This window comes from Ranitomeya imitator, chromosome 10, assembly GCF_032444005.1.
Source record: "Ranitomeya imitator isolate aRanImi1 chromosome 10, aRanImi1.pri, whole genome shotgun sequence".
Lineage (NCBI taxonomy): Eukaryota > Metazoa > Chordata > Amphibia > Anura > Dendrobatidae > Ranitomeya > Ranitomeya imitator.
This window is the reverse complement of record NC_091291.1, coordinates 11,865,008-12,150,507: the sequence shown is the minus strand read 5'-3', so window position 1 is coordinate 12,150,507 and position 285,500 is coordinate 11,865,008.

Sequence of the window (285,500 nt, the reverse complement as noted above, 5' to 3'; positions counted from 1 at the left end):
CCGCCGCGGGTGCCGAATCTCGAAAATCACCACCGCAGGTTCCGAATCTCGAAAATCACCACTGCGGGTGCCAAATCTCGAAGATCAGCCCCGCGGGTGCCGAATCTCGAAAATCACTGCCGCGGGTGCTGAATCTCGAAAATCACCGCCGCGGGTGCCGAATCTCGAAAATCACCGCCGCGGGTTCCGAATCTCGAAAATCACCACTGCGGTTGCCAAATCTCGAAAATCAGCCCCGCGGGTGCCGAATCTCGAAAATCAGCCCCGCGGGTGCCGTATCTCGAAAATCAGTGCCGCGGGTGCCGAATCTCAAAAATCAGCCCCGCGGGTGCCGAATGTCGAAAATCAGCCCCGCGGGTGCCGAATCTCGAAAATCAGCCCCGCGGGTGCCGAATCTCGAAAATCAGCCCCGCGGGTGCTGAATCTCGAAAATCAGCCCCGCGGGTGCCGAATGTCGAAAATCAGCCCCGCGGGTGCCGAATCTCGAAAATCAGCCCCGCGGGTGCCGAATCTCGAAAATCAGCCCCGCGGGTGCTGAATCTCGAAAATCAGCCCCGCGGGTGCCGAATCTCGAAAATCAGCCCCGCGGGTGCCGAATCTCGAAAATCAGCCCCGCGGGTGCTGAATCTCGAAAATCAGCCCTGCGGGTGCCGAATCTCAAAAATCACTGCCGCGGTTGCCGAATCTCGAAAATCACTGCCGCGGGTGCCGAATCTCGAAAATCACTGCCGCGGGTGCCAAATCTCATAAATCAGCCCCGCGGGTGCCGAATCTCGCAAATCACTGCCGCGGGTGCCGAATCTCGAAAATCAGCCCCGCGGGTGCCGAATCTCGCAAATCACTGCCGCGGGTGCTGAATCTCGAAAATCACCGCCGCGGGTGCCGAATCTCGAAAATCACCGCCGCGGGTTCCGAATCTCGAAAATCACCACTGCGGTTGCCAAATCTCGAAAATCAGCCCCGCGGGTGCCGAATCTCGAAAATCAGCCCCGCGGGTGCCGTATCTCGAAAATCAGTGCCGCGGGTGCCGAATCTCAAAAATCAGCCCCGCGGGTGCCGAATGTCGAAAATCAGCCCCGCGGGTGCCGAATCTCGAAAATCAGCCCCGCGGGTGCCGAATCTCGAAAATCAGCCCCGCGGGTGCTGAATCTCGAAAATCAGCCCCGCGGGTGCCGAATGTCGAAAATCAGCCCCGCGGGTGCCGAATCTCGAAAATCAGCCCCGCGGGTGCCGAATCTCGAAAATCAGCCCCGCGGGTGCTGAATCTCGAAAATCAGCCCCGCGGGTGCCGAATCTCGAAAATCAGCCCCGCGGGTGCCGAATCTCGAAAATCAGCCCCGCGGGTGCTGAATCTCGAAAATCAGCCCTGCGGGTGCCGAATCTCAAAAATCACTGCCGCGGTTGCCGAATCTCGAAAATCACTGCCGCGGGTGCCGAATCTCGAAAATCACTGCCGCGGGTGCCAAATCTCATAAATCAGCCCCGCGGGTGCCGAATCTCGCAAATCACTGCCGCGGGTGCCGAATCTCGAAAATCAGCCCCGCGGGTGCCGAATCTCGAAAATCAGCCCCCGGGTGCCGAATCTCAAAAATCAGCCCCGCGGGTGCCGAATCTCGAAAATCAGCCCCGCGGGTGCCGAATCTCAAAAATCAGCCCCGCGGTGCCGAATCTCGAAAATCAGCCCCGCGGGTGCCGAATCTCGAAAATCAGCCCCGCGGGTGCCGTATCTCGAAAATCAGTGCCGCGGGTGCCGAATCTCAAAAATCAGCCCCGCGGGTGCCGAATGTCGAAAATCAGCCCCGCGGGTGCCGAATCTCGAAAATCAGCCCCGCGGGTGCCGAATCTCGAAAATCATCCCCGCGGGTGCTGAATCTCGAAAATCAGCCCTGCGGGTGCCGAATGTCGAAAATCAGCCCCGCGGGTGCCGAATCTCGAATATCAGCCCCGCGGGTGCCGAATCTCGAAAATCAGCCCCGCGGGTGCCGAATCTCGAAAATCAGCCCCGCGGGTGCCGAATCTCAAAAATCACTTCCGCGGGTGACGAATCTCAAAAATCACTGCCGCAGGTGCCAAATCTCGAAAATCAGCCCCGCGGGTGCCGAATCTCGAAAATCAGCCCCGCGGGTGCCGTATCTCGAAAATCAGCGCCGCGGGTGCCGAATCTCAAAAATCAGCCCCGCGGGTGCCGAATGTCGAAAATCAGCCCCGCGGGTGCCGAATCTCGAAAATCAGCCCCGCGGGTGCCGAATCTCGAAAATCAGCCCCGCGGGTGCTGAATCTCGAAAATCAGCCCTGCGGGTGCCGAATGTCGAAAATCAGCCCCGCGGGTGCCGAATCTCGAAAATCAGCCCCGCGGGTGCCGAATCTCGAAAATCAGCCCCGCGGGTGCTGAATCTCGAAAATCAGCCCCGCGGGTGCCGAATCTCGAAAATCAGCCCCGCGGGTGCCGAATCTCGAAAATCAGCCCCGCGGGTGCTGAATCTCGAAAATCAGCCCTGCGGGTGCCGAATCTCAAAAATCACTGCCGCGGTTGCCGAATCTCGAAAATCACTGCCGCGGGTGCCGAATCTCGAAAATCACTGCCGCGGGTGCCAAATCTCATAAATCAGCCCCGCGGGTGCCGAATCTCGCAAATCACTGCCGCGGGTGCCGAATCTCGAAAATCAGCCCCGCGGGTGCCGAATCTCGAAAATCAGCCCCCGGGTGCCGAATCTCAAAAATCAGCCCCGCGGGTGCCGAATCTCGAAAATCAGCCCCGCGGGTGCCGAATCTCAAAAATCAGCCCCGCGGTGCCGAATCTCGAAAATCAGCCCCGCGGGTGCCGAATCTCGAAAATCAGCCCCGCGGGTGCCGAATCTCGAAAATCAGCCCCGCGGGTGCCGAATCTCAAAAATCACTGCCGCGGGTGCCGAATCTCGAATATCAGCCCCGCGGGTGCCGAATCTCGAAAATCAGCCCCGCGGGTGCCGAATCTCGAAAATCAGCCCCGCGGGTGCCGAATCTCAAAAATCACTGCCGCGGGTGACGAATCTCGAAAATTACTGCCGCGGGTGCCAAATCTGGTAAATCAGCCCCGCGGGTGCCGAATCTCGCAAATCACTGCCGCGGGTGCTGAATCTCGAAAATCACCGCCGCGGGTGCCGAATCTCGAAAATCACCACCGCAGGTTCCGAATCTCGAAAATCACCACTGCGGGTGCCAAATCTCGAAGATCAGCCCCGCGGGTGCCGAATCTCGAAAATCAGTGCCGCGGGTTCCGAATCTCGAAAATCAGCCCCGCAGGTGCCGAATCTCGAAAATCAGTGCCGCGGGTGCCGAATCTCGAAAATTAGCCCCTCGGGTGCCGAATCTCGAAAATCTGCCCCGCGGGTGTCGAATCTCGAAAATCACCGCCGCGGGTTCCGAATCTCGAAAATCACCACTGCGGTTGCCAAATCTCGAAAATCAGCCCCGCGGGTGCCGAATCTCGAAAATCAGTGCCGCAGGTTCCGAATCTCGAAAATCAGCCCCGCAGGTGCCGTATCTCGAAAATCAGTGCCGCGGGTGCCGAACCTCAAAAATCACCATAGCGGGTGCCGAATCTCGAAAATCAGCCCCGCGGGTGCTGAATCTCGAAAATCAGCCCCGCGGGTGCCGAATCTCAAAAATCAGTGCCGCAGGTGCCGAATCTCGAAAATCAGCCCCGCGGGTGCCAAATGTCGAAAATCAGCCCCGCGGGTGCCGAATCTCAAAAATCACTGCCGCGGGTGCCGAATCTCGAAAATCAGCCCCGTGGGTGCCGAATCTCGAAAATCAGCCCCGCGGGTGCCGAATCTCAAAAATCACTGCCGCGGGTGCCGAATCTCGAAAATCAGTGCCGCGGGTTCCGAATCTCGAAAATCAGCCCCTCGGGTGCCGAATCTCGAAAATCTGCCCCGCGGGTGCCGAATCTCGAAAATCAGCCCCGCGGGTGCCGAATCTCGAAAATCACCGCCGCAGGTTCCGAATCTCGAAAATCACCACTGCGGTTGCCAAATCTCGAAAATCAGCCCCGCGGGTGCCGAATCTCGAAAATCAGCCCCGCGGGTGCCGTATCTCGAAAATCAGTGCCGCGGGTGCCGAATCTCAAAAATCACCATAGCGGGTGCCGAATCTCGAACATCAGTCCCGCGGGTTCCAAATCTCGAAAATCAGCCCCGCGGGTGCCGAATCTCGAACATCAGTGCCGCGGGTTCCAAATCTCGAAAATCAGCCCCGCGGGTGCTGAATCTCGAAAATCAGCCCCGCGGGTGTCGAATCTCGAAAATCAGTGCCGCAGGTGCCGAATCTCGAAAATCAGCCCCGCGGGTGCTGAATGTCGAAAATCAGCCCCGCGGGTGCCGAATCTCGAAAATCAGCCCCGTGGGTGCCGAATCTCGAAAATCAGCCCCGCGGGTGCTGAATCTCGAAAATCAGCCCCGCGGGTGCCGAATCTCAAAAATCACTGCCGCGGTTGCCGAATCTCGAAAATCACTGCCGCGGGTGCCGAATCTCGAAAATCACTGCCGCGGGTGCCAAATCTCGTAAATCAGCCCCGCGGGTGCCGAATCTCGCAAATCAGCCCCGCGGGTGCCGAATCTCGAAAATCAGCCCCGCGGGTGCCGAATCTCAAAAATCAGCCCCGCGGGTGCCGAATCTCGAAAATCAGCCCCGCGGGTGCCGAATCTCGAAAATCAGCCCCACTGGTGCCGAATCTCAAAAATCAGCCCCGCGGGTGCCGAATCTCGAAAATCACTGCCGCGGGTGCCAAATCTCGTAAATCAGCCACGCGGGTGCCGAATCTCGAAAATCAGCCCCCGGGTGCCGAATCTCGAAAATCAGCCCCGCGGGTGCCGAATCTCAAAAATCAGCCCCGCGGGTGCCGAATCTCAAAAATCACTGCCGCGGGTGCCGAATCTCAAAAATCACTGCCGCGGTTGCCGAATCTCGAAAATCACTGCCGCGGGTGCCGAATCTCAAAAATCACCATAGCGGGTGCCGAATCTCGAACATCAGTCCCGCGGGTTCCAAATCTCGAAAATCAGCCCCGCGGGTGCCGAATCTCGAACATCAGTGCCGCGGGTTCCAAATCTCGAAAATCAGCCCCGCGGGTGCTGAATCTCGAAAATCAGTGCCGCAGGTGCCGAATCTCGAAAATCAGCCCCACGGGTGCCGAATGTCGAAAATCAGCCCCGCGGGTGCCGAATCTCGAAAATCAGCCCCGCGGGTGCCGAATCTTGAAAATCAGCCCCGCGGGTGCTGAATCTCGAAAATCAGCCCCGCGGGTGCCGAATCTCAAAAATCAGCCCCGCGGGTGCCGATTCTCGAAAATCAGCCCCGCGGGTGCCGAATCTCAAAAATCACTGCCGCGGGTGACGAATCTCGAAAATTACTGCCGCGGGTGCCAAATCTGGTAAATCAGCCCCGCGGGTGCCGAATCTCGCAAATCACTGCCGCGGGTGCTGAATCTCGAAAATCACCGCCGCGGGTGCCGAATCTCGAAAATCACCACCGCAGGTTCCGAATCTCGAAAATCACCACTGCGGGTGCCAAATCTCGAAGATCAGCCCCGCGGGTGCCGAATCTCGAAAATCAGTGCCGCGGGTTCCGAATCTCGAAAATCAGCCCCGCAGGTGCCGAATCTCGAAAATCAGTGCCGCGGGTGCCGAATCTCGAAAATTAGCCCCTCGGGTGCCGAATCTCGAAAATCTGCCCCGCGGGTGCCGAATCTCGAAAATCAGCCCCGCGGGTGCCGAATCTCGAAAATCACCGCCGCGGGTTCCGAATCTCGAAAATCACCACTGCGGTTGCCAAATCTCGAAAATCAGCCCCGCGGGTGCCGAATCTCGAAAATCAGTGCTGCAGGTTCCGAATCTCGAAAATCAGCCCCGCGGGTGCCGTATCTCGAAAATCAGTGCCGCGGGTGCCGAATCTCAAAAATCACCATAGCGGGTGCCGAATCTCGAAAATCACTGCCGCGGATGCCAAATCTCGTAAATTAGCCCCGCGGGTGCCGAATCTCGAAAATCAGCCCTGCGGGTGCCGAATCTCGAAAATCAGCCCCGCGGGTGCCGAATCTCGAAAATTAGCCCCGCGGGTGCCGAATCTCGAAAATCACCACCGCGGGTGCCAAATTTCAAAAATCAGCCCCGCGGGTGCCGAATCTCGAACATCAGTGCCGCGGGTTCCGAATCTCGAAAATCAGCCCCGCGGGTGCTGAATCTCGAAAATCAGCCCCGCGGGTGCCGAATCTCAAAAATCAGTGCCGCAGGTGCCGAATCTCGAAAATCAGCCCCGCGGGTGCCGAATCTCGAAAATCAGCCCTGCGGGTGCCGAATCTCGAAAATCAGCCCCGCGGGTGCCGAATCTCGAAAATCAGCCCCGCGGGTGCCGAATCTCGAAAATCACCGCCGCGGGTTCCGAATCTCGAAAATCACCACCGCGGGTGCCAAATTTCAAAAATCAGCCCCGCGGGTGCCGAATCTCGAACATCAGTGCCGCGGGTTCCGAATCTCGAAAATCAGCCCCGCGGGTGCTGAATCTCGAAAATCAGCCCCGCGGGTGCCGAATCTCGAAAATCAGTGCCGCAGGTGCCGAATCTTGAAAATCAGCCCCGCGAGTGCCGAATGTTGAAAATCAGCCCCGCGGGTGCCGAATCTCGAAAATCAGCCCCGCGGGTGCCGAATCTCGAAAATCAGCCCCGCGGGTGCCGAATCTCGAAAACCAGCTCCGCGGGTGCTGAATCTCGAAAATCAGCCCCGCGGGTGCCAAATCTCGAAAATCAGCCCCGCGGGTGCCGAATCTCGAAAATCAGCCCCGCGGGTGCCGAATCTCAAAAATCAGCCCTGCGGGTGCCGAATCTCGAAAATCACCGCCGCGGGTTCCGAATCTCGAAAATCACCACTGCGGTTGCCAAATCTCGAAAATCAGCCCCGCGGTTGCCAAATCTCGAAAATCAGCCCCGCGGGTGCTGAATCTCGAAAATCAGCCCCGCGGGTGCCGAATCTCGAAAATCAGTGCCGCAGGTGCCGAATCTCGAAAATCAGCCCCGCGGGTGCCGAATCTCGAAAATCAGCCCCGCGGGTGCTGAATCTCAAAAATCACTGCCGCGGTTGCCGAATCTCGAAAATCACTGCCGCGGGTGCCAAATCTCGTAAATCAGCCCCGCGGGTGCCGAATCTCGCAAATCAGCCCCGCGGGTGCCAAATGTCGAAAATCAGCCCCGCGGGTGCCGAATCTCAAAAATCACTGCCGCGGGTGCCGAATCTCGAATATCAGCCCCGCGGGTGCCGAATCTCGAAAATCAGTGCCGCAGGTGCCGAATCTCGAAAATCAGCCCCGCGGGTGCCGAATCTCGAAAATCAGCCCCGCGGGTGCTGAATCTCAAAAATCACTGCCACGGTTGCCGAATCTCGAAAATCACTGCCGCGGGTGCCAAATCTCGTAAATCAGCCCCGCGGGTGCCGAATCTCACAAATCACTGCCGCGGGTGCCGAATCTCGAAAATCAGCCCCGCGGGTGCCGAATCTCGAAAATCAGCCCCGCGGGTGCCGAATCTCGAAAATCAGCCCCGCGGGTGCCGAATCTCGAAAATCAGCCCCGCGGGTGCCAAATGTCGAAAATCAGCCCCGCGGGTGCCGAATCTCAAAAATCACTGCCGCGGGTGCCGAATCTCGAATATCAGCCCCGCGGGTGCCGAATCCCGAAAATCAGCCCCGCGGGTGCCGAATCTCGAAAATCAGCCCCGCGGGTGCCGAATCTCAAAAATCACTGCCGCGGGTGACGAATCTCGAAAATCACTGCCGCGGGTGCCAAATCTCGTAAATCAGCCCCGCGGGTGCCGAATCTCGCAAATCAGCCCCGCGGGTGCCGAATCTCGAAAATCAGCCCCGCGGGTGCCAAATGTCGAAAATCAGCCCCGCGGGTGCCGAATCTCAAAAATCACTGCCGCGGGTGACGAATCTCGAAAATCACTGCCGCGGGTGCCAAATCTCGTAAATCAGCCCCGCGGGTGCCGAATCTCGCAAATCACTGCCGCGGGTGCCGAATCTCGAAAATCAGCCCCGCGGGTGCCGAATCTCGAAAATCAGCCCCGCGGGTGCCGAATCTCAAAAATCAGCCCCGCGGGTGCCGAATCTCGAAAATCAGCCCCGCGGGTGCCGAATCTCGAAAATCAGCCCCACGGGTGCCGAATCTCAAAAATCAGCCCCACGGGTGCCGAATCTCGAAAATCACTGCCGCGGGTGCCAAATCTCGTAAATCAGCCACGCGGGTGCCGAATCTCGAAAATCAGCCCCCGGGCGCCGAATCTCGAAAATCAGCCCCGCGGGTGCCGAATCTCGAAAATCAGCCACGCGGGTGCCGAATCTCGCAAATCACTTCCGCGGGTGCTGAATCTCGAAAATCACCGCCGCGGGTGCCGAATCTCGAAAATCTCCACCGCAGGTTCCGAATCTCTAAAATCACCACTGCGGGTGCCAAATCTCGAAGATCAGCCCCGCGGGTGCCGAATCTCGAAAATCAGTGCCGCGGGTTCCGAATCTCGAAAATCAGCCCCTCGGGTGCCGAATCTCGAAAATCAGCCCCGCGGGTGCTGAATCTCGAAAATCAGCCCCGCGGGTGCCGAATCTCAAAAATCACTGCCGCGGTTGCCGAATCTCGAAAATCACTGCCGCATGTGCCGAATCTCGAAAATCACTGCCGCGGGTGCCAAATCTCGTAAATCAGCCCCGCGGGTGCCGAATCTCGCAAATCACTGCCGCGGGTGCCGAATCTCTAAAATCAGCCCCGCGGGTGCCGAATATCGAAAATCAGCCCCCGGGTGCCGAATCTCAAAAATCAGCCCCGCGGGTGCCGAATCTCGCAAATCACTGCCGCGGGTGCCGAATCTCGAAAATCAGCCCCGCGGGTGCCGAATCTCGAAAATCACCGCCGCGGGTTCCGAATCTCGAAAATCACCACTGCGGTTGCCAAATCTCGAAAATCAGCCCCGCGGGTGCCGAATCTCGAAAATCAGTGCTGCAGGTTCCGAATCTCGAAAATCAGCCCCGCGGGTGCCGTATCTCGAAAATCAGTGCCGCGGGTGCCGAATCTCAAAAATCACCATAGCGGGTGCCGAATCTCGAAAATCACTGCCGCGGATGCCAAATCTCGTAAATTAGCCCCGCGGGTGCCGAATCTCGAAAATCAGCCCTGCGGGTGCCGAATCTCGAAAATCAGCCCCGCGGGTGCCGAATCTCGAAAATTAGCCCCGCGGGTGCCGAATCTCGAAAATCACCACCGCGGGTGCCAAATTTCAAAAATCAGCCCCGCGGGTGCCGAATCTCGAACATCAGTGCCGCGGGTTCCGAATCTCGAAAATCAGCCCCGCGGGTGCTGAATCTCGAAAATCAGCCCCGCGGGTGCCGAATCTCAAAAATCAGTGCCGCAGGTGCCGAATCTCGAAAATCAGCCCCGCGGGTGCCGAATCTCGAAAATCAGCCCTGCGGGTGCCGAATCTCGAAAATCAGCCCCGCGGGTGCCGAATCTCGAAAATCAGCCCCGCGGGTGCCGAATCTCGAAAATCACCGCCGCGGGTTCCGAATCTCGAAAATCACCACCGCGGGTGCCAAATTTCAAAAATCAGCCCCGCGGGTGCCGAATCTCGAACATCAGTGCCGCGGGTTCCGAATCTCGAAAATCAGCCCCGCGGGTGCTGAATCTCGAAAATCAGCCCCGCGGGTGCCGAATCTCGAAAATCAGTGCCGCAGGTGCCGAATCTTGAAAATCAGCCCCGCGAGTGCCGAATGTTGAAAATCAGCCCCGCGGGTGCCGAATCTCGAAAATCAGCCCCGCGGGTGCCGAATCTCGAAAATCAGCCCCGCGGGTGCCGAATCTCGAAAACCAGCTCCGCGGGTGCTGAATCTCGAAAATCAGCCCCGCGGGTGCCAAATCTCGAAAATCAGCCCCGCGGGTGCCGAATCTCGAAAATCAGCCCCGCGGGTGCCGAATCTCAAAAATCAGCCCTGCGGGTGCCGAATCTCGAAAATCACCGCCGCGGGTTCCGAATCTCGAAAATCACCACTGCGGTTGCCAAATCTCGAAAATCAGCCCCGCGGTTGCCAAATCTCGAAAATCAGCCCCGCGGGTGCTGAATCTCGAAAATCAGCCCCGCGGGTGCCGAATCTCGAAAATCAGTGCCGCAGGTGCCGAATCTCGAAAATCAGCCCCGCGGGTGCCGAATCTCGAAAATCAGCCCCGCGGGTGCTGAATCTCAAAAATCACTGCCGCGGTTGCCGAATCTCGAAAATCACTGCCGCGGGTGCCAAATCTCGTAAATCAGCCCCGCGGGTGCCGAATCTCGCAAATCAGCCCCGCGGGTGCCAAATGTCGAAAATCAGCCCCGCGGGTGCCGAATCTCAAAAATCACTGCCGCGGGTGCCGAATCTCGAATATCAGCCCCGCGGGTGCCGAATCTCGAAAATCAGTGCCGCAGGTGCCGAATCTCGAAAATCAGCCCCGCGGGTGCCGAATCTCGAAAATCAGCCCCGCGGGTGCTGAATCTCAAAAATCACTGCCACGGTTGCCGAATCTCGAAAATCACTGCCGCGGGTGCCAAATCTCGTAAATCAGCCCCGCGGGTGCCGAATCTCACAAATCACTGCCGCGGGTGCCGAATCTCGAAAATCAGCCCCGCGGGTGCCGAATCTCGAAAATCAGCCCCGCGGGTGCCGAATCTCGAAAATCAGCCCCGCGGGTGCCGAATCTCGAAAATCAGCCCCGCGGGTGCCAAATGTCGAAAATCAGCCCCGCGGGTGCCGAATCTCAAAAATCACTGCCGCGGGTGCCGAATCTCGAATATCAGCCCCGCGGGTGCCGAATCCCGAAAATCAGCCCCGCGGGTGCCGAATCTCGAAAATCAGCCCCGCGGGTGCCGAATCTCAAAAATCACTGCCGCGGGTGACGAATCTCGAAAATCACTGCCGCGGGTGCCAAATCTCGTAAATCAGCCCCGCGGGTGCCGAATCTCGCAAATCAGCCCCGCGGGTGCCGAATCTCGAAAATCAGCCCCGCGGGTGCCAAATGTCGAAAATCAGCCCCGCGGGTGCCGAATCTCAAAAATCACTGCCGCGGGTGACGAATCTCGAAAATCACTGCCGCGGGTGCCAAATCTCGTAAATCAGCCCCGCGGGTGCCGAATCTCGCAAATCACTGCCGCGGGTGCCGAATCTCGAAAATCAGCCCCGCGGGTGCCGAATCTCGAAAATCAGCCCCGCGGGTGCCGAATCTCAAAAATCAGCCCCGCGGGTGCCGAATCTCGAAAATCAGCCCCGCGGGTGCCGAATCTCGAAAATCAGCCCCACGGGTGCCGAATCTCAAAAATCAGCCCCACGGGTGCCGAATCTCGAAAATCACTGCCGCGGGTGCCAAATCTCGTAAATCAGCCACGCGGGTGCCGAATCTCGAAAATCAGCCCCCGGGCGCCGAATCTCGAAAATCAGCCCCGCGGGTGCCGAATCTCGAAAATCAGCCACGCGGGTGCCGAATCTCGCAAATCACTTCCGCGGGTGCTGAATCTCGAAAATCACCGCCGCGGGTGCCGAATCTCGAAAATCTCCACCGCAGGTTCCGAATCTCTAAAATCACCACTGCGGGTGCCAAATCTCGAAGATCAGCCCCGCGGGTGCCGAATCTCGAAAATCAGTGCCGCGGGTTCCGAATCTCGAAAATCAGCCCCTCGGGTGCCGAATCTCGAAAATCAGCCCCGCGGGTGCTGAATCTCGAAAATCAGCCCCGCGGGTGCCGAATCTCAAAAATCACTGCCGCGGTTGCCGAATCTCGAAAATCACTGCCGCATGTGCCGAATCTCGAAAATCACTGCCGCGGGTGCCAAATCTCGTAAATCAGCCCCGCGGGTGCCGAATCTCGCAAATCACTGCCGCGGGTGCCGAATCTCTAAAATCAGCCCCGCGGGTGCCGAATATCGAAAATCAGCCCCCGGGTGCCGAATCTCAAAAATCAGCCCCGCGGGTGCCGAATCTCGCAAATCACTGCCGCGGGTGCCGAATCTCGAAAATCAGCCCCGCGGGTGCCGAATCTCGAAAATCAGCCCCCGGGTGCCGAATCTCAAAAATCAGCCCCGCGGGTGCCGAATCTCGAAAATCAGCCCCGCGGGTGCCGAATCTCAAAAATCAGCCCCGCGGGTGCCGAATCTCGAAAATCAGCCCCGCGGGTGCCGAATCTCGAAAATCAGCCCCGCGGATGCCGAATGTCGAAAATCAGCCCCGCGGGTGCCGAATCTCAAAAATCACTGCCGCGGGTGCCGAATCTCGAATATCAGCCCCGCGGGTGCCGAATCTCGAAAATCAGCCCCGCGGGTGCCGAATCTCAAAAATCACTGCCGCGGGTGACGAATCTCGAAAATTACTGCCGCGGGTGCCAAATCTGGTAAATCAGCCCCGCGGGTGCCGAATCTCGCAAATCACTGCCGCGGGTGCTGAATCTCGAAAATCACCGCCGCGGGTGCCGAATCTCGAAAATCACCACCGCAGGTTCCAAATCTCGAAGATCAGCCCCGCGGGTGCCGAATCTCGAAAATCAGTGCCGCGGGTTCCGAATCTCGAAAATCAGCCCCGCAGGTGCCGAATCTCGAAAATCAGTGCCGCGGGTGCCGAATCTCGAAAATTAGCCCCTCGGGTGCCAAATCTCGAAAATCTGCCCCGCGGGTGCCGAATCTCGAAAATCAGCCCCGCGGGTGCCGAATCTCGAAAATCACCGCCGCGGGTTCCGAATCTCGAAAATCACCACTGCGGTTGCCAAATCTCGAAAATCAGCCCCGCGGGAGCCGAATCTCGAAAATCAGTGCCGCAGGTTCCGAATCTCGAAAATCAGCCCCGCGGGTGCCGTATCTCGAAAATCAGTGCCGCGGGTGCCGAATCTCAAAAATCACCATAGCGGGTGCCGAATCTCGAAAATCACTGCCGCGGATGCCAAATCTCGTAAATTAGCCCCGCGGGTGCCGAATCTCGAAAATCAGCCCTGTGGGTGCCGAATCTCGAAAATCAGCCCCGCGGGTGCCGAATCTCGAAAATCAGCCCCGCGGGTGCCGAATCTCGAAAATCACCACCGCGGGTGCCAAATTTCAAAAATCAGCCCCGCGGGTGCCGAATCTCGAACATCAGTGCCGCGGGTTCCGAATCTCGAAAATCAGCCCCGCGGGTGCTGAATCTCGAAAATCAGCCCCGCGGGTGCCGAATCTCAAAAATCAGTGCCGCAGGTGCCGAATCTCGAAAATCAGCCCCGCGGGTGCCGAATGTCGAAAATCAGCCCCGCGGGTGCCGAATCTCGAAAATCAGCCCTGCGGGTGCCGAATCTCGAAAATCAGCCCCGCGGGTGCCGAATCTCGAAAATCACCGCCGCGGGTTCCGAATCTCGAAAATCACCACCGCGGGTGCCAAATTTCAAAAATCAGCCCCGCGGGTGCCGAATCTCGAACATCAGTGCCGCGGGTTCCGAATCTCGAAAATCAGCCCCGCGGGTGTTGAATCTCGAAAATCAGCCCCGCGGGTGCCGAATCTCGAAAATCAGTGCCGCAGGTGCCGAATCTTGAAAATCAGCCCCGCGAGTGCCGAATGTCGAAAATCAGCCCCGTGGGTGCCGAATCTCGAAAATCAGCCCCGCGGGTGCCGAATCTCGAAAACCAGCCCCGCGGGTGCTGAATCTCGAAAATCAGCCCCGCGGGTGCCAAATCTCGAAAATCAGCCCCGCGGGTGCCGAATCTCGAAAATCAGCCCCGCGGGTGCCGAATCTCAAAAATCAGCCCTGCGGGTGCCGAATCTCGAAAATCACCACTGCGGTTGCCAAATCTCGAAAATCAGCCCCGCGGTTGCCAAATCTCGAAAATCAGCCCCGCGGGTGCTGAATCTCGAAAATCAGCCCCGCGGGTGCCGAATCTCAAAAATCAGGGCCGCAGGTGCCGAATCTCGAAAATCAGCCCCGCGGGTGCCGAATCTCGAAAATCAGCCCCGCGGGTGCTGAATCTCAAAAATCACTGCCGCGGTTGCCGAATCTCGAAAATCACTGCCGCGGGTGCCAAATCTCGTAAATCAGCCCCGCGGGTGCCGAATCTCGCAAATCAGCCCCGCGGGTGCCAAATGTCGAAAATCAGCCCCGCGGGTGCCGAATCTCAAAAATCACTGCCGCGGGTGCCGAATCTCGAATATCAGCCCCGCGGGTGCCGAATCTCGAAAATCAGTGCCGCAGGTGCCGAATCTCGAAAATCAGCCCCGCGGGTGCCGAATCTCGAAAATCAGCCCCGCGGGTGCTGAATCTCAAAAATCACTGCCGCGGTTGCCGAATCTCGAAAATCACTGCCGCGGGTGCCAAATCTCGTAAATCAGCCCCGCGGGTGCCGAATCTCGCAAATCACTGCCGCGGGTGCCGAATCTCGAAAATCAGCCCCGCGGGTGCCGAATCTCGAAAATCAGCCCGCGGGTGCCGAATCTCAAAAATCAGCCCCGCGGGTGCCGAATCTCGAAAATCAGCCCCGCGGGTGCCGAATCTCGAAAATCACTGCCGCGGGTGCCGAATCTCGAAAATCAGCCCCGCGGGTGCCGAATCTCGAAAATCAGCCCCGCGAATGCCGAATCTCAAAAATCAGCCCCGCGGGTGCCGAATCTCGAAAATCAGCCCCGCGGGTGCCGAATCTCGAACATCAGCCCCACGGGTGCCGAATCTCAAAAATCAGCCCCACGGGTGCCGAATCTCGAAAATCACTGCCGCGGGTGCCAAATCTCGTAAATCAGCCACGCGGGTGCCGAATCTCGAAAATCAGCCCCCGGGTGCCGAATCTCGAAAATCAGCCCCGCGGGTGCCGAATCTCGAAAATCAGCCACGCGGGTGCCGAATCTCGCAAATCACCACTGCGGTTGCCAAATCTCGAAAATCAGCCCCGCGGGTGCCGTATCTCGAAAATCAGCGCCGCGGGTTCCGAATCTCGAAAATCACCACTGCGGTTGCCAAATCTCGAAAATCAGCCCCGCGGGTGCCGTATCTCGAAAATCAGTGCCGCGGGTGCCGAATCTCAAAAATCACCATAGCGGGTGCCGAATCTCGAACATCAGTCCCGCGGGTTCCAAATCTCGAAAATCAGCCCCGCGGGTGCCGAATCTCGAACATCAGTGCCGCGGGTTCCAAATCTCGAAAATCAGCCCCGCGGGTGCTGAATCTCGAAAATCAGCCCTGCGGGTGTCGAATCTTGAAAATCAGTGCCGCAGGTGCCGAATCTCGAAAATCAGCCCCGCGGGTGCCGAATGTCGAAAATCAGCCCCGCGGGTGCCGAATCTCGAAAATCAGCCCCGCGGGTGCCGAATCTCGAAAATCAGCCCCGCGGGTGCTGAATCTCGAAAATCAGCCCCGCGGGTGCCGAATCTCAAAAATCACTGCCGCGGTTGCCGAATCTCGAAAATCACTGCCGTGGGTGCCGAATCTCGAAAATCACCGCCGCGGGTTCCGAATCTCGAAAATCACCACCGCGGGTGCCAAATTTCAAAAATCAGCCCCGCGGGTGCCGAATCTCGAACATCAGTGCCGCGGGTTCCGAATCTCGAAAATCAGCCCCGCGGGTGTTGAATCTCGAAAATCAGCCCCGCGGGTGCCGAATCTCGAAAATCAGTGCCGCAGGTGCCGAATCTTGAAAATCAGCCCCGCGAGTGCCGAATGTCGAAAATCAGCCCCGTGGGTGCCGAATCTCGAAAATCAGCCCCGCGGGTGCCGAATCTCGAAAACCAGCCCCGCGGGTGCTGAATCTCGAAAATCAGCCCCGCGGGTGCCAAATCTCGAAAATCAGCCCCGCGGGTGCCGAATCTCGAAAATCAGCCCCGCGGGTGCCGAATCTCAAAAATCAGCCCTGCGGGTGCCGAATCTCGAAAATCACCACTGCGGTTGCCAAATCTCGAAAATCAGCCCCGCGGTTGCCAAATCTCGAAAATCAGCCCCGCGGGTGCTGAATCTCGAAAATCAGCCCCGCGGGTGCCGAATCTCGAAAATCAGTGCCGCAGGTGCCGAATCTCGAAAATCAGCCCCGCGGGTGCCGAATCTCGAAAATCAGCCCCGCGGGTGCTGAATCTCAAAAATCACTGCCGCGGTTGCCGAATCTCGAAAATCACTGCCGCGGGTGCCAAATCTCGTAAATCAGCCCCGCGGGTGCCGAATCTCGCAAATCAGCCCCGCGGGTGCCAAATGTCGAAAATCAGCCCCGCGGGTGCCGAATCTCAAAAATCACTGCCGCGGGTGCCGAATCTCGAATATCAGCCCCGCGGGTGCCGAATCTCGAAAATCAGTGCCGCAGGTGCCGAATCTCGAAAATCAGCCCCGCGGGTGCCGAATCTCGAAAATCAGCCCCGCGGGTGCTGAATCTCAAAAATCACTGCCGCGGTTGCCGAATCTCGAAAATAACTGCCGCGGGTGCCAAATCTCGTAAATCAGCCCCGCGGGTGCCGAATCTCGCAAATCACTGCCGCGGGTGCCGAATCTCGAAAATCAGCCCCGCGGGTGCCGATTCTCGAAAATCAGCCCGCGGGTGCCGAATCTCAAAAATCAGCCCCGCGGGTGCCGAATCTCGAAAATCAGCCCCGCGGGTGCCGAATCTCGAAAATCAGCCCCGCGGGTGCCAAATGTCGAAAATCAGCCCCGCGGGTGCCGAATCTCAAAAATCACTGCCGTGGGTGCCGAATCTCGAATATCAGCCCCGCGGGTGCCGAATCCCGAAAATCAGCCCCGCGGGTGCCGAATCTCGAAAATCAGCCCAGCAGGTGCCGAATCTCAAAAATCACTGCCGCGGGTGACGAATCTCGAAAATCACTGCCGCGGGTGCCAAATCTCGTAAATCAGCCCCGCGGGTGCCGAATCTCGCAAATCAGCCCCGCGGGTGCCGAATCTCGAAAATCAGCCCCGCGGGTGCTAAATGTCGAAAATCAGCCCCGCGGGTGCCGAATCTCAAAAATCACTGCCGCGGGTGCCGAATCTCGAATATCAGCCCCGCGGGTGCCGAATCTCGAAAATCAGCCCCGCGGGTGCCAAATCTCGAAAATCAGCCCCGCGGGTGCCGAATCTCAAAAATCACTGCCGCGGGTGACGAATCTCGAAAATCACTGCCGCGGGTGCCAAATCTCGTAAATCAGCCCCGCGGGTGCCGAATCTCGCAAATCACTGCCGCGGGTGCCGAATCTCGAAAATCAGCCCCGCGGGTGCCGAATCTCGAAAATCAGCCCCGCGGGTGCCGAATCTCAAAAATCAGCCCCGCGGGTGCCGAATCTCGAAAATCAGCCCCGCGGGTGCCGAATCTCGAAAATCAGCCCCACGGGTGCCGAATCTCAAAAATCAGCCCCACGGGTGCCGAATCTCGAAAATCACTGCCGCGGGTGCCAAATCTCGTAAATCAGCCACGCGGGTGCCGAATCTCGAAAATCAGCCCCCGTGTGCCGAATCTCGAAAATCAGCCCCGCGGGTGCCGAATCTCGAAAATCAGCCACGCGGGTGCCGAATCTCGCAAATCACTGCCGCGGGTGCTGAATCTCGAAAATCACCGCCGCGTGTGCCGAATCTCGAAAATCACCACCGCAGGTTCCGAATCTCGACAATCACCACTGCGGGTGCCAAATCTCGAAGATCAGCCCCGCGGGTGCCGAATCTCGAAAATCAGTGCCGCGGGTTCCGAATCTCGAAAATCAGCCCCTCGGGTGCCGAATCTCGAAAATCTGCCCCGCGGGTGCCGAATCTCGAAAATCACCGCCGCGGGTTCCGAATCTCGAAAATCACCACTGCGGTTGCCAAATCTCGAAAATCAGCCCCGCGGGTGCCGTATCTCGAAAATCAGTGCCGCGGGTGCCGAATCTCAAAAATCACCATAGCGGGTGCCGAATCTCGAACATCAGTCCCGCGGGTTCCAAATCTCGAAAATCAGCCCCGCGGGTGCCGAATCTCGAACATCAGTGCCGCGGGTTCCAAATCTCGAAAATCAGCCCCGCGGGTGCTGAATCTCGAAAATCAGCCCCGCGGGTGTCGAATCTTGAAAATCAGTGCCGCAGGTGCCGAATCTCGAAAATCAGCCCCGCGGGTGCCGAATGTCGAAAATCAGCCCCGCGGGTGCCGAATCTCGAAAATCAGCCCCGCGGGTGCCGAATCTCGAAAATCAGCCCCGCGGGTGCTGAATCTCGAAAATCAGCCCCGCGGGTGCCGAATCTCAAAAATCACTGCCGCGGTTGCCGAATCTCGAAAATCACTGCCGTGGGTGCCGAATCTCGAAAATCACTGCCGCGGGTGCCAAATCTCGTAAATCAGCCCCGCGGGTGCCGAATCTCGCAAATCACTGCCGCGGGTGCCGAATCTCGAAAATAAGCCCCGCGGGTGCCGAATCTCGAAAATCAGCCCCGCGGGTGCCGAATCTCAAAAATCAGCCCCGCGGGTGCCGAATCTCGAAAATCAGCCCCGCGGGTGCCGAATCTCGAAAATCAGCCCCACGGGTGCCGAATCTCAAAAATCAGCCCCGCGGGTGCCGAATCTCGAAAATCACTGCCGCGGGTGCCAAATCTCGTAAATCAGCCACGCGGGTGCCGAATCTCGAAAATCAGCCCCCGGGTGCCGAATCTCAAAAATCAGCCCCGCGGGTGCCGAATCTCGAAAATCAGCCCCGCGGGTGCCGAATCTCAAAAATCAGCCCCGCGGGTGCCGAATCTCGAAAATCAGCCCCGCGGGTGCCGAATGTCGAAAATCAGCCCCGCGGGTGCCGAATCTCAAAAATCACTGCCGCGGGTGCCGAATCTCGAATATCAGCCCCGCGGGTGCCGAATCTCGAAAATCAGCCCCGCGGGTGCCGAATCTCGAAAATCAGCCCCGCGGGTGCCGAATCTCGCAAATCACTGCCGCGGGTGCCGAATCTCGAAAATAAGCCCCGCGGGTGCCGAATCTCGAAAATCAGCCCCGCGGGTGCCGAATCTCAAAAATCAGCCCCGCGGGTGCCGAATCTCGAAAATCAGCCCCGCGGGTGCCGAATGTCGAAAATCAGCCCCGCGGGTGCCGAATCTCGAAAATCAGCCCCGCGGGTGCCGAATCTCAAAAATCACTGCCGCAGGTGCCGAATCTCGAATATCAGCCCCGCGGGTGCCGAATCTCGAAAATCAGCCCCGCGGGTGCCGAATCTCGAAAATCAGCCCCGCGGGTGCCGAATCTCGCAAATCACTGCCGCGGGTGCCGAATCTCGAAAATAAGCCCCGCGGGTGCCGAATCTCGAAAATCAGCCCCGCGGGTGCCGAATCTCAAAAATCAGCCCCGCGGGTGCCGAATCTCGAAAATCAGCCCCGCGGGTGCCGAATGTCGAAAATCAGCCCCGCGGGTGCCGAATCTCAAAAATCAGCCCCGCGGGTGCCGAATCTCGAAAATCAGCCCCGCGGGTGCTGAATCTCGAAAATCAGCCCCGCGGGTGCCGAATCTCAAAAATCACTGCCGCCGTTGCCGAATCTCGAAAATCACTGCCGTGGGTGCCGAATCTCGAAAATCACTGCCGCGGGTGCCAAATCTCGTAAATCAGCCCCGCGGGTGCCGAATCTCACAAATCACTGCCGCGGGTGCCAAATCTCGAAAATAAGCCACGCGGGTGCCGAATCTCGAAAATCAGCCCCCGGGTGCCGAATCTCAAAAATCAGCCCCGCGGGTGCCGAATCTCGAAAATCAGCCCCGCGGGTGCCGAATCTCAAAAATCAGCCCCGCGGGTGCCGAATCTCGAAAATCAGCCCCGCGGGTGCCGAATGTCGAAAATCAGCCCCGCGGGTGCCGAATCTCAAAAATCACTGCCGCGGGTGCCGAATCTCGAATATCAGCCCCGCGGGTGCCGAATCTCGAAAATCAGCCCCGCGGGTGCCGAATCTCGAAAATCAGCCCCGCGGGTGCCGAATCTCAAAAATCACTGCCGCGGGTGACGAATCTCGAAAATCACTGCCGCGGGTGCCAAATCTGGTAAATCAGCCCCGCGGGTGCCGAATCTCGCAAATCACTGCCGCGGGTGCTGAATCTCGAAAATCACCGCCGCGGGTGCCGAATGTCGAAAATCAGCCCCGCGGGTGCCGAATCTCAAAAATCACTGCCGCGGGTGCCGAATCTCGAATATCAGCCCCGCGGGTGCCGAATCTCGAAAATCAGCCCCGCGGGTGCCGAATGTCGAAAATCAGCCCCGCGGGTGCCGAATCTCAAAAATCACTGCCGCGGGTGCCGAATCTCGAATATCAGCCCCGCGGGTGCCGAATCTCGAAAATCAGCCCCGCGGGTGCCGAATCTCGAAAATCAGCCCCGCGGGTGCCGAATCTCGCAAATCACTGCCGCGGGTGCCGAATCTCGAAAATAAGCCCCGCGGGTGCCGAATCTCGAAAATCAGCCCCGCGGGTGCCGAATCTCAAAAATCAGCCCCGCGGGTGCCGAATCTCGAAAATCAGCCCCGCGGGTGCCGAATGTCGAAAATCAGCCCCGCGGGTGCCGAATCTCGAAAATCAGCCCCGCGGGTGCCGAATCTCAAAAATCACTGCCGCGGGTGCCGAATCTCGAATATCAGCCCCGCGGGTGCCGAATCTCGAAAATCAGCCCCGCGGGTGCCGAATCTCGAAAATCAGCCCCGCGGGTGCCGAATCTCGCAAATCACTGCCGCGGGTGCCGAATCTCGAAAATAAGCCCCGCGGGTGCCGAATCTCGAAAATCAGCCCCGCGGGTGCCGAATCTCAAAAATCAGCCCCGCGGGTGCCGAATCTCGAAAATCAGCCCCGTGGGTGCCGAATGTCGAAAATCAGCCCCGCGGGTGCCGAATCTCAAAAATCAGCCCCGCGGGTGCCGAATCTCGAAAATCAGCCCCGCGGGTGCTGAATCTCGAAAATCAGCCCCGCGGGTGCCGAATCTCAAAAATCACTGCCGCGGTTGCCGAATCTCGAAAATCACTGCCGTGGGTGCCGAATCTCGAAAATCACTGCCGCGGGTGCCAAATCTCGTAAATCAGCCCCGCGGGTGCCGAATCTCACAAATCACTGCCGCGGGTGCCGAATCTCGAAAATAAGCCACGCGGGTGCCGAATCTCGAAAATCAGCCCCCGGGTGCCGAATCTCAAAAATCAGCCCCGCGGGTGCCGAATCTCGAAAATCAGCCCCGCGGGTGCCGAATCTCAAAAATCAGCCCCGCGGGTGCCGAATCTCGAAAATCAGCCCCGCGGGTGCCGAATGTCGAAAATCAGCCCCGCAGGTGCCGAATCTCAAAAATCACTGCCGCGGGTGCCGAATCTCGAATATCAGCCCCGCGGGTGCCGAATCTCGAAAATCAGCCCCGCGGGTGCCGAATCTCGAAAATCAGCCCCGCGGGTGCCGAATCTCAAAAATCACTGCCGCGGGTGACGAATCTCGAAAATCACTGCCGCGGGTGCCAAATCTGGTAAATCAGCCCCGCGGGTGCCGAATCTCGCAAATCACTGCCGCGGGTGCTGAATCTCGAAAATCACCGCCGCGGGTGCCGAATGTCGAAAATCAGCCCCGCGGGTGCCGAATCTCAAAAATCACTGCCGCGGGTGCCGAATCTCGAATATCAGCCCCGCGGGTGCCGAATCTCGAAAATCAGCCCCGCGGGTGCCGAATCTCGAAAATCAGCCCCGCGGGTGCCGAATCTCAAAAATCACTGCCGCGGGTGACGGATCTCGAAAATCACTGCCGCGGGTGCCAAATCTGGTAAATCAGCCCCACGGGTGCCGAATCTCGCAAATCACTGCCGCGGGTGCCGAATCTCAAAAATCAGCCCCGCGGGTGCCGAATCTCGAAAATCAGCCCCGCGGGTGCCGAATCTCGAAAATCAGCCCCACGGGTGCCGAATCTCAAAAATCAGCCCCGCGGGTGCCGAATCTCGAAAATCACTGCCGCGGGTGTCAAATCTCGTAAATCAGCCACGCGGGTGCCGAGTCTCGAAAATCAGCCCCCGGGTGCCGAATCTCAAAAATCAGCCCCGCGGGTGCCGAATCTCGAAAATCAGCCCCGCGGGTGCCGAATCTCAAAAATCAGCCCCGCGGGTGCCGAATCTCGAAAATCAGCCCCGCGGGTGCCGAATGTCGAAAATCAGCCCCGCGGGTGCCGAATCTCAAAAATCACTGCCGCGGGTGCCGAATCTCGAATATCAGCCCCGCGGGTGCCGAATCTCGAAAATCAGCCCCGCGGGTGCCGAATCTCGAAAATCAGCCCCGCGGGTGCCGAATCTCAAAAATCACTGCCGCGGGTGACGAATCTCGAAAATCACTGCCGCGGGTGCCAAATCTGGTAAATCAGCCCCGCGGGTGCCGAATCTCGCAAATCACTGCCGCGGGTGCTGAATCTCGAAAATCACCGCCGCGGGTGCCGAATCTCGAAAATCACCACCGCAGGTTCCGAATCTCGAAAATCACCACTGCGGGTGCCAAATCTCGAAGATCAACCCGAGGGTGCCGAATCTCGAAAATCAGTGCCGCGGGTTCCGAATCTCGAAAATCAGCCCCGCAGGTGCCGAATCTCGAAAATCAGTGCCGCGGGTGCCGAATCTCGAAAATCACCGCCGCGGGTTCCGAATCTCAAAAATCACCACTGCGGTTGCCAAATCTCGAAAATCAGCCCCGCTGGTGCCAAATCTCGAAAATCAGTGCCGCAGGTTCCGAATCTCGAAAATCAGCCCCGCGGGTGCCGTATCTCGAAAATCAGTGCCGCGGGTGCCGAATCTCAAAAATCACCATAGCGGGTGCCGAATCTCGAAAATCACTGCCGCGGATGCCAAATCTCGTAAATTAGCCCCGCGGGTGCCGAATCTCGAAAATCAGCCCTGCGGGTGCCGAATCTCGAAAATCAGCCCCGCGGGTGCCAAATTTCAAAAATCAGCCACGCGGGTGCCGAATCTCGAACATCAGTGCCGCGGGTTCCGAATCTCGAAAATCAGCCCCGCGGGTGCTGAATCTCGAAAATCAGCCCCGCGGGTGCCGAATCTCAAAAATCAGTGCCGCAGGTGCCGAATCTCGAAAATCAGCCCCGCGGGTGCCGAATGTCGAAAATCAGCCCCGCGGGTGCCGAATCTCGAAAATCAGCCCCGCGGGTGCCGAATCTCGAAAATCAGCCCCGCGGGTGCCAAATTTCAAAAATCAGCCACGCGGGTGCCGAATCTCGAACATCAGTGCCGCGGGTTCCGAATCTCGAAAATCAGCCCCGCGGGTGCTGAATCTCGAAAATCAGCCCCGCGGGTGCCGAATCTCAAAAATCAGTGCCGCAGGTGCCGAATCTCGAAAATCAGCCCCGCGGGTGCCGAATCTCGAAAATCAGCCCCGCGGGTGCCGAATCTCGAAAATCAGCCCCGCGGGTGCCGAATCTCGAAAATCAGCCCCGCGGGTGCTGAATCTCGAAAATCAGCCCCGCGGGTGCCGAATCTCAAAAATCAGTGCCGCAGGTGCCGAATCTCGAAAATCAGCCCCGCGGGTGCCGAATCTCGAAAATCAGCCCCGCGGGTGCCGAATCTCGAAAATCAGCCCCGCGGGTGCCGAATCTCAAAAATCAGCCCCGCGGGTGCCGAATCTCGAAAATCAGCCCCGCGGGTGTCGAATCTCGAAAATCAGCCCCGCGGGTGCCGAATCTCAAAAATCACTGCCGCGGGTGACGAATCTCGAAAATCACTGCCGCGGGTGCCAAATCTCGTAAATCAGCCACGCGGGTGCCGAATCTCGCAAATCACTGCCGCGGGTGCTGAATCTCGAAAATCACCGCCGCGGGTGCCGAATCTCGAAAATCACCACCGCAGGTTCCGAATCTCGAAAATCACCACTGCGGGTGCCAAATCTCGAAGATCAGCCCCGCGGGTGCCGAATCTCGAAAATCAGTGCCGCGGGTTCCGAATCTCGAAAATCAGCCCCTCGGGTGCCGAATCTCAAAAATCAGCCCCGCGGGTGCCGTATCTCGAAAATCAGTGCCGCGGGTGCCGAATCTCAAAAATCACCATAGCGGGTGCCGAATCTCGAAAATCACTGCCGCGGATGCCAAATCTCGTAAATTAGCCCCGCGGGTGCCGAATCTCGAAAATCAGCCCTGCGGGTGCCGAATCTCGAAAATCAGCCCCGCGGGTGCCAAATTTCAAAAATCAGCCACGCGGGTGCCGAATCTCGAACATCAGTGCCGCGGGTTCCGAATCTCGAAAATCAGCCCTGCGGGTGCCGAATCTCGAAAATCAGCCCCGCGGGTGCCGAATCTCAAAAATCAGCCCCGCGGGTGCCGAATCTCGAAAATCAGCCCCGCGGGTGTCGAATCTCGAAAATCAGCCCCGCGGGTGCCGAATCTCGAAAATCAGCCCCGCGGGTGCCGAATCTCAAAAATCACTGCCGCGGGTGACGAATCTCGAAAATCACTGCCGCGGGTGCCAAATCTCGTAAATCAGCCACGCGGGTGCCGAATCTCGCAAATCACTGCCGCGGGTGCTGAATCTCGAAAATCACCGCCGCGGGTGCCGAATCTCGAAAATCACCACCGCAGGTTCCGAATCTCGAAAATCACCACTGCGGGTGCCAAATCTCGAAGATCAGCCCCGCGGGTGCCGAATCTCGAAAATCAGTGCCGCGGGTTCCGAATCTCGAAAATCAGCCCCTCGGGTGCCGAATCTCGAAAATCTGCCCCGCGGGTGCCGAATCTCGAAAATCAGCCCCGCGGGTGCCGAATCTCGAAAATCACCGCCGCGGGTTCCGAATCTCGAAAATCACCACTGCGGTTGCCAAATCTCGAAAATCAGCCCCGCGGGTGCCGAATCTCGAAAATCACTGCCGCGGGTGCCAAATCGCGAAAATCAGCCCCGCGGGTGCCGAATCTCAAAAATCAGCCCCGCGGGTGCCGAATCTCAAAAATCAGCCCCGCGGGTGCCGAATCTCGAAAATCACTGCCGCGGGTCCCGAATCTCGAATATCAGCCCCGCGGGTGCCGAATCCCGAAAATCAACCCCGCGGGTGCCGAATCTCGAAAATCAGCCCCACGGGTGCCGAATCTCAAAAATCACTGCCGCGGGTGACGAATCTCGAAAATCACTGAAGCGGGTGCCAAATCTCGTAAATCAGCCCCGCGGGTGCCGAATCTCGCAAATCAGCCCCGCGGGTGCCGAATCTCGAAAATCAGCCCCGCGGGTGCCAAATGTCGAATATCAGCCCCGCGGGTGCCGAATCTCGAAAATCAGCCCCGCGGGTGCCGAATCTCGAAAATCAGCCCCGCGGGTGCCGAATCTCAAAAATCACTGCCGCGGGTGCCAAATCTCGTAAATCAGCCCCGCGGGTGCCGAATCTCGAAAATCAGCCCCGCGGGTGCCGAATCTCAAAAATCAGCCCCGCGGGTGCCGAATCTCGAAAATCAGCCCCGCGGGTGCCGAATCTCGAAAATCAGCCCCGCGGGTGCCGAATCTCAAAAATCACTGCCGCGGGTGACGAATCTCGAAAATCACTGCCGCGGGTGCCAAATCTCGTAAATCAGCCACGCGGGTGCCGAATCTCGCAAATCACTGCCGCGGGTGTTGAATCTCGAAAATCACCGCCGCGGGTGCCGAATCTCGAAAATCACCACCGCAGGTTCCGAATCTCGAAAATCACCACTGCGGTTGCCAAATCTCGAAAATCAGCCCCGCGGGTGCCGAATCTCGAAAATCAGTGCCGCAGGTTCCGAATCTCGAAAATCAGCCCCGCGGGTGCCGAATGTCGAAAATCAGCCCCGCGGGTGCCGAATCTCAAAAATCACTGCCGCGGGTGCCGAATCTCGAATATCAGCCCCGCGGGTGCCGAATCTCGAAAATCAGCCCCGCGGGTGCCGAATCTCGAAAATCAGCCCCGCGGGTGCCGAATCTCGCAAATCACTGCCGCGGGTGCCGAATCTCGAAAATAAGCCCCGCGGGTGCCGAATCTCGAAAATCAGCCCCGCGGGTGCCGAATCTCAAAAATCAGCCCCGCGGGTGCCGAATCTCGAAAATCAGCCCCGCGGGTGCCGAATGTCGAAAATCAGCCCCGCGGGTGCCGAATCTCGAAAATCAGCCCCGCGGGTGCCGAATCTCAAAAATCACTGCCGCGGGTGCCGAATCTCGAATATCAGCCCCGCGGGTGCCGAATCTCGAAAATCAGCCCCGCGGGTGCCGAATCTCGAAAATCAGCCCCGCGGGTGCCGAATCTCGCAAATCACTGCCGCGGGTGCCGAATCTCGAAAATAAGCCCCGCGGGTGCCGAATCTCGAAAATCAGCCCCGCGGGTGCCGAATCTCAAAAATCAGCCCCGCGGGTGCCGAATCTCGAAAATCAGCCCCGCGGGTGCCGAATGTCGAAAATCAGCCCCGCGGGTGCCGAATCTCAAAAATCAGCCCCGCGGGTGCCGAATCTCGAAAATCAGCCCCGCGGGTGCTGAATCTCGAAAATCAGCCCCGCGGGTGCCGAATCTCAAAAATCACTGCCGCGGTTGCCAAATCTCGAAAATCACTGCCGTGGGTGCCGAATCTCGAAAATCACTGCCGCGGGTGCCAAATCTCGTAAATCAGCCCCGCGGGTGCCGAATCTCACAAATCACTGCCGCGGGTGCCGAATCTCGAAAATAAGCCACGCGGGTGCCGAATCTCGAAAATCAGCCCCCGGGTGCCGAATCTCAAAAATCAGCCCCGCGGGTGCCGAATCTCGAAAATCAGCCCCGCGGGTGCCGAATCTCAAAAATCAGCCCCGCGGGTGCCGAATCTCGAAAATCAGCCCCGCGGGTGCCGAATGTCGAAAATCAGCCCCGCGGGTGCCGAATCTCAAAAATCACTGCCGCGGGTGCCGAATCTCGAATATCAGCCCCGCGGGTGCCGAATCTCGAAAATCAGCCCCGCGGGTGCCGAATCTCGAAAATCAGCCCCGCGGGTGCCGAATCTCAAAAATCACTGCCGCGGGTGACGAATCTCGAAAATCACTGCCGCGGGTGCCAAATCTGGTAAATCAGCCCCGCGGGTGCCGAATCTCGCAAATCACTGCCGCGGGTGCTGAATCTCGAAAATCACCGCCGCGGGTGCCGAATGTCGAAAATCAGCCCCGCGGGTGCCGAATCTCAAAAATCACTGCCGCGGGTGCCGAATCTCGAATATCAGCCCCGCGGGTGCCGAATCTCGAAAATCAGCCCCGCGGGTGCCGAATGTCGAAAATCAGCCCCGCGGGTGCCGAATCTCAAAAATCACTGCCGCGGGTGCCGAATCTCGAATATCAGCCCCGCGGGTGCCGAATCTCGAAAATCAGCCCCGCGGGTGCCGAATCTCGAAAATCAGCCCCGCGGGTGCCGAATCTCGCAAATCACTGCCGCGGGTGCCGAATCTCGAAAATAAGCCCCGCGGGTGCCGAATCTCGAAAATCAGCCCCGCGGGTGCCGAATCTCAAAAATCAGCCCCGCGGGTGCCGAATCTCGAAAATCAGCCCCGCGGGTGCCGAATGTCGAAAATCAGCCCCGCGGGTGCCGAATCTCGAAAATCAGCCCCGCGGGTGCCGAATCTCAAAAATCACTGCCGCGGGTGCCGAATCTCGAATATCAGCCCCGCGGGTGCCGAATCTCGAAAATCAGCCCCGCGGGTGCCGAATCTCGAAAATCAGCCCCGCGGGTGCCGAATCTCGCAAATCACTGCCGCGGGTGCCGAATCTCGAAAATAAGCCCCGCGGGTGCCGAATCTCGAAAATCAGCCCCGCGGGTGCCGAATCTCAAAAATCAGCCCCGCGGGTGCCGAATCTCGAAAATCAGCCCCGTGGGTGCCGAATGTCGAAAATCAGCCCCGCGGGTGCCGAATCTCAAAAATCAGCCCCGCGGGTGCCGAATCTCGAAAATCAGCCCCGCGGGTGCTGAATCTCGAAAATCAGCCCCGCGGGTGCCGAATCTCAAAAATCACTGCCGCGGTTGCCGAATCTCGAAAATCACTGCCGTGGGTGCCGAATCTCGAAAATCACTGCCGCGGGTGCCAAATCTCGTAAATCAGCCCCGCGGGTGCCGAATCTCACAAATCACTGCCGCGGGTGCCGAATCTCGAAAATAAGCCACGCGGGTGCCGAATCTCGAAAATCAGCCCCCGGGTGCCGAATCTCAAAAATCAGCCCCGCGGGTGCCGAATCTCGAAAATCAGCCCCGCGGGTGCCGAATCTCAAAAATCAGCCCCGCGGGTGCCGAATCTCGAAAATCAGCCCCGCGGGTGCCGAATGTCGAAAATCAGCCCCGCGGGTGCCGAATCTCAAAAATCACTGCCGCGGGTGCCGAATCTCGAATATCAGCCCCGCGGGTGCCGAATCTCGAAAATCAGCCCCGCGGGTGCCGAATCTCGAAAATCAGCCCCGCGGGTGCCGAATCTCAAAAATCACTGCCGCGGGTGACGAATCTCGAAAATCACTGCCGCGGGTGCCAAATCTGGTAAATCAGCCCCGCGGGTGCCGAATCTCGCAAATCACTGCCGCGGGTGCTGAATCTCGAAAATCACCGCCGCGGGTGCCGAATGTCGAAAATCAGCCCCGCGGGTGCCGAATCTCAAAAATCACTGCCGCGGGTGCCGAATCTCGAATATCAGCCCCGCGGGTGCCGAATCTCGAAAATCAGCCCCGCGGGTGCCGAATCTCGAAAATCAGCCCCGCGGGTGCCGAATCTCAAAAATCACTGCCGCGGGTGACGGATCTCGAAAATCACTGCCGCGGGTGCCAAATCTGGTAAATCAGCCCCACGGGTGCCGAATCTCGCAAATCACTGCCGCGGGTGCCGAATCTCAAAAATCAGCCCCGCGGGTGCCGAATCTCGAAAATCAGCCCCGCGGGTGCCGAATCTCGAAAATCAGCCCCACGGGTGCCGAATCTCAAAAATCAGCCCCGCGGGTGCCGAATCTCGAAAATCACTGCCGCGGGTGTCAAATCTCGTAAATCAGCCACGCGGGTGCCGAGTCTCGAAAATCAGCCCCCGGGTGCCGAATCTCAAAAATCAGCCCCGCGGGTGCCGAATCTCGAAAATCAGCCCCGCGGGTGCCGAATCTCAAAAATCAGCCCCGCGGGTGCCGAATCTCGAAAATCAGCCCCGCGGGTGCCGAATGTCGAAAATCAGCCCCGCGGGTGCCGAATCTCAAAAATCACTGCCGCGGGTGCCGAATCTCGAATATCAGCCCCGCGGGTGCCGAATCTCGAAAATCAGCCCCGCGGGTGCCGAATCTCGAAAATCAGCCCCGCGGGTGCCGAATCTCAAAAATCACTGCCGCGGGTGACGAATCTCGAAAATCACTGCCGCGGGTGCCAAATCTGGTAAATCAGCCCCGCGGGTGCCGAATCTCGCAAATCACTGCCGCGGGTGCTGAATCTCGAAAATCACCGCCGCGGGTGCCGAATCTCGAAAATCACCACCGCAGGTTCCGAATCTCGAAAATCACCACTGCGGGTGCCAAATCTCGAAGATCAACCCGAGGGTGCCGAATCTCGAAAATCAGTGCCGCGGGTTCCGAATCTCGAAAATCAGCCCCGCAGGTGCCGAATCTCGAAAATCAGTGCCGCGGGTGCCGAATCTCGAAAATTAGCCCCTCGGGTGCCGAATCTCGAAAATCTGCCCCGCGGGTGCCGAATCTCGAAAATCACCGCCGCGGGTTCCGAATCTCAAAAATCACCACTGCGGTTGCCAAATCTCGAAAATCAGCCCCGCTGGTGCCAAATCTCGAAAATCAGTGCCGCAGGTTCCGAATCTCGAAAATCAGCCCCGCGGGTGCCGTATCTCGAAAATCAGTGCCGCGGGTGCCGAATCTCAAAAATCACCATAGCGGGTGCCGAATCTCGAAAATCACTGCCGCGGATGCCAAATCTCGTAAATTAGCCCCGCGGGTGCCGAATCTCGAAAATCAGCCCTGCGGGTGCCGAATCTCGAAAATCAGCCCCGCGGGTGCCAAATTTCAAAAATCAGCCACGCGGGTGCCGAATCTCGAACATCAGTGCCGCGGGTTCCGAATCTCGAAAATCAGCCCCGCGGGTGCTGAATCTCGAAAATCAGCCCCGCGGGTGCCGAATCTCAAAAATCAGTGCCGCAGGTGCCGAATCTCGAAAATCAGCCCCGCGGGTGCCGAATGTCGAAAATCAGCCCCGCGGGTGCCAAATCTCGAAAATCAGCCCCACGGGTGCCGAATCTCGAAAATCAGCCCTGCGGGTGCCGAATCTCGAAAATCAGCCCCGCGGGTGCCGAATCTCAAAAATCAGCCCCGCGGGTGCCGAATCTCGAAAATCAGCCCCGCGGGTGTCGAATCTCGAAAATCAGCCCCGCGGGTGCCGAATCTCAAAAATCACTGCCGCTGGTGACGAATCTCGAAAATCACTGCCGCGGGTGCCAAATCTCGTAAATCAGCCACGCGGGTGCCGAATCTCGCAAATCACTGCCGCGGGTGCTGAATCTCGAAAATCACCGCCGCGGGTGCCGAATCTCGAAAATCACCACCGCAGGTTCCGAATCTCGAAAATCACCACTGCGGGTGCCAAATCTCGAAGATCAGCCCCGCGGGTGCCGAATCTCGAAAATCAGTGCCGCGGGTTCCGAATCTCGAAAATCAGCCCCTCGGGTGCCGAATCTCAAAAATCAGCCCCGCGGGTGCCGTATCTCGAAAATCAGTGCCGCGGGTGCCGAATCTCAAAAATCACCATAGCGGGTGCCGAATCTCGAAAATCACTGCCGCGGATGCCAAATCTCGTAAATTAGCCCCGCGGGTGCCGAATCTCGAAAATCAGCCCTGCGGGTGCCGAATCTCGAAAATCAGCCCCGCGGGTGCCAAATTTCAAAAATCAGCCACGCGGGTGCCGAATCTCGAACATCAGTGCCGCGGGTTCCGAATCTCGAAAATCAGCCCCGCGGGTGCTGAATCTCGAAAATCAGCCCCGCGGGTGCCGAATCTCAAAAATCAGTGCCGCAGGTGCCGAATCTCGAAAATCAGCCCCGCGGGTGCCGAATGTCGAAAATCAGCCCCGCGGGTGCCAAATCTCGAAAATCAGCCCCGCGGGTGCCGAATCTCGAAAATCAGCCCTGCGGGTTCCGAATCTCGAAAATCAGCCCCGCGGGTGCCGAATCTCAAAAATCAGCCCCGCGGGTGCCGAATCTCGAAAATCAGCCCCGCGGGTGTCGAATCTCGAAAATCAGCCCCGCGGGTGCCGAATCTCGAAAATCAGCCCCGCGGGTGCCGAATCTCAAAAATCACTGCCGCGGGTGACGAATCTCGAAAATCACTGCCGCGGGTGCCAAATCTCGTAAATCAGCCACGCGGGTGCCGAATCTCGCAAATCACTGCCGCGGGTGCTGAATCTCGAAAATCACCGCCGCGGGTGCCGAATCTCGAAAATCACCACCGCAGGTTCCGAATCTCGAAAATCACCACTGCGGGTGCCAAATCTCGAAGATCAGCCCCGCGGGTGCCGAATCTCGAAAATCAGTGCCGCGGGTTCCGAATCTCGAAAATCAGCCCCTCGGGTGCCGAATCTCGAAAATCTGCCCCGCGGGTGCCGAATCTCGAAAATCAGCCCCGCGGGTGCCGAATCTCGAAAATCACCGCCGCGGGTTCCGAATCTCGAAAATCACCACTGCGGTTGCCAAATCTCGAAAATCAGCCCCGCGGGTGCCGAATCTCGAAAATCACTGCCGCGGGTGCCAAATCGCGAAAATCAGCCCCGCGGGTGCCGAATCTCAAAAATCAGCCCCGCGGGTGCCGAATCTCAAAAATCAGCCCCGCGGGTGCCGAATCTCGAAAATCACTGCCGCGGGTGCCGAATCTCGAATATCAGCCCCGCGGGTGCCGAATCCCGAAAATCAACCCCGCGGGTGCCGAATCTCGAAAATCAGCCCCACGGGTGCCGAATCTCAAAAATCACTGCCGCGGGTGACGAATCTCGAAAATCACTGAAGCGGGTGCCAAATCTCGTAAATCAGCCCCGCGGGTGCCGAATCTCGCAAATCAGCCCCGCGGGTGCCGAATCTCGAAAATCAGCCCCGCGGGTGCCAAATGTCGAATATCAGCCCCGCGGGTGCCGAATCTCGAAAATCAGCCCCGCGGGTGCCGAATCTCGAAAATTAGCCCCGCGGGTGCCGAATCTCAAAAATCACTGCCGCGGGTGCCAAATCTCGTAAATCAGCCCCGCGGGTGCCGAATCTCGAAAATCAGCCCCGCGGGTGCCGAATCTCAAAAATCAGCCCCGCGGGTGCCGAATCTCGAAAATCAGCCCCGCGGGTGCCGAATCTCAAAAATCACTGCCGCGGGTGACGAATCTCGAAAATCACTGCCGCGGGTGCCAAATCTCGTAAATCAGCCACGCGGGTGCCGAATCTCGCAAATCACTGCCGCGGGTGTTGAATCTCGAAAATCACCGCCGCGGGTGCCGAATCTCGAAAATCACCACCGCAGGTTCCGAATCTCGAAAATCACCACTGCGGTTGCCAAATCTCGAAAATCAGCCCCGCGGGTGCCGAATCTCGAAAATCAGTGCCGCAGGTTCCGAATCTCGAAAATCAGCCCCGCGGGTGCCGTATCTCAAAAATCAGTGCCGCGGGTGCCGAATCTCAAAAATCACCATAGCGGGTGCCGAATCTCGAACATCAGTGCCGCGGGTTCCAAATCTCGAAAATCAGCCCCGCGGGTGCTGAATCTCGAAAATCAGCCCCGCGGGTGTCGAATCTCGAAAATCAGCCCCGCGGGTGCCGAATGTCGAAAATCAGCCCCCGGGTGCCGAATCTCAAAAATCAGCCCCGCGGGTGCCGAATCTCGAAAATCAGCCCCGCGGGTGCCGAATCTCAAAAATCAGCCCCGCGGGTGCCGAATCTCGAAAATCAGCCCCGCGGGTGCCGAATGTCGAAAATCAGCCCCGCGGGTGCCGAATCTCAAAAATCACTGCCGCGGGTTCCGAATCTCGAATATCAGCCCCGCGGGTGCCGAATCTCGAAAATCAGCCCCGCGGGTGCCGAATCTCGAAAATCAGCCCCGCGGGTGCCGAATCTCAAAAATCACTGCCGCGGGTGACGAATCTCGAAAATCACTGCCGCGGGTGCCAAATCTTGTAAATCAGGCCCGCGGGTGCCGAATCTCGCAAATCACTGCCGCGGGTGCTGAATCTCGAAAATCACCGCCGCGGGTGCCGAATCTCGAAAATCACCACCGCAGGTTCCGAATCTCGAAAATCACCACTGCGGGTGCCAAATCTCGAAGATCAGCCCCGCGGGTGCCGAATCTCGAAAATCAGTGCCGCGGGTTCCGAATCTCGAAAATCAGCCCCGCAGGTGCCGAATCTCGAAAATCAGTGCCGTGGGTGCCGAATCTCGAAAATTAGCCCCTCGGGTGCCGAATCTCGAAAATCTGCCCCGCGAGTGCCGAATCTCGAAAATCAGCCCCGCGGGTGCCGAATCTCGAAAATCACCGCCGCGGGTTCCGAATCTCGAAAATCACCACTGCAGTTGCCAAATCTCGAAAATCAGCCCCGCGGGTGCCGAATCTCGAAAATCAGTGCCGCAGGTTCCGAATCTCGAAAATCAGCCCCGCGGGTGCCGTATCTCGAAAATCAGTGCCGCGGGTGCCGAATCTCAAAAATCACCATAGCGGGTGCCGAATCTCGAAAATCACTGCCGCGGATGCCAAATCTCGTAAATTAGCCCCGCGGGTGCCGAATCTCGAAAATCAGCCCTGCGGGTGACGATTCTCGAAAATCAGCCCCGCGGGTGCCGAATCTCGAAAATCAGCCACGCGGGTGCCGAATCTCGAAAATCACCACCGCGGGTGCCAAATTTCAAAAATCAGCCCCGCGGGTGCCGAATCTCGAACATCAGTGCCGCGGGTTCCGAATCTCGAAAATCAGCCCCGCGGGTGCTGAATCTCGAAAATCAGCCCCGCGGGTGCTGAATCTCGAAAATCAGTGCCGCAGGTGCCGAATCTTGAAAATCAGCCCCGCGGGTGCCGAATGTCGAAAATCAGCCCCGCGGGTGCCGAATCTCGAAAATCAGCCCCGCGGTTGCCGAATCTCGAAAATCAGCCCCGCGGGTGCCGAATGTCGAAAATCAGCCCCGCGGGTGCCGAATCTCGAAAATCAGCCCCGCGGGTGCCGTATCTCGAAAATAAGCCCCGCGGGTGCCGAATCTCGAAAATCAGCCCCGCGGGTGCCGAATCTCAAAAATCAGCCCCGCGGGTGCCGAATCTCGAAAATCAGCCCCGTGGGTGCCGAATGTCGAAAATCAGCCCCGCGGGTGCCGAATCTCAAAAATCAGCCCCGCGGGTGCCGAATCTCGAAAATCAGCCCCGCGGGTGCTGAATCTCGAAAATCAGCCCCGCGGGTGCCGAATCTCAAAAATCACTGCCGCGGTTGCCGAATCTCGAAAATCACTGCCGTGGGTGCCGAATCTCGAAAATCACTGCCGCGGGTGCCAAATCTCGTAAATCAGCCCCGCGGGTGCCGAATCTCACAAATAACTGCCGCGGGTGCCGAATCTCGAAAATAAGCCACGCGGGTGCCGAATCTCGAAAATCAGCCCCCGGGTGCCGAATCTCAAAAATCAGCCCCGCGGGTGCCGAATCTCGAAAATCAGCCCCGCGGGTGCCGAATCTCAAAAATCAGCCCCGCGGGTGCCGAATCTCGAAAATCAGCCCCGCGGGTGCCGAATGTCGAAAATCAGCCCCGCGGGTGCCGAATCTCAAAAATCACTGCCGCGGGTGCCGAATCTCGAATATCAGCCCCGCGGGTGCCGAATCTCGAAAATCAGCCCCGCGGGTGCCGAATCTCGAAAATCAGCCCCGCGGGTGCCGAATCTCAAAAATCACTGCCGCGGGTGACGAATCTCGAAAATCACTGCCGCGGGTGCCAAATCTGGTAAATCAGCCCCGCGGGTGCCGAATCTCGCAAATCACTGCCGCGGGTGCTGAATCTCGAAAATCACCGCCGCGGGTGCCGAATGTCGAAAATCAGCCCCGCGGGTGCCGAATCTCAAAAATCACTGCCGCGGGTGCCGAATCTCGAATATCAGCCCCGCGGGTGCCGAATCTCGAAAATCAGCCCCGCGGGTGCCGAATCTCGAAAATCAGCCCCGCGGGTGCCGAATCTCAAAAATCACTGCCGCGGGTGACGGATCTCGAAAATCACTGCCGCGGGTGCCAAATCTGGTAAATCAGCCCCACGGGTGCCGAATCTCGCAAATCACTGCCGCGGGTGCCGAATCTCAAAAATCAGCCCCGCGGGTGCCGAATCTCGAAAATCAGCCCCGCGGGTGCCGAATCTCGAAAATCAGCCCCACGGGTGCCGAATCTCAAAAATCAGCCCCGCGGGTGCCGAATCTCGAAAATCACTGCCGCGGGTGCCAAATCTCGTAAATCAGCCACGCGGGTGCCGAGTCTCGAAAATCAGCCCCCGGGTGCCGAATCTCAAAAATCAGCCCCGCGGGTGCCGAATCTCGAAAATCAGCCCCGCGGGTGCCGAATCTCAAAAATCAGCCCCGCGGGTGCCGAATCTCGAAAATCAGCCCCGCGGGTGCCGAATGTCGAAAATCAGCCCCGCGGGTGCCGAATCTCAAAAATCACTGCCGCGGGTGCCGAATCTCGAATATCAGCCCCGCGGGTGCCGAATCTCGAAAATCAGCCCCGCGGGTGCCGAATCTCGAAAATCAGCCCCGCGGGTGCCGAATCTCAAAAATCACTGCCGCGGGTGACGAATCTCGAAAATCACTGCCGCGGGTGCCAAATCTGGTAAATCAGCCCCGCGGGTGCCGAATCTCGCAAATCACTGCCGCGGGTGCTGAATCTCGAAAATCACCGCCGCGGGTTCCGAATCTCGAAAATCACCACCGCAGGTTCCGAATCTCGAAAATCACCACTGCGGGTGCCAAATCTCGAAGATCAACCCGAGGGTGCCGAATCTCGAAAATCAGTGCCGCGGGTTCCGAATCTCGAAAATCAGCCCCGCAGGTGCCGAATCTCGAAAATCAGTGCCGCGGGTGCCGAATCTCGAAAATTAGCCCCTCGGGTGCCGAATCTCGAAAATCTGCCCCGCGGGTGCCGAATCTCGAAAATCAGCCCCGCGGGTGCCGAATCTCGAAAATCACCGCCGCGGGTTCCGAATCTCAAAAATCACCACTGCGGTTGCCAAATCTCGAAAATCAGCCCCGCTGGTGCCAAATCTCGAAAATCAGTGCCGCAGGTTCCGAATCTCGAAAATCAGCCCCGCGGGTGCCGTATCTCGAAAATCAGTGCCGCGGGTGCCGAATCTCAAAAATCACCATAGCGGGTGCCGAATCTCGAAAATCACTGCCGCGGATGCCAAATCTCGTAAATTAGCCCCGCGGGTGCCGAATCTCGAAAATCAGCCCTGCGGGTGCCGAATCTCGAAAATCAGCCCCGCGGGTGCCAAATTTCAAAAATCAGCCACGCGGGTGCCGAATCTCGAACATCAGTGCCGCGGGTTCCGAATCTCGAAAATCAGCCCCGCGGGTGCTGAATCTCGAAAATCAGCCCCGCGGGTGCCGAATCTCAAAAATCAGTGCCGCAGGTGCCGAATCTCGAAAATCAGCCCCGCGGGTGCCGAATGTCGAAAATCAGCCCCGCGGGTGCCGAATCTCGAAAATCAGCCCCGCGGGTGTCGAATCTCGAAAATCAGCCCCGCGGGTGCCGAATCTCAAAAATCACTGCCGCGGGTGACGAATCTCGAAAATCACTGCCGCGGGTGCCAAATCTCGTAAATCAGCCACGCGGGTGCCGAATCTCGCAAATCACTGCCGCGGGTGCTGAATCTCGAAAATCACCGCCGCGGGTGCCGAATCTCGAAAATCACCACCGCAGGTTCCGAATCTCGAAAATCACCACTGCGGGTGCCAAATCTCGAAGATCAGCCCCGCGGGTGCCGAATCTCGAAAATCAGTGCCGCGGGTTCCGAATCTCGAAAATCAGCCCCTCGGGTGCCGAATCTCAAAAATCAGCCCCGCGGGTGCCGTATCTCGAAAATCAGTGCCGCGGGTGCCGAATCTCAAAAATCACCATAGCGGGTGCCGAATCTCGAAAATCACTGCCGCGGATGCCAAATCTCGTAAATTAGCCCCGCGGGTGCCGAATCTCGAAAATCAGCCCTGCGGGTGCCGAATCTCGAAAATCAGCCCCGCGGGTGCCAAATTTCAAAAATCAGCCACGCGGGTGCCGAATCTCGAACATCAGTGCCGCGGGTTCCGAATCTCGAAAATCAGCCCCGCGGGTGCTGAATCTCGAAAATCAGCCCCGCGGGTGCCGAATCTCAAAAATCAGTGCCGCAGGTGCCGAATCTCGAAAATCAGCCCCGCGGGTGCCGAATGTCGAAAATCAGCCCCGCGGGTGCCAAATCTCGAAAATCAGCCCCGCGGGTGCCGAATCTCGAAAATCAGCCCTGCGGGTGCCGAATCTCGAAAATCAGCCCCGCGGGTGCCGAATCTCAAAAATCAGCCCCGCGGGTGCCGAATCTCGAAAATCAGCCCCGCGGGTGTCGAATCTCGAAAATCAGCCCCGCGGGTGCCGAATCTCGAAAATCAGCCCCGCGGGTGCCGAATCTCAAAAATCACTGCCGCGGGTGACGAATCTCGAAAATCACTGCCGCGGGTGCCAAATCTCGTAAATCAGCCACGCGGGTGCCGAATCTCGCAAATCACTGCCGCGGGTGCTGAATCTCGAAAATCACCGCCGCGGGTGCCGAATCTCGAAAATCACCACCGCAGGTTCCGAATCTCGAAAATCACCACTGCGGGTGCCAAATCTCGAAGATCAGCCCCGCGGGTGCCGAATCTCGAAAATCAGTGCCGCGGGTTCCGAATCTCGAAAATCAGCCCCTCGGGTGCCGAATCTCGAAAATCTGCCCCGCGGGTGCCGAATCTCGAAAATCAGCCCCGCGGGTGCCGAATCTCGAAAATCACCGCCGTGGGTTCCAAATCTCGAAAATCACCACTGCGGTTGCCAAATCTCGAAAATCAGCCCCGCGGGTGCCGAATCTCGAAAATCACTGCCGCGGGTGCCAAATCGCGAAAATCAGCCCCGCGGGTGCCGAATCTCAAAAATCAGCCCCGCGGGTGCCGAATCTCAAAAATCAGCCCCGCGGGTGCCGAATCTCGAAAATCACTGCCGCGGGTGCCGAATCTCGAATATCAGCCCCGCGGGTGCCGAATCCCGAAAATCAACCCCGCGGGTGCCGAATCTCGAAAATCAGCCCCACGGGTGCCGAATCTCAAAAATCACTGCCGCGGGTGACGAATCTCGAAAATCACTGAAGCGGGTGCCAAATCTCGTAAATCAGCCCCGCGGGTGCCGAATCTCGCAAATCAGCCCCGCGGGTGCCGAATCTCGAAAATCAGCCCCGCGGGTGCCAAATGTCGAATATCAGCCCCGCGGGTGCCGAATCTCGAAAATCAGCCCCGCGGGTGCCGAATCTCAAAAATCACTGCCGCGGGTGCCAAATCTCGTAAATCAGCCCCGCGGGTGCCGAATCTCGAAAATCAGCCCCGCGGGTGCCGAATCTCGAAAATCAGCCCCGCGGGTGCCAAATGTCGAATATCAGCCCCGCGGGTGCCGAATCTCGAAAATCAGCCCCGCGGGTGCCGAATCTCAAAAATCACTGCCGCGGGTGCCAAATCTCGTAAATCAGCCCCGCGGGTGCCGAATCTCGAAAATCAGCCCCGCGGGTGCCGAATCTCAAAAATCAGCCCCGCGGGTGCCGAATCTCGAAAATCAGCCCCGCGGGTGCCGAATCTCGAAAATCACTGAAGCGGGTGCCAAATCTCGTAAATCAGCCCCGCGGGTGCCGAATCCCGAAAATCAACCCCGCGGGTGCCGAATCTCGAAAATCAGCCCCACGGGTGCCGAATCTCAAAAATCACTGCCGCGGGTGACGAATCTCGAAAATCACTGAAGCGGGTGCCAAATCTCGTAAATCAGCCCCGCGGGTGCCGAATCTCGCAAATCAGCCCCGCGGGTGCCGAATCTCGAAAATCAGCCCCGCGGGTGCCAAATGTCGAATATCAGCCCCGCGGGTGCCGAATCTCGAAAATCAGCCCCGCGGGTGCCGAATCTCAAAAATCACTGCCGCGGGTGCCAAATCTCGTAAATCAGCCCCGCGGGTGCCGAATCTCGCAAATCAGCCCCGCGGGTGCCGAATCTCGAAAATCAGCCCCGCGGGTGCCAAATGTCGAATATCAGCCCCGCGGGTGCCGAATCTCGAAAATCAGCCCCGCGGGTGCCGAATCTCAAAAATCACTGCCGCGGGTGCCAAATCTCGTAAATCAGCCCCGCGGGTGCCGAATCTCGAAAATCAGCCCCGCGGGTGCCGAATCTCAAAAATCAGCCCCGCGGGTGCCGAATCTCGAAAATCAGCCCCGCGGGTGCCGAATCTCGAAAATCAGCCCCGCGGGTGCCGAATCTCGAAAATCAGCCCCGCGGGTGCCGAATCTCAAAAATCACTGCCGCGGGTGACGAATCTCGAAAATCACTGCCGCGGGTGCCAAATCTCGTAAATCAGCCACGCGGGTGCCGAATCTCGCAAATCACTGCCGCGGGTGTTGAATCTCGAAAATCACCGCCGCGGGTGCCGAATCTCGAAAATCACCACCGCAGGTTCCGAATCTCGAAAATCACCACTGCGGTTGCCAAATCTCGAAAATCAGCCCCGCGGGTGCCGAATCTCGAAAATCAGTGCCGCAGGTTCCGAATCTCGAAAATCAGCCCCGCGGGTGCCGTATCTCAAAAATCAGTGCCGCGGGTGCCGAATCTCAAAAATCACCATAGCGGGTGCCGAATCTCGAACATCAGTGCCGCGGGTTCCAAATCTCGAAAATCAGCCCCGCGGGTGCTGAATCTCGAAAATCAGCCCCGCGGGTGTCGAATCTCGAAAATCAGCCCCGCGGGTGCCGAATGTCGAAAATCAGCCCCCGGGTGCCGAATCTCAAAAATCAGCCCCGCGGGTGCCGAATCTCGAAAATCAGCCCCGCGGGTGCCGAATCTCAAAAATCAGCCCCGCGGGTGCCGAATCTCGAAAATCAGCCCCGCGGGTGCCGAATGTCGAAAATCAGCCCCGCGGGTGCCGAATCTCAAAAATCACTGCCGCGGGTTCCGAATCTCGAATATCAGCCCCGCGGGTGCCGAATCTCGAAAATCAGCCCCGCGGGTGCCGAATCTCGAAAATCAGCCCCGCGGGTGCCGAATCTCAAAAATCACTGCCGCGGGTGACGAATCTCGAAAATCACTGCCGCGGGTGCCAAATCTTGTAAATCAGGCCCGCGGGTGCCGAATCTCGCAAATCACTGCCGCGGGTGCTGAATCTCGAAAATCACCGCCGCGGGTGCCGAATCTCGAAAATCACCACCGCAGGTTCCGAATCTCGAAAATCACCACTGCGGGTGCCAAATCTCGAAGATCAGCCCCGCGGGTGCCGAATCTCGAAAATCAGTGCCGCGGGTTCCGAATCTCGAAAATCAGCCCCGCAGGTGCCGAATCTCGAAAATCAGTGCCGTGGGTGCCGAATCTCGAAAATTAGCCCCTCGGGTGCCGAATCTCGAAAATCTGCCCCGCGAGTGCCGAATCTCGAAAATCAGCCCCGCGGGTGCCGAATCTCGAAAATCACCGCCGCGGGTTCCGAATCTCGAAAATCACCACTGCAGTTGCCAAATCTCGAAAATCAGCCCCGCGGGTGCCGAATCTCGAAAATCAGTGCCGCAGGTTCCGAATCTCGAAAATCAGCCCCGCGGGTGCCGTATCTCGAAAATCAGTGCCGCGGGTGCCGAATCTCAAAAATCACCATAGCGGGTGCCGAATCTCGAAAATCACTGCCGCGGATGCCAAATCTCGTAAATTAGCCCCGCGGGTGCCGAATCTCGAAAATCAGCCCTGCGGGTGACGATTCTCGAAAATCAGCCCCGCGGGTGCCGAATCTCGAAAATCAGCCACGCGGGTGCCGAATCTCGAAAATCACCACCGCGGGTGCCAAATTTCAAAAATCAGCCCCGCGGGTGCCGAATCTCGAACATCAGTGCCGCGGGTTCCGAATCTCGAAAATCAGCCCCGCGGGTGCTGAATCTCGAAAATCAGCCCCGCGGGTGCTGAATCTCGAAAATCAGTGCCGCAGGTGCCGAATCTTGAAAATCAGCCCCGCGGGTGCCGAATGTCGAAAATCAGCCCCGCGGGTGCCGAATCTCGAAAATCAGCCCCGCGGTTGCCGAATCTCGAAAATCAGCCCCGCGGGTGCCGAATGTCGAAAATCAGCCCCGCGGGTGCCGAATCTCGAAAATCAGCCCCGCGGGTGCCGTATCTCGAAAATCAGTGCCGCGGGTGCCGAATCTCAAAAATCACCATAGCGGGTGCCGAATCTCGAATATCACTGCCGCGGATGCCAAATCTCGTAAATTAGCCCCGCGGGTGCCGAATCTCGAAAATCAGCCCTGCGGGTGCCGAATCTCGAAAATCACCGCCGCGGGTGCCGAATCTCGAAAATCACCACCGCAGGTTCCGAATCTCGAAAATCAGTGCCGTGGGTGCCGAATCTCGAAAATTAGCCCCTCGGGTGCCGAATCTCGAAAATCTGCCCCGCGAGTGCCGAATCTCGAAAATCAGCCCCGCGGGTGCCGAATCTCGAAAATCACCGCCGCGGGTTCCGAATCTCGAAAATCACCACTGCAGTTGCCAAATCTCGAAAATCAGCCCCGCGGGTGCCGAATCTCGAAAATCAGTGCCGCAGGTTCCGAATCTCGAAAATCAGCCCCGCGGGTGCCGTATCTCGAAAATCAGTGCCGCGGGTGCCGAATCTCAAAAATCACCATAGCGGGTGCCGAATCTCGAAAATCACTGCCGCGGATGCCAAATCTCGTAAATTAGCCCCGCGGGTGCCGAATCTCGAAAATCAGCCCTGCGGGTGCCGAATCTCGAAAATCAGCCCCGCGGGTGCCGAATCTCGAAAATCAGCCACGCGGGTGCCGAATCTCGAAAATCACCACCGCGGGTGCCAAATTTAAAAAATCAGCCCCGCGGGTGCCGAATCTCGAACATCAGTGCCGCGGGTTCCGAATCTCGAAAATCAGCCCCGCGGGTGCTGAATCTCGAAAATCAGCCCCGCGGGTGCCGAATCTCGAAAATCAGTGCCGTGGGTGCCGAATCTCGAAAATTAGCCCCTCGGGTGCCGAATCTCGAAAATCTGCCCCGCGGGTGCCGAATCTCGAAAATCACCATAGCGGGTGCCGAATCTCGAAAATCACTGCCGCGGATGCCAAATCTCGTAAATTAGCCCCGCGGGTGCCGAATCTCGAAAATCAGCCCTGCGGGTGCCGAATCTCGAAAATCAGCCCCGCGGGTGCCGAATCTCCAAAATCAGCCCCGCGGGTGCCGAATCTCGAAAATCACCACCGCGGGTGCTGAATCTCGAAAATCAGCCCCGCGGGTGCCGAATCTCAAAAATCAGTGCCGCAGGTGCCGAATCTCGAAAATCAGCCCCGCGGGTGCCGAATGTCGAAAATCAGCCCCGCGGGTGCCGAATCTCGAAAATCAGCCCTGCGGGTGCCGAATCTCGAAAATCAGCCCCGCGGGTGCCGAATCTCGAAAATCAGCCCCGCGGGTGCCGAATCTCGAAAATCACCGCCGCGTGTTCCGAATCTCGAAAATCACCACCGCAGGTGCCAAATTTAAAAAATCAGCCCCGCGGGTGCCGAATCTCGAAAATCACCGCCGCGGGTTCCGAATCTCGAAAATCAGCCCCGCGGGTGCTGAATCTCGAAAATCAGCCCCGCGGGTGCCGAATCTCGAAAATCAGTGCCGCAGGTGCCGAATCTTGAAAATCAGCCCCGCGAGCGCCGAATGTCGAAAATCAGCCCCGCGGGTGCCGAATCTCGAAAATCAGCCCCGCGGGTGCCGAATCTCGAAAACCAGCCCCGCGGGTGCTGAATCTCGAAAATCAGTGCCGCAGGTGCCGAATCTCGAAAATCAGCTCCGCGGGTGCCGAATCTCGAAAATCAGCCCCGCGGGTGCTGAATCTCAAAAATCACTGCCGCGGTTGCCGAATCTCGAAAATCACTGCCGCGGGTGCCAAATCTCGTAAATCAGCCCCGCGGGTGCCGAATCTCGCAAATCACTGCCGCGGGTGCCGAATCTCGAAAATCAGCCCCGCGGGTGCCGAATCTCGAAAATCAGCTCCGCGGGTGCCGAATCTCAAAAATCAGCCCCGCGGGTGCCGAATCTCGAAAATCAGCCCCGCGGGTGCCGAATCTCAAAAATCAGCCCCGCGGGTGCCGAATCTCGAAAATCACTGCCGCGGGTGCCAAATCTCGTAAATCAGCCACGCGGGTGCCGAATCTCAAAAATCAGCCCCGCGGGTGCCGAATCTCGAAAATCAGCCCCGCGGGTCCCGAATCTCAAAAATCAGCCCCGCGGGTGCCGAATCTCGAAAATCACTGCCGCGGGTGCCAAATCTCGTAAATCAGCCACGCGGGTGCCGAATGTCGAAAATCAGCCCCGCGGGTGCCGAATCTCAAAAATCACTGCCGCGGGTGCCGAATCTCGAATATCAGCCCCGCGGGTGCCGAATCTCGAAAATCAGCCCCGCGGGTGCCGAATCTCGAAAATCAGCCCCGCGGGTGCCGAATCTCAAAAATCACTGCAGCGGGTGACGAATCTCGAAAATCACTGCCGCGGGTGCCAAATCTGGTAAATCAGCCCCGCGGGTGCCGAATCTCGCAAATCAATGCCGCGGGTGCTGAATCTCGAAAATCACCGCCGCGGGTGCCGAATCTCGAAAATCAGCCCCGCGGGTACTGAATCTCGAAAATCAGCCCCGCGGGTGCCGAATCTCGAAAATCAGTGCCGCAGGTGCCGAATCTTGAAAATCAGCCCCGCGAGTGCCGAATGTCGAAAATCAGCCCCGCGGGTGCCGAATCTCGAAAATCAACCCCGCGGGTGCCGAATCTCGAAAACCAGCCCCGCGGTTGCCAAATCTCGAAAATCAGCCCCGCGGTTGCCAAATCTCGAAAATCAGCCCCGCGGGTGCTGAATCTCGAAAATCAGCCCCGCGGGTGCCGAATCTCGAAAATCAGTGCCGCAGGTGCCGAATCTCGAAAATCAGCCCCGCGGGTGCCGAATCTCGAAAATCAGCCCCGCGGGTGCTGAATCTCAAAAATCACTGCCGCGGTTGCCAAATCTCGAAAATCACTGCCGCCGGTGCCAAATCTCGTAAATCAGCCCCGCGGGTGCCGAATCTCGCAAATCAGCCCCGCGGGTGCCAAATGTCGAAAATCAGCCCCGCGGGTGCCGAATCTCAAAAATCACTGCCGCGGGTGCCGAATCTCGAATATCAGCCCCGCGGGTGCCGAATCTCGAAAATCAGTGCCGCAGGTGCCGAATCTCGAAAATCAGCCCCGCGGGTGCCGAATCTCGAAAATCAGCCCCGCGGGTGCTGAATCTCAAAAATCACTGCCGCGGTTGCCGAATCTCGAAAATCACTGCCGCGGGTGCCAAATCTCGTAAATCAGCCCCGCGGGTGCCGAATCTCGAAAATCAGCCCCCGGGTGCCGAATCTCAAAAATCAGCCCCGCGGGTGCCGAATCTCGAAAATCAGCCCCGCGGGTGCCGAATCTCAAAAATCAGCCCCGCGGGTGCCGAATCTCGAAAATCAGCCCCGCGGGTGCCGAATCTCGAAAATCAGCCCCGCGGGTGCCGAATGTCGAAAATCAGCCCCGCGGGTGCCGAATCTCAAAAATCACTGCCGCGGGTGCCGAATCTCGAATATCAGCCCCGCGGGTGCCGAATCTCGAAAATCAGTGCCGCAGGTGCCGAATCTCGAAAATCAGCCCCGCGGGTGCCGAATCTCGAAAATCAGCCCCGCGGGTGCTGAATCTCAAAAATCACTGCCGCGGTTGCCGAATCTCGAAAATCACTGCCGCGGGTGCCAAATCTCGTAAATCAGCCCCGCGGGTGCCGAATCTCGAAAATCAGCCCCCGGGTGCCGAATCTCAAAAATCAGCCCCGCGGGTGCCGAATCTCGAAAATCAGCCCCGCGGGTGCCGAATCTCAAAAATCAGCCCCGCGGGTGCCGAATCTCGAAAATCAGCCCCGCGGGTGCCGAATCTCGAAAATCAGCCCCGCGGGTGCCGAATGTCGAAAATCAGCCCCGCGGGTGCCGAATCTCAAAAATCACTGCCGCGGGTGCCGAATCTCGAATATCAGCCCCGCGGGTGCCGAATCTCGAAAATCAGCCCCGCGGGTGCCGAATCTCGAAAATCAGCCCCGCGGGTGCCGAATCTCAAAAATCACTGCAGCGGGTGACGAATCTCGAAAATCACTGCCGCGGGTGCCAAATCTGGTAAATCAGCCCCGCGGGTGCCGAATCTCGCAAATCACTGCCGCGGGTGCTGAATCTCGAAAATCACCGCCGCGGGTGCCGAATCTCGAAAATCACCACCGCAGGTTCCGAATCTCGAAAATCACCACTGCGGGTGCCAAATCTCGAAGATCAGCCCCGCGGGTGCCGAATCTCGAAAATCAGTGCCGCGGGTTCCGAATCTCGAAAATCAGCCCCGCAGGTGCCGAATCTCGAAAATCAGTGCCGCGGGTGCCGAATCTCGAAAATTAGCCCCTCGGGTGCCGAATCTCGAAAATCTGCCCCGCGGGTGCCGAATCTCGAAAATCAGCCCCGCGGGTGCCGAATCTCGAAAATCACCGCCGCGGGTTCCGAATCTCAAAAATCACCACTGCGGTTGCCAAATCTCGAAAATCAGCCCCGCGGGTGCCGAATCTCGAAAATCAGTGCCGCAGGTTCCGAATCTCGAAAATCAGCCCCGCGGGTGCCGTATCTCGAAAATCAGTGCCGCGGGTGCCGAATCTCAAAAATCACCATAGCGGGTGCCGAATCTCGAAAATCACTGCCGCGGATGCCAAATCTCGTAAATTAGCCCCGCGGGTGCCGAATCTCGAAAATCAGCCCTGCGGGTGCCGAATCTCGAAAATCAGCCCCGCGGGTGCCGAATCTCGAAAATCAGCCCCGCGGGTGCCGAATCTCGAAAATCACCACCGCGGGTGCCAAATTTCAAAAATCAGCCCCGCGGGTGCTGAATCTCGAAAATCAGCCCCGCGGGTGCCGAATCTCAAAAATCAGTGCCGCAGGTGCCGAATCTCGAAAATCAGCCCCGCGGGTGCCGAATGTCGAAAATCAGCCCCGCGGGTGCCGAATCTCGAAAATCAGCCCTGCGGGTGCCGAATCTCGAAAATCAGCCCCGCGGGTGCCGAATCTCGAAAATCAGCCCCGCGGGTTCCGAATCTCGAAAATCACAGCCGCGGGTTCCGAATCTCGAAAATCACCACCGCGGGTGCCAAATTTAAAAAATCAGCCCCGCGGGTGCCGAATCTCGAACATCAGTGCCGCGGGTTCCGAATCTCGAAAATCAGCCCCGCGGGTGCTGAATCTCGAAAATCAGCCCCGCGGGTGCCGAATCTCGAAAATCAGTGCCGCAGGTGCCGAATCTTGAAAATCAGCCCCGCGAGTGCCGAATGTCGAAAATCAGCCCCGCGGGTGCCGAATCTCGAAAATCAGCCCCGCGGGTGCCGAATCTCGAAAACCAGCCCCGCGGGTGCTGAATCTCGAAAATCAGCCCCGCGGGTGCCAAATCTCGAAAATCAGCCCCGCGGGTGCCGAATCTCGAAAATCAGCCCCGCGGGTGCCGAATCTCAAAAATCAGCCCTGCGGGTGCCGAATCTCGAAAATCACCGCCGCGGGTTCCGAATCTCGAAAATCACCACTGCGGTTGCCAAATCTCGAAAATCAGCCCCGCGGTTGCCAAATCTCGAAAATCAGCCCCGCGGGTGCTGAATCTCGAAAATCAGCCCCGCGGGTGCCGAATCTCGAAAATCAGTGCCGCAGGTGCCGAATCTCGAAAATCAGCCCCGCGGGTGCCGAATCTCGAAAATCAGCCCCGCGGGTGCTGAATCTCAAAAATCACTGCCGCGGTTGCCGAATCTCGAAAATCACTGCCGCCGGTGCCAAATCTCGTAAATCAGCCCCGCGGGTGCCGAATCTCGCAAATCAGCCCCGCGGGTGCCAAATGTCGAAAATCAGCCCCGCGGGTGCCGAATCTCAAAAATCACTGCCGCGGGTGTCGAATCTCGAATATCAGCCCCGCGGGTGCCGAATCTCGAAAATCAGTGCCGCAGGTGCCGAATCTCGAAAATCAGCCCCGCGGGTGCCGAATCTCGAAAATCAGCCCCGCGGGTGCTGAATCTCAAAAATCACTGCCGCGGTTGCCGAATCTCGAAAATCACTGCCGCGGGTGCCAAATCTCGTAAATCAGCCCCGCGGGTGCCGAATCTCGCAAATCACTGCCGCGGGTGCCGAATTTCGAAAATCAGCCCCGCGGGTGCCGAATCTCAAAAATCAGCCCCGCGGGTGCCGAATCTCGAAAATCAGCCCCGCGGGTGCCGAATCTCAAAAATCAGCCCCGCGGGTGCCAAATGTCGAAAATCAGCCCCGCGGGTGCCGAATCTCAAAAATCACTGCCGCGGGTGCCGAATCTCGAAAATCAGCCCCCGGGTGCCGAATCTCAAAAATCACTGCCGCGGGTGCCGAATCTCGAAAATCAGCCCCGCGGGTGCCGAATCTCAAAAATCAGCCCCGCGGGTGCCGAATCTCGAAAATCAGCCCCGCGGGTGCCGAATCTCGAAAATCAGCCCCGCGGGTGCCGAATGTCGAAAATCAGCCCCGCGGGTGCCGAATCTCAAAAATCACTGCCGCGGGTGCCGAATCTCGAATATCAGCCCCGCGGGTGCCGAATCTCGAAAATCATCACCGCGGGTGCCGAATCTCGAAAATCAGCCCCGCGGGTGCCGAATCTCAAAAATCACTGCAGCGGGTGACGAATCTCGAAAATCACTGCCGCGGGTGCCAAATCTGGTAAATCAGCCCCGCGGGTGCCGAATCTCGCAAATCACTGCCGCGGGTGCTGAATCTCGAAAATCACCGCCGCGGGTGCCGAATCTCGAAAATCACCACCGCAGGTTCCGAATCTCGAAAATCACCACTGCGGGTGCCAAATCTCGAAGATCAGCCCCGCGGGTGCCGAATCTCGAAAATCAGTGCCGCGGGTTCCGAATCTCGAAAATCAGCCCCGCAGGTGCCGAATCTCGAAAATCAGTGCCGCGGGTGCCGAATCTCGAAAATTAGCCCCTCGGGTGCCGAATCTCGAAAATCTGCCCCGCGGGTGCCGAATCTCGAAAATCAGCCCCGCGGGTGCCGAATCTCGAAAATCACCGCCGCGGGTTCCGAATCTCAAAAATCACCACTGCGGTTGCCAAATCTCGAAAATCAGCCCCGCGGGTGCCGAATCTCGAAAATCAGTGCCGCAGGTTCCGAATCTCGAAAATCAGCCCCGCGGGTGCCGTATCTCGAAAATCAGTGCCGCGGGTGCCGAATCTCAAAAATCACCATAGCGGGTGCCGAATCTCGAAAATCACTGCCGCGGATGCCAAATCTCGTAAATTAGCCCCGCGGGTGCCGAATCTCGAAAATCAGCCCTGCGGGTGCCGAATCTCGAAAATCAGCCCCGCGGGTGCCGAATCTCGAAAATCAGCCCCGCGGGTGCCGAATCTCGAAAATCACCACCGCGGGTGCCAAATTTCAAAAATCAGCCCCGCGGGTGCTGAATCTCGAAAATCAGCCCCGCGGGTGCCGAATCTCAAAAATCAGTGCCGCAGGTGCCGAATCTCGAAAATCAGCCCCGCGGGTGCCGAATGTCGAAAATCAGCCCCGCGGGTGCCGAATCTCGAAAATCAGCCCTGCGGGTGCCGAATCTCGAAAATCAGCCCCGCGGGTGCCGAATCTCGAAAATCAGCCCCGCGGGTTCCGAATCTCGAAAATCACAGCCGCGGGTTCCGAATCTCGAAAATCACCACCGCGGGTGCCAAATTTAAAAAATCAGCCCCGCGGGTGCCGAATCTCGAACATCAGTGCCGCGGGTTCCGAATCTCGAAAATCAGCCCCGCGGGTGCTGAATCTCGAAAATCAGCCCCGCGGGTGCCGAATCTCGAAAATCAGTGCCGCAGGTGCCGAATCTTGAAAATCAGCCCCGCGAGTGCCGAATGTCGAAAATCAGCCCCGCGGGTGCCGAATCTCGAAAATCAGCCCCGCGGGTGCCGAATCTCGAAAACCAGCCCCGCGGGTGCTGAATCTCGAAAATCAGCCCCGCGGGTGCCAAATCTCGAAAATCAGCCCCGCGGGTGCCGAATCTCGAAAATCAGCCCCGCGGGTGCCGAATCTCAAAAATCAGCCCTGCGGGTGCCGAATCTCGAAAATCACCGCCGCGGGTTCCGAATCTCGAAAATCACCACTGCGGTTGCCAAATCTCGAAAATCAGCCCCGCGGTTGCCAAATCTCGAAAATCAGCCCCGCGGGTGCCGAATCTCGAAAATCAGTGCCGCAGGTGCCGAATCTCGAAAATCAGCCCCGCGGGTGCCGAATCTCGAAAATCAGCCCCGCGGGTGCTGAATCTCAAAAATCACTGCCGCGGTTGCCGAATCTCGAAAATCACTGCCGCCGGTGCCAAATCTCGTAAATCAGCCCCGCGGGTGCCGAATCTCGCAAATCAGCCCCGCGGGTGCCAAATGTCGAAAATCAGCCCCGCGGGTGCCGAATCTCAAAAATCACTGCCGCGGGTGTCGAATCTCGAATATCAGCCCCGCGGGTGCCGAATCTCGAAAATCAGTGCCGCAGGTGCCGAATCTCGAAAATCAGCCCCGCGGGTGCCGAATCTCGAAAATCAGCCCCGCGGGTGCTGAATCTCAAAAATCACTGCCGCGGTTGCCGAATCTCGAAAATCACTGCGGCGGGTGCCAAATCTCGTAAATCAGCCCCGCGGGTGCCGAATCTCGCAAATCACTGCCGCGGGTGCCGAATCTCGAAAATCAGCCCCGCGGGTGCCGAATCTCAAAAATCAGCCCCGCGGGTGCCGAATCTCGAAAATCAGCCCCGCGGGTGCCGAATCTCAAAAATCAGCCCCGCGGGTGCCAAATGTCGAAAATCAGCCCCGCGGGTGCCGAATCTCAAAAATCACTGCCGCGGGTGCCGAATCTCGAAAATCAGCCCCGCGGGTGCCGAATCTCAAAAATCACTGCCGCGGGTGACGAATCTCGAAAATCACTGCCGCGGGTGCCAAATCTCGTAAATCAGCCCCGCGGGTGCCGAATCTCGAAAATCAGCCCCGCGGGTGCCAAATATCGAATATCAGCCCCGCGGGTGCCGAATCTCGAAAATCAGCCCCGCGGGTGCCGAATCTCAAAAATCAGCCCCGCGGGTGCCGAATCTCAAAAATCACTGCCACGGGTGACGAATCTCGAAAATCACTGCCGCGGGTGCCAAATCTCGTAAATCAGCCCCGCGGGTGCCGAATCTCGCAAATCACTGCCGCGGGTGCCGAATCTCGAAAATCAGCCCCGCGGGTGCCGAATCTCGAAAATCAGCCCCGCGGGTGCCGAATCTCAAAAATCAGCCCCGCGGGTGCCGAATCTCGAAAATCAGCCCCGCGGGTGCCGAATCTCCAAAATCAGCCCCGCGGGTGCCGAATCTCCAAAATCAGCCCCGCGGGTGCCGAATCTCAAAAATCACTGCCTCGGGTGACGAATCTCGAAAATCACTGCCGCGGGTGCCAAATCTCGTAAGTCAGCCACGCGGGTGCCGAATCTCGCAAATCACTGCCGCGGGTGCTGAATCTCGAAAATCACCGCCGCGGGTGCCGAATCTCGAAAATCACCACCGCAGGTTCCGAATCTCGAAAATCACCACTGCGGGTGCCAAATCTCGAAGATCAGCCCCGCGGGTGCCGAATCTCGAAAATCAGTGCCGCGGGTTCCGAATCTCGAAAATCAGCCCCTCGGGTGCCGAATCTCGAAAATCTGCCCCGCGGGTGCCGAATCTCGAAAATCAGCCCCGCGGGTGCCGAATCTCGAAAATCACCGCCGCGGGTTCCGAATCTCGAAAATCACCACTGCGGTTGCCAAATCTCGAAAATCAGCCCCGCGGGTGCCGACTCTCGAAAATCAGTGCCGCAGGTTCCGAATCTCGAAAATCAGCCCCGCGGGTGCCGTATCTCGAAAATCAGTGCCGCGGGTGCCGAATCTCAAAAATCACCATAGCGGGTGCCGAATCTCGAACATCAGTCCCGCGGGTTCCAAATCTCGAAAATCAGCCCCGCGGGTGCCGAATCTCGAACATCAGTGCCGCGGGTTCCAAATCTCGAAAATCAGCCCCGCGGGTGCTGAATCTCGAAAATCAGCCCCGCGGGTGTCGAATCTCGAAAATCAGTGCCGCAGGTGCCGAATCTCGAAAATCAGCCCCGCGGGTGCCGAATGTCGAAAATCAGCCCCGCGGGTGCCGAATCTCGAAAATCAGCCCCGAGGGTGCCGAATCTCGAAAATCAGCCCCGCGGGTGCTGAATCTCGAAAATCAGCCCCGCGGGTGCCGAATCTCAAAAATCACTGCCGCGGTTGCCGAATCTCGAAAATCACTGCCGTGGGTGCCGAATCTCGAAAATCACTGCCGCGGGTGCCAAATCTCGTAAATCAGCCCCGCGGGTGCCGAATCTCGCAAATCACTGCCGCGGGTGCCGAATCTCGAAAATCAGCCCCGCGGGTGCCGAATCTCGAAAATCAGCCCCGCGGGTGCCGAATCTCAAAAATCAGCCCCGCGGGTGCCGAATCTCGAAAATCAGCCCCGCGGGTGCCGAATCTCGAAAATCAGCCCCACGGGTGCCGAATCTCAAAAATCAGCCCCGCGGGTGCCGAATCTCAAAAATCAGCCCCGCGGGTGCCGAATCTCGAAAATCACTGCCGCGGGTGCCAAATCTCGTAAATCAGCCACGCGGGTGCCGAATCTCGAAAATCAGCCCCCGGGTGCCGAATCTCAAAAATCAGCCCCGCGGGTGCCGAATCTCGAAAATCAGCCCCGCGGGTGCCGAATCTCAAAAATCAGCCCCGCGGGTGCCGAATCTCGAAAATCAGCCCCGCGGGTGCCGAATCTCGAAAATCAGCCCCGCAGGTGCCGAATGTCGAAAATCAGCCCCGCGGGTGCCGAATCTCAAAAATCACTGCCGCGGGTGCCGAATCTCGAATATCAGCCCCGCGGGTGCCGAATCTCAAAAATCACTGCCGCGGGTGACGAATCTCGAAAATCACTGCCGCGGGTGCCAAATCTGGTAAATCAGCCCCGCGGGTGCCGAATCTCGCAAATCACTGCCGCGGGTGCCGAATCTCGAAAATCACCGCCGCGGGTGCCGAATCTCGAAAATCACCACCGCAGGTTCCGAATCTCGAAAATCACCACTGCGGGTGCCAAATCTCGAAGATCAGCCCCGCGGGTGCCGAATCTCGAAAATCAGTGCGGTGGGTTCCGAATCTCGAAAATCAGTGCCGCGGGTGCCGAATCTCGAAAATTAGCCCCTCGGGTGCCGAATCTCGAAAATCTGCCCCGCGAGTGCCGAATCTCGAAAATCAGCCCCGCGGGTGCCGAATCTCGAAAATCACCGCCGCGGGTTCCGAATCTCGAAAATCACCACTGCAGTTGCCAAATCTCGAAAATCAGCCACGCGGGTGCCGAATCTCGAAAATCAGTGCCGCAGGTTCCGAATCTCGAAAATCAGCCCCGCGGGTGCCGTATCTCGAAAATCAGTGCCGCGGGTGCCGAATCTCAAAAATCACCATAGCGGGTGCCGAATCTCGAAAATCACTGCCGCGGATGCCAAATCTCATAAATTAGCCCCGTGGGTGCCGAATCTCGAAAATCAGCCCTGCGGGTGCCGAATCTCGAAAATCAGCCCCGCGGGTGCCGAATCTCGAAAATCAGCCCCGCGGGTGCCGAATCTCGAAAATCACCACCGCGGGTGCCAAATTTCAAAAATCAGCCCCGCGGGTGCCGAATCTCGAACATCAGTGCCGCGGGTTCCGAATCTCGAAAATCAGCCCCGTGGGTGCTGAATCTCGAAAATCAGCCCCGCGGGTGCCGAATCTCAAAAATCAATGCCGCAGGTGCCGAATCTCGAAAATCAGCCCCGCGGGTGCCGAATGTCGAAAATCAGCCCTGCGGGTGCCGAATCTCGAAAATCAGCCCTGCGGGTGCCGAATCTCGAAAATCAGCCCCGCGGGTGCCGAATCTCGAAAATCAGCCACGCGGGTGCCGAATCTCGAAAATCACCGCCGCGGGTTCCGAATCTCGAAAATCACCACCGCGGGTGCCAAATTTCAAAAATCAGCCCCGCGGGTGCCGAATCTCGAACATCAGTGCCGCGGGTTCCGAATCTCGAAAATCAGCCCCGCGGGTGCTGAATCTCGAAAATCAGCCCCACGGGTGCCGAATCTCGAAAATCAGTGCCGCAGGTGCCGAATCTTGAAAATCAGCCCCGCTGGTGCCGAATGTCGAAAATCAGCCCCGCGGGTGCCGAATCTCGAAAATCAGCCCCGCGGGTGCCGAATCTCGAAAATCAGCCCCGCGGGTGCTGAATCTCGAAAATCAGCCCCGCGGGTGCCAAATCTCGAAAATCAGCCCCGCGGGTGCCGAATCTCGAAAATCAGCCCCGCGGGTGCCGAATCTCAAAAATCAGCCCTGCGGGTGCCGAATCTCGAAAATCACCACTGCGGTTGCCAAATCTCGAAAATCAGCCCCGCGGTTGCCAAATCTCAAAAATCAGCCCCGCGGGTGCTGAATCTCGAAAATCAGCCCCGCGGGTGCCGAATCTCAAAAATCACTGCCGCGGGTGCCGAATCTCAAAAATCACTGCCGCGGGTGCCGAATCTCAAATATCAGCCCCGCGGGTGCCGAATCTCGAAAATCAGCCCCGCGGGTGCCGAATCTCAAAAATCACTGCCGCGGGTGACGAATCTCGAAAATCACTGCCGCGGGTGCCAAATCTCGTAAATCAGCCCCGCGGGTGCCGAATCTCGCAAATCACTGCCGCGGGTGCCGAATGTCGAAAATCAGCCCCGCGGGTGCCGAATGTCGAAAATCAGCCCCGCAGGTGCTGAATCTCGAAAATCAGCCCCGCGGGTGCCGAATCTCAAAAATCACTGCCGCGGTTGCCGAATCTCGAAAATCACTGCCGCGGGTGCCGAATCTCGAAAATCACTGCCGCGGGTGCCAAATCTCGTAAATCAGCCCCGCGGGTGCCGAATCTCGCAAATCACTGCCGCGGGTGCTGAATCTCGAAAATCACCGCCGCGGGTGCCGAATCTCGAAAATCACCACCGCAGGTTCCGAATCTCGAAAATCACCACTGCGGGTGCCAAATCTCGAAGATCAGCCCCGCGGGTGCCGAATCTCGAAAATCAGTGCCGCGGGTTCCGAATCTCGAAAATCAGCCCCGCAGGTGCCGAATCTGGAAAATCAGTGCAGCGGGTGCCGAATCTCGAAAATTAGCCCCTCGGGTGCCGACTCTCGAAAATCAGCCCCGCGGGTGCCGAATCTCGAAAATCACCGCCGCGGGTTCCGAATCTCGAAAATCACCACTGCGGTTGCCAAATCTCGAAAATCAGCCCCGCGGGTGCCGAATCTCGAAAATCAGTGCCGCAGGTTCCGAATCTCGAAAATCAGCCCCACGGGTGCCGTATCTCGAAAATCAGTGCCGCGGGTGCCGAATCTCAAAAATCACCATAGCGGGTGCCGAATCTCGAACATCAGTCCCGCGGGTTCCAAATCTCGAAAATCAGCCCCGCGGGTGCTGAATCTCGAAAATCAGCCCCGCGGGTGTCGAATCTCGAAAATCAGTGCCGCAGGTGCCGAATCTCGAAAATCAGCCCCGCGGGTGCCGAATGTCGAAAATCAGCCCCGCGGGTGCCGAATGTCGAAAATCAGCCCCGCGGGTGCTGAATCTCGAAAATCAGCCCCGCGGGTGCCGAATCTCAAAAATCACTGTCGCGGTTGCCGAATCTCGAAAATCACTGCAGCGGGTGCCGAATCTCGAAAATCACTGCCGCGGGAGCCAAATCTCGTAAATCAGCCCCGCGGGTGCCGAATCTCGCAAATCACTGCCACGGGTGCCGAATCTCGAAAATCAGCCCCGCGGGTGCCGAATCTCGAAAATCAGCCCCGCGGGTGCCGAATCTCAAAAATCAGCCCCGCGGGTGCCGAATCTCGAAAATCAGCCCCGCGGGTGCCGAATCTCGAAAATCAGCCCCGCGGGTGCCGAATCTCGAAAATCACTGCCGCGGGTTCCAAATCTCGTAAATCAGCCACGCGGGTGCCGAATCTCGAAAATCAGCCCCCGGGTGCCGAATCTCGAAAATCAGCCCCGCGGGTGCCGAATCTCGAAAATCAGCCCCGCGGGTGCCGAATCTCGAAAATCAGCCCCGCGGGTGCCGAATCTCAAAAATCAGCCCCGCGGGTGCCGAATCTCGAAAATCAGCCCGGCGGGTGCCGAATCTCGAATATCAGCCCCGCGGGTGCCGAATCTCGAAAATCAGCCCCGCGGGTGCCGAATCTCGAAAATCAGCCCCGCGGGTGCCGAATCTCAAAAATCACTGCCGCGGGTGACGAATCTCGAAAATCACTGCCGCGGGTGCCAAATCTCGTAAATCAGCCCCGCGGGTGCCGAATCTCGCAAATCACTGCCGCGGGTGCTGAATCTCGAAAATCACCGCCGCGGGTGCCGAATCTCGAAAATCACCACCGCAGGTTCCGAATCTCGAAAATCACCACTGCGGGTGCCAAATCTCGAAGATCAGACCCGCGGGTGCAGAATCTCGAAAATCAGTGCCGCGGGTTCCGAATCTCGAAAATCAGCCCCGCAGGTGCCGAATCTCGAAAATCAGTGCCGCGGGTGCCGAATCTCGAAAATTAGCCCATCGGGTGCCGAATCTCGAAAATCTGCCCCGCGGGTGCCGAATCTCGAAAATCAGCCCCGCGGGTGCCGAATCTCGAAAATCAGTGCCGCAGGTTCCGAATCTCGAAAATCAGCCCCGCGGGTGCCGTATCTCGAAAATCAGTGCCGCGCGTGCCGAACCTCAAAAATCACCATAGCGGGTGCCGAATCTCGAAAATCACTGCCGCGGATGCCAAATCTCGTAAATTAGCCCCGCGGGTGCCGAATCTCGAAAATCAGCCCTGCGGGTGCCGAATCTCGAAAATCAGCCCCGCGGGTGCCGAATCTCGAAAATCAGCCCCGCGGGTGCCGAATCTCGAAAATCACCACCGCGGGTGCCAAATTTCAAAAATCAGCCCCGCGGGTGCCGAATCTCGAACATCAGTGCCGCGGGTTCCGAATCTCGAAAATCAGCCCCGCGGGTGCCGAATCTCAAAAATCAGTGCCGCAGGTGCCGAATCTCGAAAATCAGCCCCGCGGGTGCCGAATGTCGAAAATCAGCCCCGCGGGTGCCGAATCTCAAAAATCAGCCCCGAGGGTGCCGAATCTCGGAAATCAGCCCCGCGGGTGCTGAATCTCGAAAATCAGCCCCGCGGGTGCCGAATCTCAAAAATCACTGCCGCGGGTGCCGAATCTCGAAAATCACTACCGCGGGTGCCGAATCTCGAAAATCACTGCCGCGGGTGCCAAATCTCGTAAATCAGCCCCGCGGGTGCCGAATCTCGCAAATCACTGCCGCGGGTGCTGAATCTCGAAAATCAGCCCCGCGGGTGCCGAATCTCGAAAATCAGCCCCTCGGGTGCCGAATCTCGAAAATCAGCCCTGCGGGTGCCGAATCTCAAAAATCAGCCCCGCGGGTGCCGAATCTCGAAAATCACCGCCGCGGGTTCCGAATCTCGAAAATCACCACTGCGGTTGCCAAATCTCGAAAATCAGCCCCGCGGGTGCCGAATCTCGAAAATCAGTGCCGCAGGTTCCGAATCTCGAAAATCAGCCCCGCGGGTGCCGTATCTCGAAAATCAGTGCCGCGGGTGCCGAATCTCAAAAATCACCATAGCGGGTGCCGAATCTCGAAAATCACTGCCGCGGATACCAAATCTCGTAAATTAGCCCCGCGGGTGCCGAATCTCGAAAATCAGCCCTGCGGGTGCCGAATCTCGAAAATCAGCCCCGCGGGTGCCGAATCTCGAAAATCAGTCCCGCGGGTGCCGAATCTCGAAAATCACCGCCGCGGGTTCCGAATCTCGAAAATCACCACCGCGGGTGCCAAATTTCAATAATCAGCCCCGCGGGTGCCGAATCTCGAACATCAGTGCCGCGGGTTCCGAATCTCAAAAATCAGCCCCGCGGGTGCTGAATCTCAAAAATCAGCCCCGCGGGTGCCGAATCTCGAAAATCAGTGCCGCAGGTGCCGAATCTCGAAAATCAGCCCCGCGGGTGCCGAATGTCGAAAATCAGCCCCGCGGGTGCCGAATCTCAACAATCAGCCCCGCGGGTGCCGAATCTCAAAAATCAGCCCCGCGGGTGCCGAATCTCGAAAATCAGCCCCGCGGGTGCCGAATCTCAAAAATCAGCCCCGCGGGTGCCGAATCTCGAAAATCACTGCTGCGGGTGCCAAATCTCGTAAATCAGCCCCGCGGGTGCCGAATCTCGAAAATCAGCCCCGCGGGTGCCGAATCTCGAAAATCAGCCCCGCGGGTGCCGAATCTCGAAAATCAGCCCCGCGGGTGCCGAATCTCGAAAATCAGCCCCGCGGGTGCCGAATCTCAAAAATCAGCCCCTCGGGTGCCGAATCTCGAAAATCAGCCCCGCGGGTGCCGAATCTCGAAAATCACCGCCGCGGGTTCCGAATCTCGAAAATCACCACCGCGGGTACCAAATTTCAATAATCAGCCCCGCGGGTGCCGAATCTCGAACATCAATGCCGCGGGTTCCGAATCTCGAAAATCAGCCCCGCGGGTGCTGAATCTCGAAAATCACTGCCGCGGGTGACGAATCTCGAAAATCACTGCCGCGGGTGCCAAATCTCGTAAATCAGCCACGCGGGTGCCGAATCTCGCAAATCACCGCCGCGGGTGCCGAATCTCGAAAATCACCACCGCAGGTTCCGAATCTCGAAAATCACCACTGCGGGTGCCAAATCTCGAAGATCAGCCCCGCGGGTGCCGAATCTCGAAAATCAGTGCCGCGGGTTCCGAATCTCGAAAATCAGCCCCTCGGGTGCCGAATCTCGAAAATCTGCCCCGCGGGTGCCGAATCTCGAAAATCAGCCCCGCGGGTGCCGAATCTCGAAAATCACCGCCGCGGGTTCCGAATCTCGAAAATCACCACTGCGGTTGCCAAATCTCGAAAATCAGCCCCGCGGGTGCCGAATCTCGAAAATCAGTGCCGCAGGTTCCGAATCTCGAAAATCAGCCCCGCGGGTGCCGTATCTCGAAAATCAGTGCCGCGGGTGCCGAATCTCAAAAATCACCATAGCGGGTGCCGAATCTCGAACATCAGTCCCGCGGGTTCCAAATCTTGAAAATCAGCCCCGCGGGTGCCGAATCTCGAACATCAGTGCCGCGGGTTCCAAATCTTGAAAATCAGCCCCGCGGGTGCTGAATCTCGAAAATCAGCCCCGCGGGTGTCGAATCTCGAAAATCAGTGCTGCAGGTGCCGAATCTCGAAAATCAGCCCCGCGGGTGCCGAATGTCGAAAATCAGCCCCGCGGGTGCCGAATCTCGAAAATCAGCCCCGCGGGTGCCGAATCTCGAAAATCAGCCCCGTGGGTGCTGAATCTCGAAAATCAGCCCCGCGGGTGCCGAATCTCAAAAATCACTGCCGCGGTTGCCGAATCTCGAAAATCACTGCCGTGGGTGCCGAATCTCGAAAATCACTGCCGTGGGTGCCGAATCTCGAAAATCACTGCCGCGGGTGCCAAATCTCGTAAATCAGCCCCGCGTGTGCCGAATCTCGCAAATCACTGCCGCGGGTGCCGAATCTCGAAAATCAGCCCCGCAGGTGCCGAATCTCGAAAATCAGCCCCGCGGGTGCCGAATCTCAAAAATCACCATAGCGGGTGCCGAATCTCGAAAATCACTGCCGCGGATACCAAATCTCGTAAATTAGCCCCGCGGGTGCCGAATCTCGAAAATCAGCCCTGCGGGTGCCGAATCTCGAAAATCAGCCCCGCGGGTGCCGAATCTCGAAAATCAGTCCCGCGGGTGCCGAATCTCGAAAATCACCGCCGCGGGTTCCGAATCTCGAAAATCACCACCGCGGGTGCCAAATTTCAATAATCAGCCCCGCGGGTGCCGAATCTCGAACATCAGTGCCGCGGGTTCCGAATCTCAAAAATCAGCCCCGCGGGTGCTGAATCTCAAAAATCAGCCCCGCGGGTGCCGAATCTCGAAAATCAGTGCCGCAGGTGCCGAATCTCGAAAATCAGCCCCGCGGGTGCCGAATGTCGAAAATCAGCCCCGCGGGTGCCGAATCTCAAAAATCAGCCCCGCGGGTGCCGAATCTCAAAAATCAGCCCCGCGGGTGCCGAATCTCGAAAATCACCCCGCGGGTGCCGAATCTCAAAAATCTGCCCCGCGGGTGCCGAATCTCGAAAATCACTGCTGCGGGTGCCAAATCTCGTAAATCAGCCCCGCGGGTGCCGAATCTCGAAAATCAGCCCCGCGGGTGCCGAATCTCGAAAATCAGCCCCGCGGGTGCCGAATCTCGAAAATCAGCCCCGCGGGTGCCGAATCTCGAAAATCAGCCCCGCGGGTGCCGAATCTCAAAAATCAGCCCCTCGGGTGCCGAATCTCGAAAATCAGCCCCGCGGGTGCCGAATCTCGAAAATCACCGCCGCGGGTTCCGAATCTCGAAAATCACCACCGCGGGTACCAAATTTCAATAATCAGCCCCGCGGGTGCCGAATCTCGAACATCAATGCCGCGGGTTCCGAATCTCGAAAATCAGCCCCGCGGGTGCTGAATCTCGAAAATCACTGCCGCGGGTGACGAATCTCGAAAATCACTGCCGCGGGTGCCAAATCTCGTAAATCAGCCACGCGGGTGCCGAATCTCGCAAATCACCGCCGCGGGTGCCGAATCTCGAAAATCACCACCGCAGGTTCCGAATCTCGAAAATCACCACTGCGGGTGCCAAATCTCGAAGATCAGCCCCGCGGGTGCCGAATCTCGAAAATCAGTGCCGCGGGTTCCGAATCTCGAAAATCAGCCCCTCGGGTGCCGAATCTCGAAAATCTGCCCCGCGGGTGCCGAATCTCGAAAATCAGCCCCGCGGGTGCCGAATCTCGAAAATCACCGCCGCGGGTTCCGAATCTCGAAAATCACCACTGCGGTTGCCAAATCTCGAAAATCAGCCCCGCGGGTGCCGAATCTCGAAAATCAGTGCCGCAGGTTCCGAATCTCGAAAATCAGCCCCGCGGGTGCCGTATCTCGAAAATCAGTGCCGCGGGTGCCGAATCTCAAAAATCACCATAGCGGGTGCCGAATCTCGAACATCAGTCCCGCGGGTTCCAAATCTTGAAAATCAGCCCCGCGGGTGCCGAATCTCGAACATCAGTGCCGCGGGTTCCAAATCTTGAAAATCAGCCCCGCGGGTGCTGAATCTCGAAAATCAGCCCCGCGGGTGTCGAATCTCGAAAATCAGTGCTGCAGGTGCCGAATCTCGAAAATCAGCCCCGCGGGTGCCGAATGTCGAAAATCAGCCCCGCGGGTGCCGAATCTCGAAAATCAGCCCCGCGGGTGCCGAATCTCGAAAATCAGCCCCGTGGGTGCTGAATCTCGAAAATCAGCCCCGCGGGTGCCGAATCTCAAAAATCACTGCCGCGGTTGCCGAATCTCGAAAATCACTGCCGTGGGTGCCGAATCTCGAAAATCGCTGCCGTGGGTGCCGAATCTCGAAAATCACTGCCGCGGGTGCCAAATCTCGTAAATCAGCCCCGCGTGTGCCGAATCTCGCAAATCACTGCCGCGGGTGCCGAATCTCGAAAATCAGCCCCGCAGGTGCCGAATCTCGAAAATCAGCCCCGCGGGTGCCGAATCTCAAAAATCACCATAGCGGGTGCCGAATCTCGAAAATCACTGCCGCGGATACCAAATCTCGTAAATTAGCCCCGCGGGTGCCGAATCTCGAAAATCAGCCCTGCGGGTGCCGAATCTCGAAAATCAGCCCCGCGGGTGCCGAATCTCGAAAATCAGTCCCGCGGGTGCCGAATCTCGAAAATCACCGCCGCGGGTTCCGAATCTCGAAAATCACCACCGCGGGTGCCAAATTTCAATAATCAGCCCCGCGGGTGCCGAATCTCGAACATCAGTGCCGCGGGTTCCGAATCTCAAAAATCAGCCCCGCGGGTGCTGAATCTCAAAAATCAGCCCCGCGGGTGCCGAATCTCGAAAATCAGTGCCGCAGGTGCCGAATCTCGAAAATCAGCCCCGCGGGTGCCGAATGTCGAAAATCAGCCCCGCGGGTGCCGAATCTCAAAAATCAGCCCCGCGGGTGCCGAATCTCAAAAATCAGCCCCGCGGGTGCCGAATCTCGAAAATCAGCCCCGCGGGTGCCGAATCTCAAAAATCAGCCCCGCGGGTGCCGAATCTCGAAAATCACTGCTGCGGGTGCCAAATCTCGTAAATCAGCCCCGCGGGTGCCGAATCTCGAAAATCAGCCCCGCGGGTGCCGAATCTCGAAAATCAGCCCCGCGGGTGCCGAATCTCGAAAATCAGCCCCGCGGGTGCCGAATCTCGAAAATCAGCCCCGCGGGTGCCGAATCTCAAAAATCAGCCCCTCGGGTGCCGAATCTCGAAAATCAGCCCCGCGGGTGCCGAATCTCGAAAATCACCGCCGCGGGTTCCGAATCTCGAAAATCACCACCGCGGGTACCAAATTTCAATAATCAGCCCCGCGGGTGCCGAATCTCGAACATCAATGCCGCGGGTTCCGAATCTCGAAAATCAGCCCCGCGGGTGCTGAATCTCGAAAATCACTGCCGCGGGTGACGAATCTCGAAAATCACTGCCGCGGGTGCCAAATCTCGTAAATCAGCCACGCGGGTGCCGAATCTCGCAAATCACCGCCGCGGGTGCCGAATCTCGAAAATCACCACCGCAGGTTCCGAATCTCGAAAATCACCACTGCGGGTGCCAAATCTCGAAGATCAGCCCCGCGGGTGCCGAATCTCGAAAATCAGTGCCGCGGGTTCCGAATCTCGAAAATCAGCCCCTCGGGTGCCGAATCTCGAAAATCTGCCCCGCGGGTGCCGAATCTCGAAAATCAGCCCCGCGGGTGCCGAATCTCGAAAATCACCGCCGCGGGTTCCGAATCTCGAAAATCACCACTGCGGTTGCCAAATCTCGAAAATCAGCCCCGCGGGTGCCGAATCTCGAAAATCAGTGCCGCAGGTTCCGAATCTCGAAAATCAGCCCCGCGGGTGCCGTATCTCGAAAATCAGTGCCGCGGGTGCCGAATCTCAAAAATCACCATAGCGGGTGCCGAATCTCGAACATCAGTCCCGCGGGTTCCAAATCTTGAAAATCAGCCCCGCGGGTGCCGAATCTCGAACATCAGTGCCGCGGGTTCCAAATCTTGAAAATCAGCCCCGCGGCTGCTGAATCTCGAAAATCAGCCCCGCGGGTGTCGAATCTCGAAAATCAGTGCTGCAGGTGCCGAATCTCGAAAATCAGCCCCGCGGGTGCCGAATGTCGAAAATCAGCCCCGCGGGTGCCGAATCTCGAAAATCAGCCCCGCGGGTGCCGAATCTCGAAAATCAGCCCCGTGGGTGCTGAATCTCGAAAATCAGCCCCGCGGGTTCCGAATCTCAAAAATCACTGCAGCGGTTGCCGAATCTCGAAAATCACTGCCGTGGGTGCCGAATCTCGAAAATCACTGCCGTGGGTGCCGAATCTCGAAAATCACTGCCGCGGGTGCCAAATCTCGTAAATCAGCCCCGCGTGTGCCGAATCTCGCAAATCACTGCCGCGGGTGCCGAATCTCGAAAATCAGCCCCGCAGGTGCCGAATCTCGAAAATCAGCCCCGCGGGTGCCGAATCTCAAAAATCAGCCCCGCGGGTGCCGAATCTCGAAAATCAGCCCCGCGGGTGCCGAATCTCGAAAATCAGCCCCGCGGGTGCCGAATCTCGAAAATCAGCCCCACGGGTGCCGAATCTCAAAAATCAGCCCCGCGGGTGCCGAATCTCGAAAATCACTGCCGCGGGTGCCAAATCTCGTAAATCAGCCACGCGGGTGCCGAATCTCGAAAATCAGCCCCCGGGTGCCGAATCTCAAAAATCAGCCCCGCGGGTGCCGAATCTCGAAAATCAGCCCCGCGGGTGCCGAATCTCAAAAATCAGCCCCGCGGGTGCCGAATCTCGAAAATCAGCCCCGCGGGTGCCGAATCTCGAAAATCAGCCCCGCGGGTGCCGAATGTCGAAAATCAGCCCCGCGGGTGCCGAATCTCAAAAATCACTGCCGCGGGTGCCGAATCTCGAATATCAGCCCCGCGGGTGCCGAATCTCGAAAATCAGCCCCGCGGGTGCCGAATCTCGAAAATCAGCCCCGCGGGTGCCGAATCTCAAAAATCACTGCCGCGGGTGACGAATCTCGAAAATCACTGCCGCGGGTGCCAAATCTGGTAAATCAGCCCCGCGGGTGCCGAATCTCGCAAATCACTGCCGCGGGTGCTGAATCTCGAAAATCACCGCCGCGGGTGCCGAATCTCGAAAATCACCACCGCAGGTTCCGAATCTCGAAAATCACCACTGCGGGTGCCAAATCTCGAAGATCAGCCCCGCGGGTGCCGAATCTCGAAAATCAGTGCCGCGGGTTCCGAATCTCGAAAATCAGCCCCGCAGGTGCCGAATCTCGAAAATCAGTGCCGCGGGTGCCGAATCTCAAAAATTAGCCCCTCGGGTGCCGAATCTCGAAAATCACCGCCGCGGGTGCCGAATCTCGAAAATCACTGCCGCGGGTGCCAAATCTCGTAAATCAGCCCCGCGGGTGCCGAATCTCGCAAATCACTGCCGCGGGTGCCGAATCTCGAAAATCAGCCCCGCAGGTGCCGAATCTCGAAAATCAGCCCCGCGGGTGCCGAATCTCGAAAATCAGCCCCACGGGTGCCGAATTTCAAAAATCAGCCCCGCGGGTGCCGAATCTCGAAAATCACTGCCGCGGGTGCCAAATCTCGTAAATCAGCCACGCGGGTGCCGAATCTCGAAAATCAGCCCCCGGGTGCCGAATCTCAAAAATCAGCCCCGCGGGTGCCGAATCTTGAAAATCAGCCCCGCGGGTGCCGAATCTCAAAAATCAGCCCCGCGGGTGCCGAATCTCGAAAATCAGCCCCGCGGGTGCCGAATCTCGAAAATCAGCCCCGCGGGTGCCTAATGTCGAAAATCAGCCCCGCGGGTGCCGAATCTCAAAAATCACTGCCGCGGGTGCCGAATCTCGAATATCAGCCCCGCGGGTGCCGAATCTCGAAAATCACTGCCGCGGGTGCCAAATCTCGTAAATCAGCCCCGCGGGTGCCGAATCTCGCAAATCACTGCCGCGGGTGCCGAATCTCGAAAATCAGCCCCGCAGGTGCCGAATCTCGAAAATCAGCCCCGCGGGTGCCGAATCTCGAAAATCAGCCCCACGGGTGCCGAATCTCAAAAATCAGCCCCGCGGGTGCCGAATCTCGAAAATCACTGCCGCGGGTGCCAAATCTCGTAAATCAGCCACGCGGGTGCCGAATCTCGAAAATCAGCCCCCGGGTGCCGAATCTCAAAAATCAGCCCCGCGGGTGCCGAATCTCGAAAATCAGCCCCGCGGGTGCCGAATCTCAAAAATCAGCCCCGCGGGTGCCGAATCTCGAAAATCAGCCCCGCGGGTGCCGAATCTCGAAAATCAGCCCCGCGGGTGCCTAATGTCGAAAATCAGCCCCGCGGGTGCCGAATCTCAAAAATCACTGCCGCGGGTGCCGAATCTCGAATATCAGCCCCGCGGGTGCCGAATCTCGAAAATCAGCCCCGCGGGTGCCGAATCTCGAAAATCAGCCCCGCGGGTGCCGAATCTCAAAAATCACTGCCGCGGGTGACGAATCTCGAAAATCACTGCCGCGGGTGCCAAATCTGGTAAATCAGCCCCGCGGGTGCCGAATCTCGCAAATCACTGCCGCGGGTGCTGAATCTTGAAAATCACCGCCGCGGGTGCCGAATCTCGAAAATCACCACCGCAGGTTCCGAATCTCGAAAATCACCACTGCGGGTGCCAAATCTCGAAGATCAGCCCCGCGGGTGCCGAATCTCGAAAATCAGCCCCTTGGGTGCCGAATCTCGAAAATCTGCCCCGCGAGTGCCGAATCTCGAAAATCAGCCCCGCGGGTGCCGAATCTCGAAAATCACCGCCGCGGGTTCCGAATCTCGAAAATCACCACTGCGGTTGCCAAATCTCGAACATCAGCCCCGCGGGTGCCGAATCTCGAAAATCAGTGCCGCAGGTTCCGAATCTCGAAAATCAGCCCCGCGGATGCCGTATCTCGAAAATCAGTGCCGCGGGTGCCGAATCTCAAAAATCACCATAGCGGGTGCCGAATCTCGAAAATCACTGCCGCGGATGCCAAATCTCGTAAATTAGCCCCGCGGGTGCCGAATCTCGAAAATCAGCCCTGCGGGTGCCGAATCTCGAAAATCAGCCCCGCGGGTGCCGAATCTCGAAAATCAGCCCCGCGGGTGCCGAATCTCGAAAATCACCACCGCGGGTGCCAAATTTCAAAAATCAGCCCCGCGGGTGCCGAATCTCGAACATCAGTGCCGCGGGTTTCGAATCTCGAAAATCAGCCCCGTGGGTGCTGAATCTCGAAAATCAGCCCCGCGGGTGCCGAATCTCAAAAATCAATGCCGCAGGTGCCGAATCTCGAAAATCAGCCCCGCGGGTGCCGAATGTCGAAAATCAGCCCTGCGGGTGCCGAATCTCGAAAATCAGCCCCGCGGGTGCTGAATCTCGAAAATCAGCCCCGCGGGTGCCGAATCTCGAAAATCAGTGCCGCAGGTGCCGAAGCTTGAAAATCAGCCCCGCGGGTGCCGAATGTCGAAAATCAGCCCCGCGGGTGCCGAATCTCGAAAACCAGCCCCGCGGGTGCCGAATCTCGAAAATCAGCCCCACGGGTGCTGAATCTCGAAAATCAGCCCCGCGGGTGCCAAATCTCGAAAATCAGCCCCGCGGGTGCCGAATCTCAAAAATAAGCCCTGCGGGTGCCGAATCTCGAAAATCACCACTGCGGTTGCCAAATCTCGAAAATCAGCCCCGCGGGTGCCAAATCTCGAAAATCAGCCCCGCGGGTGCTGAATCTCGAAAACCAGCCCCGCGGGTGCCGAATCTCGAAAATCAGTGCCGCAGGTGCCGAATCTCGAAAATCAGCCCCGCGGGTGCCGAATCTCGAAAATCAGCCCCGCGGGTGCCGAATGTCGAAAATCAATGCCGCAGGTGCCGAATCTCGAAAATCAGCCCCGCGGGTGCCGAATGTCGAAAATCAGCCCTGCGGGTGCCGAATCTCGAAAATCAGCCCCGCGGGTGCTGAATCTCGAAAATCAGCCCCGCGGGTGCCGAATCTCGAAAATCAGTGCCGCAGGTGCCGAATCTTGAAAATCAGCCCCGCGGGTGCCGAATGTCGAAAATCAGCCCCGCGGGTGCCGAATCTCGAAAATCAGCCCCGCGGGTGCTGAATCTCGAAAATCAGCCCCGCGGGTGCCGAATCTCGAAAATCAGTGCCGCAGGTGCCGAATCTCGAAAATCAGCCCCGCGGGTGCCGAATCTCGAAAATCAGCCCCGCGGGTGCCGAATCTCAAAAATCAATGCCGCAGGTGCCGAATCTCGAAAATCAGCCCCGCGGGTGCCGAATGTCGAAAATCAGCCCTGCGGGTGCCGAATCTCGAAAATCAGCCCCGCGGGTGCTGAATCTCGAAAATCAGCCCCGCGGGTGCCGAATCTCGAAAATCAGTGCCGCAGGTGCCGAATCTTGAAAATCAGCCCCGCGGGTGCCGAATGTCGAAAATCAGCCCCGCGGGTGCCGAATCTCGAAAATCAGCCCCGCGGGTGCCGAATCTCGAAAATCAGCCCCGCGGGTGCTGAATCTCGAAAATCAGCCCCGCGGGTGCCAAATCTCGAAAATCAGCCCCGCGGGTGCCGAATCTCGAAAATCAGCCCCGCGGGTGCCGAATCTCAAAAATAAGCCCTGCGGGTGCCGAATCTCGAAAATCACCACTGCAGTTGCCAAATCTCGAAAATCAGCCCCGCGGGTGCCAAATCTCGAAAATCAGCCCCGCGGGTGCTGAATCTCGAAAATCAGCCCCGCGGGTGCCGAATCTCGAAAATCAGTGCCGCAGGTGCCGAATCTCGAAAATCAGCCCCGCGGGTGCCGAATCTCGAAAATCAGCCCCGCGGGTGCCGAATGTCGAAAATCAGCCCTGCGGGTGCCGAATCTCGAAAATCAGCCCCGCGGGTGCCGAATCTCGAAAATCAGCCACGCGGGTGCCGAATCTCGAAAATCACCGCCGCGGGTTCCGAATCTCGAAAATCACCACCGCGGGTGCCGAATCTCGAACATCAGTGCCGCGGGTTCCGAATCTCGAAAATCAGCCCCGCGGGTGCCGAATCTCGAAAATCAGCCCCGCGGGTGCCGAATGTCGAAAATCAGCCCCGCGGGTGCCGAATCTCAAAAATCACTGCCGCGGGTGCCGAATCTCGAATATCAGCCCCGCGGGTGCCGAATCTCGAAAATCAGCCCCGCGGGTGCCGAATCTCGAAAATCAGCCCCGCGGGTGCCGAATCTCAAAAATCACTGCCGCGGGTGACGAATCTCGAAAATCACTGCCGCGGGTGCCAAATCTGGTAAATCAGCCCCGCGGGTGCCGAATCTCGCAAATCACTGCCGCGGGTGCTGAATCTCGAAAATCACCGCCGCGGGTGCCGAATCTCGAAAATCACCACCGCAGGTTCCGAATCTCGAAAATCACCACTGCGGGTGCCAAATCTCGAAGATCAGCCCCGCGGGTGCCGAATCTCGAAAATCAGTGCCGCGGGTTCCGAATCTCGAAAATCAGCCCCGCAGGTGCCGAATCTCGAAAATCAGTGCCGCGGGTGCCGAATCTCAAAAATTAGCCCCTCGGGTGCCGAATCTCGAAAATCACCGCCGCGGGTGCCGAATCTCGAAAATCACTGCCGCGGGTGCCAAATCTCGTAAATCAGCCCCGCGGGTGCCGAATCTCGCAAATCACTGCCGCGGGTGCCGAATCTCGAAAATCAGCCCCGCAGGTGCCGAATCTCGAAAATCAGCCCCGCGGGTGCCGAATCTCGAAAATCAGCCCCACGGGTGCCGAATTTCAAAAATCAGCCCCGCGGGTGCCGAATCTCGAAAATCACTGCCGCGGGTGCCAAATCTCGTAAATCAGCCACGCGGGTGCCGAATCTCGAAAATCAGCCCCCGGGTGCCGAATCTCAAAAATCAGCCCCGCGGGTGCCGAATCTTGAAAATCAGCCCCGCGGGTGCCGAATCTCAAAAATCAGCCCCGCGGGTGCCGAATCTCGAAAATCAGCCCCGCGGGTGCCGAATCTCGAAAATCAGCCCCGCGGGTGCCTAATGTCGAAAATCAGCCCCGCGGGTGCCGAATCTCAAAAATCACTGCCGCGGGTGCCGAATCTCGAATATCAGCCCCGCGGGTGCCGAATCTCGAAAATCACTGCCGCGGGTGCCAAATCTCGTAAATCAGCCCCGCGGGTGCCGAATCTCGCAAATCACTGCCGCGGGTGCCGAATCTCGAAAATCAGCCCCGCAGGTGCCGAATCTCGAAAATCAGCCCCGCGGGTGCCGAATCTCGAAAATCAGCCCCACGGGTGCCGAATCTCAAAAATCAGCCCCGCGGGTGCCGAATCTCGAAAATCACTGCCGCGGGTGCCAAATCTCGTAAATCAGCCACGCGGGTGCCGAATCTCGAAAATCAGCCCCCGGGTGCCGAATCTCAAAAATCAGCCCCGCGGGTGCCGAATCTCGAAAATCAGCCCCGCGGGTGCCGAATCTCAAAAATCAGCCCCGCGGGTGCCGAATCTCGAAAATCAGCCCCGCGGGTGCCGAATCTCGAAAATCAGCCCCGCGGGTGCCTAATGTCGAAAATCAGCCCCGCGGGTGCCGAATCTCAAAAATCACTGCCGCGGGTGCCGAATCTCGAATATCAGCCCCGCGGGTGCCGAATCTCGAAAATCAGCCCCGCGGGTGCCGAATCTCGAAAATCAGCCCCGCGGGTGCCGAATCTCAAAAATCACTGCCGCGGGTGACGAATCTCGAAAATCACTGCCGCGGGTGCCAAATCTGGTAAATCAGCCCCGCGGGTGCCGAATCTCGCAAATCACTGCCGCGGGTGCTGAATCTTGAAAATCACCGCCGCGGGTGCCGAATCTCGAAAATCACCACCGCAGGTTCCGAATCTCGAAAATCACCACTGCGGGTGCCAAATCTCGAAGATCAGCCCCGCGGGTGCCGAATCTCGAAAATCAGCCCCTTGGGTGCCGAATCTCGAAAATCTGCCCCGCGAGTGCCGAATCTCGAAAATCAGCCCCGCGGGTGCCGAATCTCGAAAATCACCGCCGCGGGTTCCGAATCTCGAAAATCACCACTGCGGTTGCCAAATCTCGAACATCAGCCCCGCGGGTGCCGAATCTCGAAAATCAGTGCCGCAGGTTCCGAATCTCGAAAATCAGCCCCGCGGATGCCGTATCTCGAAAATCAGTGCCGCGGGTGCCGAATCTCAAAAATCACCATAGCGGGTGCCGAATCTCGAAAATCACTGCCGCGGATGCCAAATCTCGTAAATTAGCCCCGCGGGTGCCGAATCTCGAAAATCAGCCCTGCGGGTGCCGAATCTCGAAAATCAGCCCCGCGGGTGCCGAATCTCGAAAATCAGCCCCGCGGGTGCCGAATCTCGAAAATCACCACCGCGGGTGCCAAATTTCAAAAATCAGCCCCGCGGGTGCCGAATCTCGAACATCAGTGCCGCGGGTTTCGAATCTCGAAAATCAGCCCCGTGGGTGCTGAATCTCGAAAATCAGCCCCGCGGGTGCCGAATCTCAAAAATCAATGCCGCAGGTGCCGAATCTCGAAAATCAGCCCCGCGGGTGCCGAATGTCGAAAATCAGCCCTGCGGGTGCCGAATCTCGAAAATCAGCCCCGCGGGTGCTGAATCTCGAAAATCAGCCCCGCGGGTGCCGAATCTCGAAAATCAGTGCCGCAGGTGCCGAAGCTTGAAAATCAGCCCCGCGGGTGCCGAATGTCGAAAATCAGCCCCGCGGGTGCCGAATCTCGAAAACCAGCCCCGCGGGTGCCGAATCTCGAAAATCAGCCCCACGGGTGCTGAATCTCGAAAATCAGCCCCGCGGGTGCCAAATCTCGAAAATCAGCCCCGCGGGTGCCGAATCTCAAAAATAAGCCCTGCGGGTGCCGAATCTCGAAAATCACCACTGCGGTTGCCAAATCTCGAAAATCAGCCCCGCGGGTGCCAAATCTCGAAAATCAGCCCCGCGGGTGCTGAATCTCGAAAACCAGCCCCGCGGGTGCCGAATCTCGAAAATCAGTGCCGCAGGTGCCGAATCTCGAAAATCAGCCCCGCGGGTGCCGAATCTCGAAAATCAGCCCCGCGGGTGCCGAATGTCGAAAATCAATGCCGCAGGTGCCGAATCTCGAAAATCAGCCCCGCGGGTGCCGAATGTCGAAAATCAGCCCTGCGGGTGCCGAATCTCGAAAATCAGCCCCGCGGGTGCTGAATCTCGAAAATCAGCCCCGCGGGTGCCGAATCTCGAAAATCAGTGCCGCAGGTGCCGAATCTTGAAAATCAGCCCCGCGGGTGCCGAATGTCGAAAATCAGCCCCGCGGGTGCCGAATCTCGAAAATCAGCCCCGCGGGTGCTGAATCTCGAAAATCAGCCCCGCGGGTGCCGAATCTCGAAAATCAGTGCCGCAGGTGCCGAATCTCGAAAATCAGCCCCGCGGGTGCCGAATCTCGAAAATCAGCCCCGCGGGTGCCGAATCTCAAAAATCAATGCCGCAGGTGCCGAATCTCGAAAATCAGCCCCGCGGGTGCCGAATGTCGAAAATCAGCCCTGCGGGTGCCGAATCTCGAAAATCAGCCCCGCGGGTGCTGAATCTCGAAAATCAGCCCCGCGGGTGCCGAATCTCGAAAATCAGTGCCGCAGGTGCCGAATCTTGAAAATCAGCCCCGCGGGTGCCGAATGTCGAAAATCAGCCCCGCGGGTGCCGAATCTCGAAAATCAGCCCCGCGGGTGCCGAATCTCGAAAATCAGCCCCGCGGGTGCTGAATCTCGAAAATCAGCCCCGCGGGTGCCAAATCTCGAAAATCAGCCCCGCGGGTGCCGAATCTCGAAAATCAGCCCCGCGGGTGCCGAATCTCAAAAATAAGCCCTGCGGGTGCCGAATCTCGAAAATCACCACTGCAGTTGCCAAATCTCGAAAATCAGCCCCGCGGGTGCCAAATCTCGAAAATCAGCCCCGCGGGTGCTGAATCTCGAAAATCAGCCCCGCGGGTGCCGAATCTCGAAAATCAGTGCCGCAGGTGCCGAATCTCGAAAATCAGCCCCGCGGGTGCCGAATCTCGAAAATCAGCCCCGCGGGTGCCGAATGTCGAAAATCAGCCCTGCGGGTGCCGAATCTCGAAAATCAGCCCCGCGGGTGCCGAATCTCGAAAATCAGCCACGCGGGTGCCGAATCTCGAAAATCACCGCCGCGGGTTCCGAATCTCGAAAATCACCACCGCGGGTGCCGAATCTCGAACATCAGTGCCGCGGGTTCCGAATCTCGAAAATCAGCCCCGCGGGTGCTGAATCTCGAAAATCAGTGCCGCAGGTGCCGAATCTTGAAAATCAGCCCCGCGGGTGCCAAATGTCGAAAATCAGCCCCGCGGGTGCCGAATCTCAAAAATCACTGCCGCGGGTGACGAATCTCGAAAATCAGCCCCGCGGGTGCCGAATCTCAAAAATCACTGCCGCGGGTGACGAATCTCGAAAATCACTGCCGCGGGTGCCAAATCTGGTAAATCAGCCCCGCGGGTGCCGAATCTCGCAAATCACTGCCGCGGGTGCTGAATCTCGAAAATCACCGCCGCGGGTGCCGAATCTCGAAAATCACCACCGCAGGTTCCGAATCTCGAAAATCACCACTGCGGGTGCCAAATCTCGAAGATCAGCCCCGCGGGTGCCGAATCTCGAAAATCAGTGCCGCGGGTTCCGAATCTCGAAAATCAGCCCCGCAGGTGCCGAATCTCGAAAATCAGTGCCGCGGGTGCCGAATCTCGAAAATTAGCCCCTTGGGTGCCGAATCTCGAAAATCTGCCCCGCGAGTGCCGATTCTCGAAAATCAGCCCCGCGGGTGCCGAATCTCGAAAATCACCGCCGCGGGTTCCGAATCTCGAAAATCACCACTGCGGTTGCCAAATCTCGAAAATCAGCCCCGCGGGTGCCGAATCTCGAAAATCAGTGCCGCAGGTTCCGAATCTCGAAAATCAGCCCCGCGGATGCCGTATCTCGAAAATCAGTGCCGCGGGTGCCGAATCTCAAAAATCACCATAGCGGGTGCCGAATCTCGAAAATCACTGCCGCGGATGCCAAATCTCGTAAATTAGCCCCGCGGGTGCCGAATCTCGAAAATCAGCCCTGCGGGTGCCGAATCTCGAAAATCAGCCCCGCGGGTGCCGAATCTCGAAAATCAGCCCCGCGGGTGCCGAATCTCGAAAATCACCACCGCGGGTGCCAAATTTCAAAAATCAGCCCCGCGGGTGCCGAATCTCGTACATCAGTGCCGCGGGTTCCGAATCTCGAAAATCAGCCCCGTGGGTGCTGAATCTCGAAAATCAGCCCCGCGGGTGCCGAATCTCAAAAATCAATGCCGCAGGTGCCGAATCTCGAAAATCAGCCCCGCGGGTGCCGAATGTCGAAAATCAGCCCTGCGGGTGCCGAATCTCGAAAATCAGCCCCGCGGGTGCTGAATCTCGAAAATCAGCCCCGCGGGTGCCGAATCTCGAAAATCAGTGCCGCAGGTGCCGAATCTTGAAAATCAGCCCCGCGGGTGCCGAATGTCGAAAATCAGCCCCGCGGGTGCCGAATCTCGAAAATCAGCCCCGCGGGTGCCGAATCTCGAAAATCAGCCCCGCGGGTGCTGAATCTCGAAAATCAGCCCCGCGGGTGCCAAATCTCGAAAATCAGCCCCGCGGGTGCCGAATCTCGAAAATCAGCCCCGCGGGTGCCGAATCTCAAAAATAAGCCCTGCGGGTGCCGAATCTCGAAAATCACCACAGCGGTTGCCAAATCTCGAAAATCAGCCCCGCGGTTGCCAAATCTCGAAAATCAGCCCCGCGGGTGCTGAATCTCGAAAATCAGCCCCGCGGGTGCCGAATCTCGAAAATCAGTGCCCGCGGGTGCCGAATGTCGAAAATCAGCCCTGCGGGTGCCGAATCTCGAAAATCAGCCCCGCGGGTGCCGAATCTCGAAAATCAGCCCCGCGGGTGCCGAATCTCGAAAATCAGCCACGCGGGTGCCGAATCTCGAAAATCACCGCCGCGGGTTCCGAATCTCGAAAATCACCACCGCGGGTGCCGAATCTCAAACATCAGTGCCGCGGGTTCCGAATCTCGAAAATCAGCCCCGCGGGTGCTGAATCTCGAAAATCAGCCCCGCGGGTGCCGAATCTCGAAAATCAGAGCCGCAGGTGCCGAATCTTGAAAATCAGCCCCGCGGGTGCCGAATCTCGAAAATCAGCCCCGCGGGTGCCGAATCTCGAAAATCAGCCCCGCGGGTGCCAAATCTCGAAAATCAGCCCCGCGGGTGCCGAATCTCGAATATCAGCCCCGCGGGTGCCGAATCTCGAAAATCAGCCCCGCGGGTGCCTTATCTCAAAAATCACTGCCGCGGGTGACGAATCTCGAAAATCACTGCCGCGGGTGCCAAATCTCGTAAATCAGCCCCGCGGGTGCCGAATCTCGCAAATCACCGCCGCGGGTGCCGAATTTCGAAAATCACCACCGCAGGTTCCGAATCTCGAAAATCACCACTGCGGGTGCCAAATCTCGTAAATCAGCCCCGCGGGTGCCGAATCTCGCAAATCACTGCCGCGGGTGCCAAATCTCGAAAATCAGCCCCGCGGGTGCCGAATCTCGAAAATCAGCCCCGCGGGTGCCGAATCTCAAAAATCAGCCCCGCGGGTGCCGAATCTCGAAAATCAGCCCCGCGGTTGCCGAATCTCGAAAATCAGCCCCGCGGGTGCCAAATGTCGAAAATCAGCCCCGCGGGTGCCGAATCTCAAAAATCACTGCCGCGGGTGCCGAATCTCGAATATCAGCCCCGCGGGTGCCGAATCTCGAAAATCAGCCCTGCGGGTGCCAAATCTCGAAAATCAGCCCCGCGGGTGCCGAATCTCGAAAATCAGCCCCGCGGGTGCCGAATCTCAAAAATCAGCCCTGCTGGTGCCGAATCTCGAAAATCACCACTGCGGTTGCCAAATCTCGAAAATCAGCCCCGCGGGTGCCGAATCTCGAAAATCAGCCCCGCGGGTGCCGAATCTCGAAAATCAGCCCCGCGGGTGCCAAATCTCGAAAATCAGCCCCGCGGGTGCCGAATCTCGAATATCAGCCCCGCGGGTGCCGAATCTCGAAAATCAGCCCCGCGGGTGCCTTATCTCAAAAATCACTGCCGCGGGTGACGAATCTCGAAAATCACTGCCGCGGGTGCCAAATCTCGTAAATCAGCCCCGCGGGTGCCGAATCTCGCAAATCACCGCCGCGGGTGCCGAATTTCGAAAATCACCACCGCAGGTTCCGAATCTCGAAAATCACCACTGCGGGTGCCAAATCTCGTAAATCAGCCCCGCGGGTGCCGAATCTCGCAAATCACTGCCGCGGGTGCCAAATCTCGAAAATCAGCCCCGCGGGTGCCGAATCTCGAAAATCAGCCCCGCGGGTGCCGAATCTCAAAAATCAGCCCCGCGGGTGCCGAATCTCGAAAATCAGCCCCGCGGGTGCCGAATCTCGAAAATCAGCCCCGCGGGTGCCAAATGTCGAAAATCAGCCCCGCGGGTGCCGAATCTCAAAAATCACTGCCGCGGGTGCCGAATCTCGAATATCAGCCCCGCGGGTGCCGAATCTCGAAAATCAGCCCCGCGGGTGCCGAATCTCGAAAATCAGCCCCGCGGGTGCCGAATCTCGAAAATCAGCCCCGCGGGTGCCGAATCTCAAAAATCACTGCCGCGGGTGACGAATCTCGAAAATCACTGCCGCGGGTGCCAAATCTCGTAAATCAGCCCCGCGGGTGCCGAATCTCGCAAATCACTGCCGCGGGTGCTGAATCTCGAAAATCACCGCCGCGGGTGCCGAATCTCGAAAATCACCACCGCAGGTTCCGAATCTCGAAAATCACCACTGCGGGTGCCAAATCTCGAAGATCAGCCCCGCGGGTGCCGAATTTCGAAAATCAGTGCCGCGGGTTCCGAATCTCGAAAATCAGCCCCGCGGGTGCCGAATCTCGAAAATCAGCCCCGCGGGTGCCGAATGTCGAAAATCAGCCCCGCGGGTGCCGAATCTCGAAAATTAGCCCCTCGGGTGCCGACTCTCGAAAATCAGCCCCGCGGGTGCCGAATCTCGAAAATCACCGCCGCGGGTTCCGAATCTCGAAAATCACCACTGCGGTTGCCAAATCTCAAAAATCAGCCCCGCGGGTGCCGAATCTCGAAAATCAGTGCCGCAGGTTCCGAATCTCGAAAATCAGCCCCGCGGGTGCCGTATCTCGAAAATCAGTGCCGCGGGTGCCGAATCTCAAAAATCACCATAGCGGGTGCCGAATCTCGAACATCAGTCCCGCGGGTTCCAAATCTCAAAAATCAGCCCCGCGGGTGCTGAATCTCGAAAATCAGCCCCGCGGGTGTCGAATCTCGAAAATCAGTGCCGCAGGTGCCGAATCTCGAAAATCAGCCCCGCGGGTGCCGAATGTCAAAAATCAGCCCCGCGGGTGCCGAATGTCGAAAATCAGCCCCGCGGGTGCTGAATCTCGAAAATCAGCCCCGCGGGTGCCGAATCTCAAAAATCACTGCCGCGGTTGCCGAATCTCGAAAATCACTGCCGCGGGTGCCGAATCTCGAAAATCACTGCCGCGGGTGCCAAATCTCGTAAATCAGCCCCGCGGGTGCCGAATCTCGCAAATCACTGCCGCGGGTGCCGAATCTCGAAAATCAGCCCCGCGGGTGCCGAATCTCGAAAATCAGCCCCGCGGGTGCCGAATCTCGAAAATCACCACCGCAGGTTCCGAATCTCGAAAATCACCACTGCGGGTGCCAAATCTCGAAGATCAGACCCGCGGGTGCAGAATCTCGAAAATCAGTGCCGCGGGTTCCGAATCTCGAAAATCAGCCCCGCGGGTGCCGAATCTCAAAAATCAGCCCCGCGGGTGCCGAATCTCGAAAATCACCGCCGCGGGTTCCGAATCTCGAAAATCACCACCGCGGGTGCCAAATTTCAATAATCAGCCCCGCGGGTGCCGAATCTCGAACATCAGTGCCGCGGGTTCCGAATCTCGAAAATCAGTCCCGCAGGTGCCGAATCTCGAAAATCACCGCCGCGGGTTCCGAATCTCGAAAATCACCACCGCGGGTGCCAAATTTCAATAATCAGCCCTGCGGGTGCCGAATCTCGAAAATCAGCCCCGCGGGTGCCGAATCTCGAAAATCAGTCCCGCAGGTGCCGAATCTCGAAAATCACCGCCGCGGGTTCCGAATCTCGAAAATCACCACCGCGGGTGCCAAATTTCAATAATCAGCCCCGCGGGTGCCGAATCTCGAACATCTGTGCCGCGGGTTCCGAATCTCGAAAATCAGCCCCGCGGGTGCTGAATCTCGAAAATCAGCCCCGCGGGTGCCGAATCTCGAAAATCAGTGCCGCAGGTGCCGAATCTCGAAAATCAGCCCCGCGGGTGCCGAATGTCGAAAATCAGCCCCGCGGGTGCCGAATCTCAAAAATCAGCCCCGCGGGTGCCGAATCTCAAAAATCAGCCCCGCGGGTGCCGAATCTCGAAAATCAGCCCCGCGGGTGCCGAATCTCAAAAATCAGCCCCGCGGGTGCCGAATCTCGAAAATCACTGCTGCGGGTGCCAAATCTCGTAAATCAGCCCCGCGGGTACCGAATCTCGAAAATCAGCCCCTCGGGTGCCGAATCTGGAAAATCAGCCCTGCGGGTGCCGAATCTCGAAAATCAGCCCCGCGGGTGCCGAATCTCGAAAATCAGCCCCGCGGGTGCCGAATCTCAAAAATCAGCCCCGCGGGTGCCGAATCTTGAAAATCAGCCCCGCGGGTGCCGAATCTCGAAAATCACCGCCGCGGGTTCCGAATCTCGAAAATCACCACCGCGGGTGCCAAATTTCAATAATCAGCCCCGCGGGTGCCGAATCTCGAACATCAATGCCGCGGGTTCCGAATCTCGAAAATCAGCCCCGCGGGTGCTGAATCTCGAAAATCAGCCCCGCGGGTGCCGAATCTCGCAAATCACTGCCGCGGGTGCCGAATCTCGAAAATCAGCCCCGCGGGTGCCGAATCTCGAAAATCAGCCCCGCGGGTGCTGAATCTCGAAAATCAGCCCCGCGGGTGCTGAATCTCGAAAATCAGCCCCGCGGGTGCCGAATCTTGCAAATCACTGCCCGCGGGTGCCGAATCTCGAAAATCAGCCCCGCGGGTGCTGAATCTCGAAAATCAGCCCCGCGGGTGCCGAATCTCAAAAATCACTGCCGCGGGTGCCGAATCTCGAAAATCACTACCGCGGGTGCCAAATGTCGCAAATCACTGCCGCGGGTGCTGAATCTCGAAAATCAGCCCCGCGGGTGCCGAATCTCGAAAATCAGCCCCGCGAGTGCCGAATCTCAAAAATCAGCCCCGCGGGTGCCGAATCTCGAAAATCACCGCCGCGGGTTCCGAATCTCGAAAATCCCCACCGCGGGTGCCAAATTTCGAAAATCAGCTTCGCGGGTGCCGAATCTTTAAAATCAGTGCCGCAGCTTCAGAATCTCGAAAATCAGCCCCGCGGGTGCCGAATCGCAAAAATCAGCCCCGCGGGTGCCGAATCTCGAAAATCAGCCCCGCGGGTGCCGAATCTCGAAAATCAGCCCCGCGGGTGCCGAATCTCGAAAATCGCGGGTGCCGAATCTCGAACATCACTGCCGCGGGCGCCAAATTTCGTAAATCAGCCCCGTGGGTGCCGAATCTCAAAAATCACCACCGCGGGTGCCAAATCTCGAAAATCAGCCCCGCGGGTGCCGAATCTCGATATTCAGCCCTGCGGGTGCCGACTCTCGAAAATCAGCCCCGCGGGTGCCGAATCTCGAAAATCACCGCCGCGGGTTCCAAATCTCGAAAATCACTGCCGCGGGTGCCGAATCTCGTAAATCAGCCCCGCAGGTGCCGAATCTCGAAAATCAGCCCCGCGGGTGCCGAATCTCGAAAATCAGCCCCGCGAGTGCCGAATCTCGAAAATCATCGCCGCGGGTTCCGAATCTCGAAAATCACCACCGCGGGTGCCAAATCTCGAAAATCAGTGCCGCGGGTGCCGAATCTCGAAAATCACTGCCGCGGGTGCCAAATCTCGTTAATCAGCCCCGCAGGTGCCGAATCTCAAAAATCAGCCCCGCGGGTGCCGAATCTCCAAAATCAGCCCCGCGGGTGCCGAATCTCGAAAATCAACCCCGCGGGTGCCGAATCTCGAAAATCACCGCCGCGGGTGCCGAATCTCGAAAATCAGCCCCGCGGGTGCCGAATCTCGAAAATCAGCCCCGCGGGTGCCGAATCTCGAAAATCAGCCCCGCGGGTGCCGAATCTCGAAAATCAGCCCCGCGGGTGCCGAATCTAAAAAATCAGCCCCGCGGGTGCCGAATCTCGAAAATCAGCCCCGCGGGTGCCGAATCTCGAAAATCACCGCCGCGGGTTCCGAATCTCGAAAATCACCACCGCGGGTGCCAAATTTCAATAATCAGCCCCGCGGGTGCCGAATCTCGAACATCAATGCCGCGGGTTCCGAATCTCGAAAATCAGCCCCGCGGGTGCCGAATCTCGCAAATCACTGCCGCGGGTGCCGAATCTCGAAAATCAGCCCCGCGGGTGCCGAATCTCGAAAATCAGCCCCGTGGGTGCTGAATCTCGAAAATCAGCCCCGCGGGTGCTGAATCTCGAAAATCAGCCCCGCGGGTGCCGAATCTCGCAAATCACTGCCCGCGGGTGCCGAATCTCGAAAATCAGCCCCGCGGGTGCCGAATCTCGAAAATCAGCCCCGCGGGTGCTGAATCTCGAAAATCAGCCCTGCGGGTGCCGAATCTCAAAAATCACTGCCGCGGGTGCCGAATCTCGAAAATCACTACCGCGGGTGCCAAATCTCGCAAATCACTGCCGCGGGTGCTGAATCTCGAAAATCAGCCCCGCGGGTGCCGAATCTCGAAAATCAGCCCCGCGAGTGCCGAATCTCAAAAATCAGCCCCGCGGGTGCCGAATCTCGAAAATCACCGCCGCGGGTTCCGAATCTCGAAAATCCCCACCGCGGGTGCCAAATTTCGAAAATCACCGCCGCGGGTGCCGAATCTCGAAAATCACCGCCGCGGGTTCCAAATCTCGAAAATCAGCCCCCGGGTGCCGAATCTCGAAAATCAGCCCCCCAGGTGCCGAATCTCGAAAATCAGTGCCGCGGGTTCCGAATCTCGAAAATCAGCCCCGCGGGTGCTGAATCTCGAAAATCAGCCTCGCGGGTGCCGAATCTCGAAAATCAGCCCCGCGGGTGCCGAATCTCGAAAATCAGCCCCGCGGGTGCCGAATCTCGAAAATCAGCCCCACGGGTGCCGAATCTCAAAAATCAGCCCCGCGGCTGCCGAATCTCGAAAATCACTGCCGCGGGTGCCGAATCTCAAAAATCACTGCCGCGGGTGCCAAATCTCGTAAATCAGCCCCGCGGGTGCCGAATCTCGAAAATCAGCCCCGCGGCTGCCGAATCTCGAAAATCAGTGCCGCGGGTTCCGAATCTCGAAAATCAGCCCCACGGGTGCTGAATCTCGATAATCAGCCCCGCGGGTGCCAAATCTCGAAAATCAGTGCCACGGGTGCCGAATCTCGAAAATCAGCCCCGCGGGTGCCGAATCTCGAAAATCAGCCCCGCGGGTGCCGAATCTCAAAAATCAGCCCAGCGGCTGCCGAATCTCGAAAATTACTGCCGCGGGTGCCGAATCTCGAAAATCACTGTCGCGGATGCCAAATCTCGTAAATCAGCCCCGCGGGTGCCGAATCTCGAAAATCAGCCCCGCGGGTGCCGAATCTCGAAAATCAGCCCCGCGGGTGCCGAATCTCGAAAATCATTACTGCGGGTGCCAAATCTCGAAAATCAGCCCCGCGGGTGCCGAATTTCGAAAATCAGTGCCGCAGGTTCCGAATCTCGAAAATCAGCCCCACGGGTGCCGTATCTCGAAAATCAGTGCCACGGGTGCCGAATCTAAAAAATCACCATAGCGGGTGCCGAATCTCGAAAATCACTGCCGCGGATGCCAAAACTCGTAAATTAGCCCCGCGGGTGCCGAATCTCGAAAATCACTGCAGCGGATGCAAAATCTCGAAAATCAGCCCCGCGGGTGCCGAATCTCGAAAATCAGCCCCGCGGGTGCCGAATCTCGAAAATCAGCCCCGCGGGTGCCGAATCTCGAAAATCACCGCCGCGGGTTCCGAATCTCGAAAATCATTACTGCGGGTGCCAAATCTCGAAAATCAGCCCCGCGGGTGCCGAATCTCGAAAATCAGTGCCGCAGGTTCCGAATCTCGAAAATCAGCCCCACGGGTGCCGTATCTCGAAAATCAGTGCCACGGGTGCCGTATCTCGAAAATCAGTGCCACGGGTGCCGAATCTCAAAAATCACCATAGCGGGTGCCGAATCTCGAAAATCACTGCCGCGGATGCCAAATCTCATAAATTAGCCCCGCGGGTGCCGAATCTCGAAAATCAGCCCTGCGGGTGCCGAATCTCGAAAATTAGCCCCGCGGGTGCCGAATCTCAAAAATCAGCCCTGCGGGTGCCGAATCTCGAAAATCAGCCCCGCGGGTGCCGAATCTCGAAAATCAGCCACGCGGGTGCCGAATCTCGAAAATCACCGCCGCGGGTTCCGAATCTCGAAAATCACCACCGCGGGTGGCAAATTTCGAAAATCAGCCCCGCGGGTGCCGAATCTCGAACATCAGTGCCGCGGGTTCCGAATCTCGATAATCAGCCCCGCGGGTGCCGAATCTCGAAAATCAGCCCCGCGGGTGCCGAATCTCGAAAATCAGCCCCGCGGGTGCCGAATCTCGAAAATCAGCCCCGCGGGTTCCGAATCTCGAAAATCACCACTGCGGGTGCCAAATCTCGAAAATCAGCCCCGCGGGTGCCGAATCTCGAAAATCAGCCCCGCGGGTGCCGAATCTCAAAAATCAGCCCCGCGGGTGCCGAATCTTGAAAATCAGCCCCGCGTGTGCTGAATCTCGAAAATCAGCCCCGCGGGTGCCGAATCTCGAAAATCAGCCCCGTGGGTGCCGAATCTCGAAAATCACCGCCGCGGGTTCCAAATCTCGAAAATCACTGCCGCGGGTGCCGAATCTCGTAAATCAGCCCCGCGGGTGCCGAATCTCGAAAATCAGCCCCGCGGGTGCCGAATCTCGAAAATCAGCCCCGCGTGTGCCGAATCTCGAAAATCATCGCCCCGGGTTCCGAATCTCGAAAATCACCACCGCGGGTGCCAAATCTCGAAAATCAGTGCCGCGGGTGCCGAATCTCGAAAATCACTGCCGCGGGTGCCAAATCTCGTAAATCAGCCCCGCGGGTGCCGAATCTCGAAAATCAGCCCCGCGGGTGCCGAATCTCAAAAATCAGCCTCGTGGGTGCCGAATCTCGACAATCAGCCTCGTGGGTGCCGAATCTCGACAATCAGCCCCGCGGGTGCCGAATCTCGACAATCAGCCTCGTGGGTGCCGAATCTCGAAAATCACCGCCACGGGTGCCGAATCTCGAAAATCACCACCACGAGAGTGCCGAATCTTGGAAGTCACCGCCGCGGGTGTCAAATCTCGAAAATCAGTGCCGCGGGTGCCGAATCTCGAAAATCACTGCCGCGGGTGCCAAATCTCGTAAATCAGCCCCGCGGGTGCCGAATCTCGAAAATCAGCCCCGCGGGTGCCGAATCTCGAAAATCAGCCTCGTGGGTGCCGAATCTCGACAATCAGCCTCGTGGGTGCCGAATCTCGACAATCAGCCCCGCGGGTGCCGAATCTCGACAATCAGCCTCGTGGGTGCCGAATCTCGAAAATCACCGCCGCGGGTGCCGAATCTCGCAAATCACCACCGCGAGAGTGCCGAATCTTGGAAGTCACCGCCGCGGGTTACGAATCTCGAAAATCAGCTCCGCGGGTGTCGAATCTCGAAAATCAGTGCCGCGGGTGCCGAATCTCAAAAATCAGTCTCGCGGGTGCCGAATCTCGAAAATCAGCCCCGCGGGTGCCGAATCTCAAAAATCAGCCCTGCGGGTGCCGAATCTCGAAAATCAGCCCCGCGGGTGCCGAATCTCGAAAATCAGCCACGCGGGTGCCGAGTTTTGAAAATCACCGCCGCGGGTTCCGAATTTCGAAAATCACCACCGCGGGTGCCAAATTTCGAAAATCAGCCCCGCGGGTGCCGAATCTCGAACATCAGTGCCGCGGGTTCCGAATCTCGAAAATCAGCCCCACGGGTGCTGAATCTCGATAATCAGCCCCGCGGGTGCCGAATCTCGAAAATCAGTGCCACGGGTGCCGAATCTCGAAAATGAGCCCCACGGGTGCCGAATCTCAAAAATCAGCCCCGCGGCTGCCGAATATCGAAAATCACTGCCGCGGGTGCCGAATCTCGAAAATCACTTCCGCGGGTGCCAAATCCCATAAATCAGCCCCGCGGGTGCCGAATCTCGAAAATCAGCCCCGCGGCTGCCGAATCTCGAAAACCAGTGCCGCGGGTTCCGAATCTCGAAAATCAGCCCCACGGGTGCTGAATCTCGATAATCAGCCCCGCGGGTGCCGAATCTCGAAAATCAGTGCCACGGGTGCCGAATCTCGAAAATCAGCACCGCGGGTGCCGAATCTCGAAAATCAGCCCCGCGGGTGCCGAATCTCAAAAATCAGCCCCGCGGCTGCCGAATCTCGAAAATCACTGCCGCGGGTGCCGAATCTCGAAAATCACTGCCGCGGGTGCCAAATCTCGTAAATCAGCCCCGCGGGTGCCGAATCTCGAAAATCACTGCCGCGGGTGCCGAATCTCGAAAATCACTGCCGCGGGTGCCAAATCTCGAAAATCACCGCCGCGGGTTCCGAATCTCGAAAATCACCACTGCGGGTGCCAAATCTCGAAAATCAGCCCCGCGGGTGCCGAATCTCGAAAATCAGTCCCGCGGGTGCCGAATCTAAAAAATCAGCCCCGCGGGTGCCGAATCTTGAAAATCAGCCCCGCGTGTGCTGAATCTCGAAAATCAGCCCCGCGGGTGCCGAATCTCGAAAATCAGCCCCGTGGGTGCCGAATCTCGAAAATCAGCCCCGTGGGTGCCGAATCTCGAAAATCACCGCCGCGGGTTCCAAATCTCGAAAATCACTGCCGCGGGTGCCGAATCTCGTAAATCAGCCCCGCGGGTGCCGAATCTCGAAAATCATCGCCGCGGGTTCCGAATCTCGAAAATCACCACCGCGGGTGCCAAATCTCGAAAATCAGTGCCGCGGGTGCCGAATCTCGAAAATCACTGCCGCGGGTGCCAAATCTCGTAAATCAGCCCCGCGGGTGCCGAATCTCGAAAATCAGCCCCGCGGGTGCCGAATCTCGAAAATCAGCCTCGTGGGTGCCGAATCTCGACAATCAGCCTCGTGGGTGCCGAATCTCGACAATCAGCCCCGCGGGTGCCGAATCTCGACAATCAGCCTCGTGGGTGCCGAATCTCGAAAATCACCGCCACGGGTGCCGAATCTCGAAAATCACCACCGCGAGAGTGCCGAATCTTGGAAGTCACCGCCGCGGGTGTCAAATCTCGAAAATCAGTGCCGCGGGTGCCGAATCTCGAAAATCAGCCTCGCGGGTGCCGAATCTCGAAAATCAGCCCCGCGGGTGCCGAATCTCGAAAATCAGCCCCGCGGGTGCCGAATCTCGACAATCAGCCTCGTGGGTGCCGAATCTCGAAAATCACCGCCGCGGGTGCCGAATCTCGCAAATCACCACCGCGAGAGTGCCGAATCTTGGAAGTCACCGCCGCGGGTTACGAATCTCGAAAATCAGCTCCGCGGGTGTCGAATCTCGAAAATCAGTGCCGCGGGTGCCGAATCTCAAAAATCAGCCTCGCGGGTGCCGAATCTCGAAAATCAGCCCCGCGTGTGCCGAATCTCGAAAATCATCGCCGCGGGTTCCGAATCTCGAAAATCACCACCGCGGGTGCCAAATCTCGAAAATCAGTGCCGCGGGTGCCGAATCTCGAAAATCACCGCCGCGGGTTCCGAATCTCGAAAATCACCACCGCGGGTGCCAAATTTCGAAAATCAGCCCCGCGGGTGCCGAATCTCGAAAATCAGTGCCGCGGGTTCCGAATCTCGAAAATCAGTCCCACGGGTGCTGAATCTCGATAATCAGCCCCGCGGGTGCCGAATTTTGAAAATCACCGCCGCGGGTTCCGAATCTCGAAAATCACCACCGCGGGTGCCAAATTTCGAAAATCAGCCCCACGGGTGCCGAATCTCGAACATCAGTGCCGCGGGTTCCGAATCTCGAAAATCAGCCCCACGGGTGCTGAATCTCGATAATCAGCCCCGCGGGTGCCGAATCTCGAAAATCAGTGCCACGGGTGCCGAATCTCGAAAATCAGCCCCGCGGGTGCCGAATCTCGAAAATCAGCCCCACGGGTGCCGAATCTCAAAAATCAGCCCCGCGGCTGCCGAATCTCGAAAATCACTGCCGCGGGTGCCGAATCTCGAAAATCACTGCCGCGGGTGCCAAATCTCGTAAATCAGCCCCGCGGGTGCCGAATCTCGAAAATCAGCCCCGCGGCTGCCGAATCTCGAAAATCAGTGCCGCGGGTTCCGAATCTCGAAAATCAGCCCCACGGGTGCTGAATCTCGATAATCAGCCCCGCGGGTGCCGAATCTCGAAAATCAGCCCCGCGGGTGCCGAATCTCGAAAATCACCGCCGCGTGTGCTGAATCTCGAAAATCAGCCCCGCGGGTGCCGAATCTCGAAAATCAGCCCCGTGGGTGCCGAATCTCGAAAATCACCGCCGCGGGTTCCAAATCTCGAAAATCACTGCCGCGGGTGCCGAATCTCGATAATCAGCCCCGCGGGTGCCGAATCTCGAAAATCACTGCCGCGGGTACCGAATCTCGAAAATCACTGCCGCGGGTGCCAAATCTCGTAAATCAGCCCCGCGGGTGCCGAATCTCGAAAATCAGCCCCGCGGCTGCCGAATCTCGAAAATCAGTGCCGCGGGTTCCGAATCTCAAAAATCAGCCCCACGGGTGCTGAATCTCGATAATCAGCCCCGCGGGTGCCGAATCTCGAAAATCAGTGCCACGGGTGCCGAATCTCGAAAATCAGCCCCGCGGGTGCCGAATCTCAAAAATCAGCCCCGCGGCTGCCGAATCTCGAAAATCACTGCCGCGGGTGCCGAATCTCGAAAATCACTGCCGCGGGTGCCAAATCTCGTAAATCAGCCCCGCGGGTGCCGAATCTCGAAAATCAGCCCCGCGGCTGCCGAATCTCGAAAATCAGTGCCGCGGGTTCCGAATCTCGAAAATCAGCCCCACGGGTGCTGAATCTCGATAATCAGCCCCGCGGGTGCCGAATCTCGAAAATCAGTGCCACGGGTGCCGAATCTCGAAAATCAGCCCCGCGGGTGCCGAATCTCGAAAATCAGCCCCGCGGGTGCCGAATCTCGAAAATCAGCCCCCCGGGTGCCGAATCTCGAAAATCACTGCCGCGGGTGCCGAATCTCGAAAATCACTGCCGCGGGTGCCAAATCTCGTAAATCAGCCCCGCGGGTGCCGAATCTCGAAAATCAGCCCAGCGGGTGCCGAATCTCGAAAATCAGCCCCGCGGGTGCCGAATCTCGAAAATCACCGCCGCGTGTGCTGAATCTCGAAAATCAGCCCCGCGGGTGCCGAATCTCGAAAATCAGCCCCGTGGGTGCCGAATCTCGAAAATCACCGCCGCGGGTTCCAAATCTCGAAAATCACTGCCGCGGGTGCCGAATCTCGTAAATCAGCCCCGCGGGTGCCGAATCTCGAAAATCAGCCCCGCGGGTGCCGAATCTCGAAAATCATCCCCGCGTGTGCCGAATCTCGAAAATCATCGCAGCGGGTTCCGAATCTCGAAAATCACCACCGCGGGTGCCAAATCTCGAAAATCAGTGCCGCTGGTGCCGAATCTCGAAAATCACTGCCGCGGGTGCCAAATCTCGTAAATCAGCCCCGCGGGTGCCGAATCTCGAAAATCAGCCCCGCGGGTGCCGAATCTCGAAAATCAGCCCCGCGGGTGCCGAATCTCGACAATCAGCCTCGTGGGTGCCGAATCTCGAAAATCACCGCCGTGGGTGCCGAATCTCAAAAATCACCACCGCGAGAGTGCCGAATCTTGGAAGTCACCGCCGCGGGTTCCGAATCTCGAAAATTAGCCCCGCGGGTGTCGAATCTCGAAAATCAGAGCCGCGGGTGCCGAATCTCGAAAATCAGCCTCGCGGGTGCCGAATCTCGAAAATCAGCCCCGCGGGTGCCGAATCTCGAAAATCAGCCCCGCGGGTGCCGAATCTCGAAAATCAGCCCCGCGGGTGCCGAATCTCGACAATCAGTTTCGTGGGTGCCGAATCTCGAAAATCACCGCCGCGGGTGCCGAATCTCGAAAATCACCACCGCGAGAGTGCCGAATCTTGGAAGTCACCGCCGCGGGTTACGAATCTCGAAAATCAGCCCAGCGGGTGTCGAATCTCGAAAATCAGTGCCGCGGGTGCCGAATCTCAAAAATCAGCCTCGCGGGTGCCGAATCTCGAAAATCAGCCCCGCGGGTGCCGAATCTCAAAAATCAGCCCCGCGGGTGCCGAATCTCGAAAATCACCGCCGCGGGTTCCGAATCTCGAAAATCACCACTGCGGGTGCCAAATCTCAAAAAACAGCCCCGCGGGTGCCGAATCTCGAAAATCAGTGCCGCAGGTTCCGAATCTCGAAAATTAGCCCCGCGGGTGCCGAATCTCAAAAATCAGCCCCGCGGGTGCTGAATCTCGAAAATCAGCCCTGCGTGTGCTGAATCTTGAAAATCAGCCCCGCGGGTGTCGAATCTCGAAAATCAGCCACGCGGGTGCCGAATCTCGAAAATCACCGCCGCGGGTTCCGAATCTCGAAAATCACCACCGCGGGTGCCAAATTTCGAAAATCAGCCCCGCGGGTGCCGAATCTCGAACATAAGTGCGGCGGGTTCCGAATCTCGATAATCAACCCCGCGGGTGCCGAATCTCGAAAATCAGCCCCACGGGTGCCGAATCTCGAAAATCAGCCCCGCGGGTGCCGAATCTCGAAAATCAGCCCCGCGGGTGCCGAATCTCAAAAATCACTGCCGCGGGTGCCGAATCTCAAAAATCACTGCCGCGGGTGCCGAATCTCGAAAATCACTGCCGCGGGTGCCAAATCTCGTAAATCAGCCCCGCGGGTGCCGAATCTCGAAAATCAGCCCCGCGGGTGCCGAATCTCGAAAATCAGCCCCGCGGGTGCCGAATCTCGAAAATCACCGCCGCGGGTTCCGAATCTCGAAAATCACCGCTGCGGGTGCCAAATCATGACAATCAGTGCCGCAGGTGCCGAATCTCGAAAATCACTGCCGCGGGTGCCAAATCTCGTAAATCAGCCCCGCGGGTGCCGAATCTCGAAAATCAGCCCCACGGGTGCCGAATCTCGACAATCAGCCTCGTGGGTGCCGAATCTCGAAAATCACCACCGCAAGAGTGCCGAATCTTGGAAGTCACCGCCGCGGTTTCCGAATCTCGAAAATCAGCCCCGCGGGTGTCGAATCTCGAAAATCAGTGCCGCGGGTGCCGAATCTCGAAAATCAGCCTCGCGGGTGCCGAATCTCGAAAATCAGCCCCGCGGGTGCCGAATCTCGAAAATCAGCCCCGCGGGTGCCGAATCTCGAAAATCAGCCCCGCGGGTGCCGAATCTCGACAATCAGCCTCGTGGTTGCCGAATCTCGAAAATCACCGCCGCGGGTGCCGAATCTCGAAAATCACCACCGCGAGAGTGCCGAATCTTGGAAGTCACCGCCGCGGGTTACGAATCTCGAAAATCAGCCCCGCGGGTGTCGAATCTCGAAAATCAGTGCCGCGGGTGCCGAATCTCAAAAATCAGCCTCGCGGGTGCCGAATCTCGAAAATCAGCCCCGCGGGTGCCGAATCTCAAAAATCACTGCCGCGGGTGCCGAATCTCAAAAATCACTGCCGCGGGTGCCGAATCTCGAAAATCACTGCCGCGGGTGCCAAATCTCGAAAATCAACCCCGCGGGTGCCGAATCTCGAAAATCAGCCCCGCGGGTGCCGAATCTCGAAAATCAGCCCCGCAGGTGCCGAATCTCAAAAATCAGCCCCGCGGGTGCCGAATCTCGAAAATCAGCCCTGCGGGTGCCGAATCTTGAAAATCAGCCCCGCGGGTGCCGAATCTTGAAAATCAGCCCCGCGGGTGCCGAATCTCGAAAATCACCACTGCGGGTGCCAAATCTAAAAAAAACAGCCCCGCGGGTGCCGAATCTCGAAAATCAGTGCCGCAGGTTCCGAATCTCGAAAATTAGCCCCGCGGGTGCCGAATCTCAAAAATCAGCCCCGCGGGTGCCGAATCTCGAAAATCAGCCCTGCGGGTGCCGAATCTTGAAAATCAGCCCCGCGGGTGCCGAATCTCGAAAATCAGCCACGCGGGTGCCGAATCTCAAAAATTACCGCCGCGGGTTCCGAATCTCGAAAATCACCACCGCGGGTGCCAAATTTCGAAAATCAGCCCCGCGGGTGCCGAATCTCGAACATCAGTGCCGCGGGTTCCGAATCTCGATAATTAGCCCCGCGGGTGCCGAATCTCGAAAATCAGTGCCGCGGGTGCCGAATCTCGAAAATCAGCCCCGCGGGTGCCGAATCTCGAAAATCAGCCCCACGGGTGCCGAATCTCGAAAATCAGCCCCGCGGTTGCCGAATCTCAAAAATCACTGCCGCGGGTGCCGAATCTCGAAAATCACTGCCGCGGGTGCCAAATCTCATAAATCAGCCCCGCGGGTGCCGAATCTCGAAAATCAGCCCCGCGGGTGCCGAATCTCGAAAATCAGCCCCGCGGGTGCCGAATCTCAAAAATCACTGCCGCGGGTGCCGAATCTCGAAAATCAGTGCCGCGGGTGCCGAATCTCGAAAATCAGCCTCGCGGGTGCCGAATCTCGAAAATCAGCCCCGCGGGTGCCGAATCTCGAAAATCAGCCCCTCGGGTGCCGAATCTCGAAAATCAGCCCCGCGGGTGCCGAATCTCGACAATCAGCCTCGTGGGTGCCGAATCTCGAAAATCACCGCCAAGGGTGCCGAATCTCGAAAATCACCACCGCGAGAGTGCCGAATCTTGGAAGTCACCGCCGCGGGTTACGAATCTCGAAAATCAGCCCCGCGGGTGTCGAATCTCGAAAATCAGTGCCGCGGGTGCCGAATCTCAAAAATCAGCCTCGCGGGTGCCGAATCTCGAAAATCAGCCCCGCGGGTGCCGAATCTCAAAAATCACTGCCGCGGGTGCCGAATCTCAAAAATCACTGCCGCGGGTGCCGAATCTCGAAAATCACTGCCGCGGGTGCCAAATCTCAAAAATCACTGCCGCGGGTGCCGAATCTCAAAAATCACCGCCGCGGGTTACGAATCTCGAAAATCAGCCCCGCGGGTGTCGAATCTCGAAAATCAGTGCCGCGGGTGCCGAATCTCAAAAATCAACCCCGCGGGTGCCGAATCTCGAAAATCAGCCCCGCGGGTGCCGAATCTCGAAAATCAGCCCCGCGGGTGCAGAATCTCAAAAATCAGCCCCGCGGGTGCCGAATCTCGAAAATCAGCCCTGCGGGTGCCGAATCTTGAAAATCAGCCCCGCGGGTGCCGAATCTCGAAAATCAGCCCCGCGGGTGCCGAATCTCGAAAATCACCACTGCGGGTGCCAAATCTAAAAAAAACAGCCCCGCGGGTGCCGAATCTCGAACATCAGTGCCGCAGGTTCCGAATCTCGAAAATTAGCCCCGCGGGTGCCGAATCTCAAAAATCAGCCCCGCGGGTGCCGAATCTCGAAAATCAGCCCTGCGGGTGCCGAATCTTGAAAATCAGCCCCGCGGGTGCCGAATCTCGAAAATCAGCCACGCGGGTGCCGAATCTCAAAAATTACCGCCGCGGGTTCCGAATCTCGAAAATCACCACCGCGGGTGCCAAATTTCGAAAATCAGCCCCGCGGGTGCTGAATCTCGAACATCAGTGCCGCGGGTTCCGAATCTCGATAATCAGCCCCGCGGGTGCCGAATCTCGAAAATCAGTGCCGCGGGTGCCGAATCTCGAAAATCAGCCCCGCGGGTGCCGAATCTCGAAAATCAGCCCCACGGGTGCCGAATCTCGAAAATCAGCCCCGCGGGTGCCGAATCTCGAAAATCAGCCCCGCGGGTGCCGAATCTCGAAAATCAGCCCCGCGGGTGCCGAATCTCAAAAATCAGCCCCGCGGGTGCCGAATCTCAAAAATCACTGCCGCGGGTGCCGAATCTCGAAAATCACTGCCGCGGGTGCCAAATCTCGAAAATCAGCCCCGCGGGTGCCGAATCTCGAAAATCAGCCCCGCGGGTGCCGAATGTCGAAAATCAGCCCCGCGTGTGCCGAATCTCGAAAATCAGGCCCGCGGGTGCCGAATCTCGAAAATCAGGCCCGCGGGTGCCGAATCTCGAAAATCAGCCCCGCGGGTGCCGAATCTCGAAAATCAGCCCCGCGGGTGCCGAATCTCGAAAATCATCACCGCGAGAGTTCCGAATCTTGGAAGTCACCGCCGCGGGTTCCGAATCTCGAAAATCAGCCCCGCGGGTGCCGAATCTCAAAAATCAGCCCCGCGGGTGCCGAATCTCAAAAATCACTGCCGCGGGTGCCGAATCTCGAAAATCACTGCCGCGGGTGCCAAATCTCGTAAATCAGCCCCGCGGGTGCTGAATCTCGAAAATCAGCCCCGCGGGTGCCGAATCTCGAAAATCAGCCCCGCGGGTGCCGAATGTCGAAAATCAGCCCCGCGTGTGCCGAATCTCGAAAATCAGGCCCGCGGGTGCCGAATCTCGAAAATCAGGCCCGCGGGTGCCGAATCTCGAAAATCAGCCCCGCGGGTGCCGAATCTCGAAAATCAGCCCCGCGGGTGCCGAATCTCGAAAATCATCACCGCGAGAGTTCCGAATCTTGGAAGTCACCGCCGCGGGTTCCGAATCTCGAAAATCAGCCCCGCGGGTGCCGAATCTCAAAAATCAGCCCCGCGGGTGCCGAATCTCGAAAATCAGCCCCGCGGGTGCCGAAACTCAAAAATCACTGCCGCGGGTGCCGAATCTCGAAAATCACTGCCGCGGGTGCCGAATCTCGAAAATCACTGCCGCGGGTGCCAAATCTCGTAAATCAGCCCCGCGGGTGCCGAATCTCGAAAATCAGCCCCGCGGGTGCCGAATCTCGAAAATCAGCCCCGCGGGTGCCGAATCTCGAAAATCACTGCCGCGGGTTCCGAATCTCGAAAATCACCACTGCGGGTGCCAAATCTCGAAAATCAGCCCCGCGGGTGCCGAACCTCGAAAATCAGTGCCGCAGGTTCCGAATCTCGAAAATCAGCCCACGGGTGCCGTATCTCGAAAATCAGTGCCACGGGTGCCGAATCTCAAAAATCACCATAGCGGGTGCCGAATCTCGAAAATCACTACCGCGGATGCCAAATCTCGTAAATTAGCCCCGCGGGTGCCGAATCTCGAAAATCAGCCTTGCGGGTGCCGAATCTCGAAAATCAGCCCGCGGGTGCCGAATCTCGAAAATCAGCCCCGCGGGTGCCGAATCTCGAAAATCACCGCCGCGGGTTCCGAATCTCGAAAATCACCACCGCGGGTGCCAAATTTCAAAAATCAGCCCCGCGGGTGCCGAATCTCGAACATCAGTGCCGCGGGTTCCGAATCTCGAAAATAAGCCCCGCGGGTGCTGAATCTCGAAAATCAGCCCCGCGGGTGCCGAATCTCGAAAATCAGTGCCGCAGGTGCCGAATCTCGAAAATCAGCCCCGCGGGTGCCGAATGTCGAAAATCAGCTCCGCGGGTGCCGAATCTCGAAAATCAGCCTTGCGGGTGCCGAATCTCGAAAATCAGCCTTGCGGGTGCCGAATCTCAAAAATCAGCCCCGCGGGTGCCGAATCTCGAAAATCAGCCCCGCGGGTGCCGAATCTCGAAAATCACTGCCGCGGGTGCCAAATCTCATAAATCAGCCCCGCGGGTGCCGAATCTCAAAAATCAGCCCCGCGGGTGCCGAATCTCGAAAATCACCCCGCGGGTGCTGAATCTCGAAAATCACCGCCGCGGGTGCCGAATCTCGAAAATCAGTGCCGCGGGTTCCAAATCTCGAAAATCAGCCCCGCGGGTGCTGAATCTCGAAAATCACCGCCGCGGGTGCCGAGTCTCGAAAATCAGTGCCGCGGGTGCCGAATCTCGAAAATCAGCCCCGCGGGTGTCGAATCTCGAAAATCAGTGCCGCGGGTGCCGAATCTCAAAAATCAGCCTCGCGGGTGCCGAATCTCGAAAATCAGCCCCGCGGGTGCCGAATCTCGAAAATCAGCCCCGCGGGTGCCGAATCTCGAAAATCACCGCCGCGGGTTCCGAATCTCGAAAGACACCACTGCGGGTGCCAACTCTCAAAAAACAGCCCCGCGGGTGCCGAATCTCGAAAATCAGTGCTGCAGGTTCCGAATCTCGAAAATTAGCCCCGCGGGTGCCGAATCTCAAAAATCAGCCCTGCGGGTGCCGAATCTCGAAAATCAGCCCCGCGGGTGCCGAATCTCGAAAATCAGCCACGCGGGTGCCGAATCTCGAAAATCACCGCCGCGGGTTCCGAATCTCGAAAATCACCACCGCGGGTGCCAAATTTCGAAAATCAGCCCCGCGGGTGCCGAATCTCGAACATCAGTGCCGCGGGTTCCGAATCTCGAAAATCAGCCCCACGGGTGCTGAATCTTGATAATCAGCCCCGCGGGTGCCGAATCTCGAAAATCAGTGCCACGGGTGCCGAATCTCGAAAATCAGCCCCGCGGGTGCCGAATCTCGAAAATCAGCCCCACGGGTGCCGAATCTCAAAAATCAGCCCCGCGGCTGCCGAATCTCGAAAATCAGCCCCGCGGGTGCCGAATCTCGAAAATCAGCCCCGCGGGTGCCGAAACTCAAAAATCACTGCCGCGGGTGCCGAATCTCGAAAATCACTGCCGCGGGTGCCGAATCTCGAAAATCACTGCCGCGGGTGCCAAATCTCGTAAATCAGCCCCGCGGGTGCCGAATCTCGAAAATCACCGCCGCGGGTGCCGAATCTCGAAAATCAGTGCCGCAGGTTCCGAATCTCGAAAATCAGCCCGCGGGTGCCGTATCTCGAAAATCAGTGCCACGGGTGCCGAATCTCAAAAATCACCATAGCGGGTGCCGAATCTCGAAAATCACTGCCGCGGATGCCAAATCTCGTAAATTAGCCCCGCGGGTGCCGAATCTCGAAAATCAGCCCTGCGGGTGCCGAATCTCGAAAATCAGCCCCGCGGGTGCCGAATCTCGAAAATCAGCCCCGCGGGTGCCGAATCTCGAAAATCACCGCCGCGGGTGCCGAATCTCGAAAATCACCGCCGCGGGTTCCGAATCTCGAAAATCACCACCGCGGGTGCCAAATTTCAAAAATCAGCCCCGCGGGTGCCGAATCTCGAACATCAGTGCCGCGGGTTCCGAATCTCGAAAATCAGCCCCGCGGGTGCTGAATCTCAAAAATCAGCCCCGCGGGTGCCGAATCTCGAAAATCAGTGCCGCAGGTGCCGAATCTCGAAAATCAGCCCCGCGGTTGCCGAATGTCGAAAATCAGCCCCGCGGGTGCCGAATCTCGAAAATCAGCCCCGCGGGTGCCGAATCTCGAAAATCAGCCTTGCAGGTGCCGAATCTCAAAAATCAGCCCCGCGGGTGCCGAATCTCGAAAATCAGCCCCGCGGGTACCGAATCTCGAAAATCACTGCCGCAGGTGCCAAATCTCATAAATCAGCCCCGCGGGTGCCGAATCTCAAAAATTAGCCCCGCAGGTGCCGAATCTCGAAAATTACCGCCGCGGGTTCCGAATCTCGAAAATCACCACCGCGGGTGCCAAATTTCGAAAATCAGCCCCGCGGGTGCCGAATCCTTAAAATCAGTGCCGCGGGTTCAGAATCTCGAAAATCAGCCCCGCGGGTGCCGAATCTCGCAAATCAGCCGCGCGGGTGCCGAATCTCGAAAATCAGCCCCGCGGGTGCCGAATCTCGAAAATCAGCCCCGCGGGTGCCGAATCTCGAAAATCAGCCCCGCGGGTGCCGAATCTCGAAAATCAGCCCCGCGGGTGCCGAATCTCGAAAAACACTGCCGCGGGCGCCAAATTTCGTAAATCAGCCCCGCGGGTGCCGAATCTCAAAAATCACCACCGCGGGTGCCAAATCTCGAAAATCAGCCCCGCGGGTGCCGAATCTCGAAAATCAGCCCCGCGGGTGCCGAATCTCAAAAATTAGCCCCGCAGGTGCCGAATCTCGAAAATCACCGCCGCGGGTTCTGAATCTCGAAAATCACTGACGCGGGTGCCAAATCTCGTAAATCAGCCCCGCAGGTGCAGAATCTCAAAAATCAGCCCCGCGGGTGCCGAATCTCGAAAATCAGCCCCGCGGGTGCCGAATCTCGAAAATCAGCCCCGCGGGTGCCGAATCTCGAAAATCACCACCGCGGGTGCCAAATTTCAAAAATCAGCCCCGCGGGTGCCGAATCTCGAACATCAGTGCCGCGGGTTCCGAATCTCGAAAATCAGCCTCGCGGGTGCTGAATCTCGAAAATCAGCCCCGCGGGTGCCGAATCTCGAAAATCAGTGCCGCAGGTGCCGAATGTCGAAAATCAGCCCCGCGGGTGCCGAATGTCGAAAATCAGCCCCGCGGGTGCCGAATCTCGAAAATCAGCCCCACGGGTGCCGAATCTCGAAAATCAGCCTTGCAGGTGCCGAATCTCAAAAATCAGCCCCGCGGGTGCCGAATCTCGAAAATCAGCCCCGCGGGTGCCGAATCTCGAAAATCACTGCCGCGGGTGCCAAATCTCATAAATCAGCCCCGCGGGTGCCGAATCTCAAAAATCACCACCGCGGGTGCCAAATCTCGAAAATCAGCCCCGCGGGTGCCGAATCTCGAATATCAGCCCCGCGGGTGCCGAATCTCAAAAATTAGCCCCGCGGGTGCCGAATCTCGAAAATCACCGCCGCGGGTTCCGAATCTAGAAAATCACTGACGCGGGTGCCAAATCTCATAAATCAGCCCCGCAGGTGCAGAATCTCAAAAATCAGCCCCGCGGGTGCCGAATCTCGAAAATCACCCCGCGGGTGCTGAATCTCGAAAATCACCGCCGCGGGTGCCGAATCTCGAAAATCAGTGCCGCGGGTTCCAAATCTCGAAAATCACTGACGCGGGTGCCAAATCTCGTAAATCAGCCCCGCGGGTGCCGAATCTCGAAAATCAGCCCCGCGGGTGCCGAATCTCGAAAATCACCCCGCGGATGCTGAATCTCGAAAATCACCGCCGCGGGTGCCGAATCTCGAATATCAGTGCCGCGGGTTCCAAATCTCGAAAATCAGCCCCGCGGGTGCTGAATCTCGAAAATCAGCCCTGCGGGTGCCGAGTCTCGAAAATCAGTACCGCGGGTGCCGAATCTCGAAAATCAGCCCCGCGGGTGCCGAATCTCAAAAATCACCACCGCGGGTTCCAAATCTCGAAAATCACTGCTGCGGGTGCCGAATCTCGTAAATCAGCCCCGCGTGTGCCGAATCTCGAAAATCATCGCCGCGGGTTCCGAATCTCGAAAATCACCACCGCGGGTGCCAAATCTCGAAAATCAGTGCCGCGGGTGCCAAATCTCGTAAATCAGCCCCGCGGGTGCCGAATCTCGAAAATCAGCCCCCGGGTGCCGAATCTCGAAAATCAGTGCCGCGGGTTCCGAATCTCGAAAATCAGCCCCGCGGGTGCCGAATCTCGAAAATCACCACCGCGGGTGCCAAATTTCGAAAATCAGCCCCGCGGGTGCCGAATCTCGAACATCAGTGCCGCGGGTTCCGAATTTCGAAAATCAGCCCCGCGGGTGCTGAATCTCGAAAATCAGCCCCGCGGGTGCCGAATCTCGAAAATCAGCCCCGCGGGTGCCGAATGTCGAAAATCAGCCCCGCGTGTGCCGAATCTCGAAAATCAGGCCCGCGGGTGCCGAATCTCGAAAATCAGGCCCGCGGGTGCCGAATCTCGAAAATCAGCCCCGCGGGTGCCGAATCTCGAAAATCAGCCCCGCGGGTGCCGAATCTCGAAAATCAGCCCCGCGGGTGCCGAATCTCGAAAATCAGCCCCGCGGGTGCCGAATCTCGAAAATCACCACCGCGAGAGTGCCGAATCTTGGAAGTCACCGCCGCGGGTTCCGAATCTCGAAAATCAGCCCCGCGGGTGCCGAATCTCAAAAATCAGCCCCGCGGCTGCCGAATCTCGAAAATCAGCCCCGCGGGTGCCGAATCTCGAAAATCAGCCCCGCGGGTGCCGAAACTCAAAAATCACTGCCGCGGGTGCCGAATCTCGAAAATCACTGCCGCGGGTGCCGAATCTCGAAAATCACTGCCGCGGGTGCCAAATCTCGTAAATCAGCCCCGCGGGTGCCGAATCTCGAAAATCAGCCCCGCGGGTGCCGAATCTCGAAAATCAGCCCCGCGGGTGCCGAATCTCGAAAATCACCGCCGCGGGTTCCGAATCTCGAAAATCACCACTGCGGGTGCCAAATCTCGAAAATCAGCCCCGCGGGTGCCGAATCTCGAAAATCAGTGCCGCAGGTTCCGAAACTCGAAAATCAGCCCACGGGTGCCGTATCTCGAAAATCAGTGCCACGGGTGCCGAATCTCAAAAATCACCATAGCGGGTGCCGAATCTCGAAAATCACTACCGCGGATGCCAAATCTCGTAAATTAGCCCCGCGGGTGCCGAATCTCGAAAATCAGCCTTGCGGGTGCCGAATCTCGAAAATCAGCCCCGCGGGTGCCGAATCTCGAAAATCAGCCCCGCGGGTGCCGAATCTCGAAAATCACCACTGCGGGTGCCAAATCTCGAAAATCAGCCCCGCGGGTGCCGAATCTCGAAAATCAGTGCCGCAGGTTCCGAAACTCGAAAATCAGCCCACGGGTGCCGTATCTCGAAAATCAGTGCCACGGGTGCCGAATCTCAAAAATCACCATAGCGGGTGCCGAATCTCGAAAATCACTACCGCGGATGCCAAATCTCGTAAATTAGCCCCGCGGGTGCCGAATCTCGAAAATCAGCCTTGCGGGTGCCGAATCTCGAAAATCAGCCCCGCGGGTGCCGAATCTCGAAAATCAGCCCCGCGGGTGCCGAATCTCGAAAATCACCACTGCGGGTGCCAAATCTCGAAAATCAGCCCCGCGGGTGCCGAATCTCGAAAATCAGTGCCGCAGGTTACGAATCTCGAAAATCAGCCCACGGGTGCCGTATCTCGAAAATCAGTGCCACGGGTGCCGAATCTCAAAAATCACCATAGCGGGTGCCGAATCTCGAAAATCACTACCGCGGATGCCAAATCTCGTAAATTAGCCCCGCGGGTGCCGAATCTCGAAAATCAGCCTTGCGGGTGCCGAATCTCGAAAATCAGCCCCGCGGGTGCCGAATCTCGAAAATCAGCCCCGCGGGTGCCGAATCTCGAAAATCACCGCCGCGGGTTCCGAATCTCGAAAATCACCACCGCGGGTGCCAAATTTCAAAAATCAGCCCCGCGGGTGCCGAATCTCGAACATCAGTGCCGCGGGTTCCGAATCTCGAAAATAAGCCCCGCGGGTGCTGAATCTCGAAAATCAGCCCCGCGGGTGCCGAATCTCGAAAATCAGTGCCGCAGGTGCCGAATCTCGAAAATCAGCCCCGCGGGTGCCGAATGTCGAAAATCAGCTCCGCGGGTGCCGAATCTCGAAAATCAGCCTTGCGGGTGCCGAATCTCGAAAATCAGCCTTGCGGGTGCCGAATCTCAAAAATCAGCCCCGCGGGTGCCGAATCTCGAAAATCAGCCCCGCGGGTGCCGAATCTCGAAAATCACTGCCGCGGGTGCCAAATCTCATAAATCAGCCCCGCGGGTGCCGAATCTCAAAAATTAGCTCCGCAGGTGCCGAATCTCGAAAATTACCGCCGCGGGTTCCGAATCTCGAAAATCACCACCGCGGGTGCCAAATTTCGAAAATCAGCCCCGCGGGTGCCGAATCCTTAAAATCAGTGCCGCGGGTTCAGAATCTCGAAAATCAGCCCCGCGGGTGCCGAATCTCGCAAATCAGCCCCGCGGGTGCCGAATCTCGAAAATCAGCCCCGCGGGTGCCGAATCTCGAAAATCAGCCCCGCGGGTGCCGAATCTCGAAAATCAGCCCCGCGGGTGCCGAATCTCGAAAAACACTGCAGCGGGCGCCAAATTTCGTAAATCAGCCCCGCGGGTGCCGAATCTCAAAAATCACCACCGCGGGTGCCAAATCTCGAAAATCAGCCCCGCGGGTGCCGAATCTCGAAAATCAGCCCCACGGGTGCCGAATCTCAAAAATCAGCCCCGCGGCTGCCGAATCTCGAAAATCACTGCCGCGGGTACCGAATCTCGAAAATCACTGCCGCGGGTGCCAAATCTCGTAAATCAGCCCCGCGGGTGCCGAATCTCGAAAATCAGCCCCGCGGCTGCCGAATCTCGAAAATCAGTGCCGCGGGTTCCGAATCTCAAAAATCAGCCCCACGGGTGCTGAATCTCGATAATCAGCCCCGCGGGTGCCGAATCTCGAAAATCAGTGCCACGGGTGCCGAATCTCGAAAATCAGCCCCGCGGGTGCCGAATCTCGAAAATCAGCCCCACGGGTGCCGAATCTCAAAAATCAGCCCCGCGGCTGCCGAATCTCGAAAATCACTGCCGCGGGTGCCGAATCTCGAAAATCACTGCCGCGGGTGCCAAATCTCGTAAATCAGCCCCGCGGGTGCCGAATCTCGAAAATCAGCCCCGCGGCTGCCGAATCTCGAAAATCAGTGCCGCGGGTTCCGAATCTCGAAAATCAGCCCCACGGGTGCTGAATCTCGATAATCAGCCCCGCGGGTGCCGAATCTCGAAAATCAGTGCCACGGGTGCCGAATCTCGAAAATCAGCCCCGCGGGTGCCGAATCTCGAAAATCAGCCCCCCGGGTGCCGAATCTCGAAAATCACTGCCGCGGGTGCCGAATCTCGAAAATCAGCCCCGCGGGTGCCGAATCTCGAAAATCAGCCCAGCGGGTGCCGAATCTCGAAAATCAGCCCCGCGGGTGCCGAATCTCGAAAATCACCGCCGCGTGTGCTGAATCTCGAAAATCAGCCCCGCGGGTGCCGAATCTCGAAAATCAGCCCCGTGGGTGCCGAATCTCGAAAATCACCGCCGCGGGTTCCAAATCTCGAAAATCACTGCCGCGGGTGCCGAATCTCGTAAATCAGCCCCGCGGGTGCCGAATCTCGAAAATCAGCCCCGCGGGTGCCGAATCTCGAAAATCATCCCCGCGTGTGCCGAATCTCGAAAATCATCGCAGCGGGTTCCGAATCTCGAAAATCACCACCGCGGGTGCCAAATCTCGAAAATCAGTGCCGCGGGTGCCGAATCTCGAAAATCACTGCCGCGGGTGCCAAATCTCGTAAATCAGCCCCGCGGGTGCCGAATCTCGAAAATCAGCCCCGCGGGTGCCGAATCTCGAAAATCAGCCCCGCGGGTGCCGAATCTTGACAATCAGCCTCGTGGGTGCCGAATCTCGAAAATCACCGCCGTGGGTGCCGAATCTCGAAAATCACCACCGCGAGAGTGCCGAATCTTGGAAGTCACCGCCGCGGGTTCCGAATCTCGAAAATTAGCCCCGCGGGTGTCGAATCTCGAAAATCAGTGCCGCGGGTGCCGAATCTCGAAAATCAGCCTCGCGGGTGCCGAATCTCGAAAATCAGCCCCGCGGGTGCCGAATCTCGAAAATCAGCCCCGCGGGTGCCGAATCTCGAAAATCAGCCCCGCGGGTGCCGAATCTCGACAATCAGCCTCGTGGGTGCCGAATCTCGAAAATCACCGCCGCGGGTGCCGAATCTCGAAAATCACCACCGCGAGAGTGCCGAATCTTGGAAGTCACCGCCGCGGGTTACGAATCTCGAAAATCAGCCCAGCGGGTGTCGAATCTCGAAAATCAGTGCCGCGGGTGCCGAATCTCAAAAATCAGCCTCGCGGGTGCCGAATCTCGAAAATCAGCCCCGCGGGTGCCGAATCTCAAAAATCAGCCCCGCGGGTGCCGAATCTCGAAAATCACCGCCGCGGGTTCCGAATCTCGAAAATCACCACTGCGGGTGCCAAATCTCAAAAAACAGCCCCGCGGGTGCCGAATCTCGAAAATCAGTGCCGCAGGTTCCGAATCTCGAAAATTAGCCCCGCGGGTGCCGAATCTCAAAAATCAGCCCCGCGGGTGCTGAATCTCGAAAATCAGCCCTGCGGGTGCTGAATCTTGAAAATCAGCCCCGCGGGTGTCGAATCTCGAAAATCAGCCACGCGGGTGCCGAATCTCGAAAATCACCGCCGCGGGTTCCGAATCTCGAAAATCACCACCGCGGGTGCCAAATTTCGAAAATCAGCCCCGCGGGTGCCGAATCTCGAACATAAGTGCCGCGGGTTCCGAATCTCGATAATCAGCCCCGCGGGTGCCGAATCTCGAAAATCAGTGCCGCGGGTGCCGAATCTCGAAAATCAGCCCCGCGGGTGCCGAATCTCGAAAATCAGCCCCACGGGTGCCGAATCTCGAAAATCAGCCCCGCGGGTACCGAATCTCGAAAATCAGCCCCGCGGGTGCCGAATCTCAAAAATCACTGCCGCGGGTGCCGAATCTCAAAAATCACTGCCGCGGGTGCCGAATCTCGAAAATCACTGCCGCGGGTGCCAAATCTCGTAAATCAGCCCCGCGGGTGCCGAATCTCGAAAATCAGCCCCGCGGGTGCCGAATCTCGAAAATCAGCCCCGCGGGTGCCGAATCTCGAAAATCACCGCCGCGGGTTCCGAATCTCGAAAATCACCGCTGCGGGTGCCAAATCATGACAATCAGTGCCGCAGGTGCCGAATCTCGAAAATCACTGCCGCGGGTGCCAAATCTCGTAAATCAGCCCCGCGGGTGCCGAATCTCGAAAATCAGCCCCACGGGTGCCGAATCTCGACAATCAGCCTCGTGGGTGCCGAATCTCGAAAATCACCACCGCGAGAGTGCCGAATCTTGGAAGTCACCGCCGCGGGTTACGAATCTCGAAAATCAGCCCAGCGGGTGTCGAATCTCGAAAATCAGTGCCGCGGGTGCCGAATCTCAAAAATCAGCCTCGCGGGTGCCGAATCTCGAAAATCAGCCCCGCGGGTGCCGAATCTCAAAAATCAGCCCCGCGGGTGCCGAATCTCGAAAATCACCGCCGCGGGTTCCGAATCTCGAAAATCACCACCGCGGGTGCCAAATTTCGAAAATCAGCCCCGCGGGTGCCGAATCTCGAACATAAGTGCCGCGGGTTCCGAATCTCGATAATCAGCCCCGCGGGTGCCGAATCTCGAAAATCAGTGCCGCGGGTGCCGAATCTCGAAAATCAGCCCCGCGGGTGCCGAATCTCGAAAATCAGCCCCACGGGTGCCGAATCTCGAAAATCAGCCCCGCGGGTACCGAATCTCGAAAATCAGCCCCGCGGGTGCCGAATCTCAAAAATCACTGCCGCGGGTGCCGAATCTCAAAAATCACTGCCGCGGGTGCCGAATCTCGAAAATCACTGCCGCGGGTGCCAAATCTCGTAAATCAGCCCCGCGGGTGCCGAATCTCGAAAATCAGCCCCGCGGGTGCCGAATCTCGAAAATCAGCCCCGCGGGTGCCGAATCTCGAAAATCACCGCCGCGGGTTCCGAATCTCGAAAATCACCGCTGCGGGTGCCAAATCATGACAATCAGTGCCGCAGGTGCCGAATCTCGAAAATCACTGCCGCGGGTGCCAAATCTCGTAAATCAGCCCCGCGGGTGCCGAATCTCGAAAATCAGCCCCACGGGTGCCGAATCTCGACAATCAGCCTCGTGGGTGCCGAATCTCGAAAATCACCACCGCGAGAGTGCCGAATCTTGGAAGTCACCGCCGCGGTTTCCGAATCTCGAAAATCAGCCCCGCGGGTGTCGAATCTCGAAAATCAGTGCCGCGGGTGCCGAATCTCGAAAATCAGCCTCGCGGGTGCCGAATCTCGAAAATCAGCCCCGCGGGTGCCGAATCTCGACAATCAGCCTCGTGGTTGCCGAATCTCGAAAATCACCGCCGCGGGTGCCGAATCTCGAAAATCAGCCCCGCGGGTGCCGAATCTCGAAAATCAGCCCCGCGGGTGCCGAATCTCGACAATCAGCCTCGTGGTTGCCGAATCTCGAAAATCACCGCCGCGGGTGCCGAATCTCGAAAATCACCACCGCGAGAGTGCCGAATCTTGGAAGTCACCGCCGCGGGTTACGAATCTCGAAAATCAGCCCCGCGGGTGTCGAATCTCGAAAATCAGTGCCGCGGGTGCCGAATCTCAAAAATCAGCCTCGCGGGTGCCGAATCTCGAAAATCAGCCCCGCGGGTGCCGAATCTCAAAAATCACTGCCGCGGGTGCCGAATCTCAAAAATCACTGCCGCGGGTGCCGAATCTCGAAAATCACTGCCGCGGGTGCCAAATCTCGTAAATCAACCCCGCGGGTGCCGAATCTCGAAAATCAGCCCCGCGGGTGCCGAATCTCGAAAATCAGCCCCGCGGGTGCCGAATCTCAAAAATCAGCCCCGCGGGTGCCGAATCTCGAAAATCAGCCCTGCGGGTGCCGAATCTTGAAAATCAGCCCCGCGGGTGCCGAATCTCGAAAATCAGCCCCGCGGGTGCCGAATCTCGAAAATCACCACTGCGGGTGCCAAATCTAAAAAAAACAGCCCCGCGGGTGCCGAATCTCGAAAATCAGTGCCGCAGGTTCCGAATCTCGAAAATTAGCCCCGCGGGTGCCGAATCTCAAAAATCAGCCCCGCGGGTGCCGAATCTCGAAAATCAGCCCTGCGGGTGCCGAATCTTGAAAATCAGCCCCGCGGGTGCCGAATCTCGAAAATCAGCCACGCGGGTGCCAAATCTCAAAAATTACCGCCGCGGGTTCCGAATCTCGAAAATCACCACCGCGGGTGCCAAATTTCGAAAATCAGCCCCGCGGGTGCCGAATCTCGAACATCAGTGCCGCGGGTTCCGAATCTCGATAATTAGCCCCGCGGGTGCCGAATCTCGAAAATCAGTGCCGCGGGTGCCGAATCTCGAAAATCAGCCCCGCGGGTGCCGAATCTCGAAAATCAGCCCCACGGGTGCCGAATCTCGAAAATCAGCCCCGCGGGTGCCGAATCTCGAAAATCAGCCCCGCGGGTGCCGAATCTCAAAAATCAGTGCCGCGGGTGCCGAATCTCGAAAATCACTGCCGCGGGTGCCAAATCTCGTAAATCAGCCCCGCGGGTGCCGAATCTCGAAAATCAGCCCCGCGGGTGCCGAATCTCGAAAATCAGCCCCGCGGGTGCCGAATCTCAAAAATCACTGCCGCGGGTGCCGAATCTCGAAAATCAGTGCCGCGGGTGCCGAATCTCGAAAATTAGCCTCGCGGGTGCCGAATCTCGAAAATCAGCCCCGCGGGTGCCGAATCTCGAAAATCAGCCCCGCGGGTGCCGAATCTCGAAAATCAGCCCCGCGGGTGCCGAATCTCGACAATCAGCCTCGTGGGTGCCAAATTTCGAAAATCAGCCCCGCGGGTGCCGAATCTCGAACATCAGTGCCGCGGGTTCCGAATCTCGATAATTAGCCCCGCGGGTGCCGAATCTCGAAAATCAGTGCCGCGGGTGCCGAATCTCGAAAATCAGCCCCGCGGGTGCCGAATCTCGAAAATCAGCCCCACGGGTGCCGAATCTCGAAAATCAGCCCCGCGGGTGCCGAATCTCGAAAATCAGCCCCGCGGGTGCCGAATCTCAAAAATCACTGCCGCGGGTGCCGAATCTCGAAAATCACTGCCGCGGGTGCCAAATCTCGTAAATCAGCCCCGCGGGTGCCGAATCTCGAAAATCAGCCCCGCGGGTGCCGAATCTCGAAAATCAGCCCCGCGGGTGCCGAATCTCAAAAATCACTGCCGCGGGTGCCGAATCTCGAAAATCAGTGCCGCGGGTGCCGAATCTCGAAAATTAGCCTCGCGGGTGCCGAATCTCGAAAATCAGCCCCGCGGGTGCCGAATCTCGAAAATCAGCCCCGCGGGTGCCGAATCTCGAAAATCAGCCCCGCGGGTGCCGAATCTCGACAATCAGCCTCGTGGGTGCCGAATCTCGAAAATCACCGCCAAGGGTGCCGAATCTCGAAAATCACCACCGCGAGAGTGCCGAATCTTGGAAGTCACCGCCGCGGGTTACGAATCTCGAAAATCAGCCCCGCGGGTGTCGAATCTCGAAAATCAGTGCCGCGGGTGCCGAATCTCAAAAATCAGCCTCGCGGGTGCCGAATCTCGAAAATCAGCCCCGCGGGTGCCGAATCTCAAAAATCACTGCCGCGGGTGCCGAATCTCAAAAATCACTGCCGCGGGTGCCGAATCTCGAAAATCACTGCCGCGGGTGCCAAATCTCGTAAATCAACCCCGCGGGTGCCGAATCTCGAAAATCAGCCCCGCGGGTGCCGAATCTCGAAAATCAGTCCCGCGGGTGCAGAATCTCAAAAATCAGCCCCGCGGGTGCCGAATCTCGAAAATCAGCCCTGCGGGTGCCGAATCTTGAAAATCAGCCCCGCGGGTGCCGAATCTCGAAAATCAGCCCCGCGGGTGCCGAATCTCGAAAATCAGCCCTGCGGGTGCCGAATCTTGAAAATCAGCCCCGCGGGTGCCGAATCTCGAAAATCAGTGCCGCAGGTTCCGAATCTCGAAAATTAGCCCCGCGGGTGCCGAATCTCAAAAATCAGCCCCGCGGGTGCCGAATCTCGAAAATCAGCCCTGCGGGTGCCGAATCTTGAAAATCAGCCCCGCGGGTGCCGAATCTCGAAAATCAGCCACGCGGGTGCCGAATCTCAAAAATTACCGCCGCGGGTTCCGAATCTCGAAAATCACCACCGCGGGTGCCAAATTTCGAAAATCAGCCCCGCGGGTGCTGAATCTCGAACATCAGTGCCGCGGGTTCCGAATCTCGATAATCAGCCCCGCGGGTGCCGAATCTCGAAAATCAGTGCCGCGGGTGCCGAATCTCGAAAATCAGCCCCGCGGGTGCCGAATCTCGAAAATCAGCCCCACGGGTGCCGAATCTCGAAAATCAGCCCAGCGGGTGCCGAATCTCGAAAATCAGCCCCGCGGGTGCCGAATCTCAAAAATCACTGCCGCGGGTGCCGAATCTCGAAAATCACTGCCGCGGGTGCCAAATCTCGTAAATCAGCCCCGCGGGTGCCGAATCTCGAAAATCAGCCCCGCGGGTGCCGAATCTCGAAAATCAGCCCCGCGGGTGCCGAATCTCAAAAATCACTGCCGCGGGTGCCGAATCTCGAAAATCACTGCCGCGGGTGCCAAATCTCGTAAATCAGCCCCGCGGGTGCCGAATCTCGAAAATCAGCCCCGCGGGTGCCGAATCTCGAAAATCAGCCCCGCGGGTGCCGAATCTCAAAAATCACCGCCGCGGGTTCCGAATCTCGAAAATCACCGCTGCGGGTGCCAAATCTCGAAAATCAGCCCCGCGGGTGCCGAATCTCGAAAATCAGCCCCGCGGGTGCCGAATCTCAAAAATCACTGCCGCGGGTGCCGAATCTCGAAAATCACTGCCGCGGGTGCCAAATCTCGTAAATCAGCCCCGCGGGTGCCGAATCTCGAAAATCAGCCTCGCGGGTGCCGAATCTCAAAAATCACTGCCGCGGGTGCCGAATCTCGAAAATCACTGCCGCGGGTGCCAAATCTCGTAAATCAGCCCCGCGGGTGCCGAATCTCGAAAATCAGCCCCGCGGGTGCCGAATCTCGAAAATCAGCCCCGCGGGTGCCGAATCTCGAAAATCACCGCCGCGGGTTCCGAATCTCGAAAATCACCGCCGCGGGTGCCAAATCTCGAAAATCAGCCCCGCGGGTGCCGAATCTCGAAAATCAGCCCCGCGGGTGCCGAATCTCAAAAATCAGCCCCGCGGGTGCCGAATCTTGAAAATCAGCCCCGCGTGTGCTGAATCTCGAAAATCAGCCCCGCGGGTGCCGAATCTCGAAAATCAGCCCCGTGGGTGCCGAATCTCGAAAATCACCGCCGCGGGTTCCAAATCTCGAAAATCAGCCCCGCGTGTGCCGAATCTCGAAAATCATCGCCGCGGGTTCCGAATCTCGAAAATCACCACCGCGGGTGCCAAATCTCGAAAATCAGTGCCGCGGGTGCCGAATCTCGAAAATCACTGCCGCGGGTGCCAAATCTCGTAAATCAGCCCCGCGGGTGCCGAATCTCGAAAATCAGCCCCGCGGGTGCCGAATCTCGAAAATCAGCCCCGCGGGTGCCGAATCTCGACAATCAGCCTCGTGGGTGCCGAATCTCGAAAATCACCGCCGCGGGTGCCGAATCTCGAAAATCACCACCGCGAGAGTGCCGAATCTTGGAAGTCACCGCCGCGGGTTACGAATCTCGAAAATCAGCTCCGCGGGTGTCGAATCTCGAAAATCAGTGCCGCGGGTGCCGAATCTCAAAAATCAGCCTCGTGGGTGCCGAATCTCGAAAATCAGCCCCGCGGGTGCCGAATCTCAAAAATCAGCCCCGCGGGTGCCGAATCTCGAAAATCACCGCCGCGGGTTCCGAATCTCGAAAATCACCACTGCGGGTGCCAAATCTCAAAAAACAGCCCCGCGGGTGCCGAATCTCGAAAATCAGCCCCGCGGGTGCCGAATCTCGAAAATCAGCCCCGCGGGTGCAGAATCTCAAAAATCAGCCCCGCGGGTGCCGAATCTCGAAAATCAGCCCTGCGGGTGCCGAATCTTGAAAATCAGCCCCGCGGGTGCCGAATCTCGAAAATCAGCCCCGCGGGTGCCGAATCTCGAAAATCACCACTGCGGGTGCCAAATCTAAAAAAAACAGCCCCGCGGGTGCCGAATCTCGAAAATCAGTGCCGCAGGTTCCGAATCTCGAAAATTAGCCCCGCGGGTGCCGAATCTCAAAAATCAGCCCCGCGGGTGCCGAATCTCGAAAATCAGCCCTGCGGGTGCCGAATCTTGAATATCAGCCCCGCGGGTGCCGAATCTCGAAAATCAGCCACGCGGGTGCCGAATCTCAAAAATTACCGCCGCGGGTTCCGAATCTCGAAAATCACCACCGCGGGTGCCAAATTTCGAAAATCAGCCCCGCGGGTGCTGAATCTCGAACATCAGTGCCGCGGGTTCCGAATCTCGATAATCAGCCCCGCGGGTGCCGAATCTCGAAAATCAGTGCCGCGGGTGCCGAATCTCGAAAATCAGCCCCGCGGGTGCCGAATCTCGAAAATCAGCCCCACGGGTGCCGAATCTCGAAAATCAGCCCCGCGGGTGCCGAATCTTGAAAATCAGCCCCGCGGGTGCCGAATCTCAAAAATCACTGCCGCGGGTGCCGAATCTCGAAAATCACTGCCGCGGGTGCCAAATCTCGTAAATCAGCCCCGCGGGTGCCGAATCTCGAAAATCAGCCCCACGGGTGCCGAATCTCGAAAATCAGCCCCGCGGGTGCCGAATCTCGAAAATCACCGCCGCGGGTTCCGAATCTCGAAAATCACCGCTGCGGGTGCCAAATCTCGAAAATCAGCCCCGCGGGTGCCGAATCTCGAAAATCAGCCCCGCGGGTGCCGAATCTCAAAAATCACTGCCGCGGGTGCCGAATCTCGAAAATCACTGCCGCGGGTGCCAAATCTCGTAAATCAGCCCCGCGGGTGCCGAATCTCGAAAATCAGCCTCGCGGGTGCCGAATCTCAAAAATCACTGCCGCGGGTGCCGAATCTCGAAAATCACTGCCGCGGGTGCCAAATCTCGTAAATCAGCCCCGCGGGTGCCGAATCTCGAAAATCAGCCCCGCGGGTGCCGAATCTCGAAAATCAGCCCCGCGGGTGCCGAATCTCGAAAATCACCGCCGCGGGTTCCGAATCTCGAAAATCACCGCCGCGGGTGCCAAATCTCGAAAATCAGCCCCGCGGGTGCCGAATCTCGAAAATCAGCCCCGCGGGTGCCGAATCTCAAAAATCAGCCCCGCGGGTGCCGAATCTTGAAAATCAGCCCCGCGTGTGCTGAATCTCGAAAATCAGCCCCGCGGGTGCCGAATCTCGAAAATCAGCCCCGTGGGTGCCGAATCTCGAAAATCACCGCCGCGGGTTCCAAATCTCGAAAATCAGCCCCGCGTGTGCCGAATCTCGAAAATCATCGCCGCGGGTTCCGAATCTCGAAAATCACCACCGCGGGTGCCAAATCTCGAAAATCAGTGCCGCGGGTGCCGAATCTCGAAAATCACTGCCGCGGGTGCCAAATCTCGTAAATCAGCCCCGCGGGTGCCGAATCTCGAAAATCAGCCCCGCGGGTGCCGAATCTCGAAAATCAGCCCCGCGGGTGCCGAATCTCGACAATCAGCCCCGCGGGTGCCGAATCTCGAAAATCACTGCCGCGGGTGCCGAATCTCGAAAATCACTGCCGCGGGTGCCAAATCTCATAAATCAGCCCCGCGGGTGCCGAATCTCGAAAATCAACCCGCGGGTGCCGAATCTCGAAAATCAGCCCCGCGGGTGCCGAATCTCAAAAATCAGCCCTGCGGGTGCCGAATCTTGAAAATCAGCCCCGCGTGTGCTGAATCTCGAAAATCAGCCCCGCGGGTGCCGAATCTCGAAAATCAGCCCCGTGGGTGCCGAATCTCGAAAATCACCGCCGCGGGTTCCAAATCTCGAAAATCACTGCCGCTGGTGCCGAATCTCGTAAATCAGCCCCGCGGGTGCCGAATCTCGAAAATCAGCCCCGCGGGTGCCGAATCTCGACAATCAGCCTTGTGGGTGCCGAATCTCGAAAATCACCGCCGCGGGTGCCGAATCTCGAAAATCACCACCGCGAGAGTGCCGAATCTTGGAAGTCACCGCCGCGGGTTCCGAATCTCGAAAATCAGCCCCGCGGGTGTCGAATCTCGAAAATCAGTGCCGCGGGTGCCGAATCTCGAAAATCAGCCTCGCGGGTGCCGAATCTCGAAAATCAGCCCCGCGGGTGCCGAATCTCGAAAATCAGCCCCGCGGGTGCCGAATCTCGAAAATCAGCCCCGCGGGTGCCGAATCTCGACAATCAGCCTCGTGGGTGCCGAATCTCGAAAATCACCGCCGCGGGTGCCGAATCTCGAAAATCACCACCGCGAGAGTGCCGAATCTTGGAAGTCACCGCCGCGGGTTACGAATCTCGAAAATCAGCCCCGCGGGTGTCGAATCTCGAAAATCAGTGCCGCGGGTGCCGAATCTCAAAAATCAGCCTCGCGGGTGCCGAATCTCGAAAATCAGCCCCGTGGGTGCCGAATCTCGAAAATCAGCCCCGCGGGTGCCAAATCTCGAAAATCACCGCCGCGGGTTCCGAATCTCGAAAATCACCACTGCGGGTGCCAAATCTCAAAAAACAGCCCCGCGGGTGCCGAATCTCGAAAATCAGTGCCGCAGGTTCCGAATCTCGAAAATTAGCCCCGCGGGTGCCGAATCTCAAAAATCAGCCCTGCGGGTGCCGAATCTCGAAAATCAGCCCCGCGGGTGCCGAATCTCGAAAATCAGCCACGCGGGTGCCGAATCTCGAAAATCACCACCGCGGGTGCCAAATTTCGAAAATCAGCCCCGCGGGTGCCGAATCTCGAACATCAGTGCCGCGGGTTCCGAATCTCGAAAATCAGCCCCACGGGTGCTGAATCTTGATAATCAGCCCCGCGGGTGCCGAATCTCGAAAATCAGTGCCACGGGTGCCGATTCTCGAAAATCAGCCCCGCGGGTGCCGAATCTCGAAAATTAGCCCCACGGGTGCTGAATCTCAAAAATCAGCCCCGCGGCTGCCGAATCTCGAAAATCAGCCCCGCGGGTGCCGAATCTCGAAAATCAGCCCCGCGGGTGCCGAAACTCAAAAATCACTGCCGCGGGTGCCGAATCTCGAAAATCACTGCCGCGGGTGCCGAATCTCGAAAATCACTGCCGCGGGTGCCAAATCTCGTAAATCAGCCCCGCGGGTGCCGAATCTCGAAAATCAGCCCCGCGGGTGCCGAATCTCGAAAATCAGCCCCGCGGGTGCCGAATCTCGAAAATCACCGCCGCGGGTTCCGAATCTCGAAAATCACCACTGCGGGTGCCAAATCTCGAAAATCAGCCCCGCGGGTGCCGAATCTCGAAAATCAGTGCCGCAGGTTCCGAATCTCGAAAAACAGCCCGCGGGTGCCGTATCTCGAAAATCAGTGCCACGGGTGCCGAATCTCAAAAATCACCATAGCGGGTGCCGAATCTCGAAAATCACTGCCGCGGATGCCAAATCTCGTAAATTAGCCCCGCGGCTGCCGAATCTCGAAAATCAGCCCTGCGGGTGCCGAATCTCGAAAATCAGCCCCGCGGGTGCCGAATCTCGAAAATCAGCCCCGCGGGTGCCGAATCTCGAAAATCACCGCCGCGGGTTCCGAATCTCGAAAATCACCACCGCGGGTGCCAAATTTCAAAAATCAGCCCCGCGGGTGCCGAATCTCGAACATCAGTGCCGCGGGTTTCGAATCTCGAAAATCAGCCCCGCGGGTGCTGAATCTCGAAAATCAGCCCCGCGGGTGCCGAATCTCGAAAATCAGTGCCGCAGGTGCCGAATCTCGAAAATCAGCCCCGCGGGTGCCGAATGTCGAAAATCAGCCCCGCGGGTGCCGAATCTCGAAAATCAGCCCCGCGGGTGCCGAATCTCGAAAATCAGCCTTGCAAGTGCCGAATCTCAAAAATCAGCCCCGCGGGTGCCGAATCTCGCAAATCAGCCCCGCGGGTGCAGAATCTCGAAAATCAGCCCCGCGGGTGCCGAATCTCGAAAATCAGCCCCGCGGGTGCCGAATCTCGAAAATCAGCCCCGCGGGTGCCGAATCACGAAAAACACTGCCGCGGGCACCAAATTTCGTAAATCAGCCCCGCGGGTGCCGAATCTCAAAAATCACCACCGCGGGTGCCAAATCTCGAAAATCAGCCCCGCGGGTGCCGAATCTCGAAAATCAGCCCCGCGGGTGCCGAATCTCAAAAATTAGCCCCGCAGGTGCCGAATCTCGAAAATCACCGCCGCGGGTTCCGAATCTCGAAAATCACTGACGCGGGTGCCAAATCTCGTAAATCAGCCCCGCAGGTGCAGAATCTCAAAAATCAGCCCCGCGGGTGCCGAATCTCGAAAATCAGCCCCGCGGGTGCCGAATCTCGAAAATCAGCCCCGCGGGTGCCGAATCTCGAAAATCACCGCCGCGGGTTCCGAATCTCGAAAATCACCACCGCGGGTGCCAAATTTCAAAAATCAGCCCCGCGGGTGCCGAATCTCGAACATCAGTGCCGCGGGTTCCGAATCTCGAAAATCAGCCTCGCGGGTGCTGAATCTCGAAAATCAGTGCCGCAGGTGCCGAATCTCGAAAATCAGCCCCGCGGGTGCCGAATGTCGAAAATCAGCCCCGCGGGTGCCGAATCTCGAAAATCAGCCCCGCGGGTGCCGAATCTCGAAAATCAGCCTTGCAGGTGCCGAATCTCAAAAATCAGCCCCGCGGGTGCCGAATCTTGAAAATCAGCCCCGCGGGTGCCGAATCTCGAAAATCACTGCCGCGGGTGCCAAATCTCATAAATCAGCCCCGCGGGTGCCGAATCTCAAAAATTATCCCCGCAGGTGCCGAATCTCGAAAATTACCGCCGCGGGTTCCGAATCTTGAAAATTACCACCGCGGGTGCCAAATTTCGAAAATCAGCCCCGCGGGTGCCGAATCCTTAAAATCAGTGCCGCGGGTTCAGAATCTCGAAAATCAGCCCCGCGGGTGCCGAATCTCGCAAATCAGCCCCGCGGGTGCCGAATCTCGAAAATCAGCCCCGCGGGTGCCGAATCTCGAAAATCAGCCCCGCGGGTGCCGAATCTCGAAAATCAGCCCCGCGGGTGCCGAATCTCGAAAAACACTGCCGCGGGCGCCAAATTTCGTAAATCAGCCCCGCAGGTGCAGAATCTCAAAAATCACCCCGCGGGTGCTGAATCTCGAAAATCACCGCCGCGGGTGCCGAATCTCGAAAATCAGTGCCGCGGGTTCCAAATCTCGAAAATCACTGACGCGGGTGCCAAATCTCGTAATTCAGCCCCGCGGGTGCCGAATCTCGAAAATCAGCCCCGCGGGTGCCGAATCTCGAAAATCACCCCGCGGGTGCTGAATCTCGAAAATCACCGCCGCGGGTGCCGAATCTCGAAAATCAGTGCCGCGGGTTCCAAATCTCGAAAATCAGCCCCGCGGGTGCTGAATCTCGAAAATCAGCCCTGCGGGTGCCGAGTCTCGAAAATCAGTGCCGCGGGTGCCGAATCTCGAAAATCAGCCCCGCGGGTGCCGAATCTCAAAAATCACCACCGCGGGTTCCAAATCTCGAAAATCACTGCTGCGGGTGCCGAATCTCGTAAATCAGCCCCGCGTGTGCCGAATCTCGAAAATCATCGCCGCGGGTTCCGAATCTCGAAAATCACCACAGCGGGTGCCAAATCTCGAAAATCAGTGCCGCGGGTGCCAAATCTCGAAAATCACTGCCGCGGGTGCCAAATCTTGTAAATCAGCCCCGCGGGTGCCGAATCTCGAAAATCAGCCCCCGGGTGCCGAATCTCGAAAATCAGTGCCGCGGGTTCCGAATCTCGAAAATCAGCCCCGCGGGTGCCGAATCTCGAAAATCACCACCGCGGGTGCCAAATTTCGAAAATCAGCCCCGCGGGTGCCGAATCTCGAACATCAGTGCCGCGGGTTCCGAATTTCGAAAATCATCCCCGCGGGTGCTGAATCTCGAAAATCAGCCCCGCGGGTGCCGAATCTCGAAAATCAGCCCCGCGGGTGCCGAATGTCGAAAATCAGCCCCGCGTGTGCCGAATCTCGAAAATCAGGCCCGCGGGTGCCGAATCTCGAAAATCAGGCCCGCGGGTGCCGAATCTCGAAAATCAGCCCCGCGGGTGCCGAATCTCGAAAATCAGCCCCGCGGGTGCCGAATCTCGAAAATCAGCCCCGCGGGTGCCGAATCTCGAAAATCATCACCGCGAGAGTTCCGAATCTTGGAAGTCACCGCCGCGGGTTCCGAATCTCGAAAATCAGCCCCGCGGGTGCCGAATCTCAAAAATCAGCCCCGCGGGTGCCGAATCTCGAAAATCAGCCCCGCGGGTGCCGAAACTCAAAAATCACTGCCGCGGGTGCCGAATCTCGAAAATCACTGCCGCGGGTGCCGAATCTCGAAAATCACTGCCGCGGGTGCCAAATCTCGTAAATCAGCCCCGCGGGTGCCGAATCTCGAAAATCAGCCCCGCCGGTGCCGAATCTCGAAAATCAGCCCCGCGGGTGCCGAATCTCGAAAATCACTGCCGCGGGTTCCGAATCTCGAAAATCACCACTGCGGGTGCCAAATCTCGAAAATCAGCCCCGCGGGTGCCGAACCTCGAAAATCAGTGCCGCAGGTTCCGAATCTCGAAAATCAGCCCACGGGTGCCGTATCTCGAAAATCAGTGCCACGGGTGCCGAATCTCAAAAATCACCATAGCGGGTGCCGAATCTCGAAAATCACTACCGCGGATGCCAAATCTCGTAAATTAGCCCCGCGGGTGCCGAATCTCGAAAATCAGCCTTGCGGGTGCCGAATCTCGAAAATCAGCCCGCGGGTGCCGAATCTCGAAAATCAGCTCCGCGGGTGCCGAATCTCGAAAATCACCGCCGCGGGTTCCGAATCTCGAAAATCACCACCGCGGGTGCCAAATTTCAAAAATCAGCCCCGCGGGTGCCGAATCTCGAACATCAGTGCCGCGGGTTCCGAATCTCGAAAATAAGCCCCGCGGGTGCTGAATCTCGAAAATCAGCCCCGCGGGTGCCGAATCTCGAAAATCAGTGCCGCAGGTGCCGAATCTCGAAAATCAGCCCCGCGGGTGCCGAATGTCGAAAATCAGCTCCGCGGGTGCCGAATCTCGAAAATCAGCCTTGCGGGTGCCGAATCTCGAAAATCAGCCTTGCGGGTGCCGAATCTCAAAAATCAGCCCCGCGGGTGCCGAATCTCGAAAATCAGCCCCGCGGGTGCCGAATCTCGAAAATCACTGCCGCGGGTGCCAAATCTCATAAATCAGCCCCGCGGGTGCCGAATCTCAAAAATTAGCCCCGCAGGTGCCGAATCTCGAAAATTACCGCCGCGGGTTCCGAATCTCGAAAATCACCACCGCGGGTGCCAAATTTCGAAAATCAGCCCCGCGGGTGCCGAATCTCGAAAATCAGCCCCGCGGGTGCCGAATCTCAAAAATTAGCCCCGCGGGTGCCGAATCTCGAAAATCACCGCCGCGGGTTCCGAATCTCGAAAATCACTGACGCGGGTGCCAAATCTCGTAAATCAGCCCCGCAGGTGCAGAATCTCAAAAATCAGCCCCGCGGGTGCCGAATCTCGAAAATCAGCCCCGCGGGTGCCGAATCTCGAAAATCACCCCGCGGGTGCTGAATCTCGAAAATCACCGCCGCGGGTGCCGAATCTCGAAAATCAGTGCCGCGGGTTCCAAATCTCGAAAATCAGCCCCGCGGGTGCTGAATCTCGAAAATCACCGCCGCGGGTGCCGAGTCTCGAAAATCAGTGCCGCGGGTGCCGAATCTCGAAAATCAGCCCCGCGGGTGCCGAATCTCGAAAATCAGTGCCACGGGTGCCGAATCTCGAAAATCAGCCCCGCGGGTGCCGAATCTCGAAAATCAGCCCCACGGGTGCCGAATCTCAAAAATCAGCCCCGCGGCTGCCGAATCTCGAAAATCAGCCCCGCGGGTGCCGAATCTCGAAAATCAGCCCCGCGGGTGCCGAAACTCAAAAATCACTGCCGCGGGTGCCGAATCTCGAAAATCACTGCCGCGGGTGCCGAATCTCGAAAATCAGCCCGCGGGTGCCATATCTCGAAAATCAGTGCCACGGGTGCCGAATCTCAAAAATCACCATAGCGGGTGCCGAATCTCGAAAATCACTACCGCGGATGCCAAATCTCGTAAATTAGCCCCGCGGGTGCCGAATCTCGAAAATCAGCCTTGCGGGTGCCGAATCTCGAAAATCAGCCCCGCGGGTGCCGAATCTCGAAAATCAGCCCCGCGGGTGCCGAATCTCGAAAATCACCGCCGCGGGTTCCGAATCTCGAAAATCACCACCGCGGGTGCCAAATTTCGAAAATCAGCCCCGCGGGTGCCGAATCTCGAACATCAGTGCCGCGGGTTCCGAATCTCGAAAATCAGCCCCGCGGGTGCTGAATCTCAAAAATCAGCCCTGCGGGTGCCGAATCTCGAAAATCAGTGCCGCAGGTGCCGAATCTCGAAAATCAGCCCCGCGGTTGCCGAATGTCGAAAATCAGCCCCGCGGGTGCCGAATCTCGAAAATCAGCCCCGCGGGTGCCGAATCTCGAAAATCAGCCTTGCAGGTGCCGAATCTCAAAAATCAGCCCCGCGGGTGCCGAATCTCGAAAATCAGCCCCGCGGGTACCGAATCTCGAAAATCACTGCCGCAGGTGCCAAATCTCATAAATCAGCCCCGCGGGTGCCGAATCTCAAAAATTAGCCCCGCAGGTGCCGAATCTCGAAAATTACCGCCGCGGGTTCCGAATCTCGAAAATCACCACCGCGGGTGCCAAATTTCGAAAATCAGCCCCGCGGGTGCCGAATCCTTAAAATCAGTGCCGCGGGTTCAGAATCTCGAAAATCAGCCCCGCGGGTGCCGAATCTCGCAAATCAGCCCCGCGGGTGCCGAATCTCGAAAATCAGCCCCGCGGGTGCCGAATCTCGAAAATCAGCCCCGCGGGTGCCGAATCTCGAAAATCAGCCCCGCGGGTGCCGAATCTCGAAAAACACTGCCGCGGGCGCCAAATTTCGTAAATCAGCCCCGCGGGTGCCGAATCTCAAAAATCACCACCGCGGGTGCCAAATCTCGAAAATCAGCCCCGCGGGTGCCGAATCTCGAAAATCAGCCCCGCGGGTGCCGAATCTCAAAAATTAGCCCCGCAGGTGCCGAATCTCGAAAATCACCGCCGCGGGTTCCGAATCTCGAAAATCACTGACGCGGGTGCCAAATCTCGTAAATCAGCCCCGCAGGTGCAGAATCTCAAAAATCAGCCCCGCGGGTGCCGAATCTCGAAAATCAGCCCCGCGGGTGCCGAATCTCGAAAATCAGCCCCGCGGGTGCCGAATCTCGAAAATCACCACCGCGGGTGCCAAATTTCAAAAATCAGCCCCGCGGGTGCCGAATCTCGAACATCAGTGCCGCGGGTTCCGAATCTCGAAAATCAGCCTCGCGGGTGCTGAATCTCGAAAATCAGCCCCGCGGGTGCCGAATCTCGAAAATCAGTGCCGCAGGTGCCGAATGTCGAAAATCAGCCCCGCGGGTGCCGAATGTCGAAAATCAGCCCCGCGGGTGCCGAATCTCGAAAATCAGCCCCGCGGGTGCCGAATCTCGAAAATCAGCCTTGCAGGTGCCGAATCTCAAAAATCAGCCCCGCGGGTGCCGAATCTCGAAAATCAGCCCCGCGGGTGCCGAATCTCGAAAATCACTGCCGCGGGTGCCAAATCTCATAAATCAGCCCCGCGGGTGCCGAATCTCAAAAATTAGCCCCGCAGGTGCCGAATCTCGAAAATTACCACCGCGGGTGCCAAATTTCGAAAATCAGCCCCGCCGGTGCCGAATCCTTAAAATCAGTGCCGCGGGTTCAGAATCTCGAAAATCAGCCCCGCGGGTGCCGAATCTCGCAAATCAGCCCCGCGGGTGCCGAATCTCGAAAATCAGCCCCGCGGGTGCCGAATCTCGAAAATCAGCCCCGCGGGTGCCAAATCTCGAAAATCAGCCCCGCGGGTGCCGAATCTCGAAAAACACTGCCGCGGGCGCCAAATTTCGTAAATCAGCCCCGCGGGTGCCGAATCTCAAAAATCACCACCGCGGGTGCCAAATCTCGAAAATCAGCCCCGCGGGTGCCGAATCTCGAATATCAGCCCCGCGGGTGCCGAATCTCAAAAATTAGCCCCGCGGGTGCCGAATCTCGAAAATCACCGCCGCGGGTTCCGAATCTAGAAAATCACTGACGCGGGTGCCAAATCTCATAAATCAGCCCCGCAGGTGCAGAATCTCAAAAATCAGCCCCGCGGGTGCCGAATCTCGAAAATCACCCCGCGGGTGCTGAATCTCGAAAATCACCGCCGCGGGTGCCGAATCTCGAAAATCAGTGCCGCGGGTTCCAAATCTCGAAAATCACTGACGCGGGTGCCAAATCTCGTAAATCAGCCCCGCGGGTGCCGAATCTCGAAAATCAGCCCCGCGGGTGCCGAATCTCGAAAATCACCCCGCGGATGCTGAATCTCGAAAATCACCGCCGCGGGTTCCAAATCTCGAAAATCAGCCCCGCGGGTGCTGAATCTCGAAAATCAGCCCTGCGGGTGCCGAGTCTCGAAAATCAGTGCCGCGGGTGCCGAATCTCGAAAATCAGCCCCGCGGGTGCCGAATCTCAAAAATCACCACCGCGGGTTCCAAATCTCGAAAATCACTGCTGCGGGTGCCGAATCTCGTAAATCAGCCCCGCGTGTGCTGAATCTCGAAAATCATCGCCGCGGGTTCCGAATCTCGAAAATCACCACCGCGGGTGCCAAATCTCGAAAATCAGTGCCGCGGGTGCCAAATCTCGTAAATCAGCCCCGCGGGTGCCGAATCTCGAAAATCAGCCCCCGGGTGCCGAATCTCGAAAATCAGTGCCGCGGGTTCCGAATCTCGAAAATCAGCCCCGCGGGTGCCGAATCTCGAAAATCACCACCGCGGGTGCCAAATTTCGAAAATCAGCCCCGCGGGTGCCGAATCTCGAACATCAGTGCCGCGGGTTCCGAATTTCGAAAATCAGCCCCGCGGGTGCTGAATCTCGAAAATCAGCCCCGCGGGTGCCGAATGTCGAAAATCAGCCCCGCGTGTGCCGAATCTCGAAAATCAGGCCCGCGGGTGCCGAATCTCGAAAATCAGGCCCGCGGGTGCCGAATCTCGAAAATCAGCCCCGCGGGTGCCGAATCTCGAAAATCAGCCCCGCGGGTGCCGAATCTCGAAAATCAGCCCCGCGGGTGCCGAATCTCGAAAATCAGCCCCGCGGGTGCCGAATCTCGAAAATCACCACCGCGAGAGTGCCGAATCTTGGAAGTCACCGCCGCGGGTTCCGAATCTCGAAAATCAGCCCCGCGGGTGCCGAATCTCAAAAATCAGCCCCGCGGCTGCCGAATCTCGAAAATCAGCCCCGCGGGTGCCGAATCTCGAAAATCAGCCCCGCGGGTGCCGAAACTCAAAAATCACTGCCGCGGGTGCCGAATCTCGAAAATCACTGCCGCGGGTGCCGAATCTCGAAAATCACTGCCGCGGGTGCCAAATCTCGTAAATCAGCCCCGCGGGTGCCGAATCTCGAAAATCAGCCCCGCGGGTGCCGAATCTCGAAAATCAGCCCCGCGGGTGCCGAATCTCGAAAATCACCGCCGCGGGTTCCGAATCTCGAAAATCACCACTGCGGGTGCCAAATCTCGAAAATCAGCCCCGCGGGTGCCGAATCTCGAAAATCAGTGCCGCAGGTTCCGAATCTCGAAAATCAGCCCACGGGTGCCGTATCTCGAAAATCAGTGCCACGGGTGCCGAATCTCAAAAATCACCATAGCGGGTGCCGAATCTCGAAAATCACTACCGCGGATGCCAAATCTCGTAAATTAGCCCCGCGGGTGCCGAATCTCGAAAATCAGCCTTGCGGGTGCCGAATCTCGAAAATCAGCCCCGCGGGTGCCGAATCTCGAAAATCAGCCCCGCGGGTGCCGAATCTCGAAAATCACCACTGCGGGTGCCAAATCTCGAAAATCAGCCCCGCGGGTGCCGAATCTCGAAAATCAGTGCCGCAGGTTCCGAATCTCGAAAATCAGCCCACGGGTGCCGTATCTCGAAAATCAGTGCCACGGGTGCCGAATCTCAAAAATCACCATAGCGGGTGCCGAATCTCGAAAATCACTACCGCGGATGCCAAATCTCGTAAATTAGCCCCGCGGGTGCCGAATCTCGAAAATCAGCCTTGCGGGTGCCGAATCTCGAAAATCAGCCCCGCGGGTGCCGAATCTCGAAAATCAGCCCCGCGGGTGCCGAATCTCGAAAATCACCGCCGCGGGTTCCGAATCTCGAAAATCACCACCGCGGGTGCCAAATTTCAAAAATCAGCCCCGCGGGTGCCGAATCTCGAACATCAGTGCCGCGGGTTCCGAATCTCGAAAATAAGCCCCGCGGGTGCTGAATCTCGAAAATCAGCCCCGCGGGTGCCGAATCTCGAAAATCAGTGCCGCAGGTGCCGAATCTCGAAAATCAGCCCCGCGGGTGCCGAATGTCGAAAATCAGCTCCGCGGGTGCCGAATCTCGAAAATCAGCCTTGCGGGTGCCGAATCTCGAAAAACAGCCTTGCGGGTGCCGAATCTCAAAAATCAGCCCCGCGGGTGCCGAATCTCGAAAATCAGCCCCGCGGGTGCCGAATCTCGAAAATCACTGCCGCGGGTGCCAAATCTCATAAATCAGCCCCGCGGGTGCCGAATCTCAAAAATTAGCTCCGCAGGTGCCGAATCTCGAAAATTACCGCCGCGGGTTCCGAATCTCGAAAATCACCACCGCGGGTGCCAAATTTCGAAAATCAGCCCCGCGGGTGCCGAATCCTTAAAATCAGTGGTTCAGAATCTCGAAAATCAGCCCCGCGAGTGCCGAATCTCGCAAATCAGCCCCGCGGGTGCCGAATCTCGAAAATCAGCCCCGCGGGTGCCGAATCTCGAAAATCAGCCCCGCGGGTGCCGAATCTCGAAAATCAGCCCCGCGGGTGCCGAATCTCGAAAAACACTGCAGCGGGCGCCAAATTTCGTAAATCAGCCCCGCGGGTGCCGAATCTCAAAAATCACCACCGCGGGTGCCAAATCTCGAAAATCAGCCCCGCGGGTGCCGAATCTCGAAAATCAGCCCCGCGGGTGCCGAATCTCAAAAATTAGCCCCGCAGGTGCCGAATCTCGAACATCAGTGCCGCGGGTTCCGAATCTCGAAAATAAGCCCCGCGGGTGCTGAATCTCGAAAATCAGCCCCGCGGGTGCTGAATCTCGAAAATCAGCCCCGCAGGTGCCGAATCTCGAAAATCAGCCCCGCGGGTGCCGAATGTCGAAAGTCAGCCCCGCGGGTGCCGAACCTCGAAAATCAGCCCCGCGGGTGCCGAATCTCGAAAATCAGCCTTGCAGGTGCCGAATCTCAAAAATCAGCCCCGCGGGTCCCGAATCTCGAAAATCAGCCCCGCGGGTGCCGAATCTCGAACATCAGTGCCGCGGGTTCCGAATCTCGAAAATAAGCCCCGCGGGTGCTGAATCTCGAAAATCAGCCCCGCGGGTGCCGAATCTCGAAAAATCAGTGCCGCAGGTGCCGAATCTCGAAAATCAGCCCCGCGGGTGCCGAATGTCGAAAATCAGCTCCGCGGGTGCCGAATCTCGAAAATCAGCCTTGCGGGTGCCGAATCTCGAAAATCAGCCTTGCGGGTGCCGAATCTCAAAAATCAGCCCCGCGGGTGCCGAATCTCGAAAATCAGCCCCGCGGGTGCCGAATCTCGAAAATCAGCCCCGCGGGTGCCGAATGTCGAAAGTCAGCCCCGCGGGTGCCGAACCTCGAAAATCAGCCCCGCGGGTGCCGAATCTCGAAAATCAGCCTTGCAGGTGCCGAATCTCAAAAATCAGCCCCGCGGGTCCCGAATCTCGAAAATCAGCCCCGCGGGTGCCGAATCTCGAACATCAGTGCCGCGGGTTCCGAATCTCGAAAATAAGCCCCGCGGGTGCTGAATCTCGAAAATCAGCCCCGCGGGTGCCGAATCTCGAAAAATCAGTGCCGCAGGTGCCGAATCTCGAAAATCAGCCCCGCGGGTGCCGAATGTCGAAAATCAGCTCCGCGGGTGCCGAATCTCGAAAATCAGCCTTGCGGGTGCCGAATCTCGAAAATCAGCCTTGCGGGTGCCGAATCTCAAAAATCAGCCCCGCGGGTGCCGAATCTCGAAAATCAGCCCCGCGGGTGCCGAATCTCGAAAATCACTGCCGCGGGTGCCAAATCTCATAAATCAGCCCCGCGGGTGCCGAATCTCAAAAATTAGCCCCGCAGGTGCCGAATCTCGAAAATTACCGCCGCGGGTTCCGAATCTCAAAAATCACCACCGCGGGTGCCAAATTTCGAAAATCAGCCCCGCGGGTGCCGAATCCTTAAAATCAGTGTTGCGGGTTCAGAATCTCGAAAATCAGCCCCGCGGGTGCCGAATCTCACAAATCAGCCCCGCGGGTGCCGAATCTCGAAAATCAGCCCCGCGGGTGCCGAATCTCGAAAATCAGCCCCGCGGGTGCCGAATCTCGAAAATCAGCCCCGCGGGTGCCGAATCTCGAAAAACACTGCCGCGGGCGCCAAATTTCGTAAATCAGCCCCGCGGGTGCCGAATCTCAAAAATCACCACCGCGGGTGCCAAATCTCGAAAATCAGCCCCGCGGGTGCCGAATCTCAAAAATCAGCCCCGCGGGTGCCGAATCTCAAAAATTAGCCCCGCGGGTGCCGAATCTCGAAAATCACTGACGCGGGTGCCAAATCTCGTAAATCAGCCCCGCAGGTGCAGAATCTCAAAAATCAGCCCCGCGGGTGCCGAATCTCGAAAATCAGCCCCGCGGGTGCCGAATCTCGAAAATCACCCCGCGGGTGCTGAATCTCGAAAATCACCGCCGCGGGTGCCGAATCTCGAAAATCAGTGCCGCGGGTTCCAAATCTCGAAAATCAGCCCCGCGGGTGCTGAATCTCGAAAATCAGCCCTGCTTGTGCCGAGTCTCGAAAATCAGTGCCGCGGGTGCCGAATCTCGAAAATCAGCCCCGCGGGTGCCGAATCTCAAAAATCACCACCGCGGGTTCCAAATCTCGAAAATCACTGCTGCGGGTGCCGAATCTCGTAAATCAGCCCCGCGTGTGCTGAATCTCGAAAATCAGCCCCGCGGGTGCCGAATCTCGAAAATCACCGCCGCGGGTGCCGAATCTCGAAAATCACCACCGCGAGAGTGCCGAATCTTGGAAGTCACCGCCGCGGGTTCCGAATCTCGAAAATCAGCCCCGCGGGTGTCGAATCTCGAAAATCAGTGCCGCGGGTGCCGAATCTCGAAAATCAGCCTCGCGGGTGCCGAATCTCGAAAATCAGCCTCGCGGGTGCCGAATCTCGAAAATCAGCCCCGCGGGTGCCGAATCTCGAAAATCAGCCCCGCGGGTGCCGAATCTCGAAAATCAGCCCCGCGGGTGCCGAATCTCGAAAATCACCGCCGCGGGTGCCGAATCTCGAAAATCACCACCGCCAGAGTGCCGAATCTTGGAAGTCACCGCCGCGGGTTACGAATCTCGAAAATCAGCCCCGCGGGTGTCGAATCTCGAAAATCAGTGCCGCGGGTGCCGAATCTCAAAAATCAGCCTCGCGGGTGCCGAATCTCGAAAATCAGCCCCGCGGGTGCCGAATCTCGAAAATCAGCCCCGCGGGTGCCGAATCTCGAAAATCACCGCCGCGGGTTCCGAATCTCGAAAATCACCACTGCGGGTGCCAAATCTCAAAAAACAGCCCCGCGGGTGCTGAATCTCGAAAATCAGCCCCGCGGGTGCCGAATCTCACAAATCAGCCCCGCGGGTGCCGAATCTCGAAAATCAGCCCCGCGGGTGCCGAATCTCGAAAATCAGCCCCGCGGTTGCCGAATCTCGAAAATCAGCCACGCGGGTGCCGAATCTCGAAAAACACTGCCGCGGGCGCCAAATTTCGTAAATCAGCCCCGCGGGTGCCGAATCTCAAAAATCACCACCGCGGGTGCCGAATCTCGAAAATCAGCCCCGCGGGTGCCGAATCTCAAAAATTAGCCCCGCGGGTGCCGAATCTCGAAAATCACTGACGCGGGTGCCAAATCTCGTAAATCAGCCCCGCGGGTGCCGAATCTCGAACATCAGTGCCGCGGGTTCCGAATCTCAAAAATCAGCCCCACAGGTGCTGAATCTCGAAAATCAGCCCCGCGGGTGCCGAATCTCGAAAATCACCGCCGCGGGTGCCGAATCTCGAAAATCACCACCGCGAGAGTGCCGAATCTTGGAAGTCACCGCCGCGGGTTCCGAATCTCGAAAATCAGCCCCGCGGGTGTCGAATCTCGAAAATCAGTGCCGCGGGTGCCGAATCTCGAAAATCAGCCTCGCGGGTGCCGAATCTCGAAAATCAGCCTCGCGGGTGCCGAATCTCGAAAATCAGCCCCGCGGGTGCCGAATCTCGAAAATCAGCCTCGCGGGTGCCGAATCTCGAAAATCAGCCTCGCGGGTGCCGAATCTCGAAAATCAGCCCCGCGGGTGCCGAATCTCGAAAATCAGCCCCGCGGGTGCCGAATCTCGACAATCAGCCTCGTGGGTGCCGAATCTCGAAAATCACCGCCGCGGGTGCCGAATCTCGAAAATCACCACCGCGAGAGTGCCGAATCTTGGAAGTCACCGCCGCGGGTTACGAATCTCGAAAATCAGCCCCGCGGGTGTCGAATCTCGAAAATCAGTGCCGCGGGTGCCGAATCTCAAAAATCAGCCTCGCGGGTGCCGAATCTCGAAAATCAGCCCCGCGGGTGCCGAATCTCGAAAATCAGCCCCGCGGGTGCCGAATCTCGAAAATCACCGCCGCGGGTTCCGAATCTCGAAAATCACCACTGCGGGTGCCAAATCTCAAAAAACAGCCCCGCGGGTGCTGAATCTCGAAAATCAGCCCCGCGGGTGCCGAATCTCACAAATCAGCCCCGCGGGTGCCGAATCTCGAAAATCAGCCCCGCGGGTGCCGAATCTCGAAAATCAGCCCCGCGGGTGCCGAATCTCGAAAATCAGCCACGCGGGTGCCGAATCTCGAAAAACACTGCCGCGGGCGCCAAATTTCGTAAATCAGCCCCGCGGGTGCCGAATCTCAAAAATCACCACCGCGGGTGCCAAATCTCGAAAATCAGCCCCGCGGGTGCCGAATCTCGAAAATCAGGCCCGCGGGTGCCGAATCTCAAAAATTAGCCCCGCGGGTGCCGAATCTCGAAAATCACTGACGCGGGTGCCAAATCTCGTAAATCAGCCCCGCAGGTGCAGAATCTCAAAAATCAGCCCCGCGGGTGCCGAATCTCGAAAATCAGCCCCGCGGGTGCCGAATCTCGAAAATCACCCCGCGGGTGCTGAATCTCGAAAATCACCGCCGCGGGTGCCGAATCTCGAAAATCAGTGCCGCGGGTTCCAAATCTCGAAAATCAGCCCCGCGGGTGCTGAATCTCGAAAATCAGCCCTGCGGGTGCTGAGTCTCGAAAATCAGTGCCGCGGGTGCCGAATCTCGAAAATCAGCCCCGCGGGTGCCGAATCTCAAAAATCACCACCGCGGGTTCAAAATCTCGAAAATCACTGCTGCGGGTGCCGAATCTCGTAAATCAGCCCCGCGTATGCCGAATCTCGAAAATCATCGCCGCGGGTTCCGAATCTCGAAAATCACCACCGCGGGTGCCAAATCTCGAAAATCAGTGCCGCGGGTGCCAAATCTCGAAAATCACTGCCGCGGGTGCCAAATCTCGTAAATCAGCCCCCGGGTGCCGAATCTCGAAAATCACTGCTGCGGGTGCCGAATCTCGTAAATCAGCCCCGCGTGTGCCGAATCTCGAAAATCATCGCCGCGGGTTCCGAATCTCGAAAATCACCACCGCGGGTGCCAAATCTCGAAAATCAGTGCCGCGGGTGCCAAATCTCGAAAATCACTGCCGCGGGTGCCGAATCTCGAAAATCAGCCCCCGGGTGCCGAATCTCGAAAATCAGCCCCGCGGGTGCCGAATCTCGAAAATCAGTGCCGCGGGTTCCGAATCTCGAAAATCAGCCCCGCGGGTGCCGAATCTCGAAAATCAGCCCTGCGGGTGCCGAATCTCGAAAATCAGCCCCGCGGGTGCCGAATCTCGAAAATCAGCCCCGCGGGTGCCGAATCTCGAAAATCACTGCCGCGGGTGCCAAATCTCGTAAATCAGCCCTGCGGGTGCCGAATCTCGAAAATCAGCCCCGTGGGTGCCGAATCTCGAAAATCAGCCCCGCTGGGTGCCGAATCTCGAAAATCAGCCCCGCGTGTGCTGAATCTCGAAAATCAGCCCCGCGGGTGCCGAATCTCGAAAATCAGCCCCGCGGGTGCCGAATCTCGAAAATCAGCCCCGCGGGTGCCGAATCTCGAAAATCAGCCCCGCGGGTGCCGAATCTCGAAAATCACCACCGCGAGAGTGCCGAATCTTGGAAGTCACCGCCGCGGGTTCCGAATCTCGAAAATCAGCCCCGCGGGTGCCGAATCTCGAAAATCAACCCCATGGGTGCCGAATCTCGAAAATCAGTGCCGCAGGTTCTGAATCTCGAAAAATAGCTCCGCGGGTGCCGAATCTCGAAAATCACTGCCGCGGGTTCCAAATCTCGAAAATCACCACTGCGGGTGCCAAATCTCGAAAATCAGCCCCGCGGGTGCCGAATCTCGAAAATCAGTGCCGCAGATTCCGAATCTCGAAAATCAGCCCCGCGGGTGCCGAATCTCGAAAATCAGTGCCGCAGGTTCCGAATCTCGAAAATTAGCCCCGCGGGTGCCGAATCTTGAAAATCACTGCCGCAGATGCCAAATCTCGAAAATCAGTGCCGCGGGTGCCAAATCTCGAAAATCACTGCCGCGGGTGCCAAATCTCGTAAATCAGCCCCCGGGTGCCGAATCTCGAAAATCACTGCTGCGGGTGCCGAATCTCGTAAATCAGCCCCGCGTGTGCCGAATCTCGAAAATCATCGCCGCGGGTTCCGAATCTCGAAAATCACCACCGCGGGTGCCATATCTCGAAAATCAGTGCCGCGGGTGCCAAATCTCGAAAATCACTGCCGCGGGTGCCGAATCTCGAAAATCAGCCCCCGGGTGCCGAATCTCGAAAATCAGCCCCGCGGGTGCCGAATCTCGAAAATCAGTGCCGCGGGTTCCGAATCTCGAAAATCAGCCCCGCGGGTGCCGAATCTCGAAAATCAGCCCTGCGGGTGCCGAATCTCGAAAATCAGCCCCGCGGGTGCCGAATCTCGAAAATCAGCCCCGCGGGTGCCGAATCTCGAAAATCACTGCCGCGGGTGCCAAATCTCGTAAATCAGCCCTGCGGGTGCCGAATCTCGAAAATCAGCCCCGTGGGTGCCGAATCTCGAAAATCAGCCCCGCTGGGTGCCGAATCTCGAAAATCACCGCCGCGGGTTCCGAATCTCGAAAATCACCACTGCGGGTGCCAAATTTCGAAAATCACTGCTGCGGGTGCCGAATCTCGTAAATCAGCCCCGCGTGTGCTGAATCTCGAAAATCAGCCCCGCGGGTGCCGAATCTCGAAAATCAGCCCCGCGGGTGCCGAATCTCGAAAATCAGCCCCGCGGGTGCCGAATCTCGAAAATCAGCCCCGCGGGTGCCGAATCTCGAAAATCACCACCGCGAGAGTGCCGAATCTTGGAAGTCACCGCCGCGGGTTCCGAATCTCGAAAATCAGCCCCGCGGGTGTCGAATCTCGAAAATCAACCCCATGGGTGCCGAATCTCGAAAATCAGTGCCGCAGGTTCTGAATCTCGAAAAATAGCTCCGCGGGTGCCGAATCTCGAAAATCACTGCCGCGGGTTCCAAATCTCGAAAATCACCACTGCGGGTGCCAAATCTCGAAAATCAGCCCCGCGGGTGCCGAATCTCGAAAATCAGTGCCGCAGATTCCGAATCTCGAAAATCAGCCCCGCGGGTGCCGAATCTCGAAAATCAGTGCCGCAGGTTCCGAATCTCGAAAATTAGCCCCGCGGGTGCCGAATCTTGAAAATCACTGCCGCAGATGCCAAATCTCGAAAATCAGCCCCGCGGGTGCCGAATCTCGAAAATCAGCCACGCGGGTGCCGAATCTCGAAAATCAGCCACGCGGGTGCCGAATCTCGAAAATCACCGCCGCAGGTTCCGAATCTCGAAAATCACCACCGCGGGTGCCAAATTTCGAAAATCAGTCCCGCGGGTGCCGAATCTCGAACATCAGTGCCGCGGGTTCCGAATCTCAAAAATCAGCCCCACAGGTGCTGAATCTCGAAAATCAGCCCCGCGGGTGCCGAATCTCGAAAATCACCGCCGCGGGTGCCGAATCTCGAAAATCACCACCGCGAGAGTGCCGAATCTTGGAAGTCACCGCCGCGGGTTCCGAATCTCGAAAATCAGCCCCGCGGGTGTCGAATCTCGAAAATCAGTGTCGTGGGTGCCGAATCTCAAAAATCAGCCTCGCGGGTGCCGAATCTCGAAAATCAGCCCCGCGGGTGCCGAATCTCGAAAATCAGCCCCGCGGGTGCCGAATCTCGAAAATCACCGCCGCGGGTTCCGAATCTCGAAAATCACCACTGCGGGTGCCAAATCTCAAAAAACAGCCCCGCGGGTGCTGAATCTCGAAAATCAGCCCCGCGGGTGCCGAATCTCACAAATCAGCCCCGCGGGTGCCGAATCTCGAAAATCAGCCCCGCGGGTGCCGAATCTCGAAAATCAGCCCCGCGGGTGCCGAATCTCGAAAATCAGCCACACGGGTGCCGAATCTCGAAAAACACTGCCGCGGGCGCCAAATTTCGTAAATCAGCCCCGCGGGTGCCGAATCTCAAAAATCACCACCGCGGGTGCCAAATCTCGAAAATCAGCCCCGCGGGTGCCGAATCTCGAAAATCAGCCCCGCGGGTGCCGAATCTCAAAAATTAGCCCCGCGGGTGCCGAATCTCGAAAATCACTGACGCGGGTGCCAAATCTCGTAAATCAGCCCCGCGGGTGCCGAATCTCGAACATCAGTGCCGCGGGTTCCGAATCTCAAAAATCAGCCCCACAGGTGCTGAATCTCGAAAATCAGCCCCGCGGGTGCCGAATCTCGAAAATCACCGCCGCGGGTGCCGAATCTCGAAAATCACCACCGCGAGAGTGCCGAATCTTGGAAGTCACCGCCGCGGGTTCCGAATCTCGAAAATCAGCCCCGCGGGTGTCGAATCTCGAAAATCAGTGCCGCGGGTGCCGAATCTCGAAAATCAGCCTCGCGGGTGCCGAATCTCGAAAATCAGCCTCGCGGGTGCCGAATCTCGAAAATCAGCCCCGCGGGTGCCGAATCTCGAAAATCAGCCCCGCGGGTGCCGAATCTCGAAAATCAGCCCCGCGGGTGCCGAATCTCGACAATCAGCCTCGTGGGTGCCGAATCTCGAAAATCACCGCCGCGGGTGCCGAATCTCGAAAATCACCACCGCGAGAGTGCCGAATCTTGGAAGTCACCGCCGCGGGTTACGAATCTCGAAAATCAGCCCCGCGGGTGTCGAATCTCGAAAATCAGTGCCGCGGGTGCCGAATCTCAAAAATCAGCCTCGCGGGTGCCGAATCTCGAAAATCAGCCCCGCGGGTGCCGAATCTCGAAAATCAGCCCCGCGGGTGCCGAATCTCGAAAATCACCGCCGCGGGTTCCGAATCTCGAAAATCACCACTGCGGGTGCCAAATCTCAAAAAACAGCCCCGCGGGTGCTGAATCTCGAAAATCAGCCCCGCGGGTGCCGAATCTCACAAATCAGCCCCGCGGGTGCCGAATCTCGAAAATCAGCCCCGCGGGTGCCGAATCTCGAAAATCAGCCCCGCGGGTGCCGAATCTCGAAAATCAGCCCCGCGGGTGCCGAATCTCGAAAAACACTGCCGCGGGCGCCAAATTTCGTAAATCAGCCCCGCGGGTGCCGAATCTCAAAAATCACCACCGCGGGTGCCAAATCTCGAAAATCAGCCCCGCGGGTGCCGAATCTCGAAAATCAGGCCCGCGGGTGCCGAATCTCAAAAATTAGCCCCGCGGGTGCCGAATCTCGAAAATCACTGACGCGGGTGCCAAATCTCGTAAATCAGCCCCGCAGGTGCAGAATCTCAAAAATCAGCCCCGCGGGTGCCGAATCTCGAAAATCAGCCCCGCGGGTGCCGAATCTCGAAAATCACCCCGCGGGTGCTGAATCTCGAAAATCACCGCCGCGGGTGCCGAATCTCGAAAATCAGTGCCGCGGGTTCCAAATCTCGAAAATCAGCCCCGCGGGTGCTGAATCTCGAAAATCAGCCCTGCGGGTGCCGAGTCTCGAAAATCAGTGCCGCGGGTGCCGAATCTCGAAAATCAGCCCCGCGGGTGCCGAATCTCAAAAATCACCACCGCGGGTTCCAAATCTCGAAAATCACTGCTGCGGGTGCCGAATCTCGTAAATCAGCCCCGCGTGTGCCGAATCTCGAAAATCATCGCCGCGGGTTCCGAATCTCGAAAATCACCACCGCGGGTGCCAAATCTCGAAAATCAGTGCCGCGAGTGCCAAATCTCGAAAATCACTGCCGCGGGTGCCAAATCTCGTAAATCAGCCCCCGGGTGCCGAATCTCGAAAATCACTTCTGCGGGTGCCGAATCTCGTAAATCAGCCCCGCGTGTGCCGAATCTCGAAAATCATCGCCGCGGGTTCCGAATCTCGAAAATCACCACCGCGGGTGCCAAATCTCGAAAATCAGTGCCGCGGGTGCCAAATCTCGAAAATCACTGCCGCGGGTGCTGAATCTCGAAAATCAGCCCCCGGGTGCCGAATCTCGAAAATCAGCCCCGCGGGTGCCGAATCTCGAAAATCAGTGCCGCGGGTTCCGAATCTCGAAAATCAGCCCCGCGGGTGCCGAATCTCGAAAATCAGCCCTGCGGGTGCCGAATCTCGAAAATCAGTGCCGCGGGTTCCGAATCTCGAAAATCAGCCCCGCGGGTGCCGAATCTCGAAAATCAGCCCTGCGGGTGCCGAATCTCGAAAATCAGCCCCGCGGGTGCCGAATCTCGAAAATCAGCCCCGCGGGTGCCGAATCTCGAAAATCACTGCCGCGGGTGCCAAATCTCGTAAATCAGCCCTGCGGGTGCCGAATCTCGAAAATCAGCCCCGTGGGTGCCGAATCTCGAAAATCAGCCCCGCTGGGTGCCGAATCTCGAAAATCACCGCCGCGGGTTCCGAATCTCGAAAATCACCACCGCGGGTGCCAAATTTCGAAAATCAGCCCCGCGGGTGCCGAATCTCAAACATCAGTGCCGCGGGTTCCGAATTTCGAAAATCAGCCCCGCGGGTGCTGAATCTCGAAAATCAGCCCCGCGGGTGCCGAATCTCGAAAATTAGTGCCGCAGGTGCCGAATCTCGAAAATCAGCCCCGCGGGTGCCGAATGTCGAAAATCAGCCCCGCGTGTGCCGAATCTCGAAAATCAGTGCCGCGGGTGCCGAATCTCAAAAATCAGCCTCGCGGGTGCCGAATCTCGAAAATCAGCCCCGCGGGTGCCGAATCTCGAAAATCAGCCCCGCGGGTGCCGAATCTCGAAAATCACCGCCGCGGGTGCCGAATCTCGAAAATCACCACCGCGAGAGTGCCGAATCTTGGAAGTCACCGCCGCGGGTTCCGAATCTCGAAAATCAGCCCCGCGGGTGTCGAATCTCGAAAATCAGTGCCGCGGGTGCCGAATCTCGAAAATCAGCCTCGCGGGTGCCGAATCTCGAAAATCAGCCTCGCGGGTGCCGAATCTCAAAAATCAGCCCCGCGGGTGCCGAATCTCGAAAATCAGCCCCGCGGGTGCCGAATCTCGAAAATCACCGCCGCGGGTGCCGAATCTCGAAAATCACCACCGCGAGAGTGCCGAATCTTGGAAGTCACCGCCGCGGGTTCCGAATCTCGAAAATCAGCCCCGCGGGTGTCGAATCTCGAAAATCAGTGCCGCGGGTGCCGAATCTCGAAAATCAGCCTCGCGGGTGCCGAATCTCGAAAATCAGCCTCGCGGGTGCCGAATCTCGAAAATCAGCCCCGCGGGTGCCGAATCTCGAAAATCAGCCTCGCGGGTGCCGAATCTCGAAAATCAGCCTCGCGGGTGCCGAATCTCGAAAATCAGCCCCGCGGGTGCCGAATCTCGAAAATCAGCCCCGCGGGTGCCGAATCTCGACAATCAGCCTCGTGGGTGCCGAATCTCGAAAATCACCGCCGCGGGTGCCGAATCTCGAAAATCACCACCGCGAGAGTGCCGAATCTTGGAAGTCACCGCCGCGGGTTACGAATCTCGAAAATCAGCCCCGCGGGTGTCGAATCTCGAAAATCAGTGCCGCGGGTGCCGAATCTCAAAAATCAGCCTCGCGGGTGCCGAATCTCGAAAATCAGCCCCGCGGGTGCCGAATCTCGAAAATCAGCCCCGCGGGTGCCGAATCTCGAAAATCACCGCCGCGGGTTCCGAATCTCGAAAATCACCACTGCGGGTGCCAAATCTCAAAAAACAGCCCCGCGGGTGCTGAATCTCGAAAATCAGCCCCGCGGGTGCCGAATCTCACAAATCAGCCCCGCGGGTGCCGAATCTCGAAAATCAGCCCCGCGGGTGCCGAATCTCGAAAATCAGCCCCGCGGGTGCCGAATCTCGAAAATCAGCCACGCGGGTGCCGAATCTCGAAAAACACTGCCGCGGGCGCCAAATTTCGTAAATCAGCCCCGCGGGTGCCGAATCTCAAAAATCACCACCGCGGGTGCCAAATCTCGAAAATCAGCCCCGCGGGTGCCGAATCTCGAAAATCAGGCCCGCGGGTGCCGAATCTCAAAAATTAGCCCCGCGGGTGCCGAATCTCGAAAATCACTGACGCGGGTGCCAAATCTCGTAAATCAGCCCCGCAGGTGCAGAATCTCAAAAATCAGCCCCGCGGGTGCCGAATCTCGAAAATCAGCCCCGCGGGTGCCGAATCTCGAAAATCACCCCGCGGGTGCTGAATCTCGAAAATCACCGCCGCGGGTGCCGAATCTCGAAAATCAGTGCCGCGGGTTCCAAATCTCGAAAATCAGCCCCGCGGGTGCTGAATCTCGAAAATCAGCCCTGCGGGTGCTGAGTCTCGAAAATCAGTGCCGCGGGTGCCGAATCTCGAAAATCAGCCCCGCGGGTGCCGAATCTCAAAAATCACCACCGCGGGTTCCAAATCTCGAAAATCACTGCTGCGGGTGCCGAATCTCGTAAATCAGCCCCGCGTATGCCGAATCTCGAAAATCATCGCCGCGGGTTCCGAATCTCGAAAATCACCACCGCGGGTGCCAAATCTCGAAAATCAGTGCCGCGGGTGCCAAATCTCGAAAATCACTGCCGCGGGTGCCAAATCTCGTAAATCAGCCCCCGGGTGCCGAATCTCGAAAATCACTGCTGCGGGTGCCGAATCTCGTAAATCAGCCCCGCGTGTGCCGAATCTCGAAAATCATCGCCGCGGGTTCCGAATCTCGAAAATCACCACCGCGGGTGCCAAATCTCGAAAATCAGTGCCGCGGGTGCCAAATCTCGAAAATCACTGCCGCGGGTGCCGAATCTCGAAAATCAGCCCCCGGGTGCCGAATCTCGAAAATCAGCCCCGCGGGTGCCGAATCTCGAAAATCAGTGCCGCGGGTTCCGAATCTCGAAAATCAGCCCCGCGGGTGCCGAATCTCGAAAATCAGCCCTGCGGGTGCCGAATCTCGAAAATCAGCCCCGCGGGTGCCGAATCTCGAAAATCAGCCCCGCGGGTGCCGAATCTCGAAAATCACTGCCGCGGGTGCCAAATCTCGTAAATCAGCCCTGCGGGTGCCGAATCTCGAAAATCAGCCCCGTGGGTGCCGAATCTCGAAAATCAGCCCCGCTGGGTGCCGAATCTCGAAAATCACCGCCGCGGGTTCCGAATCTCGAAAATCACCACTGCGGGTGCCAAATTTCGAAAATCACTGCTGCGGGTGCCGAATCTCGTAAATCAGCCCCGCGTGTGCTGAATCTCGAAAATCAGCCCCGCGGGTGCCGAATCTCGAAAATCAGCCCCGCGGGTGCCGAATCTCGAAAATCAGCCCCGCGGGTGCCGAATCTCGAAAATCAGCCCCGCGGGTGCCGAATCTCGAAAATCACCACCGCGAGAGTGCCGAATCTTGGAAGTCACCGCCGCGGGTTCCGAATCTCGAAAATCAGCCCCGCGGGTGCCGAATCTCGAAAATCAACCCCATGGGTGCCGAATCTCGAAAATCAGTGCCGCAGGTTCTGAATCTCGAAAAATAGCTCCGCGGGTGCCGAATCTCGAAAATCACTGCCGCGGGTTCCAAATCTCGAAAATCACCACTGCGGGTGCCAAATCTCGAAAATCAGCCCCGCGGGTGCCGAATCTCGAAAATCAGTGCCGCAGATTCCGAATCTCGAAAATCAGCCCCGCGGGTGCCGAATCTCGAAAATCAGTGCCGCAGGTTCCGAATCTCGAAAATTAGCCCCGCGGGTGCCGAATCTTGAAAATCACTGCCGCAGATGCCAAATCTCGAAAATCAGCCCCGCGGGTGCCGAATCTCGAAAATCAGCCACGCGGGTGCCGAATCTCGAAAATCAGCCACGCGGGTGCCGAATCTCGAAAATCACCGCCGCAGGTTCCGAATCTCGAAAATCACCACCGCGGGTGCCAAATTTCGAAAATCAGTCCCGCGGGTGCCGAATCTCGAACATCAGTGCCGCGGGTTCCGAATCTCAAAAATCAGCCCCACAGGTGCTGAATCTCGAAAATCAGCCCCGCGGGTGCCGAATCTCGAAAATCACCGCCGCGGGTGCCGAATCTCGAAAATCACCACCGCGAGAGTGCCGAATCTTGGAAGTCACCGCCGCGGGTTCCGAATCTCGAAAATCAGCCCCGCGGGTGTCGAATCTCGAAAATCAGTGTCGTGGGTGCCGAATCTCAAAAATCAGCCTCGCGGGTGCCGAATCTCGAAAATCAGCCCCGCGGGTGCCGAATCTCGAAAATCAGCCCCGCGGGTGCCGAATCTCGAAAATCACCGCCGCGGGTTCCGAATCTCGAAAATCACCACTGCGGGTGCCAAATCTCAAAAAACAGCCCCGCGGGTGCTGAATCTCGAAAATCAGCCCCGCGGGTGCCGAATCTCACAAATCAGCCCCGCGGGTGCCGAATCTCGAAAATCAGCCCCGCGGGTGCCGAATCTCGAAAATCAGCCCCGCGGGTGCCGAATCTCGAAAATCAGCCACACGGGTGCCGAATCTCGAAAAACACTGCCGCGGGCGCCAAATTTCGTAAATCAGCCCCGCGGGTGCCGAATCTCAAAAATCACCACCGCGGGTGCCAAATCTCGAAAATCAGCCCCGCGGGTGCCGAATCTCGAAAATCAGCCCCGCGGGTGCCGAATCTCAAAAATTAGCCCCGCGGGTGCCGAATCTCGAAAATCACTGACGCGGGTGCCAAATCTCGTAAATCAGCCCCGCGGGTGCCGAATCTCGAACATCAGTGCCGCGGGTTCCGAATCTCAAAAATCAGCCCCACAGGTGCTGAATCTCGAAAATCAGCCCCGCGGGTGCCGAATCTCGAAAATCACCGCCGCGGGTGCCGAATCTCGAAAATCACCACCGCGAGAGTGCCGAATCTTGGAAGTCACCGCCGCGGGTTCCGAATCTCGAAAATCAGCCCCGCGGGTGTCGAATCTCGAAAATCAGTGCCGCGGGTGCCGAATCTCGAAAATCAGCCTCGCGGGTGCCGAATCTCGAAAATCAGCCTCGCGGGTGCCGAATCTCGAAAATCAGCCCCGCGGGTGCCGAATCTCGAAAATCAGCCCCGCGGGTGCCGAATCTCGAAAATCAGCCCCGCGGGTGCCGAATCTCGACAATCAGCCTCGTGGGTGCCGAATCTCGAAAATCACCGCCGCGGGTGCCGAATCTCGAAAATCACCACCGCGAGAGTGCCGAATCTTGGAAGTCACCGCCGCGGGTTACGAATCTCGAAAATCAGCCCCGCGGGTGTCGAATCTCGAAAATCAGTGCCGCGGGTGCCGAATCTCAAAAATCAGCCTCGCGGGTGCCGAATCTCGAAAATCAGCCCCGCGGGTGCCGAATCTCGAAAATCAGCCCCGCGGGTGCCGAATCTCGAAAATCACCGCCGCGGGTTCCGAATCTCGAAAATCACCACTGCGGGTGCCAAATCTCAAAAAACAGCCCCGCGGGTGCTGAATCTCGAAAATCAGCCCCGCGGGTGCCGAATCTCACAAATCAGCCCCGCGGGTGCCGAATCTCGAAAATCAGCCCCGCGGGTGCCGAATCTCGAAAATCAGCCCCGCGGGTGCCGAATCTCGAAAATCAGCCCCGCGGGTGCCGAATCTCGAAAAACACTGCCGCGGGCGCCAAATTTCGTAAATCAGCCCCGCGGGTGCCGAATCTCAAAAATCACCACCGCGGGTGCCAAATCTCGAAAATCAGCCCCGCGGGTGCCGAATCTCGAAAATCAGGCCCGCGGGTGCCGAATCTCAAAAATTAGCCCCGCGGGTGCCGAATCTCGAAAATCACTGACGCGGGTGCCAAATCTCGTAAATCAGCCCCGCAAGTGCAGAATCTCAAAAATCAGCCCCGCGGGTGCCGAATCTCGAAAATCAGCCCCGCGGGTGCCGAATCTCGAAAATCACCCCGCGGGTGCTGAATCTCGAAAATCACCGCCGCGGGTGCCGAATCTCGAAAATCAGTGCCGCGGGTTCCAAATCTCGAAAATCAGCCCCGCGGGTGCTGAATCTCGAAAATCAGCCCTGCGGGTGCCGAGTCTCAAAAATCAGTGCCGCGGGTGCCGAATCTCGAAAATCAGCCCCGCGGGTGCCGAATCTCAAAAATCACCACCGCGGGTTCCAAATCTCGAAAATCACTGCTGCGGGTGCCGAATCTCGTAAATCAGCCCCGCGTGTGCCGAATCTCGAAAATCATCGCCGCGGGTTCCGAATCTCGAAAATCACCACCGCGGGTGCCAAATCTCGAAAATCAGTGCCGCGAGTGCCAAATCTCGAAAATCACTGCCGCGGGTGCCAAATCTCGTAAATCAGCCCCCGGGTGCCGAATCTCGAAAATCACTGCTGCGGGTGCCGAATCTCGTAAATCAGCCCCGCGTGTGCCGAATCTCGAAAATCATCGCCGCGGGTTCCGAATCTCGAAAATCACCACCGCGGGTGCCAAATCTCGAAAATCAGTGCCGCGGGTGCCAAATCTCGAAAATCACTGCCGCGGGTGCCGAATCTCGAAAATCAGCCCCCGGGTGCCGAATCTCGAAAATCAGCCCCGCGGGTGCCGAATCTCGAAAATCAGTGCCGCGGGTTCCGAATCTCGAAAATCAGCCCCGCGGGTGCCGAATCTCGAAAATCAGCCCTGCGGGTGCCGAATCTCGAAAATCAGTGCCGCGGGTTCCGAATCTCGAAAATCAGCCCCGCGGGTGCCGAATCTCGAAAATCAGCCCTGCGGGTGCCGAATCTCGAAAATCAGCCCCGCGGGTGCCGAATCTCGAAAATCAGCCCCGCGGGTGCCGAATCTCGAAAATCACTGCCGCGGGTGCCAAATCTCGTAAATCAGCCCTGCGGGTGCCGAATCTCGAAAATCAGCCCCGTGGGTGCCGAATCTCGAAAATCAGCCCCGCTGGGTGCCGAATCTCGAAAATCACCGCCGCGGGTTCCGAATCTCGAAAATCACCACCGCGGGTGCCAAATTTCGAAAATCAGCCCCGCGGGTGCCGAATCTCAAACATCAGTGCCGCGGGTTCCGAATTTCGAAAATCAGCCCCGCGGGTGCTGAATCTCGAAAATCAGCCCCGCGGGTGCCGAATCTCGAAAATTAGTGCCGCAGGTGCCGAATCTCGAAAATCAGCCCCGCGGGTGCCGAATGTCGAAAATCAGGCCCGCGGGTGCCGAATCTCAAAAATCAGCCCCGCGGGTGCCGAATCTCGAAAATCAGCCCCGCGGGTGCCGAATCTCGAAAATCAGCCCCGCGGGTGCCGAATCTCGAAAATCAGCCCCGCGGCTGCCGAATCTCGAAAATCAGCCCCGCGGGTGCCGAATCTCGAAAATCACCACCGCGAGAGTGCCGAATCTTGGAAGTCACCGCCGCGGGTTCCGAATCTCGAAAATCAACCCCGCGGGTGCCGAATCTCGAAAATCAACCCCATGGGTGCCGAATCTCGAAAATCAGTGCCGCAGGTTCCGAATCTCGAAAATTAGCTCCGCGGCTGCCGAATCTCGAAAATCACTGCCGCGGGTTCCGAATCTCGAAAATCACCACTGCGGGTGCCAAATCTCGAAAATCAGCCCCGCGGGTGCCGAATCTCGAAAATCAGTGCCGCAGATTCCGAATCTCGAAAATCAGCCCCGCGGGTGCCGAATCTCGAAAATCAGTGCCGCAGGTTCCGAATCTCGAAAATTAGCCCTGCGGGTGCCGAATCTCGAAAATCACTGCCGCAGATGCCAAATCTCGAAAATCAGCCCCGCGGGTGCCGAATCTCGAAAATCACTGCCGCGGGTGCCAAATCTCATAAATCAGCCCCGCGGGTGCCGAATCTCAAAAATTAGCCCCGCAGGTGCCGAATCTCGAAAATCAGCCCCGCGGGTGCCGAATCTCGAAAATCACTGCCGCGGGTGCCAAATCTCGTAAATCAGCCCTGCGGGTGCCGAATCTCGAAAATCAGCCCCGTGGGTGCCGAATCTCGAAAATCAGCCCCGCTGGGTGCCGAATCTCGAAAATCACCGCCGCGGGTTCCGAATCTCGAAAATCACCACCGCGGGTGCCAAATTTCGAAAATCAGCCCCGCGGGTGCCGAATCTCAAACATCAGTGCCGCGGGTTCCGAATTTCGAAAATCAGCCCCGCGGGTGCTGAATCTCGAAAATCAGCCCCGCGGGTGCCGAATCTCGAAAATTAGTGCCGCAGGTGCCGAATCTCGAAAATCAGCCCCGCGGGTGCCGAATGTCGAAAATCAGCCCCGCGTGTGCCGAATCTCGAAAATCAGGCCCGCGGGTGCCGAATCTCAAAAATCAGCCCCGCGGGTGCCGAATCTCGAAAATCAGCCCCGCGGGTGCCGAATCTCGAAAATCAGCCCCGCGGGTGCCGAATCTCGAAAATCAGCCCCGCGGCTGCCGAATCTCGAAAATCAGCCCCGCGGGTGCCGAATCTCGAAAATCACCACCGCGAGAGTGCCGAATCTTGGAAGTCACCGCCGCGGGTTCCGAATCTCGAAAATCAACCCCGCGGGTGCCGAATCTCGAAAATCAACCCCATGGGTGCCGAATCTCGAAAATCAGTGCCGCAGGTTCCGAATCTCGAAAATTAGCTCCGCGGCTGCCGAATCTCGAAAATCACTGCCGCGGGTTCCGAATCTCGAAAATCACCACTGCGGGTGCCAAATCTCGAAAATCAGCCCCGCGGGTGCCGAATCTCGAAAATCAGTGCCGCAGATTCCGAATCTCGAAAATCAGCCCCGCGGGTGCCGAATCTCGAAAATCAGTGCCGCAGGTTCCGAATCTCGAAAATTAGCCCTGCGGGTGCCGAATCTCGAAAATCACTGCCGCAGATGCCAAATCTCGAAAATCAGCCCCGCGGGTGCCGAATCTCGAAAATCACTGCCGCGGGTGCCAAATCTCATAAATCAGCCCCGCGGGTGCCGAATCTCAAAAATTAGCCCCGCAGGTGCCGAATCTCGAAAATTACCGCCGCGGGTTCCGAATCTCAAAAATCACCACCGCGGGTGCCAAATTTCGAAAATCAGCCCCGCGGGTGCCGAATCCTTAAAATCAGTGTTGCGGGTTCAGAATCTCGAAAATCAGCCCCGCGGGTGCCGAATCTCACAAATCAGCCCCGCGGGTGCCGAATCTCGAAAATCAGCCCCGCGGGTGCCGAATCTCGAAAATCAGCCCCGCGGGTGCCGAATCTCGAAAATCAGCCCCGCGGGTGCCGAATCTCGAAAAACACTGCCGCGGGCGCCAAATTTCGTAAATCAGCCCCGCGGGTGCCGAATCTCAAAAATCACCACCGCGGGTGCCAAATCTCGAAAATCAGCCCCGCGGGTACCGAATCTCGAAAATCAGCCCCGCGGGTGCCGAATCTCAAAAATTAGCCCCGCGGGTGCCGAATCTCGAAAATCACTGACGCGGGTGCCAAATCTCGTAAATCAGCCCCGCAGGTGCAGAATCTCAAAAATCAGCCCCGCGGGTGCCGAATCTCGAAAATCAGCCCCGCGGGTGCCGAATCTCGAAAATCACCCCGCGGGTGCTGAATCTCGAAAATCACCGCCGCGGGTGCCGAATCTCGAAAATCAGTGCCGCGGGTTCCAAATCTCGAAAATCAGCCCCGCGGGTGCTGAATCTCGAAAATCAGCCCTGCGGGTGCCGAGTCTCGAAAATCAGTGCCGCGGGTGCCGAATCTCAAAAATCACCACCGCGGGTTCCAAATCTCGAAAATCACTGCTGCGGGTGCCGAATCTCGTAAATCAGCCCCGCGTGTGCCGAATCTCGAAAATCATCGCCGCGGGTTCCGAATCTCGAAAATCACCACCGCGGGTGCCAAATCTCGAAAATCAGTGCCGCGGGTGCCAAATCTCGAAAATCACTGCCGCGGGTGCCAAATCTCGTAAATCAGCCCCCGGGTGCCGAATCTCGAAAATCACTGCCGCGGGTGCCAAATCTCGTAAATCAGCCCCCGGGTGCCGAATCTCGAAAATCACTGCTGCGGGTGCCGAATCTCGTAAATCAGCCCCGCGTGTGCCGAATCTCGAAAATCATCGCCGCGGGTTCCGAATCTCGAAAATCACCACCGCGGGTGCCAAATCTCGAAAATCAGTGCCGCGGGTGCCAAATCTCGAAAATCACTGCCGCGGGTGCCGAATCTCGAAAATCAGCCCCCGGGTGCCGAATCTCGAAAATCAGCCCCGCGGGTGCCGAATCTCGAAAATCAGGGCCGCGGGTTCCGAATCTCGAAAATCAGCCCCGCGGGTGCCGAATCTCGAAAATCAGCCCTGCGGGTGCCGAATCTCGAAAATCAGCCCCGCGGGTGCCGAATCTCGAAAATCAGCCCCGCGGGTGCCGAATCTCGAAAATCACTGCCGCGGTTGCCAAATCTCGTAAATCAGCCCTGCGGGTGCCGAATCTCAAAAATCAGCCCCGCGTGTGCCGAATCTCGAAAATCATCGCCGCGGGTTCCGAATCTCGAAAATCACCACCGCGGGTGCCAAATCTCGAAAATCAGTGCCGCGGGTGCCAAATCTCGAAAATCACTGCCGCGGGTGCCGAATCTCGAAAATCAGCCCCCGGGTGCCGAATCTCGAAAATCAGCCCCGCGGGTGCCGAATCTCGAAAATCAGGGCCGCGGGTTCCGAATCTCGAAAATCAGCCCCGCGGGTGCCGAATCTCAAAAATCACCACCGCGGGTGCCAAATCTCGAAAATCAGCCCCGCGGGTGCCGAATCTCGAAAATCAGCCCCGCGGGTGCCGAATCTCAAAAATTAGCCCCGTGGGTGCCGAATCTCGAAAATCACTGACGCGGGTGCCAAATCTCGTAAATCAGCCCCGCGGGTGCCGAATCTCGAACATCAGTGCCGCGGGTTCCGAATCTCAAAAATCAGCCCCACAGGTGCTGAATCTCGAAAATCAGCCCCGCGGGTGCCGAATCTCGAAAATCACCGCCGCGGGTGCCGAATCTCGAAAATCACCACCGCGAGAGTGCCGAATCTTGGAAGTCACCGCCGCGGGTTCCGAATCTCGAAAATCAGCCCCGCGGGTGCTGAATCTCGAAAATCAGCCCCGCGGGTGCCGAATCTCACAAATCAGCCCCGCGGGTGCCGAATCTCGAAAATCAGCCCCGCGGCTGCCGAATCTCGAAAATCAGCCCAGCGGGTGCCGAATCTCGAAAATCAGCCACGCGGGTGCCGAATCTCGAAAAACACTGCCGCGGGCGCCAAATTTCGTAAATCAGCCCCGCGGGTGCCGAATCTCAAAAATCACCACCGCGGGTGCCAAATCTCGAAAATCAGCCCCGCGGGTGCCGAATCTCGAAAATCAGCCCCGCGGGTGCCGAATCTCAAAAATTAGCCCCGCGGGTGCCGAATCTCGAAAATCACTGACGCGGGTGCCAAATCTCGTAAATCAGTGCCGCGGGTTCCGAATCTCAAAAATCAGCCCCACAGGTGCTGAATCTCGAAAATCAGCCCCGCGGGTGCCGAATCTCGAAAATCACCGCCGCGGGTGCCGAATCTCGAAAATCACCACCGCGAGAGTGCCGAATCTTGGAAGTCACCGCCGCGGGTTCCGAATCTCGAAAATCAGCCCCGCGGGTGTCGAATCTCGAAAATCAGTGCCGCGGGTGCCGAATCTCGAAAATCAGCCTCGCGGGTGCCGAATCTCGAAAATCAGCCTCGCGGGTGCCGAATCTCGAAAATCAGCACCGCGGGTGCCAAATCTCGAAAATCAGCCCCGCGGGTGCCGAATCTCGAAAATCAGCCCCGCGGGTGCCGAATCTCAAAAATTAGCCCCGCGGGTGCCGAATCTCAAAAATCACTGACGCGGGTGCCAAATCTCGTAAATCAGTGCCGCGGGTTCCGAATCTCAAAAATCAGCCCCACAGGTGCTGAATCTCGAAAATCAGCCCCGCGGGTGCCGAATCTCGAAAATCACCGCCGCGGGTGCCGAATCTCGAAAATCACCACCGCGAGAGTGCCGAATCTTGGAAGTCACCGCCGCGGGTTCCGAATCTCGAAAATCAGCCCCGCGGGTGTCGAATCTCGAAAATCAGTGCCGCGGGTGCCGAATCTCGAAAATCAGCCTCTCGGGTGCCGAATCTCGAAAATCAGCTTCGCGGGTGCCGAATCTCGAAAATCAGCCCCGCGGGTGCCGAATCTCGAAAATCAGCCCCGCGGGTGCCGAATCTCGAAAATCAGCCCCGCGGGTGCCGAATCTCGACAATCAGCCTCGTGGGTGCCGAATCTCGAAAATCACCGTTGCGGGTGTCGAATCTCGAAAATCACCACCGCGAGAGTGCCGAATCTTGGAAGTTACCGCCGCGGGTTACGAATCTCTAAAATCAGCCCCGCGGGTATCGAATCTCGAAAATCAGTGCCGCGGGTGCCGAATCTCAAAAATCAGCCTCGCGGGTGCCGAATCTCGAAAATCAGCCCCGCGGGTGCCGAATCTCGAAAATCAGCCCCGCGGGTGCCGAATCTCGAAAATCACCGCCGCGGGTTCCGAATCTCGAAAATCACCACTGCGGGTGCCAAATCTCAAAAAACAGCCCCGCGGGTGCCGAATCTCGAAAATCAGCCCCGCGGGTGCCGAATCTCACAAATCAGCCCCGCGGGTGCCGAATCTCGAAAATCAGCCCCGCGGGTGCCGAATCTCGAAAATCAGCACCGCGGGTGCCGAATCTCGAAAATCAGCCACGCGGGTGCCGAATCTCGAAAAACACTGCCGCGGGCGCCAAATTTCGTAAATCAGCCCCGCGGGTGCCGAATCTCAAAAATCACCACCGCGGGTGCCAAATCTCGAAAATCAGCCCCGCGGGTGCCGAATCTCGAAAATCAGCCCCGCGGGTGCCGAATCTCAAAAATTAGCCCCGCGGGTGCCGAATCTCGAAAATCACTGACGCGGGTGCCAAATCTCGTAAATCAGCCCCGCAGGTGCAGAATCTCAAAAATCAGCCCCGCGGGTGCCGAATCTCGAAAATCAGCCCCGCGGGTGCCGAATCTCGAAAATCACCCCGCGGGTGCTGAATCTCGAAAATCACCGCCGCGGGTGCCGAATCTCGAAAATCAGTGCCGCGGGTTCCAAATCTCGAAAATCAGCCCCGCGGGTGCTGAATCTCGAAAATCAGCCCTGCGGGTGCCGAGTCTCGAAAATCAGTGCCGCGGGTGCCGAATCTCGAAAATCAGCCCCGCGGGTGCCGAATCTCAAAAATCACCACCGCGGGTTCCAAATCTCGAAAATCACTGCTGCGGGTGCCGAATCTCGTAAATCAGCCCCGCGTGTGCCGAATCTCGAAAATCATCGCCGCGGGTTCCGAATCTCGAAAATCACCACCGCGGGTGCCAAATCTCGAAAATCAGTGCCGCGGGTGCCAAATCTCGAAAATCACTGCCGCGGGTGCCAAATCTCGTAAATCAGCCCCCGGGTGCCGAATCTCGAAAATCACTGCTGCGGGTGCCGAATCTCGTAAATCAGCCCCGCGTGTGCCGAATCTCGAAAATCATCGCCGCGGGTTCCGAATCTCGAAAATCACCACCGCGGGTGCCAAATCTCGAAAATCAGTGCCGCGGGTGCCAAATCTCGAAAATCACTGCCGCGGGTGCCGAATCTCGAAAATCAGCCCCCGGGTGCCGAATCTCGAAAATCAGCCCCGCGGGTGCCGAATCTCGAAAATCAGTGCCGCGGGTTCCGAATCTCGAAAATCAGCCCCGCGGGTGCCGAATCTCGAAAATCAGCCCTGCGGGTGCCGAATCTCGAAAATCACTGCCGCGGGTGCCAAATCTCGTAAATCAGCCCTGCGGGTGCCGAATCTCGAAAATCAGCCCCGTGGGTGCCGAATCTCGAAAATCAGCCCCGCTGGGTGCCGAATCTCGAAAATCACCGCCGCGGGTTCCGAATCTCGAAAATCACCACCGCGGGTGCCAAATTTCGAAAATCAGCCCCGCGGGTGCCGAATCTCGAACATCAGTGCCGCGGGTTCCGAATTTCGAAAATCAGCCCCGCGGGTGCTGAATCTCGAAAATCAGCCCCGCGGGTGCCGAATCTCGAAAATCAACCCCATGGGTGCCGAATCTCGAAAATCAGTGCCGCAGGTTCCGAATCTCGAAAATTAGCTCCGCGGGTGCCGAATCTCGAAAATCACTGCCGCGGGTTCCGAATCTCGAAAATCACCACTGCGGGTGCCAAATCTCGAAAATCAGCCCCACGGGTGCCGAATCTCGAAAATCAGTGCCGCAGAATCCGAATCTCGAAAATCAGCCCCGCGGGTGCCGAATCTCGAAAATCAGTGCCGCAGGTTCCGAATCTCGAAAATTAGCCCCGCGGGTGCCGAATCTCGAAAATCACTGCCGCAGATGCCAAATCTCGAAAATCAGCCCCGCGGGTGCCGAATCTCGAAAATCAGCCACGCGGGTGCCGAATCTCGAAAATCAGCCACGCGGGTGCCGAATCTCGAAAATCACCGCCGCAGGTTCCGAATCTCGAAAATCACCACCGCGGGTGCCAAATTTCGAAAATCAGCCCCGCGGGTGCCGAATCTCGAACATCAGTGCCGCGGGTACCGAATCTCAAAAATCAGCCCCACAGGTGCTGAATCTCGAAAATCAGCCCCGCGGGTGCCGAATCTCGAAAATCACCGCCGCGGGTGCCGAATCTCGAAAATCACCACCGCGAGAGTGCCGAATCTTGGAAGTCACCGCCGCGGGTTCCGAATCTCGAAAATCAGCCCCGCGGGTGTCGAATCTCGAAAATCAGTGCCGCGGGTGCCGAATCTCGAAAATCAGCCTCGCGGGTGCCGAATCTCGAAAATCAGCCTCGCGGGTGCCGAATCTCGAAAATCAGCCCCGCGGGTGCCGAATCTCGAAAATCAGCCCCGCGGGTGCCGAATCTCGAAAATCAGCCCCGCGGGTGCCGAATCTCGACAATCAGCCTCGTGGGTGCCGAATCTTGAAAATCACCGCCGCGGGTGCCGAATCTCGAAAATCACCACCGCGAGAGTGCCGAATCTCGAAAATCACCGCCGCGGGTTACGAATCTCGAAAATCAGCCCCGCGGGTGTCGAATCTCGAAAATCAGTGCCGCGGGTGCCGAATCTCAAAAATCAGCCTCGCGGGTGCCGAATCTCGAAAATCAGCCCCGCGGGTGCCGAATCTCGAAAATCAGCCCCGCGGGTGCCGAATCTCGAAAATCACCGCCGCGGGTTCCGAATCTCGAAAATCACCACTGCGGGTGCCAAATCTCAAAAAACAGCCCCGCGGGTGCCGAATCTCGATAATCAGTGCCGCAGGTTCCGAATCTCGAAAATTAGCCCCGCGGGTGCCGAATCTCAAAAATCAGCCCTGCGGGTGCCGAATCTCGAAAATCAGCCACGCGGGTGCCGAATCTCGAAAATCACCGCCGCGGGTTCCGAATCTCGAAAATCACCACCGCGGGTGCCAAATCTCGAAAATCACTGCCGCGGGTGCCGAATCTCGAAAATCAGCCCCCGGGTGCCGAATCTCGAAAATCAGCCCCGCGGGTGCCGAATCTCGAAAATCAGTGCCGCGGGTTCCGAATCTCGAAAATCAGCCCCGCGGGTGCCGAATCTCGAAAATCAGCCCTGCGGGTGCCGAATCTCGAAAATCAGCCCCGCGGGTGCCGAATCTCGAAAATCAGCCCCGCGGGTGCCGAATCTCGAAAATCACTGCCGCGGGTGCCAAATCTCGAAAATCAGCCCCCCGGGTGCCGAATCTCGAACATCAGTGCCGCGGGTTCCGAATTTCGAAAATCAGCCCCGCGGGTGCTGAATCTCGAAAATCAGCCCCGCGGGTGCCGAATCTCGAAAATCAGTGCCGCAGGTGCCGAATCTCGAAAATCAGCCCCGCGGGTGCCGAATGTCGAAAATCAGCCCCGCGTGTGCCGAATCTCGAAAATCAGGCCCGCGGGTGCCGAATCTCAAAAATCAGCCCCGCGGGTGCCGAATCTCGAAAATCAGCCCCGCGGGTGCCGAATCTCGAAAATCAGCCCCGCGGGTGCCGAATCTCGAAAATCAGCCCCGCGCGTGCCGAATCTCGAAAATCAGCCCCGCGGGTGCCGAATCTCGAAAATCACCACCGCGAGAGTGCCGAATCTTGGAAGTCACCGCCGCGGGTTCCGAATCTCGAAAATCAGCCCCGCGGGTGCCGAATCTCGAAAATCAACCCCATGGGTGCCGAATCTCGAAAATCAGTGCCGCAGGTTCCGAATCTCGAAAATTAGCTCCGCGGGTGCCGAATCTCGAAAATCACTGCCGCGGGTTCCGAATCTCGAAAATCACCACTGCGGGTGCCAAATCTCGAAAATCAGCCCCGCGGGTGCCGAATCTCGAAAATCAGTGCCGCAGATTCCGAATCTCGAAAATCAGCCCCGCGGGTGCCGAATCTCGAAAATCAGTGCCGCAGGTTCCGAATCTCGAAAATTAGCCCCGCGGGTGCCGAATCTCGAAAATCACTGCCGCAGATGCCAAATCTCGAAAATCAGCCCCGCGGGTGCCGAATCTCGAAAATCAGCCACGCGGGTGCCGAATCTCGAAAATCAGCCACGCGGGTGCCGAATCTCGAAAATCACCGCCGCAGGTTCCGAATCTCGAAAATCACCACCGCGGGTGCCAAATTTCGAAAATCAGCCCCGCGGGTGCCGAATCTCGAACATCAGTGCCGCGGGTTCCGAATCTCAAAAATCAGCCCCACAGGTGCTGAATCTCGAAAATCAGCCCCGCGGGTGCCGAATCTCGAAAATCACCGCCGCGGGTGCCGAATCTCGAAAATCACCTCCGCGAGAGTGCCGAATCTTGGAAGTCACCGCCGCGGGTTCCGAATCTCGAAAATCAGCCCCGCGGGTGTCGAATCTCGAAAATCAGTGCCGCGGGTGCCGAATCTCGAAAATCAGCCTCGCGGGTGCCGAATCTCGAAAATCAGCCTCGCGGGTGCCGAATCTCGAAAATCAGCCCCGCGGGTGCCGAATCTCGAAAATCAGCCCCGCGGGTGCCGAATCTCGAAAATCAGCCCCGCGGGTGCCGAATCTCGACAATCAGCCTCGTGGGTGCCGAATCTCGAAAATCACCGCCGCGGGTGCCGAATCTCGAAAATCACCACCGCGAGAGTGCCGAATCTTGGAAGTCACCGCCGCGGGTTACGAATCTCGAAAATCAGCCCCGCGGGTGTCGAATCTCGAAAATCAGTGCCGCGGGTGCCGAATCTCAAAAATCAGCCTCGCGGGTGCCGAATCTCGAAAATCAGCCCCGCGGGTGCCGAATCTCGAAAATCAGCCCCGCGGGTGCCGAATCTCGAAAATCACCGCCGCGGGTTCCGAATCTCGAAAATCACCACTGCGGGTGCCAAATCTCAAAAAACAGCCCCGCGGGTGCCGAATCTCGAAAATCAGTGCCGCAGGTTCCGAATCTCGAAAATTAGCCCCGCGGGTGCCGAATCTCAAAAATCAGCCCTGCGGGTGCCGAATCTCGAAAATCAGCCCCGCGGGTGCCGAATCTCGAAAATCAGCCACGCGGGTGCCGAATCTCGAAAATCACCGCCGCGGGTTCCGAATCTCGAAAATCACCACCGCGGGTGCCATATTTCGAAAATCAGCCCCGCGGGTGCCGAATCTCGAACATCAGTGCCGCGGGTTCCGAATCTCGAAAATCAGCCCCACGGGTGCTGAATCTCGATAATCAGCCCCGCGGGTGCCGAATCTCGAAAATCAGTGCCACGGGTGCCGAATCTCGAAAATCAGCCCCGCGGGTGCCGACTCTCGAAAATCAGCCCCACGGGTGCCGAATCTCAAAAATCAGCCCCGCGGCTGCCGAATCTCGAAAATCAGCCCCGCGTGTGCCGAATCTCGAAAATTAGCCCCGCGGGTGCCGAAGCTCAAAAATCACTGCCGCGGGTGCCGAATCTCGAAAATCACTGCCGCGGGTGCCGAATCTCGAAAATCACCACCGCGGGTGCCAAATTTCGAAAATCAGCCCCGCGGGTGCCGAATCTCGAACATCAGGGCCGCGGGTTCCGAATTTCGAAAATCAGCCCCGCGGGTGCTGAATCTCGAAAATCAGCCCCGCGGGTGCCGAATCTCGAAAATCAGTGCCGCAGGTGCCGAATCTCGAAAATCAGCCCCGCGGGTGCCGAATGTCGAAAATCAGCCCCGCGGGTGCCGAATCTCGAAAATCAGCCCCGCGGGTGCCGAATCTCGAAAATCAGGCCCGCGGGTGCCGAATCTCGAAAATCAGCCCCGCGGGTGCCGAATCTCGAAAATCACCACCGCGAGAGTGCCGATTCTTGGAAGTCACCGCCGCGGGTTCTGAATCTCGAAAATCAGCCCCGCGGGTGCCGAATCTCGAAAATCAACCCCTCGGGTGCCGAATCTCGAAAATCAGTGCCGCAGGTTCCGAATCTCGAAAATTAGCTCCGCGGGTGCCGAATCTCGAAAATCACTGCCGCGGGTTCCGAATCTCGAAAATCACCACTGCGGGTGCCGAATCTCGAAAATCAGTGCCGCAGGTTCCGAATCTCGAAAATTAGCCTCGCGGGTGCCGAATCTCGAAAATCACTGCCGCGGATGCCAAATCTCGTAAATTAGCCCCGCGGGTGCCGAATCTCGAAAATCAGCCCCGCGGGTGCCGAATCTCGAAAATCAGCCACGCGGGTGCCGAATCTCGAAAATCAGCCACGCGGGTGCCGAATCTCGAAAATCACCGCCGCAGGTTCCGAATCTCGAAAATCACCACCGCGGGTGCCGAATTTCGAAAATCAGCCCCGCGGGTGCTGAATCTCAAAAATCAGCCCCACGGGTGCTGAATCTCGAAAATCAGCCCCACGGGTGCCGAATCTCGAAAATCAGTGCCGTGGGTGCCGAATCTCGAAAATCAGCCCCGCGGGTGCCGAATGTCGAAAATCAGCCCCGCGGGTGCCGAATCTCGAAAATCAGCCCCGCGGGTGCCGAATCTCAAAAATCAGCCCCGCGGCTGCCGAATCTCGAAAATCAGCCCCGCGGGTGCCGAATCTCGAAAATCAGCCCCGCGGGTGCCGAATCTCAAAAATCACTGCCGCGGGTGCCGAATCTCGAAAATCACTGCCGCGGGTGCCGAATCTCGAAAATCACTGCCGCGGGTGCCAAATCTCGTAAATCAGCCCTGTGGGTGCCGAATCTCGAAAATCAGCCCCGCGGGTGCCGAATCTCGAAAATCACTGCCGCGGGTGCCAAATCTCATAAATCAGCCCCGCGGGTGCCGAATCTCAAAAATTAGCCCCGCAGGTGCCGAATCTCGAAAATCACCGCCGCGGGTTCCGAATCTCGAAAATCACCACCGCGGGTGCCAAATTTCGAAAATCAGCCCCGCGGGTGTCGAATCTTTAAAATCAGTGCCGCGGGTTCAGAATCTCGAAAATCAGCCCCGCGGGTGCCGAATCTCGCAAATCAGCCCCGCGGGTGCCGAATCTCGAAAATCAGCCCCGCGGGTGCCGAATCTCGAAAATCAGCCCCGCGGGTGCCGAATCTCAAAAATCAGCCCCGCGGGTGCCGAATCTCGAAAATCACTGCCGCGGGCGCCAAATTTCGTAAATCAGCCCCGCGGGTGCCGAATCTCAAAAATCACCACCGCGGGTGCCAAATCTCGAAAATCAGCCCCACGGGTGCCGAATCTCGAAAATCAGCCCCACGGGTGCCGAATCTCAAAAATTAGCCCCGCGGGTGCCGAATCTCGAAAATCACCGCCGCGGGTTCCGAATCTCGAAAATCACTGACGCGGGTGCCAAATCTCGTAAATCAGCCCCGCAGGTGCAGAATCTCAAAAATCAGCCCCGCGGGTGCCGAATCTCGAAAATCAGCCCCGCGGGTGCCGAATCTCGAAAATCACCGCCGCGGGTGCCGAATCTCGAAAATCAGTGCCGCGGGTTCCAAATCTCGAAAATCAGCCCCGCGGGTGCTGAATCTCGAAAATCAGCCCTGCGGGTGCCGATTCTCGAAAATCAGTGCCGCGGGTGCCGAATCTCCAAAATCAGCCCCGCGGGTGCCGAATCTCAAAAATCACCACCGCGGGTTCCAAATCTCGAAAATCACTGCCGCGGGTGCCGAATCTCTTAAATCAGCCCCGCGTGTGCCGTATCTCGAAAATCATCGCCGCGGGTTCCGAATCTCGAAAATCACCACCGCGGGTGCCAAATCTCGAAAATCAGTGCCGCGGGTGCCAAATCTCGAAAATCACTGCCGCGGGTGCCAAATCTCGTAAATCAGCCCCGCGGGTGCCGAATCTCGAAAATCAGCCCCCGGGTGCCAAATCTCGAAAATCACTGCCGCGGGTGCCGAATCTCTTAAATCAGCCCCGCGTGTGCCGAATCTCGAAAATCATCGCCGCGGGGTCCGAATCTCAAAAATCAGCCCCGCGGGTGCCGAATCTCGAAAATCAGCCCTGCGGGTGCCGAATCTCGAAAATCAGTGCCGCGGGTGCCGAATCTCGAAAATCAGCCCTGCGGGTGCCGAATCTCGAAAATCAGCCCCGCGGGTGCCGAATCTCGAAAATCACTGCCGCGGGTGCCAAATCTCGTAAATCAGCCCTGCGGCTGCCGAATCTCGAAAATCAGCCCCGCGTGTGCCGAATCTCGAAAATCAGGCCCGCGGGTGCCGAATCTCAAAAATCAGCCCCGCGGGTGCCGAATCTCGAAAATCAGCCCCGCGGGTGCCGAATCTCGAAAATCAGCCCCGCGGGTGCCGAATCTCGAAAATCAGCCCCGCGGGTGCCGAATCTCGAAAATCAGCCCCGCGCGTGCCGAATCTCGAAAATCAGCCCCGCGGGTGCCGAATCTCGAAAATCACCACCGCGAGAGTGCCGAATCTTGGAAGTCACCGCCGCGGGTTCCGAATCTCGAAAATCAGCCCCGCGGGTGCCGAATCTCGAAAATCAACCCCATGGGTGCCGAATCTCGAAAATCAGTGCCGCAGGTTCCGAATCTCGAAAATTAGCTCCGCGGGTGCCGAATCTCGAAAATCACTGCCGCGGGTTCCGAATCTCGAAAATCACCACTGCGGGTGCCAAATCTCGAAAATCAGCCCCGCGGGTGCCGAATCTCGAAAATCAGTGCCGCAGATTCCGAATCTCGAAAATCAGCCCCGCGGGTGCCGAATCTCGAAAATCAGTGCCGCAGGTTCCGAATCTCGAAAATTAGCCCCGCGGGTGCCGAATCTCGAAAATCACTGCCGCAGATGCCAAATCTCGAAAATCAGCCCCGCGGGTGCCGAATCTCGAAAATCAGCCACGCGGGTGCCGAATCTCGAAAATCAGCCACGCGGGTGCCGAATCTCGAAAATCACCGCCGCAGGTTCCGAATCTCGAAAATCACCACCGCGGGTGCCAAATTTCGAAAATCAGCCCCGCGGGTGCCGAATCTCGAACATCAGTGCCGCGGGTTCCGAATCTCAAAAATCAGCCCCACAGGTGCTGAATCTCGAAAATCAGCCCCGCGGGTGCCGAATCTCGAAAATCACCGCCGCGGGTGCCGAATCTCGAAAATCACCTCCGCGAGAGTGCCGAATCTTGGAAGTCACCGCCGCGGGTTCCGAATCTCGAAAATCAGCCCCGCGGGTGTCGAATCTCGAAAATCAGTGCCGCGGGTGCCGAATCTCGAAAATCAGCCTCGCGGGTGCCGAATCTCGAAAATCAGCCTCGCGGGTGCCGAATCTCGAAAATCAGCCCCGCGGGTGCCGAATCTCGAAAATCAGCCCCGCGGGTGCCGAATCTCGAAAATCAGCCCCGCAGGTGCCGAATCTCGACAATCAGCCTCGTGGGTGCCGAATCTCGAAAATCACCGCCGCGGGTGCCGAATCTCGAAAATCACCACCGCGAGAGTGCCGAATCTTGGAAGTCACCGCCGCGGGTTACGAATCTCGAAAATCAGCCCCGCGGGTGTCGAATCTCGAAAATCAGTGCCGCGGGTGCCGAATCTCAAAAATCAGCCTCGCGGGTGCCGAATCTCGAAAATCAGCCCCGCGGGTGCCGAATCTCGAAAATCAGCCCCGCGGGTGCCGAATCTCGAAAATCACCGCCGCGGGTTCCGAATCTCGAAAATCACCACTGCGGGTGCCAAATCTCAAAAAACAGCCCCGCGGGTGCCGAATCTCGAAAATCAGTGCCGCAGGTTCCGAATCTCGAAAATTAGCCCCGCGGGTGCCGAATCTCAAAAATCAGCCCTGCGGGTGCCGAATCTCGAAAATCAGCCCCGCGGGTGCCGAATCTCGAAAATCAGCCACGCGGGTGCCGAATCTCGAAAATCACCGCCGCGGGTTCCGAATCTCGAAAATCACCACCGCGGGTGCCAAATTTCGAAAATCAGCCCCGCGGGTGCCGAATCTCGAACATCAGTGCCGCGGGTTCCGAATCTCGAAAATCAGCCCCACGGGTGCTGAATCTCGATAATCAGCCCCGCGGGTGCCGAATCTCGAAAATCAGTGCCACGGGTGCCGAATCTCGAAAATCAGCCCCGCGGGTGCCGACTCTCGAAAATCAGCCCCACGGGTGCCGAATCTCAAAAATCAGCCCCGCGGCTGCCGAATCTCGAAAATCAGCCCCGCGTGTGCCGAATCTCGAAAATTAGCCCCGCGGGTGCCGAAGCTCAAAAATCACTGCCGCGGGTGCCGAATCTCGAAAATCACTGCCGCGGGTGCCGAATCTCGAAAATCACCACCGCGGGTGCCAAATTTCGAAAATCAGCCCCGCGGGTGCCGAATCTCGAACATCAGGGCCGCGGGTTCCGAATTTCGAAAATCAGCCCCGCGGGTGCTGAATCTCGAAAATCAGCCCCGCGGGTGCCGAATCTCGAAAATCAGTGCCGCAGGTGCCGAATCTCGAAAATCAGCCCCACGGGTGCCGAATGTCGAAAATCAGCCCCGCGGGTGCCGAATCTCGAAAATCAGCCCCGCGGGTGCCGAATCTCGAAAATCAGGCCCGCGGGTGCCGAATCTCGAAAATCAGCCCCGCGGGTGCCGAATCTCGAAAATCACCACCGTGAGAGTGCCGATTCTTGGAAGTCACCGCCGCGGGTTCTGAATCTCGAAAATCAGCCCCGCGGGTGCCGAATCTCGAAAATCAACCCCTCGGGTGCCGAATCTCGAAAATCAGTGCCGCAGGTTCCGAATCTCGAAAATTAGCTCCGCGGGTGCCGAATCTCGAAAATCACTGCCGCGGGTTCCGAATCTCGAAAATCACCACTGCGGGTGCCGAATCTCGAAAATCAGTGCCGCAGGTTCCGAATCTCGAAAATTAGCCTCGCGGGTGCCGAATCTCGAAAATCACTGCCGCGGATGCCAAATCTCGTAAATTAGCCCCGCGGGTGCCGAATCTCGAAAATCAGCCCCGCGGGTGCCGAATCTCGAAAATCAGCCACGCGGGTGCCGAATCTCGAAAATCAGCCACGCGGGTGCCGAATCTCGAAAATCACCGCCGCAGGTTCCGAATCTCGAAAATCACCACCGCGGGTGCCGAATTTCGAAAATCAGCCCCGCGGGTGCTGAATCTCAAAAATCAGCCCCACGGGTGCTGAATCTCGAAAATCAGCCCCACGGGTGCCGAATCTCGAAAATCAGCCCCGCGGGTGCCGAATCTCGAAAATCAACCCCACGGGTGCCGAATCTCGAAAATCAGTGCCGCAGGTTCCGAATCTCGAAAATTAGCTCCGCGGGTGCCGAATCTCGAAAATCAACCCCACGGGTGCCGAATCTCGAAAATCAGTGCCGCAGGTTCCGAATCTCGAAAATTAGCTCCGCGGGTGCCGAATCTCGAAAATCACTGCCGCGGGTTCCGAATCTCGAAAATCACCACTGCGGGTGCCAAATCTCGGAAATCAGCCCCGCGGGTGCCGAATCTCGAAAATCAGTGCCGCAGGTTCCGAATCTCGAAAATTAGCCCTGCGGGTGCCGAATCTCGAAAATCACTGCCGCGGATGCCAAATCTCGTAAATTAGCCCCGCGGGTGCCGAATCTCGAAAATCAGCCCCGCGGGTGCCGAATCTCGAAAATCAGCCAGGCGGGTGCCGAATCTCGAAAATCAGCCACGCGGGTGCCGAATCTCGAAAATCACCGCCGCAGGTTCCGAATCTCGAAAATCACCACCGCGGGTGCCAAATTTCGAAAATCAGCCCCGCGGGTGCCGAATCTCGAACATCAGTGCCGCGGGTTCCGAATCTCGAAAATCAGCCCCGCGGGTGCCGAATCTCGAAAATCAGTGCCGTGGGTGCCGAATCTCGAAAATCAGCCCCGCGGGTGCCGAATGTCAAAAATCAGCCCCGCGGGTGCCGAATCTCGAAAATCAGCCCCGCGGGTGCCGAATCTCAAAAATCAGCCCCGCGGCTGCCGAATCTCGAAAATCAGCCCCGCGGGTGCCGAATCTCGAAAATCAGCCCCGCGGGTACCGAATGTCGAAAATCAGCCCCGCGGGTGCCGAATCTCGAACATCAGTGCCGCGGGTTCCGAATCTCAAAAATCAGCCCCACAGGTGCTGAATCTCGAAAATCAGCCCCGCGGGTGCCGAATCTCGAAAATCACCGCCGCGGGTGCCGAATCTCGAAAATCACCACCGCGAGAGTGCCGAATCTCGGAAGTCACCGCCGCGGGTTCTGAATCTCAAAAATCAGCCCCGCGGGTGTCGAATCTCGAAAATCAGCCTCGCGGGTGCCGAATCTCGAAAATCAGCCCCGCGGGTGCCGAATCTCGAAAATCAGCCCCGCGGGTGCCGAATCTCGAAAATCAGCCCCGCGGGTGCCGAATCTCAAAAATTAGCCCCGCGGGTGCCGAATCTCGAAAATCACCGCCGCGGGTTCCGAATCTCGAAAATCACTGCCGCGGGTGCCAAATCTCGTAAATCAGCCCCGCAGGTGCCGAATCTCAAAAATCAGCCCCGCTGGTGCCGAATCTCCAAAATCAGCCCCGCGGGTGCCGAATCTCGAAAATCAGCCCCGCGGGTGCCGAATCTCGAAAATCACCGCCGCGGGTGCCGAATCTCGAAAATCACCACCGCGGGTGCCGAATCTCGAAAATCAGTGCCGCGGGTTCCAAATCTCGAAAATCAGCCCCGCGGGTGCTGAATCTCGAAAATCAGCCTTGCGGGTGCCGAATCTCGAAAATCAGTGCCACGGGTGCCGAATCTCGAAAATCAGCCCCGCGGGTGCCGAATCTCAAAAATCAGCCCCACGGGTGCCGAATCTTGAAAATCAGCCCCGCGTGTGCCGAATCTCGAAAATCACCGCCGCGGGTTCCAAATCTCGAAAATCACTGCCGCGGGTGCCGAATCTCGAAAATCAGCCCCGCGGGTGCCGAATCTCGAAAATCAGCCCCGCGTGTGCCAAATCTCGAAAATCAGTGCCGCAGGTGCCGAATCTCGAAAATCACTGCCGCGGGTGCCAAATCTCGTAAATCAGCCCCGCGGGTGCCGAATCTCGAAAATCAGCCCCCGGGTGCCGAAAATCGAAAATCAGCCCCGCGGGTGCTGAATCTCGAAAATCAGTGCCGCGGGTGCCGAATCTCGACAATCAGCCTCGTGGGTGCCGAATCTCGACAATCAGCCTCGTGGGTGCCGAATCTCGAAAATCACCGCCGCGGGTGCCGAATCTCGAAAATCACCACCGCGAGAGTGCCGAATCTCGGAAGTCACCGCCGCGGGTTCCGAATCTCGAAAATCAGCACCGCGGGTGTCGAATCTCGAAAATCAGTGCCGCGGGTGCCGAATCTCGAAAATCAGCCCCGCGGGTGCAGAATCTCGAAAATCAGCCCCGCGGGTGCCGAATCTCGAAAATCAGCCCCGCGGGTGCCGAATCTCAAAAATTAGCCCCGCGGATGCCGAATCTCGAAAATCACCGCCGCGGGTTCCGAATCTCGAAAATCACTGCCGCGGGTGCCAAATCTCGTAAATCAGCCCCGCAGGTGCCGAATCTCAAAAATCAGCCCCGCGGGTGCCGAATCTCCAAAATCAGCCCCGCGGGTGCCGAATCTCGAAAATCAGCACCGCGGGTGCCAAATCTCGAAAATCACCGCCGCGGGTGCCGAATCTCGAAAATCACCACCGCGGGTGCCGAATCTCGAAAATCAGTGCCGCGGGTTCCAAATCTCGAAAATCAGCCCCGCGGGTGCTGAATCTCGAAAATCAGCCTTGCGGGTGCCGAATCTCGAAAATCAGTGCCACGGGTGCCGAATCTCGAAAATCAGCCCCGCGGGTGCCGAATCTCAAAAATCAGCCCCGCGGGTGCCGAATCTTGAAAATCAGCCCCGCGTGTGCCGAATCTCGAAAATCAGCCCCTCGGGTGCCGAATCTCGAAAATCAGCCCCGCGGGTGCCGAATCTCGAAAATCACCGCCGCGGGTTCCAAATCTCGAAAATCACTGCCGTGGGTGCCGAATCTCGAAAATCAGCCCCGCGGGTGCCGAATCTCGAAAATCAGCCCCGCGGGTGCCGAATCTCCAAAATCAGCCCCGCGGGTGCCGAATCTCGAAAATCAGCCCCGCGGGTGCCGAATCTCGAAAATCACCGCCGCGGGTGCCGAATCTCAAAAATCACCACCGCGGGTGCCGAATCTCGAAAATCAGTGCCGCGGGTTCCAAATCTCGAAAATCAGCCCCGCGGGTGCTGAATCTCGAAAATCAGCCTTGCGGGTGCCGAATCTCGAAAATCAGTGCCACGGGTGCCGAATCTCGAAAATCAGCCCCGCGGGTGCCGAATCTCAAAAATCAGCCCCGCGGGTGCCGAATCTTGAAAATCAGCCCCGCGTGTGCCGAATCTCGAAAATCAGCCCCTCGGGTGCCGAATCTCGAAAAACAGCCCCGCGGGTGCCGAATCTCGAAAATCACCGCCGCGGGTTCCAAATCTCGAAAATCACTGCCGCGGGTGCCGAATCTCGAAAATCAGCCCCGCGGGTGCCGAATCTCGAAAATCAGCCCCGCGTGTGCCAAATCTCGAAAATCAGTGCCGCGGGTGCCGAATCTCGAAAATCACTGCCGCGGGTGCCAAATCTCGTAAATCAGCCCCGCGGGTGCCGAATCTCGAAAATCAGCCCCCGGGTGCCGAATCTCGAAAATCAGCCCCGCGGGTGCTGAATCTCGAAAATCAGTGCCGCGGGTTCTGAATCTCGAAAATCACCACCGCGAGTGCCGAATCTTGGAAGTCACCGCCGCGGGTGCCGAATCTCGAAAATCAGCCCCGCGGGTGCCGAATCTCGAAAATCAGTGCCGCGGGTGCCGAATCTCGAAAATCAGCCCCGCGGGTGCCGAATCTCGAAAATCAGCCCCGCGGGTGCCGAATCTCGACAATCAGCCTCGTGGGTGCCGAATCTCGACAATCAGCCTCGTGGGTGCCGAATCTCGAAAATCACCTTCGCGGGTGCCGAATCTCGAAAATCACCACCGCGAGAGTGCCGAATCTCGGAAGTCACCGCCGCGGGTTCCGAATCTCGAAAATCAGCACCGCGGGTGTCGAATCTCGAAAATCAGTGCCGCGGGTGCCGAATCTCGAAAATCAGCCCCGCGGGTGCCGAATCTCGAAAATCAGCCCCGCGGGTGCCGAATCTCGAAAATCAGCCCCGCGGGTGCCGAATCTCAAAAATTAGCCCCGCGGATGCCGAATCTCGAAAATCACCGCCGCGGGTTCCGAATCTCGAAAATCACTGCCGCGGGTGCCAAATCTCGTAAATCAGCCCCGCAGGTGCCGAATCTCAAAAATCAGCCCCGCGGGTGCCGAATCTCCAAAATCAGCCCCGCGGGTGCCGAATCTCGAAAATCAGCACCGCGGGTGCCAAATCTCGAAAATCACCGCCGCGGGTGCCGAATCTCGAAAATCACCACCGCGGGTGCCGAATCTCGAAAATCAGTGCCGCGGGTTCCAAATCTCGAAAATCAGCCCCGCGGGTGCTGAATCTCGAAAATCAGCCTTGCGGGTGCCGAATCTCGAAAATCAGTGCCACGGGTGCCGAATCTCGAAAATCAGCCCCGCGGGTGCCGAATCTCAAAAATCAGCCCCGCGGGTGCCGAATCTTGAAAATCAGCCCCGCGTGTGCCGAATCTCGAAAATCAGCCCCTCGGGTGCCGAATCTCGAAAATCAGCCCCGCGGGTGCCGAATCTCGAAAATCACCGCCGCGGGTTCCAAATCTCGAAAATCACTGCCGTGGGTGCCGAATCTCGAAAATCAGCCCCGCGGGTGCCGAATCTCGAAAATCAGCCCCGCGTGTGCCGAATCTCGAAAATCATCGCCGCGGGTTCCGAATCTCGAAAATCACCTCCGCGGGTGCCAAATCTCGAAAATCAGTGCCGCGGGTGCCGAATCTCGAAAATCACTGCCGCGGGTGCCAAATCTCGTAAATCAGCCCCGCGGGTGCCGAATCTCGAAAATCAGCCCCCGGGTGCCGAATCTCGAAAATCAGCCCCGCGGGTGCTGAATCTCGAAAATCAGTGCCGCGGGTTCTGAATCTCGAAAATTACCACCGCGAGTGCCGAATCTTGGAAGTCACCGCCGCGGGTGCCGAATCTCGAAAATCAGCCCCGCGGGTGCCGAATCTCGAAAATCAGTGCCGCGGGTGCCGAATCTCGAAAATCAGCCCCGCGGGTGCCGAATCTCGAAAATCAGCCCCGCGGGTGCCGAATCTCGACAATCAGCCTCGTGGGTGCCGAATCTCGACAATCAGCCTCGTGGGTGCCGAATCTCGAAAATCACCGCCGCGGGTGCCGAATCTCGAAAATCACCACCGCGAGAGTGCCGGATCTCGGAAGTCACCGCCGCGGGTTCCGAATCTCGAAAATCAGCCTCGCGGGTGCCGAATCTCGAAAATCAGCCCCGCGGGTGCCGAATCTCGAAAATCAGCCCCGCGGGTGCCGAATCTCGAAAATCAGCCCCGCGGGTGCCGAATCTCGAAAATCAGCCCCGCGGGTGCCGAATCTCGAAAATCAGCCCCGCGGGTGCCGAATCTCAAAAATTAGCCCCGCGGATGCCGAATCTCGAAAATCACCGCCGCGGGTTCCGAATCTCGAAAATCACTGCCGCGGGTGCCAAATCTCGTAAATCAGCCCCGCAGGTGCCGAATCTCAAAAATCAGCCCCGCGGGTGCCGAATCTCCAAAATTAGCCCCGCGGGTGCCGAATCTCGAAAATCAGCCCCGCGGGTGCCGAATCTCGAAAATCACCGCCGCGGGTGCCGAGTCTCGAAAATCACCACCGCGGGTGCCGAATCTCGAAAATCAGTGCCGCGGGTTCCAAATCTCGAAAATCAGCCCCGCGGGTGCTGAATCTCGAAAATCAGCCTTGCGGGTGCCGAATCTCGAAAATCACCACCGCGAGAGTGCCGAATCTCGGAAGTCACCGCCGCGGGTTCCGAATCTCGAAAATCAGCCTCGCGGGTGCCGAATCTCGAAAATCAGCCCCGCGGGTGCCGAATCTCGAAAATCAGCCCCGCGGGTGCCGAATCTCGAAAATCAGCCCCGCGGGTGCCGAATCTCAAAAATTAGCCCCGCGGATGCCGAATCTCGAAAATCACCGCCGCGGGTTCCGAATCTCGAAAATCACTGCCGCGGGTGCCAAATCTCGTAAATCAGCCCCGCAGGTGCCGAATCTCAAAAATCAGTCCCGCGGGTGCCGAATCTCAAAAATCAGCCCCGCGGGTGCCGAATCTCAAAAATCAGCCCCGCGGGTGCCGAATCTCGAAAATCACCGCCGCAGGTGCCGAATCTCGAAAATCACCACCGCGGGTGCCGAATCTCGAAAATCAGTGCCGCGGGTTCCAAATCTCGAAAATCAGCCCCGCGGGTGCTGAATCTCGAAAATCAGCCTTGCGGGTGCCGAATCTCGAAAATCAGTGCCACGGGTGCCGAATCTCGAAAATCAGCCCCGCGGGTGCCGAATCTCAAAAATCAGCCCCGCGGGTGCCGAATCTTGAAAATCAGCCCCGCGTGTGCCGAATCTCGAAAATCAGCCCCTCGGGTGCCGAATCTCGAAAATCAGCCCCGCGGGTGCCGAATCTCGAAAATCACTGCCGCGGGTTCCAAATCTCGAAAATCACTGCCGCGGGTGCCGAATCTCGAAAATCAGCCCCGCGGGTGCCGAATCTCGAAAATCAGCCCCGCGTGTGCCGAATCTCGAAAATCATCGCCGCGGGTTCCGAATCTCGAAAATCACCTCCGCGGGTGCCAAATCTCGAAAATCAGTGCCGCGGGTGCCGAATCTCGAAAATCACTGCCGCGGGTGCCAAATCTCGTAAATCAGCCCCGCGGGTGCCGAATCTCGAAAATCATCCCCCGGGTGCTGTATCTCGAAAATCAGTGCCGCGGGTTCTGAATCTCGAAAATCACCACCGCGAGTGCCGAATCTTGGAAGTCACCGCCGCGGGTGCCGAATCTCGAAAATCAGCCCCGCGGGTGTCGAATCTCGAAAATCAGTGCCGCGGGTGCCGAATCTCGAAAATCAGCCTCGCGGGTGCCGAATCTCGAAAATCAGCCCCGCGGGTGCCGAATCTCGAAAATCAGCCCCGCGGGTGCCGAATCTCGAAAATCAGCCCCGCGGGTGCCGAATCTCAAAAATTAGCCCCACGGATGCCGAATCTCGAAAATCACCGCCGCGGGTTCCGAATCTCGAAAATCACTGCCGCGGGTGCCAAATCTCGTAAATCAGCCCCGCAGGTGCCGAATCTCAAAAATCAGCCCCGCGGGTGCCGAATCTCCAAAATTAGCCCCGCGGGTGCCGAATCTCGAAAATCAGCCCCGCGGGTGCCGAATCTCGAAAATCACCGCCGCGGGTGCCGAGTCTCGAAAATCACCACCGCGGGTGCCGAATCTCGAAAATCAGTGCCGCGGGTTCCAAATCTCGAAAATCAGCCCCGCGGGTGCTGAATCTCGAAAATCAGCCTTGCGGGTGCCGAATCTCGAAAATCACCACCGCGAGAGTGCCGAATCTCGGAAGTCACCGCCGCGGGTTCCGAATCTCGAAAATCAGCCTCGCGGGTGCCGAATCTCGAAAATCAGCCCCGCGGGTGCCGAATCTCGAAAATCAGCCCCGCGGGTGCCGAATCTCGAAAATCAGCCCCGCGGGTGCCGAATCTCAAAAATTAGCCCCGCGGATGCCGAATCTCGAAAATCACCGCCGCGGGTTCCGAATCTCGAAAATCACTGCCGCGGGTGCCAAATCTCGTAAATCAGCCCCGCAGGTGCCGAATCTCAAAAATCAGTCCCGCGGGTGCCGAATCTCAAAAATCAGCCCCGCGGGTGCCGAATCTCAAAAATCAGCCCCGCGGGTGCCGAATCTCGAAAATCACCGCCGCAGGTGCCGAATCTCGAAAATCACCACCGCGGGTGCCGAATCTCGAAAATCAGTGCCGCGGGTTCCAAATCTCGAAAATCAGCCCCGCGGGTGCTGAATCTCGAAAATCAGCCTTGCGGGTGCCGAATCTCGAAAATCAGTGCCACGGGTGCCGAATCTCGAAAATCAGCCCCGCGGGTGCCGAATCTCAAAAATCAGCCCCGCGGGTGCCGAATCTTGAAAATCAGCCCCGCGTGTGCCGAATCTCGAAAATCAGCCCCTCGGGTGCCGAATCTCGAAAATCAGCCCCGCGGGTGCCGAATCTCGAAAATCACTGCCGCGGGTTCCAAATCTCGAAAATCACTGCCGCGGGTGCCGAATCTCGAAAATCAGCCCCGCGGGTGCCGAATCTCGAAAATCAGCCCCGCGTGTGCCGAATCTCGAAAATCATCGCCGCGGGTTCCGAATCTCGAAAATCACCTCCGCGGGTGCCAAATCTCGAAAATCAGTGCCGCGGGTGCCGAATCTCGAAAATCACTGCCGCGGGTGCCAAATCTCGTAAATCAGCCCCGCGGGTGCCGAATCTCGAAAATCATCCCCCGGGTGCTGTATCTCGAAAATCAGTGCCGCGGGTTCTGAATCTCGAAAATCACCACCGCGAGTGCCGAATCTTGGAAGTCACCGCCGCGGGTGCCGAATCTCGAAAATCAGCCCCGCGGGTGTCGAATCTCGAAAATCAGTGCCGCGGGTGCCGAATCTCGAAAATCAGCCTCGCGGGTGCCGAATCTCGAAAATCAGCCCCGCGGGTGCCGAATCTCGAAAATCAGCCCCGCGGGTGCCGAATCTCGAAAATCAGCCCCGCGGGTGCCGAATCTCAAAAATTAGCCCCACGGATGCCGAATCTCGAAAATCACCGCCGCGGGTTCCGAATCTCGAAAATCACTGCCGCGGGTGCCAAATCTCGTAAATCAGCCCTGCAGGTGCCGAATCTCAAAAATCAGCCCCGCGGGTGCCGAATCTCCAAAATCAGCCCCGCGGGTGCCGAATCTCGAAAATCAGCCCCGCGGGTGCCGAATCTCGAAAATCACCGCCGCGGGTGCCGAATCTCGAAAATCACCACCGCGGGTGCCGAATCTCGAAAATCAGTGCCGCGGGTTCCAAATCTCGAAAATCAGCCCCGCGGGTGCTGAATCTCGAAAATCAGCCTTGCGGGTGCCGAATCTCGAAAATCAGTGCCACGGGTGCCGAATCTCGAAAATCAGCCCCGCGGGTGCCGAATCTCAAAAATCAGCCCCGCGGGTGCCGAATCTTGAAAATCAGCCCCGCGTGTGCCGAATCTCGAAAATCAGCCCCTCGGGTGCCGAATCTCGAAAATCAGCCCCGCGGGTGCCGAATCTCGAAAATCACCGCCGCGGGTTCCAAATCTCGAAAATCACTGCCGCGGGTGCCGAATCTCGAAAATCAGCCCCGCGGGTGCCGAATCTCGAAAATCAGCCCCGCGTGTGCCGAATCTCGAAAATCATCGCCGCGGGTTCCGAATCTCGAAAATCACCTCCGCGGGTGCCAAATCTCGAAAATCAGTGCCGCGGGTGCCGAATCTCGAAAATCACTGCCACGGGTGCCAAATCTGGTAAATCAGCCCCGCAGGTGCCGAATCTCGAAAATCAGCCCCCGGGTGCCGAATCTCGAAAATCAGCCCCGCGGGTGCTGAATCTCGAAAATCAGTGCCGCGGGTTCTGAATCTCGAAAATCACCACCGCGAGTGCCGAATCTTGGAAGTCACCGCCGCGGGTGCCGAATCTCGAAAATCAGCCCCGCGGGTGCCGAATCTCGAAAATCAGTGCCGCGGGTGCCGAATCTCGAAAATCAGCCCCGCGGGTGCCGAATCTCGAAAATCAGCCCCGCGGGTGCCGAATCTCGACAATCAGCCTCGTGGGTGCCGAATCTCGACAATCAGCCTCGTGGGTGCCGAATCTCGGAAGTCACCGCCGCGGGTTCCGAATCTCGAAAATCAGCCCCGCGGGTGTCGAATCTCGAAAATCAGTGCCGCGGGTGCCGAATCTCGAAAATCAGCCTCGCGGGTTCCGAATCTCGAAAATCACTGCCGCGGGTGCCAAATCTCGTAAATCAGCCCCGCAGGTGCCGAATCTCAAAAATCAGCCCCGCGGGTGCCGAATCTCCAAAATCAGCCCCGCGGGTGCCGAATCTCGAAAATCAGCCCCGCGGGTGCCGAATCTCGAAAATCACCGCCGCGGGTGCCGAATCTCGAAAATCACCACCGCGGGTGCCGAATCTCGAAAATCAGTGCCGCGGGTTCCAAATCTCGAAAATCAGCCCCGCGGGTGCTGAATCTCGAAAATCAGCCTTGCGGGTGCCGAATCTCGAAAATCAGTGCCACGGGTGCCGAATCTCGAAAATCAGCCCCGCGGGTGCCGAATCTCAAAAATCAGCCCCGCGGGTGCCGAATCTTGAAAATCAGCCCCGCGTGTGCCGAATCTCGAAAATCAGCCCCTTGGGTGCCGAATCTCGAAAATCAGCCCCGCGGGTGCCGAATCTCGAAAATCACCGCCGCGGGTTCCAAATCTCGAAAATCACTGCCGCGGGTGCCGAATCTCGAAAATCAGCCCCGCGGGTGCCGAATCTCGAAAATCAGCCCCGCGTGTGCCGAATCTCGAAAATCATCGCCGCGGGTTCCGAATCTTGAAAATCACCTCCGCGGGTGCCAAATCTCGAAAATCAGTGCCGCGGGTGCCGAATCTCGAAAATCACTGCCGCGGGTGCCGAATCTCGAAAATCACCGCCGCGGGTGCCGAATCTCGAAAATCACCACCGCGGGTGCCGAATCTCGAAAATCAGTGCCGCGGGTTCCAAATCTCGAAAATCAGCCCCGCGGGTGCTGAATCTCGAAAATCAGCCTTGCGGGTGCCGAATCTCGAAAATCAGTGCCACGGGTGCCGAATCTCGAAAATCAGCCCCGCGGGTGCCGAATCTCAAAAATCAGCCCCGCAGGTGCCGAATCTTGAAAATCAGCCCCGCGTGTGCCGAATCTCGAAAATCAGCCCCTCGGGTGCCGAATCTCGAAAATCAGCCCCGCGGGTGCCGAATCTCGAAAATCACCGCCGCGGGTTCCAAATCTCGAAAATCACTGCCGCGGGTGCCGAATCTCGAAAATCAGCCCCGCGGGTGCCGAATCTCGAAAATCAGCCCCGCGTGTGCCGAATCTCGAAAATCATTGCCGCGGGTTCCGAATCTCGAAAATCACCTCCGCGGGTGCCAAATCTCGAAAATCAGTGCCGCGGGTGCCGAATCTCGAAAATCACTGCCGCGGGTGCCAAATCTCGTAAATCAGCCGCGCGGGTGCCGAATCTCGAAAATCAGCCCCCGGTTGCAGAATCTCGAAAATCAGCCCCGCAGGTGCTGAATCTCGAAAATCAGTGCCGCGGGTTCTGAATCTCGAAAATCACCACCGCGAGTGCCGAATCTTGGAAGTCACCGCCGCGGGTGCCGAATCTCGAAAATCAGCCCCGCGGGTGCCGAATCTCGAAAATCAGTGCCGCGGGTGCCGAATCTCGAAAATCAGCCCCGCGGGTGCCGAATCTCGAAAATCAGCCCCGCGGGTGCCGAATCTCGACAATCAGCCTCGTGGGTGCCGAATCTCGACAATCAGCCTCGTGGGTGCCGAATCTCGAAAATCACCGCCGCGGGTGCCGAATCTCGAAAATCACCACCGCGAGAGTGCCGAATCTCGGAAGTCACCGCCGAGGGTTCCGAATCTCGAAAATCAGCCCCGCGGGTGTCGAATCTCGAAAATCAGTGCCGCGGGTGCCGAATCTCGAAAATCAGCCTCGCGGGTGCCGAATCTCGAAAATCAGCCCCGCGGGTGCCGAATCTCGAAAATCAGCCCCGCGGGTGCCGAATCTCGAAAATCAGCCCCGCGGGTGCCGAATCTCAAAAATTAGCCCCGCGGATGCCGAATCTCGAAAATCACCGCCGCGGGTTCCGAATCTCGAAAATCACTGCCGCGGGTGCCAAATCTCGTAAATCAGCCCCGCAGGTGCCGAATCTCAAAAATCAGCCCCGCGGGTGCCGAATCTCCAAAATCAGCCCCGCGGGTGCCGAATCTCGAAAATCAGCCCCGCGGGTGCCGAATCTCGAAAATCACCGCCGCGGGTGCCGAATCTCGAAAATCACCACCGCGGGTGCCGAATCTCGAAAATCAGTGCCGCGGGTTCCAAATCTCGAAAAACAGCCCCGCGGGTGCTGAATCTCGAAAATCAGCCTTGCGGGTGCCGAATCTCGAAAATCAGTGCCACGGGTGCCGAATCTCGAAAATCAGCCCCGCGGGTGCCGAATCTCAAAAATCAGCCCCGCGGGTGCCGAATCTTGAAAATCAGCCCCGCGTGTGCCGAATCTCGAAAATCAGCCCCTCGGGTGCCGAATCTCGAAAATCAGCCCCGCGGGTGCCGAATCTCGAAAATCACCGCCGCGGGTTCCAAATCTCGAAAATCACTGCCGCGGGTGCCGAATCTCGAAAATCAGCCCCGCGGGTGCCGAATCTCGAAAATCAGCCCCGCGTGTGCCGAATCTCGAAAATCATCGCCGCGGGTTCCGAATCTCGAAAATCACCTCCGCGGGTGCCAAATCTCGAAAATCAGTGCCGCGGGTGCCGAATCTCGAAAATCACTGCCGCGGGTGCCAAATCTCGTAAATCAGCCCCGCGGGTGCCGAATCTCGAAAATCAGCCCCCGGGTGCCGAATCTCGAAAATCAGCCCCGCGGGTGCTGAATCTCGAAAATCAGTGCCGCGGGTTCTGAATCTCGAAAATCACCACCGCGAGTGCCGAATCTTGGAAGTCACCGCCGCGGGTGCCGAATCTCGAAAATCAGCCCCGCGGGTGCCGAATCTCGAAAATCAGTGCCGCGGGTGCCGAATCTCGAAAATCAGCCCCGCGGGTGCCGAATCTCGAAAATCAGCCCCGCGGGTGCCGAATCTCGACAATCAGCCTCGTGGGTGCCGAATCTCGACAATCAGCCTCGTGGGTGCCGAATCTCGAAAATCACCGCCGCGGGTGCCGAATCTCGAAAATCACCACCGCGAGAGTGCCGGATCTCGGAAGTCACCGCCGCGGGTTCCGAATCTCGAAAATCAGCCTCGCGGGTGCCGAATCTCGAAAATCAGCCCCGCGGGTGCCGAATCTCGAAAATCAGCCCCGCGGGTGCCGAATCTCGAAAATCAGCCCCGCGGGTGCCGAATCTCGAAAATCAGCCCCGCGGGTGCCGAATCTCGAAAATCAGCCCCGCGGGTGCCGAATCTCAAAAATTAGCCCCGCGGATGCCGAATCTCGAAAATCACCGCCGCGGGTTCCGAATCTCGAAAATCACTGCCGCGGGTGCCAAATCTCGTAAATCAGCCCCGCAGGTGCCGAATCTCAAAAATCAGCCCCGCGGGTGCCGAATCTCCAAAATTAGCCCCGCGGGTGCCGAATCTCGAAAATCAGCCCCGCGGGTGCCGAATCTCGAAAATCACCGCCGCGGGTGCCGAGTCTCGAAAATCACCACCGCGGGTGCCGAATCTCGAAAATCAGTGCCGCGGGTTCCAAATCTCGAAAATCAGCCCCGCGGGTGCTGAATCTCGAAAATCAGCCTTGCGGGTGCCGAATCTCGAAAATCACCACCGCGAGAGTGCCGAATCTCGGAAGTCACCGCCGCGGGTTCCGAATCTCGAAAATCAGCCTCGCGGGTGCCGAATCTCGAAAATCAGCCCCGCGGGTGCCGAATCTCGAAAATCAGCCCCGCGGGTGCCGAATCTCGAAAATCAGCCCCGCGGGTGCCGAATCTCAAAAATTAGCCCCGCGGATGCCGAATCTCGAAAATCACCGCCGCGGGTTCCGAATCTCGAAAATCACTGCCGCGGGTGCCAAATCTCGTAAATCAGCCCCGCAGGTGCCGAATCTCAAAAATCAGTCCCGCGGGTGCCGAATCTCAAAAATCAGCCCCGCGGGTGCCGAATCTCAAAAATCAGCCCCGCGGGTGCCGAATCTCGAAAATCACCGCCGCAGGTGCCGAATCTCGAAAATCACCACCGCGGGTGCCGAATCTCGAAAATCAGTGCCGCGGGTTCCAAATCTCGAAAATCAGCCCCGCGGGTGCTGAATCTCGAAAATCAGCCTTGCGGGTGCCGAATCTCGAAAATCAGTGCCACGGGTGCCGAATCTCGAAAATCAGCCCCGCGGGTGCCGAATCTCAAAAATCAGCCCCGCGGGTGCCGAATCTTGAAAATCAGCCCCGCGTGTGCCGAATCTCGAAAATCAGCCCCTCGGGTGCCGAATCTCGAAAATCAGCCCCGCGGGTGCCGAATCTCGAAAATCACTGCCGCGGGTTCCAAATCTCGAAAATCACTGCCGCGGGTGCCGAATCTCGAAAATCAGCCCCGCGGGTGCCGAATCTCGAAAATCAGCCCCGCGTGTGCCGAATCTCGAAAATCATCGCCGCGGGTTCCGAATCTCGAAAATCACCTCCGCGGGTGCCAAATCTCGAAAATCAGTGCCGCGGGTGCCGAATCTCGAAAATCACTGCCGCGGGTGCCAAATCTCGTAAATCAGCCCCGCGGGTGCCGAATCTCGAAAATCATCCCCCGGGTGCTGTATCTCGAAAATCAGTGCCGCGGGTTCTGAATCTCGAAAATCACCACCGCGAGTGCCGAATCTTGGAAGTCACCGCCGCGGGTGCCGAATCTCGAAAATCAGCCCCGCGGGTGTCGAATCTCGAAAATCAGTGCCGCGGGTGCCGAATCTCGAAAATCAGCCTCGCGGGTGCCGAATCTCGAAAATCAGCCCCGCGGGTGCCGAATCTCGAAAATCAGCCCCGCGGGTGCCGAATCTCGAAAATCAGCCCCGCGGGTGCCGAATCTCAAAAATTAGCCCCACGGATGCCGAATCTCGAAAATCACCGCCGCGGGTTCCGAATCTCGAAAATCACTGCCGCGGGTGCCAAATCTCGTAAATCAGCCCTGCAGGTGCCGAATCTCAAAAATCAGCCCCGCGGGTGCCGAATCTCCAAAATCAGCCCCGCGGGTGCCGAATCTCGAAAATCAGCCCCGCGGGTGCCGAATCTCGAAAATCACCGCCGCGGGTGCCGAATCTCGAAAATCACCACCGCGGGTGCCGAATCTCGAAAATCAGTGCCGCGGGTTCCAAATCTCGAAAATCAGCCCCGCGGGTGCTGAATCTCGAAAATCAGCCTTGCGGGTGCCGAATCTCGAAAATCAGTGCCACGGGTGCCGAATCTCGAAAATCAGCCCCGCGGGTGCCGAATCTCAAAAATCAGCCCCGCGGGTGCCGAATCTTGAAAATCAGCCCCGCGTGTGCCGAATCTCGAAAATCAGCCCCTCGGGTGCCGAATCTCGAAAATCAGCCCCGCGGGTGCCGAATCTCGAAAATCACCGCCGCGGGTTCCAAATCTCGAAAATCACTGCCGCGGGTGCCGAATCTCGAAAATCAGCCCCGCGGGTGCCGAATCTCGAAAATCAGCCCCGCGTGTGCCGAATCTCGAAAATCATCGCCGCGGGTTCCGAATCTCGAAAATCACCTCCGCGGGTGCCAAATCTCGAAAATCAGTGCCGCGGGTGCCGAATCTCGAAAATCACTGCCACGGGTGCCAAATCTGGTAAATCAGCCCCGCAGGTGCCGAATCTCGAAAATCAGCCCCCGGGTGCCGAATCTCGAAAATCAGCCCCGCGGGTGCTGAATCTCGAAAATCAGTGCCGCGGGTTCTGAATCTCGAAAATCACCACCGCGAGTGCCGAATCTTGGAAGTCACCGCCGCGGGTGCCGAATCTCGAAAATCAGCCCCGCGGGTGCCGAATCTCGAAAATCAGTGCCGCGGGTGCCGAATCTCGAAAATCAGCCCCGCGGGTGCCGAATCTCGAAAATCAGCCCCGCGGGTGCCGAATCTCGACAATCAGCCTCGTGGGTGCCGAATCTCGACAATCAGCCTCGTGGGTGCCGAATCTCGGAAGTCACCGCCGCGGGTTCCGAATCTCGAAAATCAGCCCCGCGGGTGTCGAATCTCGAAAATCAGTGCCGCGGGTGCCGAATCTCGAAAATCAGCCTCGCGGGTTCCGAATCTCGAAAATCACTGCCGCGGGTGCCAAATCTCGTAAATCAGCCCCGCAGGTGCCGAATCTCAAAAATCAGCCCCGCGGGTGCCGAATCTCCAAAATCAGCCCCGCGGGTGCCGAATCTCGAAAATCAGCCCCGCGGGTGCCGAATCTCGAAAATCACCGCCGCGGGTGCCGAATCTCGAAAATCACCACCGCGGGTGCCGAATCTCGAAAATCAGTGCCGCGGGTTCCAAATCTCGAAAATCAGCCCCGCGGGTGCTGAATCTCGAAAATCAGCCTTGCGGGTGCCGAATCTCGAAAATCAGTGCCACGGGTGCCGAATCTCGAAAATCAGCCCCGCGGGTGCCGAATCTCAAAAATCAGCCCCGCGGGTGCCGAATCTTGAAAATCAGCCCCGCGTGTGCCGAATCTCGAAAATCAGCCCCTCGGGTGCCGAATCTCGAAAATCAGCCCCGCGGGTGCCGAATCTCGAAAATCACCGCCGCGGGTTCCAAATCTCGAAAATCACTGCCGCGGGTGCCGAATCTCGAAAATCAGCCCCGCGGGTGCCGAATCTCGAAAATCAGCCCCGCGTGTGCCGAATCTCGAAAATCATCGCCGCGGGTTCCGAATCTTGAAAATCACCTCCGCGGGTGCCAAATCTCGAAAATCAGTGCCGCGGGTGCCGAATCTCGAAAATCACTGCCGCGGGTGCCGAATCTCGAAAATCACCGCCGCGGGTGCCGAATCTCGAAAATCACCACCGCGGGTGCCGAATCTCGAAAATCAGTGCCGCGGGTTCCAAATCTCGAAAATCAGCCCCGCGGGTGCTGAATCTCGAAAATCAGCCTTGCGGGTGCCGAATCTCGAAAATCAGTGCCACGGGTGCCGAATCTCGAAAATCAGCCCCGCGGGTGCCGAATCTCAAAAATCAGCCCCGCAGGTGCCGAATCTTGAAAATCAGCCCCGCGTGTGCCGAATCTCGAAAATCAGCCCCTCGGGTGCCGAATCTCGAAAATCAGCCCCGCGGGTGCCGAATCTCGAAAATCACCGCCGCGGGTTCCAAATCTCGAAAATCACTGCCGCGGGTGCCGAATCTCGAAAATCAGCCCCGCGGGTGCCGAATCTCGAAAATCAGCCCCGCGTGTGCCGAATCTCGAAAATCATTGCCGCGGGTTCCGAATCTCGAAAATCACCTCCGCGGGTGCCAAATCTCGAAAATCAGTGCCGCGGGTGCCGAATCTCGAAAATCACTGCCGCGGGTGCCAAATCTCGTAAATCAGCCGCGCGGGTGCCGAATCTCGAAAATCAGCCCCCGGTTGCAGAATCTCGAAAATCAGCCCCGCAGGTGCTGAATCTCGAAAATCAGTGCCGCGGGTTCTGAATCTCGAAAATCACCACCGCGAGTGCCGAATCTTGGAAGTCACCGCCGCGGGTGCCGAATCTCGAAAATCAGCCCCGCGGGTGCCGAATCTCGAAAATCAGTGCCGCGGGTGCCGAATCTCGAAAATCAGCCCCGCGGGTGCCGAATCTAGAAAATCAGCCCCGCGGGTGCCGAATCTCGACAATCAGCCTCGTGGGTGCCGAATCTCGACAATCAGCCTCGTGGGTGCCGAATCTCGAAAATCACCGCCGCGGGTGCCGAATCTCGAAAATCACCACCGCGAGAGTGCCGAATCTCGGAAGTCACCGCCGAGGGTTCCGAATCTCGAAAATCAGCCCCGCGGGTGTCGAATCTCGAAAATCAGTGCCGCGGGTGCCGAATCTCGAAAATCAGCCTCGCGGGTGCCGAATCTCGAAAATCAGCCCCGCGGGTGCCGAATCTCGAAAATCAGCCCCGCGGGTGCCGAATCTCGAAAATCAGCCCCGCGGGTGCCGAATCTCAAAAATTAGCCCCGCGGATGCCGAATCTCGAAAATCACCGCCGCGGGTTCCGAATCTCGAAAATCACTGCCGCGGGTGCCAAATCTCGTAAATCAGCCCCGCAGGTGCCGAATCTCAAAAATCAGCCCCGCGGGTGCCGAATCTCCAAAATCAGCCCCGCGGGTGCCGAATCTCGAAAATCAGCCCCGCGGGTGCCGAATCTCGAAAATCACCGCCGCGGGTGCCGAATCTCGAAAATCACCACCGCGGGTGCCGAATCTCGAAAATCAGTGCCGCGGGTTCCAAATCTCGAAAAACAGCCCCGCGGGTGCTGAATCTCGAAAATCAGCCTTGCGGGTGCCGAATCTCGAAAATCAGTGCCACGGGTGCCGAATCTCGAAAATCAGCCCCGCGGGTGCCGAATCTCAAAAATCAGCCCCGCGGGTGCCGAATCTTGAAAATCAGCCCCGCGTGTGCCGAATCTCGAAAATCAGCCCCTCGGGTGCCGAATCTCGAAAATCAGCCCCGCGGGTGCCGAATCTCGAAAATCACCGCCGCGGGTTCCAAATCTCGAAAATCACTGCCGCGGGTGCCGAATCTCGAAAATCAGCCCCGCGGGTGCCGAATCTCGAAAATCAGCCCCGCGTGTGCCGAATCTCGAAAATCATCGCCGCGGGTTCCGAATCTCGAAAATCACCTCCGCGGGTGCCAAATCTCGAAAATCAGTGCCGCGGGTGCCGAATCTCGAAAATCACTGCCGCGGGTGCCAAATCTCGTAAATCAGCCCCGCGGGTGCCGAATCTCGAAAATCAGCCCCCGGGTGCCGAATCTCGAAAATCAGCCCCGCGGGTGCTGAATCTCGAAAATCAGTGCCGCGGGTTCTGAATCTCGAAAATCACCACCGCGAGTGCCGAATCTGGGAAGTCACCGCCGCGTGTGCCGAATCTCGAAAATCAGCCCCGCGGGTGCCGAATCTCGAAAATCAGTGCCGCGGGTGCCGAATCTCGAAAATCAGCCCCGCGAGTGCCGAATCTCGAAAATCAGCCCCGCGGGTGCCGAATCTCGACAATCAGCCTCGTGGGTGCTGAATCTCGACAATCAGCCTCGTGGGTGCCGAATCTCGAAAATCACCGCCGCGGGTGCCGAATCTCGAAAATCACCACCGCGAGACTGCCGAATCTCGGAAGTCACCGCCGCGGGTTCCGAATCTCGAAAATCAGCCCCGCGGGTGTCGAATCTCGAAAATCAGTGCCGCGGGTGCCGAATCTCGAAAATCAGCCCCGCGGGTGCCGAATCTCAAAAATCAGCCCCGCGGGTGCCGAATCTTGAAAATCAGCCCCGCGTGTGCCGAATCTCGAAAATCAGCCCCTCGGGTGCCGAATCTCGAAAATCAGCCCCGCGGGTGCCGAATCTCGAAAATCACCGCCGCGGGTTCCAAATCTCGAAAATCACTGCCGTGGGTGCCGAATCTCGAAAATCAGCCCCGCGGGTGCCGAATCTCGAAAATCAGCCCCGCGTGTGCCGAATCTCGAAAATCATCGCCGCGGGTTCCGAATCTCGAAAATCACCTCCGCGGGTGCCAAATCTCGAAAATCAGTGCCGCGGGTGCCGAATCTCGAAAATCACTGCCGCGGGTGCCAAATCTCGTAAATCAGCCCCGCGGGTGCCGAATCTCGAAAATCAGCCCCCGGGTGCCGAATCTCGAAAATCAGCCCCGCGGGTGCTGAATCTCGAAAATCAGTGCCGCGGGTTCTGAATCTCGAAAATCACCACCGCGAGTGCCGAATCTTGGAAGTCACCGCCGCGGGTGCCGAATCTCGAAAATCAGCCCCGCGGGTGCCGAATCTCGAAAATCAGTGCCGCGGGTGCCGAATCTCGAAAATCAGCCCCGCGGGTGCCGAATCTCGAAAATCAGCCCCGCGGGTGCCGAATCTCGACAATCAGCCTCGTGGGTGCCGAATCTCGACAATCAGCCTCGTGGGTGCCGAATCTCGAAAATCACCGCCGCGGGTGCCGAATCTCGAAAATCACCACCGCGAGAGTGCCGGATCTCGGAAGTCACCGCCGCGGGTTCCGAATCTCGAAAATCAGCCTCGCGGGTGCCGAATCTCGAAAATCAGCCCCGCGGGTGCCGAATCTCGAAAATCAGCCCCGCGGGTGCCGAATCTCGAAAATCAGCCCCGCGGGTGCCGAATCTCGAAAATCAGCCCCGCGGGTGCCGAATCTCGAAAATCAGCCCCGCGGGTGCCGAATCTCAAAAATTAGCCCCGCGGATGCCGAATCTCGAAAATCACCGCCGCGGGTTCCGAATCTCGAAAATCACTGCCGCGGGTGCCAAATCTCGTAAATCAGCCCCGCAGGTGCCGAATCTCAAAAATCAGCCCCGCGGGTGCCGAATCTCCAAAATTAGCCCCGCGGGTGCCGAATCTCGAAAATCAGCCCCGCGGGTGCCGAATCTCGAAAATCACCGCCGCGGGTGCCGAGTCTCGAAAATCACCACCGCGGGTGCCGAATCTCGAAAATCAGTGCCGCGGGTTCCAAATCTCGAAAATCAGCCCCGCGGGTGCTGAATCTCGAAAATCAGCCTTGCGGGTGCCGAATCTCGAAAATCACCACCGCGAGAGTGCCGAATCTCGGAAGTCACCGCCGCGGGTTCCGAATCTCGAAAATCAGCCTCGCGGGTGCCGAATCTCGAAAATCAGCCCCGCGGGTGCCGAATCTCGAAAATCAGCCCCGCGGGTGCCGAATCTCGAAAATCAGCCCCGCGGGTGCCGAATCTCAAAAATTAGCCCCGCGGATGCCGAATCTCGAAAATCACCGCCGCGGGTTCCGAATCTCGAAAATCACTGCCGCGGGTGCCAAATCTCGTAAATCAGCCCCGCAGGTGCCGAATCTCAAAAATCAGTCCCGCGGGTGCCGAATCTCAAAAATCAGCCCCGCGGGTGCCGAATCTCAAAAATCAGCCCCGCGGGTGCCGAATCTCGAAAATCACCGCCGCAGGTGCCGAATCTCGAAAATCACCACCGCGGGTGCCGAATCTCGAAAATCAGTGCCGCGGGTTCCAAATCTCGAAAATCAGCCCCGCGGGTGCTGAATCTCGAAAATCAGCCTTGCGGGTGCCGAATCTCGAAAATCAGTGCCACGGGTGCCGAATCTCGAAAATCAGCCCCGCGGGTGCCGAATCTCAAAAATCAGCCCCGCGGGTGCCGAATCTTGAAAATCAGCCCCGCGTGTGCCGAATCTCGAAAATCAGCCCCTCGGGTGCCGAATCTCGAAAATCAGCCCCGCGGGTGCCGAATCTCGAAAATCACTGCCGCGGGTTCCAAATCTCGAAAATCACTGCCGCGGGTGCCGAATCTCGAAAATCAGCCCCGCGGGTGCCGAATCTCGAAAATCAGCCCCGCGTGTGCCGAATCTCGAAAATCATCGCCGCGGGTTCCGAATCTCGAAAATCACCTCCGCGGGTGCCAAATCTCGAAAATCAGTGCCGCGGGTGCCGAATCTCGAAAATCACTGCCGCGGGTGCCAAATCTCGTAAATCAGCCCCGCGGGTGCCGAATCTCGAAAATCATCCCCCGGGTGCTGTATCTCGAAAATCAGTGCCGCGGGTTCTGAATCTCGAAAATCACCACCGCGAGTGCCGAATCTTGGAAGTCACCGCCGCGGGTGCCGAATCTCGAAAATCAGCCCCGCGGGTGTCGAATCTCGAAAATCAGTGCCGCGGGTGCCGAATCTCGAAAATCAGCCTCGCGGGTGCCGAATCTCGAAAATCAGCCCCGCGGGTGCCGAATCTCGAAAATCAGCCCCGCGGGTGCCGAATCTCGAAAATCAGCCCCGCGGGTGCCGAATCTCGAAAATCAGCCCCGCGGGTGCCGAATCTCGAAAATCAGCCCCGCGGGTGCCGAATCTCAAAAATTAGCCCCGCGGATGCCGAATCTCGAAAATCACCGCCGCGGGTTCCGAATCTCGAAAATCACTGCCGCGGGTGCCAAATCTCGTAAATCAGCCCCGCAGGTGCCGAATCTCAAAAATCAGCCCCGCGGGTGCCGAATCTCCAAAATTAGCCCCGCGGGTGCCGAATCTCGAAAATCAGCCCCGCGGGTGCCGAATCTCGAAAATCACCGCCGCGGGTGCCGAGTCTCGAAAATCACCACCGCGGGTGCCGAATCTCGAAAATCAGTGCCGCGGGTTCCAAATCTCGAAAATCAGCCCCGCGGGTGCTGAATCTCGAAAATCAGCCTTGCGGGTGCCGAATCTCGAAAATCACCACCGCGAGAGTGCCGAATCTCGGAAGTCACCGCCGCGGGTTCCGAATCTCGAAAATCAGCCTCGCGGGTGCCGAATCTCGAAAATCAGCCCCGCGGGTGCCGAATCTCGAAAATCAGCCCCGCGGGTGCCGAATCTCGAAAATCAGCCCCGCGGGTGCCGAATCTCAAAAATTAGCCCCGCGGATGCCGAATCTCGAAAATCACCGCCGCGGGTTCCGAATCTCGAAAATCACTGCCGCGGGTGCCAAATCTCGTAAATCAGCCCCGCAGGTGCCGAATCTCAAAAATCAGTCCCGCGGGTGCCGAATCTCAAAAATCAGCCCCGCGGGTGCCGAATCTCAAAAATCAGCCCCGCGGGTGCCGAATCTCGAAAATCACCGCCGCAGGTGCCGAATCTCGAAAATCACCACCGCGGGTGCCGAATCTCGAAAATCAGTGCCGCGGGTTCCAAATCTCGAAAATCAGCCCCGCGGGTGCTGAATCTCGAAAATCAGCCTTGCGGGTGCCGAATCTCGAAAATCAGTGCCACGGGTGCCGAATCTCGAAAATCAGCCCCGCGGGTGCCGAATCTCAAAAATCAGCCCCGCGGGTGCCGAATCTTGAAAATCAGCCCCGCGTGTGCCGAATCTCGAAAATCAGCCCCTCGGGTGCCGAATCTCGAAAATCAGCCCCGCGGGTGCCGAATCTCGAAAATCACTGCCGCGGGTTCCAAATCTCGAAAATCACTGCCGCGGGTGCCGAATCTCGAAAATCAGCCCCGCGGGTGCCGAATCTCGAAAATCAGCCCCGCGTGTGCCGAATCTCGAAAATCATCGCCGCGGGTTCCGAATCTCGAAAATCACCTCCGCGGGTGCCAAATCTCGAAAATCAGTGCCGCGGGTGCCGAATCTCGAAAATCACTGCCGCGGGTGCCAAATCTCGTAAATCAGCCCCGCGGGTGCCGAATCTCGAAAATCATCCCCCGGGTGCTGTATCTCGAAAATCAGTGCCGCGGGTTCTGAATCTCGAAAATCACCACCGCGAGTGCCGAATCTTGGAAGTCACCGCCGCGGGTGCCGAATCTCGAAAATCAGCCCCGCGGGTGTCGAATCTCGAAAATCAGTGCCGCGGGTGCCGAATCTCGAAAATCAGCCTCGCGGGTGCCGAATCTCGAAAATCAGCCCCGCGGGTGCCGAATCTCGAAAATCAGCCCCGCGGGTGCCGAATCTCGAAAATCAGCCCCGCGGGTGCCGAATCTCAAAAATTAGCCCCACGGATGCCGAATCTCGAAAATCACCGCCGCGGGTTCCGAATCTCGAAAATCACTGCCGCGGGTGCCAAATCTCGTAAATCAGCCCTGCAGGTGCCGAATCTCAAAAATCAGCCCCGCGGGTGCCGAATCTCCAAAATCAGCCCCGCGGGTGCCGAATCTCGAAAATCAGCCCCGCGGGTGCCGAATCTCGAAAATCACCGCCGCGGGTGCCGAATCTCGAAAATCACCACCGCGGGTGCCGAATCTCGAAAATCAGTGCCGCGGGTTCCAAATCTCGAAAATCAGCCCCGCGGGTGCTGAATCTCGAAAATCAGCCTTGCGGGTGCCGAATCTCGAAAATCAGTGCCACGGGTGCCGAATCTCGAAAATCAGCCCCGCGGGTGCCGAATCTCAAAAATCAGCCCCGCGGGTGCCGAATCTTGAAAATCAGCCCCGCGTGTGCCGAATCTCGAAAATCAGCCCCTCGGGTGCCGAATCTCGAAAATCAGCCCCGCGGGTGCCGAATCTCGAAAATCACCGCCGCGGGTTCCAAATCTCGAAAATCACTGCCGCGGGTGCCGAATCTCGAAAATCAGCCCCGCGGGTGCCGAATCTCGAAAATCAGCCCCGCGTGTGCCGAATCTCGAAAATCATCGCCGCGGGTTCCGAATCTCGAAAATCACCTCCGCGGGTGCCAAATCTCGAAAATCAGTGCCGCGGGTGCCGAATCTCGAAAATCACTGCCACGGGTGCCAAATCTGGTAAATCAGCCCCGCAGGTGCCGAATCTCGAAAATCAGCCCCCGGGTGCCGAATCTCGAAAATCAGCCCCGCGGGTGCTGAATCTCGAAAATCAGTGCCGCGGGTTCTGAATCTCGAAAATCACCACCGCGAGTGCCGAATCTTGGAAGTCACCGCCGCGGGTGCCGAATCTCGAAAATCAGCCCCGCGGGTGCCGAATCTCGAAAATCAGTGCCGCGGGTGCCGAATCTCGAAAATCAGCCCCGCGGGTGCCGAATCTCGAAAATCAGCCCCGCGGGTGCCGAATCTCGACAATCAGCCTCGTGGGTGCCGAATCTCGACAATCAGCCTCGTGGGTGCCGAATCTCGGAAGTCACCGCCGCGGGTTCCGAATCTCGAAAATCAGCCCCGCGGGTGTCGAATCTCGAAAATCAGTGCCGCGGGTGCCGAATCTCGAAAATCAGCCTCGCGGGTTCCGAATCTCGAAAATCACTGCCGCGGGTGCCAAATCTCGTAAATCAGCCCCGCAGGTGCCGAATCTCAAAAATCAGCCCCGCGGGTGCCGAATCTCCAAAATCAGCCCCGCGGGTGCCGAATCTCGAAAATCAGCCCCGCGGGTGCCGAATCTCGAAAATCACCGCCGCGGGTGCCGAATCTCGAAAATCACCACCGCGGGTGCCGAATCTCGAAAATCAGTGCCGCGGGTTCCAAATCTCGAAAATCAGCCCCGCGGGTGCTGAATCTCGAAAATCAGCCTTGCGGGTGCCGAATCTCGAAAATCAGTGCCACGGGTGCCGAATCTCGAAAATCAGCCCCGCGGGTGCCGAATCTCAAAAATCAGCCCCGCGGGTGCCGAATCTTGAAAATCAGCCCCGCGTGTGCCGAATCTCGAAAATCAGCCCCTCGGGTGCCGAATCTCGAAAATCAGCCCCGCGGGTGCCGAATCTCGAAAATCACCGCCGCGGGTTCCAAATCTCGAAAATCACTGCCGCGGGTGCCGAATCTCGAAAATCAGCCCCGCGGGTGCCGAATCTCGAAAATCAGCCCCGCGTGTGCCGAATCTCGAAAATCATCGCCGCGGGTTCCGAATCTTGAAAATCACCTCCGCGGGTGCCAAATCTCGAAAATCAGTGCCGCGGGTGCCGAATCTCGAAAATCACTGCCGCGGGTGCCGAATCTCGAAAATCACCGCCGCGGGTGCCGAATCTCGAAAATCACCACCGCGGGTGCCGAATCTCGAAAATCAGTGCCGCGGGTTCCAAATCTCGAAAATCAGCCCCGCGGGTGCTGAATCTCGAAAATCAGCCTTGCGGGTGCCGAATCTCGAAAATCAGTGCCACGGGTGCCGAATCTCGAAAATCAGCCCCGCGGGTGCCGAATCTCAAAAATCAGCCCCGCAGGTGCCGAATCTTGAAAATCAGCCCCGCGTGTGCCGAATCTCGAAAATCAGCCCCTCGGGTGCCGAATCTCGAAAATCAGCCCCGCGGGTGCCGAATCTCGAAAATCACCGCCGCGGGTTCCAAATCTCGAAAATCACTGCCGCGGGTGCCGAATCTCGAAAATCAGCCCCGCGGGTGCCGAATCTCGAAAATCAGCCCCGCGTGTGCCGAATCTCGAAAATCATTGCCGCGGGTTCCGAATCTCGAAAATCACCTCCGCGGGTGCCAAATCTCGAAAATCAGTGCCGCGGGTGCCGAATCTCGAAAATCACTGCCGCGGGTGCCAAATCTCGTAAATCAGCCGCGCGGGTGCCGAATCTCGAAAATCAGCCCCCGGTTGCAGAATCTCGAAAATCAGCCCCGCAGGTGCTGAATCTCGAAAATCAGTGCCGCGGGTTCTGAATCTCGAAAATCACCACCGCGAGTGCCGAATCTTGGAAGTCACCGCCGCGGGTGCCGAATCTCGAAAATCAGCCCCGCGGGTGCCGAATCTCGAAAATCAGTGCCGCGGGTGCCGAATCTCGAAAATCAGCCCCGCGGGTGCCGAATCTCGAAAATCAGCCCCGCGGGTGCCGAATCTCGACAATCAGCCTCGTGGGTGCCGAATCTCGACAATCAGCCTCGTGGGTGCCGAATCTCGAAAATCACCGCCGCGGGTGCCGAATCTCGAAAATCACCACCGCGAGAGTGCCGAATCTCGGAAGTCACCGCCGAGGGTTCCGAATCTCGAAAATCAGCCCCGCGGGTGTCGAATCTCGAAAATCAGTGCCGCGGGTGCCGAATCTCGAAAATCAGCCTCGCGGGTGCCGAATCTCGAAAATCAGCCCCGCGGGTGCCGAATCTCGAAAATCAGCCCCGCGGGTGCCGAATCTCGAAAATCAGCCCCGCGGGTGCCGAATCTCAAAAATTAGCCCCGCGGATGCCGAATCTCGAAAATCACCGCCGCGGGTTCCGAATCTCGAAAATCACTGCCGCGGGTGCCAAATCTCGTAAATCAGCCCCGCAGGTGCCGAATCTCAAAAATCAGCCCCGCGGGTGCCGAATCTCCAAAATCAGCCCCGCGGGTGCCGAATCTCGAAAATCAGCCCCGCGGGTGCCGAATCTCGAAAATCACCGCCGCGGGTGCCGAATCTCGAAAATCACCACCGCGGGTGCCGAATCTCGAAAATCAGTGCCGCGGGTTCCAAATCTCGAAAAACAGCCCCGCGGGTGCTGAATCTCGAAAATCAGCCTTGCGGGTGCCGAATCTCGAAAATCAGTGCCACGGGTGCCGAATCTCGAAAATCAGCCCCGCGGGTGCCGAATCTCAAAAATCAGCCCCGCGGGTGCCGAATCTTGAAAATCAGCCCCGCGTGTGCCGAATCTCGAAAATCAGCCCCTCGGGTGCCGAATCTCGAAAATCAGCCCCGCGGGTGCCGAATCTCGAAAATCACCGCCGCGGGTTCCAAATCTCGAAAATCACTGCCGCGGGTGCCGAATCTCGAAAATCAGCCCCGCGGGTGCCGAATCTCGAAAATCAGCCCCGCGTGTGCCGAATCTCGAAAATCATCGCCGCGGGTTCCGAATCTCGAAAATCACCTCCGCGGGTGCCAAATCTCGAAAATCAGTGCCGCGGGTGCCGAATCTCGAAAATCACTGCCGCGGGTGCCAAATCTCGTAAATCAGCCCCGCGGGTGCCGAATCTCGAAAATCAGCCCCCGGGTGCCGAATCTCGAAAATCAGCCCCGCGGGTGCTGAATCTCGAAAATCAGTGCCGCGGGTTCTGAATCTCGAAAATCACCACCGCGAGTGCCGAATCTTGGAAGTCACCGCCGCGTGTGCCGAATCTCGAAAATCAGCCCCGCGGGTGCCGAATCTCGAAAATCAGTGCCGCGGGTGCCGAATCTCGAAAATCAGCCCCGCGAGTGCCGAATCTCGAAAATCAGCCCCGCGGGTGCCGAATCTCGACAATCAGCCTCGTGGGTGCTGAATCTCGACAATCAGCCTCGTGGGTGCCGAATCTCGAAAATCACCGCCGCGGGTGCCGAATCTCGAAAATCACCACCGCGAGAGTGCCGAATCTCGGAAGTCACCGCCGCGGGTTCCGAATCTCGAAAATCAGCCCCGCGGGTGTCGAATCTCGAAAATCAGTGCCGCGGGTGCCGAATCTCGAAAATCAGCCCCGCGGGTGCCGAATCTCAAAAATCAGCCCCGCGGGTGCCGAATCTTGAAAATCAGCCCCGCGTGTGCCGAATCTCGAAAATCAGCCCCTCGGGTGCCGAATCTCGAAAATCAGCCCCGCGGGTGCCGAATCTCGAAAATCACCGCCGCGGGTTCCAAATCTCGAAAATCACTGCCGTGGGTGCCGAATCTCGAAAATCAGCCCCGCGGGTGCCGAATCTCGAAAATCAGCCCCGCGTGTGCCGAATCTCGAAAATCATCGCCGCGGGTTCCGAATCTCGAAAATCACCTCCGCGGGTGCCAAATCTCGAAAATCAGTGCCGCGGGTGCCGAATCTCGAAAATCACTGCCGCGGGTGCCAAATCTCGTAAATCAGCCCCGCGGGTGCCGAATCTCGAAAATCAGCCCCCGGGTGCCGAATCTCGAAAATCAGCCCCGCGGGTGCTGAATCTCGAAAATCAGTGCCGCGGGTTCTGAATCTCGAAAATCACCACCGCGAGTGCCGAATCTTGGAAGTCACCGCCGCGGGTGCCGAATCTCGAAAATCAGCCCCGCGGGTGCCGAATCTCGAAAATCAGTGCCGCGGGTGCCGAATCTCGAAAATCAGCCCCGCGGGTGCCGAATCTCGAAAATCAGCCCCGCGGGTGCCGAATCTCGACAATCAGCCTCGTGGGTGCCGAATCTCGACAATCAGCCTCGTGGGTGCCGAATCTCGAAAATCACCGCCGCGGGTGCCGAATCTCGAAAATCACCACCGCGAGAGTGCCGGATCTCGGAAGTCACCGCCGCGGGTTCCGAATCTCGAAAATCAGCCTCGCGGGTGCCGAATCTCGAAAATCAGCCCCGCGGGTGCCGAATCTCGAAAATCAGCCCCGCGGGTGCCGAATCTCGAAAATCAGCCCCGCGGGTGCCGAATCTCGAAAATCAGCCCCGCGGGTGCCGAATCTCGAAAATCAGCCCCGCGGGTGCCGAATCTCAAAAATTAGCCCCGCGGATGCCGAATCTCGAAAATCACCGCCGCGGGTTCCGAATCTCGAAAATCACTGCCGCGGGTGCCAAATCTCGTAAATCAGCCCCGCAGGTGCCGAATCTCAAAAATCAGCCCCGCGGGTGCCGAATCTCCAAAATTAGCCCCGCGGGTGCCGAATCTCGAAAATCAGCCCCGCGGGTGCCGAATCTCGAAAATCACCGCCGCGGGTGCCGAGTCTCGAAAATCACCACCGCGGGTGCCGAATCTCGAAAATCAGTGCCGCGGGTTCCAAATCTCGAAAATCAGCCCCGCGGGTGCTGAATCTCGAAAATCAGCCTTGCGGGTGCCGAATCTCGAAAATCACCACCGCGAGAGTGCCGAATCTCGGAAGTCACCGCCGCGGGTTCCGAATCTCGAAAATCAGCCTCGCGGGTGCCGAATCTCGAAAATCAGCCCCGCGGGTGCCGAATCTCGAAAATCAGCCCCGCGGGTGCCGAATCTCGAAAATCAGCCCCGCGGGTGCCGAATCTCGAAAATCAGCCCCGCGGGTGCCGAATCTCAAAAATTAGCCCCGCGGATGCCGAATCTCGAAAATCACCGCCGCGGGTTCCGAATCTCGAAAATCACTGCCGCGGGTGCCAAATCTCGTAAATCAGCCCCGCAGGTGCCGAATCTCAAAAATCAGTCCCGCGGGTGCCGAATCTCAAAAATCAGCCCCGCGGGTGCCGAATCTCAAAAATCAGCCCCGCGGGTGCCGAATCTCGAAAATCACCGCCGCAGGTGCCGAATCTCGAAAATCACCACCGCGGGTGCCGAATCTCGAAAATCAGTGCCGCGGGTTCCAAATCTCGAAAATCAGCCCCGCGGGTGCTGAATCTCGAAAATCAGCCTTGCGGGTGCCGAATCTCGAAAATCAGTGCCACGGGTGCCGAATCTCGAAAATCAGCCCCGCGGGTGCCGAATCTCAAAAATCAGCCCCGCGGGTGCCGAATCTTGAAAATCAGCCCCGCGTGTGCCGAATCTCGAAAATCAGCCCCTCGGGTGCCGAATCTCGAAAATCAGCCCCGCGGGTGCCGAATCTCGAAAATCACTGCCGCGGGTTCCAAATCTCGAAAATCACTGCCGCGGGTGCCGAATCTCGAAAATCAGCCCCGCGGGTGCCGAATCTCGAAAATCAGCCCCGCGTGTGCCGAATCTCGAAAATCATCGCCGCGGGTTCCGAATCTCGAAAATCACCTCCGCGGGTGCCAAATCTCGAAAATCAGTGCCGCGGGTGCCGAATCTCGAAAATCACTGCCGCGGGTGCCAAATCTCGTAAATCAGCCCCGCGGGTGCCGAATCTCGAAAATCATCCCCCGGGTGCTGTATCTCGAAAATCAGTGCCGCGGGTTCTGAATCTCGAAAATCACCACCGCGAGTGCCGAATCTTGGAAGTCACCGCCGCGGGTGCCGAATCTCGAAAATCAGCCCCGCGGGTGTCGAATCTCGAAAATCAGTGCCGCGGGTGCCGAATCTCGAAAATCAGCCTCGCGGGTGCCGAATCTCGAAAATCAGCCCCGCGGGTGCCGAATCTCGAAAATCAGCCCCGCGGGTGCCGAATCTCGAAAATCAGCCCCGCGGGTGCCGAATCTCAAAAATTAGCCCCACGGATGCCGAATCTCGAAAATCACCGCCGCGGGTTCCGAATCTCGAAAATCACTGCCGCGGGTGCCAAATCTCGTAAATCAGCCCTGCAGGTGCCGAATCTCAAAAATCAGCCCCGCGGGTGCCGAATCTCCAAAATCAGCCCCGCGGGTGCCGAATCTCGAAAATCAGCCCCGCGGGTGCCGAATCTCGAAAATCACCGCCGCGGGTGCCGAATCTCGAAAATCACCACCGCGGGTGCCGAATCTCGAAAATCAGTGCCGCGGGTTCCAAATCTCGAAAATCAGCCCCGCGGGTGCTGAATCTCGAAAATCAGCCTTGCGGGTGCCGAATCTCGAAAATCAGTGCCACGGGTGCCGAATCTCGAAAATCAGCCCCGCGGGTGCCGAATCTCAAAAATCAGCCCCGCGGGTGCCGAATCTTGAAAATCAGCCCCGCGTGTGCCGAATCTCGAAAATCAGCCCCTCGGGTGCCGAATCTCGAAAATCAGCCCCGCGGGTGCCGAATCTCGAAAATCACCGCCGCGGGTTCCAAATCTCGAAAATCACTGCCGCGGGTGCCGAATCTCGAAAATCAGCCCCGCGGGTGCCGAATCTCGAAAATCAGCCCCGCGTGTGCCGAATCTCGAAAATCATCGCCGCGGGTTCCGAATCTCGAAAATCACCTCCGCGGGTGCCAAATCTCGAAAATCAGTGCCGCGGGTGCCGAATCTCGAAAATCACTGCCACGGGTGCCAAATCTGGTAAATCAGCCCCGCAGGTGCCGAATCTCGAAAATCAGCCCCCGGGTGCCGAATCTCGAAAATCAGCCCCGCGGGTGCTGAATCTCGAAAATCAGTGCCGCGGGTTCTGAATCTCGAAAATCACCACCGCGAGTGCCGAATCTTGGAAGTCACCGCCGCGGGTGCCGAATCTCGAAAATCAGCCCCGCGGGTGCCGAATCTCGAAAATCAGTGCCGCGGGTGCCGAATCTCGAAAATCAGCCCCGCGGGTGCCGAATCTCGAAAATCAGCCCCGCGGGTGCCGAATCTCGACAATCAGCCTCGTGGGTGCCGAATCTCGACAATCAGCCTCGTGGGTGCCGAATCTCGGAAGTCACCGCCGCGGGTTCCGAATCTCGAAAATCAGCCCCGCGGGTGTCGAATCTCGAAAATCAGTGCCGCGGGTGCCGAATCTCGAAAATCAGCCTCGCGGGTTCCGAATCTCGAAAATCACTGCCGCGGGTGCCAAATCTCGTAAATCAGCCCCGCAGGTGCCGAATCTCAAAAATCAGCCCCGCGGGTGCCGAATCTCCAAAATCAGCCCCGCGGGTGCCGAATCTCGAAAATCAGCCCCGCGGGTGCCGAATCTCGAAAATCACCGCCGCGGGTGCCGAATCTCGAAAATCACCACCGCGGGTGCCGAATCTCGAAAATCAGTGCCGCGGGTTCCAAATCTCGAAAATCAGCCCCGCGGGTGCTGAATCTCGAAAATCAGCCTTGCGGGTGCCGAATCTCGAAAATCAGTGCCACGGGTGCCGAATCTCGAAAATCAGCCCCGCGGGTGCCGAATCTCAAAAATCAGCCCCGCGGGTGCCGAATCTTGAAAATCAGCCCCGCGTGTGCCGAATCTCGAAAATCAGCCCCTCGGGTGCCGAATCTCGAAAATCAGCCCCGCGGGTGCCGAATCTCGAAAATCACCGCCGCGGGTTCCAAATCTCGAAAATCACTGCCGCGGGTGCCGAATCTCGAAAATCAGCCCCGCGGGTGCCGAATCTCGAAAATCAGCCCCGCGTGTGCCGAATCTCGAAAATCATCGCCGCGGGTTCCGAATCTTGAAAATCACCTCCGCGGGTGCCAAATCTCGAAAATCAGTGCCGCGGGTGCCGAATCTCGAAAATCACTGCCGCGGGTGCCGAATCTCGAAAATCACCGCCGCGGGTGCCGAATCTCGAAAATCACCACCGCGGGTGCCGAATCTCGAAAATCAGTGCCGCGGGTTCCAAATCTCGAAAATCAGCCCCGCGGGTGCTGAATCTCGAAAATCAGCCTTGCGGGTGCCGAATCTCGAAAATCAGTGCCACGGGTGCCGAATCTCGAAAATCAGCCCCGCGGGTGCCGAATCTCAAAAATCAGCCCCGCAGGTGCCGAATCTTGAAAATCAGCCCCGCGTGTGCCGAATCTCGAAAATCAGCCCCTCGGGTGCCGAATCTCGAAAATCAGCCCCGCGGGTGCCGAATCTCGAAAATCACCGCCGCGGGTTCCAAATCTCGAAAATCACTGCCGCGGGTGCCGAATCTCGAAAATCAGCCCCGCGGGTGCCGAATCTCGAAAATCAGCCCCGCGTGTGCCGAATCTCGAAAATCATTGCCGCGGGTTCCGAATCTCGAAAATCACCTCCGCGGGTGCCAAATCTCGAAAATCAGTGCCGCGGGTGCCGAATCTCGAAAATCACTGCCGCGGGTGCCAAATCTCGTAAATCAGCCGCGCGGGTGCCGAATCTCGAAAATCAGCCCCCGGTTGCAGAATCTCGAAAATCAGCCCCGCAGGTGCTGAATCTCGAAAATCAGTGCCGCGGGTTCTGAATCTCGAAAATCACCACCGCGAGTGCCGAATCTTGGAAGTCACCGCCGCGGGTGCCGAATCTCGAAAATCAGCCCCGCGGGTGCCGAATCTCGAAAATCAGTGCCGCGGGTGCCGAATCTCGAAAATCAGCCCCGCGGGTGCCGAATCTCGAAAATCAGCCCCGCGGGTGCCGAATCTCGACAATCAGCCTCGTGGGTGCCGAATCTCGACAATCAGCCTCGTGGGTGCCGAATCTCGAAAATCACCGCCGCGGGTGCCGAATCTCGAAAATCACCACCGCGAGAGTGCCGAATCTCGGAAGTCACCGCCGAGGGTTCCGAATCTCGAAAATCAGCCCCGCGGGTGTCGAATCTCGAAAATCAGTGCCGCGGGTGCCGAATCTCGAAAATCAGCCTCGCGGGTGCCGAATCTCGAAAATCAGCCCCGCGGGTGCCGAATCTCGAAAATCAGCCCCGCGGGTGCCGAATCTCGAAAATCAGCCCCGCGGGTGCCGAATCTCAAAAATTAGCCCCGCGGATGCCGAATCTCGAAAATCACCGCCGCGGGTTCCGAATCTCGAAAATCACTGCCGCGGGTGCCAAATCTCGTAAATCAGCCCCGCAGGTGCCGAATCTCAAAAATCAGCCCCGCGGGTGCCGAATCTCCAAAATCAGCCCCGCGGGTGCCGAATCTCGAAAATCAGCCCCGCGGGTGCCGAATCTCGAAAATCACCGCCGCGGGTGCCGAATCTCGAAAATCACCACCGCGGGTGCCGAATCTCGAAAATCAGTGCCGCGGGTTCCAAATCTCGAAAAACAGCCCCGCGGGTGCTGAATCTCGAAAATCAGCCTTGCGGGTGCCGAATCTCGAAAATCAGTGCCACGGGTGCCGAATCTCGAAAATCAGCCCCGCGGGTGCCGAATCTCAAAAATCAGCCCCGCGGGTGCCGAATCTTGAAAATCAGCCCCGCGTGTGCCGAATCTCGAAAATCAGCCCCTCGGGTGCCGAATCTCGAAAATCAGCCCCGCGGGTGCCGAATCTCGAAAATCACCGCCGCGGGTTCCAAATCTCGAAAATCACTGCCGCGGGTGCCGAATCTCGAAAATCAGCCCCGCGTGTGCCGAATCTCGAAAATCATCGCCGCGGGTTCCGAATCTCGAAAATCACCTCCGCGGGTGCCAAATCTCGAAAATCAGTGCCGCGGGTGCCGAATCTCGAAAATCACTGCCGCGGGTGCCAAATCTCGTAAATCAGCCCCGCGGGTGCCGAATCTCGAAAATCAGCCCCCGGGTGCCGAATCTCGAAAATCAGCCCCGCGGGTGCTGAATCTCGAAAATCAGTGCCGCGGGTTCTGAATCTCGAAAATCACCACCGCGAGTGCCGAATCTCGGAAGTCACCGCCGCGTGTGCCGAATCTCGAAAATCAGCCCCGCGGGTGCCGAATCTCGAAAATCAGTGCCGCGGGTGCCGAATCTCGAAAATCAGCCCCGCGAGTGCCGAATCTCGAAAATCAGCCCCGCGGGTGCCGAATCTCGACAATCAGCCTCGTGGGTGCTGAATCTCGACAATCAGCCTCGTGGGTGCCGAATCTCGAAAATCACCGCCGCGGGTGCCGAATCTCGAAAATCACCACCGCGAGAGTGCCGAATCTCGGAAGTCACCGCCGCGGGTTCCGAATCTCGAAAATCAGCCCCGCGGGTGTCGAATCTCGAAAATCAGTGCCGCGGGTGCCGAATCTCGAAAATCAGCCCCGCGGGTGCCGAATCTCGAAAATCACCGCCGCGGGTTCCGAATCTCGAAAATCAGTGCCGCGGGTTCCAAATCTCGAAAATCAGCCCCGCGGGTGCTGAATCTCGAAAATCAGCCTTGCGGGTGCCGAATCTCGAAAATCAGTGCCACGGATGCCGAATCTCGAAAATCAGCCCCGCGGGTGCCGAATCTCAAAAATCAGCCCCGCGGGTGCCGAATCTTGAAAATCAGCCCCGCGTGTGCCGAATCTCGAAAATCAGCCCCTCGGGTGCCGAATCTCGAAAATCAGCCCCGCGGGTGCCGAATCTCGAAAATCACCGCCGCGGGTTCCAAATCTCGAAAATCACTGCCGCGGATGCCGAATCTCGAAAATCAGCCCCGCGGGTGCCGAATCTCGAAAATCAGCCCCGCGTGTGCCGAATCTCGAAAATCATCGCCGCGGGTTCCGAATCTCGAAAATCACCTCCGCGGGTGCCAAATCTCGAAAATCAGTGCCGCGGGTGCCGAATCTCGAAAATCACTGCCGCGGGTGCCAAATCTCGTAAATCAGCCCCGCGGGTGCCGAATCTCGAAAATCAGCCCCCGGGTGCCGAATCTCGAAAATCAGCCCCGCGGGTGCTGAATCTCGAAAATCAGTGCCGCGGGTTCTGAATCTCGAAAATCACCACCTCGAGTGCCGAATCTTGGAAGTCACCGCCGCGGGTGCTGAATCTCGAAAATCAGCCTTGCGGGTGCCGAATCTCGAAAATCAGTGCCACGGGTGCCGAATCTCGAAAATCAGCTCCGCGGGTGCCGAATCTCAAAAATCAGCCCCGCGGGTGCCGAATCTTGAAAATCAGCCCCGCGTGTGCCGAATCTCGAAAATCAGCCCCTCGGGTGCCGAATCTCGAAAATCAGCCCCGCGGGTGCCGAATCTCGAAAATCACCGCCGCGGGTTCCAAATCTCGAAAATCACTGCCGCGGGTGCCGAATCTCGAAAATCAGCCCCGCGGGTGCCGAATCTCGAAAATCAGCCCCGCGTGTGCCGAATCTCGAAAATCATCGCCGCGGGTTCCGAATCTCGAAAATCACCTCCGCGGGTGCCAAATCTCGAAAATCAGTGCCGCGGGTGCCAAATCTCGTAAATCAGCCCCGCGGGTGCCGAATCTCGAAAATCAGCCCCCGGGTGCCGAATCTCGAAAATCAGCCCCGCGTGTGCCGAATCTCGAAAATCATCGCCGCGGGTTCCGAATCTCGAAAATCACCTCCGCGGGTGCCAAATCTCGAAAATCAGCGCCGCGGGTGCCAAATCTCGTAAATCAGCCCCGCGGGTTCCGAATATCGAAAATCACCTCCGCGGGTGCCGAATCTCGAAAATCACTGCCGCGGGTGCCAAATCTCGTAAATCAGCCCCGCGGGTGCCGAATCTCGAAAATCAGCCCCCGGGTGCCGAATCTCGAAAATCAGCCCCGCGGGTGCTGAATCTCGAAAATCAGTGCCGCGGGTTCTGAATCTCGAAAATCACCACCGCGAGTGCCGAATCTTGGAAGTCACCGCCGCGGGTGCCGAATCTCGAAAATCAGCCCCGCGGGTGCCGAATCTCGAAAATCAGTGCCGCGGGTGCCGAATCTCGAAAATCAGCCCCGCGGGTGCCGAATCTCGAAAATCAGCCCCGCGGGTGCCGAATCTCGACAATCAGCCTCGTGGGTGCCGAATCTCGACAATCAGCCTCGTGGGTGCCGAATCTCGAAAATCACCGCCGCGGGTGCCGAATCTCGAAAATCACCACCGCGAGAGTGCCGAATCTCGGAAGTCACCGCCGAGGGTTCCGAATCTCGAAAATCAGCCCCGCGGGTGTCGAATCTCGAAAATCAGTGCCGCGGGTGCCGAATCTCGAAAATCAGCCTCGCGGGTGCCGAATCTTGAAAATCAGCCCGCGGGTGCCGAATCTCGAAAATCAGCCCCGCGGGTGCCGAATCTCAAAAATTAGCCCCGCAGATGCCGAATCTCGAAAATCACCGCCGCGGGTTCCGAATCTCGAAAATCACTGCCGCGGGTGCCAAATCTCGTAAATCAGCCCCGCAGGTGCCGAATCTCAAAAATCAGCCCCGCGGGTGCCGAATCTCCAAAATCAGCCCCGCGGGTGCCGAATCTTGAAAATCACCACCGCGGGTGCCGAATCTCGAAAATCAGTGCCGCGGGTTCCAAATCTCGAAAATCAGCCCCGCGGGTGCTGAATCTCGAAAATCAGCCTTGCGGGTGCCGAATCTCGAAAATCAGTGCCACGGGTGCCGAATCTCGAAAAATAGGCCCCGCGGGTGCCGAATCTCAAAAATCAGCCCCGCGGGTGCCGAATCTTGAAAATCAGCCCCGCGTGTGCCGAATCTCGAAAATCAGCCCCTCGGGTGCCGAATCTCGAAAATCAGCGCCGCGGGTGCCGAATCTCGAAAATCACCGCCGCGGGTTCCAAATCTCGAAAATCACTGCCGCGGGTGCCGAATCTCGAAAATCAGCCCCGCGGGTGCCGAATCTCGAAAATCAGCCCCGCGTGTGCCGAATCTCGAAAATCATCGCCGCGGGTTCCGAATCTCGAAAATCACCTCCGCGGGTGCCAAATCTCGAAAATCAGTGCCGCGGGTGCCGAATCTCGAAAATCACTGCCGCGGGTGCCAAATCTCGTAAATCAGCCCCGCGGGTGCCGAATCTCGAAAATCAGCCCCCGGGTGCCGAATCTCGAAAATCAGCCCCGCGGGTGCTGAATCTCGAAAATCAGTGCCGCGGGTTCTGAATCTCGAAAATCACCACCGCGAGTGCCGAATCTTGGAAGTCACCGCCGCGGGTGCCGAATCTCGAAAATCAGCCCCGCGGGTGCCGAATCTCGAAAATCAGTGCCGCGGGTGCCGAATCTCGAAAATCAGCCCCGCGGGTGCCGAATCTCGAAAATCAGCCCCGCGGGTGCCGAATCTCGACAATCAGCCTCGTGGGTGCCGAATCTCGACAATCAGCCTCGTGGGTGCCGAATCTCGAAAATCACCGCCGCGGGTGCCGAATCTCGAAAATCACCACCGCGAGAGTGCCGAATCTCGGAAGTCACCGCCGCGGGTTCCGAATCTCGAAAATCAGCCCCGCGGGTGTCGAATCTCGAAAATCAGTGCCGCGGGTGCCGAATCTCGAAAATCAGCCTTGCGGGTGCCGAATCTCGAAAATCAGCCCCGCGGGTGCCGAATCTCGAAAATCAGCCCCGCGGGTGCCGAATCTCGAAAATCACCGCCGCGGGTTCCCAATCTCGAAAATCACCACTGCGGGTGCCGAATCTCGAAAATCAGCCCCGCGGGTGCCGAATCTCGAAAATCAGTGCCGCAGGTTCCGAATCTCGAAAATTAGCCCCGCAGGTGCCGAATCTCGAAAATCACTGCCGCGGATGCCAAATCTCGTAAATTAGCCCCGCGGGTGCCGAATCTCGAAAATCAGTGCCGCAGGTTCCGAATCTCAAAAATCAGCCCTGCGGGTGCCGAATCTCGAAAATCAGCCCCGCTGGTGCCGAATCTCGAAAATCACTGCCGTGGGTTCCGAATCTCGAAAATCACCACCGCGGGTGCCAAATTTCGAAAATCAGCCCCGCGGGTGCCGAATCTCGAACATCAGTGCCGCGGGTTCCGAATCTCGAAAATCAGCCCCGCGGGTGCTGAATCACGAAAATCAGCCCCGCGGGTGCCGAATCTCGAAAATCAGTGCCGCGGGTGCCAAATTTCGAAAATCAGCCCCGCGGGTGCCGAATCTCGAACATCAGTGCCGCGGGTTCCGAATCTCGAAAATCAGCCCCGCGGGTGCTGAATCTCGAAAATCAGCCCCGCGGGTGCCGAATCTCGAAAATCAGTGCCGCGGGTGCCGAATCTCGAAAATCAGCCCCGCGGGTGCCGAATCTCGAAAATCAGCCCCGCGGGTGCCGAATCTCGACAATCAGCCTCGTGGGTGCCGAATCTCGACAATCAGCCTCGTGGGTGCCGAATCTCGAAAATCACCGCCGCGGGTGCCGAATCTCGAAAATCACCACCGCGAGAGTGCCGAATCTCGGAAGTCACCGCCGCGGGTTCCGAATCTCGAAAATCAGCCCCGCGGGTGTCAAATCTCGAAAATCAGTGCCGCGGGTGCCGAATCTCGAAAATCAGCCTCGCGGGTGCCGAATCTCGAAAATCAGCCCCGCGGGTGCCGAATCTCGAAAATCAGCCCCGCGGGTGCCGAATCTCGAAAATCAGCCCCGCGGGTGCCGAATCTCAAAAATTAGCCCCGCGGATGCCGAATTTCGAAAATCACTGCCGCGGGTGCCAAATTTCGTAAATCAGCCACGCAGGTGCCGAATCTCAAAAATCAGCCCCGCGGGTGCCGAATCTCCAAAATCAGCCCCGCGGGTGCCGAATCTCGAAAATCAGCCCCGCGGGTGCCGAATCTCGAAAATCACCGCCGCGGGTGCCGAATCTCGAAAATCACCACCGCGGGTGCCGAATCTCGAAAATCAGTGCCGCGGGTTCCAAATCTCGAAAATCAGCCCCGCGGGTGCTGAATCTCGAAAATCAGCCTTGCGGGTGCCGAATCTCGAAAATCAGTGCCACGGGTGCCGAATCTCGAAAATCAGCCCCGCGGGTGCCGAATCTCAAAAATCAGCCCCGCGGGTGCCGAATCTTGAAAATCAGCCCCGCGTGTGCCGAATCTCGAAAATCAGCCCCTCGGGTGCCGAATCTCGAAAATCAGCCCCGCGGGTGCCGAATCTCGAAAATCACCGCCGCGGGTTCCAAATCTCGAAAATCACTGCCGCGGATGCCGAATCTCGAAAATCAGCCCCGCGGGTGCCGAATCTCGAAAATCAGCCCCGCGTGTGCCGAATCTCGAAAATCATCGCCGCGGGTTCCGAATCTCGAAAATCACCTCCGCGGGTGCCAAATCTCGAAAATCAGTGCCGCGGGTGCCGAATCTCGAATATCACTGCCGCGGGTGCCAAATCTCGTAAATCAGCCCCGCGGGTGCCGAATCTCGAAAATCAGCCCCCGGGTGCCGAATCTCGAAAATCAGCCCCGCGGGTGCTGAATCTCGAAAATCAGTGCCGCGGGTTCTGAATCTCGAAAATCACCACCGCGAGTGCCGAATCTTGGAAGTCACCGCCGCGGGTGCTGAATCTCGAAAATCAGCCTTGCGGGTGCCGAATCTCGAAAATCAGTGCCACGGGTGCCGAATCTCGAAAATCAGCTCCGCGGGTGCCGAATCTCAAAAATCAGCCCCGCGGGTGCCGAATCTTGAAAATCAGCCCCGCGTGTGCCGAATCTCGAAAATCAGCCCCTCGGGTGCCGAATCTCGAAAATCAGCCCCGCGGGTGCCGAATCTCGAAAATCAGCCCCGCGTGTGCCGAATCTCGAAAATCATCGCCGCGGGTTCCGAATCTCGAAAATCACCTCCGCGGGTGCCAAATCTCGAAAATCAGTGCCGCGGGTGCCGAATCTCGAAAATCACTGCCGCGGGTGCCAAATCTCGTAAATCAGCCCCGCGGGTGCCGAATCTCGAAAATCAGCCCCCGGGTGCCGAATCTCGAAAATCAGCCCCGCGGGTGCTGAATCTCGAAAATCAGTGCCGCGGGTTCTGAATCTCGAAAATCACCACCGCGAGTGCCGAATCTTGGAAGTCACCGCCGCGGGTGCCGAATCTCGAAAATCAGCCACGCGGGTGCCGAATCTCGAAAATCAGTGCCGCGGGTGCCGAATCTCGAAAATCAGCCCCGCGGGTGCCGAATCTCGAAAATCAGCCCCGCGGGTGCCGAATCTCGACAATCAGCCTCGTGGGTGCCGAATCTCGACAATCAGCCTCGTGGGTGCCGAATCTCGAAAATCACCGCCGCGGGTGCCGAATCTCGAAAATCACCACCGCGAGAGTGCCGAATCTCGGAAGTCACCGCCGAGGGTTCCGAATCTCGAAAATCAGCCCCGCGGGTGTCGAATCTCGAAAATCAGTGCCGCGGGTGCCGAATCTCGAAAATCAGCCTCGCGGGTGCCGAATCTCGAAAATCAGCCCGCGGGTGCCGAATCTCGAAAATCAGCCCCGCGGGTGCCGAATCTCAAAAATTAGCCCCGCAGATGCCGAATCTCGAAAATCACCGCCGCGGGTTCCGAATCTCGAAAATCACTGCCGCGGGTGCCAAATCTCGTAAATCAGCCCCGCAGGTGCCGAATCTCAAAAATCAGCCCCGCGGGTGCCGAATCTCCAAAATCAGCCCCGCGGGTGCCGAATCTCGAAAATCAGCCCCGCGGGTGCCGAATCTCGAAAATCACCGCCGCTGGTGCCGAATCTTGAAAATCACCACCGCGGGTGCCGAATCTCGAAAATCAGTGCCGCGGGTTCCAAATCTCGAAAATCAGCCCCGCGGGTGCTGAATCTCGAAAATCAGCCTTGCGGGTGCCGAATCTCGAAAATCAGTGCCACGGGTGCCGAATCTCGAAAAATAGGCCCCGCGGGTGCCGAATCTCAAAAATCAGCCCCGCGGGTGCCGAATCTTGAAAATCAGCCCCGCGTGTGCCGAATCTCGAAAATCAGCCCCTCGGGTGCCGAATCTCGAAAATCAGCCCCGCGGGTGCCGAATCTCGAAAATCACCGCCGCGGGTTCCAAATCTCGAAAATCACTGCCGCGGGTGCCGAATCTCGAAAATCAGCCCCGCGGGTGCCGAATCTCGAAAATCAGCCCCGCGTGTGCCGAATCTCGAAAATCATCGCCGCGGGTTCCGAATCTCGAAAATCACCTCCGCGGGTGCCAAATCTCGAAAATCAGTGCCGCGGGTGCCGAATCTCGAAAATCACTGCCGCGGGTGCCAAATCTCGTAAATCAGCCCCGCGGGTGCCGAATCTCGAAAATCAGCCCCCGGGTGCCGAATCTCGAAAATCAGTGCCGCGGGTGCCGAATCTCGAAAATCAGCCCCGCGGGTGCCGAATCTCGAAAATCAGCCCCGCGGGTGCCGAATCTCGACAATCAGCCTCGTGGGTGCCGAATCTCGACAATCAGCCTCGTGGGTGCCGAATCTCGAAAATCACCGCCGCGGGTGCCGAATCTCGAAAATCACCACCGCGAGAGTGCCGAATCTCGGAAGTCACCGCCGCGGGTTCCGAATCTCGAAAATCAGCCCCGCGGGTGTCAAATCTCGAAAATCAGTGCCGCGGGTGCCGAATCTCGAAAATCAGCCTCGCGGGTGCCGAATCTCGAAAATCAGCCCCGCGGGTGCCGAATCTCGAAAATCAGCCCCGCGGGTGCCGAATCTCGAAAATCAGCCCCGCGGGTGCCGAATCTCAAAAATTAGCCCCGCGGATGCCGAATTTCGAAAATCACTGCCGCGGGTGCCAAATTTCGTAAATCAGCCCCGCAGGTGCCGAATCTCAAAAATCAGCCCCGCGGGTGCCGAATCTCCAAAATCAGCCCCGCGGGTGCCGAATCTCGAAAATCAGCCCCGCGGGTGCCGAATCTCGAAAATCACCGCCGCGGGTGCCGAATCTCGAAAATCACCACCGCGGGTGCCGAATCTCGAAAATCAGTGCCGCGGGTTCCAAATCTCGAAAATCAGCCCCGCGGGTGCTGAATCTCGAAAATCAGCCTTGCGGGTGCCGAATCTCGAAAATCAGTGCCACGGGTGCCGAATCTCGAAAATCAGCCCCGCGGGTGCCGAATCTCAAAAATCAGCCCCGCGGGTGCCGAATCTTGAAAATCAGCCCCGCGTGTGCCGAATCTCGAAAATCAGCCCCTCGGGTGCCGAATCTCGAAAATCAGCCCCGCGGGTGCCGAATCTCGAAAATCACCGCCGCGGGTTCCAAATCTCGAAAATCACTGCCGCGGATGCCGAATCTCGAAAATCAGCCCCGCGGGTGCCGAATCTCGAAAATCAGCCCCGCGTGTGCCGAATCTCGAAAATCATCGCCGCGGGTTCCGAATCTCGAAAATCACCTCCGCGGGTGCCAAATCTCGAAAATCAGTGCCGCGGGTGCCGAATCTCGAATATCACTGCCGCGGGTGCCAAATCTCGTAAATCAGCCCCGCGGGTGCCGAATCTCGAAAATCAGCCCCCGGGTGCCGAATCTCGAAAATCAGCCCCGCGGGTGCTGAATCTCGAAAATCAGTGCCGCGGGTTCTGAATCTCGAAAATCACCACCGCGAGTGCCGAATCTTGGAAGTCACCGCCGCGGGTGCTGAATCTCGAAAATCAGCCTTGCGGGTGCCGAATCTCGAAAATCAGTGCCACGGGTGCCGAATCTCGAAAATCAGCTCCGCGGGTGCCGAATCTCAAAAATCAGCCCCGCGGGTGCCGAATCTTGAAAATCAGCCCCGCGTGTGCCGAATCTCGAAAATCAGCCCCTCGGGTGCCGAATCTCGAAAATCAGCCCCGCGGGTGCCGAATCTCGAAAATCAGCCCCGCGTGTGCCGAATCTCGAAAATCATCGCCGCGGGTTCCGAATCTCGAAAATCACCTCCGCGGGTGCCAAATCTCGAAAATCAGTGCCGCGGGTGCCGAATCTCGAAAATCACTGCCGCGGGTGCCAAATCTCGTAAATCAGCCCCGCGGGTGCCGAATCTCGAAAATCAGCCCCCGGGTGCCGAATCTCGAAAATCAGCCCCGCGGGTGCTGAATCTCGAAAATCAGTGCCGCGGGTTCTGAATCTCGAAAATCACCACCGCGAGTGCCGAATCTTGGAAGTCACCGCCGCGGGTGCCGAATCTCGAAAATCAGCCCCGCGGGTGCCGAATCTCGAAAATCAGTGCCGCGGGTGCCGAATCTCGAAAATCAGCCCCGCGGGTGCCGAATCTCGAAAATCAGCCCCGCGGGTGCCGAATCTCGACAATCAGCCTCGTGGGTGCCGAATCTCGACAATCAGCCTCGTGGGTGCCGAATCTCGAAAATCACCGCCGCGGGTGCCGAATCTCGAAAATCACCACCGCGAGAGTGCCGAATCTCAGAAGTCACCGCCGAGGGTTCCGAATCTCGAAAATCAGCCCCGCGGGTGTCGAATCTCGAAAATCAGTGCCGCGGGTGCCGAATCTCGAAAATCAGCCTCGCGGGTGCCGAATCTCGAAAATCAGCCCGCGGGTGCCGAATCTCGAAAATCAGCCCCGCGGGTGCCGAATCTCAAAAATTAGCCCCGCAGATGCCGAATCTCGAAAATCACCGCCGCGGGTTCCGAATCTCGAAAATCACTGCCGCGGGTGCCAAATCTCGTAAATCAGCCCCGCAGGTGCCGAATCTCAAAAATCAGCCCCGCGGGTGCCGAATCTCCAAAATCAGCCCCGCGGGTGCCGAATCTCGAAAATCAGCCCCGCGGGTGCCGAATCTCGAAAATCACCGCCGCGGGTGCCGAATCTTGAAAATCACCACCGCGGGTGCCGAATCTCGAAAATCAGTGCCGCGGGTTCCAAATCTCGAAAATCAGCCCCGCGGGTGCTGAATCTCGAAAATCAGCCTTGCGGGTGCCGAATCTCGAAAATCAGTGCCACGGGTGCCGAATCTCGAAAAATAGGCCCCGCGGGTGCCGAATCTCAAAAATCAGCCCCGCGGGTGCCGAATCTTGAAAATCAGCCCCGCGTGTGCCGAATCTCGAAAATCAGCCCCTCGGGTGCCGAATCTCGAAAATCAGCCCCGCGGGTGCCGAATCTCGAAAATCACCGCCGCGGGTTCCAAATCTCGAAAATCACTGCCGCGGGTGCCGAATCTCGAAAATCAGCCCCGCGGGTGCCGAATCTCGAAAATCAGCCCCGCGTGTGCCGAATCTCGAAAATCATCGCCGCGGGTTCCGAATCTCGAAAATCACCTCCGCGGGTGCCAAATCTCGAAAATCAGTGCCGCGGGTGCCGAATCTCGAAAATCACTGCCGCGGGTGCCAAATCTCGTAAATCAGCCCCGCGGGTGCCGAATCTCGAAAATCAGCCCCCGGGTGCCGAATCTCGAAAATCAGCCCCGCGGGTGCTGAATCTCGAAAATCAGTGCCGCGGGTTCTGAATCTCGAAAATCACCACCGCGAGTGCCGAATCTTGGAAGTCACCGCCGCGGGTGCCGAATCTCGAAAATCAGCCCCGCGGGTGCCGAATCTCGAAAATCAGTGCCGCGGGTGCCGAATCTCGAAAATCAGCCCCGCGGGTGCCGAATCTCGAAAATCAGCCCCGCGGGTGCCGAATCTCGACAATCAGCCTCGTGGGTGCCGAATCTCGACAATCAGCCTCGTGGGTGCCGAATCTCGAAAATCACCGCCGCGGGTGCCGAATCTCGAAAATCACCACCGCGAGAGTGCCGAATCTCGGAAGTCACCGCCGCGGGTTCCGAATCTCGAAAATCAGCCCCGCGGGTGTCGAATCTCGAAAATCAGTGCCGCGGGTGCCGAATCTCGAAAATCAGCCTTGCGGGTGCCGAATCTCGAAAATCAGCCCCGCGGGTGCCGAATCTCGAAAATCAGCCCCGCGGGTGCCGAATCTCGAAAATCACCGCCGCGGGTTCCGAATCTCGAAAATCACCACTGCGGGTGCCGAATCTCGAAAATCAGCCCCGCGGGTGCCGAATCTCGAAAATCAGTGCCGCAGGTTCCGAATCTCGAAAATTAGCCCCGCAGGTGCCGAATCTCGAAAATCACTGCCGCGGATGCCAAATCTCGTAAATTAGCCCCGCGGGTGCCGAATCTCGAAAATCAGTGCCGCAGGTTCCGAATCTCAAAAATCAGCCCTGCGGGTGCCGAATCTCGAAAATCAGCCCCGCTGGTGCCGAATCTCGAAAATCACTGCCGTGGGTTCCGAATCTCGAAAATCACCACCGCGGGTGCCAAATTTCGAAAATCAGCCCCGCGTGTGCCGAATCTCGAACATCAGTGCCGCGGGTTCCGAATCTCGAAAATCAGCCCCGCGGGTGCTGAATCTCGAAAATCAGCCCCGCGGGTGCCGAATCTCGAAAATCAGTGCCGCGGGTGCCGAATCTCGAAAATCAGCCCCGCGGGTGCCGAATCTCGAAAATCAGCCCCGCGGGTGCCGAATCTCGAAAATCAGCCCCGCGGGTGCCGAATCTCGAAAATCAGTGCCGCGGGTGCCGAATCTCGAAAATCAGCCCTGCGGGTGCCGAATCTCGAAAATCAGTGCCGCGGGTGCCGAATCTCGAAAATCAGCCCCGCGGGTGCCGAATCTCGAAAATCAGCTCCGCGGGTGCCGAATCTCGAAAATCAGCCCCGCGGGTGCCGAATCTCAAAAATCAGCCCCGCGGGTGCCGAATCTTGAAAATCAGCCCCGCGTGTGCCGAATCTCGAAAATCAGCCCCGCGGGTGCTGAATCTCGAAAATCAGCCCCGCGGGTGTTGAATCTTGAAAATCAGCCCCGTGGGTGTCGAATCTCGAAAATCACCGCCGCGGGATCCGAATCTCGAAAATCACCACTGCGGGTGCCAAATCTCAAAAAACAGCCCCGCGGGTGCCGAATCTCGAAAATCAGAGATTCGGCACCCGCGGCAGTGATTTTCGAGATTTGGAACTCGCGGCACTGATTTTCGAGATTCGGCACCCGCGGTGGTGATTTTCGAGATTCGGCACCCACGGCGGTGATTTTCGAGATTCGGCACCCGCGGGGCTGATTTTCGAGATTCGGCACCCGCGGGGCTGATTTTTGAGATTCGGCGCCCGCGGCAGTGATTTTCGAGATTCGGCACCCGCGGGGCTGATTTTCGAGATTCGGCACCCGCTATGGTGATTTTTGAGATTCGGCACCCGCGGCACTGATTTTCGAGATACTGCACCCGTGGGGCTGATTTTCGAGATTCGGAACCTGCGGCACTGATTTTCAAGATTCGGCACCCGCGGGGCTGATTTTCGAGATGTGGCACCCGCAGTGGTGATTTTCGAGATTCGGCACCCGCGGGGCTGATTTACGAAATTTGGCGCCCGCGGCAGTGATTTTCGAGATTCGGCACCCGCGGGGCTGATTTTCGAGATTCGGCACCCGCTATGGTGATTTTTGAGATTCGGCACCCGCGGCACTGATTTTCGAGATACGGCACCCGCGGGGCTGATTTTCGAGATTCGGAACCTGCGGCACTGATTTTCAAGATTCGGCACCCGCGGGGCTGATTTTCGAGATGTGGCACCCGCAGTGGTGATTTTCGAGATTCGGAACCCGCGGCGGTGATTTTCGAGATTCGGCACCCGCGGGGCTGATTTTCGAGATTCGGCACCCGCGGGGCTGATTTTCGAGATTCGGCACCCGCGGGGCTGATTTTTGAGATTCGGCGCCCGCGGCAGTGATTTTCGAGATTCGGCACCCGCGGGGCTGATTTTCGAGATTCGGCACCCGCTATGGTGATTTTTGAGATTCGGCACCCGCGGCACTGATTTTCGAGATACTGCACCCGTGGGGCTGATTTTCGAGATTCGGAACCTGCGGCACTGATTTTCAAGATTCGGCACCCGCGGGGCTGATTTTCGAGATGTGGCACCCGCAGTGGTGATTTTCGAGATTCGGCACCCGCGGGGCTGATTTACGAAATTTGGCGCCCGCGGCAGTGATTTTCGAGATTCGGCACCCGCGGGGCTGATTTTCGAGATTCGGCACCCGCTATGGTGATTTTTGAGATTCGGCACCCGCGGCACTGATTTTCGAGATACGGCACCCGCGGGGCTGATTTTCGAGATTCGGAACCTGCGGCACTGATTTTCAAGATTCGGCACCCGCGGGGCTGATTTTCGAGATGTGGCACCCGCAGTGGTGATTTTCGAGATTCGGAACCCGCGGCGGTGATTTTCGAGATTCGGCACCCGCGGGGCTGATTTTCGAGATTCGGCACCCGCGGGGCTGATTTTCGAGATTCGGCACCCGCGGGGCTGATTTTCGAGATTCGGCACCCGCTATGGTGATTTTTGAGATTCGGCACCCGCGGCACTGATTTTCGAGATACGGCACCCGCGGGGCTGATTTACGAGATTCAGAACCTGCGGCACTGATTTTCAAGATTCGGCACCCGCGGGGCTGATTTTCGAGATGTGGCACCCGCAGTGGTGATTTTCGAGATTCGGAACCCGCGGCGGTGATTTTCGAGATTCGGCACCCGCGGGGCTGATTTTCGATATTCGGCACCCGCGGGGCTGATTTTCGAGATTCGGCACCCGCGGGGCTGATTTACGAGATTTGGCACCCGCGGCAGTGATTTTTGAGATTCGGCACCCGCTGCAGTGATTTTTGAGATTCGGCACCCGCGGGGCTGATTTTCGAGATTCGGCACCCGCGGGGCTGATTTTCGAGATTCGGCACCCGCGGGGCTGATTTTCGAGATTCGGCACCCGCGGGGCTGATTTTCGAGATTCAGCACCCGCGGGGCTAATTTACGAGATTTGGCATCCGCGGCAGTGATTTTCGAGATTCGGCACCTGCGGGGCTAATTTTCGAGATTCGGAACCTGCGGCACTGATTTTCGAGATTCGGCACCCGCGGGGCTGATTTTCGAGATTCGGCACCCGCAGTGGTGATTTTCGAGATTAGGAACCCACGGCGGTGATTTTCGAGATTCGGCACCAGCGGGGCTGATTTTCGAGATTCGGCACCCGCAGGGCTGATTTTTGAGATTCAGCACCCGCGGGGCTAATTTACGAGATTTGGCATCCGCGGCAGTGATTTTCGAGATTCGGCACCCGCGGGGCTGATTTTCGAGATTCGGCACCCGCAGTGGTGATTTTCGAGATTCGGAACCCGCGGCGGTGATTTTCGAGATTAGGCACCCGCGGGGCTGATTTTCGAGATTCGGCACCCGCGGGGCTGATTTTCGAGATTCGGCACCCGCGAGGCTGATTTTCGAGATTCGGCACCCGCGGCACTGATTTTCGAGATTCGACACCCGCGGGGCTGATTTTCGAGATTCGGAACCCGCGGCGGTGACTTCCGAGATTCGGCACTCTCGCGGTGGTGATTTTCGAGATTCGGCACCCGCGGCGGTGATTTTCGAGATTCGGCACCCACGAGGCTGATTGTCGAGATTCGGCACCCACGAGGCTGATTTTCGAGATTCGGCACCCGCGGGGCTGATTTTCGAGATTCGGCACCCGCGGCGGTGACTTCCAAGATTCGGCACTCGCGGTGGTAATTTTCGAGATTCGGCACTCGCGGCGGTGATTTTCGAGATTCGGCACCCACGACGCTGATTGTCGAGATTCGGCACCCGCGGGGCTGATTTTCGAGATTCGGCACCCGCGGGGCTGATTTTCGAGATTCGGAACCTGCGGCACTGATTTTCGAGATTCGGCACCCGCGGGGCTGATTTTCGAGATTTGGCACCCGCAGTGGTGATTTTCGAGATTCGGAACCCGCGGCGGTGATTTTCGAGATTCGGCACCCGCGGGGCTGATTTTCGAGATTCGGCACCCGCGGGGCTGATTTTCGAGATTCGGCACCCGCAGGGCTGATTTACGAGATTTTGCTCCCGCGGCAGTGATTTTCGAGATTCGGCACCCGCGGCAGTGATTTTCGAGATTCGGCACCCGCGGCAGTGATTTTTGAGATTCGGCACCCGCGGGGCTGATTTTCGAGATTCGGCACCCGCGGGGCTGATTTTCGAGATTCGGCAGCCGCGGGGCTGATTTTTGAGATTCGGCACCCGTGGGGCTGATTTTCGAGATTCGGCACCCGCGGGGCTGATTTTCGAGATTCGGCACCCGCGGCACTGATTTTCGAGATTCGGCACCCGCGGGGCTGATTTTCGAGATTCGGCACCCGCGGCGGTGACTTCCAAGATTCGGCACTCCGCGGTGGTGATTTTCGAGATTCGGCACCCGCGGCGGTGATTTTCGAGATTCGGCACCCACGAGGCTGATTGTCGAGATTCGGCACCCGCGGGGCTGATTTTCGAGATTCAGCACCCGCGGGGCTGATTTTCGAGATTCGGCACACGCGGGGCTGATTTTCGAGATTCGGCACCCGCGGCGGTGATTTTCGAGATTCGGCACCCACGAGGCTGATTGTCGAGATTCGGCACCCGCGGGGCTGATTTTCGAGATTCAGCACCCGCGGGGCTGATTTTCGAGATTCGGCACACGCGGGGCTGATTTTCAAGATTCGGCACCCGCGGGGCTGATTTTTGAGATTCGGCACCCGCGGGGCTGATTTTCGAGATTCGGCACCCGCGGGGCTGATTTTCGAGATTCGGCACCCGCGGGGCTGATTTTCGAGATTCGGCTCCCGCGGCACTGATTTTCGAGATTCGGCACCCGCAGGGCTGATTTTCGAGATTCGGCACCCGCGGGGCTGATTTTCGAGATTCAGAACCGGCGGCACTGATTTTCGAGATTTGGCACCCGCGGGGCTGATTTTCGAGATTCGGCACCCGCGGCGGTGATTTTCGAGATTCGGCACCCGGGGGCTGATTTTCGAGATTCGGCACCCGCGGGGCTGATTTTCGAGATTCGGCACCCGCGGCGGTGATTTTCGAGATTCGGCACCCACGAGGCTGATTGTCGAGATTCGGCACCTGCGGGGCTGATTTTCGAGATTCAGCACCCGCGGGGCTGATTTTCGAGATTCGGCACACGCGGGGCTGATTTTCGAGATTCGGCACCCGCGGGGCTGATTTTCGAGATTCAGCACCCGCGGGGCTGATTTTCGAGATTCGGCACACGCGGGGCTGATTGTCGAGATTCGGCACCTGCGGGGCTGATTTTCGAGATTCAGCACCCGCGGGGCTGATTTTCGAGATTCGGCACACGCGGGGCTGATTTTCGAGATTCGGCACCCGCGGGGCTGATTTTCGAGATTCGGCACCCGCGGGGCTGATTTTCGAGATTCGGCACCCGCGGGGCTGATTTTCGAGATTCGGCACCCGCGGGGCTGATTGTCGAGATTCGGCACCTGCGGGGCTGATTTTCGAGATTCTGCACCCGCGGGGCTGATTTTCGAGATTCGGCACACGCGGGGCTGATTTTCGAGATTCGGCACCCGCGGGGCTGATTTTCGAGATTCGGCACCCGCGGGGCTGATTTTCGAGATTCGGCACCCGCGGGGCTGATTTTCGAGATTCGGCACCCGCGGGGCTGATTTTCGAGATTCAGAACCCGCGGCACTGATTTTCGAGATTCGGCACCCGCGGGGCTGATTTTCGAGATTTGGCACCCGGGGGCTGATTTTCGAGATTCGGCACCCGCGGGGCTGATTTACAAGATTTGGCACCCGCAGCAGTGATTTTCGAGATTCGGCACCCGCGGCACTGATTTTCGAGATTTGGCACCCGTGGAGGTGCTTTTCGAGATTCGGAACCCGCGGCGATGATTTTCGAGATTCGGCACACGCGGGGCTGATTTTCGAGATTCGGCACCCGCGGGGCTGATTTTCGAGATTCGGCACCCGCGGCAGTGATTTTCGAGATTCGGCACCCGCAGGGCTGATTTTCGAGATTCGGCACCCGCGGGGCTGATTTTCGAGATTCAGAACCCGCGGCACTGATTTTCGAGATTCGGCACCCGCGGGGCTGATTTTCGAGATTTGGCACCCGGGGGCTGATTTTCGAGATTCGGCACCCGCGGGGCTGATTTACAAGATTTGGCACCCGCAGCAGTGATTTTCGAGATTCGGCACACGCGGCACTGATTTTCGAGATTTGGCACCCGTGGAGGTGCTTTTCGAGATTCGGAACCCGCGGCGATGATTTTCGAGATTCGGCACCCGCGGGGCTGATTTTCGAGATTCGGCACACGCGGGGCTGATTTTCAAGAATCGGCACCCGCGGGGCTGATTTTTTAGATTCGGCACCCGCGGGGCTGATTTTCGAGATTCGGCACCCGCGGGGCTGATTTTTGAGATTCGGCACCCGCGGGGCTGATTTTCGAGATTCGGCACCCGCGAGGCTGATTTTCGAGATTCGGCACCCACGAGGCTGATTGTCGAGATTCGGCACCCACGAGGCTGATTTTCGAGATTCGGCACCCGCGGGGCTGATTTTCGAGATTCGGCACCCGCGGCGGTGACTTCCAAGATTCGGCACTCGCGGTGGTAATTTTCGAGATTCGGCACTCGCGGCGGTGATTTTCGAGATTCGGCACCCACGACGCTGATTGTCGAGATTCGGCACCCGCGGGGCTGATTTTCGAGATTCGGCACCCGCGGGGCTGATTTTCGAGATTCGGAACCTGCGGCACTGATTTTCGAGATTCGGCACCCGCGGGGCTGATTTTCGAGATTTGGCACCCGCAGTGGTGATTTTCGAGATTCGGAACCCGCGGCGGTGATTTTCGAGATTCGGCACCCGCGGGGCTGATTTTCGAGATTCGGCACCCGCGGGGCTGATTTTCGAGATTCGGCACCCGCAGGGCTGATTTACGAGATTTTGCTCCCGCGGCAGTGATTTTCGAGATTCGGCACCCGCGGCAGTGATTTTCGAGATTCGGCACCCGCGGCAGTGATTTTTGAGATTCGGCACCCGCGGGGCTGATTTTCGAGATTCGGCACCCGCGGGGCTGATTTTCGAGATTCGGCAGCCGCGGGGCTGATTTTTGAGATTCGGCACCCGTGGGGCTGATTTTCGAGATTCGGCACCCGCGGGGCTGATTTTCGAGATTCGGCACCCGCGGCACTGATTTTCGAGATTCGGCACCCGCGGGGCTGATTTTCGAGATTCGGCACCCGCGGCGGTGACTTCCAAGATTCGGCACTCCGCGGTGGTGATTTTCGAGATTCGGCACCCGCGGCGGTGATTTTCGAGATTCGGCACCCACGAGGCTGATTGTCGAGATTCGGCACCCGCGGGGCTGATTTTCGAGATTCAGCACCCGCGGGGCTGATTTTCGAGATTCGGCACACGCGGGGCTGATTTTCGAGATTCGGCACCCGCGGCGGTGATTTTCGAGATTCGGCACCCACGAGGCTGATTGTCGAGATTCGGCACCCGCGGGGCTGATTTTCGAGATTCAGCACCCGCGGGGCTGATTTTCGAGATTCGGCACACGCGGGGCTGATTTTCAAGATTCGGCACCCGCGGGGCTGATTTTTGAGATTCGGCACCCGCGGGGCTGATTTTCGAGATTCGGCACCCGCGGGGCTGATTTTCGAGATTCGGCACCCGCGGGGCTGATTTTCGAGATTCGGCTCCCGCGGCACTGATTTTCGAGATTCGGCACCCGCAGGGCTGATTTTCGAGATTCGGCACCCGCGGGGCTGATTTTCGAGATTCAGAACCGGCGGCACTGATTTTCGAGATTTGGCACCCGCGGGGCTGATTTTCGAGATTCGGCACCCGCGGCGGTGATTTTCGAGATTCGGCACCCACGAGGCTGATTGTCGAGATTCGGCACCTGCGGGGCTGATTTTCGAGATTCAGCACCCGCGGGGCTGATTTTCGAGATTCGGCACACGCGGGGCTGATTTTCGAGATTCGGCACCCGCGGGGCTGATTTTCGAGATTCGGCACCCGCGGGGCTGATTTTCGAGATTCGGCACCCGCGGGGCTGATTTTCGAGATTCGGCACCCGCGGGGCTGATTTTCGAGATTCAGAACCCGCGGCACTGATTTTCGAGATTCGGCACCCGCGGGGCTGATTTTCGAGATTCGGCACCCGCGGGGCTGATTTTCGAGATTCGGCTCCCGCGGCACTGATTTTCGAGATTCGGCACCCGCAGGGCTGATTTTCGAGATTCGGCACCCGCGGGGCTGATTTTCGAGATTCAGAACCGGCGGCACTGATTTTCGAGATTTGGCACCCGCGGGGCTGATTTTCGAGATTCGGCACCCGCGGCGGTGATTTTCGAGATTCGGCACCCACGAGGCTGATTGTCGAGATTCGGCACCTGCGGGGCTGATTTTCGAGATTCAGCACCCGCGGGGCTGATTTTCGAGATTCGGCACACGCGGGGCTGATTTTCGAGATTCGGCACCCGCGGGGCTGATTTTCGAGATTCGGCACCCGCGGGGCTGATTTTCGAGATTCGGCACCCGCGGGGCTGATTTTCGAGATTCGGCACCCGCGGGGCTGATTTTCGAGATTCAGAACCCGCGGCACTGATTTTCGAGATTCGGCACCCGCGGGGCTGATTTTCGAGATTTGGCACCCGGGGGCTGATTTTCGAGATTCGGCACCCGCGGGGCTGATTTACAAGATTTGGCACCCGCAGCAGTGATTTTCGAGATTCGGCACCCGCAGGGCTGATTTTCGAGATTCGGCACCCGCGGGGCTGATTTTCGAGATTCAGAACCCGCGGCACTGATTTTCGAGATTCGGCACCCGCGGGGCTGATTTTCGAGATTTGGCACCCGGGGGCTGATTTTCGAGATTCGGCACCCGCGGGGCTGATTTACAAGATTTGGCACCCGCAGCAGTGATTTTCGAGATTCGGCACACGCGGCACTGATTTTCGAGATTTGGCACCCGTGGAGGTGCTTTTCGAGATTCGGAACCCGCGGCGATGATTTTCGAGATTCGGCACCCGCGGGGCTGATTTTCGAGATTCGGCACACGCGGGGCTGATTTTCAAGAATCGGCACCCGCGGGGCTGATTTTTTAGATTCGGCACCCGCGGGGCTGATTTTCGAGATTCGGCACCCGCGGGGCTGATTTTTGAGATTCGGCACCCGCGGGGCTGATTTTCGAGATTCGGCACCCGCGAGGCTGATTTTCGAGATTCGGCACCCACGAGGCTGATTGTCGAGATTCGGAACCTGCGGCGGTGACTTCCGAGATTCGGCACTCTCGCGGTGGTGATTTTCGAGATTCGGCACCCGCGGCGGTGATTTTCGAGATTCGGCACCCACGAGGCTGATTGTCGAGATTCGGCACCCACGAGGCTGATTGTCGAGATTCGGCACCCGCGGGGCTGATTTTCGAGATTCGGCACCAGCGGGGCTGATTTTCGAGATTCGGCACCCGCGGCACTGATTTTCGAGATTCGGCACCCGCGGGGCTGATTTTCGAGATTCGGCACCCGCGGCGGTGACTTCCAAGATTCGGCACTCGCGGTGGTGATTTTCGAGATTCGGCACCCGCGGCGGTGATTTTCGAGATTCGGCACCCACGAGGCTGATTGTCGAGATTCGGCACCCGCGGGGCTGATTTTCGAGATTCGGCACCCGCGGGGCTGATTTTCGAGATTCGGCACACGCGGGGCTGATTTTCAAGATTCGGCACCCGCGGGGCTGATTTTTGAGATTCGGCACCCGCGGGGCTGATTTTCGAGATTCGGCACCCGCGGGGCTGATTTTCGAGATTCGGCACCCGCGGGGCTGATTTTCGAGATTCGGCACCCGCGGCACTGATTTTCGAGATTCGGCACCCGCGGGGCTGTTTTTCGAGATTCAGCACCCGCGGGGCTGATTTTCGAGATTCGGCACCCGCGGGGCTGATTTTCGAGATTCGGCAGCCGCGGGGCTGATTTTTGAGATTCGGCACCCGTGGGGCTGATTTTCGAGATTCGGCACCCGCGGGGCTGATTTTCGAGATTCGGCACCCGCGGCACTGATTTTCGAGATTCGGCACCCGCGGGGCTGATTTTCGAGATTCGGCACCCGCGGCGGTGACTTCCAAGATTCGGCACTCCGCGGTGGTGATTTTCGAGATTCGGCACCCGCGGCGGTGATTTTCGAGATTCGGCACCCACGAGGCTGATTGTCGAGATTCGGCACCCGCGGGGCTGATTTTCGAGATTCAGCACCCGCGGGGCTGATTTTCGAGATTCGGCACACGCGGGGCTGATTTTCGAGATTCGGCACCCGCGGCGGTGATTTTCGAGATTCGGCACCCACGAGGCTGATTGTCGAGATTCGGCACCCGCGGGGCTGATTTTCGAGATTCAGCACCCGCGGGGCTGATTTTCGAGATTCGGCACACGCGGGGCTGATTTTCAAGATTCGGCACCCGCGGGGCTGATTTTTGAGATTCGGCACCCGCGGGGCTGATTTTCGAGATTCGGCACCCGCGGGGCTGATTTTCGAGATTCGGCACCCGCGGGGCTGATTTTCGAGATTCGGCTCCCGCGGCACTGATTTTCGAGATTCGGCACCCGCAGGGCTGATTTTCGAGATTCGGCACCCGCGGGGCTGATTTTCGAGATTCAGAACCGGCGGCACTGATTTTCGAGATTTGGCACCCGCGGGGCTGATTTTCGAGATTCGGCACCCGCGGCGGTGATTTTCGAGATTCGGCACCCACGAGGCTGATTGTCGAGATTCGGCACCTGCGGGGCTGATTTTCGAGATTCAGCACCCGCGGGGCTGATTTTCGAGATTCGGCACACGCGGGGCTGATTTTCGAGATTCGGCACCCGCGGGGCTGATTTTCGAGATTCGGCACCCGCGGGGCTGATTTTCGAGATTCGGCACCCGCGGGGCTGATTTTCGAGATTCAGAACCCGCGGCACTGATTTTCGAGATTCGGCACCCGCGGGGCTGATTTTCGAGATTTGGCACCCGGGGGCTGATTTTCGAGATTCGGCACCCGCGGGGCTGATTTACAAGATTTGGCACCCGCAGCAGTGATTTTCGAGATTCGGCACCCGCGGCACTGATTTTCGAGATTTGGCACCCGTGGAGGTGCTTTTCGAGATTCGGAACCCGCGGCGATGATTTTCGAGATTCGGCACCCGCGGGGCTGATTTTCGAGATTCGGCACCCGCGGCAGTGATTTTCGAGATTCGGCACCCGCAGGGCTGATTTTCGAGATTCGGCACCCGCGGGGCTGATTTTCGAGATTCAGAACCCGCGGCACTGATTTTCGAGATTCGGCACCCGCGGGGCTGATTTTCGAGATTTGGCACCCGGGGGCTGATTTTCGAGATTCGGCACCCGCGGGGCTGATTTACAAGATTTGGCACCCGCAGCAGTGATTTTCGAGATTCGGCACACGCGGCACTGATTTTCGAGATTTGGCACCCGTGGAGGTGCTTTTCGAGATTCGGAACCCGCGGCGATGATTTTCGAGATTCGGCACCCGCGGGGCTGATTTTCGAGATTCGGCACACGCGGGGCTGATTTTCAAGAATCGGCACCCGCGGGGCTGATTTTTTAGATTCGGCACCCGCGGGGCTGATTTTCGAGATTCGGCACCCGCGGGGCTGATTTTTGAGATTCGGCACCCGCGGGGCTGATTTTCGAGATTCGGCACCCGCGAGGCTGATTTTCGAGATTCGGCACCCACGAGGCTGATTGTCGAGATTCGGAACCTGCGGCGGTGACTTCCGAGATTCGGCACTCTCGCGGTGGTGATTTTCGAGATTCGGCACCCGCGGCGGTGATTTTCGAGATTCGGCACCCACGAGGCTGATTGTCGAGATTCGGCACCCACGAGGCTGATTGTCGAGATTCGGCACCCGCGGGGCTGATTTTCGAGATTCGGCACCAGCGGGGCTGATTTTCGAGATTCGGCACCCGCGGCACTGATTTTCGAGATTCGGCACCCGCGGGGCTGATTTTCGAGATTCGGCACCCGCGGCGGTGACTTCCAAGATTCGGCACTCGCGGTGGTGATTTTCGAGATTCGGCACCCGCGGCGGTGATTTTCGAGATTCGGCACCCACGAGGCTGATTGTCGAGATTCGGCACCCGCGGGGCTGATTTTCGAGATTCGGCACCCGCGGGGCTGATTTTCGAGATTCGGCACACGCGGGGCTGATTTTCAAGATTCGGCACCCGCGGGGCTGATTTTTGAGATTCGGCACCCGCGGGGCTGATTTTCGAGATTCGGCACCCGCGGGGCTGATTTTCGAGATTCGGCACCCGCGGGGCTGATTTTCGAGATTCGGCACCCGCGGCACTGATTTTCGAGATTCGGCACCCGCGGGGCTGTTTTTCGAGATTCAGCACCCGTGGGGCTGATTTTCGAGATTCGGAACCGGCGGCACTGATGTTCGAGATTCGGCACCCGCGGGGCTGATTTTCGAAATTTGGCACCCGCGGTGCTAATTTTCGAGATTCGGAACCTGCGGCACTGATTTTCGAGATTCGGCACCCGCGGGGCTGATTTTCGAGATTCGGCACCCGCAGTGGTGATTTTCGAGATTCGGAACCCACGGCGGTGAGTTTCAAGATTCGGCACCAGCGGGGCTTATTTTCGAGATTCGGCACCCGCAGGGCTGATTTTTGAGATTCGGCACCCGCGGGGCTAATTTACGAGATTTGGCATCCGCGGCAGTGATTTTCGAGATTCGGCACCTGCGGGGCTAATTTTCGAGATTCGGAACCTGCGGCACTGATTTTCGAGATTCGGCACCCGCGGCACTGATTTTCGAGATTTGGCACCCGCGGTGGTGATTTTCGAGATTCGGAACCCGCGGCGATGATTTTCGAGATTCGGCACACGCGGGGCTGATTTTCGAGATTCGGCACCCGCGGGGCTGATTTTCGAGATTCGGCACCCGCGGCAGTGATTTTCGAGATTTGGAACCCGCGGCGGTGATTTTCGAGATTCGGCACCCGCAGGGCTGATTGTCGAGATTCGGCACCTGCGGGGCTGATTTTCGAGATTCAGCACCCGCGGGGCTGATTTTCGAGATTCGGCACACGCGGGGCTGATTTTCGAGATTCGGCACCCGCGGGGCTGATTTTCGAGATTCGGCACCCGCGGGGCTGATTTTCGAGATTCGGCACCCGCGGGGCTGATTGTCGAGATTCGGCACCTGCGGGGCTGATTTTCGAGATTCAGCACCCGCGGGGCTGATTTTCGAGATTCGGCACACGCGGGGCTGATTTTCGAGATTCGGCACCCGCGGGGCTGATTTTCGAGATTCGGCACCCGCGGGGCTGATTTTCGAGATTCGGCACCCGCGGGGCTGATTTTCGAGATTCGGCACCCGCGGGGCTGATTTTCGAGATTCAGAACCCGCGGCACTGATTTTCGAGATTCGGCACCCGGGGGCTGATTTTCGAGATTCGGCACCCGCGGGCTGATTTTCGAGATTCGGCACCCGCGGGGCTGATTTACAAGATTTGGCACCCGCAGCAGTGATTTTCGAGATTCGGCACCCGCGGCACTGATTTTCGAGATTTGGCACCCGTGGAGGTGCTTTTCGAGATTCGGAACCCGCGGCGATGATTTTCGAGATTCGGCACACGCGGGGCTGATTTTCGAGATTCGGCACCCGCGGGGCTGATTTTCGAGATTCGGCACCCGCGGCAGTGATTTTCGAGATTCGGCACCCGCAGGGCTGATTTTCGAGATTCGGCACCCGCGGGGCTGATTTTCGAGATTCAGAACCCGCGGCACTGATTTTCGAGATTCGGCACCCGCGGGGCTGATTTTCGAGATTTGGCACCCGGGGGCTGATTTTCGAGATTCGGCACCCGCGGGGCTGATTTACAAGATTTGGCACCCGCAGCAGTGATTTTCGAGATTCGGCACACGCGGCACTGATTTTCGAGATTTGGCACCCGTGGAGGTGCTTTTCGAGATTCGGAACCCGCGGCGATGATTTTCGAGATTCGGCACCCGCGGGGCTGATTTTCGAGATTCGGCACACGCGGGGCTGATTTTCAAGAATCGGCACCCGCGGGGCTGATTTTTTAGATTCGGCACCCGCGGGGCTGATTTTCGAGATTCGGCACCCGCGGGGCTGATTTTTGAGATTCGGCACCCGCGGGGCTGATTTTCGAGATTCGGCACCCGCGAGGCTGATTTTCGAGATTCGGCACCCACGAGGCTGATTGTCGAGATTCGGCACCCACGAGGCTGATTTTCGAGATTCGGCACCCGCGGGGCTGATTTTCGAGATTCGGCACCCGCGGCGGTGACTTCCAAGATTCGGCACTCGCGGTGGTAATTTTCGAGATTCGGCACTCGCGGCGGTGATTTTCGAGATTCGGCACCCACGACGCTGATTGTCGAGATTCGGCACCCGCGGGGCTGATTTTCGAGATTCGGCACCCGCGGGGCTGATTTTCGAGATTCGGAACCTGCGGCACTGATTTTCGAGATTCGGCACCCGCGGGGCTGATTTTCGAGATTTGGCACCCGCAGTGGTGATTTTCGAGATTCGGAACCCGCGGCGGTGATTTTCGAGATTCGGCACCCGCGGGGCTGATTTTCGAGATTCGGCACCCGCGGGGCTGATTTTCGAGATTCGGCACCCGCAGGGCTGATTTACGAGATTTTGCTCCCGCGGCAGTGATTTTCGAGATTCGGCACCCGCGGCAGTGATTTTCGAGATTCGGCACCCGCGGCAGTGATTTTTGAGATTCGGCACCCGCGGGGCTGATTTTCGAGATTCGGCACCCGCGGGGCTGATTTTCGAGATTCGGCAGCCGCGGGGCTGATTTTTGAGATTCGGCACCCGTGGGGCTGATTTTCGAGATTCGGCACCCGCGGGGCTGATTTTCGAGATTCGGCACCCGCGGCACTGATTTTCGAGATTCGGCACCCGCGGGGCTGATTTTCGAGATTCGGCACCCGCGGCGGTGACTTCCAAGATTCGGCACTCCGCGGTGGTGATTTTCGAGATTCGGCACCCGCGGCGGTGATTTTCGAGATTCGGCACCCACGAGGCTGATTGTCGAGATTCGGCACCCGCGGGGCTGATTTTCGAGATTCAGCACCCGCGGGGCTGATTTTCGAGATTCGGCACACGCGGGGCTGATTTTCGAGATTCGGCACCCGCGGCGGTGATTTTCGAGATTCGGCACCCACGAGGCTGATTGTCGAGATTCGGCACCCGCGGGGCTGATTTTCGAGATTCAGCACCCGCGGGGCTGATTTTCGAGATTCGGCACACGCGGGGCTGATTTTCAAGATTCGGCACCCGCGGGGCTGATTTTTGAGATTCGGCACCCGCGGGGCTGATTTTCGAGATTCGGCACCCGCGGGGCTGATTTTCGAGATTCGGCACCCGCGGGGCTGATTTTCGAGATTCGGCTCCCGCGGCACTGATTTTCGAGATTCGGCACCCGCAGGGCTGATTTTCGAGATTCGGCACCCGCGGGGCTGATTTTCGAGATTCAGAACCGGCGGCACTGATTTTCGAGATTTGGCACCCGCGGGGCTGATTTTCGAGATTCGGCACCCGCGGCGGTGATTTTCGAGATTCGGCACCCACGAGGCTGATTGTCGAGATTCGGCACCTGCGGGGCTGATTTTCGAGATTCAGCACCCGCGGGGCTGATTTTCGAGATTCGGCACACGCGGGGCTGATTTTCGAGATTCGGCACCCGCGGGGCTGATTTTCGAGATTCGGCACCCGCGGGGCTGATTTTCGAGATTCGGCACCCGCGGGGCTGATTTTCGAGATTCGGCACCCGCGGGGCTGATTTTCGAGATTCAGAACCCGCGGCACTGATTTTCGAGATTCGGCACCCGCGGGGCTGATTTTCGAGATTTGGCACCCGGGGGCTGATTTTCGAGATTCGGCACCCGCGGGGCTGATTTACAAGATTTGGCACCCGCAGCAGTGATTTTCGAGATTCGGCACCCGCGGCACTGATTTTCGAGATTTGGCACCCGTGGAGGTGCTTTTCGAGATTCGGAACCCGCGGCGATGATTTTCGAGATTCGGCACACGCGGGGCTGATTTTCGAGATTCGGCACCCGCGGGGCTGATTTTCGAGATTCGGCACCCGCGGCAGTGATTTTCGAGATTCGGCACCCGCAGGGCTGATTTTCGAGATTCGGCACCCGCGGGGCTGATTTTCGAGATTCAGAACCCGCGGCACTGATTTTCGAGATTCGGCACCCGCGGGGCTGATTTTCGAGATTTGGCACCCGGGGGCTGATTTTCGAGATTCGGCACCCGCGGGGCTGATTTACAAGATTTGGCACCCGCAGCAGTGATTTTCGAGATTCGGCACACGCGGCACTGATTTTCGAGATTTGGCACCCGTGGAGGTGCTTTTCGAGATTCGGAACCCGCGGCGATGATTTTCGAGATTCGGCACCCGCGGGGCTGATTTTCGAGATTCGGCACACGCGGGGCTGATTTTCAAGAATCGGCACCCGCGGGGCTGATTTTTTAGATTCGGCACCCGCGGGGCTGATTTTCGAGATTCGGCACCCGCGGGGCTGATTTTTGAGATTCGGCACCCGCGGGGCTGATTTTCGAGATTCGGCACCCGCGAGGCTGATTTTCGAGATTCGGCACCCACGAGGCTGATTGTCGAGATTCGGAACCTGCGGCGGTGACTTCCGAGATTCGGCACTCTCGCGGTGGTGATTTTCGAGATTCGGCACCCGCGGCGGTGATTTTCGAGATTCGGCACCCACGAGGCTGATTGTCGAGATTCGGCACCCACGAGGCTGATTGTCGAGATTCGGCACCCGCGGGGCTGATTTTCGAGATTCGGCACCAGCGGGGCTGATTTTCGAGATTCGGCACCCGCGGCACTGATTTTCGAGATTCGGCACCCGCGGGGCTGATTTTCGAGATTCGGCACCCGCGGCGGTGACTTCCAAGATTCGGCACTCGCGGTGGTGATTTTCGAGATTCGGCACCCGCGGCGGTGATTTTCGAGATTCGGCACCCACGAGGCTGATTGTCGAGATTCGGCACCCGCGGGGCTGATTTTCGAGATTCGGCACCCGCGGGGCTGATTTTCGAGATTCGGCACACGCGGGGCTGATTTTCAAGATTCGGCACCCGCGGGGCTGATTTTTGAGATTCGGCACCCGCGGGGCTGATTTTCGAGATTCGGCACCCGCGGGGCTGATTTTCGAGATTCGGCACCCGCGGGGCTGATTTTCGAGATTCGGCACCCGCGGCACTGATTTTCGAGATTCGGCACCCGCGGGGCTGTTTTTCGAGATTCAGCACCCGTGGGGCTGATTTTCGAGATTCGGAACCGGCGGCACTGATGTTCGAGATTCGGCACCCGCGGGGCTGATTTTCGAAATTTGGCACCCGCGGTGCTAATTTTCGAGATTCGGAACCTGCGGCACTGATTTTCGAGATTCGGCACCCGCGGGGCTGATTTTCGAGATTCGGCACCCGCAGTGGTGATTTTCGAGATTCGGAACCCACGGCGGTGAGTTTCAAGATTCGGCACCAGCGGGGCTTATTTTCGAGATTCGGCACCCGCAGGGCTGATTTTTGAGATTCGGCACCCGCGGGGCTAATTTACGAGATTTGGCATCCGCGGCAGTGATTTTCGAGATTCGGCACCTGCGGGGCTAATTTTCGAGATTCGGAACCTGCGGCACTGATTTTCGAGATTCGGCACCCGCGGCACTGATTTTCGAGATTTGGCACCCGCGGTGGTGATTTTCGAGATTCGGAACCCGCGGCGATGATTTTCGAGATTCGGCACACGCGGGGCTGATTTTCGAGATTCGGCACCCGCGGGGCTGATTTTCGAGATTCGGCACCCGCGGCAGTGATTTTCGAGATTTGGAACCCGCGGCGGTGATTTTCGAGATTCGGCACCCGCAGGGCTGATTTTCGAGATTCGGCACCCGCGTGGCTGATTTTCGCGATTCGGCACCCGCGTGGCTGATTTTCGAGATTCGGCACCCGCGGGGCTGATTTTCGAGATTCGGCACCCGCGGTGGTGATTTTCGAGATTCGGCACCTGCGGGGCTAATTTTCGAGATTCGGAACCTGCGGCACTGATTTTCGAGATTCGGCACCCGCGGGGCTGATTTTCGAGATTCGGCACCCGCAGTGGTGATTTTCGAGATTCGGAACCCACGGCGGTGAGTTTCAAGATTCGGCACCAGCGGGGCTGATTTTCGAGATTCGGCACCCGCAGGGCTGATTTTTGAGATTCGGCACTCGCGGGGCTAATTTACGAGATTTGGCATCCGCGGCAGTGATTTTCGAGATTCGGCACCTGCGGGGCTAATTTTCGAGATTCGGAACCTGCGGCACTGATTTTCGAGATTCGGCACCCGCGGCACTGATTTTCGAGATTTGGCACCCGCGGTGGTGATTTTCGAGATTCGGAACCCGCGGCGATGATTTTAGAGATTCGGCACACGCGGGGCTGATTTTCGAGATTCGGCACCCGCGGGGCTGATTTTCGAGATTCGGCACCCGCGGGGCTGATTTTCGAGATTTGGAACCCGCGGCGGTGATTTTCGAGATTCGGCACCCGCAGGGCTGATTTTCGAGATTCGGCACCCGCGTGGCTGATTTTCGAGATTCGGCACCCGCAGGGCTGATTTTTGAGATTCGGCACCCGCGGGGCTGATTTTCGAGATTCGGCACCCGCGGGGCTGATTTTCGAGATTCGGCACCCGCGGGGCTGATTTTCGAGATTCGGCACCCGCGGCACTGATTTTCGAGATTCGGCACCCGCGGGGCTGTTTTTCGAGATTCAGCACCCGTGGGGCTGATTTTCGAGATTCGGAACCGGCGGCACTGATGTTCGAGATTCGGCACCCGCGGGGCTGATTTTCGAAATTTGGCACCCGCGGTGCTAATTTTCGAGATTCGGAACCTGCGGCACTGATTTTCGAGATTCGGCACCCGCGGGGCTGATTTTCGAGATTCGGCACCCGCAGTGGTGATTTTCGAGATTCGGAACCCACGGCGGTGAGTTTCAAGATTCGGCACCAGCGGGGCTTATTTTCGAGATTCGGCACCCGCAGGGCTGATTTTTGAGATTCGGCACCCGCGGGGCTAATTTACGAGATTTGGCATCCGCGGCAGTGATTTTCGAGATTCGGCACCTGCGGGGCTAATTTTCGAGATTCGGAACCTGCGGCACTGATTTTCGAGATTCGGCACCCGCGGCACTGATTTTCGAGATTTGGCACCCGCGGTGGTGATTTTCGAGATTCGGAACCCGCGGCGATGATTTTCGAGATTCGGCACACGCGGGGCTGATTTTCGAGATTCGGCACCCGCGGGGCTGATTTTCGAGATTCGGCACCCGCGGCAGTGATTTTCGAGATTTGGAACCCGCGGCGGTGATTTTCGAGATTCGGCACCCGCAGGGCTGATTTTCGAGATTCGGCACCCGCGTGGCTGATTTTCGCGATTTGGCACCCGCGTGGCTGATTTTCGAGATTCGGCACCCGCGGGGCTGATTTTCGAGATTCGGCACCCGCAGGGCTGATTTTTGAGATTCGGCACCCGCGGGGCTAATTTTCGAGATTCGGAACCTGCGGCACTGATTTTCGAGATTCGGCACCCGCGGGGCTGTTTTTTTGATATTTGGCACCCGCAGTGGTGATTTTCGAGATTCGGAACCCGCGGCGGTGATTTTCGAGATTCGGCACCCGCGGGGCTGATTTTCGAGATTCGGCACCCACGGGGCTGATTTTCGAGATTCGGCACCCGCGAGGCTGATTTTCGAGATTCGGCACCCGCGGCACTGATTTTCGAGATTCGACACCCGCGGGGCTGATTTTCGAGATTCGTAACCCGCGGCGGTGACTTCCAAGATTCGGCACTCTCGCAGTGGTGATTTTCTAGATTCGGCACCCACGGCGGTGATTTTCGAGATTCGGCACCCACGAGGCTGATTGTCGAGATTCGGCACCCGCGGGGCTGATTTTCGAGATTCGGCACCCGCGGGGCTGATTTTCGAGATTCGGCACCCGCGAGGCTGATTTTCGAGATTCTGCACCCGCGGCACTGATTTTCGAGATTCGACACCCGCGGGGCTGATTTTCGAGATTCGGAACCCGCGGCAGTGACTTCCAAGATTCGGCACTCTCGCGGTGGTGATTTTCGAGATTCGGCACCCGCGGCGGTGATTTTCGAGATTCGGCACCCACGAGGCTGATTGTCGAGATTCGGCACCCGCGGGGCTGATTTTCGAGATTCGGCACCCGCGGGGCTGATTTTCGAGATTCGGCACCCGCAGGGCTGATTTTCGAGATTCGGCACCCGCGGCACTGATTTTCGAGATTCGGCACCCGCGGGGCTGATTTTCGAGATTCGGCACCCGCGGCGGTGACTTCCAAGATTCGGCACTCGTGGTGGTGATTTTCGAGATTCGGCACCCGCGGCGGTGATTTTCGAGATTCGGCACCCACGAGGCTGATTGTCGAGATTCGGCACCTGCGGGGCTGATTTTCGAGATTCAGCACCCGCGGGGCTGATTTTCGAGATTCGGCACCCGCGGGGCTGATTTTCGAGATTCGTCACCCGCGGGGCTGATTTTCGAGATTCGGCTCCCGCGGCACTGATTGTCGAGATTCGGCACCCGCAGGGCTGATTTTCGAGATTCGGCACCCGCGGGGCTGATTTTTGAGATTCAGAACCCGCGGCACTGATTTTCGAGATTCGGCACCCGCGGGGCTGATTTTTGAGATTCGGCACCCGCGGCGGTGACTTCCAAGATTCGGCACTCGCGGTGGTGATTTTCGAGATTCGGCACCCGCGGGGCTGATTTTCGAGATTCGGCACCCGCAGGGCTGATTTTCGAGATTCGGCACCCGCGGCACTGATTTTCGAGATTCGGCACCCGCGGGGCAGATTTTCGAGATTCGGCACCCGCGGCGGTGACTTCCAAGATTCGGCACTCGCGGTGGTGATTTTCGAGATTCGGCACCCGCGGCGGTGATTTTCGAGATTCGGCACCCACGAGGCTGATTGTCGACATTCGGCACCCGCGGGGCTGATTTTCGAGATTCAGCACCCGCGGGGCTGATTTTCGAGATTCGGCACACGCGGGGCTGATTTTCAAGATTCGGCACCCGCGGGGCTGATTTTTGAGATTCGGCACCCGCGGGGCTGATTTTCGAGATTCGGCACCCGCGGGGCTGATTTTCGAGATTCGGCACCCGCGGGGCTGATTTTCGAGATTCGGCTCCCGCGGCACTGATTTTCGAGATTCGGCACCCGCAGGGCTGATTTTCGAGATTCGGCACCCGCGGGGCTGATTTTCGAGATTCAGAACCCGCGGCACTGATTTTCGAGATTCGGCACCCGCGGGGCTGATTTTCGAGATTCGGCACCCGGGGGCTGATTTTCGAGATTCGGCACCCGCGGGGCTGATTTACGAGATTTGGCACCCGCGGCAGTGATTTTCGAGATTCGGCACCCGCGGCACTGATTTTCGATATTTGGCACCCGTGGAGGTGATTTTCGAGATTCGGAACCCGCGGCGATGATTTTCGAGATTCGGCACACGCGGGGCTGATTTTCGAGATTCGGCACACGCGGGGCTGATTTTCGAGATTCGGCACCCGCGGCAGTGATTTTCGAGATTTGGAACCCGCGGCGGTGATTTTCGAGATTCGGCACCCGCTATGGTGATTTTTGAGATTCGGCACCCGCGGCACTGATTTTCGAGATACGGCACCCGCGGGGCTGATTTTTGAGATTCGGAACCTGCGGCACTGATTTTCAAGATTCGGCACCCGCGGGGCTGATTTTCGAGATGTGGCACCCGCAGTGGTGATTTTCGAGATTCGGAACCCGCGGCGGTGATTTTCGAGATTCGGCACCCGCGGGGCTTATTTTCGAGATTGGGCACCCGCGGGGCTGATTTTCGAGATTCGGCACCCGCGGGGCTGATTTACGAGATTTGGCACCCGCGGGGCTGATTTTTGAGATTCGGCACCCGCGGGGCTGATTTTCGAGATTCGGCACCCGCGGGGCTGATTTTCGAGATTCGGCACCCGCGGGGCTGATTTTCGAGATTCGGCACCCGCGGCACTGATTTTCGAGATTCGGCACCCGCGGGGCTGTTTTTCGAGATTCAGCACCCGTGGGGCTGATTTTCGAGATTCGGAACCGGCGGCACTGATGTTCGAGATTCGGCACCCGCGGGGCTGATTTTCGAAATTTGGCACCCGCGGTGGTGATTTTCGAGATTCGGCACCTGCGGGGCTAATTTTCGAGATTCGGAACCTGCGGCACTGATTTTCGAGATTCGGCACCCGCGGGGCTGATTTTCGAGATTCGGCACCCGCAGTGGTTATTTATGAGATTCGGAACCCACGGCGGTGAGTTTCAAGATTCGGCACCAGCGGGGCTTATTTTCGAGATTTGGCATCCGCGGCAGTGATTTTCGAGATTCGGCACCTGCGGGGCTAATTTTCGAGATTCGGAACCTGCGGCACTGATTTTCGAGATTCGGCACCCGCGGCACTGATTTTCGAGATTTGGCACCCGCGGTGGTGATTTTCGAGATTCGGAACCCGCGGCGATGATTTTCGAGATTCGGTACACGCGGGGCTGATTTTCGAGATTCGGCACCCGCGGGGCTGATTTTCGAGATTCGGCACCCGCGGCAGTGATTTTCGAGATTTGGAACCCGCGGCGGTGATTTTCGAGATTCGGCACCCGCAGGGCTGATTTTCGAGATTCGGCACCCGCAGGGCTGATTTTTGAGATTCGGCACCCGCGGGGCTAATTTACGAGATTTGGCATCCGCGGCAGTGATTTTCGAGATTCGGCACCTGCGGGGCTAATTTTCGAGATTCGGAACCTGCGGCACTGATTTTCGAGATTCGGCACCCGCGGCACTGATTTTCGAGATTTGGCACCCGCGGTGGTGATTTTCGAGATTCGGAACCCGCGGCGATGATTTTCGAGATTCGGCACACGCGGGGCTGATTTTCGAGATTCGGCACCCGCGGGGCTGATTTTCGAGATTCGGCACCCGCGGCAGTGATTTTCGAGATTTGGAACCCGCGGCGGTGATTTTCGAGATTCGGCACCCGCAGGGCTGATTTTCGAGATTCGGCACCCGCGTGGCTGATTTTCGCGATTCGGCACCCGCGTGGCTGATTTTCGAGATTCGGCACCCGCGGGGCTGATTTTCGAGATTCGGCACCCGCGGTGGTGATTTTCGAGATTCGGCACCTGCGGGGCTAATTTTCGAGATTCGGAACCTGCGGCACTGATTTTCGAGATTCGGCACCCGCGGGGCTGATTTTCGAGATTCGGCACCCGCAGTGGTGATTTTCGAGATTCGGAACCCACGGCGGTGAGTTTCAAGATTCGGCACCAGCGGGGCTGATTTTCGAGATTCGGCACCCGCAGGGCTGATTTTTGAGATTCGGCACTCGCGGGGCTAATTTACGAGATTTGGCATCCGCGGCAGTGATTTTCGAGATTCGGCACCTGCGGGGCTAATTTTCGAGATTCGGAACCTGCGGCACTGATTTTCGAGATTCGGCACCCGCGGCACTGATTTTCGAGATTTGGCACCCGCGGTGGTGATTTTCGAGATTCGGAACCCGCGGCGATGATTTTAGAGATTCGGCACACGCGGGGCTGATTTTCGAGATTCGGCACCCGCGGGGCTGATTTTCGAGATTCGGCACCCGCGGCAGTGATTTTCGAGATTTGGAACCCGCGGCGGTGATTTTCGAGATTCGGCACCCGCAGGGCTGATTTTCGAGATTCGGCACCCGCGTGGCTGATTTTCGCGATTTGGCACCCGCGTGGCTGATTTTCGAGATTCGGCACCCGCGGGGCTGATTTTCGAGATTCGGCACCCGCAGGGCTGATTTTTGAGATTCGGCACCCGCGGGGCTAATTTTCGAGATTCGGAACCTGCGGCACTGATTTTCGAGATTCGGCACCCGCGGGGCTGTTTTTTTGAGATTTGGCACCCGCAGTGGTGATTTTCGAGATTCGGAACCCGCGGCGGTGATTTTCGAGATTCGGCACCCGCGGGGCTGATTTTCGAGATTCGGCACCCACGGGGCTGATTTTCGAGATTCGGCACCCGCGAGGCTGATTTTCGAGATTCGGCACCCGCGGCACTGATTTTCGAGATTCGACACCCGCGGGGCTGATTTTCGAGATTCGTAACCCGCGGCGGTGACTTCCAAGATTCGGCACTCTCGCAGTGGTGATTTTCTAGATTCGGCACCCACGGCGGTGATTTTCGAGATTCGGCACCCACGAGGCTGATTGTCGAGATTCGGCACCCGCGGGGCTGATTTTCGAGATTCGGCACCCGCGGGGCTGATTTTCGAGATTCGGCACCCGCGAGGCTGATTTTCGAGATTCTGCACCCGCGGCACTGATTTTCGAGATTCGACACCCGCGGGGCTGATTTTCGAGATTCGGAACCCGCGGCAGTGACTTCCAAGATTCGGCACTCTCGCGGTGGTGATTTTCGAGATTCGGCACCCGCGGCGGTGATTTTCGAGATTCGGCACCCACGAGGCTGATTGTCGAGATTCGGCACCCGCGGGGCTGATTTTCGAGATTCGGAACCTGCGGCGGTGACTTCCGAGATTCGGCACTCTCGCGGTGGTGATTTTCGAGATTCGGCACCCGCGGCGGTGATTTTCGAGATTCGGCACCCACGAGGCTGATTGTCGAGATTCGGCACCCGCGGTGGTGATTTTCGAGATTCGGCACCTGCGGGGCTAATTTTCGAGATTCGGAACCTGCGGCACTGATTTTCGAGATTCGGCACCCGCGGGGCTGATTTTCGAGATTCGGCACCCGCAGTGGTGATTTTCGAGATTCGGAACCCACGGCGGTGAGTTTCGAGATTCGGCACCAGCGGGGCTGATTTTCGAGATTCGGCACCCGCAGGGCTGATTTTTGAGATTCGGCACCCGCGGGGCTAATTTACGAGATTTGGCATCCGCGGCAGTGATTTTCGAGATTCGGCACCTGCGGGGCTAATTTTCGAGATTCGGAACCTGCGGCACTGATTTTCGAGATTCGGCACCCGCGGCACTGATTTTCGAGATTTGGCACCCGCGGTGGTGATTTTCGAGATTCGGAACCCGCGGCGATGATTTTTGAGATTCGGCACACGCGGGGCTGATTTTCGAGATTCGGCACCCGCGGGGCTGATTTTTGAGATTCGGCACCCGCGGCAGTGATTTTCGAGATTTGGAACCCGCGGCGGTGATTTTCGAGATTCGGCACCCGCGGGGCTGATTTTCGAGATTCGGCACCCGCGGGGCTGATTTTCGAGATTCGGCACCCGCGTGGCTGATTTTCGAGATTCGGCACCCGCGGGGCTGATTTTCGAGATTCGGCACCCGCAGGGCTGATTTTTGAGATTCGGCACCCGCGGGGCTAATTTTCGAGATTCGGAACCTGCGGCACTGATTTTCGAGATTCGGCACCCGCGGGGCTGTTTTTTGAGATTTGGCACCCGCAGTGGTGATTTTCGAGATTCGGAACCCGCGGCGGTGATTTTCGAGATTCGGCACCCGCGGGCTGATTTTCGAGATTCGGCACCCACGGGGCTGATTTTCGAGATTCGGCACCCGCGAGGCTGATTTTCGAGATTCGGCACCCGCGGCACTGATTTTCGAGATTCGACACCCGCGGCGGTGACTTCCAAGATTCGGCACTCTCGCGGTGGTGATTTTCGAGATTCGGCACCCACGGCGGTGATTTTCGAGATTCGGCACCCGCGGGGCTGATTTTCGAGATTCGGCACCCGCGGGGTTGATTTTCGAGATTCGGCACCCGCGAGGCTGATTTTCGAGATTCGGCACCCGCGGCACTGATTTTCGAGATTCGACACCCGCGGGGCTGATTTTCGAGATTCGGAACCCGCGGCAGTGACTTCCAAGATTCGGCACTCTCGCGGTGGTGATTTTCGAGATTCGGCACCCGCAGCGGTGATTTTCGAGATTCGGCACCCACGAGGCTGATTGTCGAGATTCGGCACCCGCGGGGCTGATTTTCGAGATTCGGCACCCGCGGGGCTGATTTTCGAGATTCGGCACCCGCGGGGCTGATTTTCGAGATTCGGCACCCGCGGCAGTGATTTTCGAGATTCGGCACCCGCGGGGCTGATTTTCGAGATTCGGCACCCGCGGCGGTGACTTCCAAGATTCGGCACTCACGGTGGTGATTTTCGAGATTCGGCACCCGCGGCGGTGATTTTCGAGATTCGGCACCCACGAGGCTGATTGTCGAGATTCGGCACCCGTGGGGCTGATTTTCGAGATTCAGCACCCGCGGGGCTGATTTTCGAGATTCGGCACACGCGGGGCTGATATTCAAGATTCGGCACCCGCGGGGCTGATTTTCGAGATTCGGCACCCGCGGGGCTGATTTTCGAGATTCGGCACCCGCGGCACTGTTTTTCGAGATTCGGCACCCGCAGGGCTGATTTTCGAGATTCGGCACCCGCGGGGATGATTTTCGAGATTCGGCACACGCGGGGCTGATATTCAAGATTCGGCACCCGCGGGGCTGATTTTCGAGATTCGGCACCCGCGGGGCTGATTTTCGAGATTCGGCTCCCGCGGCACTGTTTTTCGAGATTCGGCACCCGCAGGGCTGATTTTCGAGATTCGGCACCCGCGGGGATGATTTTCGAGATTCGGCACACGCGGGGCTGATTTTCGAGATTCGGCACCCGCGGGGCTGATTTTCGAGATTCGGCACCCGCGGGGCTGATTTTCGAGATTCGGCACCCGCGGGGCTGATTTTTTAGATTCGGCACCCGCGGGGCTGATTTTCGAGATTCGGCACCCGCGGCACTGATTTTCGAGATTCGGCACCCGCAAGGCTGATTTTCGAGATTCAGCACCCGCGGGGCTGATTTTCGAGATTTGGAACCCGCGGCACTGATTTTCGAGATTCGGCACCCGCGGTGGTGATTTTCGAGATTCGGCACCCGCGGCGGTGATTTTCGAGATTCGGCACCCGCGGGGCTGATTTTCGAAATTCGGCACCCGCGGGGCTGATTTTCGAAATTCGGCACCCGCGGGGCTGATTTTCGAGATTTGGCACCCGCGGTGGTGATTTTTGAGATTCGGCACCCGCGGGGCTGATTTACGAAATTTGGCGCCCGCGGCAGTGATTTTCGAGATTCGGCACCCGCGGGGCTGATTTTCGAGATTCGGCACCCGCTATGGTGATTTTTGAGATTCGGCACCCGCGGCACTGATTTCCGAGATATGGCACCCGCGGGGCTGATTTTCGAGATTCGGAACCTGCGGCACTGATTTTCAAGATTCGGCACCCGCGGCACTGATTTTCGAGATTCGGCACCCGCGGGGCTGATTTTCGAGATTCGGCACCCGCGGCAGTGATTTTCGAGATTCGGCACCAGCGGCAGTGATTTTTGAGATTCTTCACCCGCGGGACTGATTTTCGAGATTCGGCACCCGCGGGGCTGATTTTCGAGATTCAGCACCCGTGGGGCTGATTTTCGAGATTCGGAACCCGCGGCACTGATGTTCGAGATTCGGCACCCGCGGGGCTGATTTTCGAAATTTGGCACCCGCGGTGGTGATTTTTGAGATTCGGCACCCGCGGGGCTGATTTACGAAATTTGGCGCCCGCGGCAGTGATTTTCGAGATTCGGCACCCGCGGGGCTGATTTTCGAGATTCGGAACCTGCGGCACTGATTTTCAAGATTCGGCACCCGCGGGGCTGATTTTCGAGATGTGGCACCCGCAGTGGTGATTTTCGAGATTCGGAACCCGCGGCGGTGATTTTCGAGATTCGGCACCCGCGGGGCTGATTTTCGAGATTCGGCACCCGCGGGGCTGATTTACGAGATTTGGCACCCGCGGCAGTGATTTTTGAGATTCGGCACCCGCGGCAGTGATTTTCGAGATTCGGCACCCGCGGGGCTGATTTTCGAGATTCGGCACCCGCGGCACTGATTTTCGAGATTCGGCACCCGCGGGGCTGATTTTCGAGATTCGGCACCCGCGGCAGTGATTTTCGAGATTCGGCACCCGCGGCAGTGATTTTTGAGATTCGGCACCCGCGGGGCTGATTTTCGAGATTTGGCACCCGCGGGGCTGATTTTCGAGATTCGGCACCCGCGGGGCTGATTTTCGAGATTTGGCACCCGCGGCACTGATTTTCGAGATTCGGCACCCGCGGCACTGATTTTCGAGATTCGGCACCCGCGGGGCTGATTTTCGAAATTTGGCACCCGCGGTGGTGATTTTCGAGATTCGGAACCCACGGCGGTGATTTTCGAGATTCGGCACCAGCGGGGCTGATTTTCGAGATTCGGCACCCGCACGGCTGATTTTTGAGATTCGGCACCCGCGGGGCTGATTTTCGAGATTCGGCACCCGCGAGGCTGATTTTCGAGATTCGGCACCCGCGGCACTGATCTTCGAGATTCGACACCCGCGGGGCTGATTTTCGAGATTCGGAACCTGCGGCGGTGACTTCCGAGATTCGGCACTCTCGCGGTGGTGATTTTCAAGATTCGTCACCCGCGGCGGTGATTTTCGAGATTCGGCACCCACGAGGCTGATTGTCGAGATTCGGCACCCACGAGGCTGATTGTCGAGATTCGGCACCCGCAGGGCTGATTTTTGAGATTCGGCACCCGCGGGGCTAATTTTCGAGATTCGGAACCTGCGGCACTGATTTTCGAGATTCGGCACCCGCGGGGCTGTTTTTTGAGATTTGGCACCCGCAGTGGTGATTTTCGAGATTCGGAACCCGCGGCGGTGATTTTCGAGATTCGGCACTCTCGCGGTGGTGATTTTCGAGATTCGGCACCCACGGCGGTGATTTTCGAGATTCGGCACCCGCGGGGCTGATTTTCGAGATTCGGCACCCGCGGGGCTGATTTTCGAGATTCGGCACCCGCGAGGCTGATTTTCGAGATTCGGCACCCGCGGCACTGATTTTCGAGATTCGACACCCGCGGGGCTGATTTTCGAGATTCGGAACCCGCGGCAGTGACTTCCAAGATTCGGCACTCTCGCGGTGGTGATTTTCGAGATTCAGCACCCGCAGCGGTGATTTTCGAGATTCGGCACCCACGAGGCTGATTGTCGAGATTCGGCACCCGCGGGGCTGATTTTCGAGATTCGGCACCCGCGGGGCTGATTTTCGAGATTCGGCACCCGCGGGGCTGATTTTCGAGATTCGGCACCCGCGGCAGTGATTTTCGAGATTCGGCACACGCGGGGCTGATTTTCGAGATTCGGCACCCGCGGGGCTGATTTTTGAGATTCGGCACCCGCGGCAGTGATTTTCGAGATTTGGAACCCGCGGCGGTGATTTTCGAGATTCGGCACCCGCGGGGCTGATTTTCGAGATTCGGCACCCGCGGGGCTGATTTTCGAGATTCGGCACCCGCGTGGCTGATTTTCGAGATTCGGCACCCGCGGGGCTGATTTTCGAGATTCGGCACCCGCAGGGCTGATTTTTGAGATTCGGCACCCGCGGGGCTAATTTTCGAGATTCGGAACCTGCGGCACTGATTTTCGAGATTCGGCACCCGCGGGGCTGTTTTTTGAGATTTGGCACCCGCAGTGGTGATTTTCGAGATTCGGAACCCGCGGCGGTGATTTTCGAGATTCGGCACCCGCGGGCTGATTTTCGAGATTCGGCACCCACGGGGCTGATTTTCGAGATTCGGCACCCGCGAGGCTGATTTTCGAGATTCGGCACCCGCGGCACTGATTTTCGAGATTCGACACCCGCGGCGGTGACTTCCAAGATTCGGCACTCTCGCGGTGGTGATTTTCGAGATTCGGCACCCACGGCGGTGATTTTCGAGATTCGGCACCCGCGGGGCTGATTTTCGAGATTCGGCACCCGCGGGGTTGATTTTCGAGATTCGGCACCCGCGAGGCTGATTTTCGAGATTCGGCACCCGCGGCACTGATTTTCGAGATTCGACACCCGCGGGGCTGATTTTCGAGATTCGGAACCCGCGGCAGTGACTTCCAAGATTCGGCACTCTCGCGGTGGTGATTTTCGAGATTCGGCACCCGCAGCGGTGATTTTCGAGATTCGGCACCCACGAGGCTGATTGTCGAGATTCGGCACCCGCGGGGCTGATTTTCGAGATTCGGCACCCGCGGGGCTGATTTTCGAGATTCGGCACCCGCGGGGCTGATTTTCGAGATTCGGCACCCGCGGCAGTGATTTTCGAGATTCGGCACCCGCGGGGCTGATTTTCGAGATTCGGCACCCGCGGCGGTGACTTCCAAGATTCGGCACTCACGGTGGTGATTTTCGAGATTCGGCACCCGCGGCGGTGATTTTCGAGATTCGGCACCCACGAGGCTGATTGTCGAGATTCGGCACCCGTGGGGCTGATTTTCGAGATTCGGCACCCGCGGTGGTGATTTTCGAGATTCGGCACCCGCGGCGGTGATTTTCGAGATTCGGCACCCGCGGGGCTGATTTTCGAAATTCGGCACCCGCGGGGCTGATTTTCGAGATTCGGCACCCGCGGGGCTGATTTTCGAGATTTGGCACCCGCGGTGGTGATTTTTGAGATTCGGCACCCGCGGGGCTGATTTACGAAATTTGGCGCCCGCGGCAGTGATTTTCGAGATTCGGCACCCGCGGGGCTGATTTTCGAGATTCGGCACCCGCTATGGTGATTTTTGAGATTCGGCACCCGCGGCACTGATTTCCGAGATATGGCACCCGCGGGGCTGATTTTCGAGATTCGGAACCTGCGGCACTGATTTTCAAGATTCGGCACCCGCGGCACTGATTTTCGAGATTCGGCACCCGCGGGGCTGATTTTCGAGATTCGGCACCCGCGGCAGTGATTTTCGAGATTCGGCACCAGCGGCAGTGATTTTTGAGATTCTTCACCCGCGGGACTGATTTTCGAGATTCGGCACCCGCGGGGCTGATTTTCGAGATTCAGCACCCGTGGGGCTGATTTTCGAGATTCGGAACCCGCGGCACTGATGTTCGAGATTCGGCACCCGCGGGGCTGATTTTCGAAATTTGGCACCCGCGGTGGTGATTTTTGAGATTCGGCACCCGCGGGGCTGATTTACGAAATTTGGCGCCCGCGGCAGTGATTTTCGAGATTCGGCACCCGCGGGGCTGATTTTCGAGATTCGGAACCTGCGGCACTGATTTTCAAGATTCGGCACCCGCGGGGCTGATTTTCGAGATGTGGCACCCGCAGTGGTGATTTTCGAGATTCGGAACCCGCGGCGGTGATTTTCGAGATTCGGCACCCGCGGGGCTGATTTTCGAGATTCGGCACCCGCGGGGCTGATTTACGAGATTTGGCACCCGCGGCAGTGATTTTTGAGATTCGGCACCCGCGGCAGTGATTTTCGAGATTCGGCACCCGCGGGGCTGATTTTCGAGATTCGGCACCCGCGGCACTGATTTTCGAGATTCGGCACCCGCGGGGCTGATTTTCGAGATTCGGCACCCGCGGCAGTGATTTTCGAGATTCGGCACCCGCGGCAGTGATTTTTGAGATTCGGCACCCGCGGGGCTGATTTTCGAGATTTGGCACCCGCGGGGCTGATTTTCGAGATTCGGCACCCGCGGGGCTGATTTTCGAGATTTGGCACCCGCGGCACTGATTTTCGAGATTCGGCACCCGCGGCACTGATTTTCGAGATTCGGCACCCGCGGGGCTGATTTTCGAAATTTGGCACCCGCGGTGGTGATTTTCGAGATTCGGAACCCACGGCGGTGATTTTCGAGATTCGGCACCAGCGGGGCTGATTTTCGAGATTCGGCACCCGCACGGCTGATTTTTGAGATTCGGCACCCGCGGGGCTGATTTTCGAGATTCGGCACCCGCGAGGCTGATTTTCGAGATTCGGCACCCGCGGCACTGATCTTCGAGATTCGACACCCGCGGGGCTGATTTTCGAGATTCGGAACCTGCGGCGGTGACTTCCGAGATTCGGCACTCTCGCGGTGGTGATTTTCAAGATTCGTCACCCACGGCGGTGATTTTCGAGATTCGGCACCCACGAGGCTGATTGTCGAGATTCGGCACCCACGAGGCTGATTGTCGAGATTCGGCACCCGCAGGGCTGATTTTTGAGATTCGGCACCCGCGGGGCTAATTTTCGAGATTCGGAACCTGCGGCACTGATTTTCGAGATTCGGCACCCGCGGGGCTGTTTTTTGAGATTTGGCACCCGCAGTGGTGATTTTCGAGATTCGGAACCCGCGGCGGTGATTTTCGAGATTCGGCACTCTCGCGGTGGTGATTTTCGAGATTCGGCACCCACGGCGGTGATTTTCGAGATTCGGCACCCGCGGGGCTGATTTTCGAGATTCGGCACCCGCGGGGCTGATTTTCGAGATTCGGCACCCGCGAGGCTGATTTTCGAGATTCGGCACCCGCGGCACTGATTTTCGAGATTCGACACCCGCGGGGCTGATTTTCGAGATTCGGAACCCGCGGCAGTGACTTCCAAGATTCGGCACTCTCGCGGTGGTGATTTTCGAGATTCAGCACCCGCAGCGGTGATTTTCGAGATTCGGCACCCACGAGGCTGATTGTCGAGATTCGGCACCCGCGGGACTGATTTTCGAGATTCGGCACCCGCGGGGCTGATTTTCGAGATTCGGCACCCGCGGGGCTGATTTTCGAGATTCGGCACCCGCGGCAGTGATTTTCGAGATTCGGCACCCGCGGGGCTGATTTTCGAGATTCGGCACCCGCGGCGGTGACTTCCAAGATTCGGCACTCGCGGTGGTGATTTTCGAGATTCGGCACCCGCGGCGGTGATTTTCGAGATTCAGCACCCACGAGGCTGATTGTCGAGATTCGGCACACGCGGGGCTGATATTCAAGATTCGGCACCCGCGGGGCTGATTTTTGAGATTCGGCACCCGCGGGGCTGATTTTCGAGATTCGGCACACGCGGGGCTGATATTCAAGATTCGGCACCCGCGGGGCTGATTTTTGAGATTCGGCACCCGCGGGGCTGATTTTCGAGATTCGGCACCCGCGGGGCTGATTTTCGAGATTCGGCACCCGCGGGGCTGATTTTCGAGATTCGGCTCCCGCGGCCCTGATTTTCGAGATTCGGCACCCGCAGGGCTGATTTTCGAGATTCGGCACCCGCGGGGCTGATTTTCGAGATTCAGAACCCGCGGCACTGATTTTCGAGATTCGGCACCCGCGGGGCTGATTTTCGAGATTCGGCACCCGGGGGCTGATTTTCGAGATTCGGCACCCGCGGGGCTGATTTACGAGATTTGGCACCCGCGGCAGTGATTTTCGAGATTCGGCACCCGCGGCACTGATTTTCGAGATTTGGCACCCGTGGAGGTAATTTTCGAGATTCGGAACCCGCGGCGATGATTTTCGAGATTCGGCACCCGCGGCAGTGATTTTCGAGATTTGGAACCCGCGGCGGTGATTTTCGAGATTCGGCACCCGCGGGGCTGATTTTCGAGATTCGGCACCCGCGGGGCTGATTTTCGAGATTCGGCACACGCGGGGCTGATTTTCAAGATTCGGCACCCGCGGGGCTGATTTTTTAGATTCGGCACCCGCGGGGCTGATTTTCGAGATTCGGCACCCGCGGCACTGATTTTCGAGATTCGGCACCCGCAAGGCTGATTTTCGAGATTCAGCACCCGCGGGGCTGATTTTCGAGATTTGGAACCCGCGGCACTGATTTTCGAGATTCGGCACCCGCGGTGGTGATTTTCGAGATTCGGCACCCGCGGCGGTGATTTTCGAGATTCGGCACCCGCGGGGTCTGATTTTCGAAATTCGGCACCCGCGGGGCTGATTTTCGAGATTCGGCACCCGCGGGGCTGATTTTCGAGATTTGGCACCCGCGGTGGTGATTTTTGAGATTCGGCACCCGCGGGGCTGATTTACGAAATTTGGCGCCCGCGGCAGTGATTTTCGAGATTCGGCACCCGCGGCACTGATTTTCGAGATTCGGCACCCGCGGGGCTGATTTTCGAGATTCGGCACCCGCGGCAGTGATTTTCGAGATTCGGCACCCGCGGGGCTGATTTTCGAGATTCGGCACCCGCGGCACTGATTTTCGAGATTCGGCACCCGCGGGGCTGATTTTCGAGATTCAGCACCCGTGGGGCTGATTTTCGAGATTCGGAACCCGCGGCACTGATGTTCGAGATTCGGCACCCGCGGGGCTGATTTTCGAAATTTGGCACCCGCGGTGGTGATTTTTGAGATTCGGCACCCGCGGGGCTGATTTACGAAATTTGGCGCCCGCGGCAGTGATTTTCGAGATTTGGAACCCGCGGCGGTGATTTTCGAGATTCGGCACCCGCGGGGCTGATTTTCGAGATTCGGCACCCGCGGGGCTGATTTTCGAGATTCGGCACACGCGGGGCTGATTTTCAAGATTCGGCACCCGCGGGGCTGATTTTTTAGATTCGGCACCCGCGGGGCTGATTTTCGAGATTCGGCACCCGCGGCACTGATTTTCGAGATTCGGCACCCGCAAGGCTGATTTTCGAGATTCAGCACCCGCGGGGCTGATTTTCGAGATTTGGAACCCGCGGCACTGATTTTCGAGATTCGGCACCCGCGGTGGTGATTTTTGAGATTCGGCACCCGCGGCGGTGATTTTCGAGATTCGGCACCCGCGGGGTCTGATTTTCGAAATTCGGCACCCGCGGGGCTGATTTTCGAGATTCGGCACCCGCGGGGCTGATTTTCGAGATTTGGCACCCGCGGTGGTGATTTTTGAGATTCGGCACCCGCGGGGCTGATTTACGAAATTTGGCGCCCGCGGCAGTGATTTTCGAGATTCGGCACCCGCGGCACTGATTTTCGAGATTCGGCACCCGCGGGGCTGATTTTCGAGATTCGGCACCCGCGGCAGTGATTTTCGAGATTCGGCACCCGCGGCAGTGATTTTTGAGATTCGGCACCCGCGGGGCTGATTTTCGAGATTCGGCACCCGCGGGGCTGATTTTCGAGATTCGGCACCCGCGGGGCTGATTTTCGAGATTCGGCACCCGCGGCACTGATTTTCGAGATTCGGCACCCGCGGGGCTGATTTTCGAGATTCAGCACCCGTGGGGCTGATTTTCGAGATTCGGAACCCGCGGCACTGATGTTCGAGATTCGGCACCCGCGGGGCTGATTTTCGAAATTTGGCACCCGCGGTGGTGATTTTTGATATTCGGCACCCGCGGGGCTGATTTACGAAATTTGGCGCCCGCGGCAGTGATTTTCGAGATTCGGCACCCGCGGGGCTGATTTTCGAGATTCGGCACCCGCTATGGTGATTTTTGAGATTCGGCACACGCGGCACTGATTTCCGAGATACAGCACCCGCGGGGCTGATTTTCGAGATTCGGAACCTGCGGCACTGATTTTCAAGATTCGGCACCCGCGGGGCTGATTTTCGAGATGTGGCACCCGCAGTGGTGATTTTCGAGATTCGGAACCCGCGGCGGTGATTTTCGAGATTCAGCACCCGCGGGGCTGATTTTCGAGATTCGGCACCCGCGGGGCTGATTTATGAGATTTGGCACCCGCGGCAGAGATTTTTGAGATTCGGCACCCGCGGCAGTGATTTTCGAGATTCGGCACCCGCGGGGCTGATTTTCGAGATTCGGCACCCGCGGCACTGATTTTCGAGATTCGGCACCCGCGGGGCTGATTTTCGAGATTCGGCACCCGCGGCAGTGATTTTCGAGATTCGGCACCCGCGGCAGTGATTTTTGAGATTCGGCACCCGCGGGGCTGATTTTCGAGATTCGGCACCCGCGGGGCTGATTTTCGAGATTCGGCACCCGCGGGGCTGATTTTCGAGATTCGGCACCCGCGGCACTGATTTTCGAGATTCGGCACCCGCGGGGCTGATTTTCGAGATTCAGCACCCGTGGGGCTGATTTTCGAGATTCGGAACCCGCGGCACTGATGTTCGAGATTCGGCACCCGCGGGGCTGATTTTCGAAATTTGGCACCCGCGGTGGTGATTTTTGAGATTCGGCACCCGCGGGGCTGATTTACGAAATTTGGCGCCCGCGGCAGTGATTTTCGAGATTCGGCACCCGCGGGGCTGATTTTCGAGATTCGGCACCCGCTATGGTGATTTTTGAGATTCGGCACCCGCGGCACTGATTTCCGAGATACGGCACCCGCGGGGCTGATTTTCGAGATTCGGAACCTGCGGCACTGATTTTCAAGATTCGGCACCCGCGGGGCTGATTTTCGAGATGTGGCACCCGCAGTGGTGATTTTCGAGATTCGGAACCCGCGGCGGTGATTTTCGAGATTCAGCACCCGCGGGGCTGATTTTCGAGATTCGTCACCCGCGGGGCTGATTTACGAGATTTGGCACCCGCGGCAGAGATTTTTGAGATTCGGCACCCGCGGCAGTGATTTTCGAGATTCGGCACCCGCGGGGCTGATTTTCGAGATTCGGCGCCCGCGGCACTGATTTTCGAGATTCGGCACCCGCGGGGCTGATTTTCGAGATTCGGCACCCGCGGCAGTGATTTTCGAGATTCGGCACCCGCGGCAGTGATTTTTGAGATTCGGCACCCGCGGGGCTGATTTTCGAGATTCGGCACCCGCGGGGCTGATTTTCGAGATTCGGCACCCGCGGGGCTGATTTTCGAGATTCGGCACCCGCGGCACTGATTTTCGAGATTCGGCACCCGCGGGGCTGATTTTCGAGATTCAGCACCCGTGGGGCTGATTTTCGAGATTCGGAACCCGCGGCACTGATGTTCGAGATTCGGCACCCGCGGGGCTGATTTTCGAAATTTGGCACCCGCGGTGGTGATTTTCGAGATTCGGAACCCACGGCGGTGATTTTCGAGATTCGGCACCAGCGGGGCTGATTTTCGAGATTCGGCACCCGCACGGCTGATTTTTGAGATTCGGCACCCGCGGGGCTAATTTTCGAGATTCGGAACCTGCGGCACTGATTTTCGAGATTCGGCACCCGCGGGGCTGATTTTCGAGATTCGGCACCCGCAGTGGTGATTTTCGAGATTCGGCACCAGCGGGGCTGATTTTCGAGATTCGGCACCCGCAGGGCTGATTTTTGAGATTCGGCACCCGCGGGGCTAATTTACGAGATTTGGCATCCGCGGCAGTGATTTTCGAGATTCGGCACCTGCGGGGCTAATTTTCGAGATTCGGAACCTGCGGCACTGATTTTCGAGATTCGGCACCCGCGGGGCTGATTTTCGAGATTCGGCACCCGCAGTGGTGATTTTCGAGATTCGGAACCCGCGGCGGTGATTTTCGAGATTCGGCACCCGCGGGGCTGATTTTCGAGATTCGGCACCCGCGGGGCTGATTTTCGAGATTCGGCACCCGCGAGGCTGATTTTCGAGATTCGGCACCCGCGGCACTGATCTTCGAGATTCGACACCCGCGGGGCTGATTTTCGAGATTCGGAACCTGCGGCGGTGACTTCCGAGATTCGGCACTCTCGCGGTGGTGATTTTCGAGATTCGGCACCCGCGGCGGTGATTTTCGAGATTCGGCACCCACGAGGCTGATTGTCGAGATTCGGCACCCACGAGGCTGATTGTCGAGATTCGGCACCCGCGGGGCTGATTTTCGAGATTCGGCACCCGCGGGGCTGATTTTCGAGATTCGGCACCCGCGGCACTGATTTTCGAGATTCGGAACCGGCGGCACTGATGTTCGAGATTCGGCACCCGCGGGGCTGATTTTCGAAATTTGGCACCCGCGGTGGTGATTTTCGAGATTCGGCACCTGCGGGGCTAATTTTCGAGATTCGGAACCTGCGGCACTGATTTTCGAGATTCGGCACCCGCGGGGCTGATTTTCGAGATTCGGCACCCGCAGTGGTGATTTTCGAGATTCGGAACCCACGGCGGTGAGTTTTGAGATTCGGCACCAGCGGGGCTGATTTTCGAGATTCGGCAACCGCAGGGCTGATTTTTGAGATTCGGCACCCGCGGGGCTAATTTACGAGATTTGGCATCCGCGGCAGTGATTTTCGAGATTCGGCACACGCGGGGCTGATATTCAAGATTCGGCACCCGCGGGGCTGATTTTTGAGATTCGGCACCCGCGGGGCTGATTTTCGAGATTCGGCACCCGCGGGGCTGATTTTCGAGATTCGGCACCCGCGGGGCTGATTTTCGAGATTCGGCTCCCGCGGCACTGATTTTCGAGATTCGGCACCCGCAGGGCTGATTTTCGAGATTCGGCACCCGCGGGGCCTGTTTTTCGAGATTCAGAACCCGCGGCACTGATTTTCGAGATTCGGCACCCGCGGGGCTGATTTTCGAGATTCGGCACCCGGGGGCTGATTTTCGAGATTCGGCACCCGCGGGGCTGATTTACGAGATTTGGCACCCGCGGCAGTGATTTTCGAGATTCGGCACCCGTGGCACTGATTTTCGAGATTTGGCACCCGTGGAGGTAATTTTCGAGATTCGGAACCCGCGGCGATGATTTTCGAGATTCGGCACACGCGGGGCTGATTTTCGAGATTCGGCACCCGCGGGGCTGATTTTCGAGATTCGGCACCCGCGGCAGTGATTTTCGAGATTTGGAACCCGCGGCGGTGATTTTCGAGATTCGGCACCCGCGGGGCTGATTTTCGAGATTCGGCACCCGCGGGGCTGATTTTCGAGATTCGGCACACGCGGGGCTGATTTTCAAGATTCGGCACCCGCGGGGCTGATTTTCGAGATTCGGCAACCGCGGGGCTGATTTTCGAGATTCGGCACCCGCGGGGCTGATTTTCGAGATTCGGCACCCGCGGGGCTGATTGTCGAGATTCGGCACCCGCGGGGCTGATTTTCGAGATTCGGCACCCGCGGGGCTGATTTTCGAGATTCGGCACCCGCGGCACTGATTTTCGAGATTCGGAACCGGCGGCACTGATGTTCGAGATTCGGCACCCGCGGGGCTGATTTTCGAAATTTGGCACCCGCGGTGGTGATTTTCGAGATTCGGCACCTGCGGGGCTAATTTTCGAGATTCGGAACCTGCGGCACTGATTTTCGAGATTCGGCACCCGCGGGGCTGATTTTCGAGATTCGGCACCCGCAGTGGTGATTTTCGAGATTCGGAACCCACGGCGGTGAGTTTTGAGATTCGGCACCAGCGGGGCTGATTTTCGAGATTCGGCAACCGCAGGGCTGATTTTTGAGATTCGGCACACGCGGGGCTGATATTCAAGATTCGGCACCCGCGGGGCTGATTTTTGAGATTCGGCACCCGCGGGGCTGATTTTCGAGATTCGGCACCCGCGGGGCTGATTTTCGAGATTCGGCACCCGCGGGGCTGATTTTCGAGATTCGGCTCCCGCGGCACTGATTGTCGAGATTCGGCACCCGCAGGGCTGATTGTCGAGATTCGGCACCCACGAGGCTGATTGTCGAGATTCGGCACCCGCGGGGCTGATTTTCGAGATTCGGCACCCGCGGGGCTGATTTTCGAGATTCGGCACCCGCGGCACTGATTTTCGAGATTCGGAACCGGCGGCACTGATGTTCGAGATTCGGCACCCGCGGGGCTGATTTTCGAAATTTGGCACCCGCGGTGGTGATTTTCGAGATTCGGCACCTGCGGGGCTAATTTTCGAGATTCGGAACCTGCGGCACTGATTTTCGAGATTCGGCACCCGCGGGGCTGATTTTCGAGATTCGGCACCCGCAGTGGTGATTTTCGAGATTCGGAACCCGCGGCGGTGATTTTCGAGATTCGGCACCCGCGGGGCTGATTTTCGAGATTCGGCACCCGCGGGGCTGATTTTCGAGATTCGGCACCCGCGAGGCTGATTTTCGAGATTCGGCACCCGCGGCACTGATCTTCGAGATTCGACACCCGCGGGGCTGATTTTCGAGATTCGGAACCTGCGGTGGTGATTTTCGAGATTCGGCACCCGCGGCGGTGATTTTCGAGATTCGGCACCCACGAGGCTGATTGTCGAGATTCGGCACCCACGAGGCTGATTGTCGAGATTCGGCACCCGCGGGGCTGATTTTCGAGATTCGGCACCCGCGGGGCTGATTTTCGAGATTCGGCACCCGCGGCACTGATTTTCGAGATTCGGAACCGGCGGCACTGATGTTCGAGATTCGGCACCCGCGGGGCTGATTTTCGAAATTTGGCACCCGCGGTGGTGATTTTCGAGATTCGGCACCTGCGGGGCTAATTTTCGAGATTCGGAACCTGCGGCACTGATTTTCGAGATTCGGCACCCGCGGGGCTGATTTTCGAGATTCGGCACCCGCAGTGGTGATTTTCGAGATTCGGAACCCACGGCGGTGAGTTTTGAGATTCGGCACCAGCGGGGCTGATTTTCGAGATTCGGCAACCGCAGGGCTGATTTTTGAGATTCGGCACCCGCGGGGCTAATTTACGAGATTTGGCATCCGCGGCAGTGATTTTCGAGATTCGGCACACGCGGGGCTGATATTCAAGATTCGGCACCCGCGGGGCTGATTTTTGAAATTCGGCACCCGCGGGGCTGATTTTCGAGATTCGGCACCCGCGGGGCTGATTTTCGAGATTCGGCACCCGCGGGGCTGATTTTCGAGATTCGGCTCCCGCGGCACTGATTTTCGAGATTCGGCACCCGCAGGGCTGATTTTCGAGATTCGGCACCCGCGGGGCTGATTTTCGAGATTCAGAACCCGCGGCACTGATTTTCGAGATTCGGCACCCGCGGGGCTGATTTTCGAGATTCGGCACCCGGGGGCTGATTTTCGAGATTCGGCACCCGCGGGGCTGATTTACGAGATTTGGCACCCGCGGCAGTGATTTTCGAGATTCGGCACCCGCGGCACTGATTTTCGAGATTTGGCACCCGTGGAGGTAATTTTCGAGATTCGGAACCCGCGGCGATGATTTTCGAGATTCGGCACACGCGGGGCTGATTTTCGAGATTCGGCACCCGCGGGGCTGATTTTCGAGATTCGGCACCCGCGGCAGTGATTTTCGAGATTTGGAACCCGCGGCGGTGATTTTCGAGATTCGGCACCCGCGGGGCTGATTTTCGAGATTCGGCACCCGCGGGGCTGATTTTCGAGATTCGGCACACGCGGGGCTGATTTTCAAGATTCGGCACCCGCGGGGCTGATTTTCGAGATTCGGCACCCGCAGGGCTGATTTTCGAGATTCGGCACCCGCGGGGCTGATTTTCGAGATTCGGCACCCGCGGGGCTGATTGTCGAGATTCGTCACCCGCGGGGCTGATTTTCGAGATTCGGCACCCGCGGGGCTGATTTTCGAGATTCGGCACCCGCGGCACTGATTTTCGAGATTCGGAACCGGCGGCACTGATGTTCGAGATTCGGCACCCGCGGGGCTGATTTTCGAAATTTGGCACCGGCGGTGGTGATTTTCGAGATTCGGCACCTGCGGGGCTAATTTTCGAGATTCGGAACCTGCGGCACTGATTTTCGAGATTCGGCACCCGCGGGGCTGATTTTCGAGATTCGGCACCCGCAGTGGTGATTTTCGAGATTCGGAACCCACGGCGGTGAGTTTTGAGATTCGGCACCAGCGGGGCTGATTTTCGAGATTCGGCAACCGCAGGGCTGATTTTTGAGATTCGGCACCCGCGGGGCTAATTTACGAGATTTGGCATCCGCGGCAGTGATTTTCGAGATTCGGCACACGCGGGGCTGATATTCAAGATTCGGCACCCGCGGGGCTGATTTTTGAGATTCGGCACCCGCGGGGCTGATTTTCGAGATTCGGCACCCGCGGGGCTGATTTTCGAGATTCGACACCCGCGGGGCTGATTTTCGAGATTCGGCACCCGCGGCACTGATTTTCGAGATTCGGCACCCGCAGGGCTGATTTTCGAGATTCAGCACCCGTGGGGCTGATTTTCGAGATTCGGAACCCGCGGCACTGATGTTCGAGATTCGGCACCCGCGGGGCTGATTTTCGAAATTTGGCACCCGCGGTGGTGATTTTCGAGATTTGGAACCCACGGCGGTGATTTTCGAGATTCGGCACCAGCGGGGCTGATTTTCGAGATTCGGCACCCGCACGGCTGATTTTTGAGATTCGGCACCCGCGGGGCTAATTTTCGAGATTCGGAACCTGCGGCACTGATTTTCGAGATTCGGCACCCGCGGGGCTGATTTTCGAAATTCGGCACCCGCAGTGGTGATTTTCGAGATTCGGCACCAGCGGGGCTGATTTTCGAGATTCGGCACCCGCAGGGCTGATTTTTGAGATTCGGCACCCGCGGGGCTAATTTACGAGATTTGGCATCCGCGGCAGTGATTTTCGAGATTCGGCACCTGCGTGGCTAATTTTCGAGATTCGGAACCTGCGGCACTGATTTTCGAGATTCGGCACCCGCGGGGCTGATTTTCGAGATTCGGCACCCGCGGGGCTGATTTACGAGATTTGGCACCCGCGGCAGTGATTTTCGAGATTCGGCACCCGCGGCACTGATTTTCGAGATTTGGCACCCGTGGAGGTAATTTTCGAGATTCGGAACCCGCGGCGATGATTTTCGAGATTCGGCACACGCGGGGCTGATTTTCGAGATTCGGCACCCGCGGGGCTGATTTTCGAGATTCGGCACCCGCGGCAGTGATTTTCGAGATTTGGAACCCGCGGCGGTGATTTTCGAGATTCGGCACCCGCGGGGCTGATTTTCGAGATTCGGCACCCGCGGGGCTGATTTTCGAGATTCGGCACACGCGGGGCTGATTTTCAAGATTCGGCACCCGCGGGGCTGATTTTCGAGATTCGGCACCCGCAGGGCTGATTTTCGAGATTCGGCACCCGCGGGGCTGATTTTCGAGATTCGGCACCCGCGGGGCTGATTGTCGAGATTCGTCACCCGCGGGGCTGATTTTCGAGATTCGGCACACGCGGGGCTGATTTTCGAGATTCGGCACCCGCGGCACTGATTTTCGAGATTCGGAACCGGCGGCACTGATGTTCGAGATTCGGCACCCGCGGGGCTGATTTTCGAAATTTGGCACCGGCGGTGGTGATTTTCGAGATTCGGCACCTGCGGGGCTAATTTTCGAGATTCGGAACCTGCGGCACTGATTTTCGAGATTCGGCACCCGCGGGGCTGATTTTCGAGATTCGGCACCCGCAGTGGTGATTTTCGAGATTCGGAACCCACGGCGGTGAGTTTTGAGATTCGGCACCAGCGGGGCTGATTTTCGAGATTCGGCAACCGCAGGGCTGATTTTTGAGATTCGGCACCCGCGGGGCTAATTTACGAGATTTGGCATCCGCGGCAGTGATTTTCGAGATTCGGCACACGCGGGGCTGATATTCAAGATTCGGCACCCGCGGGGCTGATTTTTGAGATTCGGCACCCGCGGGGCTGATTTTCGAGATTCGGCACCCGCGGGGCTGATTTTCGAGATTCGACACCCGCGGGGCTGATTTTCGAGATTCGGCACCCGCGGGGCTGATTTACGAGATTTGGCACCCGCGGCAGTGATTTTCGAGATTCGGCACCCGCGGCACTGATTTTCGAGATTTGGCACCCGTGGAGGTAATTTTCGAGATTCGGAACCCGCGGCGATGATTTTCGAGATTCGGCACACGCGGGGCTGATTTTCGAGATTCGGCACCCGCGGGGCTGATTTTCGAGATTCGGCACCCGCGGCAGTGATTTTCGAGATTTGGAACCCGCGGCGGTGATTTTCGAGATTCGGCACCCGCGGGGCTGATTTTCGAGATTCGGCACCCGCGGGGCTGATTTTCGAGATTCGGCACACGCGGGGCTGATTTTCAAGATTCGGCACCCGCGGGGCTGATTTTCGAGATTCGGCACCCGCAGGGCTGATTTTCGAGATTCGGCACCCGCGGGGCTGATTTTCGAGATTCGGCACCCGCGGGGCTGATTGTCGAGATTCGTCACCCGCGGGGCTGATTTTCGAGATTCGGCACCCGCGGGGCTGATTTTCGAGATTCGGCACCCGCGGCACTGATTTTCGAGATTCGGAACCGGCGGCACTGATGTTCGAGATTCGGCACCCGCGGGGCTGATTTTCGAAATTTGGCACCGGCGGTGGTGATTTTCGAGATTCGGCACCTGCGGGGCTAATTTTCGAGATTCGGAACCTGCGGCACTGATTTTCGAGATTCGGCACCCGCGGGGCTGATTTTCGAGATTCGGCACCCGCAGTGGTGATTTTCGAGATTCGGAACCCACGGCGGTGAGTTTTGAGATTCGGCACCAGCGGGGCTGATTTTCGAGATTCGGCAACCGCAGGGCTGATTTTTGAGATTCGGCACCCGCGGGGCTAATTTACGAGATTTGGCATCCGCGGCAGTGATTTTCGAGATTCGGCACACGCGGGGCTGATATTCAAGATTCGGCACCCGCGGGGCTGATTTTTGAGATTCGGCACCCGCGGGGCTGATTTTCGAGATTCGGCACCCGCGGGGCTGATTTTCGAGATTCGACACCCGCGGGGCTGATTTTCGAGATTCGGCACCCGCGGCACTGATTTTCGAGATTCGGCACCCGCAGGGCTGATTTTCGAGATTCAGCACCCGTGGGGCTGATTTTCGAGATTCGGAACCCGCGGCACTGATGTTCGAGATTCGGCACCCGCGGGGCTGATTTTCGAAATTTGGCACCCGCGGTGGTGATTTTCGAGATTCGGAACCCACGGCGGTGATTTTCGAGATTCGGCACCAGCGGGGCTGATTTTCGAGATTCGGCACCCGCACGGCTGATTTTTGAGATTCGGCACCCGCGGGGCTAATTTTCGAGATTCGGAACCTGCGGCACTGATTTTCGAGATTCGGCACCCGCGGGGCTGATTTTCGAGATTCGGCACCCGCAGTGGTGATTTTCGAGATTCGGCACCAGCGGGGCTGATTTTCGAGATTCGGCACCCGCAGGGCTGATTTTTGAGATTCGGCACCCGCGGGGCTAATTTACGAGATTTGGCATCCGCGGCAGTGATTTTCGAGTTTCGGCACCTGCGTGGCTAATTTTCGAGATTCGGAACCTGCGGCACTGATTTTCGAGATTCGGCACCCGCGGGGCTGATTTTCGAGATTCGGCACCCGCAGTGGTGATTTTCAAGATTCGGAACCCGCGGCGGTGATTTTCGAGATTCGGCACCCGCGGGGCTGATTTTCGAGATTCGGCACCCGCGGGGCTGATTTTCGAGATTCGGCACCCGCGAGGCTGATTTTCGAGATTCGGCACCCGCGGCACTGATCTTCGAGATTCGACACCCGCGGGGCTGATTTTCGAGATTCGGAACCTGCGGCGGTGACTTCCGAGATTCGGCACTCTCGCGGTGGTGATTTTCGAGATTCGGCACCCGCGGCGGTGATTTTCGAGATTCGGCACCCACGAGGCTGATTGTCGAGATTCGGCACCCACGACGCTGATTGTCGAGATTCGGCACCCGCGGGGCTGATTTTCGAGATTCGGCACTCGCGGCACTGATTTTCGAGATTCGGAACCGGCGGCACTGATGTTCGAGATTCGGCACCCGCGGGGCTGATTTTCGAAATTTGGCACCCGCGGTGGTGATTTTCGAGATTCGGCACCTGCGGGGCTAATTTTCGAGATTCGGAACCTGCGGCACTGATTTTCGAGATTCGGCACCCGCGGGGCTGATTTTCGAGATTCGGCACCCGCAGTGGTGATTTTCGAGATTCGGAACCCACGGCGGTGAGTTTTGAGATTCGGCACCAGCGGGGCTGATTTTCGAAATTTGGCACCCGCGGTGGTGATTTTCGAGATTCGGAACCCACGGCGGTGATTTTCGAGATTCGGCACCAGCGGGGCTGATTTTCGAGATTCGGCACCCGCACGGCTGATTTTTTAGATTCGGCACCCGCGGGGCTAATTTTCGAGATTCGGAACCTGCGGCACTGATTTTCGAGATTCGGCACCCGCGGGGCTGATTTTCGAGATTCGGCACCCGCAGTGGTGATTTTCGAGATTCGGCACCAGCGGGGCTGATTTTCGAGATTCGGCACCCGCAGGGCTGATTTTTGAGATTCGGCACCCGCGGGGCTAATTTACGAGATTTGGCATCCGCGGCAGTGATTTTCGAGATTCGGCACCCGCACGGCTGATTTTTGAGATTCGTCACCCGCGGGGCTAATTTTCGAGATTCGGCACCCGCGGCACTGATCTTCGAGATTCGACACCCGCGGGGCTGATTTTCGAGATTCGGAACCTGCGGCGGTGACTTCCGAGATTCGGCACTCTCGCGGTGGTGATTTTCGAGATTCGGCACCCGCGGCGGTGATTTTCGAGATTCGGCACCCACGAGGCTGATTGTCGAGATTCGGCACCCACGAGGCTGATTGTCGAGATTCGGCACCCGCGGGGCTGATTTTCGAGATTCGGCACCCGCGGGGCTGATTTTCGAGATTCGGCACCCGCGGCACTGATTTTCGAGATTCGGAACCGGCGGCACTGATGTTCGAGATTCGGCACCCGCGGGGCTGATTTTCGAAATTTGGCACCCGCGGTGGTGATTTTTGAGATTCGGCACCTGCGGGGCTAATTTTCGAGATTCGGAACCTGCGGCACTGATTTTCGAGATTCGGCACCCGCGGGGCTGATTTTCGAGATTCGGCACCCGCAGTGGTGATTTTCGAGATTCGGAACCCACGGCGGTGAGTTTTGAGATTCGGCACCAGCGGGGCTGATTTTCGAGATTCGGCAACCGCAGGGCTGATTTTTGAGATTCGGCACCCGCGGGGCTAATTTACGAGATTTGGCATCCGCGGCAGTGATTTTCGAGATTCGGCACACGCGGGGCTGATATTCAAGATTCGGCACCCGCGGGGCTGATTTTTGAGATTCGGCACCCGCGGGGCTGATTTTCGAGATTCGGCACCCGCGGGGCTGATTTTCGAGATTCGGCACCCGCGGGGCTGATTTTCGAGATTCGGCTCCCGCGGCACTGATTTTCGAGATTCGGCACCCGCAGGGCTGATTTTCGAGATTCGGCACCCGCGGGGCTGATTTTCGAGATTCAGAACCCGCGGCACTGATTTTCGAGATTCGGCACCCGCGGGGCTGATTTTCGAGATTCGGCACCCGGGGGCTGATTTTCGAGATTCGGCACCCGCGGGGCTGATTTACGAGATTTGGCACCCGCGGCAGTGATTTTCGAGATTCGGCACCCGCGGCACTGATTTTCGAGATTCGGCACCCGCGGCGGTGATTTTCGAGATTCGGCACCCACGAGGCTGATTGTCGAGATTCGGCACCCACGAGGCTGATTGTCGAGATTCGGCACCCGCGGGGCTGATTTTCGAGATTCGGCACCCGCGGGGCTGATTTTCGAGATTCGGCACCCGCGGCACTGATTTTCGAGATTCGGAACCGGCGGCACTGATGTTCGAGATTCGGCACCCGCGGGGCTGATTTTCGAAATTTGGCACCCGCGGTGGTGATTTTTGAGATTCGGCACCTGCGGGGCTAATTTTCGAGATTCGGAACCTGCGGCACTGATTTTCGAGATTCGGCACCCGCGGGGCTGATTTTCGAGATTCGGCACCCGCAGTGGTGATTTTCGAGATTCGGAACCCACGGCGGTGAGTTTTGAGATTCGGCACCAGCGGGGCTGATTTTCGAGATTCGGCAACCGCAGGGCTGATTTTTGAGATTCGGCACCCGCGGGGCTAATTTACGAGATTTGGCATCCGCGGCAGTGATTTTCGAGATTCGGCACACGCGGGGCTGATATTCAAGATTCGGCACCCGCGGGGCTGATTTTTGAGATTCGGCACCCGCGGGGCTGATTTTCGAGATTCGGCACCCGCGGGGCTGATTTTCGAGATTCGGCACCCGCGGGGCTGATTTTCGAGATTCGGCTCCCGCGGCACTGATTTTCGAGATTCGGCACCCGCAGGGCTGATTTTCGAGATTCGGCACCCGCGGGGCTGATTTTCGAGATTCAGAACCCGCGGCACTGATTTTCGAGATTCGGCACCCGCGGGGCTGATTTTCGAGATTCGGCACCCGGGGGCTGATTTTCGAGATTCGGCACCCGCGGGGCTGATTTACGAGATTTGGCACCCGCGGCAGTGATTTTCGAGATTCGGCACCCGCGGCACTGATTTTCGAGATTTGGCACCCGTGGAGGTAATTTTCGAGATTCGGAACCCGCGGCGATGATTTTCGAGATTCGGCACACGCGGGGCTGATTTTCGAGATTCGGCACCCGCGGGGCTGATTTTCGAGATTCGGCACCCGCGGCAGTGATTTTCGAGATTTGGAACCCGCGGCGGTGATTTTCGAGATTCGGCACCCGCGGGGCTGATTTTCGAGATTCGGCACCCGCGGGGCTGATTTTCGAGATTCGGCACACGCGGGGCTGATTTTCAAGATTCGGCACCCGCGGGGCTGATTTTCGAGATTCGGCACCCGCGGGGCTGATTTTCGAGATTCGGCACCCGCGGGGCTGATTTTCGAGATTCGGCACCCGCGGGGCTGATTGTCGAGATTCGGCACCCGCGGGGCTGATTTTCGAGATTCGGCACCCGCGGGGCTGATTTTCGAGATTCGGCACCCGCGGCACTGATTTTCGAGATTCGGAACCGGCGGCACTGATGTTCGAGATTCGGCACCCGCGGGGCTGATTTTCGAAATTTGGCACCCGCGGTGGTGATTTTCGAGATTCGGCACCTGCGGGGCTAATTTTCGAGATTCGGAACCTGCGGCACTGATTTTCGAGATTCGGCACCCGCGGGGCTGATTTTCGAGATTCGGCACCCGCAGTGGTGATTTCCGAGATTCGGAACCCACGGCGGTGAGTTTTGAGATTCGGCACCAGCGGGGCTGATTTTCGAGATTCGGCAACCGCAGGGCTGATTTTTGAGATTCGGCACCCGCGGGGCTAATTTACGAGATTTGGCATCCGCGGCAGTGATTTTCGAGATTCGGCACACGCGGGGCTGATATTCAAGATTCGGCACCCGCGGGGCTGATTTTTTAGATTCGGCACCCGCGGCAGTGATTTTCGAGATTCGGCACCTGCGGGGCTGATTTTCGAGATTCGGCACCCGCCGGGCTGATTTTCGAGATTCGGCACCCGCGGGGCTGATTTTCGAGATTCGGCACCCGCGGCACTGATTTTCGAGATTCGGCACCCGCAGGGCTGATTTTCGAGATTCAGCACCCGTGGGGCTGATTTTCGAGATTCGGAACCCGCGGCACTGATGTTCGAGATTCGGCACCCGCGGCACTGATTTTCGAGATTCGGCACCCGCGGGGCTGATTTTCGAGATTCGGCACCCGGGGGCTGATTTTCGAGATTCGGCACCCGCACGGCTGATTTTTGAGATTCGGCACCCGCGGGGCTAATTTTCGAGATTCGGTACCTGCGGCACTGATTTTCGAGATTCGGCACCCGCGGGGCTGATTTTCGAGATTCTGCACCCGCAGTGGTGATTTTCGAGATTCGGCACCAGCGGGGCTGATTTTCGAGACTCGGCACCCGCAGGGCTGATTTTTGAGATTCGGCACCCGCGGGGCTAATTTACGAGATTTGGCATCCGCGGCAGTGATTTTCGAGATTCGGCACCTGCGGGGCTAATTTTCGAGATTCGGAACCTGCGGCACTGATTTTCGAGATTCGGCACCCGCGGGGCTGATTTTCGAGATTCGGCACCCGCAGTGGTGATTTTCGAGATTCGGAACCCGCGGCGGTGATTTTCGAGATTCGGCACCCGCGGGGCTGATTTTCGAGATTCGGCACCCGCGGGGCTGATTTTCGAGATTCGGCACCCGCGAGGCTGATTTTCGAGATTCGGCACCCGCGGCACTGATCTTCGAGATTCGACACCCGCGGGGCTGATTTTCGAGATTCGGAACCTGCGGCGGTGACTTCCGAGATTCGGCACTCTCGCGGTGGTGATTTTCGAGATTCGGCACCCGCGGCGGTGATTTTCGAGATTCGGCACCCACGAGGCTGATTGTCGAGATTCGGCACCCACGAGGCTGATTGTCGAGATTCGGCACCCGCGGGGCTGATTTTCGAGATTCGGCACCCGCGAGGCTGATTTTCGAGATTCGGCACCCGCGGCACTGATTTTCGAGATTCGGAACCGGCGGCACTGATGTTCGAGATTCGGCACCCGCGGGGCTGATTTTCGAAATTTGGCACCCGCGGTGGTGATTTTCGAGATTCGGCACCTGCGGGGCTAATTTTCGAGATTCGGAACCTGCTGCACTGATTTTCGAGATTCGGCACCCGCGGGGCTGATTTTCGAGATTCGGCACCCGCAGTGGTGATTTTCGAGATTCGGAACCCACGGCGGTGAGCTTTGAGATTCGGCACCAGCGGGGCTGATTTTCGAGATTCGGCAACCGCAGGGCTGATTTTTGAGATTCGGCACCCGCGGGGCTAATTTACGAGATTTGGCATCCGCGGCAGTGATTTTCGAGATTCGGCACACGCGGGGCTGATATTCAAGATTCGGCACCCGCGGGGCTGATTTTTGAGATTCGGCACCCGCGGGGCTGATTTTCGAGATTCGGCACCCGCGGGGCTGATTTTCGAGATTCGGCTCCCGCGGCACTGATTTTCGAGATTCGGCACCCGCAGGGCTGATTTTCGAGATTCGGCACCCGCGGGGCTGATTTTCGAGATTCGGCACCCGCGGGGCTGATTTTCGAGATTCGGCTCCCGCGGCACTGATTTTCGAGATTCGGCACCCGCAGGGCTGATTTTCGAGATTCGGCACCCGCGGGGCTGATTTTCGAGATTCAGAACCCGCGGCACTGATTTTCGAGATTCGGCACCCGCGGGGCTGATTTTCGAGATTCGGCACCCGGGGGCTGATTTTCGAGATTCGGCACCAGCGGGGCTGATTTTCGAGATTCGGCAACCGCAGGGCTGATTTTTGAGATTCGGCACCCGCGGGGCTAATTTACGAGATTTGGCATCCGCGGCAGTGATTTTCGAGATTCGGCACACGCGGGGCTGATATTCAAGATTCGGCACCCGCGGGGCTGATTTTTGAGATTCGGCACCCGCGGGGCTGATTTTCGAGATTCGGCACCCGCGGGGCTGATTTTCGAGATTTGGAACCCGCGGCGGTGATTTTCGAGATTCGGCACCCGCGGGGCTGATTTTCGAGATTCGGCACCCGCGGGGCTGATTTTCGAGATTCGGCACACGCGGGGCTGATTTTCAAGATTCGGCACCCGCGGGGCTGATTTTCGAGATTCGGCACCCGCGGGGCTGATTTTCGAGATTCGGCACCCGCGGGGCTGATTTTCGAGATTCGGCACCCGCGGGGCTGATTGTCGAGATTCGGCACCCGCGGGGCTGATTTTCGAGATTCGGCACCCGCGGGGCTGATTTTCGAGATTCGGCACCCGCGGGGCTGATTTTCGAAATTTGGCACCCGCGGTGGTGATTTTCGAGATTCGGCACCTGCGGGGCTAATTTTCGAGATTCGGAACCTGCGGCACTGATTTTCGAGATTCGGCACCCGCGGGGCTGATTTTCGAGATTCGGCACCCGCAGTGGTGATTTTCGAGATTCGGAACCCACGGCGGTGAGTTTTGAGATTCGGCACCAGCGGGGCTGATTTTCGAGATTCGGCAACCGCAGGGCTGATTTTCGAGATTCGGCACCCGCAGTGGTGATTTTCGAGATTCGGAACCCACGGCGGTGAGTTTTGAGATTCGGCACCAGCGGGGCTGATTTTCGAGATTCGGCAACCGCAGGGCTGATTTTTGAGATTCGGCACCCGCGGGGCTAATTTACGAGATTTGGCATCCGCGGCAGTGATTTTCGAGATTCGGCACACGCAGGGCTGATATTCAAGATTCGGCACCCGCGGGGCTGATTTTTGAGATTCGGCACCCGCGGGGCTGATTTTCGAGATTCGGCACCCGCGGGGCTGATTTTCGAGATTCGGCACCCGCGGGGCTGATTTTCGAGATTCGGCTCCCGCGGCACTGATTTTCGAGATTCGGCACCCGCAGGGCTGATTTTCGAGATTCGGCACCCGCGGGGCTGATTTTCGAGATTCAGAACCCGCGGCACTGATTTTCGAGATTCGGCACCCGCGGGGCTGATTTTCGAGATTCGGCACCCGGGGGCTGATTTTCGAGATTCGGCACCCGCGGGGCTGATTTACGAGATTTGGCACCCGCGGCAGTGATTTTCGAGATTCGGCACCCGCGGCACTGATTTTCGAGATTTGGCACCCGTGGAGGTAATTTTCGAGATTCGGAACCCGCGGCGATGATTTTCGAGATTCGGCACACGCGGGGCTGATTTTCGAGATTCGGCACCCGCGGGGCTGATTTTCGAGATTCGGCACCCGCGGCAGTGATTTTCGAGATTCGGCACCCGCGGGGCTGATTTTCGAGATTCGGCACCCGCGGGGCTGATTTTCGAGATTCGGCACACGCGGGGCTGATTTTCAAGATTCGGCACCCGTGGAGCTGATTTTTTAGATTCGGCACCCGCGGGGCTGATTTTCGAGATTCGGCACCCGCGGCACTGATTTTCGAGATTCGGCACCCGCAAGGCTGATTTTCGAGATTCAGCACCCGCGGGGCTGATTTTCGAGATTTGGAACCCGCGGCACTGATTTTCGAGATTCGGCACCCGCGGTGGTGATTTTCGAGATTCGGCACCCGCGGCGGTGATTTTCGAGATTCGGCACCCGCGGGGCTGATTTTCGAAATTCGGCACCCGCGGGGCTGATTTTCGAGATTCGGCACCCGCGGGGCTGATTTTCGAGATTTGGCACCCGCGGTGGTGATTTTTGAGATTCGGCACCCGCGGGGCTGATTTACGAAATTTGGCGCCCGCGGCAGTGATTTTCGAGATTCGGCACCCGCGGCACTGATTTTCGAGATTCGGCACCCGCGGGGCTGATTTTCGAGATTCGGCACCCGCGGCAGTGATTTTCGAGATTCGGCACCCGCGGCAGTGATTTTTGAGATTCGGCACCCGCGGGGCTGATTTTCGAGATTCGGCACCCGCGGGGCTGATTTTCGAGATTCGGCACCCGCGGGGCTGATTTTCGAGATTCGGCACCCGCGGCACTGATTTTCGAGATTCGGCACCCGCGGGGCTGATTTTCGAGATTCAGCACCCGTGGGGCTGATTTTCGAGATTCGGAACCCGCGGCACTGATGTTCGAGATTCGGCACCCGCGGGGCTGATTTTCGAAATTTGGCACCCGCGGTGGTGATTTTTGAGATTCGGCACCCGCGGCACTGATTTCCGAGATACGGCACCCGCGGGGCTGATTTTCGAGATTCGGCACCCGCTATGGTGATTTTTGAGATTCGGCACCCGCGGCACTGATTTCCGAGATACGGCACCCGCGGGGCTGATTTTTGAGATTCGGAACCTGCGGCACTGATTTTCAAGATTCGGCACCCGCGGGGCTGATTTTCGAGATGTGGCACCCGCAGTGGTGATTTTCGAGATTCGGAACCCGCGGCGGTGATTTTCGAGATTCAGCACCCGCGGGGCTGATTTCCGAGATTCGGCACCCGCGGGGCTGATTTTCGAGATTCGGAACCTGCGGCACTGATTTTCAAGATTCGGCACCCGCGGGGCTGATTTTCGAGATTCAGCACCCGCGGGGCTGATTTCCGAGATTCGGCACCCGCGGGGCTGATTTTCGAGATTCGGAACCTGCGGCACTGATTTTCAAGATTCGGCACCCGCGGGGCTGATTTTCGAGATGTGGCACCCGCGGCAGAGATTTTTGAGATTCGGCACCCGCGGCAGTGATTTTCGAGATTCGGCACCCGCGGGGCTGATTTTCGAGATTCGGCACCCGCGGGGCTGATTTTCGAGATGTGGCACCCGCAGTGGTGATTTTCGAGATTCGGAACCCGCGGCGGTGATTTTCGAGATTCAGCACCCGCGGCAGTGATTTTTGAGATTCGGCACCCGCGGGGCTGATTTTCGAGATTCGGCACCCGCGGGGCTGATTTTCGAGATTCGGCACCCGCGGGGCTGATTTTCGAGATTCGGCACCCGCGGCACTGATTTTCGAGATTCGGCACCCGCGGGGCTGATTTTCGAGATTCAGCACCCGTGGGGCTGATTTTCGAGATTCGGAACCCGCGGCACTGATGTTCGAGATTCGGCACCCGCGGGGCTGATTTTCGAAATTTGGCACCCGCGGTGGTGATTTTTGAGATTCGGAACCCACGGCGGTGATTTTCGAGATTCGGCACCAGCGGGGCTGATTTTCGAGATTCGGCACCCGCACGGCTGATTTTTGAGATTCGGCACCCGCGGGGCTAATTTTCGAGATTCGGAACCTGCGGCACTGATTTTCGAGATTCGGCACCCGCGGTTCTGATTTTCGAGATTCGGCACCCGCAGTGGTGATTTTCGAGATTCGGCACCAGCGGGGCTGATTTTCGAGATTCGGCACCCGCAGGGCTGATTTTTGAGATTCGGCACCCGCGGGGCTAATTTACGAGATTTGGCATCCGCGGCAGTGATTTTCGAGATTCGGCACCTGCGGGGCTAATTTTCGAGATTCGGAACCTGCGGCACTGATTTTCGAGATTCGGCACCCACGGGGCTGATTTTCGAGATTCGGCACCCGCAGTGGTGATTTTCGAGATTCGGAACCCGCGGCGGTGATTTTCGAGATTCGGCACCCGCGGGGCTGATTTTCGAGATTCGGCACCCGCGGGGCTGATTTTCGAGATTCGGCACCCGCGAGGCTGATTTTCGAGATTCGGCACCCGCGGCACTGATCTTCGAGATTCGACACCCGCGGGGCTGATTTTCGAGATTCGGAACCTGCGGCGGTGACTTCCGAGATTCGGCACTCTCGCGGTGGTGATTTTCGAGATTCGGCACCCGCGGCGGTGATTTTCGAGATTCGGCACCCACGAGGCTGATTGTCGAGATTCGGCACCCACGAGGCTGATTGTCGAGATTCGGCACCCGCGGGGCTGATTTTCGAGATTCGGCACCCGCGGGGCTGATTTTCGAGATTCGGCACCCGCGGCACTGATTTTCGAGATTCGGAACCGGCGGCACTGATGTTCGAGATTCGGCACCCGCGGGGCTGATTTTCGAAATTTGGCACCCGCGGTGGTGATTTTCGAGATTCGGCACCTGCGGGGCTAATTTTCGAGATTCGGAACCTGCGGCACTGATTTTCGAGATTCGGCACCCGCGGGGCTGATTTTCGAGATTCGGCACCCGCAGTGGTGATTTTCAAGATTCGGAACCCACGGCGGTGATTTTCGAGATTCGGCACCAGCGGGGCTGATTTTCGAGATTCGGCAACCGCAGGGCTGATTTTTGAGATTCGGCACCCGCGGGGCTAATTTACGAGATTTGGCATCCGCGGCAGTGATTTTCGAGATTCGGCACCTGCGGGGCTAGATTTCGAGATTCGGAACCTGCGGCACTGATTTTCGAGATTCGGCTCCCGCGGCACTGATTTTCGAGATTTGGCACCCGCGGTGGTGATTTTCGAGATTCGGAACCCGCGGCGATGATTTTCGAGATTCGGCACACGCGGGGCTGATTTTCGAGATTCGGCACCCGCGGCAGTGATTTTCGAGATTTGGAACCCGCGGCGGTGATTTTCGAGATTCGGCACCCGCGGGGCTGATTTTCAAGATTCGGCACTCGCGGGGCTGATTTTTGAGATTCGGCACCCGCGGGGCTGATTTTCGAGATTCGGCACCCGCGGCACTGATTTTCGAGATTCGGCACCCGCAAGGCTGATTTTCGAGATTCGGCACCCGTGGGGCTGATTTTCGAGATTTGGAACCCGCGGCACTGATTTTCGAGATTCGGCACCCGCGGTGGTGATTTTCGAGATTCGGCACCCGCGGCGGTGATTTTCGAGATTCGGCACCCGCGGGGCTGATTTTCGAGATTCGGCACCCGCGGGGCTGATTTTGGAGATTCAAGACCCGCGGGGCTGATTTTTGAGATTCGGCACCTGCGGGGCTGATTTACGAGATTTGGCACCCGCGGCAGTGATTTTCGAGATTCGGAACCCGCGGCGGTGATTTTCGAGATTCGGCATCCGCGGGGCTGATTTTCGAGATTCGGCACCCGCGGTGGTGATTTTTGAGATTCGGCACCCGCGGGGCTGATTTACGAAATTTGGCGCCCGCGGCAGTGATTTTCGAAATTCGGCACCCGCGGGGCTGATTTTCGAGATTCGGCACCCGCTATGGTGATTTTTGAGATTCGGCACCCGCGGCACTGATTTTCGAGATACGGCACCCGCGGGCTGATTTTCGAGATTTGGCACCCGCAGTGGTGATTTTCGAGATTCGGAACCCGCGGCGGTGATTTTCGAGATTCGGCATCCGCGGGGCTGATTTTCGAGATTCGGCACCCGCGGTGGTGATTTTTGAGATTCGGCACCCGCGGGGCTGATTTACGAAATTTGGCGCCCGCGGCAGTGATTTTCGAGATTCGGCACCCGCGGGGCTGATTTTCGAGATTCGGCACCCGCTATGGTGATTTTTGAGATTCGGCACCCGCGGCACTGATTTCCGAGATACGGCACCCGCGGGGCTGATTTTCGAGATTCGGAACCTGCGGCACTGATTTTCAAGATTCGGCACCCGCGGGGCTGATTTTCGAGATGTGGCACCCGCAGTGGTGATTTTCGAGATTCGGAACCCGCGGCGGTGATTTTCGAGATTCAGCACCCGCGGGGCTGATTTCCGAGATTCGGCACCCGCGGGGCTGATTTTCGAGATTCGGAACCTGCGGCACTGATTTTCAAGATTCGGGACCCGCGGGGCTGATTTTCGAGATGTGGCACCCGCGGCAGAGATTTTTGAGATTCGGCACCCGCGGCAGTGATTTTCGAGATTCGGCACCCGCGGGGCTGATTTTCGAGATTCGGCACCCGCGGCACTGATTTTCGAGATTCGGCACCCGCGGGGCTGATTTTCGAGATTCGGCACCCGCGGCAGTGATTTTTCGAGATTCGGCACCCGCGGCAGTGATTTTTGAGATTCGGCACCCGCGGGGCTGATTTTCGAGATTCGGCACCCGCGGGGCTGATTTTCGAGATTCAGCACCCGTGGGGCTGATTTTCGAGATTCGGAACCCGCGGCACTGATGTTCGAGATTCGGCACCCGCGGGGCTGATTTTCGAAATTTGGCACCCGCGGTGGTGATTTTTGAGATTCGGCACCCGCGGGGCTGATTTACGAAATTTGGCGCCCGCGGCAGTGATTTTCGAGATTCGGCACCCGCGGGGCTGATTTTCGAGATTCGGCACCCGCTATGGTGATTTTTGAGATTCGGCACCCGCGGCACTGATTTCCGAGATACGGCACCCGCGGGGCTGATTTTCGAGATTCGGAACCTGCGGCACTGATTTTCAAGATTCGGCACCCGCGGGGCTGATTTTCGAGATGTGGCACCCGCAGTGGTGATTTTCGAGATTCGGAACCCGCGGCGGTGATTTTCGAGATTCAGCACCCGCGGGGCTGATTTTCGAGATTCGGCACCCGCGGGGCTGATTTACGAGATTTGGCACCCGCGGCAGAGATTTTTGAGATTCGGCACCCGCGGCAGTGATTTTCGAGATTCGGCACCCGCGGGGCTGATTTTCGAGATTCGGCACCCGCGGCACTGATTTTCGAGATTCGGCACCCGCGGGGCTGATTTTCGAGATTCGGCACCCGCGGCAGTGATTTTCGAGATTCGGCACCCGCGGGGCTGATTTTCGAGATTCGGCACCCGCGGGGCTGATTTTCGAGATTCGGCACCCGCGGGGCTGATTTTCGAGATTCGGCACCCGCGGCACTGATTTTCGAGATTCGGCACCCGCGGGGCTGATTTTCGAGATTCAGCACCCGTGGGGCTGATTTTCGAGATTCGGAACCCGCGGCACTGATGTTCGAGATTCGGCACCCGCGGGGCTGATTTTCGAAATTTGGCACCCGCGGTGGTGATTTTTGAGATTCGGAACCCACGGCGGTGATTTTCGAGATTCGGCACCAGCGGGGCTGATTTTCGAGATTCGGCACCCGCACGGCTGATTTTTGAGATTCGGCACCCGCGGGGCTAATTTTCGAGATTCGGAACCTGCGGCACTGATTTTCGAGATTCGGCACCCGCGGGGCTGATTTTCGAGATTCGGCACCCGCAGTGGTGATTTTCGAGATTCGGCACCAGCGGGGCTGATTTTCGAGATTCGGCACCCGCAGGGCTGATTTTTGAGATTCGGCACCCGCGGGGCTAATTTACGAGATTTGGCATCCGCGGCAGTGATTTTCGAGATTCGGCACCTGCGGGGCTAATTTTCGAGATTCGGAACCTGCGGCACTGATTTTCGAGATTCGGCACCCGCGGGGCTGATTTTCGAGATTCGGCACCCGCAGTGGTGATTTTCGAGATTCGGAACCCGCGGCGGTGATTTTCGAGATTCGGCACCCGCGGGGCTGATTTTCGAGATTCGGCACCCGCGGGGCTGATTTTCGAGATTCGGCACCCGCGAGGCTGATTTTCGAGATTCGGCACCCGCGGCACTGATCTTCGAGATTCGACACCCGCGGGGCTGATTTTCGAGATTCGGAACCTGCGGTGGTGACTTCCGAGATTCGGCACTCTCGCGGTGGTGATTTTCGAGATTCGGCACCCGCGGCGGTGATTTTCGAGATTCGGCACCCACGAGGCTGATTGTCGAGATTCGGCACCCACGAGGCTGATTGTCGAGATTCGGCACCCGCGGGGCTGATTTTCGAGATTCGGCACCCGCGGGGCTGATTTTCGAGATTCGGCACCCGCGGCACTGATTTTCGAGATTCGGAACCGGCGGCACTGATGTTCGAGATTCGGCACCCGCGGGGCTGATTTTCGAAATTTGGCACCCGCGGTGGTGATTTTCGAGATTCGGCACCTGCGGGGCTAATTTTCGAGATTCGGAACCTGCGGCACTGATTTTCGAGATTCGGCACCCGCGGGGCTGATTTTCAAGATTCGGCACCCGCAGTGGTGATTTTCGAGATTCGGAACCCACGGCGGTGAGTTTTGAGATTCGGCACCAGCGGGGCTGATTTTCGAGATTCGGCAACCGCAGGGCTGATTTTTGAGATTCGGCACCCGCGGGGCTAATTTACGAGATTTGGCATCCGCGGCAGTGATTTTCGAGATTCGGCACCTGCGGGGCTAGATTTCGAGATTCGGAACCTGCGGCACTGATTTTCGAGATTCGGCACCCGCGGCACTGATTTTCGAGATTTGGCACCCGCGGTGGTGATTTTCGAGATTCGGAACCCGCGGCGATGATTTTCGAGATTCGGCACACGCGGGGCTGATTTTTGAGATTCGGCACCTGCGGGGCTGATTTACGAGATTTGGCACCCGCGGCAGTGATTTTCGAGATTCGGAACCCGCGGCGGTGATTTTCGAGATTCGGCATCCGCGGGGCTGATTTTCGAGATTCGGCACCCGCGGTGGTGATTTTTGAGATTCGGCACCCGCGGGGCTGATTTACGAAATTTGGCGCCCGCGGCAGTGATTTTCGAAATTCGGCACCCGCGGGGCTGATTTTCGAGATTCGACACCCGCTATGGTGATTTTTGAGATTCGGCACCCGCGGCACTGATTTTCGAGATACGGCACCCGCGGGGCTGATTTTCGAGATTTGGCACCCGCAGTGGTGATTTTCGAGATTCGGAACCCGCGGCGGTGATTTTCGAGATTCGGCATCCGCGGGGCTGATTTTCGAGATTCGGCACCCGCGGTGGTGATTTTTGAGATTCGGCACCCGCGGGGCTGATTTACGAAATTTGGCGCCCGCGGCAGTGATTTTCGAGATTCGGCACCCGCGGGGCTGATTTTCGAGATTCGGCACCCGCTATGGTGATTTTTGAGATTCGGCACCCGCGGCACTGATTTCCGAGATACGGCACCCGCGGGGCTGATTTTCGAGATTCGGAACCTGCGGCACTGATTTTCAAGATTCGGCACCCGCGGGGCTGATTTTCGAGATGTGGCACCCGCAGTGGTGATTTTCGAGATTCGGAACCCGCGGCGGAGATTTTCGAGATTCAGCACCCGCGGGGCTGATTTCCGAGATTCGGCACCCGCGGGGCTGATTTTCGAGATTCGGAACCTGCGGCACTGATTTTCAAGATTCGGCACCCGCGGGGCTGATTTTCGAGATGTGGCACCCGCGGCAGAGATTTTTGAGATTCGGCACCCGCGGCAGTGATTTTCGAGATTCGGCACCCGCGGGGCTGATTTTCGAGATTCGGCACCCGCGGCACTGATTTTCGAGATTCGGCACCCGCGGGGCTGATTTTCGAGATTCGGCACCCGCGGCAGTGATTTTCGAGATTCGGCACCCGCGGCAGTGATTTTTGAGATTCGGCACCCGCGGGGCTGATTTTCGAGATTCGGCACCCGCGGGGCTGATTTTCGAGATTCAGCACCCGTGGGGCTGATTTTCGAGATTCGGAACCCGCGGCACTGATGTTCGAGATTCGGCACCCGTGGGGCTGATTTTCGAAATTTGGCACCCGCGGTGGTGATTTTTGAGATTCGGCACCCGCGGGGCTGATTTACGAAATTTGGCGCCCGCGGCAGTGATTTTCGAGATTCGGCACCCGCGGGGCTGATTTTCGAGATTCGGCACCCGCTATGGTGATTTTTGAGATTCGGCACCCGCGGCACTGATTTCCGAGATACGGCACCCGCGGGGCTGATTTTCGAGATTCGGAACCTGCGGCACTGATTTTCAAGATTCGGCACCCGCGGGGCTGATTTTCGAGATGTGGCACCCGCAGTGGTGATTTTCGAGATTCGGAACCCGCGGCGGTGATTTTCGAGATTCAGCACCCGCGGGGCTGATTTTCGAGATTCGGCACCCGCGGGGCTGATTTACGAGATTTGGCACCCGCGGCAGAGATTTTTGAGATTCGGCACCCGCGGCAGTGATTTTCGAGATTCGGCACCCGCGGGGCTGATTTTCGAGATTCGGCACCCGCGGCACTGATTTTCGAGATTCGGCACCCGCGGGGCTGATTTTCGAGATTCGGCACCCGCGGCAGTGATTTTCGAGATTCGGCACCCGCGGCAGTGATTTTTGAGATTCGGCACCCGCGGGGCTGATTTTCGAGATTCGGCACCCGCGGGGCTGATTTTCGAGATTCGGCACCCGCGGGGCTGATTTTCGAGATTCGGCACCCGCGGCACTGATTTTCGAGATTCGGCACCCGCGGGGCTGATTTTCGAGATTCAGCACCCGTGGGGCTGATTTTCGAGATTCGGAACCCGCGGCACTGATGTTCGAGATTTGGCACCCGCGGGGCTGATTTTCGAAATTTGGCACCCGCGGTGGTGATTTTTGAGATTCGGAACCCACGGCGGTGATTTTCGAGATTCGGCACCAGCGGGGCTGATTTTCGAGATTCGGCACCCGCACGGCTGATTTTTGAGATTCGGCACCCGCGGGGCTAATTTTCGAGATTCGGAACCTGCGGCACTGATTTTCGAGATTCGGCACCCGCGGGGCTGATTTTCGAGATTCGGCACCCGCAGTGGTGATTTTCGAGATTCGGCACCAGCGGGGCTGATTTTCGAGATTCGGCACCCGCAGGGCTGATTTTTGAGATTCGGCACCCGCGGGGCTAATTTACGAGATTTGGCATCCGCGGCAGTGATTTTCGAAATTCGGCACCTGCGGGGCTAATTTTCGAGATTCGGAACCTGCGGCACTGATTTTCGAGATTCGGCACCCGCGGGGCTGATTTTCGAGATTCGGCACCCGCAGTGGTGATTTTCGAGATTCGGAACCCGCGGCGGTGATTTTCGAGATTCGGCACCCGCGGGGCTGATTTTCGAGATTCGGCACCCGCGGGGCTGATTTTCGAGATTCGGCACCCGCGAGGCTGATTTTCGAGATTCGGCACCCGCGGCACTGATCTTCGAGATTCGACACCCGCGGGGCTGATTTTCGAGATTCGGAACCTGCGGCGGTGACTTCCGAGATTCGGCACTCTCGCGGTGGTGATTTTCGAGATTCGGCACCCGCGGCGGTGATTTTCGAGATTCGGCACCCACGAGGCTGATTGTCGAGATTCGGCACCCACGAGGCTGATTGTCGAGATTCGGCACCCGCGGGGCTGATTTTCGAGATTCGGCACCGGCGGCACTGATGTTCGAGATTCGGCACCCGCGGGGCTGATTTTCGAAATTTGGCACCCGCGGTGGTGATTTTCGAGATTCGGCACCTGCGGGGCTAATTTTCGAGATTCGGAACCTGCGGCACTGATTTTCGAGATTCGGCACCCGCGGGGCTGATTTTCAAGATTCGGCACCCGCAGTGGTGATTTTCGAGATTCGGAACCCACGGCGGTGAGTTTTGAGATTCGGCACCAGCGGGGCTGATTTTCGAGATTCGGCAACCGCAGGGCTGATTTTTGAGATTCGGCACCCGCGGGGCTAATTTACGAGATTTGGCATCCGCGGCAGTGATTTTCGAGATTCGGCACCTGCGGGGCTAGATTTCGAGATTCGGAACCTGCGGCACTGATTTTCGAGATTCGGCACCCGCGGCACTGATTTTCGAGATTTGGCACCCGCGGTGGTGTTTTTCGAGATTCGGAACCCGCGGCGATGATTTTCGAGATTCGGCACACGCGGGGCTGATTTTCGAGATTCGGCACCCGCGGCAGTGATTTTCGAGATTTGGAACCTGCGGCGGTGATTTTCGAGATTCGGCACCCGCGGGGCTGATTTTCAAGATTCGGCACTCGCGGGGCTGATTTTTGAGATTCGGCACCCGCGGGGCTGATTTTCGAGATTCGGCACCCGCGGCACTGATTTTCGAGATTCGGCACCCGCAAGGCTGATTTTCGAGATTCGGCACCCGTGGGGCTGATTTTCGAGATTTGGAACCCGCGGCACTGATTTTCGAGATTCGGCACCCGCGGTGGTGATTTTCGAGATTCGGCACCCGCGGCGGTGATTTTCGAGATTCGGCACCCGCGGGGCTGATTTTCGAGATTCGGCACCCGCGGGGCTGATTTTGGAGATTCGGCACCCGCGGGGCTGATTTTTGAGATTCGGCACCTGCGGGGCTGATTTACGAGATTTGGCACCCGCGGCAGTGATTTTCGAGATTCGGAACCCGCGGCGGTGATTTTCGAGATTCGGCATCCGCGGGGCTGATTTTCGAGATTCGGCACCCGCGGTGGTGATTTTTGAGATTCGGCACCTGCGGGGCTGATTTACGAGATTTGGCACCCGCGGCAGTGATTTTCGAGATTCGGAACCCGCGGCGGTGATTTTCGAGATTCGGCATCCGCGGGGCTGATTTTCGAGATTCGGCACCCGCGGTGGTGATTTTTGAGATTCGGCACCTGCGGGGCTGATTTACGAGATTTGGCACCCGCGGCAGTGATTTTCGAGATTCGGAACCCGCGGCGGTGATTTTCGAGATTCGGCATCCGCGGGGCTGATTTTCGAGATTTGGCACCTGCGGGGCTAATTTTCGAGATTCGGAACCTGCGGCACTGATTTTCGAGATTCGGCACCCGCGGGGCTGATTTTCGAGATTCGGCACCCGCAGTGGTGATTTTCGAGATTCGGAACCCGCGGCGGTGATTTTCGAGATTCGGCACCCGCGGGGCTGATTTTCGAGATTCGGCACCCGCGGGGCTGATTTTCGAGATTCGGCACCCGCGAGGCTGATTTTCGAGATTCGGCACCCGCGGCACTGATCTTCGAGATTCGACACCCGCGGGGCTGATTTTCGAGATTCGGAACCTGCGGCGGTGACTTCCGAGATTCGGCACTCTCGCGGTGGTGATTTTCGAGATTCGGCACCCGCGGCGGTGATTTTCGAGATTCGGCACCCACGAGGCTGATTGTCGAGATTCGGCACCCACGAGGCTGATTGTCGAGATTCGGCACCCGCGGGGCTGATTTTCGAGATTCGGCACCCGCGGGGCTGATTTTCGAGATTCGGCACCCGCGGCACTGATTTTCGAGATACGGCACCCGCGGGGCTGATTTTCGAGATTTGGCACCCGCGGGGCTAATTTTCGAGATTCGGAACCCGCGGCGGTGATTTTCGAGATTCGGCACCCGCGGGGCTGATTTTCGAGATTCGGCACCCGCGGGGCTGATTTTCGAGATTCGGCACCCGCGGCAGTGATTTTTGAGATTCGGCACCCGCGGCAGTGATTTTCGAGATTCGGCACCCGCGGCAGTGATTTTTGAGATTCGGCACCCGCGGGCTGATTTACGAGATTTGGCACCCGCGGCAGTGATTTTTGAGATTCGGCACCCGCGGCAGTGATTTTCGAGATTCGGCACCCGCGGCAGTGATTTTTGAGATTCGGCACCCGCGGGGCTGATTTTCGAGATTCGGCACACGCGGGGCTGATTTTCGAGATTCGGCACCCGCGGCGCTGATTTTCGAGATTCGGCACCCGCGGGGCTGATTTTCGAGATTCAGCACCCGTGGGGCTGATTTTCGAGATTTGGCATCCGCGGCAGTGATTTTCGAGATTCGGCACCTGCGGGGCTAATTTTCGAGATTCGGAACCTGCGGCACTGATTTTAGAGATTCGGCACCCACGGGGCTGATTTTCGAGATTCGGCACCCGCGGCGGTGACTTCCGAGATTCGGCACTCTCGCGGTGGTGATTTTCGAGATTCGGCACCCGCGGCGGTGATTTTCGAGATTCGGCACCCACGAGGCTGATTGTCGAGATTCGGCACCCACGAGGCTGATTGTCGAGATTCGGCACCCGCGGGGCTGATTGTCGAGATTCGGCACCCGCGGGGCTGATTTTCGAGATTCGGCACCCGCGGCACTGATTTTCGAGATTCGGCACCCGCGGGGCTGATTTTCGAGATTCGGCACCCGCGGCGGTGACTTCCAAGATTCGGCACTCGCGGTGGTGATTTTCGAGATTCGGCACCCGCGGCGGTGATTTTCGAGATTCGGCACCCGCAGGGCTGATTGTCGAGATTCGGCACCCGCGGGGCTGATTTTCGAGATTCGGCACCCGCGGGGCTGATTTTCGAGATTCGGCACACGCGGGGCTAATTTTCAAGATTCGGCACCCGCGGGGCTGATTTTCGAGATTCGGAACCCGCGGCACTGATTTTCGAGATTCGGCACCCCCGCTGATTTTCGAGATTCAGCACCCGGGGGCTGATTTTCGAGATTCGGCACCCGCGGGGCTGATTTACGAGATTTGGCACCCGCGGCAGTGATTTTCGAGATTCGGCACCCGCGGCACTGATTTTCGAGATTTGGCACCCGCGGTGGTGATTTTTGAGATTCGGCACCCACGGGGCTGATTTTCGAGATTCGGCACCCGCGGGGCTGATTTTCGAGATTCGGCACCCGCGGCACTGATTTTCGAGATTCGGCACCCGCAGGGCTGATTTTCGAGATTCAGCACCCGCGGCACTGATTTTCGAGATTCGGCACCCGGGGTGGTGATTTTCGAGATTCGGAACCCGCGGCGATGATTTTCGAGATTCGGCACACGCGGGGCTGATTTTCGAGATTCGGCACCCGCGGGGCTGATTTACGAGATTCGGCACCCGCGGCAGTGATTTTCAAAATTTGGAACCCGCGGCGGTGATTTTCGAGATTCGGCACCCACGGGGCTGATTTTCGAGATTTGGAACCCGCGGCGATGATTTTCGAGATTCGGCACCCACGGGGCTGATTTTCGAGATTCGGCACCCGCGGGGCTGATTTTCGAGATTCGGCACACGCGGGGCTGATTTTCAAGATTCGGCACCCGCGGGGCTGATTTTCGAGATTCGGCACCCGCGGGGCTGATTTTCGAGATTCGGCACCCGCGGGGCTGATTTTCGAGATTTGGCACCCGCAGTGGTGATTTTCGAGATTCGGAACCCGCGGCGGTGATTTTCGAGATTCGGCACCCGCGGGGCTGATTTTCGAGATTCGGCAACCGCGGGGCTGATTTTCGAGATTCGGCACCCGCGGGGCTGATTTACGAGATTTGGCACCCGCGGCAGTGATTTTCGAGATTCGGCACCCGCGGCAGTGATTTTTGAGATTCGGCACCCTTGGGGCTGATTTTCGAGATTCGGCACCCGCGGGGCTGATTTTCGAGATTCGGCAGCCGCGGGGCTGATTTTTGAGATTCGGCACCCGTGGGGCTGATTTTCGAGATTCGGCACCCGCGGGGCTTATTTTCGAGATTCGGCACCCGCGGCACTGATGTTCGAGATTCGGCACCCGCGGGGCTGATTTTCGAAATTTGGCACCCGCGGTGGTGATTTTCGAGATTCGGAACCCGCGGCGGTGATTTTCGAGATTCAGCACCCGCGTGGCTGATTTTCGAGATTCGGCACCCGCGGGGCTGATTTTTGAGATTCGGCACCCGCAGGGCTGATTTTTGAGATTCGGCACCCGCGGGGCTATTTTTCGAGATTCGGAACCTGCGGCACTGATTTTCGAGATTTGGCACCCGCGGCAGTGATTTTCGAGATTCGGCACCCGCGGCCCTGATTTTCGAGATTTGGCACCCGCGGCAGTGATTTTCGAGATTTGGAACCCGCGGCGGTGATTTTCGAGATTCGGCACCCACGGGGCTGATTTTCGAGATTCGGCACCCGCGGGGCTGATTTTCGAGATTCGGCACACGCGGGGCTGATTTTCAAGATTCGGCACCCGCGGGGCTGATTTTTGAGATTCGGCACCCGCGGGGCTGATTTTCGAGATTCGGCACCCACGGGGCTGATTTTCGAGATTTGGCACCCGCAGTCGTGATTTTCGAGATTCGGCACCCGCGGGGCTGATTTTCGAGATTCGGCACCCGCGGGGCTGATTTACGAGATTTGGCACCCGCGGCAGTGATTTTCGAGATTCGGCACCCGCGGCAGTGATTTTTGAGATTCGGCACCCGCGGGGCTGATTTTCGAGATTCGGCACCCGCGGGGCTGATTTTCGAGATTCAGCACCCGTGGGGCTGATTTTCGAGATTCGGAACCCGCGGCACTGATGTTCGAGATTCGGCACCCGCGGGGCTGATTTTCGAAATTTGGCACCCGCGGTGGTGATTTTTGAGATTCGGCACCCGCGGGGCTGATTTACGAAATTTGGCGCCCGCGGCAGTGATTTTCGAGATTCGGCACCCGCGGGGCTGATTTTCGAGATTCGGCACCCGCTATGGTGATTTTTGAGATTCGGCACCCGCGGCACTGATTTCCGAGATACGGCACCCGCGGGGCTGATTTTCGAGATTCGGAACCTGCGGCACTGATTTTCAAGATTCGGCACCCGCGGGGCTGATTTTCGAGATGTGGCACCCGCAGTGGTGATTTTCGAGATTCGGAACCCGCGGCGGTGATTTTCGAGATTCAGCACCCGCGGGGCTGATTTTCGAGATTCGGCACCCGCGGGGCTGATTTACGAGATTTGGCACCCGCAGTGGTGATTTTCGAGATTCGGAACCCGCGGCGGTGATTTTCGAGATTCGGCACCCGCGGGGCTGATTTTCGAGATTCGGCAACCGCGGGGCTGATTTTCGAGATTCGGCACCCGCGGGGCTGATTTACGAGATTTGGCACCCGCGGCAGTGATTTTCGAGATTCGGCACCCGCGGCAGTGATTTTTGAGATTCGGCACCCTTGGGGCTGATTTTCGAGATTCGGCACCCGCGGGGCTGATTTTCGAGATTCGGCAGCCGCGGGGCTGATTTTTGAGATTCGGCACCCGTGGGGCTGATTTTCGAGATTCGGCACCCGCGGGGCTTATTTTCGAGATTCGGCACCCGCGGCACTGATGTTCGAGATTCGGCACCCGCGGGGCTGATTTTCGAAATTTGGCACCCGCGGTGGTGATTTTCGAGATTCGGAACCCGCGGCGGTGATTTTCGAGATTCAGCACCCGCGTGGCTGATTTTCGAGATTCGGCACCCGCGGGGCTGATTTTTGAGATTCGGCACCCGCAGGGCTGATTTTTGAGATTCGGCACCCGCGGGGCTATTTTTCGAGATTCGGAACCTGCGGCACTGATTTTCGAGATTTGGCACCCGCGGCAGTGATTTTCGAGATTCGGCACCCGCGGCCCTGATTTTCGAGATTTGGCACCCGCGGTGGTGATTTTCGAGATTCGGCACACGCGGGGCTGATTTTCGAGATTCGGCACCCGCGGGGCTGATTTACGAGATTCGGCACCCGCGGCACCCGCGGCAGTGATTTTCGCGGGCTGATTTTCAAGATTCGGCACCCGCGGGGCTGATTTTTGAGATTCGGCACCCGCGGGGCTGATTTTCGAGATTCGGCACCCACGAGGCTGATTTTCGAGATTTGGCACCCGCAGTCGTGATTTTCGAGATTCGGCACCCGCGGGGCTGATTTTCGAGATTCGGCACCCGCGGGGCTGATTTACGAGATTTGGCACCCGCGGCAGTGATTTTCGAGATTCGGCACCCGCGGCAGTGATTTTTGAGATTCGGCACCCGCGGGGCTGATTTTCGAGATTCGGCACCCGCGGGGCTGATTTTCGAGATTCAGCACCCGTGGGGCTGATTTTCGAGATTCGGAACCCGCGGCACTGATGTTCGAGATTCGGCACCCGCGGGGCTGATTTTCGAAATTTGGCACCCGCGGCAGTGATTTTCGAGATTCGGCACCCGCGGGGCTGATTTTCGAGATTCGGCACCCGCTATGGTGATTTTTGAGATTCGGCACCCGCGGCACTGATTTCCGAGATACGGCACCCGCGGGGCTGATTTTCGAGATTCGGAACCTGCGGCACTGATTTTCAAGATTCGGCACCCGCGGGGCTGATTTTCGAGATGTGGCACCCGCAGTGGTGATTTTCGAGATTCGGAACCCGCGGCGGTGATTTTCGAGATTCAGCACCCGCGGGGCTGATTTTCGAGATTCGGCACCCGCGGGGCTGATTTACGAGATTTGGCACCCGCGGCAGAGATTTTTGAGATTCGGCACCCGCGGCAGTGATTTTCGAGATTCGGCACCCGCGGGGCTGATTTTCGAGATTCGGCACCCGCGGCACTGATTTTCGAGATTCGGCACCCGCGGGGCTGATTTTCGAGATTCGGCACCCGCGGCAGTGATTTTCGAGATTCGGCACCCGCGGGGCTGATTTTCGAGATTCGGCACCCGCTATGGTGATTTTTGAGATTCGGCACCCGCGGCACTGATTTCCGAGATACAGCACCCGCGGGGCTGATTTTCGAGATTCGGAACCTGCGGCACTGATTTTCAAGATTCGGCACCCGCGGGGCTGATTTTCGAGATGTGGCACCCGCAGTGGTGATTTTCGAGATTCGGAACCCGCGGCGGTGATTTTCGAGATTCAGCACCCGCGGGGCTGATTTTCGAGATTCGGCACCCGCGGGGCTGATTTATGAGATTTGGCACCCGCGGCAGAGATTTTTGAGATTCGGCACCCGCGGCAGTGATTTTCGAGATTCGGCACCCGCGGGGCTGATTTTCGAGATTCGGCACCCGCGGCACTGATTTTCGAGATTCGGCACCCGCGGGGCTGATTTTCGAGATTCGGCACCCGCGGCAGTGATTTTCGAGATTCGGCACCCGCGGCAGTGATTTTTGAGATTCGGCACCCGCGGGGCTGATTTTCGAGATTCGGCACCCGCGGGGCTGATTTTCGAGATTCGGCACCCGCGGGGCTGATTTTCGAGATTCGGCACCCGCGGCACTGATTTTCGAGATTCGGCACCCGCGGGGCTGATTTTCGAGATTCAGCACCCGTGGGGCTGATTTTCGAGATTCGGAACCCGCGGCACTGATGTTCGAGATTCGGCACCCGCGGGGCTGATTTTCGAAATTTGGCACCCGCGGTGGTGATTTTTGAGATTCGGCACCCGCGGGGCTGATTTACGAAATTTGGCGCCCGCGGCAGTGATTTTCGAGATTCGGCACCCGCGGGGCTGATTTTCGAGATTCGGCACCCGCTATGGTGATTTTTGAGATTCGGCACCCGCGGCACTGATTTCCGAGATACGGCACCCGCGGGGCTGATTTTCGAGATTCGGAACCTGCGGCACTGATTTTCAAGATTCGGCACCCGCGGGGCTGATTTTCGAGATGTGGCACCCGCAGTGGTGATTTTCGAGATTCGGAACCCGCGGCGGTGATTTTCGAGATTCAGCACCCGCGGGGCTGATTTTCGAGATTCGGCACCCGCGGGGCTGATTTACGAGATTTGGCACCCGCGGCAGAGATTTTTGAGATTCGGCACCCGCGGCAGTGATTTTCGAGATTCGGCACCCGCGGGGCTGATTTTCGAGATTCGGCACCCGCGGCACTGATTTTCGAGATTCGGCACCCGCGGGGCTGATTTTCGAGATTCGGCACCCGCGGCAGTGTTTTTCGAGATTCGGCACCCGCGGCAGTGATTTTTGAGATTCGGCACCCGCGGGGCTGATTTTCGAGATTCGGCACCCGCGGGGCTGATTTTCGAGATTCGGCACCCGCGGCACTGATTTTCGAGATTCGGCACCCGCGGGGCTGATTTTCGAGATTCAGCACCCGTGGGGCTGATTTTCGAGATTCGGAACCCGCGGCACTGATGTTCGAGATTCGGCACCCGCGGGGCTGATTTTCGAAATTTGGCACCCGCGGTGGTGATTTTCGAGATTCGGAACCCACGGCGGTGATTTTCGAGATGCGGCACCAGCGGGGCTGATTTTCGAGATTCGGCACCCGCACGGCTGATTTTTGAGATTCGGCACCCGCGGGGCTAATTTTCGAGATTCGGAACCTGCGGCACTGATTTTCGAGATTCGGCACCCGCGGGGCTGATTTTCGAGATTCGGCACCCGCAGTGGTGATTTTCGAGATTCGGCACCAGCGGGGCTGATTTTCGAGATTCGGCACCCGCAGGGCTGATTTTTGAGATTCGGCACCCGCGGGGCTAATTTACGAGATTTGGCATCCGCGGCAGTGATTTTCGAGATTCGGCACCTGCGGGGCTAATTTTCGAGATTCGGAACCTGCGGCACTGATTTTCGAGATTCGGCACCCGCGGGGCTGATTTTCGAGATTCGGCACCCGCAGTGGTGATTTTCGAGATTCGGAACCCGCGGCGGTGATTTTCGAGATTCGGCACCCGCGGGGCTGATTTTCGAGATTCGGCACCCGCGGGGCTGATTTTCGAGATTCGGCACCCGCGAGGCTGATTTTCGAGATTCGGCACCCGCGGCACTGATCTTCGAGATTCGACACCCGCGGGGCTGATTTTCGAGATTCGGAACCTGCGGCGGTGACTTCCGAGATTCGGCACTCTCGCGGTGGTGATTTTCGAGATTCGGCACCCGCGGCGGTGATTTTCGAGATTCGGCACCCACGAGGCTGATTGTCGAGATTCGGCACCCGCGGGGCTGATTTTCGAGATTCGGCACCCACGGGGCTGATTTTCGAGATTCGGCACCCGCGGCACTGATTTTCGAGATTCGGAACCGGCGGCACTGATGTTCGAGATTCGGCACCCGCGGGGCTGATTTTCGAAATTTGGCACCCGCGGTGGTGATTTTCGAGATTCGGCACCTGCGGGGCTAATTTTCGAGATTCGGAACCTGCGGCACTGATTTTCGAGATTCGGCACCCGCGGGGCTGATTTTCGAGATTCGGCACCCGCAGTGGTGATTTTCGAGATTCGGAACCCACGGCGGTGAGTTTTGAGATTCGGCACCAGCGGGGCTGATTTTCGAGATTCGGCAACCGCAGGGCTGATTTTTGAGATTCGGCACCCGCGGGGCTAATTTACGAGATTTGACATCCGCGGCAGTGATTTTCGAGATTCGGCACACGCGGGACTGATATTCAAGATTCGGCACCCGCGGGGCTGATTTTTGAGATTCGGCACCCGCGGGGCTGATTTTCGAGATTCGGCACCCGCGGGGCTGATTTTCGAGATTCGGCACCCGCGGGGCTGATTTTCGAGATTCGGCTCCCGCGGCACTGATTTTCGAGATTCGGCACCCGCAGGGCTGATTTTCGAGATTCGGCACCCGCGGGGCTGATTTTCGAGATGCAGAACCCGCGGCACTGATTTTCGAGATTCGGCACCCGCGGGGCTGATTTTCGAGATTCGGCACCCGGGGGCTGATTTTCGAGATTCGGCACCCGCGGGGCTGATTTACGAGATTTGGCACCCGCGGCAGTGATTTTCGAGATTCGGCACCCGCGGCACTGATTTTCGAGATTTGGCACCCGTGGAGGTAATTTTCGAGATTCGGAACCCGCGGCGATGATTTTCGAGATTCGGCACACGCGGGGCTGATTTTCGAGATTCGGCACCCGCGGGGCTGATTTTCGAGATTCGGCACCCGCGGCAGTGATTTTCGAGATTTGGAACCCGCGGCGGTGATTTTCGAGATTCGGCACCCGCGGGGCTGATTTTCGAGATTCGGCACCCGCGGGGCTGATTTTCGAGATTCGGCACACGCGGGGCTGATTTTCAAGATTCGGCACCCGCGGGGCTGATTTTCGAGATTCGGCACCCGCGGGGCTGATTTTCGAGATTCGGCACCCGCGGGGCTGATTTTCGAGATTCGGCACCCGCGGGGCTGATTGTCGAGATTCGGCACCCGCGGGGCTGATTTTCGAGATTCGGCACCCGCGGGGCTGATTTTCGAGATTCGGCACCCGCGGCACTGATTTTCGAGATTCGGAACCGGCGGCACTGATGTTCGAGATTCGGCACCCGCGGGGCTGATTTTCGAAATTTGGCACCCGCGGTGGTGATTTTCGAGATTCGGCACCTGCGGGGCTAATTTTCGAGATTCGGAACCTGCGGCACTGATTTTCGAGATTCGGCACCAGCGGGGCTGATTTTCGAGATTCGGCAACCGCAGGGCTGATTTTTGAGATTCGGCACCCGCGGGGCTAATTTACAAGATTTGGCATCCGCGGCAGTGATTTTCGAGATTCGGCACACGCGGGGCTGATATTCAAGATTCGGCACCCGCGGGGCTGATTTTTGAGATTCGGCACCCGCGGGGCTGATTTTCGAGATTCGGCACCCGCGGGGCTGATTTTCGAGATTCGGCACCCGCGGGGCTGATTTTCGAGATTCGGCACCCGCGGCAGTGATTTTCGAGATTCGGCACCCGCGGCAGTGATTTTCGAGATTCGGCACCCGCGGCAGTGATTTTCGAGATTCGGCACCCGCGGGGCTGATTTTCGAGATTCAGCACCCGTGGGGCTGATTTTCGAGATTCGGAACCCGCGGCACTGATGTTCGAGATTCGGCACCCGCGGGGCTGATTTTCGAAATTTGGCACCCGCGGTGGTGATTTTCGAGATTCGGAACCCACGGCGGTGATTTTCGAGATTCGGCACCAGCGGGGCTGATTTTCGAGATTCGGCACCCGCACGGCTGATTTTTGAGATTCGGCACCCGCGGGGCTAATTTTCGAGATTCGGAACCTGCGGCACTGATTTTCGAGATTCGGCACCCGCGGGGCTGATTTTCGAGATTCGGCACCCGCGGCAGTGATTTTCGAGATTCGGCACCCGCGGCAGTGATTTTCGAGATTCGGCACCCGCGGCAGTGATTTTCGAGATTCGGCACCCGCGGGGCTGATTTTCGAGATTCAGCACCCGTGGGGCTGATTTTCGAGATTCGGAACCCGCGGCACTGATGTTCGAGATTCGGCACCCGCGGGGCTGATTTTCGAAATTTGGCACCCGCGGTGGTGATTTTCGAGATTCGGAACCCACGGCGGTGATTTTCGAGATTCGGCACCAGCGGGGCTGATTTTCGAGATTCGGCACCCGCACGGCTGATTTTTGAGATTCGGCACCCGCGGGGCTAATTTTCGAGATTCGGAACCTGCGGCACTGATTTTCGAGATTCGGCACCCGCGGGGCTGATTTTCGAGATTCGGCACCCGCAGTGGTGATTTTCGAGATTCGGCACCAGCGGGGCTGATTTTCGAGATTCGGCACCCGCAGGGCTGATTTTTGAGATTCGGCACCCGCGGGGCTAATTTACGAGATTTGGCATCCGCGGCAGTGATTTTCGAGATTCGGCACCTGCGGGGCTAATTTTCGAGATTCGGAACCTGCGGCACTGATTTTCGAGATTCGGCACCCGCGGGGCTGATTTTCGAGATTCGGCACCCGCAGTGGTGATTTTCGAGATTCGGAACCCGCGGCGGTGATTTTCGAGATTCGGCACCCGCGGGGCTGATTTTCGAGATTCGGCACCCGCGGGGCTGATTTTCGAGATTCGGCACCCGCGAGGCTGATTTTCGAGATTCGGCACCCGCGGCACTGATCTTCGAGATTCGACACCCGCGGGGCTGATTTTCGAGATTCGGAACCTGCGGCGGTGACTTCCGAGATTCGGCACTCTCGCGGTGGTGATTTTCGAGATTCGGCACCCGCGGCCGTGATTTTCGAGATTCGGCACCCACGAGGCTGATTGTCGAGATTCGGCACCCACGAGGCTGATTGTCGAGATTCGGCACCCGCGGGGCTGATTTTCGAGATTCGGCACCCGCGGGGCTGATTTTCGAGATTCGGCACCCGCGGCACTGATTTTCGAGATTCGGAACCGGCGGCACTGATGTTCGAGATTCGGCACCCGCGGGGCTGATTTTCGAAATTTGGCACCCGCGGTGGTGATTTTCGAGATTCGGCACCTGCGGGGCTAATTTTCGAGATTCGGAACCTGCGGCACTGATTTTCGAGATTCGGCACCCGCGGGGCTGATTTTCGAGATTCGGCACCCGCAGTGGTGATTTTCGAGATTCGGAACCCACGGCGGTGAGTTTTGAGATTCGGCACCAGCGGGGCTGATTTTCGAGATTCGGCAACCGCGGGCTGATTTTTGAGATTCGGCACCCGCGGGGCTAATTTACGAGATTTGGCATCCGCGGCAGTGATTTTCGAGATTCGGCACACGCGGGGCTGATATTCAAGATTCGGCACCCGCGGGGCTGATTTTTGAGATTCGGCACCCGCGGGGCTGATTTTCGAGATTCGGCACCCGCGGGGCTGATTTTCGAGATTCGGCACCCGCGGCACTGATTTTCGAGATTCGGCACCCGCAGGGCTGATTTTCGAGATTCGGCACCCGCGGGGCTGATTTTCGAGATTCAGAACCCGCGGCACTGATTTTCGAGATTCGGCACCCGCGGGGCTGATTTTCGAGATTCGGCACCCGGGGGCTGATTTTCGAGATTCGGCACCCGCGGGGCTGATTTACGAGATTTGGCACCCGCGGCAGTGATTTTCGAGATTCGGCACCCGCGGCACTGATTTTCGAGATTTGGCACCCGTGGAGGTAATTTTCGAGATTCGGAACCCGCGGCGATGATTTTCGAGATTCGGCACACGCGGGGCTGATTTTCGAGATTCGGCACCCGCGGGGCTGATTTTCGAGATTCGGCACCCGCGGCAGTGATTTTCGAGATTTGGAACCCGCGGCGGTGATTTTCGAGATTCGGCACCCGCGGGGCTGATTTTCGAGATTCGGCACCCGCGGGGCTGATTTTCGAGATTCGGCACACGCGGGGCTGATTTTCAAGATTCGGCACCCGCGGGGCTGATTTTCGAGATTCGGCACCCACGGGGCTGATTTTCGAGATTTGGCACCCGCGGGGCTGATTTTCGAGATTCGGCACCCGCGGGGCTGATTGTCGAGATTCGGCACCCGCGGGGCTGATTTTCGAGATTCGGCACCCGCGGGGCTGATTTTCGAGATTCGGCACCCGCGGCACTGATTTTCGAGATTCGGAACCGGCGGCACTGATGTTCGAGATTCGGCACCCGCGGGGCTGATTTTTGAAATTTGGCACCCGCGGTGGTGATTTTCGAGATTCGGCACCTGCGGGGCTAATTTTCGAGATTCGGAACCTGCGGCACTGATTTTCGAGATTCGGCACCCGCGGGGCTGATTTTCGAGATTCGGCACCCGCAGTGGTGATTTTCGAGATTCGGAACCCACGGCGGTGAGTTTTGAGATTCGGCACCAGCGGGGCTGATTTTCGAGATTCGGCAACCGCAGGGCTGATTTTTGAGATTCGGCACCCGCGGGGCTAATTTACGAGATTTGGCATCCGCGGCAGTGATTTTCGAGATTCGGCACACGCGGGGCTGATATTCAAGATTCGGCACCCGCGGGGCTGATTTTTGAGATTCGGCACCCGCGGGGCTGATTTTCGAGATTCGGCACCCGCGGGGCTGATTTTCGAGATTCGGCACCCGCGGGGCTGATTTTCGAGATTCGGCACCCGCGGCAGTGATTTTCGAGATTCGGCACCCGCGGCAGTGATTTTTGAGATTCGGCACCCGCGGGGCTGATTTTCGAGATTCGGCACCCGCGGGGCTGATTTTCGAGATTCGGCACCCGCGGGGCTGATTTTCGAGATTCAGCACCCGTGGGGCTGATTTTCGAGATTCGGAACCCGCGGCACTGATGTTCGAGATTCGGCACCCGCGGGGCTGATTTTCGAAATTTGGCACCCGCGGTGGTGATTTTCGAGATTCGGAACCCACGGCGGTGATTTTCGAGATTCGGCACCAGCGGGGCTGATTTTCGAGATTCGGCACCCGCACGGCTGATTTTTGAGATTCGGCACCCGCGGGGCTAATTTTCGAGATTCGGAACCTGCGGCACTGATTTTCGAGATTCGGCACCCGCGGGGCTGATTTTCGAGATTCGGCACCCGCAGTGGTGATTTTCGAGATTCGGCACCAGCGGGGCTGATTTTCGAGATTCGGCACCCGCAGGGCTGATTTTTGAGATTCGGCACCCGCGGGGCTGATTTTCGAGATTCCGCACCCGCGGGGCTGATTTTCGAGATTCGGCACCCGCGAGGCTGATTTTCGAGATTCGGCACCCGCGGCACTGATCTTCGAGATTCGACACCCGCGGGGCTGATTTTCGAGATTCGGAACCTGCGGCGGTGACTTCCGAGATTCGGCACTCTCGCGGTGGTGATTTTCGAGATTCGGCACCCGCGGCGGTGATTTTCGAGATTCGGCACCCACGAGGCTGATTGTCGAGATTCGGCACCCACGAGGCTGATTGTCGAGATTCGGCACCCGCGGGGCTGATTTTCGAGATTCGGCACCCGCGGGGCTGATTTTCGAGATTCGGCACCCGCGGCACTGATTTTCGAGATTCGGAACCGGCGGCACTGAAGTTCGAGATTCGGCACCCGCGGGGCTGATTTTCGAAATTTGGCACCCGCGGTGGTGATTTTCGAGATTCGGCACCTGCGGGGCTAATTTTCGAGATTCGGAACCTGCGGCACTGATTTTCGAGATTCGGCACCCGCGGGGCTGATTTTCGAGATTCGGCACCCGCAGTGGTGATTTTCGAGATTCGGAACCCACGGCGGTGAGTTTTGAGATTCGGCACCAGCGGGGCTGATTTTCGAAATTTGGCACCCGCGGTGGTGATTTTCGAGATTCGGAACCCACGGCGGTGATTTTCGAGATTCGGCACCAGCGGGGCTGATTTTCGAGATTCGGCACCCGCGGGGCTGATTTTCGAGATTCGGCACCCGCGGGGCTGATTTTCGAGATTCGGCACCCGCGGCAGTGATTTTCGAGATTCGGCACCCGCGGCAGTGATTTTTGAGATTCGGCACCCGCGGGGCTGATTTTCGAGATTCGGCACCCGCGGGGCTGATTTTCGAGATTCGGCACCCGCGGGGCTGATTTTCGAGATTCGGCACCCGCGGCACTGATTTTCGAGATTCGGCACCCGCGGGGCTGATTTTCGAGATTCAGCACCCGTGGGGCTGATTTTCGAGATTCGGAACCCGCGGCACTGATGTTCGAGATTCGGCACCCGCGGGGCTGATTTTCGAAATTTGGCACCCGCGGTGGTGATTTTCGAGATTCGGAACCCACGGCGGTGATTTTCGAGATTCGGCACCAGCGGGGCTGATTTTCGAGATTCGGCACCCGCACGGCTGATTTTTGAGATTCGGCACCCGCGGGGCTAATTTTCGAGATTCGGAACCTGCGGCACTGATTTTCGAGATTCGGCACCCGCGGGGCTGATTTTCGAGATTCGGCACCCGCAGTGGTGATTTTCGAGATTCGGCACCAGCGGGGCTGATTTTCGAGATTCGGCACCAGCAGGGCTGATTTTTGAGATTCGGCACCCGCGGGACTAATTTACGAGATTTGGCATCCGCGGCAGTGATTTTCGAGATTCGGCACCTGCGGGGCTAATTTTCGAGATTCGGAACCTGCGGCACTGATTTTCGAGATTCGGCACCCGCGGGGCTGATTTTCGAGATTCGGCACCCGCAGTGGTGATTTTCGAGATTCGGAACCCGCGGCGGTGATTTTCGAGATTCGGCACCCGCGGGGCTGATTTTCGAGATTCGGCACCCGCGGGGCTGATTTTCGAGATTCGGCACCCGCGAGGCTGATTTTCGAGATTCGGCACCCGCGGCACTGATCTTCGAGATTCGACACCCGCGGGGCTGATTTTCGAGATTCGGAACCTGCGGCGGTGACTTCCGAGATTCGGCACTCTCGCGGTGGTGATTTTCGAGATTCGGCACCCGCGGCGGTGATTTTCGAGATTCGGCACCCACGAGGCTGATTGTCGAGATTCGGCACCCACGAGGCTGATTGTCGAGATTCGGCACCCGCGGGGCTGATTTTCGAGATTCGGCACCCGCGGGGCTGATTTTCGAGATTCGGCACCCGCGGCACTGATTTTCGAGATTCGGAACCGGCGGCACTGATGTTCGAGATTCGGCACCCGCGGGGCTGATTTTCGAAATTTGGCACCCGCGGTGGTGATTTTCGAGATTCGGCACCTGCGGGGCTAATTTTCGAGATTCGGAACCTGCGGCACTGATTTTCGAGATTCGGCACCCGCGGAGCTGATTTTCGAGATTCGGCACCCGCAGTGGTGATTTTCGAGATTCGGAACCCACGGCGGTGAGTTTTGAGATTCGGCACCAGCGGGGCTGATTTTCGAAATTTGGCACCCGCGGTGGTGATTTTCGAGATTCGGAACCCACGGCGGTGATTTTCGAGATTCGGCACCAGCGGGGCTGATTTTCGAGATTCGGCACCCGCACGGCTGATTTTTGAGATTCGGCACCCGCGGGGCTAATTTTCGAGATTCGGAACCTGCGGCACTGATTTTCGAGATTCGGCACCCGCGGGGCTGATTTTCGAGATTCGGCACCCGCAGTGGTGATTTTCGAGATTCGGCACCAGCGGGGCTGATTTTCGAGATTCGGCACCCGCAGGGCTGATTTTTGAGATTCGGCACCCGCGGGGCTAATTTACGAGATTTGGCATCCGCGGCAGTGATTTTCGAGATTCGGCACCCGCACGGCTGATTTTTGAGATTCGGCACCCGCGGGGCTAATTTTCGAGATTCGGAACCTGCGGCACTGATTTTCGAGATTCGGCACCCGCGGGGCTGATTTTCGAGATTCGGCACCCGCAGTGGTGATTTTCGAGATTCGGCACCAGCGGGGCTGATTTTCGAGATTCGGCACCCGCAGGGCTGATTTTTGAGATTCGGCACCCGCGGGGCTAATTTACGAGATTTGGCATCCGCGGCAGTGATTTTCGAGATTCGGCACCTGCGGGGCTAATTTTCGAGATTTGGAACCTGCGGCACTGATTTTCGAGATTCGGCACCCGCAGGGCTGATTTTCGAGATTCGGCACCCGCAGTGGTGATTTTCGAGATTCGGAACCCGCGGCGGTGATTTTCGAGATTCGGCACCCGCGGGGCTGATTTTCGAGATTCGGCACCCGCGAGGCTGATTTTCGAGATTCGGCACCCGCGGCACTGATCTTCGAGATTCGACACCCGCGGGGCTGATTTTCGAGATTCGGAACCTGCGGCGGTGACTTCCGAGATTCGGCACTCTCGCGGTGGTGATTTTCGAGATTCGGCACCCGCGGCGGTGATTTTCGAGATTCGGCACCCACGAGGCTGATTGTCGAGATTCGGCACCCACGAGGCTGATTGTCGAGATTCGGCACCCGCGGGGCTGATTTTCGAGATTCGGCACCCGCGGGGCTGATTTTCGAGATTCGGCACCCGCGGGGCTGATTTTCGAGATTCGGAACCGGCGGCACTGATGTTCGAGATTCGGCACCCGCGGGGCTGATTTTCGAAATTTGGCACCCGCGGTGGTGATTTTCGAGATTCGGCACCTGCTGGGCTAATTTTCGAGATTCGGAACCTGCGGCACTGATTTTCGAGATTCGGCACCCGCGGGGCTGATTTTCGAGATTCGGCACCCGCAGTGGTGATTTTCGAGATTCGGAACCCACGGCGGTGAGCTTTGAGATTCGGCACCAGCGGGGCTGATTTTCGAGATTCGGCAACCGCAGGGCTGATTTTTGAGATTCGGCACCCGCGGGGCTAATTTACGAGATTTGGCATCCGCGGCAGTGATTTTCGAGATTCGGCACACGCGGGGCTGATATTCAAGATTCGGCACCCGCGGGGCTGATTTTTGAGATTCGGCACCCGCGGGGCTGATTTTCGAGATTCGGCACCCGCGGGGCTGATTTTCGAGATTCGGCACCCGCGGGGCTGATTTTCGAGATTCGGCTCCCGCGGCACTGATTTTCGAGATTCGGCACCCGCAGGGCTGATTTTCGAGATTCGGCACCCGCGGGGCTGATTTTCGAGATTCAGAACCCGCGGCACTGATTTTCGAGATTCGGCACCCGCGGGGCTGATTTTCGAGATTCGGCACCCGGGGGCTGATTTTCGAGATTCGGCACCAGCGGGGCTGATTTTCGAGATTCGGCAACCGCAGGGCTGATTTTTGAGATTCGGCACCCGCGGGGCTAATTTACGAGATTTGGCATCCGCGGCAGTGATTTTCGAGATTCGGCACACGCGGGGCTGATATTCAAGATTCGGCACCCGCGGGGCTGATTTTTGAGATTCGGCACCCGCGGGGCTGATTTTCGAGATTCGGCACCCGCGGGGCTGATTTTCGAGATTCGGCACCCGCGGGGCTGATTTTTGAGATTCGGCACCCGCGGGGCTGATTTTCGAGATTCGGCACCCGCGGGGCTGATTTTCGAGATTCGGCACCCGCGGGGCTGATTTTCGAGATTCAGAACCCGCGGCACTGATTTTCGAGATTCGGCACCCGCGGGGCTGATTTTCGAGATTCGGCACCCGGGGGCTGATTTTCGAGATTCGGCACCCGCGGGGCTAACTTACGAGATTTGGCATCCGCGGCAGTGATTTTCGAGATTCGGCACCCGCACGGCTGATTTTTGAGATTCGGCACCCGCGGGGCTAATTTTCGAGATTCGGAACCTGCGGCACTGATTTTCGAGATTCGGCACCCGCGGGGCTGATTTTCGAGATTCGGCACCCGCAGTGGTGATTTTCGAGATTCGGCACCAGCGGGGCTGATTTTCGAGATTCGGCACCCGCAGGGCTGATTTTTGAGATTCGGCACCCGCGGGGCTAATTTACGAGATTTGGCATCCGCGGCAGTGATTTTCGAGATTCGGCACCCGCACGGCTGATTTTTGAGATTCGGCACCCGCGGGGCTAATTTTCGAGATTCGGAACCTGCGGCACTGATTTTCGAGATTCGGCACCCGCGGGGCTGATTTTCGAGATTCGGCACCCGCAGTGGTGATTTTCGAGATTCGGCACCAGCGGGGCTGATTTTCGAGATTCGGCACCCGCAGGGCTGATTTTTGAGATTCGGCACCCGCGGGGCTAATTTACGAGATTTGGCATCCGCGGCAGTGATTTTCGAGATTCGGCACCTGCGGGGCTAATTTTCGAGATTTGGAACCTGCGGCACTGATTTTCGAGATTCGGCACCCGCGGGGCTGATTTTCGAGATTCGGCACCCGCAGTGGTGATTTTCGAGATTCGGAACCCGCGGCGGTGATTTTCGAGATTCGGCACCCGCGAGGCTGATTTTCGAGATTCGGCACCCGCGGCACTGATCTTCGAGATTCGACACCCGCGGTGGTGATTTTCGAGATTCGGCACCCGCGGCGGTGATTTTCGAGATTCGGCACCCACGAGGCTGATTGTCGAGATTCGGCACCCACGAGGCTGATTGTCGAGATTCGGCACCCGCGGGGCTGATTTTCGAGATTCGGCACCCGCGGGGCTGATTTTCGAGATTCGGCACCCGCGGCACTGATTTTCGAGATTCGGAACCGGCGGCACTGATGTTCGAGATTCGGCACCCGCGGGGCTGATTTTCGAAATTTGGCACCCGCGGTGGTGATTTTCGAGATTCGGCACCTGCGGGGCTAATTTTCGAGATTCGGAACCTGCGGCACTGATTTTCGAGATTCGGCACCCGCGGGGCTGATTTTCGAGATTCGGCACCCGCAGTGGTGATTTTCGAGATTCGGAACCCACGGCGGTGAGCTTTGAGATTCGGCACCAGCGGGGCTGATTTTCGAGATTCGGCAACCGCAGGGCTGATTTTTGAGATTCGGCACCCGCGGGGCTAATTTACGAGATTTGGCATCCGCGGCAGTGATTTTCGAGATTCGGCACACGCGGGGCTGATATTCAAGATTCGGCACCCGCGGGGCTGATTTTTGAGATTCGGCACCCGCGGGGCTGATTTTCGAGATTCGGCACCCGCGGGGCTGATTTTCGAGATTCGGCACCCGCGGGGCTGATTTTCGAGATTCGGCTCCCGCGGCACTGATTTTCGAGATTCGGCACCCGCAGGGCTGATTTTCGAGATTCGGCACCCGCGGGGCTGATTTTCGAGATTCAGAACCCGCGGCACTGATTTTCGAGATTCGGCACCCGCGGGGCTGATTTTCGAGATTCGGCACCCGCGGGGCTGATTTTCGAGATTCGGCACCCGCGGGGCTGATTTTCGAGATTCGGCACCCGCGGGGCTGATTTTTGAGATTCGGCACCCGCGGGGCTGATTTTCGAGATTCGGCACCCGCGGGGCTGATTTTCGAGATTCGGCACCCGCGGGGCTGATTTTCGAGATTCAGAACCCGCGGCACTGATTTTCGAGATTCGGCACCCGCGGGGCTGATTTTCGAGATTCGGCACCCGGGGGCTGATTTTCGAGATTCGGCACCCGCGGGGCTGATTTACGAGATTTGGCACCCGCGGCAGTGATTTTCGAGATTCGGCACCCGCGGCACTGATTTTCGAGATTTGGCACCCGTGGAGGTAATTTTCGAGATTCGGAACCCGCGGCGATGATTTTCGAGATTCGGCACCCGCGGGGCTGATTTTCGAGATTCGGCACCCGCGGCAGTGATTTTCGAGATTTGGAACCCGCGGCGGTGATTTTCGAGATTCGGCACCCGCGGGGCTGATTTTCGAGATTTGGAACCCGCGGCGGTGATTTTCGAGATTCGGCACCCGCGGGGCTGATTTTCGAGATTCGGCACCCGCGGGGCTGAATTTCGAGATTCGGCACACGCGGGGCTGATTTTCAAGATTCGGCACCCGCGGGGCTGATTTTCGAGATTCGGCACCCGCGGGGCTGATTTTCGAGATTCGGCACCCGCGGGGCTGATTTTCGAGATTCGGCACCCGCGGGGCTGATTGTCGAGATTCGGCACCCGCGGGGCTGATTTTCGAGATTCGGCACCCGCGGGGCTGATTTTCGAGATTCGGCACCCGCGGCACTGATTTTCGAGATTCGGAACCGGCGGCACTGATGTTCGAGATTCGGCACCCGCGGGGCTGATTTTCGAAATTTGGCACCCGCGGTGGTGATTTTCGAGATTCGGCACCTGCGGGGCTAGTTTTCGAGATTCGGAACCTGCGGCACTGATTTTCGAGATTCGGCACCCGCGGGGCTGATTTTCGAGATTCGGCACCCGCAGTGGTGATTTTCGAGATTCGGAACCCACGGCGGTGAGTTTTGAGATTCGGCACCAGCAGGGCTGATTTTCGAGATTCGGCAACCGCAGGGCTGATTTTTGAGATTCGGCACCCGCGGGGCTAATTTACGAGATTTGGCATCCGCGGCAGTGATTTTCGAGATTCGGAACCCACGGCGGTGAGTTTTGAGATTCGGCACACGCGGGGCTGATATTCAAGATTCGGCACCCGCGGGGCTGATTTTTGAGATCCGGCACCCGCGGGGCTGATTTTCGAGATTCGGCACTCGCGGGGCTGATTTTCGAGATTCGGCACCCGCGGGGCTGATTTTCGAGATTCGGCTCCCGCGGCACTGATTTTCGAGATTCGGCACCCGCAGGGCTGATTTTCGAGATTCGGCACCCGCGGGGCTGATTTTCGAGATTCAGAACCCGCGGCACTGATTTTCGAGATTCGGCACCCGCGGGGCTGATTTTCGAGATTCGGCACCCGGGGGCTGATTTTCGAGATTCGGCACCCACGGGGCTGATTTACGAGATTTGGCACCCGCGGCAGTGATTTTCGAGATTCGGCACCCGCGGCACTGATTTTCGAGATTTGGCACCCGTGGAGGTAATTTTCGAGATTCGGAACCCGCGGCGATGATTTTCGAGATTCGGCACACGCGGGGCTGATTTTCGAGATTCGGCACCCGCGGGGCTGATTTTCGAGGTTCGGCACCCGCGGCAGTGATTTTCGAGATTTGGAACCCGCGGCGGTGATTTTCGAGATTCGGCACCCGCGGGGCTGATTTTCGAGATTCGGCACCCGCGGGGCTGATTTTCGAGATTCGGCACACGCGGGGCTGATTTTCAAGATTCGGCACCCGTGGGGCTGATTTTCGAGATTCGGCACCCGCGGCACTGATTTTCGAGATTCGGCACCCGCAAGGCTGATTTTCGAGATTCAGCACCCGCGGGGCTGATTTTCGAGATTTGGAACCCGCGGCACTGATTTTCGAGATTCGGCACCCGCGGTGGTGATTTTTGAGATTCGGCACCCGCGGCGGTGATTTTCGAGATTCGGCACCCGCGGGGCTGATTTTCGAAATTCGGCACCCGCGGGGCTGATTTTCGAGATTCGGCACCCGCGGGGCTGATTTTCGAGATTTGGCACCCGCGGTGGTGATTTTTGAGATTCGGCACCCGCGGGGCTGATTTACGAAATTTGGCGCCCGCGGCAGTGATTTTCGAGATTCGGCACCCGCGGCACTGATTTTCGAGATTCGGCACCCGCGGGGCTGATTTTCGAGATTCGGCACCCGCGGCAGTGATTTTCGAGATTCGGCACCCGCGGCAGTGATTTTTGAGATTCGGCACCCGCGGGGCTGATTTTCGAGATTCGGCACCCGCGGGGCTGATTTTCGAGATTCGGCACCCGCGGGGCTGATTTTCGAGATTCGGCACCCGCGGCACTGATTTTCGAGATTCGGCACCCGCGGGGCTGATTTTCGAGATTCAGCACCCGTGGGGCTGATTTTCGAGATTCGGAACCCGCGGCACTGATGTTCGAGATTCGGCACCCGCGGGGCTGATTTTCGAAACTTGGCACCCGCGGTGGTGATTTTTGAGATTTGGCACCCGCGGCACTGATTTCCGAGATACGGCACCCGCGTGGCTGATTTTCGAGATTCGGCACCCGCTATGGTGATTTTTGAGATTCGGCACCCGCGGCACTGATTTCCGAGATACGGCACCCGCGGGGCTGATTTTCGAGATTCGGAACCTGCGGCACTGATTTTCAAGATTCGGCACCCGCGGGGCTGATTTTCGAGATGTGGCACCCGCAGTGGTGATTTTCGAGATTCGGAACCCGCGGCGGTGATTTTCGAGATTCAGCACCCGCGGGGCTGATTTCCGAGATTCGGCACCCGCGGGGCTGATTTTCGAGATTCGGAACCCGCGGGGCTGATTTTCGAGATGTGGCACCCGCGGCAGAGATTTTTGAGATTCGGCACCCGCGGCAGTGATTTTCGAGATTCGGCACCCGCGGGGCTGATTTTCGAGATTCGGCACCCGCGGCACTGATTTTCGAGATTCGGCACCCGCGGGGCTGATTTTCGAGATTCGGCACCCGCGGCAGTGATTTTTGAGATTCGGCACCCGCGGCAGTGATTTTTGAGATTCGGCACCCGCGGGGCTGATTTTCGAGATTCGGCACCCGCGGGGCTGATTTTCGAGATTCGGCACCCGCGGGGCTGATTTTCGAGATTCGGCACCCGCGGCACTGATTTTCGAGATTCGGCACCCGCGGGGCTGATTTTCGAGATTCAGCACCCGTGGGGCTGATTTTCGAGATTCGGAACCCGCGGCACTGATGTTCGAGATTCGGCACCCGCGGGGCTGATTTTCGAAATTTGGCACCCGCGGTAGTGATTTTTGAGATTCGGCACCCGCGGGGCTGATTTACGAAATTTGGCGCCCGCGGCAGTGATTTTCGAGATTCGGCACCCGCGGGGCTGATTTTCGAGATTCGGCACCCGCTATGGTGATTTTTGAGATTCGGCACCCGCGGCACTGATTTCCGAGATACGGCACCCGCGGGGCTGATTTTCGAGATTCGGAACCTGCGGCACTCATTTTCAAGATTCGGCACCCGCGGGGCTGATTTTCGAGATGTGGCACCCGCAGTGGTGATTTTCGAGATTCGGAACCCGCGGCGGTGATTTTCGAGATTCAGCACCCGCGGGGCTGATTTTCGAGATTCGGCACCCGCGGGGCTGATTTACGAGATTTGGCACCCGCGGCAGAGATTTTTGAGATTCGGCACCCGCGGCAGTGATTTTCGAGATTCGGCACCCGCGGGGCTGATTTTCGAGATTCGGCACCCGCGGCGCTGATTTTCGAGATTCGGCACCCGCGGGGCTGATTTTCGAGATTCGGCACCCGCGGCAGTGATTTTCGAGATTCGGCACCCGCGGCAGTGATTTTTGAGATTCGGCACCCGCGGGGCTGATTTTCGAGATTCGGCACCCGCGGGGCTGATTTTCGAGATTCGGCACCCGCGGGGCTGATTTTCGAGATTCGGCACCCGCGGCACTGATTTTCGAGATTCGGCACCCGCGGGGCTGATTTTCGAGATTCAGCACCCGTGGGGCTGATTTTCGAGATTCGGAACCCGCGGCACTGATGTTCGAGATTCGGCACCCGCGGGGCTGATTTTCGAAATTTGGCACCCGCGGTGGTGATTTTTGAGATTCGGAACCCACGGCGGTGATTTTCGAGATTCGGCACCAGCGGGGCTGATTTTCGAGATTCGGCACCCGCACGGCTGATTTTTGA